Source organism: Lynx canadensis, chromosome B2, assembly GCF_007474595.2.
Source record: "Lynx canadensis isolate LIC74 chromosome B2, mLynCan4.pri.v2, whole genome shotgun sequence".
Taxonomy (NCBI): Eukaryota; Metazoa; Chordata; class Mammalia; order Carnivora; family Felidae; genus Lynx; species Lynx canadensis.
This window is the reverse complement of record NC_044307.1, coordinates 125,452,859-125,741,216: the sequence shown is the minus strand read 5'-3', so window position 1 is coordinate 125,741,216 and position 288,358 is coordinate 125,452,859. Positions and strand designations below refer to the sequence as shown.

The 288,358-nt window shown below is 42.3% G+C and overlaps 3 protein-coding genes and 1 pseudogene across 9 annotated transcripts; 1 reads left to right on the top strand and 3 right to left on the bottom strand.

Moving 5' to 3' along the window:
- Positions 1–108,076: 108,076 nt before the first annotated feature.
- On the top strand, positions 108,077–240,975 carry NHSL1 (NHS like 1). Of its 6 annotated transcripts, none has more exons than XM_030316445.1 (8): positions 108,077–108,896; positions 177,130–177,282; positions 201,304–201,431; positions 218,521–218,713; positions 222,833–222,964; positions 228,918–232,112; positions 232,636–232,768; positions 238,082–240,975. In XM_030316445.1, exons 1-8 carry the CDS (start codon positions 108,695–108,697, stop codon positions 238,815–238,817), a joined length of 4,872 nt encoding a protein of 1,623 aa, XP_030172305.1. In that variant the 5' UTR covers positions 108,077–108,694; the 3' UTR covers positions 238,818–240,975. The 6 variants fall into 6 exon arrangements, with proteins under 6 accessions (XP_030172305.1, XP_032449147.1, XP_030172308.1 ...); XM_032593256.1 differs by having other exon boundaries at positions 228,888–232,112; XM_030316450.1 differs by lacking the exon at positions 108,077–108,896 and adding an exon at positions 133,772–134,067 and having other exon boundaries at positions 228,888–232,112.
- LOC115514455 lies at positions 203,675–204,312 on the bottom strand (annotated as a pseudogene).
- A 12,185-nt stretch (positions 240,976–253,160) lies between the features above and the next one.
- On the bottom strand, positions 253,161–263,084 carry HEBP2 (heme binding protein 2). 2 transcript variants are annotated; one of them, XM_030316444.1, is made up of 4 exons: positions 263,011–263,084; positions 261,499–261,634; positions 260,357–260,537; positions 253,161–254,204 (listed from the first exon to the last, which is right to left on the bottom strand). In XM_030316444.1, the coding sequence occupies exons 1-4, from the start codon at positions 263,041–263,043 to the stop codon at positions 254,006–254,008; spliced, it is 549 nt and encodes a 182-aa protein (XP_030172304.1). In that variant the 5' UTR covers positions 263,044–263,084; the 3' UTR covers positions 253,161–254,005. The 2 variants fall into 2 exon arrangements, with proteins under 2 accessions (XP_030172304.1, XP_030172303.1); XM_030316443.1 differs by lacking the exon at positions 263,011–263,084 and adding an exon at positions 262,166–262,267.
- Positions 263,085–276,894: 13,810 nt separating this feature from the next.
- SMIM28 (small integral membrane protein 28) lies at positions 276,895–287,966 on the bottom strand. The gene is made up of 3 exons (XM_030317117.1): positions 287,896–287,966; positions 281,900–282,050; positions 276,895–277,287 (listed from the first exon to the last, which is right to left on the bottom strand). Exons 1-3 carry the CDS (start codon positions 287,964–287,966, stop codon positions 276,895–276,897), a joined length of 615 nt encoding a protein of 204 aa, XP_030172977.1.
- Between the last annotated feature and the right edge of the window lie 392 nt (positions 287,967–288,358).

Here is a 288,358-nt window from a genome sequence, read left to right as displayed (position 1 = left end):
AACGTACTCCATTAGAATGGGCACGTAGACTTTTAGACTTGGAGTTGACTGTGAAGGCCATCTACTTCATTAACTCAACGAGGGAGGAGATAGAGTCTGAGAGGTGAAGTGATTCACTTTAATTGTGTGGTGGGCTCATAGCACAGCCAGGCCTGGAGGCCAGACCTTCTGTTTGGCTCACTTGCTGGTCCCACAACATATATCCCTTCCTTTTAGGGTCACGTGGGAAATAGGAACAAAGTTTAGATACATTCCACAAACAGTCCAAAGGATAACTGTGACTGTTAATTTCATCCTTCTTGTCAGATAACCCTTTTAACAAGTCTCCCAAGGAACAAGTAACGGAACTAAAGAGTTTACCAGAAGCCTGAGCTGCAGGGGAAGATGCTGCATATTGCCTTGCCTGATGGGTCTCTGCCATAATAAAAGGCACGAGTGCAGCTGTTTCAAAAACATGGGGACTTTATCTTTGTAATACGGAAACAGCATTTTAGTGCCGTGGGCAATGATTCTAAGAAATAAATCATCAGGTTTGCCGTTCCTCGAAATCTCACAGGTAGTTATCCCAAATAACTTTTTGTCGTAAGTTGGAGAGTTCGTACATTATTTTTTCTCCTACCGATCTTTAAAGACTCCCCTAATGCTGTCCCGACATCCCCAGGTTGGAAGGAGTGCTCCCAACAGCATCCATTATGGGCCTCCAGTGTATCTCTTTATCACCACATTTACCAGCATGGCCTGAAATTGTGTATTCACTTCTGCTCCCCTTTGCTAGACAGCAAGCTGCTTGAGGTCAAGGGTGGCTGCATCTTTGTTTTTTTCAAAGCTCAGAACAGTGCCTGGAATGGAATAGCTCAGTACATATTTGAATGGAACCAATACTTGGTTTCTTAGTGCTCACTGTTGAGAAGAACCGTCAGGAGGGACTATAATACTCATGGCTCCAAATCTACATGAACAAGACAAACAACTTTAAAAACAAATGAAAAAGTAAACTCTTATCTTTTTAAGGTTTTGTGCTGAAGCACTAGTATGCTCCTTTCCCTAGAAGCCAAACTTCATTAATTTTGCTGACAAAATAAGTGCTTAATTGAAAATAGTAATAGTAGGGGTGCCTGGGTGGCTCAGTCGGTTCAGTATTGGAATCTTGGTTTCCGCTCACGTTATCATCTTGCAGTTCGTGATTTTGAGTCCCGTAACCAGCTGGCTCTGGGCTGACAGTGCAGAGGCTGCTTGGGATTCTCTCCTGCCCCCTCTTTCTGCCCCTCCCACACTTGTGGGCACCCCCGCCCCTGTGCTCTCTCTCTCTATAAACATAAAAAAAAAGATTTAAAGAAAATAGTAATAGCTAGAAATGTGGATAGTTATCTCTCCGGTCTGTAAACAGTCAAAACAAACTTTGCAGAAATCAGTAGGCACCCAACCTCATAGCCTGTTTCATTCTTTCAAGCCCTATGTGATTTGTTTCTTTCTTTTTTTAATGTTTACTTAGAGAGAGAGAGAGAGAGACAGAGACAGAGACAGAGACAGAGTACAAGCAGGGGCGGGGGCAGAGAGAGAGGAAGACACAGAATCTGAAGCAGGCTCCAGGCTCTGAGCGGTCAGCGCAGAGCCCAACAACGGGGCTCGTACTCACAAGCTGAGAGATCATGACCTGAGCCAAAGGTATACAATTTTTATAGGAGAGATGAGTGGTGTTGAAGATAGTTGGCTGAGGCGCCTGGGTGGTGCAGTCGGTTAAGCGTCCGACTTCAGCCAGGTCACGATCTCGCGGTCCGTGAGTTCGAGCCCCGCGTCAGGCTCTGGGCTGATGGCTCAGAGCCTGGAGCCTGTTTCCGATTCTGTGTCTCCCTCTCTCTCTGCCCCTCCCCCGTTCATGCTCTGTCTCTCTCTGTCCCAAAAATAAATAAACGTTGAAAAAAAAAAAAAAAGATAGTTGGCTGGCAGAAAGATTTTTATAGGCACTATCTTTACATGAAGAAGATGTGAGTTTGCAGTGCCTGTGTTAGATGCTATAGCCTAACACTGCTGGATGGTGCGCGAGGTCTCTAGCTGCATTGTCCTACATCACAGCAGACTGTCCCAACCAGAGGGTTGGCTGTCCTGATGTCAGAATGTCTTTCTTCCTCAGAATTAGCCTTCTATGCAGGTGCCTGTCAGAATTCTAAAGACAGAGAGTGGAGGCTTCACTGCCCTTCTAAGAACAGGTAGTGTGGTTCTATTTGTGTCTGCCTGCCTGCTGATAAAATGTTTATATTTCTGGTGAAACTGGCTTAAGACTTGCTTTCATTGAAACATACCACATGCTAGGGAGGGTGTTGGTGTCGGAATGTGGTTTCCACCCCCCTCTAATCCCTGGAGGGCCCCTGAATGTATTGACAGAAACTGACAGTAGCTAGGCAGTCAGGCTGCGCCTCGGGTTAAGGAGGCTGTATGAAGTAAAGCAGTGTTTTCTGTGCTTGCCTGACACTGAGAATTGTCTAAAACTCTCGTTAAAGTTACGGATTTCCAGATCCTTCCTGAGCCTTACTGAGCCAGAGCTTCGGGATGTGTAACCAATGCCACCGTGTGCTTAGCGCGCTTTGAGGAGCCCTGAAATGGACAGGAGGTCTCACTGGATTGAGAATCGGGAGACTGGAATGTGACTTCATGCTGCCATTTTCTGGTGGAGATTCCAATTAATTTATTCAACACCTCCAGGCATTAGTTTCCTTAAATAGAGACTTTGACTAAAATAACCTCTACCTTGGCATTTTGTGATTCTAATGAGGAGTTACTATTTGATGATATTAGTATAATATCACTGATCAGTAGTGACTTGCAAATATCACTGATCAATGATAATCCCTCTCTGATTCTTATGATTAGGGATTTAAACATTTGTGTGTGTGTGTGTGTCTGAAATAAACTCTTCATGACTATAGGGACTCTTTCTAATCATATTTGACCCACATGGAGTGCATGGAGCTTGATGTCTTGAGGGGTTAGGGGTCACGGCTTCCTCCTCATCTTTAAAAAGTGCTAACATCATTATGGAAGGAGAATTGTAGTTTAAATGCATTTGCCATATGTCAGATTTCTACAAGAGAGTTATTTATTTTTGTAATTGTGAAAGTGTCCTTTTAAGCCAAAAAATCAATTTACTTATTGACTCTTGGGTATAATACAATTACCTGGTTCAAAAAACTACCTACATTTAGGTTTGGAATGTGATTCTAGCAATAATCTAATTTCCCTGTATATAAGAGGAAAACCCAATATTAAAATTTCTTCTGCATTGAGACTAGCAAATAAATTTTTTTTTAATGAGAGAAATATTTGAGTTTTTTAATATTTTGGAAGAAAATTCAGAAAAAAAAATGATGCAGTGCTTTCCTTGGGCTGTCATTTTAATGTCTTTTAAAAAATTTTTAGGTATAAAATAAAATGCTTTATATCTAGCTAGGCACCTAGTGATTTTTTTTTTTTAATCTAATTTCTCCTCAAATTGACTTTTACCCTGGGATAGATTAGTTCTGCAGGATTTGAAGTTCAGAATCAACAGGATGGTGACGATGGTAATCTTGCCTTCACATGTTACCTTTGTGGTCGGCACTTGAAGGAGCACCGTAGCAATGCCTTAGACAAATGTAGCAGAAGAGAGGGAGCTTCTGTTTTTGAGGGAGGGCTCTTCTGAGAAAAGGCCCTGGGGGTCCCAGCCTCAGTCCCTTTCCTTGTGGACCAAATGACAAGTCTGTCAAAGCATTTAGCATCCCTCAAGTAAAAAATGACGTTACTAATATCAATGCGGTTGTAGGAGTGCAATCCCAACTTTTTGGTATCGGGCTTTCTGGTGACTTTGTATTGCCTGCTAACGCCAACAGCTACTCTAGGCCAGACTCTTTAATACGGGAGTCTCCTTTTATCTGTGGTGGTGGGGACCTTCCAGGACCCCCAGTGGGGGCCTGAAACCCTGGATGGTACCAAACCCTGTGCATACTGTGTTTTTTTCTGACATCGTGTTAGGCTGCCGTTGACCCTCTGAAGATGTGTCAGAAGGAGGATTGCCCGCTTCTGAACTGCGGCCACGGCGAGCAACTGAACCTGTGGAGAGCGGAACCGCGGGTGAGGGGGGTCTACTATGTGTACAACAGCTCCAGGAGGTGCATACTGTTATTGTGTCTGTTTGACAGGTGATGCAGCTAAGGCACAAGTCATTTGTTGACCCACGTCCACAGCTAGTAAGCGAGGGAGCTGGGGTTTGAACTACGGCAGGCTTGTCCCTCTTGAAATCCTGCGGTGCTGTCTCTCTTGGACTCATGACATTGTGCACTCAGATGGGGAAAACCGACCCCAAGAAGATGTGGCAAAGTTCTGGCACATATCTGAGGGAGTAAGCCCCTGTCTTTTGGTCTTTTCCTTTTTCCTCGTCTTTTTGTTTTGAAACCTCTCAGTAGATGGCTAAGAAATTTGAGACCCGCATCTAAGCCACTTCTCACAGCTCCTGGCGCGTCGCTAACGTGTATTTAACATTTCCTGTTGTGCAGATGACTGAGAAGGCCGAGTTAGCATCTGTGTGTGCACCGATGTGCGCCTGTTACCCCGGCCGACCCCTGTGAGGCTGCTCAGCTGGAGCCTGCGTGGTGAAAGCTGCCCAAAGTAAGGGACAGCTGGTGTCGGTGATGAACACGAAAGCACTTCTGATCTGGCCGCGCCCGGGTGGCTCAGATGGTTGAGCGACCGACTCTGGATTTTAGCTCAGGTCGTGGGATCGAGCCCCACGTCCGGCTCTGCACTCAGTGTTGGAGGCTGCTGGGGATTCATCCTCTCTCTCTCTCTCTCTCTCTCTCAAAAACAAAAAACATTAAAAAAACAAAACAAAAACAACCTTCTGATTGAAAAACCGGAGTGTTCTGCCCGGGGATCTGAAAGCGTCGATGGTTCCTGACAGCAATGTGTGAAGGGCTGTTGCTTCCCTCTGCTTTACAGGAGGCTCGGAAGAGCGAGCCCTTCTCTCGGGGCCTTTGTGTGTATGTCCTTTTTCTCGGAGCCCTCTTCACCCTTATTTCCTCCTATTGTAGGAGCTGCACACCCGCTCAGTTCCCACTTGGTTTCCTAGCTGGAGGAACTCCCCTTTACCTCAGTTGCCCAGCCTGCTGCTACTTGATTTCATGCTCCCACCCAGAGCCCGGGAGGCTCGGCTCACACCTCGGCTTTCCTTGGGCATCCTGGAACTCAGAGCACATGTTAGCACTATTTCATTCATCTCGTGTTTCCCACACTTTCTGAGTCATCACACACACCAGGGCCTTGTTTAAAAACAGATTCCCCGCGATTCTGGAGATTTTGAGTCATCAGGTCTGGGGTGAGGCCAGGAACACGCCTGGCCAACAAGTACCCCCAGGTGATTCTGATTAACCAAGTTTTGGAAACACCGGTCTCTGTTGTGTGTTAGGAATCTTGTCCGTGGAGGGCGGCAGGATGTTCGTCCAATCGGGAGATGTATCTTGGGATATTGTACTAGTGCTAAGTTATGGGGATTCAAAGATGAATAAGACAGGTACTTTACAGTCTCGCGTGGATGAGCAGATGCGTAACTAAATAGTACAGAATAGGGGCCCCTGGGTGGCTCAGTCAGTTAAGCGTCCAACTTCGGCTCCGGCTGTGATCTCGTAGGCTGTGGGTTCGAGCCCTGCGTCGGGCTCTGTGCTGACAGCTCAGAGCCTGGAGCCTGCTCAGATTCTGTGTCTCTCTCTCTCTCTCTCTCTCTCTCTGCTCCTCTTCTGCTCACACTGTCTCTCTCTCTCTCAAAAGTAAATATTAAGAAAAAATAAAAAAATATTCAGGAATAAAGTTCACCTTTATTTGTGACATTGTTTCTAAAAGAAAATCTGTTCTGAAGTCCTAATTGCCAATTTAAGTTGGATTTTTAGAATATATCTAACTCAGAAGACCTTCCTGTAAGCATGTGGACAGAAGCCTTCCCACACATGTAAAATACTGATTTGAAATGTTCAGAGCATATTTTGTTTAAAAATTAAGTTCTAGAAAAGAAATATAAACCTTCTGGAAAGAAATATAAATCTGGAAGATTTTTTTTCCTGGTGGGTTGGTGGAGTTTTCTTTTTTTTTAGTAATGCTTTATTTTGACTTATTCTTCTGATTTGTTTTACAAGAAACTTCCTTGCATGCAGAAAAGCAACATCTTGCTCTGGGAGGACAGACAACTGTTTCAGGTTATTCCTGCAGGGATGTCCTGTGTTATACTTTCCTCGATTCCCAGCTCCCTTTCTGATTTTAAAAGCTGGTCAAGGGGCACCTGGGTGGCTCAGTTGGTTAAGTGTCTGCCTTCGGCTCAGATCATGATCTCACGGTTCGGTTCGTGAGCTTGAGCCCAGCGTGGGGCTCTATGCTCACAGCTCAGAGCCCGGAGCCTGGAACCTGTTCGGATTCTGTGTCTCCGTCTCTCTCTGCCCCTCCCCGCTTGCTCATGTGTGCTCTCTCTCTCTGTCTCTCTCTCTCAAAAGTAAATAAACAATTTGACAATAAATTTCATACTTAAAAAAAAAGTAAATAGACATTAAAAAAATTAAAAATAAAAGCTGGTCAAGATGTTATCAGCAGTATATAGAGGACTACGTGGTAATGGGCTGGCTTAAATTGCAGTACCACACGGTAAAATCGAATGGGGGCTTTCTGTGTGACAGTATTAGAGGTCTAATGAGACGTTCTGAGGGCTCAGAGACCGTGTGTAGCAAAGGAAGTTGAACTAAGCAGATGCTATGCTGTGTATGCCTCATTCTCTTGGCATCTGAGAGCTACTGCTGAGGAGCACTGTGGTTTCCCAGCTCATGGCCTGGCCACTGTGACCATCACTGAGGCAAGGGCATTGCCTCCCCCCGCCCCCCCTAGTCATACCCATTAGCTTAGCCTGTGGCATGTTCAGAAGCTCCAGGCAGCCTGACTCCACAGCCAGTGCTCTTTACCTCTACGTTAGGTGAGGCCTGAGTTTGCCGGAAAATCATGATGCAGCCCCGAGCATCTTAGCATCAGTTTTCATTTAATTTATTGAACAATATATCTACATTGTTGGAAAAAAACAGATCCAAAAAGCTGTGCAATGAAGTCTCCTGCTTCTGTCCCCTATCTGCTTTGCTATCTCCCCCCACCCCCACTAGAATAATCACTTTTATTAGTTTCTCCTTGTCCTTCCAGTTTCTTCATGCAAATATAAAAATATTATTTAATGTTATTTTCCTTCCATTTGCCATACACATAACTTCAGGATTATCCTGTTGTTCTTTATTCATATACATAATTCAAAGTGATTATTTTCACTATTTTTCTGTATGTCTCTTAGCCAGTTTCTTTTTTCTATTTGTGAAGTTGCATTTTTTTGGTCCGAAAATGCAAATCATTTGGTAAAAATTAGATTAATTAACATTGAAATTGAGTGTTAATTTAAGGTCTTAATTTTTTTTTTTTTATTGCCAATGCTTTCATTTTAGGTATATTTTAAATAGGAGCTTCCCAAGAGATGATTAATCTTTTCCTTTATTAAGAAAGGAAAAAGGAGGAGGACTTGTGTTAAATGTCTGTAACAACACAGTGTAGGTTGAGTCTATTTAAAAGTGGGCATTTTCTGCCTTCTATCTGGATATCCTGCATGCTGAATGTGAATTACTTCCTGGCTTGGGAGGGGACTCTTACCACTATAGGGCTGCATTTGAATTTTGGTGTGAATGTTTTACTCTGAGATAGTGTTTTCATTGGCTAAATACATGCATCTGATCATGAAGTCTGTTTGGGATTTTAATTTCACTGAGTGACAGAGTGACATGACGTACATGTGGAGGAAGCAACTGTGGTCATTTGAGTCATTTTTTTTCCTGTTTGTTAACCTGCTTAAGACGAAAGGTTTGCACTGAATTAATACAGAAATGACTAATTACACATTATTCATGGGTGTAGCCTCAGAAACATAACACAACCTATGATGTAAGTTTTGTGTAAGTAAAAGTACATTAAAAAGCCTTAACTTTTAGGAAGTAGGTCATAAAATAGTTTTGATTGTAAGATTAGTGTATATTCACCATAAAGGTCAAACCTGTAAAATGCAGAGTATGTAAAGAAGAAAAAGTATCACAACCCAGAGAGTGTCCAGTTCCTGTTTTTTTGTTTTTTTTTTTTTTTTTTTTTTTTTAAATTTTTTTTTTCAACATTTATTTATTTTTGGGACAGAGAGAGACAGAGCATGAACGGGGGAGGGGCAGAGAGAGAGGGAGACACAGAGTCGGAAACAGGCTCCAGGCTCTGAGCCATCAGCCCAGAGCCCGACACGGGGCTCGAACTCACGGACCGCGAGATCGTGACCTGGCTGAAGTCCGACGCTTAACCGACTGCGCCACCCAGGCGCCCCCAGATAACATTTTTTAATGGAACATAGGGCATCATTCTCTATAAGTAGTTTTGTGTCCTGATTTTTTAAAACTTAGCTTACATTGTGAGAATTTTCCCCAGGTCATAGACATCCAGAGACTGTTTTAAAGAGGAGAGGCATTAGGGTGCATCTCTCTGACAGCTTCTTATTTTGTGTGGGCTCCCAAGTGAAGTCCTTTTGCGGTTTTCTGAAGTCTGTTTACACAAGAGTTATCAAGTGGACAGAGGTTTGTTATCTTCTGGGGCTCCCTAGGGATTCTTCTCTGTGTTATTTGTGAGCTCGTAAATTGCACTCATAAGGTAGCATCTAGGAGGAGATGTGCTGGAATTCTATCAGCCCAGTAGATTGCTAAGTCTCTGATGCCATCCCCATCTTCTGGAAAAATTAACCCTATTTTGTATCTAAGGTTGTTGACCCCCAGTGACAGTTCTCTGTATCCTAACAGCAAACAGATCATTGAGTCAAAAGATGGTTGGTTGTGTCCTCTCCTTATTGGTTCTTTAGCTGAGTAGTATGCCTGTTTGCTAACGAATTATGTTGCTTTGTTTTTTAAAGAGAAGTTACATTTCTCTTTTTCCTTTAAGAAACAGATAACCCATTTCCCCTCCCGCTTTACCAAGACTTTAATCAGACATCTGTCTCTAGGTTTCTCACCTTGGCTGGTGCCTGCCCTTGCAACATATGTGTCTGTTTAGATTTAGCTCGACAAGATTAAAGAACAACGATCTGTCAACTATCTCGTGTTGCAACTTTGGCTCTTGTTTTGTGGGAAGATGGTGATTAAACTTATTCCTTTTATTCTAAATGTTGGGTGGTTCAATTGAAAAATTAGTAGTCTATAGAAACATCGAGGGACTGAGCAAATTCACCCATGGTAATGATGGCAGGGAATGAAGGCATGATGGAAGTGGGAGAAATGTCTTTGAGGGCCATTAATATATTTTACATAATCTAAATATATTGCTTGCAAATTGCAAGGTCTGCTCAATAAAAATAATTCATATGAACATTTATGGGATAACATTTATAGCTAACATTTATAGGATACTTACTATGTGCCAGTTTCATTTAATCCTTGTAAAAACTGGAGGAGATACATAGTACCACCCCCATTTTACTGATTTTACTGAGTGGCTACAGAGAGGTAAAGTAGTTTGCCCAAGGTCATACAACTGCTAAGGGGTAGAGACAAAATATGGCATAGGTGAGTTCTGTGTTAACACTTTATGTGAATGATTGCAACTCTGTTTTTGTGAATTTTTAAGTTCATTTTAATATCGAAAAATTAATGAGGTGGGCTGAGTTGATCAGTATTTTCTATTTTATTCTGTTTTTCTTCTTTTAATGTTTATTTATTTTTGAGAAAGAGACAGAGCGCAGGTGGGGGAGGGGCAGAGAGAAGAGACAGAGAGTCCCGAAGCAGGTTCCAGGCTCTGAGCTGTCAGCAAAGAGCCCGATGCAGGGCTCGAACTCACAAGCTGTGAGATCATGACCTGAGCCGACGTCACAAGTTGGATGCTTAACCAACTGAGCCACCCTGGCACCACTCAATGTCTGGCTTCTTTTTATTTGCTATATTAGGGGAGACTATTCTCTTTCCCTTCTCTCCCCAAGCTTGCCGTGTTTAAATGTTGTAACATTGTAAAGTACTATCTCAAGCCTGTACCTCAAGGTTTCCTTAGTTTACTTGTTAGGGATGGAGGATAGAATGAGACTGGCTGGCCTTCCCTCCACTCTCTAGAACATTTGCCTCCGTTGATGGCGAATACCTTCAGCTATGTGGTGCTTTCTGGTGGCACCAGCCAAGAATTGAACTTAAATCAGCAGTTCTGAAGTTGTAATTCCTGGGTCAGCAGCATGAGCATCTCCTAGGAATTTGCTAGAAATGCAAAATCTTGGCCCCACACCAGACCTCCTAAATCAGAGTCCGTGGGGATAGGCTCAGCAGTCTGCAGAGCCAGAGAGGTGAGTCAGCTCGGAGACCTGCCGCCTGTGCTGGTTCGAGGGCTGCGACTGGGGCTGCCAAAGCTGAGTCCCCAGAGGCTCCTCTAGAAGCTGGACCATATGGTCCAGGACACTATGGGTTTATGAACTAATGCTTCGTTACTGTGCAACAATGAGAGTTTTGCTTTAAGAATCTTTGGCTCCCTGCCGATTTGTGCGTTAGAGGCATGCTGCCTAGCGGGAGATGAGTATTTGGAGATGAGTATCCCAGCCCCTGGGTTTGTTCCTCATCCTCAGGGTTGAAGGCAGCCTCTCTGATTTCCCTTTCCCTAGGAACTTTAAACAACATCCAGAGAGCAGGGAGGTGACTCACCACAATCACAGGGTAGGGACATACTTTCTAAACAAAATCTGAGAAGAGAGGATTATTCTCTCTAAATACTGATTATATAAAACCCCCATTTCGATATTTTAGTGTCTCCTAGAAGACGTAACTAGGAAAACCTTAGGCAGACATGGGAAATCTTAATTGTGGATGGGACATACACATTGAATAAACATCAGAAAAATATACCAGTGTGAACGTACTGAGTGGTTGGCGTTGTGTTGCTGGTAGCTGAATCCTACTTTGCTCTACCTGATATAATGCAGCTTTTCCATGGATTACTTCCTTAGTTAATAATCTGCCCACAAAGTAGCTGTTAGTGTAGTATAATCCATCGTAGTTTGGAGAAATGAGAGATAATTATAGCAGTTTGATAAAAGGCAGCAGAGCATAGTGGTTAAGAGATAAGATTTACTAGCTGTGTGACCCTGAGTAAATTACATAACCTCTCTGTGCTTAATATTTTTTGTCTCTGTAAAATTGGCACCATACTAATGGTTGTACAGATAAAATGACATATTTAGAACAGTGCCTAGCCCATAATGAACAATAAATATTAATTGGTACTTTGGACTGCCTCTTACTATTTTTTAAAACTATTTTTTTACCTTTTTTTTCTGAGTGTATTAAAATCTAAACATAAAGTTAAGACATTGGAATAAAGGCTTGGACTTAATTATTTGATCGAACTCTTAAAATTTCCTAATGAGTGTGCGTGTGCTGTGGTTAAATGAGTTTTCTGGATAGCTGATGGCTAGGTTTGATAATTGGACTTAATGTGAGAGTTAAGATCATTGTTTTGGGCATCTTGATAATTCAGTTCTGAGAGTCTAGAATATTGGATTCAGTTTATTCAGCATGTTCTCTAAAAATGGTGTGTTGGTTACATCTCTGATATCAGTTCGTTTTGATGCTATTTTCCTCTTTTCAAATTGAGATCAGATAAAATCAAGTTAGGGGTTTTGGTTTGTTGAGTTCCAATGAGTTGGTTTTATTACACATGTAATCTGTAGTTTAGAAACTTGTCAAGTTACAAAAGTTAATTTGTAAGTTATTTTAAACCTACAAATACATTTCCTCTTACTAACCATGCTTGTAAAGCATAACCAGGCACAGGGCAGCACCCCCCAAAATCTGTTCTTCCTGAAATAGCGATACCCAGACCTGCTGCGCTGCAGGGCCTAATCATCATGGAAGAATTTTCTATGGCAAAATGGATTAGAAATGACAGCCAGGATACAAGATCACAGTGTTCTGTCCTCCCAACCCCTTCCCTAAGCTGTGTGACCCTGGCTTCCTACGTAACATGAGTGACTTAGATCAGGCTTCCAAATTCCTTTTTTTAGGGGGAGATAGACCTCATGATTTTACGATAGCAGGACATGTGCATGTAAAGCTTGGGAAGCAGGGGATAGGAGAGTTTCCAGGGAGTGTGGGTGCATGGGACTGAGCACTTTAGACCCTGTACTCAGCCAGAATGTTGGCTGCGGATGTTCATTCCATGTAGGAGCTCCAGGCCAGCTGAGGGAAGGTGAACCACCAGTGGCCTGCAGGGTCATGTAGGGCAATTGGCAGGTATATGCAGAATTTTTATATCTGTTTGTAAGAGGCTGCGTACTGGCTCTTTTAAAATTTTTTTAGGAGTGTTTAAATGGGTAACAGTCAGTTTTGTCAGTTTGAAAAGACCACTTCATTTTTTTTTTCTTTTACTTACCTCTGTTTTATATGGGCATGCATTTACATTTGATTTCTATTCAAAATTGTGGGTTTTTTTTTTTTAAGCAAACAACATGCAAAGCATTACAGATCCTTTCCACTTCCCTTGTGCATTCTCTGTAAAAGGATCTGAATTGTTTATAGAATCCAGCGAGCTTTTGGTAAAGTACATGTTTTTAATTCGTGTTGAACATGTAAAGAAAAGACAGACTTGAGCTTGTTAAAAATTATTCTTGTCAAGTCCCATGTAGCTTCACATATCAAACATGACTTGAAAATGTTTTCCCCAAGTGGCTATGTCTGAACAATTTATGTTCTTGAGGGAGTTCCTTGGAAGGAATTAAATTCTGGGAGGTCACATTTTTCTTTCAAGTTCGATTTCCAAGGTGAAAATGAACTTCTGTTTTTTAGCTTGAACTTTGAAAAAAATTCAGTGAAGAACTGTTAGAACACTGTGCAATGATTGTGTTCTATGGAGCTGGATTTCCCCATTTTTGTAGCCAGAAATGAATCTGGACAGTTTTCTTTGTAGCTATAAAAACGAAGAGAGAAAGGGAAGGGGAGGTAAAAAATGCTGAGTCTGGGAAACTGTTCTAGTTACTTAAATCTTAGCTGCGTAAGTGTCTGTTTATATTAATGGGGCAGGACCAAATAACAATAGTCTTTTTTTTCCCCCCTAGTTAAATATTTCCCCACTGGGAAATCACTTTGCACATTCCTCAGGCTTTCTCACTGAAAACATATGAACAGCTAAAATTTAATATTTAGCATAATTAAGAAATATACAGTTTTTACTGTATTCTAATCATAGTGGCATATTTGGTTATTCATTTTTTTTCTTGATTATTTGGGCTAATGGAGAAGAGGTAATGGGAGAAATCTAGAAATGTTTTTACTCTGCTGGGTCCTTTATGTTTTGACAGTCATAATGGAGTATGTTAAGGTGAGCCATGGTCATATCTGTTTTAGAAAGAATTGGAAAGTGTTCTGAATTACCTATTGTGTCTCTTTTGTTCAGTTCCTCTCCCCCCCCCCCCCATTTCCTGTTAGAAATAGATCATGTTAGCTCTCAGGTAGCATTGTGGATCTAGACCAAGCTGAAGTATGCTTTTCATATATGGTGGTTTTTATTTCCCTGGTTAGAGATGATAGTTAAATACTTTAATTTTTAAGTTTTATTGTTGAGTAGTGAGTGATCAGAAGTATAGCTATTGAGGGGAAAGAAAATCATAAGGAGGAGGCCGTGATAAAATTATTCATTGACTAATGGTTACTACAGCACTTTGAAAGGTCATGTATTGTCTTTAGCATGGACAGACTAAGAGGTCACTGCTATGGGACAGTTAAACTACCTGCTTTGACTTTTCCCTAGTGGCTGTAGAAGATTTATGGTGACTCATTTCATACTGTAAACCTTTCCCTCGATGATGAGCTGGCTTCAGGCCATGGAAATGAGCAGTGTAGGTTGACTAGAGTGGAGAACCAAAGGTCATGGATAGTCATTTAAAGTTTTTAGCTGATTTTTGAGAAATATACTTCTATATCTTTAAACATCAAGCTCGGTTTGCTATTTCATGTTTTCCTTTGTAGTCTGAGGTATTATCTGTTGACTTCTCAAGGTGAAAATTTAGCTTGGTTTCCTTCTCCTCCATCTGACTCCCACCATACACGTTCACCTTGCATCCCCATATCCCCACTGTACACTTATATTGTGGTTTTGTGTAGCTCAGCTTTCGATGTTTACGACGTTAAGACAGCATACGCTGTTTAGAGCAGAGCCCTTCATCAGACATGATTACTTTTCCTTTACTGTATACCTTTTGTTTTCCCTGGCATAAATACCGGCCCTTTTGGGGATGTGTGTGTGTGTTTTATGTGTTATTATCTCAACTGCAAACTCTACCCTGTCAGTGTTTTCTTTTTACTTTAAGAATTCTATCAATTTTATCTTTTTTTTTTTGAAGACGCTTTTCTCCCAGAGCTTTCGGATCGATTCTAACCTAGGTTGATATTTCTCTGTGGCTGGTGCATGACTGTCACTCTTTTCTCCTTATTCTAGAGACTTCTTCTCTCATGATGCCTGTCTCCCGCAACACCTTCTTCTTGGTTTAGCCCTTCATTTCAGTGGAGCTCTGCTTCCAGTAGCTTCCTAAGAAATACTGTACAACAGGCTATTTCTCATTTGATTGATAGTTTTGCTGGGTAAGGAATCCTGGGTTAAAAATCTGTTACTTAAATTTTCTGTTTTGAAGACATAGCTTTCTTAGTTCTTTTGGTGTCTTTAGTTTTCTAATGTTGGTGCAGAGAAGCTCAAGACATCCTGATTCCTGACCCTTTGTGTGTAACTTCCTTTTCCTCTCTAGAAGATTTAGAGTCAGTTCTTTAAATTTTTTTTTTTTTTTTACGTTTATTTATTTTTGAGACAGAGAGAGACAGCGCATGAACGGAGGAGGGTCAGAGAGAGGGAGACACAGAATCTGAAACAGGCTCCAGGCTCTGAGCTGTCAGCACAGAGCCCAACGCGGGGCTCGAACTCACGGACTGCGAAATCATGACCTGAGCCGAAGTCGGCCGCTTAACCTACTGAGCCACCCAGGCGCCCCTAGTGTCAGTTCTTTAATCTCAGCGTTCCAAAATCTCAGTGATGTCCTTCGGTGTGAATGTGTGTGTTTTAATTAATATTGTTGGATACTTGATGAGCTCTTTGAATCTAGAAAATCTTTTGCTTTAGTTTTTTTAAAAAAAATTTTTTTTTTTAACGTTTATTTTATTTTTGAGACAGAGAGAGACAGAGCATGAACGGGGGAGGGGCAGAGAGAGAGGGAGACACAGAATCGGAAGCAGGCTCCAGGCTCTGAGCCATCAGCCCAGAGCCCGACGCGGGGCTCGAACTCATGGACCGTGAGATCGTGACCTGAGCTGAAGTCGGACGCTTAACCGACTGAGCCACCCAGGCGCCCCTCTTTTGCTTTAGTTTTGAAAGAAGTTTTTGAATTAATTTTTAGTTTCCTCTCCCTAATTTTCTCTCTTCTTTATAATTTCAGATGTTAGATTTTCTGGAATGATCCTCCACCTTTATCTTTTCTCTATGCTTTTCCATCTCATTGTCTTGTTTTCCTTTCTGCGATATTTCTTATTCTTTCTCTTGCAGCCCTCCTATTGAGCTTTTCATTTCTACTATTTCATTTCTCCTTTGTATAGCACCTGCTCTTAATTCATTGGTGTGCTGTCTCTTCTTATCTCTTTGAGAATATTCGTAAGTTTTATAAGTGTTATTTACCTTCAACAGTGTTTCTTCCAAGTTGTTTTTTTCTTTTTTGGTCTCTCTGTATTTCATTTTAGTGATTTTCCTGAGATGTCTGGTAGTCTTTGGTTGTCTACTCATTTATAAGTGGGGGAATGAAAGGCCATTTTGAGGGTCTGAGGGTTTTGATGCAGCCTGTTGGTTGGGTGGGCAGATTATGTGCAGGATCCCTGTTGTCAGTCACCTTAGGTCATTGTAGGCTGGTCAGATTCTCCAGAGAAAACTTGTTTAATTTCTTAGCTGGAGGGTGAGTCCTGGCTGTCAGCTATCCAGAGACTGTGGAAAGAAGGCTGGGTATCTTAGCATTCAGAGTGCATCAGTTTACTTAATCCCTCTGCTTTTGGTGGGTTCTCGACTGTGCCTTGTATTCTCAAGCCAGAAACCCTCTGTTTTAACCTCTTTTGAGAATTAACTTCCAGTCTTCTGCCAGGGTGTGTGAGGGGCAGTGACTGGTGGCTTCGAGTGGGATGGGGGATGTGGTGTTCAGACTGCAGATGTAATCTTCAGTCAATGCTTATTTTAACTGTTACCCCTTTCCCAAGAAAATCAGTTGACCTCTACTTCCAGAATACTTGTTACAACCCATGCCTGAACTTTGAGAACTCTGCAGTGTAAATTGAATAGGTTCTTAGCTTTCCTCCACGCTGGTTTAGGATTGACTTTATCAAGTCTCAAGTCAGGTACTGCTCAACTTGTTTCCTATTCCAGCTTCCAAAAATTTTCTTGTTACCTCTCCTCCCATTCTCCCCATCTTTTTGCAAACAGTTCATTTGTTGCAGTTTTAGTGGGGCTTTGAAAGGAGTCTAGATTTGATGCTTGTATTCATTTCACCCCCTTTGTCTAGAGCCCCTGGACACTTTCTATGTGTCTGTCTGTCTGTCTTCTCAAACAGAACATCTTTCCTGCACACTTCCTCCCCCGTCCCTGTTCTGTTGGGGATACCACTGTTCTAGCTATCAGACCAGATCATAGGGGTTAGCTTTGACTTTTCATTTCCCTCGCTTCTCCCATTATGTAGCAAACCAGTGAGCAATTTCTTTCTGAACAAGGTCTTCCTTATTCTGTAGTATGAGTCATGGGGCTACCACACTCATGGGGGGGGAACCATAAAAGTAGCAGAGTAGGCAGGGGCTTAACGGCCTATCCTAGTGAGCCTCAGTCCACTCTTAAATGGAGAATTCTGTCTGCTCCCAGGAGGAGAGATGGGAGGTGGGTCTTCAGTTTGTCTCATTTTGTCTTCGGGGGTAGGTGGTGGTGATGTCTTCTGGGTTGAGTGGACCCTCCATGGAGGGCTGATAGGAGGAAAAAAATCTTGTTTTGGGGGGCAGTTTAACCATTTCATCACCAAGACTAGCAAACCACTGACAACATGTCTGAGACCAACTGTGTGGGTCTTCCCCTTCCCTTAAGTAATTCTGACACTAATTACCTGGACCCCACAGGTTAAAGGCTCAGTCTGAAAAGACTGTCCCCCTCTTCAGATGCCAGTTGCAAGTCCCAGGTTGTCACCCATATTTCTGACCAACTGGATATAAATCGGGAGTTCTCACAACTCCCTCCTCTGGTTTGATGATTTGCTATAAGCTCACAAAATTCAGGGAAATGTTTACTTAATATGTACTAGTCCATTATAAAGTCTATAAGAAAAGATGTAGATGAAGATGTACACATGGGGAGCACAGGAGCTTCTGTCCCTGAGGAATTGTGGTGTCCCCTCCTGGCACGTGGATGTGTTCACCAACCGGAAGCTCTCAGAAGCCCATTTTTTAGGGTTTCTAATGGAGGGCCCATCACATCGTCTTGGTTGATTAAATCCTTGGCCGTTTATGGATGAGCTCCATCTGCAACCCCTGTTTCTTCCCCAGAGGTTGGGGTGGGAGTGACAGTGGGTGGGGCTGAAAGTTCTAACCTTCTAATCATGTGGCTGGTAACCAGCCCCTATCACCTAGAGTTACCTGACTGACATATATTCCAGTGTGGTGGAAAGGGGCTTGCTGTGAATGACAATCATCTTTGCCCCTCCAGAAATTCCAAGGGTCCTGGGAGTTGTGTGCCACAAACCAAGACCATATACATGTGTACTTCTTATATCGCAATATCACCACTAGAGACGGGCCCCCATAGTATACTTACCAGCCCTTGTCATTTGAGGACCACATCGTTTCAGTAGTCCTTTAAGAATTTTCCCTCTGCAGTCATTCCTTGGTTTGTCAAATTCACCTTGACTTTGCTTCCAAATGAATGTTCCTAAATTAGTCATCATTGGGTTTTTTTGTTGAAATATAGTTGACAACAATATTATATTAGTTTTTGGCATATAACATAGTGACTTGACATATATATATATGTTATGAAATGCCTACTATAGGTCTAGTTACTATCTGTGGCCATATAGAGTTATTATAATATTATTGACTACATTCCCTATGCTGCTACATGCCTGTGATTGATTTAGTTTATAGCTTGAAGTTTGTCCCTCTTAATCTCCTTCACCTATTTCACCCCCGCCCCTACCACCCCCCTGCTCTAACCATCATTTCTGTGTTTATGATTCTATTTCTATTTTATTTTGTTTGTTGTTTGTTTTGTTTTTTAGGTTCCACACGTAAGGAAATCAATCAGATTGTATTTGTCTTGCTCTGACTTATTCCACTTGGCATACTACCCTCTAGGTCCATATCCCTGTTGTCACAAATGGCACAATTTTATTTTATTTTATTTTTTATGGCTGAGTAATATTCCACTCTATATACACACCACATCTGTAGTCATCCACTTGTAAATGGGCACTTAGTTGCTTCCATATCTTGGCTATTGTAAATAATGCTACAGTGAACACAGGAGCGCATGTATGTTTTCAAATTAATGTTTTCATTTTCTCTGGATTAAATACCCAGAAGGGAAATCATAGGGGATTTTCTAGTTTTAATTTTTGAGGAACTTCCATATTGCTAAAACAGTCTTTATGTCACTTCTTAGTTGAAAACTCATTACCTACGAATTAAAGTCTAAAGTCTTGACACACAAGGCATTTTCTGATCTGATGTTTGAACTTCCGTGGTCAGCACGTGGGCTTCTCAGTTCCATCTCTTTGCTGACTCTGTGACCCGCGCCATGCCCTGTCGCCTGTCTTGGTTTCTGCTTCTGCAACATGGGAGGATTGTCCTGTCTAGCTTCCAGAGTTTGGTAATGATCACATGAGACAAATCTTATGAAAAAATTTTATGAGCTAAAAGTCGTATAGAGACTAACTTACTTTTTATTCATATTCCTAAATGTCTAGCTTTATGTCCTGTTTTTTTTTTCTAACACTAACCCCTTTTTTCATAGCTCAGCTGGTTTGTCACAGTCTGAGCAAGTCTACTACGACTTGCTTGTGTTTGCCCCACATCCTTTGTTTCTGCCATGTTAATAGTGATAAACAATCAGATTAGTGATCAGTTATTTAAGACTAACATCTGCCCTGTCTGGTTAGGGTCTCAAGCATGATGTCTGGATTGAGAATATGTTAGAATGATGTTCCTAATTATATTCGATCCTAGAATGATTTAGGCAATTTTCAGCCTCAATTTTCTCTATTTGTTGGAAATGGCACCTGTATTTCTGGGGTGAGTTCAAGATCCCTTTCTTTCTAAATGTCTTTCTTTTCTTCTTAAATAATAATAAAAATTAAGGAATGATTTGCTTTACTGTTATATATCTCTCCCTGAAGTTGAGCTGAAGTATAAACTCAGGGATGGTAGCTGCCTGGTGCTTCTTAACATTCTTTATATGCACATACAAATATTCAGACAGAGATCTAAATGTGGTTATCAACGGATGAAGTTGAAAGAGTGTTGGAATTTTGAAGGTTTTACGTTCTAGTGTTTAACACTCTGACACTTGGGAAGGTTCTGTCACTTCTTTAGGCCTCCGTTTCCTCATTTGAAATGTGTAAGAGAATGAAATTACATCATCTCTAGAATCTAAAGTAAAAGAAGAAGTACTTTTTGTTTTTGTTTTTTGGGGGGTTTAAAAATTACTCAGTAGCTGCCCAAATTGTGATATTCTAGGGGTGCCTGGATGGCTCAGTTAGTTAAGCATCTGAGTCTATTTCGGTGCAGGTCATGATCTTGCAGTCATGAGACTGACCCCACATCAGGCTCTGTGCTGCTCGGGATTCTCTCTCTCAGCACCTCTCCCCTTCAAAATAAAAAAACAAACAGTAAGAAAAATAAAGATTCCAAATTGTGATAGTCTGAACTGATGTCAGATAGAACAGATGATCGGGCAAGAATTGAATTTCTGGCGACTTCAGTATATACTATGACTTTGGTCACTGAATACAGTAAACACTTTTCTCTATTTGGGGTAATAAAAGGGAATTTTGTTTCTCCTTGGAGTTCTGCTTAAAGTTGAGACTGTCCATGCTGGTTTAATATTTGGCATGTATGTCCATTATAGAGTTCTTTCTGAGTGGTCCTAAATTTTTCACAGAGCCTGTAAGAAAGATATTATGTTTTTTTTTTTGTTTGTTTTTTGTTTTTTTTCTGATTTCAGAGGAAGGGTTAAATATTAACTGCTAAAATTGTAGAACTATATAAGTCATGAACTTTCTACATAGTCTTCTTTCCCAGATAATTATTATTGCCAGTTGGCACACAACAGGTTTTGAAAATTATGGATGTTTTCCAGTTGTAAATACCTCTCATTTGATAGTTCCCCTTCGAAATGAATGTCCATGGCGAGGTGGAAAGGTTATGAAAGTAAAGAAGATAATGAATAAAATAAGGATATATTCCTTGAGCTGGCAGTTAAAGCGTCTGAAATTCCTTCTGTAAGCCGCTCTGCATTTGACTTATGTGGGATTTGGTGAGTGAATGAAATTCTAGAAGAGAGCCGAAAACATTGTGGTTGACCAAACATTGACATTTTATCCTGCGTGTTCCCCCCTGTTCTGTAGAATACCGTCCTGAGTGTATGCATTTCCATTCAGTCGTTTCTAAGAGAAATTATGTTGTGTTGAGCGATGGTCATGCTATCCTCTTTAATTTTTTCTACACGGCAGAATGGAGGCTTCACCCTAATTTTTTCTACACAGCAGAACGGAGGCTTCACTCGGGTGATTTTGCTGCATTATCTCAGGTTATGACATAACATCAAAATCCAAAATTTTGGTGTAGATTAGAAAGTAGTGCTTGTGTTGAAGTTTTCTGTTATTTGAAGCTATCTTTTAACGGTGCCACAAGTTGCTTCATTGTTCTTTTGATTCTTTTTTCCCTTTCACCCCATCTTGACCAGTTGTAGAAATATTCTTTCATTTTTCTTTCAGTGAGAAAGGGCATTGTTTCATTCTTTGATTTCATTGAGAAGGACACAGTTATATGGCAGACTGTGCCTTTTATGGTCCTGCAAAAAGCCTTCAACTAAAGAATTGATGCTTAAACTGTCACTGGACTTTGAACTCTGAAACAGCGCAGAAATAAGTATTTAAAATTCTACTTTGGTTTTTCTTGTTAGGCTCGTGCTATTAATTAAGTTCTGAAATGGGACTCTGCTGTTCCTGCATTTATTTATTTATGTTTAGAGAGAGAGTGTATGAGCAGGGGTAGGGGCAGAGGGAGAGAGAAAGACAGAATCTCAAGCAGGTTCCACACTCAGTGTGGAGCCCAGTGTGGAACTCAATCCCATGACCCTGGGATCATGACCTGAGCCAAAATTAAGAGTCAGACGCTCAACCAACTGAGCCACCAAGGCGCCCATGTTCCTGCATTGAGAGCTCTGACTGGGTTGTAGTTCTCTCTACTTCTTTGCCTTTGCTAAGGAATTGCCACATTACGGGGATGTTGACTGTAGTAGTGGTGATCGCCCTGAATTTTCCCGTGGAACATAGTTCTGGAACACTGATCATTACAAATAGAGAGATGCAATTTGACATTGAAAGAAAAACCGGATGGAAATATCATTCTGTACATTGCAGTGAAAGCATTCTTTTTATAATAGTCCTGTTGAGAGAGTGTGTCTTTAATCCAGCGTTGCCGGCGTTGCTAAAAACATTGTTTTTACAAAATTGAATCTGGAATCTGTTTTACAAAAATTTTACAAAATCTTTACAAAATTGAATCTGGAATCTGTTAGCACGTTTATATTTTTGGTTTGTATGCACGTATTAGCTGTGTGATTAAATTGTCGTGGAAAAGATTCCTTTGTTACAGAATTTTATTCCCCACACAGCCAGCCCTACTGCCTGCTTCAGATTCATCAACATTTTGGTGTCTGTTCTTACAGTCCTCATTACACTGTTTAGTAATCCTCCTATTGATAGACATCTGGGTTGGTTTTCAGTTTTTACCATTTGAAGTCATGATGCAGCAAAAGTCCGTAAAGCTATCACCAGGTATTCAAATTTTGATATAGAGCGATAGTTTCCAGGCTTATTCCTGGACTAAGTGTCTCAAGATCACTAATTTGAAAGATGGCATTGATTTGACTATATCACCCTCTGTGTATATGTGTTTAATTCATTTCCTTATTTTCTTTTTAATATGAACTTTATTGTCAAATTGGTTTCCATACAACACCCAGTGCTCATTCCAACAGGCGCCCTCCTCAATACCCATCACCCACCCCCCATCAACCCTCAGTTTGTTCTCAGTTTTTAAGAGTCTCTTATGGTTTGGCTCTCTCCCTCTCTAACCTTTTTTTTTTTTTTTTTTTTCTTCTCCTCCCCCGTGGTCTTCTGTTAAGTTTCTCAGGATCCACATAAGAGTGAAAACATCTGGTATCTGTCTTTCTCTGTGTGACTTATTTCACTTAGCACAACACTTTCCAGTTCCATCCGTGTTGCTACAAAAGGCCATATTTCATTCTTTCTCATTGCCAAGTAGTATTCCATTGTGTATATAAACCGCAATTTCTTTATCCATTCATCCGTTGATGGACATTTAGGCTCTTTCCATAATCTGGCTATTGTTGAAAGTGCTGCTATAAACATTGGGGTACAAGTGCCCCTATGCATCAGCACTCCTGTCTCCCTTGGGTAAATTCCTAGCAGTGCTATTGCTGGGTCATAGGGTAAGTCTATTTTTAATTTTCTGAGGAACCTCCACACTGCTTTCCAGAGCGGCTGCACCAATTTGCATTCCCACCAACAGTGCAAGAGGGTTCCCGTTTCTCCACATCCTCTCCAGCATCTATAGCCTCCTGATTTGTTAATTTTGGCCACTCTGACTGGCGTGAGGTGATATCTGAGTGTGGTTTTGATTTGTATTTCCCTGATGAGGAGCGACGTTCATTTCCTTATTTTATAATCAGATCATTTTAGTAGATGTGGCTTTTGGATTGTGTTTAGTTGTAAACCTGATTTTTCCAATCCTTTAGTTAAATAAACGTATTTCGATTCCTTGTTAACTTTCCCTGCCAAGTTATAATTGCTGTTGGTTTTGACTGGGTGGCCTTTCCTGCAGTTTGTCAATCTGGCTAAATCTACTGACCCTTAGAGATGTGGCATTTGAGGTATGTTGTAGACTGTTTGCTGGTTTCTCTGTGCCTCGCTCTCTCCTGAGTTCTCAAGGCACTCCAGACCTACCCATCTTAGAGCATCTGTCTGTTATACTGTGTTTGTACTTAACTGTGTGTGTCCTTACAGATCAAGTGCCTTGAGAGCTGACATTGTTTTTGTTTGTCTATTTTTAAGTAAGCTCTGCCCACTACGTGGGGCTCGAACTCACAACCCGGAGATCAAGAGTTGCATGCTCTACTGACTGAGCCAACCAGGCACGCCGAGAGCTGATGTTGTTTGACACATCATTTCACCCCCTACTAGACCCAGCGTATGTTAAGTACATGACTGAATGCAATACCGGGATTAACTGTAGAGAGAGCCTGGGGCTTAAATGGGGAGGGACTTGGTCACCAGGTAAAGAAACCTGGTGCTGAGTTCATTGGCCAGTGGGGAACTAGTCATGCTTGAATAGAGGAGGAGCTGGCTTTGGGGGACAGTTTTGTTAGCCTTTGGACTCAGACAGCTTAAGCTGCCAAGGTGTATTCAGCAGGATTTTGGCAATGGGAGTTCTTTTGAAATAGACTTTTGTTTTATGTTTATTTATTTTTGAGAGAGAGACAGAACACAACCAGGGAAGGGGCAGAGAGAGAGAGAGAGGGAGACACAGGATATGAAGCAGGCTCCAGGCTCTGAGCTGTCAGCACAGAGCCCGACACAGGGCTTGAACTCACGGACCGCAAGATCATGACCTGAGCCGAAGTTGGATGCTTAACTGCTGAGCCACCCAGGCGGCCCAGACTTTGGGTTTTTAATCTGCACAGTGGTGCTAGTTGAAGCCACAGAAGTAAAAAATTGTGGTTAGGTTCTGAGTCTGTAGAAAGTTAAGAGGGGTGGCTGGCTTGGTCGGTGGGGTGTGTGACTCTTGATTTCAGGGTTGTGAGTTTGAGCCCCACGTTGGGTGTAGAGATTGCTTGGAAATAAAATCTTTAAAAAAGGAAGGAAGGGAGGAAGGGAGGGGGAAGGGAAGGAGGGAAGGGAGGAAGGGAGGGAGGAAGGAAGTTGTTAGAAAGTTAGGTTGGCCCAGAGCATCTGAAAGTCCTCTCCTAACAGCAAGAGCAGTAGACAGGAAGACTGAGAAATAAATACAGAATTTGGGGGAGAGAAAAGGGAAGATGGAAAATAGACAAAACTGTAATAAAGGGCTGAAGAACTGTTAATTTTATTGCCTTTATTTCTTATTCTACTTTTCTGATGTGGCTTTTGTGGTGGCTAATTTTATGTGTCAACTTGGCTAGGCAGCAGCACCCAGAGTTTGGTCAAACACCCATTTAGATATTGCTGTGAAGGTATTTTTTAGATAAGGCTAACATCGGGGCGCCTGGATGGCTCAGTTGGTTAAGGGTCCACCTTCGGCCCAGGTCATGATCTCATGGTCCATGGCTTCAGGCCCCGTGTCAGGCTCTGGGCTGACAGCCTGGGGCCTGCTTTGGATTCTGTGTCTTCCCCCTCTCTCTCTGCCACTCCCCTGCCTGCACTCCATCTCTCTCTCTCTCTCTCTCAACAATAAATAAACATTAAAAAAATTTTAAAGAAAAAGAATTAACTATTAGACTTTGAGTAAAGCTGGTTACCCTCCATAATGTAATTGGGAGATCTTATCCTATCAGTTGAAAGTCTGAAGATAAAAATACTGAAGTCCCCCAAGAAAGAGGAAATTCTGCCTCCAGAATTTCTGCCTTTAGACTTGAGCTGTACCATCAGCTCTTCCCTGGGTCTCTAGCCTGCAAGACTGCCCTGCAGATTTTGGACTTGCCAGCCCCCAAAACTGCATGAGCCAATTCCTTAAATATCTTTCTGTCTAGACGATGGTCATGCACGCACACACACACACACACCCTATTGGTTTTGTTTCTCTGGAGAACCCTGACCAATACAGATTGCAGCATAACTAGAGTCTAGTTGTGTTTTCCATTTACTGAGTTTGCCTTTAACATTTAGCTCCATCTAGATTTTTTGAGTCCTTTGACAACTCTCGCCTTACTGGGCAGTTACCCAATTCTGCTCTTGCTCAGTAAGTACCGTGTGTGTACCTAACTCTCTTGCGCCATTATATTATTGTCATTGTTGCTGTGTTTGCCTGTTGCCCCAAATGAATCTGGACCTTCCTGTAACCTAGGATTTGCTCCCACTAGCTTGTGTGGCTTGGGTAACCCAGCCTAGGTGGCATGTAAGAATTTGTCGCTATGTGCCTATTGAATGTGTTTAGCTCTTCCCTGATACTAGAAAGGTGAAAGGAGCACCAGAACGAAAAGTGTGACCAACACGCACCGGGAGAGGTTGGCAAGCATGTTGGCAGCATCTTCTAGATCACGGCCTAGTCCTGGATGGCAAATGGGAAATGTAGGGTGGTGGTTTGGATATCATGGTGAGCCGTTATCTAATCAGTATTTGTTTCAAAATTTGTCAAAATTTATCCAGGCATGACTTCACCAGTCACAGCCATGTAAAGCTGTACATAAAATATATTGTAGATGGGGCGCCTGGGTGGCCCAGCCAGTTGAGCGTCTGACTTTGGCTCATGTCGCGATCTCCTGGTTTGTGAGTTTGAGTTCCACATCAAGCTGTCTGTGGTCAGCATAGAGCCTGCTTTGGGTCCTCTGTGGACCCCACTCTGTCTGCCCCTTCTGCGCTGGAGCTCTCTCTCTCTCTCTCTCAAAATAATGTAAAAAGAAAAGAAAACACAGAAGCATTAAGAAGGAAAAAGAAATGCTTGCAACCTCATTACTTACAGTTAACTCTGAACATTTTTGGTGTAGATCTACCTAAAGTTTTAAATATACTTAGATATATGCAATGATAATATACGTGTTGTTTGGTTCCTTTCTTTTCTCGAGTAAATGTCATGTCATATTTTGCTGTTTTTTTTTTTTTTTAAGTTTATTTATTTTGAGAGAGAGAGAGAGAGAGAGAGTGAGAGAGAGCAAGCATGAGCTGGGAAGGGGCAGAGAGCAAAGGAGAGAGAGAATCCCAAACAGGCACGATGCTGTCAGCACAGAGCCCAATGCTGAGCTCGATTTCACAGACTGCTGGATCATGACCTGAGCTGAAATCAAGAGCCTGACACTTAATTGGCTGAGCCACCCAGCTGCCCCATATTTTGCTATTTTTAACTATATTTTTAATATCTTCAAAGTATTCCATTACATGGAAATATATACTAATCAATCCCCTGATATTATTAGACATTTAATATGTCTTTTTTTTTTTTTTTTTTTTGTCTATTTTAATCATGGGCTCAGTGAACATATTTGCACATGTATCTTTGTGTACTTGGCTATTATTTCCTGGGAAGGAATTGTCAGAATCTCTGGATCACATGTAGGCACTTTTATTTTTTTAAATTAATTAATTAATTAAAAGTCTATTTATTTTAGTAATCTCTATACCCAAAACAGGGCTCAAACTTGTGACCTCAAGATCAAGAGTAGCATGTTTTTCTGATTGAGCCAGTCAGGTGTCCGTAGCCAACTTTATTTTTAAAGGAGATTTTTGCTGTATGTTTAAGTGTCCTTCAGAAATTTTTTACCAATATTCATTAATTCCATTGGTTTGTGAGAGATCCATGGACAGTGTTCTTAAAAGGTGTACAGGTATGTGTAACTGACTGATTATTTTTTTCTTCTAGGACAGGTTTCTTTTTCTTAAGTCTAGAATATTCTGCATAAGATCTTGTTCAACCTGTTAAGCCTATTAGTGATTCTACTGGAATAAATTAATAGTCATCATATATCCATGCTTGTTTGAACAAAATGCTCAAGCATCCAAAATATGAGTAGCCAGTCTTACAGCATTCATGAGTGACTCACTTGTTTGTCTGAGTAGAGAAAAGATGGGAGGAGGCGAGTCCAATGACTATGAATCTTCTTTAAAGGAACCATAATACAGTATGTAAGACCAAAGGACTCGCCCCAACCCCAGTCCTTGTGGGAGAGGATAGCACATTAAATCATGAGATATTGTCACAGAATTCCAAACTATAATAAATGATTCAACTATGAGTTGAAAATAATGTTTTTTCAAGGATTGGGAACGTAACATTTCAGTTAGTACCTTCATGTGGCAAGCAGCATTAAAAGAGTAATATTGCAGGGACACCTGGGTGGCTGGGTCAGTTAAGTGTCCAACTTCGGCTCAAGTCATGATCTCACCATTGGTGAGTTCGAGCCCCACGTCGGGCTCTGTGCTGACAGCTCAGAGCCTGGAACCTGCTTTGGATTCTGTGTCTCCCTCCCTCTCTCTGCCCCTTCCCCGCTCATACTCTGTCTCTCTCTCTCTCTTAAAAATAAATAAAACATTAAAAACAATTAAAAAGGGTAATATTGCAGCCTCAAATTGAATTTTTTTCTTATATGGATTATAATTAAACTATACTTGTAATATAGGCAATGATGATCCAGGAACCTTTCAGAACTGAAAGGAATTTACGAAAGCCATGGTGCCTATTCCTATTGTTTTTGTTGCTGTAGTGGTTAATGTTTATAAAGCCAAATTTATTTAACTGAGGAACTATCACTTATTCTAAGATCTGTTTTGAAAAACAGCTTTATTCTAGGAATAAATTTGTTTTCTCCTTGAAATTCTTCAAGACTCTTTTTCCTACTGAGATTTAATTCATTCTCCATTGAGCTCGGGGACATTCTGGAAACTTCGAATTTCTAGCCAGAAAATGGAGACATGGTTTCCTAGGATCAGCCCTGCTGTTTCTCATTTCTGTTATTGCTGTTAACAAATGTAATAAAAGGTGAATCTATGATGTGAGAGATGAGATTTAAATTTTCTCATATTTAACCTTTTCTTTTTGCTTAAGTAGCATCAAACAATTATTGGAGTTTTGAAATTGTATGGATAAATATAGTTCCTTTGGTCTCTATAAATTAAGGGGGCATATGGGACTGAATACATCTGCCTTTCTGTGTTTTTGGTCAGAGTTCTGTATTTTTCTCTCTGAGATTTCAAGGGAGGAGTAAGGAGTCCTTTTATGAACAATATTTCTGTGTAATCAAGTTTGTGAGTTTGATTCCTTATTCAGACGGAAGTACTAAGACACACAGTAACCTGAAATTTTCCTTGCCCAGACTCAACTTCTAGATCATTGAAACTTTAGATGTTTCAGCGTAGCCCAATTAAGAAGTAGAGGAAGTTTTCAGTAAAAACTGAACAAATGGGGGCGCCTGGGTGGCTCAGTCGGTTAAGCATCTGACTTCAGCTCAGGTCACGATCTCATGGTCCGTGAGTTCAAGCCCCGCGTCAGACTCTGGGCTGATGGCTCAGAGCCTGGAGCCTGCTTTGGATTCTGTGTCTCCCTCTCTCTCTGCCCCTCCCCCGTTCATGCTCTGTCTCTCTCTGTCTCAAAAATAAATAAACGTTAAAAAAAAAATTAAAAAAAAAACTGAACAAATGGTTTAAAAACACAGTACCGATTGTGGGTGTGCTCCTGCAGAAGGGGAATGACGCAGGTGTGGTTCCTACCTCCCACTGGCGTCAAAACTGCTAGGCTGAAACCATGGACTCCTGTGTCTTCGGCTGTGTAGATTTTACAAAAGATGTACTAAGGAAGGACATCATACAAGTTATGTATTTTGGAAAGGCGTGTGGTAGGGGAAAATACCTCTTCATTAGCTTTTTGTGTTTAGTTGCCTGACTTCTGATTACATTCACTTATCACAGTGAAAATGTTATGAAATACTTTTACTATCGGGTATCTTTGTAATTCCCGTGCTCTTCAATCCTCACTGAGTCAGTTGATGTTAGAGCATCATTCTTTAACTCCAGATCCATAATTTGGCAGTAGATACCCAGGATTATGCTGGCTTTTCTATAGTTGTAGAGAAATGAAATATAGCTGCCATTCAGAAATATCTTACATTATTTATTTATACTTTCATTAGTAGTGAGGAGAAGTATGAGAGTGATTTTTTAAAAGCATAGTTAAGAATTACAGTATCTCAGGCACATCATATATGCTAGTTTCTGTTCTCTTGCCCTTTGCCAGTATGTGTAAATGTCGTGTAAGTGTTCCAGCCCTGACTTGGTGTGAGTACAGCGTAGTTTACCAGGCTGTTGACATAATACGTGTGAGAGAACAAGGGTACAACTGTAAATTTAAAAGAAACAAAACAGGGGCGGATGGGGAGGCATCAGACTTGGGCTCAGGTCGTGATCTCCTGGTTTGGGAGTTCGAACCCTGCACTGCGCTCTGTACTGACAGCTCGGAGCCTGGATGGAGCCTTCTTCGGATTCTGTCTCTGTCTCTGTCTCTCTCTCTCTCTGCCCCTCCCCTGCTCACACTCTGTCTCTTCTTCTCTCTCAAAAATAAAAAATAAACCATTAAATTTTTTTTTTAAGTAACAAAAGAAAAAAGACATATTCAAGGTTCTTTCTGCTAGCCCCAGGAAATCACTTTCTCATTAGAGAGGATTTTGTCAAATTAACTTACAATTCTTTAATTCCAATTTAAAGTTAGAAGGACTCACGTAGACCATAATAGAACTCAGTGATGGCTCCAAGCTTCAGTTTTAGGAGAGGACTGTAGATAGCAAAAATTTTTGCCAAGTTAGTTTTGTGATTTCCTCATCACATACTCTTAAATGGTATGTTCAGGAACTTTTTTAATTTTTCCAAATATTATATCTTAAAACCCCTTTTTTTGCAGTTGTTTTCTCATTGAAATTACTTGTAGATTTCTTTTTCCTTACCTAGATTAGTTCATTTTCCAGATAGTTCAGGGACATTTTAGGAACCCCCAGCTTCTACACAGAAATTAAAGACATGCTTCATAGAGATAGGATGACTTAGTCTTGTTGTTTTTTATCTTTCTCTACTGCTGTTAACAAAAGGTAATAAAAGGTAAATTCTTTTACAATATAAATAAAAGAAATGAAATTTAATTTTTCTCATGTTTGATAATGTATATTATTAAAACAAATTAAACTTAAATTTTGGTGCTGACATTATGCCAGGAACTGTTTATCCTCTAAAATGCGTGGGCATTGGTGTTTGTTGGGTTAATAATTTTTCTTTGGTCTCTCTCTCTCTTTTTTTTTTTTTAAGTTTATTCATTTTTGAGAAGAGATAGAGTGAGCAGGGAAGGGGCGGGTGTGTGTGTATGTGGAGAGAGAGAGAGAGAGAGGGGGAGAGAGAGAGAGAGAGAGAGAGAGAATGAATCCCAAGCAGGCTTCACACTGTCAGTGTAGAGCACCCCCGTGGGTCTTTTTTTTTTTTTTAATTTTTTTTTTTAACGTTTATTTATTTTTGAGACAGAGAGAGACAGAGCATGAATGGGGGAGGGACAGAGAGAGAGGGAGACACAGAATCGGAAGCAAGCTCCAGGCTCTGAGCCATCAGCCCAGAGCCCGACGCGGGCTCGAACTCACGGACCGTGAGATCGTGACCTGAGCTGAAGTCGGATGCTTAACCGACTGAGCCACCCAGGCGCCCCCCCCCCCCCCCCCCCGGGTCTTGAACTCATAAACTGTGAGATCATGACTTGAGCCGAAATCAACAGTTGGATGGTTAACTGACTGAGCCGCCCAGGTGCCCCAGGCCCTGAGTTTCTAATGTTATCCAAGGCAATGACAGTTTGCTTATGAAACTTTTCTGAAAATGTGTATACACTTCTTTTAAAAATTATGGAATTGGTAATTAAAATGTAAGTAATAAAACTTGGGTTGATTTTTTTCAAGTACCTTGGTATAGGTACCTTTCTGTTGTTTGGGCTGTAAATCATGCAGCCTTCTCAGAGGGACATGCTAATGAGTGTGGCTGCCCATTTTTTCATGAGTATGGTTAGGGAAATCCAGGTCAAACAGTAGAACATTAACTGTGAGATGAAAAGTAACAATGTGTGAGTGTGTGTGTGTGTTTATGGGGTGGAGGACGATGCGTACAGATTGAAGCAACAGTAAGTCAAGCTGAAATCCTCTAAATGAAAATTGATTGTGGCAGCTGATAAATGTGGAAATGGGTAATAAAGCATGGTGTGTAAGGAAACATGCGTTTTCTTCATGGTTGTCCTCTTAGGATAATTTGTGGTGTTGAGAACCTGCCTCAGGTTTGTTAGTAATGTTTTCTTAGTTGGCTAATTAGGATGTGCTGCTAATGTGGTCCAAAGAGTGGTTAGCTCCAAAAGAAGTTGCCAACAGAAGGAAAGCCTAGGGATCTGCAAGCCTGGGAATGGAAAGCCCATTTTATTGAGAGGTGGTGGCAAAAGGCGAACACTGGTGTGCCCGTGTGCATCATCCCAACGAATGTTGGCAGTACTCATTTATATATTGTGTCTTCCCTCGATCAGATCTTCCATTTTCCTATATTATCCATGATCCTCCTACAGTCTCAGCAAGGGGATTCAGTGCTATGTTGCTGATTTTCCCCCATAGATAATATATCGCTAGGAATGTTTTCAGCTGGAACAGAAAACCTCTGCGTTGGAGTAAACAGACATTGATTTTTCTCAGGTAACAGAAGGTCAAGCAGGTAGGCAGTCCAGGGTCATGCAGCTGCTCAACACTGTTAAGGACCAGGTCCTCCTATTTGGGGGTGGGGGTGGGGGTTATGTGGGGCGGGCCATCTTTGTCACATGGGTTCCTCCTTAAGAGTACAAGAGGGCTGCTGCATCTTTAGGGTTTACTCTCAGCTGAAAGAAGAGGTAAGAAAGAGGGGAGGGCTTTCTTCTGATGAGGCTTTTTTTGGGAGAGGCGATCTCTTTCTGGTGACTTCTGCCTACATCACATTGAAGAGTGTATGCCCACCACTGGCTGTAAGGGCGTCATGTGCTTTTATCTGGGCACATGGCTGCCCGACATCAATTGGCGCTGTGTCAGTAAGAAAGGGTGGGGAGTGGATACTAGATGGTCAATGTGGTACGTGCCACAAATTGCGGTTATCGTTCTGATGATTTTCCTTTGGAGGTGATCCTCGTAAAATAATTGCCCACCTACAATGATAGCGCTTGGTGTGCCTTTGCTTAGTTCTTTTCGTTTCAAAGTTGGAATGCAAAATACTAAATACCAGGTAGGATTTTATTAGACCAATTGTAATTTCGTTTTCAACTATTGCTATGGAACGTGGACCATCTTTTCTCTGACTCATCTCAACCCTGCAGACTAGTCAAAACTCATACCCAGTGAAGTTATTTGCTTCGCAGAGTTTTTCAAAAACCGTCATTCAACAGCCTCTTACCGAGCAGCAACTCTTAGAGGTAGCGTAGAGAGGGGTCAGTGGATAACATGCGGCCTCTGACCTGGTGGGGCAGGCAGGTCGGCCAGCTGCGCAGTGCGTGAGAGGGAGCAGAGGGACAGCTGGGTACAGAGTTCAGAGGTAGTATTTTTACCGGTATTGTGGGAGGAGGGTGACAATGGAGCCCTAGGTAGTGTTAGTGTTTAATTTCCATGTTTTAAATTGTCTTTTTATGTGTGCTTAATTAGTATATTAAAGAGAGATCTTGTCACTTTAATTAGGAAGGAAAAGGACTTTTATGACTCGGGTCGTTAGTACCTACTCCTTCCTCTTCCTCTCCGTCCCTCCTTGCTTTATAGCTTTTTCAACAGGCTCTGCTCAATCACCGTTCTCCAAATAGCCACTTTAGGTTTGTGAGTATATTGTGGATTTTAGTTTCCCCAAATAAAACAGTGTTAGCCTAATAAAATAAGAGAAAGAAATTCTTTAAAAAAGAAAATCAAGTAATATTGGAGCTCATAGGGCAGAATTTGTAAAACTGTCTTCTGATGTCCCCCAATTCAGTGCATTCCTGGGCACATACACCAGAATGTGGTTGATTTATTTTCACATAATTGCAGTCATACAATAGGTATTGTTCTGCAACTTGCTTTCTTTTTTTCCTTGTAATACATTTTGAAAAAATTCTTTACAGGGCACATGGAATAGTGGTTTTCTTGCTCTTAAGATGGTACCACTCTCCCCGCCCCCACCCGGGGAGTATTTTTAAACATGTAGGGGAATTTTATGAAGAAATATCCTGCTTCAAATGCCAATATTATCCTACTGAGAAACAATGGTATGGGAAGACCTTATCTTTTGGACATTTTTTAATATAATTAAAGAATGTGATTGTACCTTAAGTATCTCCTTACCAATGGCCACTGTCTTGAAATGTAGATCTCTGTGCATCTGTAAGAGCCTAGCATAAATTACTGGATGAATTGCTGGGTCAGAAGGGTTTGCGCATTTAAAATTTGGTTATATGCTCCCAAATCATTCTTCAAAACGGCTGTACAAAATTACAGTCCCAATAACGGTGCACACTTTTTCCCATATCCTTTTCAACACTTGATATTATCGGTTAAAAAATGTTTTGCCTACATAATAAGAAAAAATAAAAATATTGTTTACATTTCCATTTTCCTGTCCAAAAAGGCCTATTATTGTACACTTTCAAAAGAGCGGTAAGTGACTAATTTGCTTTTGGAGACGCACAGTTAGTGCGCATCTGCTCTTGATATCCTGCTGCCTGGTTCATTCATGTTTCAGAAACAGTCCTGTTTACAAATCAGCCAACCCCTTTGCAGTGTCTTTTTAATCTCATCTGCAGGGAGTATCATAGTGATTGGCAGGAGTGATTTTTATGAAAGAGGGAACTGTTTTCCAAACTCTGGTTGCTCCCCAGCTAGTGGGATGGTAAAACCAAATTAGGGACCATGAGCAGGATAAAAAAAGAAATAGAAGAGAAAATAATGGAGACTCTCATGTACACTAAAGGTATGACATGTTTCATGAAATGTATATTTTAGTATGTGGTTTAAGCGTGTCTGTTTATGTATGTGTATGTATGTGTGCATAAAGTCTGCTGTGTTTTGTTGTAAAATCTCTCTGTGAGTTGAAGATAGCTGATATGGAGAATCTTAGCTTTAACATTTTTTCAAAGCACAGTCTCTTTCTATCCTAATCAAGGCAGAAGTTTCATACTTAGTTGTGGCATTATAAAAAAAAATAAGTTGCTAATAGTATCAATAAAATGCAAAAGGTTAAAAGCTAAGTCTTTTAAAGGAGCTTAAATGCTTAAGATAGATGTCACCTAATTGGGCTTGGAGATACAATGGGTGTGGAAAGCCAAATTGGCTTGGGTGCGGGATGAAGAAACGAGTTACACCCTACTCAAGTTAATTTCACTGAGCCGTCCCTGCTCTTGACTCTGTGGTTAGCTATATCACCGACAGGCAAGAGAACACAGAGTTGATGCTGATGCCTGACAGTTTCTCCCTGTGAGCGGGCGCATGTGCAACTGATCATCCAAGGGTAGTAGCTTGAACTAATTTCACGTGTTTAGCTTCCCTCAGTTGCAGTCCAGATCTTACGTTGCTTAGAAAATTACCTGTTGGTGATGATGATAAATGGTGATAATTAAAAAAAAAAAAAAAAAAAAAGTGCGATGGAACACCGTGCATGTGGGTGTATTTAATTACCTGGCAGGTGTTCATATTTCTGGAGTGTGAAACTTCTGGGTAAACAATGGCCTTTCTGTTAAAGATTCTACCCACACTTTTGTGTTTCTTTCCTCTCATACGTGGGTATTTTCCATCTCTTAGAGAGCAACAGTAATGATTAACCTGTGTTGTATGGTGTATTTCCCAAGTGCCTATGTTTTTCATTTGTTTTACCTCAACCAAATCTAATTTTCTTACTTGAATTATTCTTACTCAATAATTGCATCTTCATAAAAAATGATATGAATGGAAACTTTCAATCTTATTTTCTGGATTTGTAAATAATGGTGCTGGAAAATTTGTCCTTTTAAAGTTCTGTGATGTGACCATAAATTAATTTCTTCCAAATTTCTTTCAAATTTGGCAAACGTAAACACCAAATAATGAATGTTATTTCATAGACCAAAGAAGATGGAAGTGAAAGTTCTTTAAAGACTATCAACAACTCATATTATTGGGTGCTTTATGTTTCAGATTGTTACCACGAAGCATAGAGAGGCGGTGTTGACATTGAGCATACTTATTGTGTTACTTTAAATTTAGTTAGAGCCTTTTAACTTCCACAATGTTTAAATAATTTCATACATATTGTTATTGAATCTAACCCTGTGTGTAAGAAGATGGCGTCCTGGAGACAGAGCGTGAGTTTTTCTGCCCATCTCAGTATTTGCCCAGTGGTACTGAAGCATCCTGATACCTTGCGGTTACAGGTCAGCATTTCCTGTCAATGTACCATACTGTCCCCCCTCCTTGAGAACAGTCCTTGCCATTCACTGTCCACCTGAAGAAGCTGCGACATTAGGAAAGGGAAGACAAGATGACAAGATAGGCGGCCTGAGTGTTGAAGTTTCATAGTTCCTACTTCAGCCCTTCTAGTTTGTTACACATTATGTAATGTGTGCGGTTACCTAAATGGTGTAGATGCTAATTGACCCAGTTGGCTTGAGGAAAGCGTCTTCCACGTTGGAGGAAGAAAGTCTTATTAGCAGATGTTTGGAAACAAAAAGGAAAGCTAATGTTGTAGCACATTATGCTCCATATGTCAAATTGAGGAAAATGTATTTTGTGAGTTTCTTTGAGTAGAATCCTTTGTGTTCTTCAATGTGCTTTTTCTCTTCTTTTTCTAAGATATGCCCTCCTTAAACTTAATTAATAAATTAAGGGAAAAGGGACAAGTACAAAATTAGAAAAACTGAAGAGATGCCAGTAAAAGTCAGTTATATGTTTTTTTCTTTGAATATATTAGATATTACATTAAATTGGTTGGCATGTGTATTTAAGTCTTGACAGATGACTATCATGGCATGTTATCAAAATGTGAGGCAATTTAAAACAACTTTGTAGCAAATAGATCTAATTTGCTCTTTTTAAGGAAGACCCACACCAAGACTTCTAGCAACAGAATTCCATGATTCCTTCCAATGGCTTCCGTAGAAGGAAATGATGTGTCTCATATATAGGTCTCATGTATGGGAGATCCACATTGTTTCAAGTTCCAGAATGGCTTCATTGACCTGAAATAAAGCTACTGAATAGAAATGGTATATGAAATGAGGGTATTCTCTGCCTTTCCCAGTGAGGGACTAGAAGCTTACAGAGCCCACACTCTCCCAGGGTTGCGGGCTGTGAGTTCTGGATGTGAAGGTTGAACCACTGCTTGCCGCTGTCCATCCACTAATTCTGCTCGTTATCCTAATGGCTGATGAGGGTGTAGTGTGTGTACTTTCCCGTAATAACCTGGTGTATCACTTCCCCTTGTTCAGCTTCTTGAGGATTATGTGATACGTAATAATGACTAAGCTTCTATATGCAACTTCTTCCTAATTTTACCAATAAATGCTTTAACGGTTCATAAAACCCCCGCATGTTTTAGGGTACAGATTTTTATACCAACTCTGTTCAGTTATCTATTTCATGGTTGACTGTATTCCTCTTACTAGGAAGGATTTTCTCCTTCCCCTCCACCCGCTCAAACAACCCCATCCGTTACCTTTCTCTCACATATTTTGCTTAGACTTTTTTCTTTTTGCCTCTTCCATGGTGCTAATCCAGAGAAAGACAGTCTAAGTTCTGAAGGCGGAATAGAAGTTTCCCTTTAGGTCTGTTACATTAGGAGGGTCCAATAAACTATTCCTCTAGCATTTTTATACCATCATGTAGGGCCCTCCCTCTGAATGCATGTTGGGTCGGCGACTTCCACTGACTGAAACAGCAGATGTGACACTATGTACGTTCTGGACCTAAGTCTTAAGAATTCTGGGCAATTACATGCAAGAAGTCCAGTTACCCTAATGGAGAGGTCACACGGACATAGAGGCCTGGCTTTTCCATGTCCTAGCTGATCCCTGCCAGCTCAGTGTAGCTTCATGTGAAAACCGGCAAGATGAGCCAGAAAGAACCATCTGGCTGAGCCTAGCGTAGATTGCAGAATTGTGAGTAAATAAAACAACTGGTTTGGTTTTTTTTTTTTCAGCCACTAAGTTTTAGGGTAGTTAGGCAGCAAGAGAAATGAAAACACCCGTACGTTGATAGTCATTGATAAATGCATTTTCATTGCGACTTAGCAATAATTTGTATTTATGTGCTAGAAACGTAAAATATAAATTACTGTTAATTAGCTATTAGAGTAGGTTTATCAATGTGTTATGTGCTATGTACTAATGTAGTTACATCAAGAGGGAAAGAAGTGAAATAGCCATTGTAGAGGTTTGACTGTCACTCAGTGCTGTTTAATTAAATGCAAACTTTGCCATCACTACTGAATAAAGCAGTGATGACTTAAAAGTTTTGCAGCAGTTTGGACCACAAAGCTGGAAGAGCAATGTATGCAAGAAAATTAAAAATATTGGGGCGGCTGGGTGGCTCAGTCAGTTAAGCGCTGACTTCGGCCGAGGTCATGATCTTCCAGTTCGTGGGTTTGAGCCCTGCATCGGGCTCTGTGCTGACAACTCAGAGCCTGGAGCCTGCTTTGGATTCTGTGTCTCCCCCTCTGTCTCTGCCCCTCCCCTGCTCACTCTCTGTCTCTCTCTCTCAAAAATAAATAAACATTAACAAAAATTTTTTTTTTTTAATTATTTTTTTGGTGGGATGAGTTTTTAAGTTCCTTTTCCTTCCAGAATCCTTTTTCTGTTTCAATTGACGGTTCAGGCTAAATGGCTCTGTAGGTTGACTGATTACAAATGTTTTCACTCAAGCACACTAGCTTTTAAATCTGTCTGTAAGTTGCTTTCTTAAAAAAGTGAATAAGCTTAGGAAATAATTATTCCTCAAAGTACCCAAAACTCCTGAGCATGCTTTTGTTCTGTAGACAGATCTGATTCATCAAGAAACATCAAGATAATTGTCACGATTTAAATTTTTAAAAGAAACCAAGAAGCCTTTGGCTCCAATGTAGAACTTTCTGTTGCTTTCTTGGCATAATGCCTTGAATTGAATATTTTGTGCTGTACGTTGCTCCATTTTTTGTTTTGCTTTGTATTTTTGCCCCTGGGACAGGAAACTACAGAACAAAATATATTCATTTTGGTAACCAATGCTGGTCCTTTGGTGACTCACTATTCTTCAGTGATTGGTACAGAAAAGAGAGGCTGACACTTGAATGTTGCTCCCTAGTGGATGCAGACGATGAGCCAAGATTTTATTTTTTCATCACAGATATTTTGTAAAACTGGGAATCGCTGTTTTGACACAGGAAGAAAAACTTTCACATTAAAGCACTCTCCAGTTTGTAAATTACTTCTTTCAGGTCGGGTAGTATGCTCCATTTTAATTAAAATTCTTAACAGGCTCCGACAGTTTACATTTGAATTTAATCTGTGTGACTGTATAAAAGCAATTTTATAGAAAAACATTTTCTTACAAGACTATAAGCTTCATGATGGCAGAATCAGGTCTTACTTGCTGGAGACTCTAAAAAAAAATCCCGAACTGAGGACAGGTGTTAGCATTTGTAAGTCTCAAATTATTTTTTGAATTAAGGAATTTAGCTTTTTAAAAAAACCATTTGTTTTTAGAAGTTTCTGGTCTAGATAGAATGTCAACAATTCCAGACTGGCATATTATGTTGAAGGATCACATTTTCCAACTTCTTCCTTAGTAGGTAGTCACCGATCTTTTCAACCCCAATTCTGTAAAATATTGATAATAATTTTTAATTCAAGTATCCATGTATGCTGACTCTTCAATATATTATTTCGGATTCTTGCAACAGGTTATTTGGAGTTAGAAGTTAAAAATATTGCGTAGCTGATTTTCTTACAATTCTCTACTGAAAACCTGTGTGGCAAGGGATTTATGTGGTATGTTAAGAATGTTTAGATGTTTCTGGAATTACTGAGTTGGAAGATGCTCGAGTAAGAAAGATGCATTGGGAAGGCTTTTGTATTCTTATAATTATATGACAAAAGAAAAATTTTAGGTTTTGGGGAACTTTACTAGGTTTCTATGTTAACTGCATTTAAATTTTTCTTCCACATAAATGAATATAAAGAAATTTTGGTTCGAGGTTTATCTTTTTGCACATGTTATACCTTCTCTATTTCATTCACTAAAACACTTTCAAAAAATTTAAGCAGTATATATTGAACACTTACTTTATGCCAGATACCTCTTAAATTCTTGTGAACGAAAGAACGAACTTCGTTCGTTGAACGAATTCAAGTGAACGAAAAGACCCAAGTCCCCACTTTGAGGAAGTTTGCATTCCAGCATGGGGAACACACAAACAATACAAATAACAGAAAGTAGATACTGTAGAAGGTTATAAAGTTGAGTGTTACGGAAAAAATAAAGTAGGGTAATGGAAATCAAGGAGAGAGAGTTATCATTTTAAGTAGGCCAGGCTGGCCTCATTAAGAAGTGACTTTTGAGCAAAGTTGGAAGAGGTGAGGGAGTGAGAGCGGAAGATGCTTGATAGGAACCCCCTCCCTGCAGAAGGAAGGGGAGGGAAGCAGTGATAGGGGCAGGGAAGGGCCAGAGCAGAGTCCTGGGGCCCAGATTACCTCTTGCCTCTAAGGAATGCTTTGATGATTCAGCTCGGTCCCCATTGCTGCTAGATCATGCCAGACCTTACTGGGAATGATCATTGAATATCACTCAATTACTATTCATCATGTCATAACATAATACCAAAAAGGAAAATGATTAGAACCACATAATAAGATGTGACATTGAAACATTTCTATTGTCCTTTATGGTTTTAAGCACCTATTTAAGTCATACAGTACTTCACAGTCATACAGTGATAGAATTCCTGGTCAGGCCCCAGAGGCCTTATAGATGTTTTGGGTTCAAAACTGTTGACCTCAGATTCAAGGCTAGAGAGCATATAAATCAGCTAATTAAAATGAAAGGAGTAGGAATATGTAACATTCCTTGTATTTGTGCCTGTACAAAGCAAGTACTCTGCAAATATTAGTTGTATCTAGAACCAGAATTTTCTTACGTTTACTTATTTTTGAGAGACAGAGTGTGAGTGAGGGAGGGGCAGAGAGAGCAGAAGACAGAATCTGAAAGGGCTCCAGGCTCTGAGCTGCCAGCACAGAACCTGACGTGGGGCTCCAACTTGAGAATGGCAGGATCATGACCTGAGCTGAAGTTGGACGCTTAACTGACTGAGCTACCCTAGGCGCCCCTAGAACCAGAATGTTGTTTGTTTGTTCGTTTATTTATGAATATAATGTATTGTCAAATTGGCTTACATACAACACCCAGCGCTCATCCCAACCAGTGCCCTCCTCAATGCCCATCACCATTTTCCCCTCTCCCCACCCCCCCCCATCCACCCTCAGTTTGTTCTCTGTATTTAGGATTCTCATGTTTCATTTTGTTGTCTGATTGCTGATGCTAGGACTTCCAACACTATGTTAAACAACAGTGGTGAGAGTGGGCATCCCTGTCATGTAGACAGCAAATAGATGGGTCTTCTTTTTTTTTATCCGTTCTGATACCATATGTCTTTTGATTGGAGCATTTTGTCTTTTTACATTCAGTGTTGTTATTGAAAGATAAGGGTTTAGAGTCATTGTTATCTGTAGGTTTCTTGCTTGTAGTGATGTCTCTGCAGAACCAGAATTTTAAAGCAGAGGATAAATTATAATACTTATATACCTATATAGAAGACACATGTCAATTTTTAGGTTAATTTTCATTTAAAAGTAATACTTTATTTTTTGTCTTATCTTTTGTCTTTTGTCAACTTTATTTCCTTATCTCATAGTCCCTGCTCCTCCAAGTCAAAATCGGATTTTGAAATAATGACAGTAATATTATTGTAATATAAGTAATATAAGTAAATTTTAATATAAGTAATATATTGTAATATATTGTAATATAAGTAAAAATTGTAATATAAGTAATAGCAATGCCTGTCTCCTTTTTTTAAAACATTGTTTTATTTGTGTGTTACATCTTTTCAATAGACATGATTTTTAAACTGACTACCTGACAGTATGGAAGAAATTATTTCTTCATGAATGTTATAATATGAAAAAAAGTGTTTTTGAGAATTTTTTGCTGTCTTATTCTCTGGCATCCTATGATTTTAAATAACTAATATGTGTCAGTTTGAGAAAAGTTCTCTCTTTAATTGAGAGTGTAAATCCTCTGGTTCTATTAAAATGGTACCTAATTTTAACATAATTTTGATGACTGAGATGTTTATTTCGAACACACTGTGTGCTAAGGGTTGTCTAGGTGCTAATATAGGTGTATCTCCATCTAATGCAATACATACAGCTTTTAAAACCTATGTAAATGATCATGCATTTGAATATTGGTCCTACCTGTTTTAAGGATGTGTCCTTATTCAGGTTAATTACTTAATTCTCTGAGACTCAGTTTTTTAAATTTATTTTTAATATGAAATTTATTGTCAAATTGGTTTCCATACAACACCCAGTGCTCATCACAACAGGTGCCCTCCTCAATGCCCATCACCTACTTTCCCCTCCCTCCCACCCCCCATCAACCCTCAGATTGTTCTCAGTTTTTAAGAGTCTCTTATGGTTTGGCTCCCTCCCTCTGTAACTTTTTTTTTTTTTCCCTTCCCCTCCCCCATGGTCTTCTGTCAAGTTTCTCAGGATCCACATAAGAGTGAAAACATATGGTATCTGTCTTTCTCTGTGTGACTTATTTCACTTAGCACAACACTCTCCAGTTCCATCCACGTTGCTACAAAAGGCCATATTTCATTCTTTCTCATTGCCACGTAGTACTCCATTGTGTATATAAACCGCAATTTCTTTATCCATTCATCCGTTGATGGACATTTAGGCTCTTTCCATCATTTGGCTATTGTTGAGAGTGCTGCTATAAACATTGGGGTACAAGTGCCCCTATGCATCAGCACTCCTGTCTCCCTTGGGTAAATTCCTAGCAGTGCTATTGCTGGGTCACGGGGTAGATCGATTTTTAATTTTTTGAGGAACCTCCACACTGTTTTCCAGAGCGGCTGCACCAGTTTGCATTCCCACCAACAGTGCAAGAGGGTTCCCGTTTCTTCACATCCTCGTCGGCATCTATAGTCTCCTGATTTGTTCATTTTGGCCACTCTGACTGGCATGAGGTGGTATCTGAGTGTGGTTTTGATTTGTATTTCCCTGATGAGGAGTGACGTTGAGCATCTTTTCATGTGCCCGTTGGCCATCTGGATGCCTTCTTTAGAGAACTATTCATGTTTTCTGCCCATTTCTTCACTGGATTATTTGTGTTTTGGGTGTGGAGTTTGGTGAGCTCTTTATAGATTTTGGATACTAGCCCTTTGTCTGATATGTCATTTGCAAATATCTTTCCCCATTCCGTTGGTTGCTTTTTAGTTTTGTTGATTGTTGTCTTTGCAGTGCAGAAGCTTTTTATCTTCATGAGGTCCCAATAGTTCATTTTTGTTTTTAATTCCCTTGTCTTTGGAGATGTGTCAAGTAAGAAATTTCTGCGGCTGAGGTCAGAGAGGTTTTTTCCTGCTCTCTCCTCTAGGGTTTTGATGGTTTCCTGTCTCACATTCAGGTCCTTTATCCATTGTGAGTTTATTTTTGTGAATGGTGTAACAAAGTGGTCTAGTTTCATTCTTCTGCATGTTGCTGTCCAGTTCTCCCAGCACCATTTATTAAAGAGACTGTCTTTTTTCCATTGGATATTCTTTCCTGCTTTGTCAAAGATTAGTTGGCCATACTTTTGTGGGTCCAATTCTGGAGTCTGAGACTCAATTGTTAAAAAAATTGATCGAAGGGGGCGCCTGGGTGGCTCAGTTGGTTGGGCATCCAACTTCGGCTCAGGTCACGATCTCACAGTTTGTGAGTTCAAGCCCCGTGTCAGGCTCTGTGCTGACAGCTCAGAGCCTGGAGCCTGCTTCGGATTCTGTGTCTCCCTCTCTCCCAACCCCTTCCCTGCTCATGCTCTGTCTCTGTCTCTCTGTCTCTGTCTCTCTCTCAAAAATAAATAAACATTAAAAAAAATTGAACGAAGGATATCTTCATCTTCAGAATTGTGAGGAATAAAGGTGATAATTGCAGAGTGATGTGCCATATGTCTAGCGTAGTGCCTGACACATTGTAGGTGCTCAACAAATGGTAGCCGGTAGCCGCTCTTAATCAAAAACAGTCATTGTGTCGCTTACTAGCTATTGCTTTGGTTTGATTTGTTTTCATCTCTGACATGTTTCTACCTAACATGTTAAGCTTACCTGTGCCTACCCTGTTCTTCAGTCTTTTGAAAATAACCACTTAAGTGTTTGATGAGTACATTTATGAAGCAGATCCAATATTTAAAAGAGTCTTAGAGTAACATATTTTGACAATGATTACCCTTTAATTACAGTGTACTTCTCCTTTTTATTATCTTTTTCGCTCTCCTGCTCACAGCCCTTATCTCCCTGTACTCAGCCTCCTTTTGGATCTCCCCTCTAATTACTGCCTCCCTCCCACTTGTATTCTACTCTGTCCATTACTGCTAGGCTAAATTTTCTACAACAACACTGTGCCCCTTTTATTTTCTTTAAAAAAATGTACATTGGCTCTCTGTTACCAAGTCTGAAGTGCTTTGCCTAAACTTCATGGTTTACCACAATCTGAAACCATCTTATTTCTTCACTTAATTTTCCGTGATTCGTAATCCATTTATTCAATGGAGACTGGACACAACACTATATATTTCATATACGTTCCTGTCTTGAAAAGCTTTTGTGTGTACCATTCTGTCTGCTTACATTGTTCTTCCTTATCTTCTCTACCATAGGACAAACCCACCTTGTCAGGATGTATTCAAGTTCTGTGGTCTCTTCAGCGTCTTTTTCTGACTCTGATTTCAGTGATTTTTTTTCCCCCTCATGTATAAAACAGTAAAAAATTAAATGGGAGAATGTATTTGTAAAATACTAAATGCTCATTTCAGTCTTACCTCTTGAGGGGAAATATAAATTCTTGTAGAATCTGGTATTCTGTCGCAGCAACTAGCCAAGTGCTGACTCCCCAGTGAACATTTGAGTGATTAGATTCTCTAAACTAGTGTCTTTAAATCCATATTTGTATGAATTTGGGAGTATAATATAATACAGTTTATAAGGGAAATTTAATCAGATGTTAATTGAAAGACTATTTAAAAAAAACAAACTAATTTGGAATAAATATAAAACATGATACCTTTTTTCTTTCTTGTAGTCTGAAATGGTATTTTAGAAAACATAGATTTTGTTAACACTTCAGATTTGGGGAAGTTGATAGGGGAAAAGGAAATGCTTCTCAAGTCATTTACAAACCCTTTAGATTTGTCTGGTATAAAAGTGAGAAGAAGGGGTGGGGGGAGGAGAGAGGATGAAAGGGACAAGATGTACCATGACTCAGCTAAGTGATTCTTTTCACCTTGATGTTCACGATTGTCTTGAGTTGGTAATTTTCCAGCACCTGGCACTTGGTATTTGCCTAACTGACTTTGTTATTTTTTGCTTTTTAAAATTTACTGCTTATTAAGGTATAATTTATAAACACTCAAATGCACAGATCTTAATGTACCATTTGATGAGTCTTTAGAAATAAGTGTTCATGAACAGCCCAAATCCGAATTAAGATGTAGACTATCGGGGCGCCTGGGTGGCGCAGTCGGTTAAGCGTCCGACTTCAGCCAGGTCACGATCTCGCGGTCCGGGAGTTCGAGCCCCGCGTCGGGCTCTGGGCTGATGGCTCAGAGCCTGGAGCCTGCTTCCGATTCTGTGTCTCCCTCTCTCTCTGCCCCTCCCCCGTTCATGCTCTGTCTCTCTCTGTCCCAAAAATAAAAATGAAACGTTGAAAAAAAAAAATTAAAAAAAAAAAAAAAAGATGTAGACTATCCAGGACCCTAAACAGTACCCCCCTGTTCCCCGTTCCATCCAACAACCCCACATCCTACATGAGAGGCACCTCCTATTCTCATTTCTGTCACCACATGTTGATTTTGAACTTCATGCACAGGAATCCTATTGTGTGTGCTTGTGTTTGGCCTCTCTCAGTGTAATATCTCTGAGATTCATCCATGTTGTTGCATGTATCAGTAGTTCATTCCTTTTTATTGCTGGGTAGTGTTCCATTGTGTGAATGTACCTAAATTTGTGTGTCCATTCTCCTGTGGATGCACAGTTAGATTTTTTTTTTCCAGTTCTGGACTATTACGAATAAAGTTACTGTGAACATTTGTATGTAATTTTTAGGGGGAGCATAGTGTTGTTTTTCTCGAGAAGGACTGATGGGTCAAAGGACTGGTATAGATTTCACTTTAAGAGAGGCACCTGGGTGGCTTAATTGGATAAGTGTCTGGCTCTTGATTTTGCTCAGGTTATGATCTCATGGTTTGTGGGATTGAGCCCCACGTTGGGCTCCGCACTGCCGGCACAGAGCCTGCTTAGGATTCTTTCCCTTTCCCTCTCTCTCTGCCCCTCCCCTACTTGTGCCAGTGTTCACTCTGGCTTTCTCTGTCTCTTAAAATCAAGAAATAAACATTAAAACAAAACAAAACAAAACGCATCTTTTCCCAAAGTGGTTGGAATGTATGAGAGTTCCAATTCCTGCCCATTTTGGCTACTACTTGATATTATCATTCTTTTTAAATTTAGCCTTTCTGTTACGTGTGAAGATACATCTAATTGCGGTTTGAATTTTTCACTTCCCTCATGTTGACTACCTTTTTGTCTGCTGATCGGCCACTGGACTATCTCCTTCAGGGGAGAGTCTGTTCAAGCCTTCTGCTCCTTTTTATTGGGCAATTTGTCTTTTTGTTATCGAGTGGTAGGAGTTCTTTATATATTTTGGATATTAGTCCTTTGTCAACTATATGATTAGGAGTATTAGCTCATATTGGCTTTTTATCCTTAGCCACTCAGAGGTAACAGTTCTAGAGAGCAACTAACTACTCTTTCAGGCACTGTATCTTTGCAGGACTGTGTAAAGGCAGGAAGATGAGGGAGATGTGGAAGCCAGGCACCAAGAGAGACCTTTTATCATATGTTCTCTCCTTTTATCTTACTTTTTAAAAAAATTTGGAAAAATGTTTATTTTTGAGAGAGAGAAAAAGAGAGAAAGTGTGTGAGTGCGTGCAGGGAGGGGGGGAGAGAGAGGGAGACACAGAATCCTAAGCAGGCTCTAGGCCCTGAGCTGTCAGCACAGAGCCAGATGCGGGGCTCAAGACCCCCGCGTCTCTCACGGACCGCGAGACCATGACCTGAGCCAAAGTCGGACGCTTAACCAGCTGAGCCTCCCAGGCACTCCTCTCCTTTCATTTTCTAGGAAATATTTTTCTCTTTCCCAGAATACCTTCATTCATGGCTCCCCTGAAGACCTCTTTCTATGTCTTATTGAGAAGAACTGGGTTACTTGGCTACCTCTAGCCACAAGAGTGGCTGGGAAAGTGTCTTCAAAAAAGGTCTCTATGGTGATAGGTGGGTAAGCGAGAGTGGGGTCAAGAATGTAACATGAAACGCCTACATAGCAAGTCAAGGGTAGGGTGTCTCAGGAGAGGAGATATATGTACCAGGCTCTTAGAGGTGTGAGGGCATAGCTTGTTCAAGCAACTTGTGCTAATTTGAGAGAAAAATTAATTTATTGCTTGAAGAGCCTTTGTAGGTATTTATTTGAATGTGTTGATAGCCAATAGGCAGAACATCTATCTGAGCGGGGAATTTAATTTGGAAGCACTTAGGGAGCTATGGTGGCGTTAAGATTGCTCAGTGAGTTTATAAAAGGTGAGAAAAAGGCAGAGTGTAAGGCCTGGGGAAAAGTTACTTTCAGGGACATCCAGAGGAGCTTGATCTCCAAAAGTAAACTGAGAACAACGACCAGAAGGATAGACAGTGTTACTATATCCCCGGGAGGAGTTTCAGGAAGGAGACGGTGGTCCATGGGGTAGAAAGTCCCTGAGAAGCCACTGCTAAGGTGTCGGGCTGATATGTTTGGTTTTGACAGGAAGACATTCTGGATCTTCTTCTCAAAAGCAGCTCTTTGGAGTGAAGGGAGTATAGGCCAAATTGTAGTCAGTTGAGAGAAAATGGAAGGTGAAAAGGTGATGGCATTGAGTTTAGACTACTTAATGAAGACATTTGCTGTAATTCCATGAGCAGAAAACTTTTTATATGGAAGAAGCAGTGAATGTTTATAGAGGTTGTTGATACTGGAGAAAGGGTGGAGGTAATGACTTCCTTTTCCTGAGGATGAGGGATTCTTTTTTTGTTTGGTTTTTTGTTTTTTCTTTTTTTTTGTTTTTTGATAGCGCGTAGGAAGGGCTTATACATCTTCACAGGCTAGCGGAATTTGGCAACAATAAGGGCACTTCATTCTTTAAGGATGGAGGGATGGATGGGTGCAACCATTCAGGGGAAGGCAGTGATGAGGGATGGGTGGTTTGGGTGGGTACAAGGGGAGCAGGAGGTGTTCCTCTGATTGTCACTGTTTTCTTTCAAATAAGAGGGGCAGAATGGTTATCAGTTGATACTGAGTTTGGGACAGATGGGAGAATTATTTTATACCTCTTTGGCTTTTCGATTGTATTTTTGACTGGGTCTGGAATATTTTGGAAACATAACCAGTTAGAAATATTGCCTGTTGGTGTCAGCAAAGCTGACAGTTCACGTATTTTTGGAGAGTTCAGTCTGATACTATATCAGCCCCGGTGCTTGGAAGGGTTCCAGATTGAAGGTGGCTTCAGTTTTATCGAGCAATAAGTATTTTTTATTTTTTATTCTTTTAATGTTTTTTTTTTAAATTATTCTTATTTATTCTTGAGAGACAGAGAGAGACAGAGCGTGAGCAGGGGAGGGGCACTGAGAGGGAGACACAGAATCCGAAGCAGGCTCCAGGCTCTGTCATCACAGAGCCTGATGCGGGGCTCGAACTCACGAACCGTGAGATCATGACCTGAGCCGAAGTCGGACGCTTAACCGACTGAGCCACCCAGGCGCCCCAGCAATAAGTATTTTTTAACACGCCTACCATATACAAGACATTTCAAAACTGCTATGAAAACACTAAGAAATTATAGAATAAGTTTGATTTCCTTAGCCTAATCGTCAGAACACTAGATTATTAGCCATGCCATTTTATGGTATAAGATGGTAAAAAATAAACATACAACAAATAGATACTTCATATAGACAATAGATCGACCTATTAAGACAGTAATAGATAGCTGATATAGACATTGAGACCTTAGACAATAAGAAAGGGAAAAATCTTAAAAATATGCATGCTGTACTAATTTGTGTGGTAACTCAAAATGTTCAAAGATGAGGTTTGCAGTTCTCCCTGAGATTATAGTCTGTGTAGTATGAGTTTTACTGATGAGAATTCTGAAGTGCTGATAAAGCTCTATCAGATATATATGATGAAATACAGCATTCTGGATTTTGAAAGCTGAGTTTCTTCAAAAAGTAGCAAAAGTTCAAAAATTAGTTTATATGTAAGAATAAGAGGTTTGCATACATTAGCATTTTAAGCAGTTCAATGAATAAAAGTTATTTGATGGCAGTCACTTATTTTGTGGTGAATGAAGTATACTTAAGCTAAATTCTCAAGTTTTCGGATAATGCTTTTTATCCTGAAGAAGTTTTCAGGGATACCCATGATTCTTCCCAAGAGTATAGATGGAAGGAAGAAATAACTTGACAGTGTTTCCAAATGGACATTTAAAAAAAAAAAAATGATCAATTTCCTTAAAGTTTCTGATTACTAACACTACGAATTTTGTTGTATCTCCTCTTCAGACAAATCAAGTAATTCTGATGTGAGTATGAATGTGCTGTTAACCCAGATTTAATGTTATTAAAACAGATGGCACAAAAGAAGAAGGAAAGTCTTTGACCATCCCCTCTGAGCAAAGCTTAAACTTATTTATCCTCATCCAAAGGCAGTTTCTCTCTGTTTTGGCCTGACTTCTGGGAGCCCAGAACTCTTAAAAGATGTTTTCTTGAAAATAGTGAGCTCTTTTCTTGTCTGTCCTAGTATTCTTGGCTGAGCTTCCTATGTTCTGCCTGCTTTTACTCATTAATATTCAGCTTGATCCATAGTGACTGAGGAGGCAGCAAAGAGTTGGAAGTTAGTGCAATGAAAGGTCCTATGGGGGCTTTCTGAGCAAAGATGCAAATGTCCCCAGGAATAGTGTAACCAAATTTCATCTTCTCAAGTCAGTTGAATGCTTAAGGCTTTCAACTGATTCAAATAAGGAAGGTTTTTTTTTTTTTTCTTTTCCTTTTGATGTCGATTCAATTAGGACCTAACTTTTCTGCCTCCTTTACAGTTAAGTATGCTTTTCTCGTTGAAAAGAAAGTAATGAATTCGGTTAAGATAGGCATAACACATTTCTTAGCTTAAGCATATTTACATGGATTGACAAATATTAAGTTGTATAAGAACTGTTGTCCGTGACAACATCTCAGTGGTTGAGATGAAATTGATTGTAATACATGGAAACTGTATAACTTTAGAATGACTTGTTTCCTTTTTGCATTTTGGAAAAAACGTCTTTAGCTCTTCATCCAAAGGTATAATTATTTCTTTCAAAGACTGCTTTGAAAGAGTAATCAACTTACATAGTTTACGAGGTTGTACAGTATGCAGTCTTTTAATAGAATTTTTGGTTTATTTTCAGGAGAAAGTGATTGTGTTCTGTTGAAAAAAATCTGAAAAATACATAATTAAAGAGAATGGTCATTATTTCTCCAGACTGTATGACTTTACAGAGGCTGCTTCCATAGAAATCAACTTCTAATTACTATATATTTGCTTATTAATGTTTGAGGCTTTGTAAAGGTTAGAAGGAAATCCTTTTACCACAAATATTTTTGTAGCAGTTTGCTGCCACAACTAAATCTGTGCATTAAAAAAGAAATCTGGTAATTGCCTCTCCTTACTTATTTGAGAGAGAACGAGGGAGTGTGAGTGAGCGAGCGGGGGAGGGGCAAAGGAAGAGGGAGAGAGAGAATCTTAAACAGGTTCCATGCCCAGCGCAGAGCCCCACGGGGAGGGGGGAGGGGGGAGGCTGGATCTCATGACCATAAGATCATGACCTCAGCCGATATCAAGAGTGAGATACTTAACCAACTGCTTCTCTTTAATTTCATGTAATATTGATATAAAAGTTACTGGGCTACAAAGAAATTTGGTACTTTTAAGTCATGATGGGATCTGGTCCCCATTAAAATAATTAGGGATGACGATTTTTTTGTTAACTCATTTAGTTCAGTTGTCCAACACAGTAGTGACTTCTGGGTAGGGCTGATGGAAGAAAAGTAGAAGCCATTATCTCCCCCGAGGTGGCTGACTTGATTCAGTCACACTATGAAGAGAATATTCCTCCATGCACAGATAGTGGAACTTCCTAACATTATTTTAGTATTGAACACTTTTTTTTGAAATGCTGCCATGGAAGACAACTGTGTTTTATCCTTAGAATTCTGCCAGTGTCTCTCAGAGGCTGACTTGGGATGGTTGGAAGTGGTTGAGCTCCACATTGATATGTTTAATGTTTTCTTGTAACCCTGTCCGTGTTTCATAAAAATGTTGAGTTTATCCAGCATTCATTCATCCTGTAGATATCTACTAAGCACTCTATTAAGTGCCAAGGTCAAACACTTCTTGTAGTTACTGACTTTCTGCAGTAATAGTTTCTGCTAACCAGTGTAGCTTCAAATGACTTCTCGTCTTGGCCAATGACTACTGTGGAAAAGAATGGAGGGACATTCTTTAATTACACAGAAATAAGTAGTTCACAGCTAGTACTTTGAGTTACATATTAAATAATTCTTCTTGGGGTACTCAGGGCAACTTAAAATAGTGAAATGGGGAATTAGCCTAACTATAGGATGTCGTATTGCAAAATATGAAGGTAAAGCTAGTGGCTGTCAACTTCCTAGCAATTAAATTTGTCTTGTTTTTAATGCCAAATGTTAAAATATCCTCCAAGATACACATAATAAGGATGGAGTATAGGAAATTAGCATATATTGTTCATAATGAGTGATTGTATAGATGCATATGTTATATGTTTATATTTAAAAACTTAAAGTAATTAAGCTTTTTCCGATAAAATATGTTAACAAAAAATTTGGAGAAAGTAGGTTTCATATTGTTTTAGGTATTTATGTGCAGCAGAAATTTAGATTAGTCAGAAGTATCCTGATAGAGTAAGAATGTGTATATGATATACAATAATTTTTTTTTATAAAATAGCTTTTTCAGTATTAAAAATTTTTAATGTTTATTTATTTTTGAGAGAGAGAGAGAATGAGAGAGAGCGAGCAAGTGTGAGCACCTAAGGAGCAGAGAGAGGGAAACAGAGGTTCCAAAGAGGTTCCATGGGATCATGACCTGAGCCAAAGTTGGTCGCTTAACGGAGTGAGCCACCCAGGTGCCCCTACAATAATGTTTTTGTTTATTCTTGATTATTAATAGTGATAGTTATAGTTTTAAAAACATGTTGTAATTATATAGACAATATTTGCTAATGCTGAAAATTTGAAAACTCAGCAGGCTACCCCTGGGAGTTGGTAGAGCATTATAGTTTGCCTTTTTTTCTAATGTTTTTTTAAATTTTGAGGGGTAGCTGAGATTTAATTGTGTATATGTATTTACATATAGATTGTTAGTTATAGTTTGATGCTCTCCCCCCCATTTACCGTTATCATAACTTTCTTCAAGTATTTTCTTGTAATTATGAATGGAAATATAATATTCCATCATATGAATGTACCATAATTTAACCACTTCCATATTGTTGAACATTTTTTCTAAGTTTTTACTATTGTTAATTTACTGTAGTTTGTCATAATCATTAATGGACACAGTTGCTTAATTTTTTGATAGGAGTATTTTTGTTGTATCTGTTTATTATGATAATGTTTATACATGAAATATGTATATGATCTTTACCAATATTTAATTTAAACTTTAATATGAAACATGTATATACACAAATTTGCTGTATTTTTTACTTTTTGAAAGTTGTAATATTATTCAGAAAAAATGCTACTTTATTTTTATTTTTATTTTTTTTACATTTTGAGTAAAATTTTATTTTTCACCTAATAAGTAATTTTCCATATGTAGAATACATTAGTGTTTTCTTTTTTTGTTTTTAGATTTTCTTTTTTTTTCAGTATATGAAATTCTTTCTCAAATTGGTTTCCATACAACACCCAGTGCTCATCCCAACAGGTGCCCTCCTCAATACCCATCTCCCACCCTCCCCTCCCTCCCACCCCCGATCAACCCTCAGTTTGTTCTCAGTTTTTAAGAGTCTCTTATGCTTTGGTTTTCTCCCACTCTAACCTCTTTTTTTTTTTTCCTTCCCCTCCCCCATGGGTTTCTGTTAAGTTTTTGAGCATCCACATAAGAGTGAAAACATATGGTATCTGTCTTTCTCTGTATGGCTTATTTCACTTAGCATCACACTCTCCAGTTCCATCCACGTTGCTACAAAGGGCCAGATTTCATTCTTTCTTATTGCCACGTAGTACTCCATTGTGTATATAAACCACAATTTCTTTATCCATTCATCAGTTGATGCACATTTAGGCTCTTTCCATAATTTGGCTATTGTTGAGAGTGCTGCTATAAACAAGAAAAAATGCTACTTTAGAGTGAAGATTGACTAGGTACTGTTTTGCATTGTTGCATTTAACTATTTTATTTATTTTTTCAAAGTTTATTATTTATTTATTTTGAGAGAGAAAGAGAGAGAGAGAGGCAGAGAGAGAGAATCCCAAGCAGGCTCTGCACTGACAACATGGGGCTTGAACCCATGAACCATGAGATAATGACCTGAGCTGAAATCAAGAGGTGGATGTTTAACTGACTGAGCCACCCTAGCGCTCCTCATTTAACTATTTTATTATTTTATTTGTGTAGCTTTAGATGTGACCATTACTATGGAAATATCAAATTAAGTATGTTGCTGAAAGTAGGAGTGTAATAGGAGAATACTGAGCTAGGTGTCATAGTAGGAATATGGGAATGGGAAATAGTGTCTGATTAACCAGATGGGGAGTGGGGGTCCTCATTGTAAGACCTGGAGGAGGCATAACTTTGAATTGAATATTCATATAGTTAATCCATATAGTTAATGAATATTCATATAGTTATATGAATCTGTAACACAGGATCTTTTTTTTTTTTTTTTTTTAACACAGGATCTTTTTTTTTTTTTTTTTTTTTTTTTTTTTTTTTTTTTTTGGGAGAGAGAGAGACAGAGCATGAACGGGGGAGGGGCAGAGAGAGAGGGAGACACAGAATCGGAAACAGGCTCCAGGCTCCGAGCCATCAGCCCAGAGCCTGACGCGGGGCTCGAACTCACGGACCGCGAGATCGTGACCTGGCTGAAGTCGGACGCTTAACCGACTGCGCCACCCAGGCGCCCCTTAACACAGGATCTTTAATGCAACATTCGATTCCTACATTGAGGAATCAGCTATGTTTTAAATTCTCTGGCAGGAGCAAGCTATCTCTGTTCTTGTCTTTATTTTCCCATTATATGCTATATATTATACACACACACACGCACACACGCACACGCACACACACATACATACATACTTTGCGTTTCAAATTATTTTTTCTCCAAATTTTTATTTAAATTCCAGTTAACATACCCTGTAATATTAGTTTCAGGTGTAGAATTTAGTGATTCAGCACTTACATGTACCCAGTGCTCATCATAACGAGTGCCCTCCTTAGTATCTATCACTCATCTGGTACATCCCTGTACCTACCTCCCCTCCAGTAACACTCAGTTTGTTCTGTATAGTTAAGAGTCTACTTCTTGGTTTGCCTCTCCTTTTTTTTTCCTTCAAGTTTTTATTTTAAGTATTTTTTGGGAAATGATTACCAGAGTCTACTTCTTGGTTTGCCTCTCTTTTTTTTCTTCAAGTTTTTATTTTAAATATTTTTTTGGAAATGATTAGTATGTCGTAATTTTTTTAAGTCTTTTTTTTTTTCCCTTGGCTCTGTCATTAGTGTATAAGAATACAGTGATTTTTGTGGATTTTTTTCTCTCTCAGGTAACACTGTTGCTTATTTGTCATTCCAGAGGCAAGGAAAGCCCAAACTAAAGAGGAAATGGGATAATGGGCTAAGAAGGGCTAGGAAAAACCCAAATGGCTCCACAGGAGTTAACGAGGGAATGTTTACGACATATGCTGAAGTTACCAAAATTGGGGAGTAGGAGGTAAAGCTGGGAGCAGGGACGCTTCACTGATACCTGGTCTTTTCTGTGACAGACACACAAATCGTAGGACAGATTAAGAACAGATTTATCTCAGTTAATAGGGATGATTTATTTTTTGGAAGGAAGGTTGTCACATTTTTCCAGTAAATACCCTTGAATCTTTCTTGGGAAATGGTATTTTGTTGCATTTTGAAATTTCTTCTTTTTTAATATAGATTTTCTTTCCATTTATCAAATTTATTAATGTATTTCCAATTCATACATCTTTAGTTACATTTTGTTCATTCTTTCTATTTTTATTTTGTCTATTTGGATTGTTGACTTTCAAAAGAATTGTCTATTGTTTTTGTCCATTTCATTGCCATCTCTTTCTCTAGTTTGTTTCTTTATTGAGTTTGCCTTTTCTCATTTTATTTTGGTTTGTTACTTTGTTCCTTTTCTAAGTTCTTCATCAAGAGGCTTGGTTTCTTATGCTTGTCTTTTTTCTTTTGACTTTGTCACCAATATAATCACTTAGTCTTACAGCAATAACTTCCCATTAGAATTGCTTCAGCAGTTTTTCATGTGTTTTGTTACGTTATCTAACCTATTAAAGAACATTTTATTATGTTTTGAATTTCGTCCCAGGTTCAGTATGTCTTAACTATTTTGTATTTTAGTTCGCATATGTTTAGACAGTATTCAAGACGGATTTTTTTCCTATCTAATTTTGTCATAGTAACTGCAAATGGTAGGCCAGATTTTTTTACTTCGTGCATGACCAGTTTTGTAAGTGATATGGTTAGCATGAAAATAAAGGATGTTCTTCCGTCTTATTTATGTACCCCTATGTGGCTGTTAGGTTATTCCAGGCTAATATCATTGTCTACTTGAACTGTCTTATCCTGGCAGGTGCCTTTCAAGTCTTAAGTTACTCTTGTAGTTTTCTCTCTGCCCCATCATCCCAGCCGTCCTTTTGTTTACATGGTTGCTCGCTTCGCATTTATATATTTACTTATTTGCTGGCTAGACCAGACCATTTAAAAATAGTTTGCTTTAAAACACCTTGCGGTTCTTTGCCTGCTTCCCTAACAGCTAATGTGTTTTGAGCACCCACCATACACTATGGTAGTGAATTTTCCAGACCTCAGCTCATCCAGTCTTCACAGGATCCTTGCAAGGTATTCTCATCTGACAGAGGAATGTCTCATTTGACTGAGGCATTCAGAAGCTGGACCTGTTCCCCTAAGTCACATGCCTAGCAGGAGAAGAGACATAGGGCTATCTACTTGCTGGGGCTGGCACCAAAGTGTGGTTTTCCTGTTACAGTGATAGTGATATCATTCTTCTGTTCTGGTTTTTGCACACACTGGGTACAGCTGGAAATCGCCCCTAAGTTTTGGTCTGCGTGTATTTTTGGTAGGTAATCAATTACATTAAAAAAACTTAATGGTACTTAAAAAAAAATAGACATTCATTCCATTTATTTTATGTTTGAGGTATTTCACAGCTAAGCTACCAGGTGTAATTGAGACATTTGTGCTGTTCTCCTCTATCCCTATAGTTTTTGCATTTTCTTGCTTTTCCTTTCTGAGATAGACTTGGAGCTCTGATTGTCTATGGACCTAAACTGGAAGGTAGTGATATGTGCTTATTCTAGCTAGGCAGCTCTGAACTTTCCACACATGTGACTTATGTGCCATGGGCAGTGTAATTAACTCTCCCAATGATCTCCTTATGCAGGAGTCAGTCCTCTTCAGACCTCTTACCTTTGACGTTCATATATCAGCAATGACTCCAGGGGGAAGTGGTAGAGGGGTGGGGGCCACCCCTGTTGGTGCTGCCGTGGCCTGATCTGCCCCATCTGCCCCTCCCCACCGTTCCCTTCCCTCCCAAGACTAGCTTCTAGGGTTAGTTGGGAAGGACTGCTCCTATAGGGGGGTCTCCTCACTTATCCTGTTTCCCCTCCCCAGATGTGGCTTATGTACACAACCAGGTGAAACTGTCCAGAGGACTCCTATCTCCACTCCCTACTTCTGCCCAGAAGGTAGCCAGCACATTGGATGAGATTTGAAGATGGAGGCAGGCTCACAGGGTCACAAAGGGGAGGACACTGGGAGGCCTTCCTGCTTGTCTCAGACCTGTGACACTAGTCAACACCCCGAGACACTAGTCAACATTGCCGTGAACTAGAGGAGGCTGTACTTGCTGAACAATAATTGGGAATATGATTGCATGTTTAAAAAACATTTTTTTAATGTTTATTTTTGAGAGCACGAGCAGGGGAGGGGCAGAGAGAGAGGGAGACACGGAATCTGAAGCAGGCTCCAGGCTCCAGTCCCGATGCGGGGCTCGAACTCACAAACTGTGAGATCGTGACCTGAGCCAAAGTCAGATGCTTAACTGACTGAGCCACCCAGGTGCCCCTGCATGTGTTTTATACTAGAATCCTCTACCTCACAATTCAAAGATATATTTGTTCTAATGTTAGATGTTTGTGTTTCAACATGCTGTTAGAATGGCATTGTAGACCAGAAAAGAAAGAAATGCTTATATTTCCACTTTTTCCATTAGCACTTGTAGTAAAATTGTTTGAATTAGTTCCTCTTATCTCCTGTCAGCAGGCACCATCTTGACTCCTTTTCTTGAACTGATGCAGAGTTTAGTTTTTTGAGTAAGTCCTACTCCATCATTACAGTAATGAGATCCTTTGTGATATGCTCTCACTACCCCTTGCTCTTCTCCAAACGAGTCATGTTTTAAGTCATTGTAACATTTTGTTGACATTAAATTCTTTTGGGGGTGCATGAGTCAGTTTCATAAATTCTTTCTTCCCTGTTGCTTTTGTTGTGACCTTCTCACATGTTGGTCTTGTTGACAAATTGTTTCAGATCATTCAGGTCATGAAATACTTTATTGGGTCTTCAAAAAGAACAGGGCTTTGCCTCACTTCTAGGCCTGCAGTCGCCGTTTCCTTTGTGCAGATTTCTTTTCAAGCTCTTTTTTCTCTTTGCCCAAATCTGAAAGGTTCTTTTCTTTGCATCTTAAATGTCATCTCATCTTCTTTCTTGGCAGGAACTAAGGAGTATCTTGTTATTTTCGTGTGTGTGTATGTCTTTAAAATGCTGTTCAAAACCCTGATCAGTAGGTTATGGTTGTTTTATTGTTGCTTTCATTGGGGTGGCTTCCACTTGAAGTGTGGTGTTTTTTTTTTAAATCTTTTTAATGTTTATTTATTTTTGAGAGCAAGAGAGACAGAGAACAAGCAGTGGAGGGGCAGAGAGAGAGGGAGACACAGAATCCAAAGCAGGCTCCAGGCTCCGAGCTGTCAGCACAGAGCCCGATGCGGAGATCGGACTCAAAGACTGTGAGATCATGACCTGAGATGAAGTCAGATGCTTAACCGACTGAGCTACATAGGTGCCCTTGAAGTTGGTTCTTAATAAGTACTCTTCCCCTTCAGTTTTTAGAAATTAAAAAAATATATATATATTTCTGCAGTTTTGGTTCCTCAAACCTGTCTGATCTCTGCAATTTTCTTGGTCCAGGAATTCATCTTGCATTGTTCTCATTCGCTCATGCACGTTGTACTCGTATATTTTCAGGTTAGTGAATGCTCTAGAGTGGGTTTTGATTTTGTCAGCTTACCTGTACCTTTAGCTTCTTCGTAGAGGAGTAGTTCTCACACCTTCTGGAATGGTGGGTTTGAACACAACTTCTGATGAGTGTCTTATAGAAAAACTTTGAGCTCCTTCCCCCAAAAAAGAGGAATGAATACATAATTTCAGAGCTACATACATCCCAAGTTTCTATAGGCTTCTCCCCTCCTTTTAACAAACTCCATGGATAACATACTATTACATAATACTGCTTGAACTTGCTTTTTCACTTCAGCATATGTTGTGGATGTCTTTGGCAGGTCCTTTAATGAGGTGGGAGCGCTGAGTATGAAAGCAGCAGCCCATCAATCCCTCCCATAATTGCTAGAGTTAATTTAACTAGCTTTTAATAACCACATTATCCTGTTCTTCCTCTATAAGTGGACACTTAGCATGGGGAAACTTTGATGGGCCATTTACACCTTTTCTGTGTTTTATTTTAGGTAGCCTGTCCCCTCCTCTTGCTCACTGCCATACAAGTGGACAATGCAGGGGAAGTGATGGGGGCCCCTGAGGCAGGACCAGGGACAGCTGGGCTCAGGGCTAAGGCAGATGACTCTGAGATGAGAGGATGGTGATGTGGGGACATTGGCTTCTTAGGAGATGATTTGTATGTATTTTTATAATTTATTAAAAATAGTTCCCCCAGCTTTATTAAGATATAATTGACATATGACACTTCATATGTTTTTAATATCAAACATTACAAATTAGATTTAACACACAATTATTGCTTAGACAGGTGTCATTTAGATGTGATTGCAGGGCACCCCCTGACCGACAGGTCACTTTGTGGAGGTCATTATTTCCTTCACACAGAAGTGCTTTTAGAAAAGCATAGTATTTTGTAGAGGTAGAAGAAAGAAGGAAAAATATTCTTCTCTGCCATAATGGTGCTTCTTCAGTTCCCTTTATGGTGTCCTCTTTTGAATCTTGAAGTTGAATATGTTCTTTAAAAAGCTGAGTTCATATCCTGTCAAGATTTCATAAACTTCTCTGGTCATATTAAGCAGGTGAGTAGTTTGTCTACAATGATCTAAGCTGCTAGTCAGCAAATGATGTTTTCAACCTGTGCTTTGCTCTCAGCAAAGTATATCTTTTGACAAGTGCTTCCCTTTTTCAATTGGACAGGACTTGGGCACAACTACCCAGGAGTGTCCTACAGATTGCCCAGTGTTCTACGTCATTCAAGCTAATGGTTTTAAACCAGGTCTTACCTGTGTGCTGGAACCAGTGGAAGAGCTTTTGAACAATACTCATGCCTGAGCAGCGCTCTCAGACCACTGACTGAGAACCCAGGGTTGGGGCCCGTAGCAATTCTTCTGTAGCTCGTAGCAGAATCTCCTTGGGCGGCTCATGCACAGCCTTGATTCAGAAGTGCTGATCTCATAGGTGTTCTTCCTCCAGCATTACCAAGAATGTTTGCATCATTTTTCTTTTTTTGTTTTCCTCCAGAAAAAAGTCTACATTTTAAGTTTCTATAGATTAACCCTTATTATTATACTATGGATTATTCTATAGATTAACGCTTAGCTAGCGGCATACAAAATCATGTCCCTCTGAAAATATCTGTGTATCCCTAATTAATGAATTTGCCAAGGGGTGTTTTCTAGTTTTGAAACTTCTGAGCTCTGCTTCTGTGTATCTATGGTGTTTTAATCGAAATCCAGCAGGGGGCGGGGGCACAAAGATTTATTAGAAGAGTTTGGTGGCCAGAGTGAAAACGCACGGTGGTGGCAACCGCAGGGGTGAGTGTGAAGCTGTCATCACCTGGCACTCCACTTTGCTCCAGTGGCACGAGGGCACGAGGCTGGTTGAGCAGCACCAACCATGTTGACTTCCTGTATACGTTGCCTGTGTCTGAACAGATCTCTTTCCACTCTGGTTAGCTCACATGTTCTGTTCTGAAGTCTCCCCATTGCCACGTGGTCACCCCTTCCTCTAGAGTCTCTGGTCTTCCTCCTCTCCCCCAAGTGAGTACTATGGTATTTGAGTTGCCCTTCCCACTTTTGCTTGTAATTATAGTCTCTCTTGATTCGCTTCTTGCTTTATGCGAGTGAGGTCATTTATCTTCCCAAACAGACTGTGACCTAATGAGGAGCAGCCCTGTGCGTTAGGTCACTTTTTCATCCCCACTGCATCCGGGAGAGCCATGCCGGAGTGACCGGGTCCTGCAACGGCCCTCCCGCAGAGCCCGCAGATCGCTTCCTTTTGGCTTGTGGCTTGATGGATGATGGATGACGTTTCCCCCCCGACTGGATCAACCCTAAGAAGAGTGCTTCGTGTGACCTGAGTTCATTGTGTGCCTTTGACCTGGTTCTGGCTGACTGGGCTGTTTTCCTAGACAGTTTACTCCCTTTGCTAATAGTCTTGGTGGGAGGAGGCGGGTGGGATATAGGCTGGTTGCAAAAATTCCAAAGATCTAGTAAGACCTGTTCTCGGCCTCTCCCTTCAGGTTCCAGTTGTTGTCAGGTGGGCCCTGTGGTCTGGTTTATCCAGATTTGCAGGGGCTCCCCTGCACTTGCTAATAAGCATTGACCCAAATACTTGGTGTGGGAGGGTGTACCAAATGAACCTTTTCCTTTGATTTCGCTTTCTCTCCTGTTACTGCCCCTCGCCTTCCCTGTTCCTACTCTCAACCTCTCTTACTAGAGAATTCATAATGTCAAGGATTTGTCCTCTACTGCTCCTCCTATCAGTTTTGCTACTCAGCGGAGTTAGTGTTCTACTTGAATTACTGTTTTCCATTGACTCGTGTCTTGGTGTTTAAAAAATGCAGGGTTGTAAGCTGCGCATCTCGTACTTAGGAAGTCACATTTGCGACTTCTAGATTCTGTGTGGCAACTGTACAACAGTAATATAACTGTGTTACGGTGTGTACTTTACATGTGGTCTCTTCAGGGTGTATTTCAGAAACAACCCTGACAGGAAATAAAATCCGTGTATGGTTTGTTATTTGTCCTGCTTCAAGAGAATAGGAAATCAGAGTCTAGATTGATTATTTTAGGGGTTTTGGTAACTTTGATTAGAGTAGATGTTTTGAAAGGGAGTGCTAAATCTGCTTCCACATCAGTAGAGACTTAAGCAGGAGTCGTGGGTATTGGCGTAAAGTTGGGCGCTGCATCTCCGATCAGTTGTTAACAGTTTGAATAGCATCTCTCTCTTTTTCCTCCTCTCCTATTATCATTATTTTTATAATCATCAATTATTATTTGTACAAGTAGTAGCAGCAGCAGCAGCAGCAGCAGCAGCAGCAATAGTAATTTTAAGAACCTGGCTTGCCCGCAGCAACTTCTTACTCAACACGTCTCCGGAGGCAAGGGAAACAAAAGCAAAAAGGAACTACTGGGACCTCATCAAAATAAAAAGCTTCTGCACAGCGAAGGAAACAGTCAGCAAAACTAAAAGGCAACCAACGGAATGGGAGAAGATATTTGCAAATGACATATCAGATCAAGGGTTAGTATCCAAAATCTATAAAGAACTTATCAAATTCAACACCCAAAAAACAAATAATCCAGGGAAGAAATGGGCAAAAGACACTTCTCCAAGGAAGACATGCAGATGGCCAACGGACACCTGAAAAAATGCTCAACATCACTCATCATCAGGGAAATACAAATCAAAACCACAATGAGATACCACCTGATGCCTGTCAGAATGGCTAACACGAACAACTCAGGCAACAACAGATGTCGGCGAGGATACGGAGAGAGAGGATCTCTTTTGCATTGTTGGTGGGAATGCAAGCTGGTGCAGCCACTCTGGAAAACAGTACGGAGGTTCCTCAAAAAGACTGAAAACAGAACTACCCTACGACCCAGCAATTGCACTACTAGGCATTTATCCACAGGATACAGGTGTGGTGTTTCGAAGGGACACATGCACCCCCATGTTTATAGCAGCACTATCGACAATAGCCAAAGTATGGAAAGGGCCCAAATGTCCACTGATGGATGAATGGATAAAGAGGATGTGGTATATATATACAATGGAGTATTACTCGACAATCAAAAAGAATGAAACCTCGCCATTTGCAACTACGTGCATGGAACTGGAGGTATTATGCTAAGTGAAATTAGTCAGTCAGAGAAAGACAAAAAACATATGACTTCACTCATATGAGGACTTTATGAGACAAAACAGATGAACGTAAGGGAAGGGAAGCAAAAATAATATAAAAACAGGGAGGGGGACAAAACGTAAGAGACTTAAATATGGAGAACAAACAGAGGGTTGCTGGAGGGGTTGTGGGAAGGGAGATGGGCTATATGGGTAAGGGGCATTAAGGAATCTACTCCTGAAATCACTGTTTCACTATATGCTAACTAATTTGGATGTACATTTAAAAAAATAATAATAATAAAATAAATAAAAAGAACCTGGCTTGCTTACTTCAGTTCTTTCTGTATCACAGTGATTTCTTTAACTGGCTACTTGTATTCATATGTAACTTGAATGTCTTTTTATGGCTAAAGAAGACAGGGAGTATGTTTATGAAGAGAATAATCCTTCCCACCAAGAGAGTAGCTGCATTGACAAGAAGGGACTGAAAGGAAACATTTTAAACGTATAGCAAGAGGACCTTGAGCCATGTAACAGTGCGGTATTTGGAGGGCAAGGGCTGGAAGGTTCTCCTGAATGGAGAGGCGGCTTGGATGTATGGCATTGACCTGGTTCACACTCTGTAGAAGCTCAGGGGGCCTGAGGTTTCATAACCTTGGAGGCTGAGACCTGGGGGAGAGCTGGGCTTTCTCACTCTTTCCTAGAGCCTTGGAACTAGACTGTTTGAACTCAGATCCCAGATTTGCCATTTTCTAGCCTTGTGATTTGGGTGTATTAGTGAAGTTGGCTGTGTCTCAGTTTTGTCAGCTGAAAATGATGCAAATATCATGTCACTGTGACCTTGGAGGGAGAAGTTTCGTTGAGTGACTTAGAATAAGGCCTACTATATAGCAAGCACTTGCTTCACTTGGTTGTCATTTGGCTACAAGTAACAGCTCGTAAACAGTGGGGGTTAACACATTTGGATGTTTAATTTTCTCCTGTAATGAGAAGTTCAGAAGTAGGCAGCCTAGGGCCAGCATGGTGGTTTTGTGACACCATCATCAGTCAGACTCCGGTATTTCCACTGTTCTGTCCTTCGTGTGTGTCTTTGTTGCCTCATAGTCACAAGACGGCTGCCTCGGCTCCTGCCGGAAGGTGGTTCCAGGAAGGAAGAAGAGGAAGGCCAAAGGGCAGCAGGGTGAGCACTAGCTGAATTGCTTCATCTTGTAAAGAGATTTCCCAGAAGCCTCACCCATCAATTTCCACTTATGTCCTGTTGGCCAAAGTTGTATCATGTGCCATACTAGCAAGGGAGGAAAGGGAACATAGTTGTTGTCTTTTTTTGATTGGACACATTCATTATCATTTTTACCAACAGCAAGCTTGTTATTGGTAATGAGGAAGAAGTAGGAAATGGGTAATGGGTAGGCGAACTAGCAGCGTCTGCCATAGCACCCAATATTCCCATAGACGGTAACCTTGAATGAGACTGTCCCCAGAGATGGGAACCCTGGAGCAGGAGGTTTCAGGATCCCATCAGGAACTGCGGAACTGTGCAGGCCTTCTGGAGACTGATTCATAGACTGCAGCAGCAGCAGCTTTCATTTCCAGGCCGTCCCAGTTGCCATGAGCCTAGCATTGACCCTTCCACATCTTTCTCCCGGTTTCTCAGCCTTGCCCATCTCCCCTCCCCTATTACTTCCCAGGGGACTTCAGTGTCCTTATCAGACATTTCCCCTCTATTCTGTTGCCCACAAATTCCAGGGTGCTTTGCGGGAGTGCCTGGAGGCAGCAGCCGTCCGGTGGTCCCATCAGCACCCAGCACTGAAGCCAGGATTCAGGGCAGCCGAGCATCTACAAGCGGTGGTGAGCGGACAAGTAATATGCCTTTGGGACATTCCCAGTGTCCAGCTCTCCACTTGCTGTACGTTTTCCTCTTCGAATCGAATTCTTAGGCTTACGTACTTCCTCCGTTTTATTGGCATTCCATTCCCATGCTGAGTGTTGATGAAATGGAAAAAGAGCCTTTGCCTGAATCTGTCAGCAGGGGAAAACTTGGCTCACGGTCTTGGACCCAATCATGGTGTTTCCCATCTGTGGGGGCCGTCACCAGAGTGATGTGCCTACAGCACACATCAATCAGTGATTCTGAATTTTGGGAAGAGCAAGAGGCCAGATGTCATCATCTGAAAGCTTACCCCAGTCAGAAATAAAGATTTCTCAGCATGGGAACAACCACTTAAAACTTAGGCTTGAGCTTTGTTATAGGCTGTTTTACTGATAGCCAATATTTTGGCTTGCATTTCGTTAAAAGCATAATACCAGCCAACATTTAAGCGGGCTTCCATACCTGTTCACAGTGGTCTCACTTTGCCTCCAGAATCAGTAAACTTTCCATTAAAAAAAAAAAAAAAAAAAAAAAGGCCTGGTATGGTGGTTACTCAGGATTTGCTTAAAATCTACTTCTAATTCCTTTAGCTCTCTATAGAGAGCCAATGCACATACAATTAAGGATCACTCATTATGGAGACATGAATACTTCCTCGTCTGGATGAAACTAAAGTAGTATTTCCAGGGGGCACCTGGGTGGCTCAGTCGGTTATGCATCTGACTTCAGCTCGGTCATAATCTCATAGTTTGTGGGTTCGAGCCCCACGTTGGGTCTGTGCTGACAGCTTACTGAAGCCTGCTTTGGATTCTGTGTCTCCTTCTCTCTCTGCCCCTTCCCTGCTTGCACTCTGTCTCTCTGTCTCTCAAAAATAAATAAACGTTAAAAAAATTTTTTTAAAGGTGGTATCTCCAATATCTACTCTCTTAAAAAAGATTTTTCCCCCTTCAATTAAGTGGCTTATAAGTGCATAGATCAGCAAGGGAATTTCATTTTTTAAAAGTATATATGCTTTTTATTTGTTTGTTTATTGCTTTTTTTTTAAATTTTTTTTAAATTTTTTTTTTAACGTTTTATTTATTTTTGAGACAGAGAGAGACAGAGCATGAATGGGGGAGGGGCAGAGAGAGAGGGAGACACAGAATCGGAAGCAGGCTCCAGGCTCTGAGCCATCAGCCCAGAGCCCGACGCGGGGCTCGAACTCACGGACGGCGAGATCGTGACCTGAGCCAAAGTCGGACGCCCAACCGACTGAGCCACCCAGGTGCCCTGTTTGTTTATTGCTTTTTAAATTCTGCAAACCAGCTCATTTCGTACAGGGAAGATATATTTAAAGCCCACAAGTAAAAGATAAATGCTGCTGTGTCAGATTAATTGAAAAGGAAGACGGTTGAAAGATCAGCATGTTGATTCAATCATATATTTTGTATGTGGAAGCTTTCTCATAGTCAAATGTTCAAACAGTGTAATTCTCCTTGACCCTCCTACCCACTTCTTAGTCCCCTCCTCAGAGGTGAGCAGTATTTTCACTCTGTCATATGTCTTTCCAGACTTTTTTTGTATACATTTATATTTACCGATGCAAATTATCCTTAAAACTGAGTATAGTATTATACATTATACAACTTTCTACTTTCAACAGAACAATATATCCTAAAGATCGTCATATATCAGTACATTTACACTTGTCTCCTTCCTTTTAAAGTTTCTGTTTTAGAGAGAGAGTGTGCGCAAACTGTGGGGAGGGAGATGGGGGCAGAGGGAAAGAGAGAGAGAGAGTGAGAGAGAGAATCTTAAACAGGCACCATACTCATTGCAGAGCCCGACACAGGGCTTGATCCCATGATCCTGGGATCATGACCCGAGCCAAAATCAGGAGTCGGACACTCAACTTGACTGAGCCACCCAGGCACCCCGTCTCATTCTTTTTTATTACTGTATAGTATTCTGTGTTGGCTATACCATGGTTTCAGTCATCCCCCTGTCGTTGGGCATTTACATTGTTGCCAATGTGTTTGTCTTGGACATTTTTTTTTTCTTGGAGGAGTATTACAATGATATAGTTCTCCTGTTTGTCTTACTTTATATAATGTGAGTGTGAGTATTCCTTTAGGATAGAAGCAAAATATTTTAGGCATGGAGTATGTGCATTTACAATTTTAGTAGGTATTTCCAAGTTGCCTGCTTAGGTGGCTATGCTAGTACACCCTCCCCGTAGCAGTGTATGAGAGTTTCAACACACTTTCTCATTTGGCATTTCTTGTCTGTGTTTTTTAAACAGCCTTTCGTGGTTAACTTCTGGGCACAGTTTTATTATATGATGTGTTCTGGGGCTACATTTAGCACTCGTGTATTTAATAATGCATTTAAGTCAATGCTTTTAAAATACTCGTGTATTTAATAATGTTTTTAGTTTCAAATGGTGTGACTGTGAAATTGCTTTTGTTCCACCGAAGCAGCAGAAGCACACGGAGAAGCTGGGTCACCCTGAGCTCTCTCCTTGGGGGAGCGATGGAAGCGGGAAAGCCATTATTAAGATGCTGCTATTGGCTGCTCTGTGTCCTTGGCCCTGGGAGTTGCCTACCAAACATCCCATAGCTTTCTTCTTAGCCGACCCTCATTTTTCTGCTTCAGGAAGGTGACCCCCATTCAGGAGTGCATCACTGAAATACCATTTTCCATGCCACTTGAGTTCGGGCTTAAACATATGATGTAGTTCTGACTCATGAGAGGTAAAAAATGAATGAGAAGAACTTACTCAAAAAAGAGAGACACAAGGGGCGCCTGGGTGGCTCAGCTGGTTAAGCGTCCAGCTTCGGCTCAGGTCACGATCTCGAGGTCCGTGAGTTCGAGCCCTGCATCGGGCTCTGTGCTGACAGCTCGGAGCCTGGAGCTTGCTTCGGGTTCTGTGTCTCCTTCCCTCTCTGCCCTTCCCCTGCTCATGCTCTGTCTCTCTCTCTCTCTCTCTATCAAAAATAAGTAAACATTAAACAAATTTTTTCTTTTAAAGAAAGACACAGGAAGAGAGGAATTCTTAATGTGCACGGATTATTTCTTACTGTGACGTCTGTGGTGGTTGTCTCCATCTTTTTGATAAGAAGAACATGCTAAGGGAAGACAGGAAGAAGTTGGGTCTGCCAGATCAGTTAGGATTGCTCTCAGCTGCAAGTACCAGAAATTTAACTGAAGTGGCTCGAGTCGGAATTTATTTATTTGTTTATTTAACATAAGTTTTTGTGAGATTTGTTTTTTTTATCCTGACTCAGCTTCTTAGGGATGCCATCAAGGCTCACATTTATCTGCATGTTGACCTTTGTCCCTTACACTTGTCACTTCTCTACTGAGACTGTTGTCTCAGTTCTAGGCAGAATCAGCTCCCATTTAGCGGAAAACAAAAGCCTTTAGCAGACTGATTCTTTCATCTCTTTGCCAGAACTGGGTCACGAGACCGTCTTTGCCCCCAGTGGTAACTCCGAGGTCAGATGTTAGGGGTAGGGGGAAGCGTTTTTCATCATTTGCTTATTAGACAAGTCATGATTTTTCTCCTGCTTCAGACTCTCCAGTCGTACAACAAATAAATTATCTTTGTGCTTGACCCATTTGGGGTTGGGTTTTTTTGCCACTTGTAGCCAAAATAATTGTAACAGATTCAAATAAGCAAATGGGACTATAATGCCAAGAATTATTGTGCGTCTTTAAGGCACGAATTTAGTCATGTGCTCCTTTGATGGCTACGTGCTGTTTGTGCCTTTCTAGCATAAGTGCCCTATATTTTCTGTTAATGCTTTTGTTTTCCTTTGGAGATCTCCTGTCCCGTTCTTGGTTTCTGTGACTAGGCGCAGCTGAGTGACTGTGAGCACTTGTCCCAGGACCGGACAGAGTTACCATCGTGAGCTGGTGGCATTCAACCATGGGGCTTTGGCTGGAGCTCTTGGGAGACAGGATGAAAGGAACACGGGGCAAGTGTAGCAGGGAGGAGAGTTTTTGTGGTCAGGTCCTTTGAACTGTCTCTGGACACTTCACTTTTTGCTTATGTCTTTTAAGCTGGGTTTCTAGTATTTGCAACTGAATGCCTAACATAGCGCCCAGACCGAACTTTTCTTTTTTCTCAAGTCTTCGTTGGCTCCAAGATTCGTTTGGTACTTGGGGAGGAGGTGTCGGTAGAGTCCTGTGGGGGTGAACAGCCAGCCTCTCCCGTTATCCGGCTCAGAGCTGCTGGGGTGGGATGGGGAAGGAAGCTGAGAGTGTCCTGGTACGTCCCCAGGTCAGGTAGAAGGGAGGAGCGTGAGTTGGTGCTGGGACATGGTGCGGCTGAGCACATCTCTCCCTTAAAATAGACATTCCTGGGGGGCGCACGGTGGTGCTGCCTCAATACCGGTAGTAGTCATAGCAGTGGTGATTGTGGAGCACTGCTGTGTGCCAGGTGCCGTGCCGAGCACTTCGCGTTCATTATCTCCTTTAATCGTTATCCCAACATTCAGGATAGGGGATACCGATACCACCATTTTTTGGAGAGAAATGAAGAAACTCAGCCGAACTGACACCGTCAGTGGCCGCACTGGGACTTGAGCCTGGGCAGTCTGACCCTTGGACCCCTGGTGATCTATTTCCAGCTTGCCTGAGCAGCCTCTGCTGTGCCCTGCGTTCTTCCCGGCACCGATGCTCTGCCCCGGCTTTGGTCCCCAGCTTAGCCTACTCCCACTCTGTGTACCATTTCTATTAGCTTTGGCCTGTGCACCCCTGCCCCTTTGACGCCTATGAAAAGTCTAGAAAGGTGGAAAAATCCACCTTTCTTGGTCACTTTATTTGAAAGTTACATATTTCTGGGGCACCTGGTGGCTCAGCCAGTTGAGCATCCAGTGCTTGACCTCGGCTCACATCACCATCTATCTCATGGTTCGTGGGATCGAGCCCCACGTCAGGCTCTGCACTGACAGCGTGGAGCCTGCTTGGGATTGTCTCTCTCCCTCTCTCTCTCTCTGCCCCTCCTCTGTTTACGTGCATGTGTGCTTGTGCTCTCTCTTTCAAATAAATAAGCTTAAAAGAAAAGAAAGTTGCATATTTCTTGGGAATTCTCCGGCACATTTCATCTATATCAGCAGTTGTTCATTTTTTTGGGATCGTGCATGCTTTGGATAAGCTTTGTCCTTCCTACAGAAAAATCATATTTGCATGTAAATTTGTGGATAGTTCCATGAGCTCATACTGTGGTGAAAATTACTGTTTTTGGGTGTTTTTTTTTTTTTTTTTTGAATACACCTAGAGTCACTAACAGAGTAGATGTGTAATACAGTGGGGATGAACAAAATATCTCTATTGTGTGAATCTTTTTCCTGTGTTTAGGATTTCTTCCTAATTCCTCAGAGGAAAGGGATAGTCTTATTCTTTTTTTTGTTACTAAAACAATTTTTTTTAATGTTTATTTATTTTTGAGAGACAGAAACAGAGCATGAGCAGGGGAGGGGCAAAGAGAGAGGGGGACACAGAATCCGAAGCAGGCCCCAGGCTCCGAGCCATCAGCACAGAGCCTGACACGGGGCTCAAACTCACAAACTGTGAGATCATGACCTGAGGTGAAGTCTGACGCCCAACCGACTGAGCCACCCCGGTGCCCCAGGGACAGTCTTATTCTTATAGTGAATTTATTTGTATATTACAATGATAACAAGCCCAGTTTTTATCTTATACATTGTAGAGTTTTATTTATAGTGGCAGTTGAAGGAGAACCGTCTGCTTTATTTTTTGCCAAATCATTCTTGTTTCAACTAGTTACTGCAGTTTGTAGTCCAGAGTAATGGGTCAGGGAACTTTTTTTTTTTTATAGAAAGTTAAATTAAAACAGAAGTTAGTAGGGGCGCCTGGGTGGCGCAGTCGGTTAAGCGTCCGACTTCAGCCAGGTCACGATCTCGCGGTCCGTGAGTTCGAGCCCCGAGTCAGGCTCTGGGCTGATGGCTCGGAGCCTGGAGCCTGTTTCCGATTCTGTGTCTCCCTCTCTCTCTGCCCCTCCCCCGTTCACGCTCTGTCTCTCTCTGTCCCAAAAATAAATAAACGTTGACGGAAAAAAAAAAAAAAATTAAAAAAAAAAAAAAACCAGAAGTTAGTAGAAATAAAAGTTTCAGTACGGATAAGAAGTGTTATCAAATCTAATAGGCTCAAGAAATGAGTTTGTGCCTCCAACCTATCACATTGTAACAATGCCTGTTTTATAGAGAAAGCAGGAATTCTTGGATACATAGTACATTGAAACTTGTATAAAATTTTCACCTCTACCCTTTTACTGGTTTAAGTTGACATGCATATATGGAACGTGAAAATGAGCTCTTTTTTTTTTTTTTTTTAAGGATCAACTGTTAACATTCTGTTGCATATATGAATTATAGCTTTTGTGTTTGGATTATTGGTGCTACGATTTAAAAACCTTGAGACTGTTTTGTTGTTGATAACTGGCTTCCTTTATCTCAGAAATTGCTTGGTATGAAAAACATGTCATTCAAAGTAGCTTTCATGATTCCCTGACAGACAGACGTGTTAGCGCTTTTCAAACAAACTAAAGCCTTCATTTAATACGATTTCTGCCCTCGTGAACTAAAGTATGTGCTTAGACAAAGCAGTATCTTGGCCCAGGATTCTTTTGTTGGGGCTCACTGTCGTGGAACAGATTTCCTTGCCCAGCAGCTGCGGTCTTGCCCCGTGGCTGGACAGGGATGGTGGCTGGCAGGTTGAAGCATCGGAGGGACTGGGGGGAGAGGGGAGGAGACAGCAGCTCTCCTCTTAGGAGGCTCCTGTGACACCACCACATCTCCCCAGAGGACCTCAGAGAGAGCCACACCTCCGAGGGCCCCGAGAGGCTTACTGCCTTCCCCTCGCCGTCTCCTGCTGTTGGAGCCTAGATCGTGGGGCTTAATTTTATTTCATAGTAGGTATGAGGTTAAAGACATTACGAAGCATCCATTTGGTCTCCCGAATGGGTTCCCTTTCAGCAGTTGTCTTTCGGAAACAGATCTCAGCAGTCAGCTTCAAAGCCACGTGGGGAAGGAGGCAGACAAGAAACTCCACTCTGAGATTAGGACTACTGACAGTCTCACGTTTATGAGGCATTCACCATCGCTTTTGTTTTTGCTTTTGTTGTGTGCAAAGCAAATTGTGTTTCTTGAGTTCCCCGGGCTTTTGTACACTGAAGAAGCAATCAGAGCATCAAAGTTTTAATCCTGATTACATTCCATCTCACTTCCAACTCAACTTCAAAAAATGTGCACAATTTTAATGTGTAGTATGTAAATTGAAAATCCTTGGTATGAGACTCTGTTTTTTTGTTTATGGAGCAGATGAGGTGTTTTTGCCTTCTGATCTGTTTCAGAGATGGTCTTTTTCTTTCAGAGACTTTCTTTTTCTTTTGGTTGATGGTACTTGATGTCAGTATGTTGCAAAGTAATGTTCATTGCGGTGACGTCAGAATCTGATAAGGAGACTATGGCTGATTCATCTGTGTATAAGGTTAACACTGTGGTGTGCAGTCAGTGAATGGATGAATTTATTGCTTGAGCTAATTTCTGGAGCTACAAAGTTTAATAAGATAGTGTTGTTAATGAGATGGAAGAGGGAGATAAGGAAATAATTCCTTGGGGAGCCTGGGTGGCTCAGTCCGTTGAGCATTCGACTTCGGTTCAGGTCACGATCTTGCAGTTGGTGAGTTCAAGCCCCGCGTCGGGCTCTGGGCTGACAGATAGCCTGGAGCCTGCTTCGGATTCTGTGTCTCCCTTTCTTCTGCCCCTTCCCCGCTCATGCTCTGTCTCTGTCTCTCAAAAATGAATAAACGTTTAAAAAAAAAAAAAAGGAAATAATTCCTCAATGGTAGAGAGCATGATGGGCAGATGCACTGGGTTTATGGTAGCACTGGAGAGCATTTTATCCACCTCTTGGGCACCTCCCCTTGGAAGAGATCCTGTCTTAGCCGATTAAGGAAGTAGCACAGGTAAGCCAGATGAAGGTGTGCAGGGCACTGGGAATCAGAACACAGAGGGACAACACAGTGCATGATATGTGTAGGGAATATAGACACTGGGGATATGATGCTAGGTGGCTGGTGGCCAGAGACCTCTGAAGTGGGCAGGGCCTTCTCACAGAGGGCTTTGCATAGCATGCAGGATTTGGGTCCAGCCTACAGAATTGGTCCGGAGTGACATGGTCAATATGCCGGGTAAGTATTCTGTGGGCTTGTTCAATGAACAGACGATGAAAACATCCATCATGATGGACGTGGTGGGGGCTTAGTATCATTTTGTTGGTCTGAAATTTTGTTGAGAAATTAATTACTCATAGTCTGTAGCAGATGGAGTGAGACAATGGAAAAGGTCTGTCTCCGTGGGGAATGAAGTATTTTGGTGGTGAGCGGGGAAGGGGGAGGAAGAAGGAGAGGAAGAGGCGGAGGGTTGACTCTCCTGGCTGGAGCTGGTGGGGGAGCCCTCAGGCTGCACTTGGTAAGAGAATGAACGGCAGGCAGGCAGGCGCAGCCGAGGGCTGCTCGAAGCAGTAAGTACTTGGACTCAGGAAGCTCTTCACTTCTTTGTGAAGCCCCCTCACCTGTGTCGTTGACTGTGCGCTCACAAACCTCTGTTGAAAAAGCAGAACATTCTCTCTGAATTATAGTTGAAATTCAGAGAAGTGAAGTGAGATGTTGCATAGTATGCAATTAGGAATGGAAAGATATGGTGGCCTGAAAGATACTGTGACTTGAGAACTCACGTCATACTTGCCCTGCTTGGGGGCCACAGAACAGTCCCAACCCCTTTCCTCCCAGCACTGCAAGCAGTTTCCCTCCAGCAGAGACCGCTGCGTGGACAGACCCTTAACAGCATAGAAACTGTAATCAGGTGAATGTGAATCAGGTTATCTGACGCCTCACGTTGATGGAAATCTTACCTTTTTGGTCATGCCTAACATCTTAGAAATACCCTTCAAATCAAATAATACATGGCAGGGGAACAGCTCTAAGAGAACCAAGATGGTCTTTTTTCTTGCTCAGCAGTTCTGTGCTACACAGAGCCGATAAAAATCTGTTCTATTTTCTACTGCTGCAGTATTTTAATTCTGGCACACTCTTTTGAGGTGAGAATGTGAGCATTTACATTTTTTGTTTGTTTACATAAAAAGATAATTAGATGAGAGTATGCAAAACATGGTGACATCCAAGTTAGCTCTGTTGTCTTGGTAATTTGTGCTATGCCAATCAGTTTCCTGCTTTGATAATGCGCTACAGTTATAAAATGTCCTGACTGTGGGAGGCTGTGTGATGGGTATACCAATCCCTGTACTAGTTTTGCAATTCCTTGTGAGTTTATGATTATTTAAAAATGAAAAAGTTAAAAAATAGAATGTGTCACTGAAGTTAATGTTAAGGAAAGCTGAGATTTTCTTTAAGTTTGAAATACTTTGCTACAACTAAATTACAGCACACATAACATCATCCTCATCATTCATTCATTCACCAAATATTTATTGTGCTCTTTGCTTGGGTCATGCATTATCCTACTTGGAGAATAATGGAGATGTGCCCTTCTTTAAGGAGTTAGCCAGTAAGAGCCTCACCTCACCTCCTTTGTCTCCGTGTGCTGGAGCTGGGATTTTTACCCTGAGATCTGCGGATTTCTGGGGTAACATTTGTGTGTATATGTGCTCCCTGCAGAAAGTATCCTCAGTGTTCATCAGATTTTCAAAGGCTAAGGACCGCTGCCTTGGATGATTACTTCCCTTGCGTAGATTTCGAAAAGAACTGAAGACTGCATTGGCACTGAACACATTTTTATTGTCCCCTCCATGCCACATGGTCAGCTTGCCTACCCAGCTCTCCTATTTACAGACTCTGTGTGGTCTATTAAATTAGTTCCAAGTAAAGCTTAAGATTCACAGTGTATTTTACATGTTCTCTCTTCTATATGTGGTTGGTACAGGTGTGTGATTTTTTTCTCTCAAAAGAAAAAATTGAAATTGATCTGGAATTTACATTGAACTGCGTTGCCTTGCAACTGTAGCTGTGCCCTTGGTAGCATTTAGTGTGTGTGACATGTTTTCATCTTAAAGGGGTGAGCTGTTCTTATAAAAGAGAGTCAAAGGGAGAGAAGGGGATTTTGGACTAAAATAAGGGATTTTTGGATTGTAAGCATTTGTAATGGTAACTTAAAAAAATTTTTTTAGTATTTATTTATTTTTGAGAGACAGAAACAGAGTGTGAGTGGGGGGCGGGGCGGGGGGCAGAGAGAGAAGGAGACATAGAATCCGAAGCAGGCTCCAGGCTCTGAGCTGTCAGCACAGAGCCGGACGCGGGGCTCATCATGACCATGAGATCATGACCTGCGCCGAAGTTGGACGCTTAACCGACTGAGCTACCCAGACGCCCCTATAATGGTAACTTTTAAGTCAGCCTCTTGTCCTTAGACTGTGGGCCACTTGAAGGTAAGGGCCAAACTCAGTCACATTTGTTTCACAGCATCTGGTGTGGAGTCTGGCACTCAGTAGGTGTCTAGTAAATATTTGATAAAAGACCTTCTCACATAAACACCATTTCTACTGTGCAGGTCCCACCAAACTTCATAGTGTTTACCCATGAATGCACAGGAAACCTTTACACTGATCGCAGAATCGTAGTGGCCAGAGCACTGAGTGATGTTTTGTTTTCAAAATGCTCAAAATCCTCAAGTGGTTTCCTCTAGAGGTGCATAAAATACTCTTATTCTCTCAGCAAACTATTCCATTTTAAAACTTAAAACTAATAGTTACATTCTGGTTAATTTTGGGAGTTGAAGGCATCTTTCTCCTTTCCATAAAAGGAAAGTGAGGGTAGCAAATATCAGGAGCTGAATTAAGTTTTGTTCATGTTGACAATTTCTCTGTTTGGAGGGCTTTCTCTGTGGGTGCTGCACATGCTTAACCACGATGATGTTCTTTGTAGATTTTTGAACTGTCTAGGAAGGAATTGTTTTAATTTATCACAGCACAACAGTGTCTTGGATGTATGAGTTCTTAATGCATATGATCATGAGGATGTGATTCTAAACATTTGTGTACACAGATGGTAAAAAGAACAAAAACATGCCATATTCATTCCAAGTAGATTGTCTTAGCTGCATTGTCCGTGGAAAATAATAAATACCCCAAATTGTTGGGGAAAGTCTGAAATTAGATTGAATAAACATTTAAAAATAATTCTATTAATATGAAAAACATTTGCATTTTTGTGTAAACTGAAATTAAAAATGCAAATTACGCTGAAGAAATGAAATAAACATGTACAGGATCTTCATGCTGAAAATTATAAAATGCTAATGAAAGAAATCAAAGACGACCTAAATACCTAGAGGCATACCATGTTCGTGGATTAGAAGATTCACCATATTAGAAAGATATCAGTTCTCCTCTGAATTTATCTTAGATATAATGTAATTCTTATCAAATCCTCAGCTATGTGTTCTGTAGAAATAGACAAACTTATTCTAAAATTCCTCTGGAAAAGAAATGGTCGTAGAATAGCCAAAACAACTTTGAAAGAGAAAAAGAAAATGGGACTTTCTGATATTAAGTCCTACTCTATAGGCTGAGTAATCAAGACATTGTGGTATTGGAGATGAGCAGGCGATAAATAGATGAGTAGAGCGGAATAGAGGACTCAGAAATAGATCCATACAAACGTGCTCAGCTTTTGACAGGGAGAAAAACAATTCAAGCCAGGAGGATTGCCTTTTAAATAAATGATGCTGGAGTAATTGAACATCCATTAGCAAAAAAATGAATCTTGACCTAAGTCTTATACCTTATACAAAAATTAACTCAAAATGGATCATGGATTTAATGTAAAATATAAAACTGTACAACTTCTAGGAAAGAAAAAACACATAGAAAATCTTCAGGACCTGAACTAGACGACGATATGCACCAGGCTTTTCACTGAAGAGAATATACTGATGATGGCAAATAGCATATGAAAAGACGTCTAACATCATTATCCTTTAGAGAAATGCAAACTAAAACCATATAACTAAAACAAAGAGATACCACCACGTATCACTCAAATGGCGAAAATAAAAAATAGCGCCAAATGCTGGTGAAGATACTGAAAAACCACATCAGTTTTGCATTACTGGTCCAACCACTCTGGAAAATAGTTTGTCACTTCCACTTAAAAGTAAAAATAGACTCAGGGCGCCTGGGTGGCTCAGTCGGTTAAGCATCCAACTCTTGATTTCAGCTCTGGTCATGACCTCACAGTTTGTGGGTTCAAGCCCCATGTTGGGCTCCGTGCTGACAGTGGGGAGCCTACTTGAGATTCTTTCTCTCTCCCTCTCCCTCTGCCCCTCGCCCTCTCTCTCAAATAAATAAACTTAAAAAAAAAAAAAAAAAAGGACTTGCACTCTTAGGCATATATCTCAGAGAGATGAAAACTTGTGCATGGCGTCAATAGCTTTATTTATAATAACCAAAACCCAGAAAGTACCTAAATGTTCTTTGGTAGTTGAACAAACTGTGGTGCACCCATACCGTGGAATAATAGTAATAAAAAGGTATGAATGATTGATACACAAAACAAAACATGGGTAAACCTTAAGAAAATTATGGTGAGTGAAAAAAAAAACACTGATCTCAAAAGTAAACATGCTGCAGGGTTCCATTTATATAGTCTTCATGAAATAATGACAGAGATGGAGAACAGATTAGAGGTTGTCAGGGATTAGGGATGGGATGGATGTGGCTATAAAAGGGGTAGATAGCATGGGGGGGCCTTATGGTGATGATACGTGTATATGAGTGTGGTGGTGGGTCTGCAGAATGGCTTGTAGAATTGCATAGAGTTACATGTGTGCAGACACACAAAAATGAGCCCACATATAACAGGTAAAATCAGAATAAGAAGTGTGCATTGTACCATTGTCCATTTCCTGGTTCTGACATTGTGGTGTAGTTATGTTAAGATGTTAATGCCGGGACAGGGTGCCTGGGGCTTTCCTGTACGTTTCTTTGTGCCTTGTAAATTGATAAGGGTTTCAAAATAACAAGTTTTAAAAAAACCTGATGCTTCATCTTCACATCTTAAAAAAAAAAAAAATCAACCTAATTTTTAGTCATCATTTTTCGGTATAAGCATGGCACTGTGTCATTGTAGTCCTGAGGTGTAATGATACGCTTGTTGTGATTTAGTGGTTTGTAATCTGATAGATCTTCTTGGGAAAAAATTAAGGCCCAGGCACATCAATATTAGCCTCAGTTTTTGTCTTTAAAATAAAGGTGTTCCTGGGGCGCCTGGGTGGCTCCGTCGGTTGAGTGTCCAACTTCGGCTCAGGTCACGATCTCACGGTAGGGTTTGTGAGTTCGATCCCTGCGTCAGGCTCTGTGCTGACAGCTCAGAGCCTGGAGCCTGCCTCGGATTCTGTGTCTCCCTCTCTCTCTGTTCCTCCTCTGCTCACACTCTGTCTCTGTCTGTCTGTCTGTCTGTCTCTCTCTCTCTCTCTCTCAAAAATAAATACATTTAAACAAAGGAATTCCTGAGTTTTTGTGATGCTATTGCCTAATTTAGGAAAAACTCCTGTGGTCAGTATTAGCTATCATTTAAGTTTCACCAAAGAGTAACTTTTTAAAAATCGTATTCCCCTCACATGTGTTTTCTGCACGGCACAAATAGCAACACATGTCCAGAGATGGGACTGAACACATCACAAAAGGATGAGGAGTGTTTCAAAAGATTACAGAGGATGTTTGATGTTTCCTTAATAACTTAGGTGCTGGTTTAGCCTGAGGTGGGGTATATACGAAACTAGAGCGCATAACTTGAACAGCTTGTAAAAATAACTGTGCATACGGTTGCTATGTTAGAATGAAAGAGTTAAAATCAGGCCAAGGAGTATAAACAAGAGGTCCCCAACAATCTTGGTGACTTTGACTTTTTTAAATTTGTAAATTTTTTGTTTTAAATTTTTATTTAAATTCTAGTTAGTTAACATATAGTGTAATATTGGTTTCACGAGTAGAATTTGTTGATTCATCACTTACGTATGAGCACATATATATGTGCCACATAACAAGTGCCCTCCTTAATACCCATCACCCATCTAGCCCATCCTCTGCCCACCTCCCTCCAGCAACCCTCAGTTCTCTATATTTAAGAGTCTCTTATGGTTTGCCTCCCCACCTCTCTCTGGTTTTTTTTCTTCCTTTCCCTATGTTCTTTTGTTTTGTTTCTTAAATTCCACGTATGAGTGAAATCATATGGCATTTGTCTTTCTCTGACTGACTTATTTTGCTTAGCATAATACACTAGGTTTTTTGGTCCTTCTTTTCCAGTTAATCCAAATTCTATCCTATGCATTTAATCTCTTAAAAGGCAAATGAAGGTACATAATATTGGAATAAAATTCTTTGTCTCTGGTTGGATTTAATGTTTCCATAATCATCATCAAAAAATACTTTTAGATGGCTAACAATTGACTTACAAATGGCGGTCCTTTCCAAGTAGATATTGTATTTTGATACACAATGATACCTGTGGGCATTTCAGCTGTTTTTGTGGGATGAATTTTCCAAAGGACATTTTGAAATATTGGATGTTGGGATTATTATAAAACATCATTTTCCCCTCTCGCAAATTAAAGTTTTGGATCCCCACAATTGCCAAACATATAAATTCTAATGAGGATTAAGATCTAAGTGTCTGAATTCTCTGCTTACTAGAAACATTAAGGTTATTGAAAGTATCAAAAATTATTTTTCCATCTAAATGTACTATAATTTAATAGAAGAGAAATGACCTGAACCTGAGGAAGCATGGATTGCAATTGATTTAACTTAACACTGTTCTCTTTTGATTAAAAAGTAAAAGTTTTAAACTATTTAGAAAGAAAATTCTTAAGGTTTGTGTTGCTCAGCAAGCTAGAGTTTAATGCCCCTGGATAGTGCCGATAAACACTTCATTTTTGCAGCAGGCATTGCTAAATTAAATTTTAAAGAAGGCGGCAAGAGAACATCAAAACACCTCCATTTTTGCTTCATTTTAAATTTACTACATTCTTCATCTGGGCATCCAGAGTATCATATTCTGAATTATTTTCAGCACCAATCAACCTCAAAGACATACAGATGATGTTGGAAAGTTAGTTTCTAGACTTCCTACAGGTGTAAACCTCACTCAACCTGAGACCTGGCCTTGAGATCAGATTGGACCCAACTGAACCTCTGTCATTTGATAACCACAAGGTATCCCAAGCACTGGAGGTTTCTAGAGTATCTGGGTTACACACTGGGGTAGATAAGCCGATTCTAATTTTGTTAGCACCATTATTTCTGCAGTTATTATACAAGGAAGAAAAAAGACTGAAGAGTTCCAAATCATTTGCATACCGTGCAGGTTCCCATAAAATATCATATGGTGTTGAATTCGTGTTGACAAAAGTATATAAAAGAATTCAGAACAGCTAGGTAGCTCGGAATGTTTGATTAGGTTATCACGTGTCCCTGTGTTGAGAGGTAACAAACAAATCTGATCCTCATTTCACAGCTGGATGAACTTGAACACCCAGAGAGAGATGGTGTGCTGACATCCAAGCAGGGCACCTGCCGGAAAGCTGCGCTCTGAACTCCGAACTTTGACTTTCACATCTTGTGCAATCTAATGACTGAAAACATGAGAGTGACCTGAATTAAAAAGAAATGTGCAGAAGGCCATTTACTGTAATTTCATCTTCAGTATAGTGCTTAGGGTGTGAGGATGTTGCCGTCCTAGAAGGAACAGAGGCAGGATTGAGCATGGGGTAGAACCCTATACTTTCTTCCTGCTCACCACAGGGGAAGGCTACCATCATTTTTGTTGGTTTGCACAAATCTGAATCTGTGAGTGTGGCGGAGAAAAGATCCAGGCTCACATTTTTTTTTTTTTTATTAGTACTTAGAAAATACACAAATGATGTCTAGGAGGGTGGCAGCTGGTTCTGTTAGGGATGGATCGTCAGCAGGGTTTGGGAGAGTTGAGGCGGGCAGGCAGCTACATGAAAGTGTTAGGCTATCCTTTAGGTCGATCCGTGGTTCTCTCTTGTAACTACTATTTTGTGATATCCTTTTCCTCCCTTGAAATGGGAATTTCTTAGTCCTTGCAAACTATCTGTACACAAAAAACTTAAAAGTCAATATGATGCCCTAACAGTAACACAAGGGGCAATGAAAGGACCCTCGGTAGCTTTTCATACTTGTTGCTCTGACGGAACTATACTAGAAAGTGTCACGAGACAAGCAGGTGCTTACCTGATGTGGAATGTCATGATAAGAAAGCTGGTGACGCAAGCACTCTGAGCCCTGCTGTGGTCACCGTTGCACCTTTCCGAAATGGTGAACAATTGTCGAGAAAATTCCGAACGAAGCAAACTAAAACGATTCTTTCAATGTCAGCGGGTATTGGCATTTCTGGAAAACTTAGCATACGTTAAAGCCCAGCACAAAGACTTTATTTTGATATAAAGTAGAAATGAGTTTCCGAGCTCAGATAATATGAAAAATTTGTTTGTCTTGACTGACATAAATCTAGAACTTTTGAAATCTGTGATGGATGCAAGACTATATACTGTCCCTGTGTCCAGTGTCTCTGATGCCTGCCCACAGAATGCCCGTGATCTGACGAGCTGAAATGTAGCACACATTTCTGAGATGCCTGCTAAGGAGAGGTACGCTTTCCAGGGAGAACTGCTGTTCGTTTGCTGCTGCTTTTGATGACTTTCCTACTTTTTAGTTGAAGTCACACTGTCATACCTTCTGCTAATTTCTCCTGCTCTCATTGGATGTAGTTATGTGTGTGGATGGGGGAGAAAGATTGTAGTTTGTAATGGTGGAGAGGATTTTGATGAGTTTTGCAATATTTTATGAGGGAAGGTGGGTCTCTACCTTTGATAGTGCTTTTGCCCCTGAAAAGTATCATCGGCCTGACCTCATTGTCTCCATAGTTAAGCTGGAGATAATACTGAACATTTTTTAAATGTTTATTTTTACTCAAGGGAGAGAGACAGAGAGAGAGGGAGGGAGGGTGAGGGAGAGAGAGAACGAGCAGGGGAGGTGCAGAGAGAGAGAGAGAGGAAGACACAGAATCCGAAGCAGGCTCCAGACTCTGAGCTGTCAGCACAGAGCCTGATGTGGGGCTCGAACCCATGAACCGTGAGATCATGACCTGAGCTGAAGTCAGACACTTAACTGACTGAGCCACCCAGGTGCCCCGAGCTGGAGATAATATTTAAAAACTATTGTGAAAGGATTGTTAATGGGATTTTGTTTTGAAGCCCTTAACTCTTCATTGACTATAGAATTTCAAAATCTTGAAAACACCTAATTTTGGTCATCAGAGCGGATTTTGTCATTGATAGCTGAGTATGACTCTGTAACTTATCAGACTTATGTTTGACTAGTGTGTACCAGCAGTCAAACTGATGGGATAGACACAGTATTTGCTCCAACATAATAGCAGTGATTGGTTATAATATTGTCCTCAAATAATGTTAATTGTGTTGCATTTCAGATGTTACACCTCATGAAGGTATGCTTCTCCGTGTGTCTCATTCCCACCCCTGATGCCCAGAGCCAAGGCTGTTCAGGGGCCCTGATCCCCAGATTCAGCACATTGGACTGGGCTGAGCACCAATCCCAAGCCGGCCAGTCAGTTTCTCCTCTTGGGAATTGGTATTGTAACAGAGGGAGAGGGAAAGGAGGGGAGGAGAGGGAAAGAAAGAGAGAAATTTGATTAGACTTGAATGCTAGGGCTGAAAGAAGGTGTGGTTCTTTCTGAAGACTGAGGGAAGGATCTATTCTAGGCCTCTCTCTTTGGCCTGTAGATAGCCATCTTCACATTCTTCTATCTCTATCTATCTCTACATACACATTTCCCCTTTTTAGAGGGATAACAATAAGGATAAGACATGGGATTCGAGCTACGGTAATGATCTCATTTTGACTTGATTAAATTATCTCTTTTAAGACCATATCCTCAAATAAGGTCGCATTCTGAGGTACTGGAGTTTAGGATTCCAGTGTATCTTGTTGGGGGGGCGGTGCACAATTCAACCATCAGAGATGTTCTAAGCCCATATCTTACCACCTGCACTGGGGAGCACAGGAAGATGATTTGTAAAAAGGAAAAATAAGGCACAAACAAGACATGGCCAGAAATAACTTCATGGATTCCCGACTTGTCATTTCCAATTTTTTTTCTGGAGCTCAGTGTATTCCTAATGTCGGTTTCTGTGAGCTACCATTGTGGCCTTCCAGTATATTCCCCTTGCTTAAATTTGGTTAAAGTGATTCCTGTTATTTTTAGCTAAGGGATGCTAATTAAGAAGAGAACCCAAGTGAGACCGGCATTGTGGTGTGCTACTTTAAGGAGCTGGGGATTGATTACCTTGTAGGTTTTGTGAGGCTGTCACTGGTTAGATGGGCTACAAAAAGGAAGCAGGAAGGACCATTAGAAGCCTGCTGTAATCAAATCATGAGGTAATGGAGGGAAGGTTAGAAAGGAGCCAGTAGATATCAGACTCTTTTCAGAGTCCCTGTTACTGTATTTTGTGGACTAAATATTTGTGTTTCCCCCACATTCGTATGTTTAACTCCTAAACCCCAATGTGATGGCTTTAGGAGATGGGTCCTTTGGGAGCTAAAGCCATGAAGGTGGAGCCCTCGCAAATGAGATTAGTGCCCTTCTAGGAAGAGACATGAGACCCTGCTTCTTCTGTCTGTTCTCTGCATGTGAAGATTCGATGGGGAGACCACCGTAAGCAAACCAGGAAGCAGGCCTTCACCAGACCCTGGATCTGCCACTCAGTCAGTGGTATTTTTGTCATAGCAACCTCAGCTGACTAAGGCACAGTATAAATCCTTGCATTTAATTAGGCTTGAATGAAGGATGTGGATATAAAAGATACAGAGAGGGGTGTCCGGATGGCTCAGTCAGTTAAGCGTCTGACTTCGGCTCACGTTGTGATCTCACGGCTTGTGGGTCTGAGCCCCATGTCGGGCTCTGTGCAGTCAGTGCAGAGCCCGCTTTGGATCCTCTTGCCTGCCCTTCTCTCTGCCCCTACCCCACTTGTGCTCTCTCTCTGTCTCTCTCAAAGTAAATAGATACTTAAAATAATAATAATAATAATAAAAGATAGAAAGAAGGAAAGTGAGGAGTGCATGTGGATTTTGAACTTTCTATCTTGGGTTTGGTATTAACCAGCCAGAGGACAGGATGACTGTGTTTGAGGGCGGACCCTGAGGTTTGGTCTGGGAGTGCTGAGACTGAGGGCCTGCAGGGCGGTCGGACGGAGATGGCCAGGAAAGAAGCTGGGTATGGTGACGGGAGCGCGGGAGCTGGAAACATTGTAGTCCTTTTAACATGTGATGGTGTCTGAAGCCATGTTGACCAGAAGATACCACCAGGAAGTAGAAGAGAGAACCCCCGAAAGGGCCATTTGTGACCGTCACCGTTTGAGGGACCGTCAGAAGAGGATCAGGAAAGAAGACTCAGGTGGAGAAGCAGCCTTCCGATGCAGCAACTAGGGTTCAACAGACTCCCCAAACAACAGAATAATGAGAGCAAAAGTTGTGAAGCTGAGCTCTTGTGTGTTAGGGCACACAAGCGTGCAACAAAAAACCTGAAGCAACATAGATTGTTACCTCAAGATTGTAAGAAGGGAAGAGAATGATTGCTCAAGAGGAAGGCAGGATAGAAGGAATGTTCCCACATGCAGGGGGAAATCCCTGTTCTTTCCAAGCTATGCTACTTAAAGTAGCCATTATTCGTTGAGGCCTGCAGAGTGTCGGGCTAAATGCTCGACGTGCATTATCCGGTGTGCCCCTTCCACAGACCGGTGAGACTGTAGAGAGAAGTTAAGCAGGTAAGATCTTTCTGCCATCCTGCAAATCCATGCAACTTGTACAGTGTTGAGCCAGTAAAGCAGCCAGTCGGTCTGAATCCAAAGTTACCCCATCCCTCACATTCACCCCCTACCCTCTTACAATATAACACAATGAATTCAAAGAACCAGCTAAGTACAGGAAAATGCAGACAAGGAATTTAGGCCATCTTCTGGAATTTATAAGATGGGATTTGGCAAACATCCTATGTTATTGAATTAAAGGAACAATAATAAGTTGAAAACAAATTGTAAATGTCAGTAAGAGGCACAGAGGTCCTGTTTTGTTTAGAGAGAAATTGGCCCCAGGGTTAAATGTGTAAATGAAATAATAGGGGTGGAAATGAGAGGTTCATTGGGTGGTGATCAGGGAAAAAATCAGGTAATGGAAAGCTAGATGAGCACTTTCAATAAAGGTCAATGATACAAGAAAGGTCACCACTAAGAGAACAATTAACCAACCTGGACACACTTGTCAGAAAGCAAGAAAGGCGTGAGTTTGAGACTGAATTAGGAGATGAGAAAGTCAAAGATTAATGCAGGATAATTGAATAGAAAGCGTGTCATGAAGGAGGACCTCCCCCTGCCCCTTCGATGAATATCGGTAGAGACGAAAGGGGAGAAATTAATGAACTAAAGTTGTTCTTCACTGGGTAAGTGAAATGAAAGTGTGACATTAATGCATGTCATATCTTTTCTGGTATATGTAAAAGGGCGCATGTGAAATAAAACCACGCGTTGACAAGTTAAAAACTTATCTCTCATTTATTGTAGTAATGCCTACTAACTCACATTCTCCCACCTTCCCGACCAGGAGCCCTGACTTGTTTTGCCAGGAGCCAACCACTTGATATTCATCCTGTGTCCTTCTCGGGTCCCAATCCACTGAGTACTTAGTGGTCCTCAATAAATACCTGTTAATTCCGTGTGTTCTTTTGTTTCCATTTGAGGCAGGAAATTTAAGAGATTAAAGTCTTTGTTAGATCATTTTAGGTACTTGATCAACAGTTCACTAGCTCAATTAAATAAATGCTATTCTGAACTAAGAACTAGGGAATGTTAAGTTGACATTAGATTTTCACATTATGAGAAAATGATGTCGATTATCCCTTGGTTTACGATTACAAATTTGTATTTCTTTTCATAATCGTATTTTTAACCTACGAGGTTTTGTTTGTTTGTTTTTAATTTGAGAGGGAGAGAGAGAGAGAGTCAGAATGTGAGCAGGGGAGGGGCAGAGGGAGACACAGAATCTGAAGCAGGCTCCAGGCTCTGAGCTGTCAGCACAGGGCCCGACACGGGGCTCGAACTCCAGAACCTTGAGATCATGACCTGAGCCGAAGTCGGACGCTTAATCAACTAAGCCACTCAGGTGCCTCCAAGATGTCCTTGGAATTTTAATTCCAAGATGTTGGAAAACCTAATAGGTACTTTTATATTTAAGTGTAACTTTGTCAAATCGATACAAGACTGTATGCTACATAAGAGAACAATGTTATATTTTGTTGTCTCTTTTGAACTTTTAATTCAAAGATGACATATGCATATAGCAGGTGCATCATATGTAAGTGCTTTTTAACTTGCAGATGCCTGGGGCGCCTGGGTGGCTCAGTCAGTTGGGCGACTGACTTCGGCTCAGGTCATGATCTCGCGGTCCGTGAGTTCGAGCCCCACATTGGGCTCTGTGCTGAGCGCTCAGAGCCTGGAGCCTGTTTCAGATTCTGTGTCTGCCTCTCTCTGACCTTCCCCCATTCATGCTCTGTCTCTCTCTGTGTCTAAAATGAATAATCGTGGGGCGCCTGGGTGGCGCAGTCGGTTAAGCGTCCGACTTCAGCCAGGTCACGATCTCGCGGTCCGTGAGTTCGAGCCCCGTGTCGGGCTCTGGGCTGATGGCTCAGAGCCTGGAGCCTGCTTCCGATTCTGTGTCTCCCTCTCTCTCTGCCCCTCCCCCGTTCATGCTCTGTCTCTCTCTGTCCCAAAAATAAATAAACGTTGAAAAAAAAAATTTAAAATGAATAATCGTTAAAAAAAAATTAACTTGCAGATGCCTTACTGTTTATTGAACAGGTTCATAGTGGAGTTAGTTTGTCCTGCTTCTTGCACTTTAAATGGATTGTGATGTCCAGTAATGGTTCTCCCTAATGTGCATTTGCTAAAGGAAGCAAGAAAGACAATGATAATATTCAAATAACAAAAAAAGGAATGTCGTTTACATGTGACCCACTAGAAGTAAGGCAGATTAGGCTTTTTTTTTTTTTTTTAATTTTTTTTTCAACGTTTATTTATTTTTGGGACAGAGAGAGACAGAGCATGAACGGGGGAGGGGCCGAGAGAGAGGGAGACACAGAATCGGAAACAGGCTCCAGGCTCCGAGCCATCAGCCCAGAGCCCGATGCGGGGCTCGAACTCACGGACCGCGAGATCGTGACCTGGCTGAAGTCGGACGCTTAACCGACTGCGCCACCCAGGCACCCCAGATTAGGCTTTTTGTATACTACTCACTATTTGGAGCTCTTAACCTTTTGATTCCAGGGTAGAAATCTTGTGCACTTGAGAAACCTTTGTTGATGGAGGTGTTTTGTTTATTTGTTTTTGTTTGTGCTTAACTCATGCAAGGTTGGAATAATTTGCTACTGCTTCTGCTAGAGACTGTTTTACAGGGTTATTTCCTTGAAGCTTTGAGAGTTCTCCCCGTGTCCCCAGTTGAGTCTAGGTGGAAAATGGATGTGACCTGAAAAGGTGACACGACCTCCTGAATCCTTAGGAGAAGCTCTGCTAAATTAATTGCAGCCAACTCCTTGGGATGCCCTTTTGTGGTGCCATCGGTTCTTTCAAGAATCTTGGATATTTTGCCAAATGTACCACCCCTTTGTGATCTTAAGACTGTTAACAAGTGGAATCCTGTTCAGTATATGCCATGATTGTGGAACAATCCACTGAGTCCATCAAAATCCTATTTTGACTTGTCCACATCATCCCCTTAGTCTGTTTTTAGATTTATTAAGTACTTTTCATGCAAGTGATGAAAAAGCTTTCATTTAAGAAATTATTTCCACATGACCCTAGAGGCTTCCCATTGTAGTTTAGCAATAGTTGACGCGCTCCATGGATCGTTGGACAGTGCAAAGTAGAGTCCATGCTGGCATGTCCGGGAACCCTATTCCTAGAGCCAGGAGAGTCTCGGGGGTGGTAACAGAACCCCTTCATTTTACCGTCAGAAGCCCCAAGAGTTGTAGCAACCTCTCCAGGCTGACTCTACTGGTCAGGCAGTGACAGTTCGGACTCTGTTCTTTTTACATCAGATTGACCCTTGAATACCTAGAGACTTTCAGATACTTGCCAAAGCAATGCCTTTCTAGTTGCTTTCTAGTGCTTTCTAGTAGCACAAGAGCTACGAGGGAAGAGGTGCTTTCATCCTGGATATTCTTGTTTTAAGTTTTCCAAGAGAGATTTAGGACCTCTTTTTCTCCTTGGGGTGAGAAGGAGTGTGCAGTGCGAAAGGGGAAAGAGACCAGAAATGCCACCACGCTGTTAATAAGGAGGAGAAAGGTGGCCATATACGATAGGCTAAGTAAATACGCTTTGGGAAGAAAACTGTCTTTCAGAAATCACTTTCCCTTGTAGGGGACTGACCTATTTATGAGTCCCCCCTGGAGGCCTACACCCTGGGCCGTGTAGCCTACAGTAGTCTTGGCTTTAGCACAGTGGACCTTCCTGGGTTTGACTTCCTCAGGTGTTGTCCACAGGTTGAAGCCATGTAACGAAATGTTGAGCCCCCAGTTACGGTCATGTGCTGGGTGGGCTGTGTGGGGGGACGGGGGATGAGGCATGTGTGAACCGCAGACACCCCCTTGCAGCCACCTGCACCTGCAAGGCCTTGGTGGGGTGCTCCTTGTTGTAAGCAGCACAACAGAGGAGTATGTTTGTGTTTCCTTGTGGAAAAGGCCCAGAAAAGAAAAAGGCCACCTGTGAGTGCTATTGATTTGTGTGTAAACTTGGGGACTCATTAAAATGCTACTAGGTAGCCCTTCCCTTAGTGATGTCGGTGTGATCAATTTACAGCACATGCGCAATCAATTATTTGTCTATTGACTTCATCTTCCTAGGAAGCAGAATGGCGGTTTTCGGCTCTGGTGGTTGCCCTTTGGGAACCATGTTGGATTCTGTAGATTTGGCACTGGGCCGTGCATCCGTAGCCTTAAAAGCTCCCTAGGTGATTCTGATGAATGGCCGTGGTTAAAAACCACCGAAATAGACTAGAGCATGTAGATCAAAGAGTCCAGGGGCAATACACAACTACCCTGATTCATTCTGCAGGAACAGGTATAGGGGCTGTTGCTTAGAGCCAGGGAGCAATTTCGGAAGCCCGGGGGAATTGGCAGTCTGGTTGGCAATGAGAAGTTAAGCTATGAAGGGTTTAGCTCTGTTAGGCTCCTTCTCCCAATTCCAATTTGACTTAAAATGGAGACTCTCAACTTATCCTGGAATAGTTGTGAATGGGAACCTACTGTTCTCTGCTACTAAAGACCAGAAATATATGATGCTTTTAGAAAAGTCATTTCTCCACTCTTGGAAGGTACTGAACAAGTGTAGTGTGCTTTTCATAGATTATTCCCAACATCCACCCCCCTCACCTCCAGATAATAAATGTAACCAAATAAACAGAAATTTCCCCCTCCCCCCAGTCTTGGAAATTTACAGCATCATTAGCATATCAAAGGCTGGGAGAGTCCTGCTGTTAACAAAAACAAAAAAACTTTTTAAAACTTTGTTTGAGTTAAAACAAACTTATTTGCATAGGAAGAGACTTTTTACTTTTATACCTTCAACGGGGCTCTTTTCCCTTAACACTGGTTTTGGAAAGACTGGCCAAGTCCCTTTTTGATTCAGTAATTTTCTTAACAGTTAATTTCTGACAGATGAACCTCTTTTTAAAATCCCCTTTGAAGTTGGACTGAATTAACAAATGGAAGGCTTGGCAGAGCAGTTTACTAATTCATAACTATATCCCTCTGCTTTCTTTGTGTTGCTAAGTACTATAATCTTTGACCTGAAAGGAAGAATCTGCTAACAAGTAAATATTTAAAAGGCCCCATGAAGTATAATGTGCATGAGTTTGTGCCTGGGGAGCCCGTCTGCTGGATGAAAGAAATAACTCACTTTTCATCTCCTAAATAGGCTGTTGTTTTACAGTAGGTTGAAAGGAAGTATTTAAGTGCTAAGAGTCAGATCTCTCTTTATTTTTAGATTTAGTTAGCCATTTGCTTCACTGATTCGAAGGTGGCATGGTAAGTCATGATTCCTAAGTGTGTTAGTACCCTGGACGAGTGAGTTAGCATTCCTGTGAATGAATGACCTCTGTGCTCCCAAGGACTACTTGGAACACAGTTCGAGGAAACAGAAACATGACTCATTGATGTACTTGAAGCGTATCAGGGGGGACTCACTCACTCCAGAGCCAGACCTGAAGTGTGGTAAAGCAGGCAGAGCTCAGATGGGGTGATACCAGGGCTCTGGTCCCGACGGGAGTGGTCTCACTACCAAACATCCTTACCTTCTGCGCCTAATGGGAGGTGTGAATTACTTGTTGTTAGCATAGCTTCTGGCTTGAAGATTAATGCGTCTTTGAGTTGTACTGATTTTCTGGTTTGCATGGAAATGGGTGTGTGTGTGTTTTAATGACCTTCAGATGGGATTCATCAAGGCTCCATGAAATGAACCTTTATTTTTAAGATTTGAAGTGAACTGTCATAGCAGTTCAACTAGGGGAGTCCACAACAGGAAGTGAGGAAGCAACCTAACTTTGATTTATAAGGCTGTGGACTACTGATTTTCCGTGGCTGTAGCATCTGGTGTATAGAATGATGAATATGTGATACAACTGGAGAAAGGTTCTTTACTGTTTAAAGGGAAACGTTCTGCTCTATCAGGATTTCTTTTCACAAGCTATAAAACAGTTCCTAGCTACCTTGTTTGATGTGCCTTACTATGGTTTTTAGAAAGTGTTAGATCACCCAGATATCCCAGATATTTTTCCTGAGCAAATAGCGATCTGCATATCTGACACTTCCCACTTTTTCACTCTTGCTACAGAGTTTCCGCAGTGATTATTGTATAAAAATAATCTTGTGTTCTATTATTTTCATTCAGTGAAATCTAGATTGACAGGTACCTTGAAATGTTGGTGCTGTGCTTGTGAATTACCTATGTATTCTTTAAAAGTGATAATCTGGTTTATCTGGTATTATGTTTGGGCAGCGGGTAGTGCCGTTTTCTTGAGGATCATGATTCATTCTCTTTAGTTTTATTATGGCTGTGAGGATACAATAATCGTCATAGAATAATTGTGCAAAAAAAATCCCTCCAAAATATTTCAAATGGTAACTTTCAAAGTTAAATATTTGAGAATTTCTGTAATTTTATCTTTTTTCTGCAGCTTAAGCCACAATGTACTATTTACTACCACTGTTTCCTTCCTGAAAAACTTGTATCAGTAGTCCTTTACCTATTCTTTTTTTCTGACTGTATCCTGACAATTCTCAAGTTCAAATAGAGGTCTGACAGTGTAACGATTTACTACAGTGCTGTGTGCCTGACTGATACCCCCACTAGGTGGCGATATTGCTATTCTTGTTTTGTTTTTTTTTTTCCGCAGGTGGCGGTATTGCTTTTGTTTTTTTGGTCTTTTGCTACGGGGTTCAAAGAGGCTTGCTCAAGACCAACTTGTCACTAAATATGTATTGAAATCAAGATTGGAATCCAGCTTTGTCTCATTCAAATATTTGTGCTTTTTGCCTCTGTGGCCTACCGGCATGTTTTCTTTGGGGGGGGGCGGGGAAGGAGGAGGAGAAGGATAAAGCCTTATTTCTTATATTATCTATTAAGTAAATTTTTACTGAATATCCACAGACTTACAATTGTTCTTCTCAAGGAATTGCTCATTGTTGGTGGACAGGGGAAAGGGTAACGGGGTACCTAAGACACGCTAAGGAATCCTGCGGGGGCGGCTTTTTTGCTGCCATGCAAGTTCTCCGCAGGATGGAGTGAATGAACGGTAGCTGCTTCGGAAGGGCAGACGTGATGCTACAGTGGTAGGGGCACTGAGACTACTCTAGAAGGGCAGATTGGACTCTCTTGTGGGGGCCTCAGCTCGGGTCTGATTAGCAGTGGTGAGGTGGTGAGCAGGGTTTGACGGGAGCAGGCTTTGGAGGCCAGAATGAAGCACAGACGCGGGGCAAGCTGAGGCCGAGTGTCGCTGGAGCTTTCCTTAGGGGAAGAAGGGAGAAAGGCAGAGGGACATCTTGACTGCTGTCAGTCTTGTTCAAAGAGAGGTTACCTTGGCATGTGGGTGCAAAGGTGGGAGTCAGGCTTAAAGGGAAACCTTATGGTTTGGGGCAACCAGGGCATCGTGGAAGGCAAGAGCGGACCTGTTGTAGAGCAACAGGGGCCCAGTCAAGCCTGTGGGTAGGCTGTTCTATTTGCGAGGTGGTTCGAGACACAACAGGATTGGGGGAGGTGCCAGGTTGCAGGGGTGAGGAAGAGGGAGCCCTGGGGGTAGAGGAGTCCTGACTTCTGACTCCAGACAGAATTTGTGAGGAGGAGCAGAGTGGCGACTGGGGACAAACATCGTGTCATTTGAAGCAGTGGCAATCAGATGGAAAGGAACACAGTGTCTAGAAAAAGAGATTGACAATGCCACGTAGGGAGCAAGTTCATTCCTGCTGCAGGCAGGGATGAACCAGGAGAGGGAGGATGGGATAAATGAGGTTTCGAGGTGAAAAGCAGGGACAGGGAAGGGCTGGGCAGGGCAGCTCCCCTCCCCCCTCCCCCCTCCCCCCTCCCCCCCGTACCCCCCTTCCCCCCCCCCCCCCCCCGCGGCGTGGAAGGCTTGCCCGAAGCCACATGGCTCCTGCTTAACTTGTCCCGCCTGCGGTTTGTGGCTTCCCTGACCAGCTTGGGAATTGGTTCCTCCCCTGTGGGCAGGTCACGACATAACCGCACCTTGGGTTGTGGATAGGAGCCCTTCAGGCAGGTAGTACACAGGTGGGGGGGGGGCATCACACTTGTCTAACAGGCCCCCCAGGTGATTCCCTGGCCCTTTCGCCAGAGATTCTGTGTGTCTGGAGTGGGGCCCCAGGGTCTGTATTTTAATAAGTGCCCCCAGGTCGTGCTGATGATCAGGCAAGTCTGAAACACTGCTATGGGCGCCCTTACAGGCTGGACACTGGCCTCTAATATTTCTTCAAGGCAAATACCACTTCGCCTTGAATCCACCCAAGCCTCTACCGCCTGGGGCTTTAGGGGAGGTGGGTGGTTCTGTTCTGCCACCTGCTGGTCAGCTGCCGGCAAAGCATGTGGTGTCTTCAGGCCAGCCGGGTTCCTAAGACGCGATTGCAAACGTGATTTTCAGCGGACTGTAGATGAGGCAAAAAGTCTTACTTCTACTAGAGCCACCTGGTCTGGTTTAAACATTTTACACTTAATGTTGCAAATCTGACACAATGCATTTCCTCTTCTCTGGAGCCTTGTGTCCAGCCTAGGTGTTAAAATGTTAATAACAACAGCACGTTTTGAGGTTAGTGTACTGCCGTTAATCTCAGAAAGACCTTTTCGCATGTGCTGCGTGTCTCTTCTCTGGAACAAATGTTTCACTTTTCGAGGCGGTGGTGAAGACAGATGGGCTTCAAGCCCCAGTGTGTTGGAGGAGCTCCATCTTGGAAAATTGCTTTATCTCTTAGCATCAGTTGGTTTTCACTGTAGTTCCAGTGAATCACCATCATCATCATCACCATCATCATCACCATCATCATCACCGTTTGAAACTGTGCCTGGCTCTGGGTCCTGATGTTGCCAATGACCCATACCTGACAATTTCTAAACATTTTATGGAGGACCTGTTAGACTTAGGGCCGTGCAGAGTAAACTACTTAGAGATAATTTCTACAGCCATGGAGCTAGCATCCCGGGGTAGCCGACAGCCTCTCAGATTCTTGTTTCCCTCGTCTGTAAAATGCAAGTGGCAGCATCATCTCTAAGATCTCTTTTGTCCCCATTCTTCTGTAATTTCAACAGCACGAAGTGTCGGACTTGGTGTCCCCAGTGACCGTGGAAGGCAGTGTCTGCTCTTGGCCCTTTGCTTGGCCACCAGGCTTTCATATTCTGGGCCCCATTGACACCAGCCTGTGGTCAGGATGCTTCTGAGGAGGCTGATTTCATTTGCGTTTGGTGCCCTTTTGCACACTTTCAAAAATTGGAGTTGGGAAATGGCAGGCTTCCTTACGTTCTTTTAAATATTATCGATTGAAATGGAGCTAGCCTTTAATTTAGCTTTATCTATAAACAAGATAGAAACTTTCTTGGAGATCAGGAGTTCTTAGTTGGAAGTAGGGGCATGCCTCACAGAAACCCATGAAGCTTTTTAAAAACATATGTGCCAAACAGAACCCCATAACCCCATCTAAATATGATCTATTGAATGAGAGTCTCTGATCAAAGAGGCTTTGCTGTGCAGCCATAGCTGAGAAGGAAGGCACTCAGTTTCAGGTGGGCCTGACCTGTCTTGTGTCTCTTTGAGCAATGCTGGGCCATCAAACATCTGGGGACTTGCTGTGGCCCAGGCACTGTGCTAGGCCCTGGACCCTGGGCACCCACAGATACTCACAGATTATCCCCTCTGCCTGTAGCCATCTCTCCCATCTTTATTAGGCTCATGGCAAAACATTTTATTAGACTATCGATTTCTTTAGTTTTACTTCATGAGGCTATCCCCTAGTTAGGTAAATTAGATTTTGATCTTTCCTCGGGCTTCATTGTAATCTAATTTAAAAAAAATTTTTTTTTTTTTTTACATTTATTTATTTTGAGAGGACAGAGGAGAGACAGTGTGAACAGGGGAGGTGCAGAGAGAGAGGGAGACCCAGAATCAGAAGCAGGCTCCGGCTCTGAGCTGTCAGCACAGAGCCTGACATGGGCTCGAATTCCTGAAACTGTGAGATCATGACCTGAGCTGAAGTCGGGACGCTTCACTGACTGAGCCCCCAGGCGCCCTAGTGATGTCACCTTTCGTAAGTGACATCATTTGACATGATCTCAAATACAAGCTAGAGCCTGCTGTAATTTCCTACTGCTGAATAAGTAGTGTTGAACTATATGATAGATTAAAAGTTATTTGAGAGCTTTAGTTTTTTTTTCTTATTTTGAGATGTAACTTACTTTTAACTAAGCATTTTCTTTTTTAAAAAAAAAATTTTTTTTAACGTTTGTTTATTATTGAGAGACAGAGAGAGACAGAGCATGAACATGGGAGGGGCAGAGACAGGAGGAAACACAGAATCTGAAGCAGGCTTCAGTCTCCAAGCTGTCAGCACAGAGCCCGACGTGGGGCTCGAACTCACAAACCGTGAGATCATGACCTGAGCCGAAGGCAGATGCTTAACCGACTGAGCCACCCAGGTGCCCCTTAGCTAAGCATTTTCTTATCAACTATAACCAATATCGTGGTATGAAACTATACAGTAACTGGGATTTTTCATCTGTGTTCATTTATTCCCCCCTAGAAAGATGATCAGCAAAGTAAACTTTAGGAAATTCCTGGAACCCATTTTGAGAGAGAGAGAGAGAGAGAGAGAGAGAGCTGACGAAATTTGGTGTTTTCCTTTGTTTTCTTGGCCATTTGAGAGAACTGTCATTACTTAGGTATGACGTAGGGAGCTGCACCTGGGCTCTTTTTGTCACAATTCCTTTTGAGCTGTTAGATTTCAAACTTTTATTTGAGCCATTCATTGCCTCATCACTGTGGGAGGAGGAATGTGCCTAATGATTGTGAACAGGACATGAGTGCAGTGACTTGAGAATTTTGTTGACATAGATGAGATAAAGCTGCTCAGTCCTTTCCTTGGAGATGATGTGAGCGAACCATTTCCCTGAGGGGAGTCTGGCCCTCCCTTCCAGCTCCCCGGGCCCTCATGACAGGTGCCACCCGCCCCCGGCCTTACTCCGTGTCACCTGGCTTGTCCACCAGCCACGTCTGCTTCAAGGTCAGTGGCTACCTCTTTGCTGCTGCTGCTGCTGCAAATAACCTACTAAATACCGAGTGCTGATGATGTCAGCGTTTTCTCATTTCATTTTCATAACAGCCTGAAGAAAGTCTCCAGTGTGCAGGGATTGGAGCATAGGGTTGCGAACCGAGGGCATTGCCCACCTGGGTGCCTTTTGAGGCTGCACTGTCTCCGTTCTCCCCATGTCTGAGGGGGACGACGGAGTGGCCGAGCTCGGGGTAGGGGTAAGGGAGGGTGAGAGGGACGTCTGTCTCATGCCTTCATTTGTGTTTGCTGAGCTCTGTCAGCCTCCTCCAGGCTGCCGTCAGTAGAGAGGGTCTAGTGTGTGTTTTGTAGAAGTACTTCATCCTTCTCTGAAGTTCTCTTTGATGGCGTGTCTCAGAGCAGCGTCTAATGGAAACAAACGTTCTCTTGACCTCACGATCCATCTTTGACCCAGGGGAACAAGTGTTTCAGCCCCAAATCTCTGAATATCTTAAGTGTCCTTTCGGTCTTTCGTCTCCCAAATTTCTTTCTATCAAGATGAGTTTGTTATCTGCAGACGCTGACACATGTGATTGTACAGGACCGCTGAAGTAGTCATTATCCAATTGGATTCCCCTTCTCTAAATAGCCTTTTTACTTGGAGACTTTGATGACTGTCGGGAGTTGGCAGTGTCTAGGACTGTAAAAATTGTCGAGCTAAAGAGAAAAACATATAAAGATAAAGCCGTCTTTATATTCTGCCTGTTATGTTTTCACGAGTTCCAGAAAGTTAAGTTTGGTAGGCTTTTTAAGAAAACATTCTTAGGCAATGAGTGAAATGTTAATAGACACAGTATATGGGAGAAACACAAAAGGCCATGCCCTTAAGCAAATTTGCACGTCAAGTATAGAAACGCAGACCTCATTTTTTAGATATATCCTGCTGGCAAATATTCTTTTAATTACTCGAACAAGGTGGTAGGAAAAGGATCAGGTAAGTTGGCTTATAAGAGGTACCACGTCCATGGTTCCTTTAGTTGCAGAGTGAGTGAGACAGTTTTTAATATTAACTATTTTAGAAGAATTTTACAATAATTTGGGCAGGGGCGCCTGGGTGGCTCAGTCAGTTAAGAATCCAACTCTTGGGGCGCCTGGGTGGCTCAGTCGGTTAAGCGGCCGACTTCAGCTCAGGTCACGATCTTGCGGTCCGTGAGTTCGAGCCCCATGTCGGGCTCTGGGCTGATGGCTCAGAGCCTGGAGCCTGCTTCCAATTCTGTGTCTCCCTCTCTCTCTGCCCCTCCCCCATTCATGCTCTGTCTCTCTCTGTCTCAAAAATAAATAAAACATTAAAAAAAAAAAAGAATCCAACTCTTGATTTTAGCTCAGGTAATGATCTCATGGTTCCTGAGATCAAGCCCCACGTCAGGCTCTGCACTGAGGGTACAGAGTCTGCTTGGGACTCTCTCTCTCTCTCTTTGCCCCTTCCCCAATCGTGCTTTCTCTCTCTCTCTCTCTCTCTCTCTCTCTCTCTCAAAATAAATAAACTTAAAGAAATGACTTGGGCAGTATAATACCATTTGTGAAACTTAAGACAAAGCAGTATTATATCTTATTGTTGAATCCACTGATATCCAGAAAAGTGTGAAAAATATGTTTGGGAATGATACAGACCACATTTAGGATAATGGCTACAGTGGGAGACAACGAACAGGAGGGAAATTTATCTCTAACATTTTATTTTTAAAAAACAGAAGCACATACAGTGAAATGCTAATTGTGAAATGCTGTGCTGATTTCTCTCCCTTTCTTTATGTTTAAAATAACTCTGAATGAAAATTGAACGTTAGATAGTTGAAAAATTTACAGTGTGGGGGTGCCTGGCCGGCTCAGTCGGTAGAGCGTGTGACTCCTGATCTTGGGGTCATGAGTTCAAGCCACATGGTGGGTGTAGAGATTACTTTAACAAAATAAAAGCTTAAAAAAAAATTTACAGTGTATGTTTAGCATACATATTATAAAAAATAGAAAATCTAAAATAAAAAAGATTAAAACAATCTGTTGTATTGTATTCTGCTTGTAACATCCACTGATAATATTTTCAGTATATCATCCTAGCCTGTGTTGTATGCATTTAGTATTATATCTATGATGATTGTACATTTTCAGCGAAACTATGAGTAGTGATTTGAAGTTTATGTATTTACTTGATATTTTAGTGTAATTTAGGTATTGAAGTGAGGTGTTGAAACTAGTGATTTTCAATTTTTAGTTTGTAGAAGACTCATCTGGAAGCTTGTTTAAACGTGGATTCTCAGGTTCCTCTTCAGAAGTGTGTACCAAAATAAACTCCAGGAATGTGCATTTTTTAAACAATTTTTTAAATATTTATTTATTTATATTGCAAGAAAGTGAGAGAGGGAGAGAGAAAAGTGGGGGAGGGGCAGTGAGAGGGAGAGACAGAATTCCAAGCAGGCTCCGTATCAGTGCAGAGCCCGATGTGGGGCTTGAACTCACAAACTGTGATATCATGACCTGAGCTGAGATCAAGAGACAGGGGCTTAACTGCCTGAGCCACCCAGGTTTTTGTTTGCATTTTTAACAAGCCCTCCTGGTCCCCTCACTCACCCGCCCCAAACCATGGTGATTCTGATACAGGTGTTCTAAGGAACACAGTTTGGGAAAATATTGTGTGAGTTGTCTATGCTTGGGCAGTCTGTACACCTCTGAGCACAGTTTATACTTCTTTTTCTAATCCAGGGTCAGCAAACTATAGTCTGTGAACCAAATACAAGCTACTACCTGTTTTTGTAAATGAAGTTTTATTGATACCCAGCCATCCTGATTTGTTCATGTGTTGTCTGGCTACTTTTTTGTCACGATGGCAGATTGAGTAGTTGCAACAGAGATTGTAGAGCTGACAAAGAATATTTACTGTCTGGCTCTTTCCAAAAATGTTTGCCGATCCCAGCATGTAATCTAGCATTTTGTGTGGGAGAATATCAAAGAAACTGGAGTACTTTAACAGGAGAAAGTTGAATATGGTGACGAAGGGCATGTAATTGACCAGTTTAATTTAACAAACATCTATTTAATCCTTACTGTATCCCAGGCACCGTGCACGTTATGACAAAAGGCTTGGTTTTCCCAGTTTACGGTCTTTAATGGCTCAGATGTAATAAGATAAGTGCATCATCTCTTTTTACGTGGTGCTTTGGAAACACATGGCAGGGTACCTAACAATCTAATCCTTGCAGTAAGGAATGATGGCCTAGGAGTCTTTAACCCTCAGGAACTTGCCTAGCAGGTGCCCATGGTAAATGAGATTCAGAAATATGTATCTCCTCCCCACCCCCACTTGCTCAGATGCATAGAGTGTATTGCCATGCCCCAACCATATTTGGCCAATGGAATGTGAGCAGCTTTGATGCAGAAGAGACTTGGGGAGTTGCTCTTTGGTGCCATTACTATGAGAAAGTTAAACTTGGACTGGCCTGCTGGTCTTAGGATGGAGAGGGGCAGGAGGGTCTGCCTTAGGGGTAGCCCCTAGGTGACTAACCAACCTGATATGCTTGGGACCACCCCAATTTTAAAACAAGTTCCATATCCTGGGAAATTCCTCAGTCTTGAGCACACCGGGACAGACTCCTTGGAGCAGAGCCACCCCCAGCTGAGTCCAGCCTAGACTAGCTGACCTCCAGACAACCCACAGACTGATGAGAGATCACAAATGATTGTTGTCTTAAGCCACTGAGTTTTGGAGTGGTTTGTTAGGCAGCAGTAGTGAAGTGATACAGTGCCCAATAAATATTTGCTTTTTTGAGCTGAGCTAGCTCCTGGTTGAAGTTTTGAAGGGTGAGTAAAAGTTCAGCAAATGGAGAGAGAGACGAGCGTCCAGATGGAGAATCGTGCATCAAGCACCAGGGGCTTAGAGTCTGTAGGGTGTGAGTGGGCATGTGGAGGACAGCTTTGAGGGGGCACAGCTGAAAGCGGGGCAGTCCATTCCCCAGGGTATTGCAGTCGCCCAGGTGAGAGACCTGAGGCTGTAGGGGGTCATCAGGGGAGAAGGGAAGGCCAAGGTTTGGTCGTCGGGCAGACATTTCTTCAAATCTCAAGTCTGTTACCTAATAACTTGGGGATCTTCGGCAAGTGACTTCATCACCTTTATCTTCAGGGTCTGTATCTATAAAATATGTGTAACGTATTTTGCACAGGGCTTTTGTTAGAGGGGAAAAACTGACCAGAAAGGGCGTGTTGTTTCCATCCTAACTCCATGCTTCCCTGTCAAGATGGCAGCAAACCATTTGGCTGCTTGAAAGCTAGTGGCACATTATGAGTGTCTGCTCGGTGGTGTCAGAACTTTTCAGCGTTTTCTTTCCTCCGCTGTTCTGTGGGTCCGGTTAAAGGTTTGAATTTATCATTCATTTTCACTCAGCTATGCCCCAGGGGAAAAGGGATTATTTGGATTTGAGGAGAAGGGATATTCTGAAGTAACTGAACATACTGATTGTATTCATCTACGTACCGTCAATCATTTAAAGACCACTCTTCAGATTAACGCCACTTTGGCCAAAAAGTAGCACTTTTCATCACATCACGATCTACGTCACACAAAACGAAAAATATTTTCATGTGTGGGAGCAAGAGGTACAATGGAGATCCTCCTCTCAATTTTGCTGTGGACCTAAAACTGCTCTTAAAAAAAAAAAAAAAAGTCTATAAAAAAGAAAAAAAAAAAGACGGAGAACTGAAAGTAATTTCCAAACTAAAAAAATGTATATCCCTCCCCCCCCCATCTATAAATGATTTTATAAGAATGCATTTAGGGCACACCCAGGTAATCCAGAATAATCTCCCACGTCAAGATCTCTAACTCAATCATATCTGCACACCCTTTTCCCATATAAACTAATATTTATAGATGCTTCTCCCCCCCATTACTCACACTAAAAAATTAGTGATTATAAGGGCTATTAATTTTCTACCAAGCCACTGTTTTTTTGTTTGTTTGTTTGTTTTTTTACCAAATTATCATGTTGGCCAAATTCGGTGATATATTGGATCCAGTGTGTACAGGCTTTGAAATCCAGTTCTTAAATTTTTAGGATTTTAGCAAGCTGGTTGTGAAGCTGTTGGTAGCTTGAAATTGGCCATGATTGGGAGCGTTTACGCCATGGAAATGCTAGAGATCAGGGCTTCCCACACCCCTCACCCAGGGAGCTGGCATTGATTGGCCAAACCCCCTAATCACCAGGAAATTCATCTCAGAGTACTTCTCACCCCTCAGAACCCCGTCAGGCCTCCAGAGGCACGGCCTAAGGCTCCTACTTGCTGCTTTTATTTTCTTTCTTGCATTATGGTTAAGATAGCTGCTTGTATACCTTGTGTCCTATAATGTATTGTAAACTCCTGGAGGACAGGATTCTCTATCTTTTGTGCTTTAGAACCAGCTTGCCTGGTTGATCTCCTAGAAGGAGATCAATAAATATTTGAACTGGTCCCTTTATCTGGGCTCTTTCCCATCATTGGAGATACTAAAAAAAACTGGTGTCTAGGGGGAATTGCAATAACCCTAAATGTATGTATTTGCATTTCTGCCTCTTTCCTTCTTTGGCCACATGTTTTAATTGGGGTACAGGGTTCCACCAATATATGATTTTTAAGTACTTTATGCCTAATTTTGTTTGCTCAAATTGTTAGAAGTAAGATTTGTTTGGCCCAGGGGAATCACTGCAGGTGTCAGCAATGTCTAACCCATGTATAGTGTGACATAGTATGTAATAAAGGGGAGCCAAATTGATAAAATGGCTGCTGGAAAACCGGATATATTTGGTGTTCTCCGTAGGTTTTACAGTAAACCCCTTGGAGGGTCACTTAAAGGTTGATTTAAAACTTTTCTTTGTCTTCAACAGGTACCAGGAAAAACTGATGCAAAACAATTTTCCATTTCCACAGAGCAACTCAGTTCACACGGCAGAACACAGGAGGTCTGGGCCTGTCTGTGTGGATTAGCAGACAGGATGTGGGCTGCTTTTCTGAGCTTGGCTCATTGTGATTACCGCAGGTTGTGAGCCAGATCGTTAGATTCTGGAATTTTGGTAGATGGGAGCAGTGCAGATGTCCTAACAAAGTACGAAAAGCACAGAGCCTCACACTCGATGGCCCTGTTTCTTCTCAAAGTGAAGCAGTCTAACTCTATGACTAGTAGACTTTCATTACCACCCTTTAATTCCGATTGTATAGATTTTTGGTCAGATTATAAATTTTACTTCTGCCTCTTGGAATTTCGTGAGAAAGGAAGGATTGCCATCAAGGTCTAATTGTCTCCTTCCCGGAAACATGTTAAGATCAAACGAAAGAGGTCCTTGGAAACGAATAGAGGGTTCTATTGTTCACTCCATGAACCAACATTCATTAGGGCTGGCTGTGTGGAGGTAAGAGACACGGAGGTGAACAGATGAGATCCCTGCCCTTAGGGAGCGGTCCAGTCCAGTACTGTGCTAACTCAAAGCCCATCCGGGACGGGCATTACGTGGGCCCCCGGGAGGGGTTCAGAATTTCAGGCCCACCTCCGCACCTGAATCAGCTCTGTTTTAATAAAATCTTCTGTGATTTATGTACAGTTTTTATGTACAGTGATGATGACAAAGTTTGTGAAGAAATGGTTGAGTAGTGGGGGGGGGGGCAGTGCCTGGGTGGCTCAGTCGGTTACGCGGCCAATTCGGCTCAGGTCATGACCTCATGGTTCCTGAGTTCAAGCCTTGCATCGGGCTCTCCGCAGTTAGCTCCGAGCCCGCTTTAGATCCTCTGTCCCCATCTCTCTCTCTGCCCCTCACCCCCTCACTCACTCTCTCTCAAAAATAGATAAACATTTAAAAAAAAAAAGGAAAGAAATGGTTGAGTAGGTAGAAAAAATAATAATTACGCAGATCACTAGAGAGGCCATAGGAGTGGCATGAAGCACAAGGAGATCGTGATTAAAAACTTTTTTTTTAATTTTTGAGGGGGAGAGAGAGAGAGAGAGAGAGAGAGAGAGAGAGAAAGCGGGGGAGGGGCAGAGAGAGAGGGAGACAGAATCCGAAGCAGGCTCCAGGTTCTGAGCCATCAGCACAGAGCCCGACGTGGGGCTGGAACACGCAAACCACAAGATCATGACCTGAACTGAAGTCGGATGCTTAACCGACTGAGCCACCCAGGTGCGTGCCCCCCACCCCCAAATTAAAAAAAAATTTTTTTTTTTTTTTAACGTAGTTAGTTTTGAGACGGAGAGAGAGAGAGTGCAAGCAGGGGAGGAGTAGAGAGAGAGGGAGACACAGAATCTGGAGCAGGCTCCAGGCTCTGAGCTGTCAGCACAGAGCCTGACGTGGGGCTCGAACCCATGAACTGTGAGATCATGACTGAGACGAGCTGGCTGCTTAACTGACTGAGCCACCCAGGCGCCCCCCAATTTTTTTTTTTTTTAATTTGGAATTTTATTTCAGTCTCAGAGTAGTTTCTCCTTGTTCTTCTATGAGAAGAGTCTCAAAGTCAGTACTTAGTTTTAGGGGGCCTTTTCATCTGAACCCTTTGGATGGAGACATTTTCTTGGCTAGGGCTAGGACAAGAGTTCCATTCTTGGTAATCATCTGCCAACCAAGCCTCCGACACTCCATGGTACCCATCAATCAGCCATGGTTTCTCTACCAAGGGCAGCTTTTATCCCCTTGCGGTGGGCCCGCCCCAGGGGGCTGACAGCAATATTGTGCTGCCATATTGCTCCCATATCAAGTGATCCCACGGGAACACTGAGGCGAAGGCTTCCAGCGTCAGACCATTTCAGGAGTCCCTTTCAGACATGAAGACGTTGAAAGGTGGGATTGAGGCTCGTGATGATCCATAATTACGAATGTCTGCCTTTAATCTTTCTATTTAAGGGAAATAACACCGTTCATTTCACTGAAAGGAACCTACCTACTCTGTCTTTTAAAGCTAGAGCCTGATGAAAACACTGTAATTTTCTCGCTTTTAAATATCGGAGCAGTGGTAGGGGAGGGAACCCTGAACATAGGCCTGATTTTGTCTTCCGTGACTTCCTTCTTGAGTAAATCAATTTAATTCCTTAGGGGATGGGCGGTGGGTGACAGGGAGGATTTAGTGTTCTGTGGGAGTTGGCTAGCCGTGGCCCTGGGGGCAATGTGGTTTTTCTTTTTGTTTTTTTTTTCGTTATAAACCGTCTGGCTCAAATCGTTCACTTCTCCATGTTGAGATAAGCTTTTGTTATTAGCGTGTACAAATTACCTCGTAGAAAGTTTGCATTTAAATCGACTCTTAAGTTATTTACAAGAGCTGACAGTTGGAAAACCTACTGTACCCCGTCCTGGACGCTAAAGGTCCCTGTGGGTTGTCTGGGTGGTTCATGTGGTAATCTGATCGGGCGCGGACTTCAGTGCCCCTGGCCGGTCAGGGCTGCTTCAGAACAGCACCCAGTTCACCGTGACTCTTCTCGCCGTTGTACATGCTTTTCCCTTACCTCTGTCTGTGTGCACCGCTGCTCTCGGTGCCCCCTACGCCCCCCAACCCCAGCCTCACCAGCTCCCTCGGGGCAGTTCTGCCTCTCCCCTTCTTCCTTCTGGGTTTGAAGGGTGGGGTCAGGGCAGGGAAAGATACATGGAAGTTAAAAGTCAGGGAAAGGTACACATGGAAGTTAAAAGTCATGTTGCTCATTTGTGGCCTCTGAGGCCAAAAAACTGATGGCACTTGAAATTAGTTCCTACCCTTGGCTGGCATTTTCCACAGATGGCAAAGGAGGCAATTACACGCCTGAGTGGGCTGAGGGGTTTGTCTAATCCTATGTCTTGTCATGTTTAACAATTTTTACTAAATCAAAGACTTCCATTTGAGCTAAGCTCCTTTTTAAGGATGTCAGTATATATTGAAACATGAAATATTGTGTCTCTTGGCAAGGACTTTCCCAATGTATTCAATCTATCCATGTGACTCTTGGTAGAAACATAAATAAATCTTTCCAAATTAATGGATATTTGACTTAGGAATTCCCAAAGAGGATGATCCCAGAGCTTCCTTTAGTAATATAGGCTGGTGCCTCCCAGTTTTTATAGGTAACTTTTTTGGGGGTAAGGTATGATTTAAATCATTCCAGAAATAATATAATTTCTTATCCCTTTGTCATTAGTGATGGATGAATTTCTCACTGTCCTCAAGTGTTAAGAACTTCATATAAAAGAGGCACTGAATCAGAAGCCTGTATTAGATCTGCCTGGGGGCTGTTATCCAGGGGCTGTTCTCCCCCCTTCCCCCCCCCCCTCCATTGCAACCCTGGGACATCTCCCTCACCAGTACAAGGGCAAGGGTGCTGGCCAGGAGGCAGCTGGGACAAAGGCCTTGTACAAGAGCTACGTATTCCATTCCATGGGTGCTTATCAACTCCCACTAAACACATAATTTAAGCAAGATTCTTTATCCGATTCCTCGATAATTCCTGAAGCCCGGCAGTGGCAAAGCGGTAGGAAGGGAGCAGTTATTGGCACATGCGATGACAGCAGAAGTTTCTGTTTGTCAGCCTGACAGGAGAGGGGAGATGAAAAAAACGCTGCACAGCGAGGGATGCGGACAGAATGTGTGCAGCAGGTCTGTCCAAGGTCTGAGAAGAGTGTATTTATTCTATTGTAGATTTTCACGGGAAAAAAATGTTAAATTAAGACGTTCTATTACCCTGAAGATGATGTTTGAAGAAACGGGTTCGACTCTAAAAGAGATTTTCCACTGCAGGGTCGTTGTGATCAGCAGTAATGTACATGAAGTGCCCATTGCAAAGTAGCCATGACCCTGAGCAGTAGATTTGTATGGCTCTGGGGTGCAGATAATTAAAATGTGTGGTTCATTGTAGTTACTGAATAAATACAGTTTGAATGAATGAAATAGCTTTGCAAGCAGCCCACTTAGCGATTTTCTAAGTTAATGGGAGTTCATATCTAATAAGGATAGTGAAAATCTAAAGGTTTCCTCCAAAGCTAATTTAAACTATTATGTTCTATCTCGGCCATAGAGGAACTCTGATCCGGTTGTAAAAGTAATTAAATTATTTGACCTCCTTTTACATAAGTGAAGATATTAATAGTCAAGGGCCAATATGACAGAAACATGGAATAGCTAGTCGATGGAGAATTTATTGTGCAGACGTATCCACAGGTCTTGTGAATAACGGGGAATATGTTAGATTGGAAGTCCAGCATAAGTGTGTGCTTACTTTGAAGGAGAGTTATGAGTCTAGTCCTTGAATGTACCTTTCTGGCTACTTGGCAGTGAATATTCCTCCAGCCCCTCTCATGAGCTTGCTCTCAGATGTGTGTAAGGGTAGGAGGCACTGGAGGAAAACACAGCAGTTACCAATGACACCATTTCAACCCTGCTATTGTGTGCATACTCCAAGGAAGGTGGGTTGGAAAAGCATTCAGCAGTACTTATGAAGGGGAAAAATAGCACAAGGTTTATTTCAGAGCTTCAGGTATCTCTGAATTAAAAATGCAGCTGTAGGGGCACCCGTGTGGCTCAGTTAACTTAAGCATCCTACTGGATTTCTGCTCAGGTCATCATCTCAAGGTTCTTGAGATCGAGCCCTGCGTTGGGGCTTGTGCTGGCAGCGTGGAGCTCACTTGGGATTCTCTCTCCATTCTCTCTGTCCCTCCCTTGCTCGTGCTCTCACTCGCTCTCTCAAAATGAATAAATAAACATAAAAATATATATAGCTCTAGGATGTAGACATCAGGGAGGAGACAATTGTATTCTTTTAGGGGGGAAGGTCCATAGATCCTTAGAGAGTGCATACATGGATGTCAGGGATTCCTACGAATCTCTGGAATGGAAGGCAGCATTCAGGATGTTTGTATATTTTCTGGCACAATGGTCTTTTTTTTTTTTTTTAACTTTTTATTTTATATTTTGAGATTCTCAAAAGTGTCTTTGACTCTAAAAGACTTATTTGATGTTTGAACTTGAATAGGCACTGACTGGTGCTATGCATAATTATTATCATTTTTACCCTTATGAAACGGATCAAAGTAGAGGTATCATTCCAGTTTAATAGCTCAGAATGCTTGGTGATGTAGCCAGCACTCCCAGTAAGTGGCAAACCTTTGAATCCAGTGGTGTCTGACATGACCTGGTCCCATTCCTGACCCCTCTGTGTGATATTATGTATGTCATATACCTTGTGTACCCCTGAATTTCTCCATCTGGGAATCGAGGGATTTAAACTACATGAGCCCTTGGGACACCTGGGTGGCTCAGTTGGTTAAGCAACTGACTCTTGATTTCTGCTCAGGTCATGATCTCACAGGTTCATGAGTTCGAGCCCTGCGTTGGGCTCCGTGCTGGCAGTGCAGAGCCTCCTTGGGATTCTCTCTCTCTCGCTCTCTCTCTCTCTCTCTCCCCCCACCCTGACCCTCCTGTGCTCCCTCTCTTTCAAAATAAATAAACTTAAAAACAAAACAGAAAACTACACAAACTCTTGAGGACGCTTTTAGCTTTTAAACTGATTCCACAGGGCACCTGGGTGGCTCAGTCAGTTAAGCATCTGACTTTGGCTCAGGTCATGACCTCACGGTCCATGGGTTTCCAGCCCAGCGTCAGGCTCTGTGCTGACAGCTCAGAGCCTGGAGCCTGGCTAGGATTCTGTGTCTCCATCTCTCTCTGCCCCTCCCCTGCTCGCATTCTGTCTGTCTCTCAAAAGTAAACATTAAAGGAAAAGAAAATTAAACTGATTCCACATCTGTTAATTACCTGGACTGTTTTGTAGCTTTGTCCTTCAGTGCCCCAGTACCTGTTCAGTCTTGTGGTTTTCTTGGTAGTGTGAGCTGTCCATCTGAGACACGCTTCATAGCAGCTCTGTGTTTTTCTTCTACAAATGTCTCAGTCCTTGTAAACTTACAGAGCTTATAAACTTGCAGAGCGTTTTTCTTAAAATCTCAGTGGGCTGCAGTACACATATGATGCAAAATCCACCTTTATAATTTTTTTTCTTTTTTTTTTTTAACGTTTATTTATTTTTGAGACAGAGAGAGACAGAGCATGAACAGGGGAGGGTCAGAGAGAGGGAGACACAGAATCTGAAACAGGCTCCAGGCTCTGAGCTGTCAGCACAGAGCCCGACGCGGGGCTCGAACCCACGGACCGCGAGATCATGACCTGAGCCGGAGTCGGCCGCTTAACCGACTGAGCCACCCAGGCGCCCCTATAATTGTTTAATCAAAGTTTATTTTCTGTTGCAAGGTATTAGTTTTAATATGTTTGCTCAGTGCCCAGTAAAGGAAAGTGAGATGGACCCAGTCTTCTACTTGTTGCTTATTAGCTTACTGGGAATAACACTTGGGGGAGGGGATGCCTGACCCAAGTCTCTGTGATGCAAAGTGATAGGGACTTTTAGTGCCCCTGGGACCATGGAATTATGTTGGCTTTGGGTGAAATGCTGCACCCGGTGCATTCCAACACGTGGCTCTAGATACTTTGCTTGTCATAATTAATGGTTTTATGAGTCTCCAGGCTACAGCCTGCAGCCAAATGCTGTTAACATAGCTCTCAGATGATGGTTCTTCACGATAGCATGATCTTTCAAAGCTGGAGAGGAATGACCCCAGGGGCTGCTAGTGGGAAGGCAGAAGAGGGTCCTTGGTCTCACCCCGCACTCTGACTGCTGGTGGAAGACAGCAGAGACAGCAACAGGTGCAAGAATGGCTGCATTTCACCTTTGTTGAAAGCTGGGAAAGAAGGAATCGCAGACTCAGTTTAATTCTCTTTGGGAATACGTTTTCTTAGATGATCACATCCCTAACTCAGCCAAAGAATGCTGGATGTTTATAAAACTGTATGTTCTTCTAACCCCCCTCCTCAAAATCCTGTCTTCCTAAGTGTGGTCTGATGATAAATCATCAATTCTCCTTCTTCTTCTTTTTTAAATTTCCAGAAGTCTGTATTCTGCACAGACTTGCATTTCCGTAGCTTTGCTGGAGTGCAGAAGTTTGAGCTGCCCCTGAAGTATTGACTGTGGAGAGGAGGCGGGGTTTTCTGTCTCCAATGAGGTGCCTTCAGTGTCCGGGAAGCCTATCGCCTTTCCCAGGAGCGCTTACTCTGTGATCCAAGCAATAGCCACGCAGCCTGGTTTATTGTTTGTGGAGACGGGGAAAGAGGGCAAGTGGGCGCTGTATGATTCGGTGCTGCGCTGCGACAAGGGAGCCGAACTCTTTGATTTCTCCTGGGACACCTGTGTGGGCGAAGTTTAAACGGGGCGCCCGGGTTGACCCCCGAACCTCGTTCTCCAGCCCGAGGAGCTCCCTCCGTCTGCAGCAGACGGCTGCTCCCTGCCCGTGTGGGGAAGGATGCCTGGGAGAGGAGCAGGATTACAGTATGGGATGCTAGGTATCCACCAAAGAATCGGAGTGCCTTGGTTCCGTTCTCCAAGTCCTGACAAGTGTTCCTGAAATGAACGCGTTGCTTCATTTTTAAAGTTACACCAAACCAAGTGCCGCAATGTGGCTAGGATAACAAAACAAAAAAAATTTTTTTTTCTTTCTTTTCTTTTTGTTTCCTAACCCCTCATTTTCCTTTTCTTTGTAATTGGGTGACATAGGAGCAAGCAGTCTTGCCCCATCACGCCGTGCCTGACTCCCAGCGCTGTCTGAATTAGTGGGAAGGAGCAGGTTCGTTTAAAGGACATGGAACAGTTGTAAAACCCAGCGTCTGGTTTGTGCGGCTGTCCTTTGTCTGTAGTCGAGCTTGGTGTGCAAGAAGATGAAAAAGGAAGGCTCTTCAGGTTCTTTCAGACTCAAGTCAAATTCAGGGTCTCTCTCACGTGCTGTGAGTTGGATAAATTTCTCCTCCTTGTCCAGGCAGACAAAGAGGCTGTTCCGCAGTGATGGAGAGCTCTCGGTTTGTGGGCAGCAGGTGGAAGCCGATGATGAAAACTGGAATTACAGAACCCAGCCCAGAAAAGGTGATTTGATGTTTTTTGTTTGTTTGTTTTTGTTTAAATTCTTAGAAGTTTGCAATGTAGAATTCTTTTTCTATCGCTGATTCCCCTTGGTGATTTTTGGCCCCCTTAGGACTTTTTGTTTGTTTTCGTTTTGGAATTCGGTGTCATTCACATTGATTGTTTCCATGTCTAAAATACAAGCGCTCTTCCAGCTAGATTCAGCTTGAGACGGTGTCCTCCTGAGAAGGGCGAAATAGCCGCCTTTTGTCTTCAGCACTGTTTCCCCTCCGCAGATCCGCACACTCAGGTGACTTGTGAAAAGTTCAATGGTAAAACCACCCTCACGGAGCTCTTTTCTGAAACAGTATGCTGACAAAACTCTGGGAGTCAGGAATGGTCTGCTTGCACCTTCCTTTAAGAAGATTGATGAAGTTCATGACACTTGCAACAAACAGGTGTTAGAGTGACATCAAGGAAGCGGAACACAAGAAGGGCTTGCCCTTGATACTGTGGCCAGAAGGAGTTTTTGGATTTCTTTCAAGTTCCTTTTCAGACCCGTGTTGGTCTCTGTGCCGAGGCTTGGCGTGTTTTGCCTTCCTCAAGGTGAAGAAAAATATGAGCCCCAGTGGGAGAGAGGGAAATATTTCAGTATTTCTTAACACACCCCTGTTCTGTGTTTAGAGTTTCTGAGTTCTTCCTCTTAGAATGTTTACTGTAGAGACTGAACTGTTAAGCTCTAAAATGGTTTCCCCATTCAGTGCTGTGGCAAAGCCCGGTAGGGGGGCGCTATTTAAGTATTACAAAGGAGTCCAGACATTCCGTGTGATTGTGTTTTCCCTGTTTATCACATTCTTCCCGTGCCGAAAGGAACCTCGCTGGCATCTTTCAGCGACCTGTTCTTTCCCTTCTTGTAGGAAACAAAACTGCTGAAACCCGAGAGAGTAAACACAGTTAAATATGTGCCGATGGGTGCGGTGGTTCTATTCCACGGACTCAGGATTTCACACGGCTCTTCCTCCTGTATACTGTGCGTTAAGCCATTTGTTCTTTATTAAACTGTGGTACAGGAGGGACGAGTTAATGTTCTTAGAAGATGTCAGTTGTTTATTATGTCAAGGAGGGGGTCAGCAGTGGTCCGCTGACGCTGAGCCTACATATGCAGGTTTTTAGTTCAGATGGGGCATGAGTGCCACGCAGAGAAAAGGCATTGTGCTTTCTGGACGGAGTTGTGTGGTTTAGTTAGTCCACGAACTTTCCTCTTCTAAATCGGGAACGAGCTGTGGTTGTGGCAAATGGGTGGGTTGTCACGTTGGAGGCAAAAACGTTTGGAGGGTGGATACAGTCGTGTTGTGGTGGTCAGAGGGTGTAGTTTTGATCCCCTTGGCCTTTGCCAAAGGGGGTTCTTTTGTGACTGTTTTAAATCCGTCACTGTCACGTTTCTGTTAAAGATGATGCACGTGTGAGCGTGTCGATTCAGGATTTCTACTGGAGACGCTCCATCTAAGTTAACACTAAAGGGAAAGAGACTGTCAATTTGCATGTGTTCGTTTTAGCTGGGAAATGAAGCAAACACTGTCCACTTGACTTGTGAAAAATAATGACGTTCTTGTGGAGAACTGGGATGGCTTGTAAAGGGGGGGGGGGCTCGTTTCTGCAACAATACAGAAGATTGTGCCCTTTATCCCTTAATGTCATTGGGGATACAGTCGCCCCATGAGGAGAAGTGGAGGCATAATACAGGGCGTAGATTTATTCGGTTCTTGGAAATAATTGCCTGTGGGTAATATTACCATTTTTGACATATGGAGTTGGGGGGAAAGCTTTAAAGAGCTGCCTAGAGATCATAGTGGGTACGATTCTATTCTGTTTTTGACTGACATCGGGCTTACAGAAGAAAATTGTCTCCCAAGTTTGACACGCTGTCCCAGGGGCACGTTATACCTGCTGACCCTTATTTCAAATGGCCCTTACCTTCGGAGAAATACAGAAGTGACATTTGTTTACACTTCCAGATCAAAAGAGGATAAATCTTTCAGAAAAATTATTCAGGATTAGAGTGTGTTGTTGTTGTTGTTGTTGTTGTTGTTGTTGTTGTTGTTTTCCATTAGCAGCATCCAGTACAGCTAAAACTCTAGCAAGGATTCTCCATCAGTGCTAAGAATACCCAATGGCCATACTAGGATTTGGTTGCAGATAAATGTGCAGTGGAGACATGCTGGTCCGATGGGAATTGCATAGCAGCTTTCTTTTACTTCCTATCTGTCCGTCCAGACCACATGCTTTCCTTTCAGCCTGCTCCCCAACTCCCTTTAATCTACACAGGTTTCTAAAAACCTGCTTTCCCTGCTCCCCTCCCCCACAGACAGACACCACCACCAGGCAGTGGCAGCTAGAGGTAGGGCAGTGTAGCTTAACAAGTTAACCTTGCTTTAGGGTAGCGTCCTGTGTCTTCCCCGCCCCCCGCCCCCCCCCCCCCCCCGCCCCGTGGTACCTCTGGCTGCTGGGGTGTCCAGTTATGCAGTCTTAGGGCTTTCTCCCTTCCATCCAGCAGCTTCCGCAAGGCCAGAGTGCCTGCCTGCTCCCTGGCCGCTGTCTCCAGGTCACATTCCTTTGCGCAGTTAGCCCACGGAATCCTTCCTGTCAGTGTGGTCAGTGTGTTGTATGTATGTTCATTTTCTAAAACAGTTCTTTGACATTTCATTTCAGAAGTTCTTTTTGCAGGGAATGCCCATGCCGGATTGCTTACTAGTAACATCAAAATAAAGTTCTTAAGCAGTTAGTCTTATGGGTATCTTTCTGGACACAAACCTATTATACATTTGTAGTTTAATGTTGCCGCTTATACTCAAGAAACAGTATAAAACTACAGTGCCTGGAAAATTTTTGGACGATGTTATTATAAGATTAGATGCTATCAATAGGTTACTTTTCCTGAGTCTAAAAAGTAACCAGAGGATACATAACTGATATGTCCAAAGCAATCCCAACGAGGCACCTGCATGTTTCCTTTTATTCCGGCCCATGGCAAGTTTCAAAACTTAAAAACATTTGTACTCAGGAAGGTAAAAATGAATTAAGTAACAGCAGTGATCAGTTCTTATATTCTTAGTGGGATATGACCCATTACAATAGCAGATGATGTTTTGACTTAATTAGCCATAAAAATCAAGGGTGTGAATCAGTATCCTCTTGGGTATAAATTTAGTGAATCATGAGCTGTTTTAATAGATGCCAATGTAGTAAAAAAGTGGAAATCAGTTGTAGGTGAGACAATAGGTAGCTTTTCACATGGGTCTGTGAGAGCATTTACTGAAGGAACTTCTAGTACTACATGTGGGATACAAAGAAATATAGCACCCAGGCTGTGAAGTCATGGAATCCATTCTTAAATGGAGAAGCAGATAAGACATCTAATGGGGAATTAAAGAGAAAATGCAGGATAATTGTGAAAACTGTAAAATGAATGGCTTAGATGAGAAGGTCCAGATAAAGATACTTTATCTTGAGCATTTTCATGTTTTGCATGGCCTTCTGGCTGTTAGCATTGATTCACACAACACTTAATGAGCTCCTGCTTTGTTTCCAGCACTGCGGAAGGTTCTCAAGGGAAACTAATGACTAGTATTTATTCTGTGCTCCCCCATCTTGCTCACTTACCCTTCTCTTGTCAAATAAAACCAAAGAGGTGGAATAATAATGGGGTAGCCTCTCACTGAGCAAAGCATGTTTTGTTGTATCCCCTGCTCTGTTCAGCTGGGCAGAGGCGTGATTGATGATCCTGGTATTGGCAGGTCAGTGCATAGAGAGGGTAATTGACATGCAAAGCCTCAATTTAAACCATAGTTTCATTCTCCTCATCAGGACTTTTATCATATGTGCTAGTAACATTACCCAATTTGAATTATTTGAATTTCAGTGTTTTTTTCCATCCCAGGAACTACAAAAAAGAGCCAGAGAACGTCCTTGCTAGGTATCAGGGGTAATGAATAATCCATACACAAGATAATCAATTGTTGAGTGTGGGAGTTGGCTGTGTTTAAAGTAATTTCATCCCAGTGTCCTCCCTAGTAAAATAGTTGGCAGAAAACAGGATCCTTATTCATAATTAGATTAGCAATGATTTCAGCTATCACAATGGGGGGGGGGCACAAAAGGCCAAAAGCAGCAAGGTCAAGATCCTGTTTCCATGTAAACAGCTGTGATTTATTTTTGACCATAAAATCTTTAAAATTGTGGGATTTAAGGACATTTTCTTCACGGCATTAAAGAGACCTAAAAAGTATTGGCAAATATTGCTAAAGTAGCCCCCCTGCATTTGAGAGTAAAACTAGATAAATAAGTAATATTTCTTTTGAGGGTCACTAGGTACATTGGAAGAATAGCTAAATGGAGTCATCGTGGTGTCTTAATAAAAGAGATGAGCAGAATATTCTCAGTGCAGTAACTGTAATGTTTCCCTCTTTCTACTGAAACTGACATTCTGTGAAAGAGACGAATAGTGAGTGCACTTAATATTTTATCTGGTTCACTGAGACTGCCCTTTATTGACCTTTGATTATTTTTTCTTTTGAAGTTGGGAATCTCTGTTGTCTTGCTGCCTTGTTTCACTGCAAACATGATCTTATTTGTTATTAAATTGGTGAAATTCTGTTGAAATGGTGTTTTTATCTAATATCCTCTATTGTCTTAAATTTGTTGATTTGTTTTTTGAGAATTAGACACTTACTTAGATTATTAGAAAGAGAGTATTAAAAGAAGTAACTTTGGGGCGCCTGGGGGGCTCAGTTGGTTAAGCGTCTGACTTCAGCTCAGGTCATGATCTCGAGGTTCTCGAGTTCGAGCCCTGTGTTGGGCCCTGTGCTGACAGCTCAGAGCCTGGAGCCTGCTTCAGATTTCTGTGTCTCCCTCTCTCTGCCCCTCCCCCACTCATGCTCTGTCTCTCTCAGAAATAAAATAAAAATGTTAAAAAAAAAAAAGAAGTAACTATTGTCAGAGCATTCATTTGGAAGTTTTGTAACCTGTGTTCTTCTTCACTGACATGCCTTTACTCGGTTTTGAAAACTTTTTTGAAATTGTTCTTTTCCAACAGTTGTTTTTTAAAATAATTTCAAAAGACCCTACACATTAATTAGTGTTAGTTTTTATAAGCCTCTTACAATACTGTAGAATGTGTTATATTTCTACGTAATTTCAAGGGTTTTTGGTTTAACCATAATATTTTCTATCAAAGTTTTAAATAAAGTGTTTTTTAATGACACTATTTCCTATGAAACACTTCCGTCAATTCCAGTCTTATCAGTTTTAAATTCCTCAAGGTCTTTTGTATCTGCAGCCTCTTGTCATCCAAACTATTCAGGCCTGCTCCTGCTCTCACCTTGCCTTCTGAGTGGCCTTCTACTCCTTCTTGTTATCTTCACTCTGGTCCCTCTTTGAGCCATCTGTAAGTCTTGAGTCTACACTGTAGTCAGAGTGATCTTGCCCAAATGCAAATATAATTGGCTCACTCTTCTGTTGCACTCCATTGCCTACAAAATAAAGCCTATCTTACTTAATGGAGTGTGGGCCCTGCGCCCTCTGCCCCCCCCCCACTCCCCTCCCTCCCCTGCCGTTTTTTAACTCCCCCAGTAGCAATGGATGCATTGCTCTTGCACAGCCCTACCGTGTATCTCCTGCTCCCGGGGCCATCATGCTCCAGTCCCGCCCCTGCCTGCTGGCTTCCTGCTGGACCTTCTCTGCTTTCTTTAGAACTCCGTGAAGCCTTCCCTAGTTCCCAAAGGGTAGAGCTGATTATTCCCTTCTCTGTGTGATTTCTCCACCTTCTACGTACCTTGGTAATTATGTTTATTATATACTAGATTGTACTTATAGCTTATGTGTCTGTGTCTTTAGCTAGACTGAACACTTTTAGGACAGAGACCAAGTCTGATTTATCCGTTTTATCCCCCAGGCTAAGTGCTCAATAAATGATTGCTGACTGGGTGAACATAACTCATCTGGGACCCTGTTAATAGTGCTGTTTGCACAGGGCACCGTGCCGAACGAGGCGGGGGGGGGGGGCATAGGTAGCCCTGTGTGCTCCCTTTGTCCAATATACTGATGACTGTAACCTCACAAGTGCTCCCAACTCTGAAGTTTCTTTAAAAAAATTTTTTTTTTTTACATTTATTTATTTTTGAGAGACAGAGACAGAGCATGAGCAGGGGAGGGGCAGAGAGAGAGGGAGACACAGAATCCGAAGCAGGCTTCAAGGCTCCGAGCTGTCAGCACAGAGCCTGACGCGGGGATCGACCCCACGAACTGTGAGGTCATGACTTGAGCCGAAGTCAGACGCTTAACCGACTGAGCCGCCCAGGCGCCCCCTGACTCTGAAGTTTCTTGAGTATCGCAAAAGAGAGGGTTCACTTTGGGGGAGCATAATTTTGGTGGCAGTCTTCCGTTTCCTGTTGCTCACTCAAACTGTGTGTGAATCAAATACTTTGTAGAAACGTTTGATCACGAGTGTTTGCACCCCCAGGGAAGCTGGCTTAGCAAACAGAGATGAGGTAGGAGACCGGCTGATGCGTGTCGACACGGCGAGGCAGCAGCGTGCTCTTGCGGTTCTTTCTCGCCCGGTTCCTCCGCTTCCACCCTTGCTCTCCCTGTCTCTGGCCTCCCCCGACCCCAAGGAAGGCTAATCTTGATGGAGCAGCCTCAGTGATCTTGCAAAACATCAGCCATAAGTCATGCCATGTAACCCTTCTGTGGTTTTCCTTCTCAGCGAGTTTGATAGTCTCCACAGTGTGTGGGAAGTTCCTCCACGGTCTGCCTCCCTCACTCCACGGCTCCCCCAGCGGCACCTTTGAGTCACATCAGGACCCTTGCTGTTGAGAGCAGGCCATGAGCTTGACCTTCCCTCACCCAGCTATGCCCTTTTTGACCGCTCCCTCTCCTCTTTCAGATATTTGCTCAAGAGCCATCTCCATGGCCCTGTTTAAAGTTGTCACATCTTACCCTCCTCTTAGCCTTTCTAGCCCCATCTCTATTTTTCTCCAAAGCACTTACCACCATCTAACATACTATATGCTTTATGTACAGCTGACCCTTGAACAAGACAAGGGTGATGGGCACTGACCCCTATGCAGTCAAAAATCCCCATGTAACGTTTGACTCGCCAAAAACTTAACTACTAACTAAGACGGCTACTATTGACCGGAAACCTTACCGATAAGCTAAGGAATTGATGAACATATTTTGTATATTCTGTGTATTATATGTTGTATTCTTACCTAAGCTAGAGAAAAGAAATGCTGAGAAATTTATAAGGAAGAGAAAATACATTTATAGTCCTGTACTGTATTTATTGGAAAAATTCGTGTATAAACGGACCTGCATGGTTCAAACTCTTGTTTGAGGGTAACTGTCTTTATTTTCAGTACTGTCTCCTAAAACTAGAACTTACCCTCTAAGACAGGAGAGGTTTTTGTATATTTTGGTAAGCAGTATTCCCCAAGCCTGGCGCATAGTAGGTATTCAGTAAAGTTTAGTGGAAAGAGAGAATGGTGCATGGAGCACTTAGTCGGGAAATCTAATAGTTCTCGTTCTGTCACTTGCTCATAACGTGACCCGGAACAAGTCACATCATCTGTTTAAACTCTAGTTTTTCATTTTTGTAAAATGGGATAATACCTAGTCATCATACGTGTGGGTAGGAGGTGCAGCTAATTTATTGAATAAATGAGTGTATGTTTTCTTGATACTGTATCAGCTTACCGGTTGGATCTGGTTGTACTAAATGATAGTGTCGAAGAGGTTGGCCATCTCTTTGCTATCGATAGTCAATTAAGCCAAAAGAGGTAGTTGTACTAGTGTAGAATATACTATTCTGTAGAATTCTCAGTTTTTTTAAATCGAGTTTTCTAAAAAGCTTATTTATTTATTTTTGAAGGGCGGGCAAGGGGCAGAGAGGAAAGGAAGTGAATCTGACTGTGTAGAGCCTGGTATGGGGCTCAAACTCACCAACCATGAGATCATGACCTGAGCTGAAGCTGGACACTTAACCGACTGAGCCACCCCTAGAAATAAGTGCTTTTAGAGTACTTGTATAACTCAGACAACCCAACTGGAAGCTGTCATCTCCGTTACATAATCCTTCAGGTAATATGTACCACAGTTTTGATGTCAAATCCTGAAATGGTTTAAAATACTCAATTGAACGTCATGTGTAGATCAGTCCCACTGCCTATAAGCATCTAATGAGGGCTTGCCATGGCTAGACACTATTAATAACACGTCACATGAGAAAACTCATTTAATAAATATTGTCTGGATACCGTAAGTATCAGATAAAATAGTAGCGTGATAAGCAAGGAAGGGTCACTAGGGAGTACTGAAAACCGGGCAGAGAAACAGAGGTGGTGAGACAGGGAATCGAGTGTAATTCTTCAGAAAGAGAAAGGATGTTGAAGCACGTAGGGTATCTTGAGGTCTTGGACCCAGTATCTTTGGGTTCAAAGGTACAGGCTCTGCTGTGAGACTCTTAGGCATGTGCGTCATACCTTACCTGAATTTGAAGCTCCTTGAAGTCTATTCTCTGTCTTATCCAGTGTCTTGCACTTTGCAAGAGTAGGTATTTGTTGTGTGAACATATGGTCGGGCAATGTTAAGGGGAAACTGCTTGGTTATGGCACACAGAATGGATTTGAGCGGCATAGAGCCTGAGAAGCGACAAAGTGCTGAGCACTTGGAAGCAATTATATAGGCACATGAGTTATGGATAGTTATGGAGCTACAGATTTTTCGTTGTGAGGCTTTCTTTATTAAGGGAAGTCCCAGGATTTAAGACTTACTTGTTGGGTCGCATAGCATCTGTGATTTTTGTAGTTATGGTTATGTGTTTTCTCGCTTTACGAAATGTGGGTAGTCTTCACATTGCATGTCTAATCTTCCTAATTAAAGATGATATTTATGGTGACCACTATCTTAATAAATGTGATCGGAAAACTAACATATAACCAGCATATATGTTGTTTGTATACAGAGCCATGTGTGTGTGACGCTGGGAGGCTGGAAGCTGGTTGTAGTGATCTGTGGTCTGCCCCTCTTCAGCTCTAGTAAACCTTTCTCTTCTGTACCACCAAATTTGGCATCCCAGATTGTTCTCTGTCATTTATGGCTGAAATTCGATGACTGACTAGTCATCAGAGACATTACACCAGCATTTATTTATTTAGTTCTTGCTGGAACCCATCACCATGCCGGTTGCACAATATTTTGGCTACGTAAATATATGTGATACATGGTGGGCGCTTGCCTATCAGGTGTCTGAGACAGTCGCCCTTGAAGGATTTGTTAGCCGGTGTTCCCAGCTAGTGCTCCCCCTGGGCCAGTACTACCCTTTGCTAGACTCATTCCCACGATCTGGGTTTGTCTTATGGATTCTTGTGTTTTGAGAGCTTCTATTGCCAGGTAGGCTTGATAGAGAACAACGCCTTGGGAGAGCCCCATGGAGGAGCAAGCCTCTCTCAGATTCCAGGAGGAAAATGGCTTGAATTGTGAGTAACCTGGAATGACCCTGCACACAGGGCCTTCCCTAGAGCAGGCACTCATTAAGTGCCATTTTCATGCCCTACTACTTTTGAAAAAGAGTGTGTTGGGGGCGGGACTGAGTGGCAGATAATGGGAGAAGGTGGCAGTAGACTGGAGGAGGGAAGAAGATGGGATAAATAATAAGGCAAGAGGAGCTAATGAGTCTCCATACTTCTCCATGCTGCCTTCCCTGTGCTAACAGTTTTCTGATCCGGTCTTCTAAAGCGGTAAAGTAATGGTAGTCTGCTGGGACTCGGTCAAGTTCCTGGATATGCTGTTTGCACAACTACTTGTACACTTGTAGTATTTTGAGGTTGTTTTCAAGATACAGCTTAATAAAGTTTGTATGTGTGGTTGAAAGGGTGTGGAACAAGGACAAAGGCTAATGTATTCACTGGTTAAAATAATTTTAGTGGCGCACGTAAATTATCTGATTTGGGTTCAATGTATGTTTATCCTTCTCGAAGAAAAGCCCATTTGCAAGTGAAAGCCACCAGCAGTTGAGATTTCCATAACCGTATCACTCGATTTTTGTCTTTTCAGTAAACTTTAAAAGAGAGAGTAAGAGTAAATATATTTTACTGTTGATACGGTTCCCTTGCCCCTATTCCCGAAGGTTCTCGTTTACTTTGTAACTGGAAACGCCTCAGCTAAAGTAGAAAACTGGGTGTCGGGTGTTTCGGATTACATTTTGAGATAAACCAGAATTCCTACCTGAACACAGGCGTGTCCTGCTTCGGTCTTGATTGGTTGGGGATTCTTTTACAAAGCCATACAAAGACAGTTTGTGAATTTGTCTTGGTGGGTGGTTGTGGCTGGTGTTGGCTTGGTCGCTGTGGTCATTTTGACCAGTAGTTATTTATTTACATAGTTTTTTTTCACCAACAGAAAGTACCTAGAGTGCTTTGACTTCCTGGGAAAGGAACTTTGATTTTTACCTTAAAGTAATTTTATTGCAGAGTTAATCAATATCCTTTATTCCTGCTATAAAAATATCTTTTAACCGTTTTTCTTTTTAGCTGGCCGTCCCATTATTTGTCCTCAGGTATGAATGCCTGAAAGTTGTTCTGTCCTAAGGATCCCACTTCTGTTTGATTTGTAAGGAGTTTTTGAGACACCCCGTTGCAATTGGGCCATTCTGATGGTTACTGATGTTTTCTGAATCTGGCAACGTTGGGATTTTTCTCCGTTAACATTCCTTCGGATCATCAGACCTTGGTTACATCCCACACACTGGGGTATGTGTTAGTTTATCCACTTGACCTGGGTGCTTAAGTCATTGTAACGACGGAAAGGTCACAGAGCTAGTTTTAGAGATCTTGAAGGTTATGCGTCAACTCCGACTAACAGAGGTCAGAACAGAAATCAAATTAGTAACATTTCCCTCAAATTTCTGAGCAAGTTGAGCCAGGTTGCTCTATAACAATGCTTGTTTTGGGATGGAATAAAGAATTCTTCTACAGTAGAACTATAGTATGAATGTCTTGAGTTTTTCAGTGCCAGAAAAATTTAATTACAGTTGACTTTTAAAAAAAAATTTTTTTTAATCTTTATTTTTGAGAGAGAGACAGAGTGTGAGCAGGGGAGGAGCAGAGAGAGAGGGAGACACAGAATCCGAAGCAGGCTCCAGGCCCTGAGCTGTCAGCACAGAGCCCGACGCAGGGCTGGAACTCACGAATCGTGAGATCATGACCTGAGCCGAAGTCGGACCCTCAACCGACTGAGCCACCCAGGTGCCCCCCAGTTGACTTTTAATTTTTTATTTTAATTTTTTTAATGCTTTATTTTATTTTACTTATTTATTTTTTGAGAGAGACAGAGACAGAGCATGAGCGGGGGAGGGGCAGAGAGAGAGGGAGACACAGAACCCGAAGCAGGCCCCAGGCTTTGAGCTGTCAGCACAGAGTGCGATGTGGGGCTTGAACCCACAAATGGCGAGATAATGACCTGAGCTGAAGTCGGATGCTTAACCGACTGAACCACCCAGGTGCCCGTATAGTTGACTTTTTGTCAATGACTCTCAAAATTTTGTCCGTGTCCATAATAATAAGTACACTTTAGATTGGTTTATAGTCCCACACATTGTGTATACATTTGACGCTTGAACGACATGGGTTTGAATTGCATGGACCCTCTTATACATGGATTTTTCCCCAATAGTTACAGTACAGTACTGTAAATGTATTTTCTCTTACTTATGTTTTTCTTAATAATATTTTCCTTTTTTTCTAGCTTACTATGATGTAAGAATATAGCGTATAATACATACAACATATGAAATATATGGATTAATCGACTTTATGTAGTTGTTAAGGCTTCCAGTCAACAGTAGGCTGTTTAGTAGTTAAGTTATTGGGGAATTCAAAAGTTACACACAGATTTTCAACTGTACAGAATGGGGAATGAGGGGAGGAGTTGGTGCGCCTAGTTCCCATGTTTATTCAAGAGTCAACTGAACACACACACACACACACACACACACATACACACACACAAAATGAAGCAGAAGTTTTGTGAAGCTACTTCATTGTCACATGACTCCATGCAACAATTTTCTCTTCTGTTTTTATTCTTTTTTTTTTAAGTTTATCAATTCATTTAGAGAGAGAGAGAGCACACAAGCAGGGGAAGGGCAGAGAGAGAGGAGGGAGGAGGGAGGGAGGGAGAGAGAGAGAGAGAGAGAGAGAAAGAGAGAAAGAAAGAGAAAGAATCCTAACGGTGCAGAGCCCAGCTTGGGCTCGAACTCACAACCTTGAGATTATGACCTGAGCTGAAATCAAGAGTCAGAAACTTAACCGACTGAGCCACCCAGGTGCCCCTTATTGTTTTATTAGGCAGAAAACGTCAGTCCTCACCTACCGAAGTGATGTTGTGTCTCCCTTATTATATCATAGCCTTCAATGGGTAAAACACTGCTTCAGTAGACTTCACTTCCTTGGGTAGGTTCTTAATATTCTTGTGTACCAGGTCACTCCTTCACAATGTTTAAGAGTGACAAACTAGGATGGAGTGTCTGTGAATAATCCATGGTCATTTCACTCTTGTAGAAGGGTCTTGCACCTCTGAAGTGTCTTGAGATGCAATGTAGATTTGTGGTGCGTCTCAGCAATCATCTGCTCTGAGGACTTACAGTCATGAGCATGTAAGCATTCCCCATGGCAAGTTCTCTTCTAGGTGAACCGCTGGGCCCCTCTCCCATAAGGGGAAATGCTTAAAAATTAGGCGGGACTGAGTGATTTCCAGTGTAACCCTTGTTTGCCTGATGGAGCACAGTGTCACAGAGCTTGCGTTCCGCAGATTATGTGCACCTGCTAACCGACCCAGGGGAAAGCTCATGAATAGCAATGTCTGAAGAATTTCTGCCTTGTTCTGGGGATTTTTCTATCATTATGCTTACTGGCCTACTGTCTGTCCCCCTTAGAGGAAAATCAGTTGAGAAGTTGCGTCCATTAAGTTCCCTTTCCAATTGTTGGACTCTAGCCTGTATGTGTCAGATATCCGATGTCTAATTGGAGGGGAGAAGTCATTTCCTTTGAAACATAAGGTTATTGTAAAAAAGAAAAAAAAAACAACAACAGAAAACAACAACTGGTAATTGGTTAGAGATACTTTTCTTTTTAAATTTTTTTTTTCAACGTTTATTTATTTTTGGGACAGAGAGAGACAGAGCATGAACGGGCGAGGGGCAGAGAGAGAGGGAGACACAGAATTGGAAACAGGCTCCAGGCTCTGAGCCATCAGCCCAGAGCCCGACGCGGGGCTCGAACTCACGGACCCGCGAGATCGTGACCTGGCTGAAGTCGGACGCTTAACCGACTGCGCCACCCAGGCGCCCTAGAGATACTTTTCTAATATGGACTACATGTTAGCTGATATAAATGTTAGAGGAATATGCCTTTTATTTATTTGTGTTTTCATATAATTGAAGCCTGCCTCATTCATCTTTCAGGATCTTATTTTTTAATTTTTTAAATGTTATTTATTTATTTTGAGAGAGAGAGAGTATGAGTGGTGGAGGGGCAGGGAGAGAGGGAGAAGAGAGAAATCCCAAGCAGGCTCCACACTGACAGCACAGAGCCCAGTGCGGGGCTCAATCCCACGAATTGTGAGATCATGACCTCAGTCGAAATCAACGAGTCAGGACGCTCGACCGACTGAGCCACCCAGGTGCCCCTCATCTTTCAGAATTAACAGTATTTTCTTATGAATGTTGTTCTAAAGCATACTCTGCAGATAGAGTCTCTTTGCAGGTTATGGTTGACACGGTATTCAGACGTGTATGGTCTCATTCCATTGTTATGACAGTCCTGTGAGATGGGCAGAAGAGGTGACATTATCCCCTTTGGTGGCAAGAAAACAGTCTCTGAAAGACGAAGTGACTTACCTGATGCCGTATAGATAATGTATAGATTGGGTCTGAGTCCACTTCTTGTGACATGGTCACACTCTTTCCATGACACCCGTGCAGTGTCTCTGCTGAATCCACACAGCACAGATGAACCTTGCTTTGAGGCTTCGGGCGTCCCTGTGAATAGTCACTGAACCGGTAAGAACCTGGTGATGCTCCCTGGTGGATGCTGAGATGAGTAAGACCTTTGCTTTGGCACAAAGTGAGACTCCACTGCCTGCTGCTTGTGCCACTTCTGCTGGAAGGCTGTCAGCTCTCTTTCCCCGTGTAGTTGTGCCTGCCTCTTGTCCTCACCACGCTCTGACTTGGTATTTCTAATTTGTTACCCTGTGTGGAGGGTCGGGGCGATCTGATTTATTGCAACAGGGTTGGTCAAAAAATTATAATAAGATCTTGAGCCATAATCCTGTGAGTGATGCTCTCTGGTCAGAGACCATTTTGGCTTCTTGACTTCTTGACCAGATGTTGAGTGGGTGAGTTTGTCAGAAAAGTGATCTCTTGGTAAGTAGGATGTGACTGTAATAGGTAAATAAGTTTTTCCATGTTTATCTTTTGTTGGCTTTTCTTCTCAGGACAGTTGAATGAAGCACGTGTTTGCATGAATGTTATGAAATTGTGACTTAGGCCATCCCGGTTCTTTTTGTAAATGCTAGATTTTAAACACTTCTATAAAACCACTGTGAGTTTTCAAGGAGGATCACCGCACTGTTCACGTAATAAACAAGTGTAGCTTGCCGCTTTTAAGCTTTGGTTTCACCATCAGCCACTTTCTCTAATAACGTGTTATGTTCTCCCCTCTCCTCTCCCTCCCCTCTCTTCATTCCAGCTGATATTTGGACACCAGGTATATGCTCATGTGTTTCATATGGTTAAAATTGCCTCCCCATATCTTCAATTCCGTATCTTCACATCATCTGCTTCAAAAAAATAAAAAAAGATAGTGAAGATGAGACCGTATTCCTATGACTGAAACCACTTCTTCTCCAGAGTATTTTTAGTCAAACACTTTAAGTGACATTTGATCCTCATTAACACAAATGGGAATGATGTAAAATGGGACTGAAAAAACTGGTCTGACTCTGTCTTTTCTCCGAATTTCTTTCTTTCTTTCTTTCTTCTTTCTTTCTTCTTCTTTTCTTCTTTCTTTCTTTCTTTCTTTTTCTTTCTTTCATGTTTGTTTTTGAGAAAGAGAGAGAGGGGGTGTGAGCAGGGAAGGGTCAGAGAGAGAGGGAGACAAAGAATCTGAAGCAGGCTGCAGGCTCCAAAGCTGTCAGCACGGAGCCAATGCGGGGCTAGAACTCACGAACCGTTAAGATCAAGACCTGAGCCAAAGTCGGACGCCTACCGACTGAGCCACCCAGGTGCCCCTGAATTTCTTTTTTTTTTAAATTTTTTCATGTTTATTTATTTATTTATTTATTTTATTAAAAAAAAAAATTTTTTTTAACATTTATTCATTTTTGAGACAGAGAGAGCATGAACAGGGGAAGGTCAGAGAGAGAGCAAGAAATAGAATGTGAAACAGGCTCCCGGCTCTGAGCTGTCAGCACGGAGCTGACGCGGGCTCGAACTCACGGACCCCGAGATCATGACCCGAGCCGAAGTCGGGCGCCCAAACTGACTGAGCCACCCAGGCGCCCCATCATGTTTATTTATTTTTTAGAGAGATAGAGAGAGTGAGTACATGTACACAAGCAGGGGAGGGGCGGGGGGGGGTCAGAGAGAGAGAGAGAGAGAGAGACAGAGACAGAGGATCCCAAGCAGGCTTCATGCTGTCAGCCTAGAGACCAATGTGGGCTCGAACTCAAGAACCTTGAGATCATGACCTGAACTGAAGTCGGATGCCCAACCCACTGAGCCACCAGGCGTCCTCTGTGAATTTCTTAATAAACCAGTAATATCCCAAATACTCAGAATTAACATGATCTTTGAATAGTCTATGTTGAAATGTTGCAGTCCCCATTTGCACCCTAGGCCCACAGTAGTAGCTCATTGAATATATAGGAGAGCTCCAAAAATGTTGAGATGCAATTTGAATAAGTTGAAAGTAGAGTTTAAAAAGCAAATGTTTTTTTCCCTGTGACTCAGAAACGAGGCTCAGAGAAAAGTAACAATTTCAAGAAGCACTGTTAGCCTTTCTCTCATTTTCCAAACATTAGAGAATTAATAGAAGAGGCTCACTCCTGATATCAAAAGCTCTGGATACCCAATAGAGTTATGCTGTGTTTGGTTGTAAAATCTCAGAGATAATAATTATAAAGATGTTTTTCTTTTCAGATAAAGTGACATTCGAATAAGTCTGTTTTGTGAATACCTGATTAGAAAGGCCAACTGGAGCAATTGTTTAGAGGCAGTGACCACATGTTTTCCTCTCTCAGTGTCATTTAAGAGCATTTTAGTAAATATTTGTATATAGTCTCTGAATTGGAGCTATGAAGGATCCAAGTAGAGTTACCTTCACAAAACAAGACTAACCTGTTAGGGGCCGGTGGAGCCCTTTCTCCTCTCTTCAGTGGTTTTCAGATTGTGTTCCTGTCTATTCTTTAATTTTGACCTTCCGACCCCTCTGGGAAGGTCAAGCAGCAGATTCCTTTGCTGACCTTCCAGAACACTTTTGGGAAGCTTTTCCTTCAATGTATCCCACAGAAAGTTTTCTTAAATAGATACGCAGCAAATGAGCAACTTCTGAAGGATGGAAAAGACATCTGAAAACAGGGTCTCTGGTGTCACTTTTATTCTACTCACAAAAATAAAATTCATTCAGCTTTCAAAGAATTGAAGGAAAAAAACCAAACCAAACTCAACCCCTCCCAGCCTCCCACCCCCCAAAAAACCCCACAAAAGACAAACAGAAAACCCCAAGGGCCCTGGGCTGTAGCCTTTCTTTTGCATGAAGTGAAGTGCTCAGAGAAAGTCGAATCACTTAATAGAGCTGTCAGAAGCACATCTGCCTCAAAATAAGTGCTTTTTCAAACTTTAAATGTAGTATTCTATTTCTGACATATAACTTTTTTTTCCTCTTGAGGGGCTGTGGATTTATTATCATTAATAGCTGAGTCTGCAGAGATGCATGAAATAAAAATAGAACACAAATGCCAGCCATTACCATCAACAGAATCGTAGGTGACTTCTGTTAGGGCTTAACTTTACTGATGTCAAGCAAAGAAGGGAGGGAGAGAGAGGGAGAGGGACACACAGGCAAGGAGGGAATGAAGGAGGAAGGAGGAAAAGAGAAAGAGGTAAACAAAAACAAAAAACGGAAAAGGCTTAGATCTGTTTAGCATGATCAAAGAGGAGGATCAGAAAAGAGCTGTTTCTGTGGTTTGCTCTGTTCTCTGCGGATCTTGTAACTCTGTGATTATCATGCACCGCCACCCTGAAATTGGTCTGCCGATTTGAAAATCATTTTCTTGCTTATTTTTAAACTCCTCTAAGGACAGGGAAAGGACTTGAAGGAGCCTAAATCGTGTGGTTTCCTCAAACCATTACTGTTGTAAATCCTATGGGTCCCGAAATAACTTGGCTATTCCTGAAGTTTCAAACTGCCTGACCGCTCAGACTTGGCGGTTGAAAGGGAAGTGATTAGCCCCTTCCTTTAAGCCTTGTCACCAAGGTTTAAGTGGGTCAAAAGTTGGAGAACGTGAGTTCAGAAATAAACTACCTTTTTATGGAAATCTTCTAGGTGATTACAGAACTTTGAGTTTTTCAGATACATAGTGGGCTTTAAAATAAAGTGTTTTTAAATTTGTAAGTCTTAAGTGAACTTAAATATTAGAGTATTTCGTTATCTGTGCAGAAATTATCAGGAGCCTAGACATTTTAACTTGACACATCTTCCTTTCAGTTTTTATCTGTTTACTTGATGATTAAAGGTAATGACAGTCCAGTTACTCTCTATGGTTATGGGCTTATGTTTTATTAACAAGGAAATTGTGGCAGAACTCGTGTTCCTCTTGTTTGGCTGGTTCATGATCTTGAGTAATTCTGATTTGTAGACTGACTTCTCTTTAGGCTGATTGAGGAGGGTAATTTCGTGAGTGGAAGAGTTACACCTGTTTCTGTGGCTGGCGGTTGGTGATTGTTTTAACTTCCTCAGATTACTCAGATGCTTAGGGGAAAAGGATACAATTGACCTCCCTCTTTTAGGGTTTTTGTTTGTTTTTTGTTTTTAGAGGGGTTTCACATCGATATGTGTATTTTGGGAGTCACACGTTGACGAACTATGCGGTAGGAAAGGATATGAGGATATTTATACGTGCTCTAAACTTAGACTCTTCAAAATATGCACATATTAGGCATATTGGTAATGGCAAAGCGTTACGAAAATTAATTTTAGACTCTAGGGGTTTTATTTTTCTCCTGTAACACGTTTCCTAATAAGTTCACTAAGAAAGGGGATTTGGGGTCATTATTATCACATCGTTTTGGGATCCTCCCTCCAGCTGGACACACTGACTTCAATGTTCTTGTATGGATATTTTCAAAAATATTTTTTTTCTTTTCCACTTCCATCATCCTTCAAACATTTAATTAGGCTGAAGGAGAATAGGAAAAACTGCTTTCTGAGTTTGTTGGAGAACGTGTCTTGAGAGTGAATGGTTTTTTTGTTTGTGGGTTTGAAAATGAGGCCGCGGGGCACCCTGGGTGGCTCAGTTGGTTGAGCATCTGACTTCGGCTCAGGTCACGATCTCGCGGTCTGTAAGTTCGAGCCCCCCCGTCGGGCTATGTGCTGACAGCTCAGAGCCGGGAGCCTGCTTCGGATTCTGTGTCTCCCTCTCTCTCTCTGCCCCTCCCACGCTCGTGCTCTCTCTCTCTCTCTCAAAATAAGGTAAACATTAAATAAAAAAAAAAATGAGGCCTCTTTAGACTATTAGCCTTTTTTGTTTTTTAAAATTTTATTGAGACATAATTGACATATAGCATTAGTTTTAGGTATACAACATAATGATTGATATTTGTGTATACCGTGATAGACTATTAAAGAAATGATGATTTTATAAAAATTCCACCATAGATTTAACTATTAATGATCAGTAACTGTTATTTAATAATGAGTTTCAGTATAGTTATATGCAGGGAAAATAGTATCTATTTAATTTTTTTAATATTTTTTTAATCTTTACTTGTTTTTGAGAGAGAGACAGAGTGTGAGCAGGGCAGGAGCAGAGAGAGGGAGACACAGAATCCGAAGCAGGCTCCAGGCCCTGAGCGGTCAGCACAGAGCCCAACACGGTGCTCGAACTCACGAACTATGAGATCATGACCTGAGCCAAAGTCGGATGTTCAACTGACTGAGCCACCCAGGCGCCCCCAGTATCGATTTAATTTTAAGGACTATGTTAAATTTTTAATGATGTCTCATAGGAATCATTATGCTACAGGATATACACTTTCCACTAACATTTGCTTTTGGACAAAATATTAACGTGATAATAATTTTGATTTATGCTACGAACGTTGATCACTTATTCTGTTTCAGGTATCCCACAGGGCATTACGGATTAAGTGAAAATGAGCAAGTCTCTGAGGACCTTTCATTTTAGGTGGGCAGGTGGAATTGAGACACTATGATAGCTGCATAGATAAAGTTCCCTGATGACTTAGTGCAAAGAGAGATTGATTCTGCTGGAGGAGAGGAGCATGATCAAAGGAGGCTTCAGAGAAGTGAAAAAACAGGCTGTGGGAGAGGGGGCTGCGTTTTAAATTTTTTTTTTTTTAACGTTTATTTATTTTTGAGACAGAGAGGAGACAGAGCATGAACGGGGGAGGGTCAGAGAGAGGGAGACACAGAATCTGAAACAGGCTCCAGGCTCTGAGCTGTCAGCACAGAGCCCGACGCAGGGCTCGAACCCACGGACCGCGAGATCACGACCTGAGCCAAAGTCAGCCGCTTACCGAGCTGAGCCACCCAGGCGCCCCGGGCTGCGTTTTAGATGAAGGAAATGATGGCCTGATCAAAGACAGTGGAGGTATGAGACCATACGAAGTATGCACAAAGCCTGCTGACAGGGCCCTGAGCGGGTATATGACCAGAAAATTGGCGAAAAGAATGGACTCCGCGTGTCAACCCTTTTACTTTACTGCTAGACGAGGAGCACAGGGTTTATCCATACCTTGTATTTTTCACATAAGTGGAATCATCATCATCATCATCATCATTTTCCTAAAGGAGAGAATAGAGCAGATGAAGCTCTTTTGGAGAGATGTAGTTAGTATGAAGGTGAATGAAGAGGTCAGATTTAGAAAGAAGAAATAAACAAGTATAAAGGCATCAAGGAGTGTTGTAGCTTGAAGAAACATCTCAGCCATGGGTGGTACCTTTGGAAGCTACATCACGTAGGATGGATGGAGCAAGGTTGCACGGGAAAGACTCCTTCCTGCTGCTGTTGCTGACGAGGGTGCACTGTGTCCCTAAGGTGGACGGGTGGAGTTCCAGACCGGAGGCCAATGGACAGCAACGGAGTCGCGGCAAATCTGCACGCGTAAGGGAGACCAGGAAAGGATGTGAAATCATCTAAGGGCTCAGGTCAACTTGCAGACTCATTATTACATTCCCTGGGAAAATAGAACCAGAGGGACCCAAGAGTTCTTAAAAAAAGAAAATCAAGTCATTTGGCTATTAGAGCCAGGGTGGCATGAATGAGATTAGAGACGGGAGTTCACGGGAAAGAGCCGAATGAGGGCTGCTTTCTTGGCTGTGACGTCACGAAGTCCAGACTCAGCTTTGAAGGGAAAAACATCGAAATAACCCTGGCTCAGGAAAACATATTTTAAAATGGCCAATTAGAGCAGAACTCTCATGATTCCTAGAGGCGAGATAGTGACCTGCATGAGCCTGCCTGAGGCCAGAAGCAACTGAAGAACTCTCGTGAAGTATCTGCCAGTTTCCTTGGCCTTCTGTAGCTGATTTGGGTCCAGCACGAAGTAACCTGTCTTTTTAATGAGCCAGGATTCAGACATCTCAGAGAATGGTTGCCCCTGGATTAAGTAGGTCAGCTCTGCCTCCAGAGTACAGAAAATCAAACAGGAGACAGGGTGCGATGATGATAGGTGGAGGAAGTGTCTAGAACAAAGACCTGTGTCCAGGTTTCCGCATGATGAACTAGCACTGCTATAGAAGTGGCCAGACTGGCACACTAGACCATGGGAATGAGCTGGGGAAAAGGTGAAGTTAGCCAATTTAAAGACACAGTGCTCTAATATTTTTTCATCTTTCTCTTGGGCCTGTGGGAGTAATAATATATAGAAAAACTCAGAACGTTGGTAAAAACAGAAGTACCGTAGAACCGTTGGGGAGCTGGCAATGACTAAACCTTTAGTGTAAGATGTTCCAGTGGTGCCGCTCAGCCTTGGCCACCAGAGGGGCTCCTCCTCTGGTCATTCTGATCTCAAAAGTATCAGAGGGTTTCGGCATCCTCAGTCTCTTGTAATATAGGGGAAAATGGAAAATGATGTTTGGCAGTATGTCTTTAATCTCCTCTGACTTTCAAAGCACTGAGATGAGTGCCCAGAGATATAGGTATGAAAACAGGCCTTACCTGGTGGAATACTTTTCTAGTTGATGCAAAACAAACCCTGGAATGGGTGCAAAGAAGGCATTTTTTCATCGCCGTCTGACCCTTTTGGTAGGAGTAAGAGCCAAGATGCGTAGAAAGAAAATACTGGTTTGCCTGCTGTTCTTGTATAATTTTGTCATGTGTTTTGCCAGGAACAAGTAGAATCTTGAGTCTTTCTAGATTCGCTAATTCTGTGTCTCATGTAAATTAATTCCTAATTTACTGATATCTTCACTATTTTACTGAAACGACAAAAATGTTTTTAGCACACAAGTTTCATAGTGCCGGTTTGGAAGCTATAAATATCTGTAAGCTTTTGGCTGTATGTGTGGTTACCACTCCCTCTGGCAGAGATGCTAATGTTAAACGTTAACACAATGCTGGATGTTGTAATCCTACGAGGGAATCAAGTGGTTGTGCTCTAAGGTCATGGCTGGCAAAGGCACCTGTGTCCTGTCCAAAGGGCGGTGAATTCTGCAAGCATGCATCATCCCAGGCCTGCTTGCCTCATGCAGGCTTCCTAGGTATACATTTCGGTCTCAGTAGCAGTCCTCACTGGTGACAGATCATATAATTTTCATGGGTACTTCTTATTTTTTTTCCCCCTAGATCGAACAGTGTGCCCTTTCATGTTTTGTTTCTCACACATAGTCACAATTGTTTGATGGTGAAAACAGGTGATTGAAAAAATATTTATATGTAGTTTTATGTTTGATGTCAATAAAAGCTGATTCCATTTTCACTGCTTGAGTTTAATGCTGTGACCTTTTCAGATGGTGGTACCCATGATTTCACTAATTCAATAGAAGATGGTATTTATGCTGCTTAGGAATGTTCTAGGAAGATTTTTTTTTTTCTTCAGTAAGAATTTAGCCACAATGGTGTGGAAGAAACAGGTTTAAGCCCAGGTGATATGAATTAAAGTTAGCTTAAAAAGAGAAAAAGTGTCTCCCTTCACACACGATGCTTACTTAGCTAACTGTGTTAGTTGTCTAGGGCTGCTGTGACGAATTACAACCAATGGGTGGCTTGAGATGACTGAAATGTATTCTCTCCCAGTGCAGGAGGCCAGAAGTCCGAAATCAAGATGTCCACAGGGCCATCTATGCTCCCTCCAGAGGCTCTCGGGGAGAATCCTTCCCTCCTCTTTCAGCTTCAGATGACTCCAAACAGTACTTGTCTTGTGGATACGTAACTCCATTCTTGTGGTCTTTATCTCCTCCTCTGTGTGTCCGTGTCTTTTCTGTCTCTTTTAAAGATAGTCTTATTGTCCTTACCACCACCCTAACCCTGTATTAGCTCACCTTGATCCTTACCTTAAGTACATCTACAAAGACTTTATTGCCAAATAAGGTCACATCCTGAGGCTCTGGGTAGACAGGAATGTTGGTGGGGACACTGTTCAACCCATTACATTCAATTATAGATGTTTTAACCTGGTAAACTAGCGTAGCTTAGCTAGGAGGTAATAGGCAAGAAGCTATCATTGATCATCATTAACTTTGTGTATTCTTCTATTATATACTTACTAGATTATGTTAGTTGTTATTCATCCGCCTACCTCTTCACTAAACCATGAGAAAGCAAAGCTTGTCTCTTTTCCTGACATAATGCGCCTAATAAAACACTTATATATTATATTCATATACATATCTATATTTATATATGTCACAGTGAAAATTAACGGGGTAGGCTAGGATTGAATTTTACAGTTAATTTAGTCCCCACCTTCAGTGCACACATTTATAGCTCTATGAACTGCTGTAGGGACAGTTCGATAATGCTACAGATGTGGCTGCGATCGAGTTCTCTTTGCTTTCCGATTCAGTATTCTTTCTAGCATATAAAGTCATCTCTATATTAAAAGCTTTGACTGTAAGTATTCAGAGTGCTGGTAAAAGCATACAACCACCCAAAACTCTGTGCACTGATCTATGTTCAGAAATCTTAATTCTCCAACATGCAGAATTTCTCTGTGTGCAACTTAAAAAGGCGACTAACCCCAAAGAACACTTTGAGGAATACCTTTGCAATTGGTAAATTGCATGGGAGACCACTCAAAATAGGAAAAGACCAGGAATGACTCTGCCCGTCTGTGGGGGGTGGGGGGGGTGTCACATAGTGAGATGGAAAAGGCTAAGTCAGGTGGCTTGACTTTGATCTTCACACAGCTGCTGGTTAGTTGGGCAAATCACCTCATCCCTGAAGCAGTCTATCAGATGAGATGAGTGATAAGGTTCCGGCTCTAAGAGTTAATTCCACTGTCTGTCATTCCACATGCAGATGTTTCTCGACCCAGCAGCTTCTGGCGAGGGTCCTCTCCCATGTCTTGGTGGTCAAAGCAACTAGTGCACTGGCTTCCTCATCACAGGGAACTTATTAACCAGACACTGCTGGTAACACTTGAAGACAAGGAGTAGAAACCAAATGAGGGTATGCTGAGCGTATGTTGAAAACCAAAGACACAGAGCATCACACCATGTCCCAGGAGCTGCAGCGAGCACCCCAGGACACAGACAGACAGATCAATTCTGTGAGTCAGTTTCCTGCATCCCGTGGAGTCAAAGGAAGACCTGCGCACAGCAACGGGTCTTGCAAACAATGGCCCCTTCCGGTGACCAGGGGACTCAAAAGTCACTGAGCGTCTGGAGGGCATCACAGTTCAGACAGCACTTTCAAGCAGGTACTCCTGAGGCCGCCTGTGTAGGCTGTTTCTCTTAGATATGCAATAAAATTCCTTCTTCCACTTTGAACCTGTGTTAAAAGAGTTTACGGTAATCTTGAACTCACCAGAGTGAATCTAGCTGGTCGGCGGAGGAGGAGACATTTAGCAGTGGATTGTGGCTGCAGCAGAGTTAGAAATTCACATCCTCTGATGCCAGCTAACGTGCACCGATCTTTGTTTCCTCATCCAAAAATTGGCAATGCCGCGGAAAGGTAACGCGCTTCAGATTTGTATCCTAACACTCAGGTTTATTATTAGCAGTAGTCGCAATAGTAATGATTGTCAACATGTCCATAGCGCTTACTATTTGTTTGACACTGTTGTGAGTGCCTCACATATATCCACCCATTTATATAGACTCAGACAGCTGTGTGCAGAGTTTCACATCATAATGTTTAGTGCTAATTATGTACCGGCATGTGAGTTGTTCCACACCAGAAAGAAAACAAGTGTATGAGTAACGTAGGAATAATGAAGTCAAAGAGTAGTTGTCATAATTAATAGCAAAGAGTGAAATGAAACCAAGTCAAGTGATTTCCTTTTTGTGTTGTTGATCACGTGAGGTCCTGCATCTGGTGCAATGGAAAAAAAAAAAAAAACAAAATTGCTGATAAGACAAACAAATGGCTTGCCCTTACGCAGTTCTGCGCTGCACTATGTGAACAGTCCCAGCTCCCTTCACTTTCCAAGATGATCCTGGCTGATTCCATGGTGTGAAACAGCATATGAAAGATAGGGAAGTGTCAGCAGCTCAGCCCAGAAAGCCAGGGATTGGGCAGTGGCTTCCTGTAATCACAGTTGCTGGCTGACTGCCCTGCTCTCTGGCAGTGAATGTGGGGAGGTGGGCTGGGAGACAGCTGTGCCTCGCACTGCAGGCTACATGGGACTGTAGAGCACCAGCCCCTCCATGGAACTGCTTCAGAATGTTCTGCCTGAAAGGTGAGGGGGCTTTGGGCCCATTTAGTTGGGTAAATTTTAGTTAGGAAAAACTGTCATCTAGCATCAGAGTCTAAGTCACAGTGCTAGCACTATTAAAATCAAAGCTTGAGCGAGTTTGTAAGTCTGAGAGCGAAAAAGTCATTGTTCTTTTTTGTTGTTGTTGTTGCAAACAGGAAGAAAGACCTCCTGCTGGGGAGATGGAATTTTCTTTTAGACAGAAAGGATATTTCTCTGTTTGGATGTGTTTTGTATGCGTTTTGTCACAGCCAAAGTAGTTACAAGTTTAGTGTTAAGGAAACTTAATGAAAGTAGGAATGGTTTACAGTTGTTAGCATGAGTTCTGTCAGAGAAGTTTTCATGAGATAAGTTGCCCATGTAAAGGATCAGCATGAATGAAAGAGGGAATCGATTCTCTTCCTTTAAGCTTTAATGTGTGAATTCAGGAATGAATTTAATTTTACTGTAGAGCATGCTTCTTGTTCTAGCTATGTATAGATGATAGTGCTTCCTAAGTACCGTAAGATGGTGAACATATGAGTATATGTAGAGATTCTCTGATTAGTTAGGGAGTGTTTTCTCTTTTTAGGCAAGTGTTTTTCCTTCAAACTCTATTTTTGTTCCGACTCTTGCCTTCATGTAATTAGTTTAGACATTAGAGAGTGTGTTTGTCTATGAGATTGTTGGACTGGAAGAGTTAAAATTAATTTCCTTGGAACTGGGGTAGACTCTTTTGTTCATATCTTTCAGTGTATGTCATTCCGTTGATGGAAAATTCTTGACAGCTTTTCAATTTTGGGACATTAAGTGATCCTGGCTTTACTCACTTTGCTGATTTCTCCTTTGTCCACAAAGCCTATTAATGAGTTAGAGACATGGATTCTGTAGTTTGCACTTTTGCAGTTTTAACTCTGATTTGACACCTTAAAAACCAGCAAAGTCTTTGATAGTAAACTTTGAGCTTGGTATGTTTGTTTCTATGGTTTTTACACATTTGATGAAAGCAAGGGAGTAAGAACAAACCAGGACATCACATTTTCCTCTCCCTAAGAATTCAGTTTGTTCTTGCTATAGAGAGTATCTGTCTAGTTGCAGTGGATTTCTAAAGAGCTCTATAAGAGTGAAATGAATCCGGATAGTTCTGAAAAGTAATTTTAGATGAAATGAGTTATGAGCTCTTGTGATGCTGTTTGTTAAAAAAATGTGTTTGCTCAAAAAAAAAAAAAAAAAAAGTATAACCATGAAGAGCCAGAATTTAGTGTTATGGGAGGAGGGTGTATGCTAGCCTAGTGTAATTTCCAGAGTAGTTGAAATCATGATGATCTAATGATAGCTTGAGGTTTAGGATTTTTAATTGAATGCAGGTGTGGAGTTGTTGCAGGGTATGACTTCTGCAGCTTCAACATATTTGTCTCCACCTATTCCCATAACAGCCATTTCATTTTATTAAAGAATCTATCAATTTCATGGACTCTTAGTTTCCGTGGTAACTTAGGAAATTTTAGAAAGTCAAGTGAATGGCATGTGATGACAAGCGAGTACTTTTGTGCTGAAGAGTGCGTTCTAATCAGGAATCCACAATCCCCTTTAAAGCTCACTCTCTGATCTCCCAGCAGTCAGGACACACAGTTGACATTTGGCTCTCTTCCTGTGACTTATAGCCTTTTGATTTACAGTAATGATTTGTCAGCTGCCCTTTGTGCTTCATACGAGGCAAACACATGATGAAGGAATAGCGAGTGAGGTTGCACACAGGAGTATGAAGGGCTCCTTGTGGGTGCTTTGTGTTCCTACTGTGTCTGTGTTTCCCTCTGTCGGAGACTTTTTCAGAGGCTTCCATTAATTAGCCTGTGTCTGTGGCCAGCTGAGGTTCTAGGGGCTATTGAGTCTGTGGTTTAGCATTGACGTTAAAGGAAAGACGATTGCCCTTCTTTTGGGTAAGTCATGTTCCTGAGTATTTCTTTTAATTGTTGAAAGAAAACATTCACATCAGACGGTCTCCCACACTGCTGCAGGGTTTCCTTTTCTCCATTTAGACTATTTTTTTTTTCTAAAGTCATGTCTACTCAGTTTTTGCTCAGTTTGGTGCTAAAGTAACTTCTTGGAAGAGAGTTGTCATCTCTGTCATTTCTGTTGGCTGTGATAATTCACATGGTTTCAATTTCTCTCTATTATTGCCATTGAAGCAGTTCAGAATCGTTCACTCCACCCAATTCATTTTATATGAGCAGCATCTGAGCTCCCACTCTCTGGGAGGATGCTCTCTTGGGTTCTGCCAAGGTCCCTGTGGTTAATAAAGCCATGGTGTGTTGTTCCTTCACTATGTAGTCAGTGATGTCCTGTGGTCTAGGAAGTGCGTTTCCGGCTCATCAAATAATATGATTAACAGCAAACCACCGTGCATATATTAGAAACCATTCATGGCTTATTCTGTTGAAACTATTAGAATAACATATTTTTACCACGAATCCTGGGTGGAACACAAGTTTCTCTGAGATGATTCAGAATGCAGATTTCTTAATTAGAGCACATCAGCTTCCTCTTTGTAAATATTAATTATCTTTGTAGTTGCACCTCTAACTGTGAAGGACTGATTTCTTCCTTTTCGGTTTCCAATCCATCACAGACAGATATTTGTAAGACGACATTATGTGCTGCGTGATGTCACCACGGTGTCACACAGCTATAGAAGTGAAGCATTTTCTCTTGTTTCTTGTAGCAGACCGATAGCAAAGCATTGGCCACCTGACACCGATCCTAGAGTTCCTGTAACAAATTACCAGTAGGTACGTGGCTTAAAACGGAAATTTCTTCTCTCATATTCTAGGTGCTAGAATCCAAATCAAGGTGTTGTTAGGGTCATGTTCCTCATGAAGCCTCTTGAGAATTTTTTTTTTTGGCTTCTACCAGTTTCTGGTGGCCTCGGGTATTTCTTGGCTTGTGGTTGCATCTCTGGCTCTGTTTTCACATGGCCTTCTTCCTGGGGTATTTCTGTAATTAAAAAAAAATGGTTTTTTTTCATGCTCATTTATTTATTTAGAGCGAGTGCCTACATGTGCACACGAGTGGGGGAGGGACAGAGAGAGGGAGGGAGAAAATCCCAAGCAGACAGCGCAGAGCCCAACATGGGGCTCAATCCCACAAACCATGAGATCGTGCCCTTCAGCCATCCGGGTGCCAGTATCTTTGTATTTTTATAAAAAAACACGTGTCATTGGATTTCAGGTCTACCCTAATCCAGTATATGACCTCATCTTAACTGATTATATCTGCAAGGATTCTCTTTCCTAATAAGGCCACATCTGAGGTTCCTGGTAGACATGGATTTGAGGGGGAGGGGGACACTGTTTAACCCCTTAGAGTAGACTGGGCATAAAATCACTTTGATTGAAGGTAACCTTATTGGGGGTGTATTGAATGGAGAGCTGCACTGTAAGAAGGACTCTCCAGCGTAGCTGCTTGGGGATGCACTTGAAACTTAAGTTTGAGGGGCGCCTGGGTAGCTCAGTCGGTTAAGCGTCCGACTTTGGCTCAGGTCACGATCTCGCGGTCTGTGAGTTCGAGCCCCGCGTCGGCTCTGTGCTGCCTGCTCAGAGCCTGGAGCCTGATTCGGATTCTGTGTCTCCCTCTGTCTCTGCTCCTCCCCTGTTCATGCTCTGTCTCTCTCTGTCTCAAAAATAAATAAACGTTAGAAAAATAAAATTTAATTAAAAAAAAAAAAAAAAGAAACTTAAGTTTGAGACGGGTTTGTCTGGGCAGGTAGAAGGGTCAAGAATGTGCCCGCTGTGATCAGTCACGCAAGAGAAAATGTTGCCTTTTTCTTTCCTAGAAATGATCAAGTTTTCTTCATTGAATGCTTGCCCTACTGAGAAAGGGGAAAATAAAAAACAAAGTTGAGCTTGGTTCACTGCAGTCAACTCAGTGCGAGCCAAAATTTAAACAGTTGCATTAGATAGCTCAGTCTGTTGGATGACTCAGTCTTTCAGAATCCTCCCATTATCCTCCTTCTCTCCAAAGTGGATTTTGTTGCTAAGTCTTCCCCTTATTAATGTAACACAAGTGATGCATGCTAAGTTACATAGTCTTGAAGCATTGGCTTATTTGTTACATAATTTTTAAAATTGTCAAGCAAGATACCTCTCTGTAGTTGAGTTAAAAAAAATAAGTGTTGTTTTAAAAATGTCATTTCTCAATGTTGGAAAGGAATCATCATAATCCTTTTGTGGTCTAAGAATATTTCAGTATGTTTTATGAGCATCATAGACTTTAGTTTCTGAATTTAGTATGGGGTTTTACTTAGTCAACATTCTCTCCAGGGATTTTAAACCTGGCTTTGGTGTTGGACTAGATTCTTTCCCTTTCTCAGCTCTTCTTGTCAGGCAAGATCTAGAAATCCAGTTTCATGGATTGGAAAATGGAGTGGGTTACCCCAGCTGCCTGCATGCTCAGCGTGGTAGGGTCCTGTCCTTTAGCCTTTTCCTTCTGCTTCACAAGTTACAGACAGACTTAGGAAAGCCTTTAGGTTGTCTAATAATAGCAAAGAGTTATGTTGGAGATTACAGCTATGAACTATCTCAGGCATGTGCTTCTGCTCCCACGAGGGGCCGTTCATACTAGAAACTCTGCTCTCTCCCTCCTCGTGCACCCTGGAACAGAACCACAGGCTGCTTTCCAGTTGTCTTGTGTATGTTGTGCATGTAAAAGAATTCCTTAGATTCTTTTCTTGGCAGCATTTGGAAAATAATGTCTGGAATCAGAAACAGATTTGTTATTTCTGTGCTGAAACAAGTGCATTTTCAAGTTAGCTAGCAAGTAACCATTTGCTCTGGAAGGTTCCCCACCCCTTCTTAAGTCAGTATTAAACTGTCAAGCAAGCACTGAGCAAAGTTTATGCTATTTTGCTATTTGACTCTGAGCGTCACTTTGAAAGACTTTAATAATCAAAATGCAAAGTGACCTGGAGAATATTGCATCTTTTTGAATCTGGGTATTTTACTACTCATACATTGAGATTTTGAGATTTACTTAAATTAGCAGCAGCTTTTAGAACTGTAGTCCTGCAGGTCTTTCCTATTTCCCCCCTCTTCTTTCATTTAAAAATTGCATATAATTGTTAGTCAATAACCGACACTTCCCATGGGGAATTCACATTTGCTCAGTCTGCAATTTAAAGTAGCACTTTTAATAAACACACTGGTGATATCATGCATTTTTCAAACTGGCGGGCAAAGCCCTTGAAATTTAATAAACCAAACAAAGCTAGCCCTTTATTGCCTTTGTCTTTCCCTTGAAAACTTTATCATGCTTTCTGGTTCTTTCTTCCTTGTCCTACTAATCAAAATCTTGCTTTTAAATATGTTAAAGGAAGGAGAAGCCAGATCACCATGCTGAATAGATGATATAATACAAACTAGGAGGTGCTGTCCTTAGGAATGAAAAAGCAGTCGACCGAGCCTTGCTGCCTAAAGCTCACAGGCTGGGGGTCTGCTTATTTCTGGAGCACGCTCTGTGCAAAAATAGTGCTCTGGGTAATTTGGTGGAACTGAATCAAATGACTTGAATTCCCAAAAGCACTGGCAGCGGTTTTGGTTAAGTTCTCCATTTTAATATCTCCTGTTCCCTTTTTACCTTTTCTTGTTTCCTCTTCTTTCCTGTCTTTTCTAGTTTTTTTTTTTTTTTCTTTCCCCCTCTTATCCTCTTCTGATTGCCCACTGGGGAGCTGTATCATACCTCAGCTGGATTGAACTCCCTCTAGTTACAGAGGTGTGATTGGCAGTCTGGCACACGCGTTAGTAAAGGTGACATAGTTAATAGACGAAGGCAAATGGATCAGTGTGATGAAGGCAGTTACCACTCGGGACACCATGTCACCACCATCAGCCAGGCACAAAGGTATGCAGGGGCTCGCATTTTCTTATTGTAAACACCAGAAGGAAACACTGCTTGAAAACAACCTAAGGGTCTTTAAGCAATTCATAGCTTTTGCGTGATTAAATAGCTTGGCAGGATTTGTTGTTGTTGTTGTTGTTGTTTTTTTTAATTGGGGGACACTAGGCGGGAATATGGATATTCTTAAATTGAAAAATGTCAGATTATTTTATAAAATCATACGTAGCAATTGAATTTGAATGAGGAGGTCTTAATTCGACAGGCAATGTAAACAGCAAACTATTTGGCATAACGTAGCAGTGTTCATCCCCCATCTGCTGGCAACGTGACACTTACCAGGTTTTACTGGGGTTTAAATTTTTTACTGTGGGTCCTGTCAATGTGGCTGATATTGAACCTTTGAGACAAAAAGCCATGCTGACTTGAACTCGGGTTGAATTTGTATGTGGGAGGAGTGTGCATGTTAAGAGAAACGTGAACACTCATGACCACTCTTTCTTTGGAATGTCTTCTTATAACAAAAAGATATAAATAGCATAAAGTGAACTTTAGGAACTGTGTGTTGAAATAGAATGAAAGTAAATTTATGTTTCAGTGGGGAGTGGTTTTCAAAGGTCAGATTGTATATAGGTTTGTTCTTGAGAAATTTTGGAAGGCAGCGTTTGAAAACAAAGAGAATCTGTCCTTCGATGACCTCAAGAAGACATCTGTGATCTTATTTCAAAACTGTGCAAGCTCTGTTGTTCCCGAAACTTTAGAATGAAAGTTGTGACCGATGATGCCTCTGCTCTCCCAAGTGAACCGCTGTTCACAGTAGGGGTGGGAGTGAGGGAAGGCTGGACCGTGGCTTCAGAGGGTGTTCTCAATAAAGGGAGGCAGAGGGCATCCACATTGCTCAGGCCAGCCTCAGGAGAGAAGCAGGAGTCCAGGAGATTCTAGAGTTGGCGGAAGATTCGGCTGGGGAAACTGATTGCACCAGAAGTTAAGAATAGAGATCTTTCGGGCGCCTGGGTGGCTCAGTCGGTTAAACATCCAACTTCACCTCAGGTCATGATCTCACGGTCCATGAATTTGAGCTGTGCGTTGGGCTCTGTGCTGACAGCTCAGAGCCTGGAACCTGCTTCTGATTCTGTGTCTCCTTCTCTCTCTCTCTCTCTCTCTCTCTCTCACTCTCTACCCTTCCCCACTTGTGCTCTGTCTCTCTCAAAAATAAATAAAAAACACTAAAAGAAAAAAAAAAGAAAAGAGAATAGTGACCTTTCTATTTTTAAACAGAAAAGGTTCCTCCCCAAATGCAAAGGGCGCTTTGGAAAATGCCTTGGGATTAGATGACAGGGCAGGAGAAAACAAAAGTTGTGGAAGCACTTAGCAGCCGCTGGTACTCCACTGCTCCCGCCTAGCCATCTGCAGATTGCATTTCTGCTTTCTCCAGACTCTTCCCTAATTTCCAGAGGACAAAGGAAGCTCTGGTCCCTTCTTTTTTCCTAGAAAAGTGTTGCTGTAACAGAATACCCAGTTTTAGGCAAAAAAAGGCCATATTATCCCAAAGTGGATAATTTGTACATCTAAGTTCATCCAGAATTTGTTGAGATTCTGAAATACGTCTGAAGTTCATCTCATCTGGCCAAAATGTTTTGATAGAATTTTAGGTATAAGCGTTTATTCATCAGATGTTGATGGGGGCTTACCACATGCCTGGTGCCCCCCATCCCCAGGAAAGCCTCTGTCTCTGATGCTCCTGGGTTCCTCAGAACCCCCAGGCCTGGGTTTCTGCAGCATCCAAGACCTCCAGCCTCTTTCCTGTCTACTTGGGCACACTGTTGGGGGTTCCTCTTTCCCCAAGGTGGACTTTAAGAACAAAGCAAGTTATGGATTAGACCTACCTTGGGCTTCTGAAAGTAAAGACCAATTTGTACCTTAATCTGTGAGTATAGTGTAACTATACAGTGAGAAAGACGTCCTGCTGGATTTTTTTTTGTTTTTTAAGAGAGAGTACACAAATGGGATAGGAGGAGAGAGAGAGAGAGAGAGAGAGAGAGAGTGAGAGTGAGGGAGAGAGGGGGAGAGCAAGCATGAGATTCCAAGCAGGCTCTGCACTGTCAGCACAGAGCTCAATGCGGGGCTCAAATTCACAAACTGTGAGATCATGACCTGAGCCAAAGTCAGATGCTTCACCGACTCAGCCACCCAGGCGCCTCATATCCTGCTGGATTTTTCTCACAGCATATTTACATCAACTTTTGTGAAGTTTTCTGCAATCGCAGTTGTATAAATACACCCAGATGAATACAAAGTACTAAGAGTCACATATACTGGCAAATGAGTGTGATAGCAGTACAAATATTTTGAAAGCCCTGGAAGCCAGCGAGAGCATACTGATACCTTTCTAACTGCTTCATCGGAAGTGTTTGCTGCCATAGCAATTGAGACAAAACCTTTCCTTTTTGGAAGTGTTTCCTGGCAGAACAATACTTGATAAAAAAATTTGAGCAAGATTTGGACTCCTCGTGATGCCTTTCATAAAACTGTTTTGTTTTCAGACAATCTCTCCATAATTATATGAGCGGAATGGATGGATGGATAGTTTTATCTTTACATAGATGGTAGCGTCCTTATTTTAGGATGACTGCTGAGTGAGAAATTGGTAATGAGGTCTCCTTAATCGCTGGGTTATTCCCCATCTCCCCTAATTCCTAATCCTTCAGTGATTGGTAGCCCACTTTTCATCTCAGAATAAGCTTGTAAGCGTAAATGTGGTCCAACTGAATTGTCTGTGAATCACAACGGAAGTTTAACACAAGTAGCATCCTGGAAAGGCGACATTGTATATCCATCCCTCCAAAAATGCCGTCCGTAAACACTGAAAGGACTGAGTACAGGTGAGTAGACTTTTGATGGCTTTAAGCTTGTTTTGAATATAAAACATTAGTCTGATACTTGCCATCACTTTTAAATTCGGGCTTGTTAGGCGATGCCTATAGAGACGGCTTCTCTTCAGTCACTTACTGGGAACGCCTAAAGCTTCAGTGTCCAGTGTCTTTTCTGTTTCCCATAGAAAGTTAATGTTGGTACGGCAAATGTTGTAAATCTTCATTGTGTGCTTTTTGGCCTCTGAGAGCAAATTTGGCTGAAAATGAGTTGATGTTACTTGCTCCCTGCCCCTCACTCACCTTCATGAAATCCTAGAACGGCTCCATTGTTGGCATGTTATCTGTAGGCGATAACGTGTCTGGGAGCCAAGGGGAGAACAGGAGACCCTAAAATAGATGAGATTGCTTTGGCACGTGACATACCAAAAGGTTCTCCCAGCCTCCTACTATTTTGGACTGTGTTTGGCTAGATGTTCTTTGCTTTCATTTCCCCCTTTCCCTCATTTTAACATTGGAAAGTGACCTCCATGTTCTGTGCATGAGAAACCACTACCTTTGTCTGTCTCCTGCTTGACGTTGGCCCCTAGCAGCCGTATGTGATGCCCGAGATGATGTCAGACTCTATGGGTCCTGTAGAGAAATGAGAGAAGAGGCTTCTCTTGGCCAGGGTCATGCTGCCCTCACCACACAACGAGAACCCGCCCTGTGATCCTCTAGTCACTGTCAAGAGCCCTTTGCTGTTTGCCCGTAACACGAATCTAGTATTTGTGATATGCCAGTAGGGCCCACATTTTCTATTCCAGCCTCGACCTCTCCCCTAAACTTCAGATGTGAATAGCCATCTGCCCGCTCCACGTTTCCAACTGGATGTCTAGCAGACTTCATGAATATATCGAAACTCCGGATCCCCCTTCCCGTTTGCCCCCACATCTGTTCCACTGTGCCTTCCCCATTCCAGCTGGCGGGGGGCGGAGGGGGGGACAAAGGCGTCTTTCCAACTGCTTAGGCCCCAACCTTGAAGTCCTATAGGATTCCTTTCTCTTTCACACCCCACAGTCAGTGTGTTTGAAAATCCCATCGACCTGATTGTTAACGTCTTTTCCAGAATCTGACTGCCCCCCAGGCCTCCCCTGCCCCCTCCCTGCCTGAGTCCCACTTGGACTACTACTGTAGAGACTTAGCTTCTCTGTAGAGACTGTTTGAACCCAGTAGCCTGTGTGAACCCTCAAAAACCCAAGTTATCGGGAGCGCCTGGGTGGCTCAGTCGGCTAAGCCTCTGACTTTGGCTCAGGTCCGTGATCTCACGGTTCATGAGTTTGAGCCCCGCATCGAGCTCTCTGCTGTCAACAGAGAGCCCGTTTCAGAGCCTCTGTCCCCCGCCCCCCACCTCTTTCTCAAAAATAAACAGTAAAAAAAACAAAAAAAAAAAAACCCAAAAACCCATAAGTGATTGTGCCGCTCCTTCATTCAAAAGCCCATTTCGCTTGGAGGAAAAGCTTGAGTCCTGGCGACTTCTCTTTATTTTGGGGCAAAACTAAATCTTGGGAAAGAGGGGTTGTTATTTAAGCGACAGGGCTTGCAGCTGTGTCTAATCCTTTAGTCTGGTGGAAGAGGAAAAAGAGTCCCAGGTGAGTTGTGCTCTTGTTTGATGCTCATAGAAGGTGTGGTGTTTAGTGAGATTCCTTTGTCTTCTCCGCAAGGGGAATGAAGATCTACCCTATCTCATTTTAGCATTAAAGATAGCAGTCTGTGTATTTATGTATTTATTTAAAAAAATATATATATATGTATATATATATATATATTTGTTAATGTTTATTTTTTGAAGGAGAGAGAGAGACAGAGTGTGAGCAGGGGAGGGGCAGAGAGAGAGGGAGACACAGAATCTGAAGGAGGCTCCACGCTCTGAGCTGTCAGCACAGAGCCCGACGCGGGGCTTGAATTCACAGACCGTAAGATCGTGACCTGAGCCGAAGTCAGACGCTCAACCGACTGAGCCATCCAGGCGCCCCTCAGTCTGTGGATTTAATGCCTGAGATGTACCTTTGGTGTTTACTAAATAGATTCGATAAAGTTTGGGTTGGGATTTTGCAACATTGATTCCCATGGCTTTTTTGGTAGAGAGCCTATCCAAATTAGAAAGCTCACTTACATGTTTAATAAGTGGTTTTTATTCTTCTGCAGGTATTTGTTTTGCTGAGCTTTGGTGTGTTATAAGGGATAGCGAAAAGTCCTCTCATGACAAGTACAGGATGTTTTCCTTTCACAGCATTATAAAACTGGAGGGCAGGTCTGACCCCCTCATTGAGTGCGATTTGCATGTTCTTTGAGACACATACCGCTCTTTATGTGTGTGGTAGTGATTTCACTTCCCTGCTAGATTCTACTTTCCTGGAGGGCCCAGCACATCAGCTTGACCAAGAAGGAATTCCAATCAGTATTTGTGGATTAAAGGCATGAAATGTAATATGTAGCCTCGTTCAGGTGAAAAGGACGTTAGCCATCACTCCCTCTGAAAATAAATGGGCATTTGGGACGATCGCTTAGAATACAAAAGTGTATTTTTCTACATTCAGCTGAAAACATGTAGGCAATAAGCAGAGCAAGAAAGATTTTTAACTTTCAGAGTCTTATTTTCTGTAACAACTGGATAGAAAAATCTAATGCAGCGATTTCAATCGTTAATGGCTGGTGAGAGTGGGAAGCTGATATAAAGAGGGAGAAAGGTAACATAGTTCTAGAAATTCAAACATTGTAGTTAAGGGGGAGGGGGTGCATTTTTCAGGTGCCTTCTTGGTCTTTGAAGTGGCAGGGTCACTCAGGGAAGTGGCCAGGGTCCTGCTGGTCCCGCTCAAGCCCCATCCTGAAGGGCTTGCACTTCTCTTGACCAAGGGATTGAGGACTTACTCACCAAGGAGAAACATACCCTTATCCAAGCAGTTTCTTTCCACTTAGCTTTAAAACAAAAACAAAACAAAACAAAACAAAACACACCACCAGTCCAGTGCATAGTCTGGTGAATGGGCAGTTGAGCCTGGGCAAAAAAAGAAAAGTGGTAAAATTGTCTTTAGAAGTATGGATTTTTTTTTTTTCTCTTAGCAGACCAAACGTGAGGTTTTTGGGTTTTTTTTTTTTTTTTTTTTTAAACATCTGCTGAAATATTTCCATTGGAATTTTACATCCTTTGGTCTTCTTATCCCTTGTTGTAACTTTTCAGGTGCACTGGATTATTTCCTAGGGCCCCCTGTATGCAGTTCATTCCACTTTCATCATAACCTTTGTTCCCCGTTTTCTCTGTAAATATGCATACGATTTGGTCACCGTAGTTTTCTCTCTGGACTAGGTAGCATGAGAACAAGCTGGTTATTATTCAGGACCTTATGTCAGACTACGCCTAGAGGTGCTCTATTAATATCTGTTGAGTGATTGAGCACTTAGCTGCGTTAGAGACTTTATTCCTTTCCTTCATCTCTGTGAACTGTTATGGTTATTAAAAGTTCCAAGAACTTTGATGAAGAGGTTGTCTTTTCAGCTCAAAAACAATGAAGATGACAGACCCATCATTTTAATGACCAGTTGAGATCTTACTAACATGCACATTCAGAAATATGAGCCTGAAGCCTTCTTGATGTTTTTAACCAGAACTAAAATTTCTGCATGTGAAGCAGAAAGACTCTTAAACTGGGAGTCAGGGAGCATTTCCGGATCCTGAGTCCATCATTTACTGACTCTGAGGAAGCCACTGAACCACTCTGAGCCACCTAACGCCTAGAAGTGACTGTCCTGCTTGCTTGTTGGGGGTGATTCTGTGGGAATCAGATGAGATAAGGCGCCCGGAATGTCATGGGAAACTGGCAGTCCTCTGTCTCCTCCTGTTCCCATTCTCCCACACTTCTGTCAACCCTCCCGCTTTACTGTGCTCTGGAACCCATCTGTCCTCTCTGCCTTCTGGGCCAGCGCTGCCCAGGAGTGGGCATTCTTTTCCTGGCTTATCAGGCTCCTATCTCCCTGATTCTAAGCTACTTGTTCCCTGGACCTACCCAGACTCTCTCAAGAATGTGGTTTCTTCTCTGGTTAACACTCTTCAGTCCCCTCACCATGTTATTGTTTTTAGGTTAAAGTCGATGTCCTTAACATGACGCATATGAGCTCTTCATGAAAGAACACCTCCATATTCTCCTCTTCAGCTTCAGTTCCCACTAGCCACTCCGCTTTCCATGTTTACCACTTTTTTTGAGAGAGACCGACAGAGAGAGAGTGGGGGAGAGGCAGAGAGAGAGAGGGAGAGAGAGAATCCCAAGCAGGCTCCGTGTTGTCAGCACACAGCCTGACTTGGGGCTCGAACTGTGAGATCATGACCTGAGCTGAAACCAAGAGTCAGACGCTTAACCAACCGAGCCACCCCGGCACCCCCATATTTCCCACTTTTGTTCGTCTTTCTCTGCACGTGCCAGGATTGTCTGCTTAGGAGGAATCTCTGTTCAGACAGGACCCCGTTCAGACATTCCCTCCTGTAGAAGTCCTCCATGCAGACCTTCCAAAGCTGGTTTTAACTGCTCTGTGTGGCCTGCCATGTTGTCCTACAGCAGTTTTCTCGTGCTGGGCAGTAAGGCAGGGAATGTGCGTTCTTCCTTGCCCTCGATGCCAAGAATCACATAAATGTTGGCTGCTTGAATCAATTCATTAATACTGAAACGTTTGAAAAATGTGAGGGGAAAATTCTGGCGCATCATCTGTCTTAGCATTAGAAACAAAGTAGGAAACATTCCCCTGCCCATGTATAAAGGTATGAACTGTTCACACCTAGGGTACTGTGCCTCATTCCAGCTGTTCTCTATAAATAATTTCTCAGGTGTTGAAATGCACAAAAAGTTTCAGTTAAGATGATGTGCCTCGGAAGGAGAAGCAACTATGCCAAGAAATCCTAAAATAATTGGGATTTACCCAGGAAAACCGTGTTTGGGATGCAGCGCCACAATATTCTGCAAGAGGAAGTGACGTGGATGTTTTCGACCAGAGCTAGGCCTTCAGGACGAGGGATAGAGGATTCATCGCCTGGAAGAGTGGTGCAAACTGAAAATATTAACCCATTCGAGAAAAGCACTCAGAAACAGCGATTGAGCCAGAACTGATTATCAAGGTGAAATGGTCTCTTTTGGCATGGAGGCATCCAAATAATGGAAAAACACTCTGCTGTCCAAATAAGAGCCTAGGCCAGTCAACACCTTGACTTAGGCCTTGTGAAGTACATATATTTTTAAGTTTATTTATTTTTGAGAGAGAGAAAGAGAGAGAGAGAGAGAGCGTGCGCGCACAGGGAAGGGGCAGAGAGAGAATCCCAAGCAGGCTCCACGCTGTTAGCATGGGGCCCAATGCAGTGCTCGATCTCACGAACCCGTGAGATCATGACCTGAGCCAAAATCAAGAGACGCTTAACCGACTGAGCCACCCAGGTGCCTCTAGGCCTTGTGAAATCTTAAACAAAGGACACTGTGAGATAATAAAAGGGTATTGTGTTAAGGTGCCAAAGTCATGGTAATTTGTTATAATAGCTGTAGAAAACTACCACACCAACAAAACAAAAAATGGTGCCAGAGCACGGGAGCTTTTTGGTGTGGGGACCTTTCTGTCAGGAAGACTTGATTTCCAGTGGGCCTTAGTATTGAATGGACCAAGTTTGAAAACACTAGAATTGAATGTCCTTTCTGACAGCTGTAAAGTGTCTTTATTTCTGGGTGATCCAAGATCTTTCCCTAACATCGGAGCATCATAGTTGATTCAAGGTATGCCCCTGAGTGGGTCTCCGACTTCTAAGGCCTCCAGTGGAAAAATCAAGACTGATCATATGTTATTATATGCTGACTTTGTACAGGAGTAGTTAGCAATAATCAGAGGAATAAAGATTGTTTTTGGTAGTAGAATATCAAAAGCTCATTCTCAGTTTTTCCAAGTGTTGTGTAAAAGCAGGACATCAGAGGTGTTTACTTCTTTTTAGTACTGTTTTTCTAATATTGCCTTTATGAGAGCCATTCTGTTTGTCAAGGCCCCCTTCAAAGCCTTGAAATATACTCTTTTTTTGTTAATAAAAATGGAGGAGTTGATTCAATGTCATTTAAGAAATACTGTACTCTCACTGGAATTCTAATTTTTTAAAAATGTTTATTTTTGAGAGACAGAGAGAGAGAGAGCGCGTAATCAGGGAAGGGGATGAGAGGGGGAGACACAGAATCCGAAGCAGGTCCAGGCTCTGAGCTGTTAGTGCAGAGCTCGATGTGGGGCTCGAACTCGTGAACCTCGGGATCATGACCTGAACTGGAGTTGGACACTCAACCCACTGAGCCACCCAGGCGCCCCTCTTGTTGCAATTCTCAAAGCCATTTATTTTGGTTGTGAAATGCAGGACAGGCAAAAGTTAAGTCTGGGCTGTGCTTTGCCAATGTGGTGAATTTATTTGTATGAAATATTAAAACAGTTGACTTGGTATGAGTTGGCTTGAAATATTAGACCAGTTGAGTCTGCACGGGATGATGATAGAGTCAGAAATTAACAGAGCTAATAACCCTACTTAATCACTCACCTTTGTAGGAATTAAGTAATGACTGCCTGCATCTTTCTAGAGGAAAAATCATGAATTATACATTTATTCCTCTCAAACATGAAATAACAGGCTCATCAATAATTCTTTTAGTGACTAGTCAAAGAATGAAAGTTAAAAAGACTGGCTACTGACTTGATGGGCCACCGCTGCCGATGAAGTTTACAAAGTTGACAGTGTTTTGTTTTCTTTTTTCTTGCTTGCTTTAGTTATTTTATAGGTGTAACAAATGTGAGCTGTAATCCTTAATTTGGGAATGAGTTTTATTTGATCGGTGCATTAACTTCGTCGTGCAGAGATTGTCTACATTTTCTTTTCTAAGCCAGTCTCTCTTTGGCATCTTAGCATATTTGTTTTTTTTCCCAAAGAAACATGTACTTAGTCTGAGAGCAAATTCATCATACGGTAGTGTTGGAAGGCCAGGCTAACATTGCTAGCAACTTGTCCACTAAACAGCTACTGAATTGTCACCGTGCACTTCCTTTCTTCCTTGATATTAAACTTGGCACAATCGTTAGCCTGGATCTGCTTCGCCTTTTTTTCTTTTCTTTCTTTTTCTAAATAATTTCACATCTCTTCCTTCTGAGTGGAAACCTTTGGCTCTTGCTGTTCTACTGTCCTCCTTTACTTCTCTTATTACTCCAGTTATTCTTGGAGTGTTAGGAATATATTTTTAGAAAGGAAATAGAAACAAAATCTTTAGGCTTATCATGTAATCATGTGAAATTATATTGACTTACAAAGCCTTGTAATTAATTATGCCAGTTAACTTGCTTTCTCCCCATAATCCTGTCATCTGAGCCTGAGAGGTGCAATTTGCCAGTTCCCCGGTAAATTACAAAATGCGAATCGGAAAATGGCCCGCGTACGGCAGTGGAAGAATTATGGGAGGAAGAAATAATAAGAAGGAGCTGGCCTCTAATTCACAGGTTCTTGTCTTGGGGCTTTCTAATCACTGATGACTTTGGCTCCACCTGTGGAACTATGTGGCCTGTGGGGCAAGTCACTTAACTTCCCTGGGTCTCTGACCTTTCATCTCTAAAATGCAAATGGTAATTCCCTAACTGATAAGATTTTCATGAACTTTTAAGTGGGATAATGGATGTAAGGCTTTGCCCGGAAGCTTGGCTAAACCCACTAACTGTTAACTGGCATTTTTCTTTCTGTCCTCTGTGTGTGCTGAACGCTCACAGCCTCTGCCCGTCTCACTGGTATTTGTCCCACCGTAGTGCCAAACAGGATCTTTTCACTTTGGGTTTTTGGTTTCCTAAGTGGATTGGTAAGGGTCCTAATAGGTACGCACTTCTTTCTACTTTTCATATGTAAATGCCCTCAGCAAATGTCTGGGCGCTGGTAATCCTGCTGCACTCCGACTTCCCATTTAACTGGAGCTCTAAATTCAGCTGCTCTTCGCGGATGTAAAGGAGGGGATTTGTTTTCATGGTGTCACAAGCTTCATAAACTTCTTTTGTCACTTCAGATTTAAAAAAGACACCCCCCCCCCACTTTCTCTTTCCCTGCTGCAGTTGCACACTGCTGTTTGTGAGTAAAGTTGGAGCAGTCATCTAAATGTCTACATGGTTTTTGGTGTTTCATGGTGTTGTTTCCCTCTGTACTTGACTTCAGTTTCCAGAATACGTAACTACGAAAGAAATCCTTATGTGCACAAACTCCGGTGCCGTCTCACAGAGCTGGTCTTGACCTCCTATGTCAATAGGATAAAAAAGGAGGAGACAGAGGAGGGGAGACCGAGATTTGTGTACTGCTTATACAGCTGGCTCAATTTGCTTTTCCTGCTTAAACACGGCAAAGCAAAGACAAGCTAAAGTTACACACGTGACAGGGTGCATTACCTTTTAAAGCGTATCTCTGAGTGCCAAGAGGCAGGATAGATGCTGGGGGGATTTCAAAAAGGTATCAAGAAAGACAAACTTCTTATGGAGAACTATCAAGATGGATTTTATTCAACTTAAGACCATACGTCGGGTATGTTCAAATTCACTAGTATTACAGATGAAAAGTAGAAAGACAAGAGGAGATTTAAATACAAACACAGATTCTTTAGAAAGTAGATGCAGATACAGAGAAAGTTAAATTTCGAAACTGATGGGATGTAGCCAAAACTGCAGGCAGAGGAAAATTAGTAAACCTACATGTTTTTATTTTTAGACAAAAAAATGAAAAGCTCTTGACTCGAGGAACAGTGTAAAGGAACGTAGTTATTGAAAAACCTTATAATAAGAATGGGAGGAAAATGGCAATCTGCTGGAACAAGTTTCATATGTCCTAGGTGTTTCAGCTGACAGAGAGAGGAGGGAAGTGCATATATGAGAAGGAAAAGAAGTGGGAGCTGTATATGGCAAAATACGATATTTTGACATTATGGCTTGGGAACCAAAGGCACATTTTACAATTTGTTTTAATATATGTTTATTTATTTTGAGAGAGAGAGAGAGAGGGAGAGAGAGGGAGGGAGGGAGAGAAAATGAGTGGTGGAGGGGCAGAGAGAGGGAGACCAAGTATCTGAGGCAGGCTTTGTCCTGTCCGTGCAGAGCCCGGTGTGGGGCTTGAACTCACAAACTGTGAGATCATGACCTGAGCCAAAGTCGAATGCTTAACCACCTGAGCCACCCAGGTGCTCCTAAAATTTATTTTTAATCTTGGGATCATTTTGGCTAAATATTTTCAAATTTTTTTTTTTCTAAAAGACTTCCTCATAAGATCCCCAAATATTTCTCCAACAGTTAAGTAGTCCTTAGAACTGCCCTAATGTATCAGCCCAGCTCACCTTTTTGTTTTCTTTTGCTTTGCAACCAAAGTGTATCCGTGATTTTATATCTTCTAGATTTGGGTGCATTATATAGTGAGTGTATAGGCCTGAGTCCTTGCTGTTTCAGACGAGCCGGAAGCATTCTGTCTTTTATCTTATCTGTTTCACATTGTTTTGTGCCCAAAATAGAACTTGGAGTTCAACTGGTGCCATTTTACCATTTCAGATTTGAAACACCCAAGGCCCAGAGACATGAAGGTTCCAGGTCTCACGTAGCAGGGTGCAAACTAGCAATTGCTGTCCTGGGCCAAAGACTTTTGTCTCCAGCATAATTTGTCGACAGCCCAGTTGCTGTATGTACCAACCCTTCCTCAAGACCCTTTCAACCAATTTTCTCTTTAGCATTTATTAAATGGGGCTTTGGCAATCAGGGCTTCCGTCGTTCAGATGATTTTCAGAAAGACTCTCTTTTTTAGTTTATTTCTGATATTTGAAGAGTGGCCCTGTGATAATTCTTATGCTATCCTTCAATATTTCAAAATCTGTTTTCACTTGGGAGCCCATTTACCGTGGGAAGAAAACCATTAAATCATCACACTAGTGTTTCCTTTTTGGAAGACTTTTTGGCAGTGTCTGCTAAAGCTGAATATATGCATTCCCCGTAAACCAGCAACTTCCCCTTCTAGGAGTCTGCCCAGCATAAAGGTAGAAATGTGTTCACCAAATGACATCTATGAGAATGTTCATAGCTGCACCGTTCATAAAAGCCCCAACTAGAAAAACAACAAAATAACAAGAAATGACCGTAAACAATGCAGGGAGTCAGCGTTCTGTTCGCTGTACAGCCGTGAGAATAAACAGACTCCTGCATGCACCACACAGGTGAATCTCACAAACACAGTGTGGAGTGAACTAGGCTAAACACAGAAAGTCTGATTCTACTCCTACAAAATTCAAAACCAGGCGAGAGTAGTCTATGGTGATTGTGTGAGGGTGGCGTCACTTTGGGGGGTGGGGGTAGCGATGACAAGAGCATGAACAGAGTTCTGGGAACTGGGCGTCCTCTTCATCTTGATCTGGGTACTGGTCACGTGGGTGTTCGCTTTGTGGCACGCTTCTATTTTGTGCACTTTTCTGTACCCCATAAAAAGTTGACTGAAAGCCCAGGCTTAATTTTAGCTTTTAGTTTTCCTGCTTCGTTTAAGTCCTTGTGGGGCTCAGCCCTCTGTCTGCTTCGCAAAGTGCTTGTTCCTGCCTTAGCTATTCCCAGAGGTCCTATTACATGGTGAGTAGGTAGGAGGAAGCCTTCAGCATCCCAGACCTGGTTTGAATTCTTGACCCGCCACTTGGCATGCTAATGGCTTTTGAAAATCACCTAGCTTCTTTCGGAGCCACTATTTCCTCAACTTGAAAAATGGGGATAAACAAAAGCTCCAGCCCTCAAGGGCTGCGATGTGTGTTAAATGAGATACTGTTAATGAAATGCTCAGCCCGGCGTAAGCACCATTTGCTTCTAGCTATTATTTTTCTTTTGTTTCCCTAAAGACTGTTCTATGCTTTTAACATACGGAACAATCTCGCCATTTGGCATCAGGCTTGACCTACAGCTTACACACAGGCTTGGGCTTTCCATTCTTACCTCCTTGGAAAAGATTTCATACTCGAAATTACTTCTCTGTACTAGTACTTCATATTCATGATTACAAATCCATAAGCCAATCAAGAATTCCTCTCTTTAAAAAAAAAAAGTCATGAAAGGGTGTGCGCATTGGGGAGGATGGAGGTCGTTTCTTTTTTCCATTAATGAAACTCATTAATTCAGAGAATAATTCCCAGCCTTTCTGCTTGAAGATTATTGTCATTCATTAACCCAGATTGTTGAATCTTGTTTCATAATGTGAATCTAAAAAAAGGCTCTGCCGTAGCTTGTGAACTCGGAAACAAATAAGAGAACTTGAAGAAAAACAAAGCAAACATTTTTTGAAAAAGGAAATCCTAAAGACTTACTTCAGTTCTTGACATTACTTGACCTTGCATATCCTTCAGTGCCCACCTGTTTTTCTGTCTTCAGAGCAAAACTTAGTAATCAAACACGTGGTCTGCATCCGATCTTCCCGCTTCCCTACTCCCTCGTCACTTGTTCATACACCAGAATCTGGATTTCTGGCCCTCCGATGCACTGTGCATTCTCTTCAGGGACATTAAAACTTCCACGTGACCAGATGCAGTGCTCAGGGTTCTGTCTTTGCCTTATTAGCATATTCTGTAGAGTTGCCTACTGCATTTCCCACGCCCCTCAAAAGTACTTCTTCTCCTGAATTCAAGAAACTACTTCAGCCACTTCTAGCTCCTGGAGTGGATTCTCCTCCTCTTTTTCTAAGGAAGAGCCATAGGGTTCAATCTTCTGTTCTCTTGTGCGCCTGCCTCCTTTCCCTAAATGTTGTCATTCGGTGGCTTGAAGTACCTTCTGCATGCTCGTTTCCAAGTGGTTTTAATCTCCAGCACTGGCCTCTCTTTTGAGCCTCATGCGACTGCCCGTGTGAGATTTCCACATGCCATTTCTGGATTCCTTTCCCCTCCAACCATTCCTCCGCTGGGGTTCCCCTTTTCAGTAAATGGCATCACCAGCCTCCATCCAGGCACCTTTGAGAGAAAGTGTTCTCTTTGATCCCTCCTTTTCTTTCTGCCTCACATCCAATCTTTCTGTTCTGCCTCCAAAATTGATTTCAAATCCACCCATTTCTCCCTTTAACAATGTTCAAGCTGCCATCATTTCTTGCATAGTTCGTGGCAATAGCTTCCTAATTCTACTTGCCCATACACAATCTGTTCTCCACACGGTGGTCAAAGAGAGATCTGATTGAAGTTCGTGTGTGTGTGGCATAAAGTCGAACTCGAGGTGGACGTGGCCAACTTTTCACTCAGGCGATGTCATAGGTAGACATGACGCTGAATTTTTTTTTTTTTTTAAGATAGAAAATTTCAGCAATATATGTGTGAAGAAAAGCATTACTAATCAACTCTATCCAATTCCTGAAATGGAGGGAAAGGGAAATACTGCCACTGTGTTCTAGATCTTCCTCTCGCTTCCCTTCTCAAAACCCCCAGTGTGGAGGAAAGTCCTTTCTGAAGCACAAAGAAAAGCTACCACAGAGAACAACCTGCACACACTGTGCTTGTTTTCAAAGATTGCTTGCAGAATTTTCCCCTGCTCCCCTTCTGATCTTCTGATGGGGTCTATGTATCATGGACAACAGGGAAGACATCTTAGACAAATGTCCCATTCGCCTTGCAAAATTAAATTATTCATGTATTGAGATGGGAGCAAATTACTTTCTCTATCCAGGATAATAGCTCTCTGATTTTTTTAAAAAACTGGATAGGAACATTAATATTTCATGCTTTTATTATAATATCTGGGTGTTTATGAAGAAATAAATATTTGCAATTAATGAGATCCATAGACATTCCATTTGATTGCCATTGTTTCTTGATAAAAGTTGAAGGTCTTCACTTTATCAAAAGAAAAATTGAATAGCAGAATAGTTTCTTTTGAAGATTTGCTTTCTATTAAATTATTACCACGGATTATACTTTGAAAAAAAATACTGTGGAAGATATCACCAAATACATGGGAAAGCATTTTTATTCTGCCTGATTCACAGAGGGTCTGTTTGTGCAGTGGTGTTCAGAAAAGTCATATTTTCTCAATAGATGCTTACTTGTAGAGCGTTTTATTCTTCAGTGGCATTTTAGAAGTATAAATATTGAAGTTACTATGTCATTGCCTAGATTATTCACTGTCTTGTCCATAAGAACTCCCACATAGTGGGGAAGTAAGGCCAAACTTCTATTATTTTTGTTTCCAACTTTAAGTACATAAGGTAGTTGCAAAAGTGACTTCGCTGAATTTTTTCTTTTAATTTGTAAAGTCAGATTGCAACAACCCATGGACTCTTCTAGTTTCCTGAAAATCATTGCTGTGAATCTTACACCTCACCTATTTGGCATTATTTTTCATCTATGACATGAATTCGAGCATGTCTTTAAAAAAAAAAAAAACTGTAATTCTTTTTTTTTTTTTTTAAAGTTCTTAAGAAAGGGAGCCCATGGGAAGAAACCCAATTCTGGACTGTGTTGAGTTTTTCTACTCAACAGCTGACGGTGTGGAATACTACTTGAGTTCTTGGGGACCACCAGTGCAATCTGAATAAAAGAATTCTCCGTTTCAGCTTCTGACTCAGGGAGTTCTGGTGTTAATAGCCATATTTCTGGATTTGAATCAAAACTGAGCTAAGAGACTACAAATCCCAATTGAGTTTGGATGATATTACAGCTTGTTCTTCCTGAAGAACGTGGCTGGGAATCCTGCAGCAGGTTCTGTCGTTGGCTCACCCAAATCCCTGTCTGGCCTGACCCCCTCCTATCATGGTAGCTAAGCGGATGCCTTTACTCCCAGACTCCCTTGCAGCTAGAGTGCAGGTATGTGACAAAGGCTCTGTCCACCAGTATTGAATATGGATGCAGTACGAAACTTAGGCAGTAGCTGTATAGGTTGTTTGCATCGACTTGTAAGCCTACTGGCAGCATCGGCCTCTTGCTCTTGAGGCATTGGCTTCTCTGGACACTTCGCATCCAGACTTGCCCAGGATCAGCAGTGACAGCAGGTGGCAGCAACAGCAGTGTTTCACTGTGACAGTTTTGGCAGTGCGGCATGTCAACTCCTCGTCCTCTGGCCCTCCGGGAGATTCTGGAAGCTCCTTACTATCTCTTAATCAATTCTTTTTGCTTAATATAATGAGTACGTTCTGTTGTTCCCATCTGAGTATTCTGACACTGCCTTCATAGCCGCTTTAACAAGGTGTGGGCTGTCCTGTTGCAGTTATCGGATGCTCTTCCCCTTAAGACTGGTAGTGGTTAGATATTCTTGTGTGTTCTTTATCAGAATTTACGGAGTACTTCGGTTCTGTGTAACTAAGGTTGGGGGAAAGTCAGCATTTAAAAAATACGTACCGAGAATATGTGATTTTTCAGTTATGGGCTTTTATCATGACCATATTGTTTATGCAAATTCTACTCTTAGGAGAAAATCAGTCTACGTATCAAATAATCAGGAACTAAAGTATTCACCCCAAATTGCCCAACATTATGAAATCAAAAGAGAGACTGGTAAGGCGAGAGGCTAACTCAAGTCAGCGGGTGGACGCATCCTACCCCTGGGCCGTTGGCGTCTAGCTAGAGTAGATAAAGCATTTAAGAGAGGCAGAAAGTGTGATGACCCAGCCAAAGGTTACCAAAAAGAGGGCAGACTAGTTACCCCCATTCCTTCTTTCATCAACATGGTCACCCTGGGATCTATAGCATTTGCCTACCTTTTTGCCTACCTTTTCGATTCAGTTTTCCTTTGCCTCTAAAATTTTTCTGAAACACAGACCACCGTCTTCTATGAAAACTTTTGGTATTTAAGCCTAACCAACTGAGGTCTAACCTTTGACTTGACAGGCAAGGTGCCTCGCAAAAACTGGACCGGTCCTGATTTACTTTTCCAGCCGCATCTCCCACCGCCACCCCTACGAGCACCACTTTGTCATCCCAGTGGGCCAGCAGGTTCTCTCAGGCAGGTTCAATTGCAGACAACAATGTAAGCAGATTTAACACAGGGCGTATGGTACTTATACAATCATCGGAAAAGCTCGGGAAACTGGTCCAAGCTGAACTCCCAGGAACGACCCCCCCCACCCCCACCCCAGACACCATCTCAGAACTGACTTACCAAGGGAGCCCTTATCTCTACTGCAGTCAGGAAGCTGGCACCCAGTGTTTGACTCCAAGACCACACTGCCTCAGCTGTATACCTTACTAGCAGATGAATGCCACCCACTCTGCCTCCCATCCCTGCAAAAGTCGGGATCGGGCACTGAGACTTCAGTTACCACTCCTACCAAAATGCCCCCACAGCCAGACTTAGCAGCAGAAATAGCCAAAGCAGCAGCAGTGTGGACTGATGTCCTCAGTCAAATTCACCAGCTGGACCAGCTTTGCAAACCAGGTGTAAGGGAGTTTGGGAAATGTGGTTTTCAGCTGCTAGACGTTCACATGCACCGCATTCTACAAGGTGGTTTGGGGCCGTGCAGGCGATGTGCACCGTCCGTTACACACGTAACTCAGTATTCCCAACATACAGACCACTCAGTTCCTTTGCTCGTGCTCTTTTGTTTAGTTGGAATGTGTTTCATATCCTTCTGCATCTAGCAAATTGTCACTCATCCACCTGCTCTGTCGTGTTTCCTCATTTTCTCTGATATTATTTCCTTCTAGTTCCCATTAGAGGGCACCCTCTCTTTGAAAATGTGTCTTATTACCATTTGATTTTATCAGTCTTCTATCCAATGGAATTCCTAACAGATAAGGAATAGGTTGCTTATTCATTCATTTTGCTCTTCAATCAACAAACTTAACTGGCATCTCCAAAACCAACAAAGGCCCGGTTCCCAACCTCAAGGAATGAAGGTCCTAGTAGAGGAGATAGATAAGTAAAATTAGGGAGGGATAAAGCCACAAAGGAGTGGGTAATGACTCTTCTGGGGAGAAGGCATGGGAGACAAAAAGGTCAAGGGAGACTTTGTAAGAGAAGGTTGTCTTCATCTGGGTTTCACCAGGGCCTAGTACTGTGCTTGGTGTATAGTGTCTTTAATGAGCAAGTCGAGGCTGGAAATGAATAAAGTGATTTTTTTTTTTTGAAACTGACTTTTGTGTCTAGTTAAAGCTGTCCACCAATACTGTGAGACTTTAACATTAGTTGTTCTTTACTACCATAGAAGAAAGCTAAATTCTCTGGATCTCGTTTTGTTTAAGCTTTTTCCTTCTATAATTCATTCCTTTAATAAAACAATACTTGTGTGCCTACTGCGTATCAGATCTGGTGCTCAGCCCCCAGGCCTTGTGAATCCAGAGAGCCGTGGCCTCTGGATCTTGTGTCTAGATCATGTGTCTAGTGGGACGTGTAGTCACTAAACAAACAACTGTACGAAAGCAAGTGGTAGTGCAATAAGAAAAGCATGGGTCTTGATCAGGGTGATTAATAGGAGGTGTAAACAGAGTCAGAGGGTGAGGAAAGGTTTCTTTTCCCAAGGAAATGTCAGTTAATCTGAGACCCAGAGGATGATGGGAAGAGAGCAGGTAAAAGGCAATTTCCTCATCCTTCTGGCTCCCATTTTTACCTAGCAACCAAAAGAGGTGTCCTTAAACTCTTACCTCTCCCTGACCTCCAGCTCCTGTAATCGTTTGATTGCCAATATACTTGGTATTCGGGAAAATGAATTCCAACTTCAACATACAGGGAAGCTTTTCAAAAAACGACTTACATCTGTGAAGTGAAAATAGCCATTAGCTGTACAGAAGTTTTTATTTTGTTATTTGCAAGCTATCTCCTAAGGGAAGTTTTCATAGAGGTTAGGCTGTTGCAGCTCTGTAGGATAGATGCTTTTAAGTTCCTGGCTTTTTTCCTCCCTCATCCATTTCATAAAGATGGATGCTTTTCCTCTTTCTTTGAATGTACTCATGAATATTATGTGTTGTCACTTTTTTTTTAAGATTTTATTTTTAAGTAATCTCTACACCCAACATGGGGCTCAAACTCACAACCCCAAGACCAAGAATCACACGCTCTTCCGACTGAGCCAGCCAGGTGCCCTCTTGTTACATGCTGTCCTGTTATATCAGATTGTGGAGTAACTGACTTTGCAAAGTGAACTGCTTGGATTTGGCTCTAGCCCCACAAAAATATCAGAGACGGGGCTTGCCGTGTGTGGAACACACAAAGCATTAAGGCAAACAGTCTCAAAAATTAACCTAAGAATGGATCATTGATGCTAGAGCATGAATAGATTTAGAGTAAGTGCATTTTATTAGGAGAGGAGGAAGAAAAATGTGTGTGGAGAATGGAGGCAACTTTAGGGAAACCCCATCCAGACAGGGCAGACGCAGGGAAATTAGCTAATCCTTTGATCCCTGTGGGAATCTTCTGCAACCCTTCTCTTGCCATTTGCATAGACCTGAGAAGAATTTGCAGGCTACTGCTGAAAGCAGTTCTCTGCCCCAAGACTCCCAAATGATCCTCTTTACCACTGTGATGTTTTTAGGGCATTCTACACATTTTAGTTCTCTCTGAATGAAGCATTCACATTGCCATTCAACATGTCTAGTTTGGGGTGCATTCTAAGTCAAATTATACAAGAAGCTATTTGTGGCATTCAGCAGCTGCAGAAAGCAGAGGCAATTTTGGGGGGGGGGGAGCAAGGGAGAGTGGTGGTAGCAAACACAATTTAAGTGAAGCTGGAAAGTTCGGAATAGAGTTACCGTTGTTGATGGGCAGTTGTGATTGTACTGACAAGAGGAAGGAGGGAGGTTACCGAACAACAAAGTGAATTTTGTCCTATTTCAACACGGGACATCCTGCTGGCATGAACTCTCCATAGATGCTCTGGAATTTGTTTTGATAATGAATGTAATATATCCTCTGGAGTCTGTGCCCGATTCCTCTATCCAGTGGGGTAAAGTCGGTGAGTACTTCTCTTCAGAAAGTAGTTAGAATAAAATAATTCCATTCCGTTGTGCATAAATGTCAAGACAAGTGCAGGTGTTTTAGGACCGCCTGCGAGAGCCTCAATGTTTATGCAATCAAACATGGTTTGCTAATGAAAAGCGGGAGCTTCATTTGAACTTGTTGTATCCTGTAATGATTTATGTGGACTGCTACTCACAAAGAGACGGGTGTTTCAGATAAGGTGATACAAACGGGTTGGCTGACTCTTCTGAGAGCTGCTGTACAATTTGACCGAGGTTTGGGAAGATAAGTTGCGTTACAAGAACCTATCTGCTTCATTTTCTCCCCAAATATCTGTCTTGCTTTTCTTTTTACCTGGTTCGGGGAAAATACTTGCTTTTGTGTCTTTATTGTGGGTCAAAATCGTTATGGTGATTTCTACTCCCTTCACCTTTTCCCCTTAGCGATAAAAACAACAACAACCAAATACAGTTCACTGAAATAGGAACTATCTGCACCTGTCTTTACAATTCCAAGCTTCCTATTTTTGACTGCACATTGAAACTTGTTAGTTAGGTCCATGAGGGAAACTGCTCGTCTTAACCCTTCCTAACATTTTACTTGCTAAGATGTGACGAATTCCATTTTTTTGTGTCTGCTGTTTTGAGCCCTCGTGATACTGCCGGGGAGGAGCTAAGCCTATCATTTTAACAAAGTCAGTGGCCAGCCATTATCTAGCACCAGCGTTCTTGCTTTGATTACCATTTGATTTTTCTCAAATTCTGTGTGGGCCTAATTAGGTGGGCCGTGCAATCAACACGCCTCCCTTCCTTCCAGCTGTGCCCTAATTGTATTGCCCTCTGGTTCCGGGAAATGCCAGCAAGCATGGGGGCACTTCTGTGGCGTCAGTTCAGAATCTACGTTGTGAACTCCTTGCTTTAGACGTATTAGGTTACTAGAATGTAGAGCTACTGAACATATGTCCCCCTGCAATGATTGATGTCTTCACCCTTGCGTCTTGCTCCCATTTGCTGTTCAGTTATCAAAAATAATTTTTATCTCCCTCCATTGCAAAGAAAAAAAAAATCAGGGAAAGAGTATGAAACATTGAGCTCATAGGAAAGGTTTTATTCCTTTCAAAAGTCTCTGACTGCTTGACTTTAATGAAAGTTCTGTACCCTCCAGACTAATTCGGAACATCATTTTATGCCTGGCTGACCTTCCTTTGCTCCTGCTGTGACCCCTCCAGCATAATTACAGAATCCTCATAGCACTCACGCTTAATAAGGAGCTAGGGTTTCTCTGAAGAATGCTGCTGCTGTCCATCCAATAGTTTCAGACTGTGTAATTCTTTTTTTTTTTTTTAAGCCAATCCTAATGAGACAAATGTTATCTTCACCTAGGTCAACCTTTGCGATGACTAGAAAGCCAAAGACAGTTTAGACATTTTAACTAGTGCTGCTGTCAGTTCATCAGCAAAGCAGAGCGGGCTGTCTTAATTTGTCTAATTATCATTTTGCGTGTGAACCAGCTGGCCTCTTAACAAAAGCAGTTGGTCACACCAGTTTATTAATTGTGGAGCTCATCTTAACCATATGGGAAACAATACAAGAGCTCACAGGAAGTAGAGAAAAGAAAAACTGAACAGTTTGTGAGGTTGTTCCGTTGCTTACAAAACAATGCCTTCAAATGATGCTTTAAGTCTTTCTATTTATTGATCATTCACTGTGATTAATTTAAGTGATGATAAGTAATCATTTTCCTTCAGTCATTTTAAATAAATCATGTTTTGTGTGTTTGTGGGGAATACGGCTTCAGAATCATTTTCTCCCTAAATGAAAACACTTTCGGGGCACCTGGGTGGCTCAGTGGTTAAGCGTTTGACTTCGGCTCAGGTCATGATCTCACAGTTCGTGGGTTCGAGCCCCATGTCAGGCTCTGCGCTGACAGCTCAGAGCCTGGAGCCTGCTTCAGATTCTGTGTCTCCCTCTCTCTCTGCTTCTCCCCTGCTCATGCTCTGTCTCTGTCTCAAAAATAAAGATAAACATTAAAAAAAATTAATAAAAATTGTTTTACGTAATTCAGGGGTGTTTCCTTAAGCTGCGTTTGGTTGCAGATGCGAGGTAGTTTAAGAAAATTCACAGAGATTATAGAGTAGGGGTCTTCCTTTGGTGGAGGAAGATGAGAACGGTCTTTTGAGACTTGTTAAATTAGAGCCGTTTCTTCCAAGCTTCTCTGTCAAGAGACAGTAGCAGAGGAGTCATTGTCCTGTACCAGTGTTTCATTAGTTTACAGCATCCGCCTGTAGGTGGCGACCTTCTACTTTATTTTGTCAGCTGTTACCCCCAGTCCCACCCCACATGTAGTCTTGATGAGGATGTGCCCTTTGCTCAGTTTTTTTTCTAAGTAGAAAATTCCCAAGTACAGATTTCTTGTAAGTTTTGTAATACCATCAATCAATGAATCCTTAATATTGTCCAATTTTAGAGGTGCAAGAGAGCCCAGAGTATAAAGCACTTCAGCTCATCACGTGGCTCTCAAATTAGATCTCTCAGATCATCACATTCATTATACTTTGGCTTTTCAGGCCGCAGTGAGATTTCGTTTTTCTTTCTTCCCTGAAGATTTTAAAAGGGAGGTTGAATTGATTTTTTTTTCTTTTCAAATTTAAGGTTCATTTCCTTTTAAGTTATTTTTATTACAAAAGGATATAATTATGGCAAATTTAAATAGCACAGAAAATTATCCTCTTCTGTAAGACATGGTAGACCCCTAATAAGCATTCTGTGTTTTGAATGATTGAATTAGGAAGGGCAAAGTGAGTTAACTTTAGAATTGGACTAATTGATATGTAGCTCTAACTCATATACATTATTTTTCTCCTGAATGAGACTTTATATTCCTAATATAGGCTGAGCAGAATGAATTAGATGAATCAGTACTAGGTGGGTGGATGGATTAGAGCTCTACAACATGTCACGAAGAATAATTGGCACAAGCATAAGAGGCTTAGAGTTAAGGAAATCATTCGTTCTTTCTGCGAGACAGATGCAGTTCACTTTTGAGGAAGTTATACTCGAAGGAACATGGCCTGTATTTTTGAACTGAAGAGTTACTAAAGCTCTGTCAAGGAATGTGTCTTAAGGAAAAACAACCAGGGCATGCCAAGTGGATCAGTCAGGGATCGAGCATCCCAGGTGGAAGAATGACAGGTGCGAAGGCATGGGGGCAGAGATGAGTGTGGACAGTTGGAGCCCTGCCCCCCCAGCCTACTCCCAGTGAGGGCAGAGAGAGCCTGGTGTCCTAACGACTCGAGCACACAAAGGAGGATTCACGGGGGTGCTGGACAGCTCTGTGATGCACGTACTGCGGGTCACTTATTTTGTGTAATAAAAGACAGTGGGTTGGATGCCTTTGGAGACTGTCTTCAGCTCTGTCTAGGAAAATAGGAAATCTCCCCTTTTCAACTTGCCCTTGCCATAACCCTGCTCACCATTTCTTCCAACCTCAGGACCCATTCCCTTCACAGAGCTCTCCGCTGTCAGCCCCGCCTCGTGCCCATTATCTCGGGACAGTCTCCAGATTGTCCCCTGCCCCGCATTAGAGAGACATTGCATCCTTCCATCTCTGCGGGCAGGGTTGAACTTGGCATGCTGTGTCAGCAGAGCTCCCTTTGTGTTTTAGACTTTTGATTGGGGTTTCTTTTTGTCATAGCATGTTTTCTGTCTGCCTCGCCTTTCATTTGTTCAGCACTTGCCACGTGAATGTTGTGGCTTGACTAAACTAGTCACAATGGTAGCAGACGTTTTGAAATTGACCGAGCAGATGGTAGCAATGGTTTTAGATTGAATTATTAACTAGGATCCACAGCAGAAGCCTTTAGCTTCAACATATGCAGAGTAAAGGGTGTTTCCTAGCATCAGAGTTAACTGGCAAAGTGGTTGCCAGATCAGGTTCCTTCTAAATAACTGATACATTATCATCTCTTAAGGTTTCCCTTTCTACACCCACCAACTCCCCCCACCAGATACTGATGGGGAGATTTCCACTGGTCTTGCTTTCCATATGCCATATGATTCATCATTAAAGATTAATTCAGAAGCAGAAGAAAGAAAAGATCATTGCACTAGTGAAGTTCTAGAATGTTGGGGATTTTTAACATACTTTTATGAAATAATCATAATTTAAGGGACAATTAATATAATTCTTCATGAACATCTGTTATCAGACACGTTTTCTTTCTGGGATGTGCCTCCGTAACGTTACCGTTTTTAAATTAAAAACATTTTTTAATGTTTATTTATTTTGAGAGAGAGAGAGAGAGAGAGAGAGAGAGAGCAAGCCCGAGCAGGGGATGGGCAGAGAGAAAGAAGGAGAGAGAGAATCCCAAGCAGGCTCCATACCATCAGTGCAGAGCCCAGTGCGGGCTCAAACTCACGAACTGTGAGATCATGACCGGAGCCGAAATCAAGGGTCAGACGCTTAACTGATTGAGCCACCTAGGCACCCCTCTGCAACATTACTTTGTGTGTGTGTGTGTGTGTGTGTGTGTGTGTGTGTGTGTGTGTGTTATCATTAGATAACCGTAGAAAGCATAAGATTGAGATCCCACCCAGTACATAATTGAAATTTCTTCACTTGCTGTGTAATGCCTTTCTTTATAGCTGGTTTCTCTAAAACTTGTATTTTCTCCAGGATATGCATCTGACTGTGGTGTTCCTTAAATCTCTTTTAATCTGGCACATTCCTATCATTATTATTTAATTGTATAACTGGAGAGGCCAGACCTGCAAAATGTTCCACTTTTAGTTTGTTCATTTTTAGCTCTTGTATTCCCTTTACACAGGAAATATTTAACTTCTCAAAAATGTTTAACTTGATTTTACCATAGGTGATGTTTATCCTTGGTATTTCATCACACCAGGGGACACATGTTATTGCTTCTCCCTTTTATGTCTGCTGGACTAGGAAGGTGGCAGGCTGGTCCTTTTCCTGTGCAGTGGCTCTAATATTTCTCTTACATGGCAGCTTTTCAGTAATGGAATAAAAAATTGACCAGTGAATCAAAGAAGAAGTTTTGAATGCTTAAGGTCTTAGACTATTGAGAGAGGAATAGTAGAAATTTGTGAGAATACCTGCTGTGAAAAAATAAGAGAGATTCTTTAGTCACATGTAACCAACTCACCTTTTGGGTTATTTCTAGTTAGTTAAATGCCTAACAGCAAGAACCTAAAGTCAATTCAATTTGTCTTGAATAATATAAAGTATATTTTTTTCATCTGTTGTGTTAAATCCTTAAGGCAGTATATATATATATATATATATATATATATATATATATATATATATACATATATATATATCTTAAATTACAATTGTGTTAACAAATGAATTTTACTGTAGATTTTTTAAAAAATCCTTTACTTGTGAAATTTGATCTCCCTGAAATTCAATTTTCTCTCTGGACATCTTGTATTTTATCTGATAGCCCTGTGTTTTGTTTTTGTTTTTTTTTTACAATTTTATTATTTACTTATTTGTTTATTTTTAAATTTACATCCAAGTCAGTTAACATATAATGTAATAATGATTTCAGGAATAGAATTTAGTGATTCATCACTTATATATAACCCTCAGTGCTCATCCCGACAAGTGTCCTCCTTAATGCCCTTTGCCCATTTAGCCCATCCCCCCACCCCAAACCCTTCAGCAACCCTCATTTTGTTCTCTGTATTTAAGAGTCTTTTATGGTTTGTCCCCCTTCCTGTTTCTGTGTTAGTTTTGTTTCCCTTCCCTTATGTTCATCTGTTTGGTTTCTTAAATTCCACGTATGAGTGAAATCATATGATATTTGTCTTCCTCTGACTTAATTCACTTAACTAATATACTCTAGTTCTATCCACACTGTTGCAAATGGCAAGATTTCATTCTTTTTGATCACCGAGTAATATTTCATCGTATCTATATGTACCACATCTTCTTTATCCATTCATCTGGTGATGGACGTTTGGGCTCTTTCCATACTTTGGCTATTGTCAACAGTGCTGCTATAAACATTGGGGTGCGTGTGCCCCTTCGAAAAAAGCACTCCTGTATTTTTGGATAAATACCTCGTGGTGCAATTGCTAGGTGGTAGGGTAGTTCTATTTTTAATTTTTTGAGAAACCTCCATACTGTTTTTCAGAGTAATAGCCCTGTGTTTTAAAGTTACTCTCTTATTTATATGTTTATTAACTGTGTTCATCTGCCTGTGTTATTTGCTTTGCAGCTTCAATAATGATTGTTATTTTGATAGATAAGAATTGTAGACTGTATATACCATTGCCCTCAATGTGAATGAAAGTGTTTATAAAAACATGAGACCTAATCTTTACCTCCAAAAGTTAGAGTTGTGAGAAGACTCTAGGATAGGACTGAGCTCTCTATAAGTTTATTACTAAAACATTATTATGAATGTTGAAATGGCTTATGCTGCTAGGTAATTTTTAAATATCTCTAAAATCTCTTACTATTAAGTGTATGTATTTTATTTTATAGGCCCAAGGACCTTGTATTGGGTACTTTCTGCTATGATGTTTTCCAGTGCTCCAGGTCTGAGAAGCACAAGAATGAATGGGTGTGTCTGTGGATTTAAAAATTGTATTTCATGTATTCTAACCATATGTAAAGATAATGAGGACACCTAAGTTAACTTAGTCACATATAGTCTTTCTTTTTAGATGCCAAGCTTGGTTTTTTAATAGCCTAAAACAAATTAACAGTACGAGTCCTGTTTATAGATAAGTTTGGGCTGAGAAATTTTACGTTTTGAAGAGGTAAATTTCCTTTGAGAAGAGCTGAAAATTACCTTTTAGCACATGGCCCTGATCAGTACTCCATTGTATCAGATTTTTTCCCCTTCCCTCCCTTCCAGCTTAAAAACCACAGTAATCTTTATTTATTGATTATACATCCCATTTCCAATTGCTCAAGCCTTCAAATTTTGTTTAATTCAAAATGTGTATATTATATGGCATAATCATACCTCATTTCTGCGTGTAATTCTTGTGGACAGTATTTGAAAGTGTTCTTATTTAGTAAATACTGTGTAACAAAGTATGTGAAAGTTTTTTGGATTCAACATAAAAACTTGTAATGCCCCAACTGCATTGAATGCACAGAGGATGGCCTGAAGATTTGCAGAAATGGAGATAGGGGACATGGGGAAGGACTACAAGAGATAGAAGCCTTATCTGTGAGTACTGGGAGCCATAGACAGCTCTGCTCTTAAGAAGGTTTTGGGGCTAAACATATAATCTTTCATCCTTAATAAAAACAATAAGGGTGTATTTTAAGGTTATACGAAAGATGAAGACCTGTGTGGAAACAGAGTCCTTTATTAAACATGTAGGATTTGGGACTCCTGGATGGCTCCGTTGGTTGAGTGTCCAACTCTTGTTTTTGGCATAGGTCAGGATCCCAGGGCTGTGAGATCGAGCCCCAAGTCAGGCTCCACGCCGAGGTTAGAGCCTGCTTAAGATTCTCTTTCCCTCTGTTCCCCCCACCCCCAAGTTCGTTCGTTCTCTCTCTCTCTCTCTCTCTCTCTCTCTCTCTCTCTCAAATAAAATAAAATAAAATAAAATAAAATAAAATAAAAACAACTAAGGCTTAATTTAAAATTTTTATACCTTAAGCATATGTTCCTGAAACATACATGTTACAGACTTAAATACAGGCTGGTAAGACCAAGGGAGTTGTTGAAAAATCGCCCTGAGTAAAAATGGATTCAGACCTCCTCACCTCTGGCATGGGTTGTTATACCAGCTCCCAGCTTCTCTCTCTGCCCCCAGTGGAGTCCATTCACACCCACTGCTCATCTTGTACAAGTGATCTGTTTGAAATGCGACACTGGCCCTTCAACTTTCCCTTGTCAACTCCATCAGTGACTCCCTGGCCCACCCGTGAAAACCCACCTCCTTGTGGGAAGCAAAGCCCTTCAGGGTCTGGCCCTTCCTCTCTCTACCTCCCTTGCCGTCTTTCTCCACATCACACCCCCCCCCCCATAAGCTTATCAGGAACCTCAGAACCTCTGTGTGCCCATGACTGCTTTTCCTAAGAGTCCTCTCTTCCTCTCTGTTCTCCAAATGGTGTGGATGCCCTTTGCCATCTTTCCCATTAATATCATGGTCTTATCTCTTTCCCTATGCTTGTTCATTACTTTATTATTCTTATCTGTTTGGGTGTGTCACCCCCATTAGACTCTGACCTTCCTAAGGTCAGGGACCAAGTTGGATTTACTTTTAACCTGGATGTCAGATGTCCAAGGCAAGGCAGTTAACAAGTTCTCGATGTAAAATTGCTGAATGGTGGAATGCAGATGCATAGTTACAGTTGAGTTTTTTAGAATATGTGTTACTTTGTGAAATATTTCTTTATCTCTTTGCTAATGTGTTGTGTACCTACTCCCGAGAAGTAGTTAGGTAACTATAGAAATAATCAGGTGATTCCTAGAAGAAAAATTTTAAATGTTTGGTCAGAAATGAGATTTCATTTCAGAGAAAGACTAAGCAGAAATGTTGGGACTTTATAAGGATGCAAATATTTATACAGTAGAAGTGGTAATAGAATGCCCTAGACCAGGAGAAGCCACCAGGATTTTTCAAGTAATAGAGAGCATTTTTTTTTTGTAATATATGGTAGTATTTTTAGAGAACAATGATTCTCAAATATTTTTATTATTTATGTGTCCTAATAAGGACTTTTATGTAAGATATATTAACTTGTGGGGCGCCTGGGTGGCGCAGTCGGTTAAGCGTCCGACTTCAGCCAGGTCACGATCTCGCGGTCCGTGGGTTCGAGCCCCGCGACGGGCTCTGGGCTGATGGCTCAGAGCCTGGAGCCTGTTTCCGATTCTGTGTCTCCCTCTCTCTCTGCCCCTCCCCCGTTCATGCTCTGTCCCAAAAATAAATAAACGTTAAAAAAAAAAATATATTAACTTGAATGTACTAAAGATGTTTTTTTTCTCAACTTAGTATGTGCTAATTAAAGAGAAATCAGGACACCCAGATTCTCATCTTAGCTCCTACGTTGCATTAGCTTCTAGATAACAATTTTCTCGTTTCTCACTGAAGATGAAATCTACCTTCTGGTTCACTGAAAAATTGACTGTAGCCCTAATAGAAATGAGAAAGTTCTTGGGGCGCCTGGGTGGCGCAGTCGGTTAAGCGTCCGACTTCAGCCAGGTCACGATCTCGCGGTCCGTGGGTTCGAGCCCCGCGACGGGCTCTGGGCTGACGGCTCAGAGCCTGGAGCCTGTTTCCGATTCTGTGTCTCCCTCTCTCTCTCTGCCCCTCCCCCGTTCATGCTCTGTCTCTCTCTGTCCCAAAAATAAATAAACGTTGAAAAAAAAAATTAAAAAAAAAAAAAAAAAAAAAGAAATGAGAAAGTTCTTGATAAGCAGCTAAGGGTTTGGGAGGAAAGCAGACTGACTTAAATTAGACACCCTGCATGAGATAATGTGAAATTTAGGTAGAGGTTAGCAATATGGATCTGGAGGACAGACAAATGAAAGACTGTAGTTTGAGAGGAAGATGGCTGAGTGTTTAAAGGCAATAGCTTAATCCGTGGATCAGTAGTCTTCTTCCCTAAAGGTCCAGGGAGTAAATATCTTCAACTTTGCAGGCCCTGCAGTCTTTGGTGCACACAGCCTGAGAGCAGCCATAGTCCGTAGATAAACTAATGGGTATAGTGGTGTTCCATTACACCTTTATTATTGGACACTAGAATTTGAATTTCATATAATTTTTGCATCATGAAACATTGTTCTTTTAATTTTTGTTCAACAATTTAAAAAGGGGCCAGCTAGAATTGCCTGAAGGGCTATAATTTGCTGATTCCTGCCTGCCGTTCTCCAGTAAAATCATTAAGGTTTCAAGGCGTAATAAGTAAGTAGCACGGGACAGAGGTTTAAGGACAGGCTCTTGGAAGCTTGTTAAAAGTTTGTTAGAATCCAGAGAAGGAACGGTCAGATGTAGGAAAGGAGCAAGTGTTGATGAAAAGCTCAAGAACTGGGTCGTTGGTGGTATGTAATTAAAGATGATTCGAAGAGGAGAGAGGAGACCATTGGTTCTAGTTAGAGGTGCACTGGTGACCACTGAGAATTTTTTGTAAACGGATAGAGAGAATTTTAGGCAGTAGAGAAGATAGTAAGGGCATAGAAACTGGAAGTTGTGGGTTTAGAGCCATCATTCATGGAGCTGGTAGTTGAACTCTGAGACAAGCAGAAAGACTGCGAGGTCTGGGAGGTTGATTCTCTTCTATGAAAGCATGGCTGGCCCTTTATTAAGCTTAGGGCTGCTTAGCTATCTCCTAAGATTTCATTCATCCGTCTAACAAATATACATGCTTACCATATGCTAGGTACTGTTCTAAGGACATATCAATAATTACTCCCTAAATCCTCATAGTAACCTTATAACATCGATACTATTATTGCCTCCATTTTACAGATGAGAAAACCAAGGTACGGAGAGGTCCCTCCTCTAGTAAGTAAGTGGCTAGTATCCTGGGTGGGATGGCTCCAGCGCTGGGCTCTTCACTCCTCCCTATGACATGCCGTCAACTTTCCATGTCTGGAATATTAGAACTTTTTTTTTTTTAAACAATTGCTGCTATTATAGGGCTAAAGTTGGAAGAAGACGTACCATGGGTTTATATATTCTCTGTTGAATGTATAAATGGTGCAACTAAAAATGAAAAAGAATACTAGACCCTTCCATAAAAACCTGGCTCTTCAATAAACTATGACACTGAGGCAATGCAGATTCTAAGCCACTTGCTTCTTCTCATGCTGATATACAGGGTAGAAAGTAAGAGATGCTACAACTGTCTGGGAAATCTTTACAATTAATAAACTCTTTCGAAATACAAGCTAATGCGTACTATGGTAAGTAGCATAATTTATTTGGCCAACAGCTGAAAATCTGGACTTGGGGGAGACGGCATGGAATAATGCACAGAGGACAAAGTACCCCGGATGCTGGGACAGAAGCCTGATTTCTACCCCTGGCCTTACCACTGACGAGCGTGTAACCGAATACCAAATAGCAGCATTGTCTTAACACACTTCTGGCCGCTTACTAGGAGGCTTAATATTGAGTGAGAAATGGGGCGCCTGGGTGGCGCAGTCGGTTAAGCGGCCGACTTCAGCCAGGTCACGATCTCGCGGTCCGTGAGTTCGAGCCCCGCGACGGGCTCTGGGCTGATGGCTCAGAGCCTGGAGCCTGTTTCCGATTCTGTGTCTCCCTCTCTCTCTGCCCCTCCCCCGTTCATGCTCTGTCTCTCTCTGTCCCAAAAATAAATAAATGTTGAAAAAAAAAATTAAAAAAAAAAAAAATATTGAGTGAGAAAGAAAATTACTCCGCATGGACTCCTACGACAGTTCATTTGCTTAGAGTGACTCTAGTCCCTTCTCCGACTAGTCCTGGTGTCCTGGTAAGGTCTTACCCCTGCCCAGCAAACATAGTCCCTCCTTACATGAGCACCAATGGGATTCACTGTAGATGTTTGTTTTATTGGCATCTCCTCCTTAAGGTTTTTACTCAAATCTCACCGTGTCAGTGAGGTCTGCCCTGACTTTTATTTGCTGCTGCAACCTGGCCATTTCCCCTGCCCTAAAATTGTTTTTATCCTGTTCAACTTCTTTTTTTGCCCATTGCACTTACTGCCTTCTCACATGTCATGTGATTGTAGTCTATCATCAAATAATATAAGCTCCATGCTTAAAAGAATATAAGACCTCATGGTTGTACCCCCAAATGCGTGACACTTAGTATTGTGCCCAGTATACCTTTTTAATGAGTGTTTGGAAGCCGTGGCTGTATACGTGCATGCTGTTGTCAACGGCAAGTACGTGGCGTGACATTTAACCTCGGAAACTTGTGGGTTGTGAAGAGGACAGCTCTTGTCCTGAGCCCATCCGATGCTACTACCTGTCTGTAATGCAGTGAGGCTGAGACGCAGAGCCAGATAACTCTTGCTTATAAATTTGTTTTCCTAAGGGGAATTTCGCTCGCTAATTTAAGGCAGCTATATAATTTAACTTCGGAGTCGTTTCTCATTTGAGTCACTTCTTGTTTGCCATCTGGCCGTGTAATTACTTGTAAGTAAGGCTATGTGTAGGATGAGAGAACACAAATTGGAAATCTGTGATAATATGTATGGTGAGATGATAATATGTGTGTTTTACTTTTTTGTTGGCTTTGTTTTTGCTGTTGTCCAAAATCTAAGATTAAGGGTGTGGGGGGTGGCAGGGAACATTTGGGGAGGAATCATTCCAAAGCTTTCCCTAGAGGGAGCCCCTTATATAAATTTTCTTCTTTGACTAAGAGCTTTTGTTATAAACTAAATGTTTTGCATTAGTGGATTATTACATTTTTCCATTCATTTATAAGTCTGGCCCTAAGCTATGAAACAAGAGGTTGTCTAACATGTCTCCAGAACCGTTCTGCCATGAATTGAAAGTCGGCAGAGGTATAAGGATCATTCTTTCCCTTGGTCCGTTTTCATAGTATTTCCCGACCTGGGTTTTCCTTTTTGTTCCAGTCCCTTTACCCCAGAAGATATTTTTCTAGTGCCGGCTTGTGTATTATTATTTCTGATTCTTCCTTTTCTATTTGTTTCCCCAGTTCTGGGAGGTTAATTGCAAATGGACAGAAGAACCAAATCCAGTAATGTGTATTATTCAAGTTAAAGAGAAACGTAAATAATGTTTGTTTGGAATTACTATTCTGGGGGGGGGGGGGGGGTAGAGTCAGATTTAAATCATTACAGTACAATTACAATGCTGATTCTCAGTCACTGGGGAAAAAAAAAATCAAAACCAAAACCAAACAAACAAAAACCAACTTGGTAAGAAGCCAGGAGGTACTAATTTCCATGAAAATGCAACGAAGTCATCATTTACAGCTCTGAGGAGATTCTGTCGTAAAGTTTTACTGCTTGTAAAGGTTCCTTTGGTATGGGAGGCAGAGCCTGGGGGCGTGGTCGGGGAAACAATAGTTTGGCTCTTCCCCCCCACACCCCCACCAAATCAGTTCAAATGCCTGAATGAACTGGAGAGTCCAAGAATCAAAACATACTTGCTGTAAGACTCTTGTGGGCTCCAGTAAAAAAGATCTGGATGTTCCTAGTAGCCTAGTGAAAATGGGGCACACACTTGCTTCGCCTTGACTTGCGTAGAGGAAAATCTGCACTGTTTTTGTGGACTCCAGAGAGGAGAAACTTCTGATCTGTTGGAGAGAAAGTGAATAAGTGAGCACCGAGGCAGAAAGACTGATGTGGCTATCATGCAAATAAGAATTGTGATTGGCTTTCTCTTTCTTTCTGTACACTTTGTCACTGCGGCTCTCAGCCTTAAAGATTAGGTTTCACTGGGAGCTTTTCAGGTTCAAGGACTGTTAATGGCTTGAAACTGCCTGACAATAAACTCAACCTCAACATTACATCAGCCCCCAGGCAGATGTCTAAGGATTTGAGACTGGAAGAAGAAAGTTAGAATCTGGAGCGGAAGGATACAGCTCGCCACCTGCTTGATGGGTTGAGCTTCTAATGTGATTTAAATTTCTAAGCTCTATGCAGGCATCTGGAAATGGTGGTCTTCATTAATGCAAAAATCAAGTCTTTAATTAAACTTTTTAAGAAAAAAAGTAAGTAATTTCTCCCCCACCGCCCGTGGTGTGTGTGTGTGTGTGTGTGTGTGTGTGTGTGTGTGTGTGTGTTTTATGTACTACATCTTTTTGCGTGATGAAATTAAAATGTGAAACAATATAATTACCACAATTTAAACTCTATTCTTCACCAGGTTGTTCAAATACCTCAGATTTTATAACTCTAGGGCAGAATTATGTGATTTTAGCATGTCTTACTTATTTATGGTTGGGATTTTAGGTGAATTTGCTTCTTTTGTGCTTCTCAAAAGAAACCCTTTGAAAAAGGGGGAAAAAACCTTGTGTTTACCTTACGTCCACCTTGATATATGGTTTTTTGGTTCTTTGGCTTACTGTGCAGGGAGGCCATGTGTGATCTATCACGTATTTTTGATGGGGATGATCCTCTAAAACTCCCTGGAACTGTCTGTTATGTATTTTAGAGCTCGAGGACAAACTCTGTCTAGACTGTTCAGTCACTGTATAGAGTACAGCTTTTGTGGCATGGTTGCATTGTGTACTTACCGGTGTTTTAAATTTCCTTAATTCAGGTGCTTCTTCATTCTTTACAGAGTATAAATTTTATAAACACATGGTTTTAATTTTACATAGGTGTGGGATTAGTTTAATGTAGTTTTTCGACCAGTAATTTAAACTAGCTAAATGTGGATGGGTTAGAGAACTGGTAAGAGAGATACTGGAAAAAGCAACAAAAAACAGCACTCTCGGCTCATTCTCTGTAGCTCCCTTGGTGGAAGGCTATCTTTGGACGGATCGATTAAAATCTGCCCTGGCAAGAGTGAGATGCTCCAGAGAAGAGACAACTGTCCTTTCATAGGAGCCAGTTGGTAGCTGCACAATGGGGCTGATGGTATGATTGCACAGACACAAGAACCATTACTTGGATTTGATTTGTAATTGGTAAATGGGAAGTTTCGCTTTTCAATATTTTCCAACCATGAGGCACGGTAATTCAGTCTCAAATAAATGCCCATCGGCACAAAACATTGCAGTTAACCACGGCTACCCTTTGGAGGACATATGGTGAGTTGCGCGCTGCTCAAGATTCCCAGGCACATACATAAGGACTAAGTCACGGCTTTGTGGATTTTATGTATTCAGATTGATAGTTACAAGCACCATGCAAAACATTGTTCAACCAGAGGTTACGTGAAATACCAGGTGCCTAATTTACATGCTGTTCCTGTCAACCATTAAAACAGCAGAAAGCACACAGACGTTTCTGTTTTTAGCTTGATGTCTAGTTCTCAATGTTTATTTTCCCATTTAGCAATTTATGGAGGAGGTGGGGTGATTTGAGAAATGAATTATTTGGAGACGAGACTTGCAGCATTTAACAGCTATAGAAAAGATGGGCTATGGGGGAGAGCTACCCTGTGACTCAGGTGCCTAGGGGCACTAAGAAAGGCCAGGTTCCCCTTCAGCCATAGCTATAAAGTCAGGGGCCTCGTTAGAGTAACTTCACTGCTCCTGTTACAATCATGCTTCACATGTATTATTTCATATGATCTTTATAGTAGCTCTAATATGGTGCTGTTAGGTACTTTGACTTAATTTGAAATGTGTCCAAATAGAAGAGTTCAGTAGTTCATGCATGCTTGTTCATTTTATCTTGAACACTAAGACACTTAGTCTGTGTTCTCAGGAAAAAATGAAATAGACACCGAGATCCCAAGCCCTTGGAGGAATCAAGGAAAATTATTATAGAGATTTAGGGTACTCTCATGATTACCTATCATTTCCTCCTCTGACATCCTCTTTTTGTGTTAGGAAGATTCAACTGAATTGGATTATTTTGGGAAAAGTTAATTGCATTGGAATTAAATTTTTTAATATAAAAGTATTCTATGGAAAGAAAAGTGTTCTACGAAAGCAGGAAATGTAGAGAAAATTTTGTCACGCAAATTGATTTCTACGTCTATTAGATATGCTATTTAAATGTATTTTGACATACTGAATATGCTTAATTTGTTTTTAAAATTGTGTTTATTACAGTGATGTCTTAAAGTAATGCTTTAGAGGGGACAGATTTGGTCTCAAACTCTTAGTAGGAAATTTGTATTTGTCTTGGCAATCTAACATTTACTGATGCAATGGCATTGTATGATTAGATAATATATACTCGTTATGGTGGAGTTAAGCAGGAATTGGAGGTCTCTATCAATTTTCTTTTCTTTTTTTTAAATTTATTTTGAGAGCGAAGGTGCATGTACACACAAGCGGAGGAGGGGCTGAGAGAATCCTAAGCAGGCTCCACACTGTCAGCACAGAGCCCGACGTGGGCCTCGATCTCATGAACTGTGAGATCACGACCCGAGCCGAAATCGGGTCGGACGCTTAACCCGCTGAGCCACCCTGGCGCCCCTCTATCAGTTTTCTTAATTGTTTTCTAACGTTGGAGCAGAGGAAGTGCCTAAAATGCTGGAAAGCCATCAACTGAGGAAGCAATTCTACCAAAACGTTGTGGGGGGTGATGGACAGTTTCAGCTTTCCCTTTAGGGGCAAAACACTGTGTGTGCAGGACCCCTGGAGCCTAAGGTTAACTCTTATTCAGAATTTGCTCCCCTTCCTCCTTGTCGGCCCTTACCCCGTGGGTGTGTTAGGCACCAGAAACCCATCTTGACGTAAAATATTTGCAGCCACTGTAGCTTATTTTGACACCGTAATTTATTCTGCCTTTCTTTCTGCAGCTGTTTCCAACCTAGACGAGGAGAGTAGATGGACAGTCCACTACACGGCCCCATGGCACCAGCAGGAGAACGTGTTCCTTCCCGCCACGAGACCGCCCTGTGTGGAGGACCTGCACCGCCAGGCCAAGCTCAACCTCAAATCAGTATTGAGGGGTAAGATCGCATCCTGCCAGCTTGCGGTTCTTGGATCACCGACCGCTAGAAATGAAAGCACAAATGTGATTGCTATTTGTAAAAGAAGACCTATTTATAGAGAACATACAGTCCGCTGTTTCTTTCAAGGTATCATGAATACTTACAACCTAATACAAGCCCGCGATGTCCTGGTTTCTGTGGGAAACTGCCAGTTTACAGACACGCAGATCTGTCCTCAAAGGCCCCACCCCTGCTTAGAAACTCTCTCGCGTGTTCAAGCCACGGGTACCAGTTGAATCCAAATGAACCCTGCTTACATGGGAAGCTTTGCCATCGCCTTTCTTGAACCATCGGAAGTGTTCAAAGCAAATTTGTTACAGCTAATACTTTCTAGTGGTCTGTTTCTGCTTCGTTCGAGTTGGGGGAAAAGGGGACCTACATATAGACTTTGAAAGCGCTCACAGTGGTTTGTTTTATCAGAATGTGGGCGGCACCCAGCTGGTCTCCTATTAAGCATAGGTTCTGTCAACAGCCGGGCAGACAACGCAGTGGCCGGTGAGAAATACAGGAAGCGTGTACTCCTGTATCTAGTTTAAAATTTTCATTTTCACTTCACCTTACCGTGGATGTGAAGGAATCTGAATGTGTGGCAGGGAGGGCTTCTCAAAAGTGATAAAGAAGAGGGGTCCCTGGGTGGCTCAGTCGGTTAAGTGTCCAGCTCTCGGTTTCAGCTCAGATCATGTTTGTGAGTTCGAGTCCCACATCAGGCTCCACACTGACAGACAGTGTGGAGCCGGCTTGGGATTCTCTCCCTCCTCTCTGTCTGGCCCTCCCCTGCTCACATGCTGTCTCGCTCTCTCTCTTTCTCAAAAAAAAAAAAAAAAAAAAAAAAAAAGTGATGAAGAAGGGAAGAAGTTCTTTAAACGAAGGAGTGTCTTTTAAGATTCAGAGACTTTTTTCTTAAAACAGCAAAGTAATGTTCTTACTCTACCACCAGTTTTCTCCTACCAGGCAATATTTGGGGCGTAGTTTTATTTAAAAAGTACTTGTTGCTGGGGTGCCTGGCTGGCTTGATCGGAGCCATGCGACTCTGATCTCAGGGTCCTGAGTTTGAGCACCACGTTGAATGTAGAGATTCCTAAAGTAAATAAATAAGTATATAAACCTAAAAAAAAAAAAAAAAAGTACTCGTTGTTTATCTGAAATTTAACTGGATGTCCTGTATCTTATCTAATTGTGTAAGACTTAAATCTGGAAGAAATCTGTTATTGATTCAAGGGAATCCCAGCATGAGGACCCCAACTCATATTTATTAAACACTTGTCTATATGCCAGCTTCAGTTCTAAGCCCATTACCCGTATTATCTCATTTAATCCTCACAATAATCTTTTTACTATTTTAATGCAAATTTTACAGGTGATGAGGTGGAGATACACAGATTAGAAACTTGCCTGAGATCTCAAAGTTAGTTTTTTGTTTGGTTTTATTTATTTTTTAATTTATTTATTTTTGAGAGGAAGAGCTGGGGCAAGGGAAGGGCAAAGAGAGAGGGAGACAGGATCTGAAGCCATGCTCGACCTCAGGAGCCACGAGATCATGACCTGAGCCAAAGTCAGACGATAAACCGACTGAGCCACCCGGCTGCCCTCAAAGTTAGTTAATGATGAGACCAGGATGTAAACTTGAACAGTCCTAAGCTGCAGAGCCCATATTCTTAACCGCTGCATTATATTGGCTTTAACATCCACTTGTTGGAAATCTTTTGTTCTGGCAGAAATGCAAGTTATAAAGGCGGGGTCTTGGCTCTCAAGGAATTTTTACTTCTATAGTACAGGTCAGAACTGTGAAAAATTCTCAAGAGATGTGCCAAAAATTGCTGTATAGGAATTAGAGAAAGCAGATAGTTTCTTTCGTTCTTGTTTGTTTGTTTTGAGACAGAGAGAGAGAGAGAGAAAGTGCACGTGCACGCAAGTGGGGAAGGAGCAGAGAGAGAGAGAGAGAGAGAGAGAAAGAATCTCAAGCAGGCTCCACATCACCAGCGCAGAGCCTGGTGCAAGGCTCAAACTCATGAACTGCGGGATCATGACCTGAGCCAAAGTTGGATGTTTAACCGACTGAGCCACCCAGGCACCCCAGAAAGCCGATAATTTCTGCTTAGAGAAAGAAGGAATAGCTATCTATAGACTCAAAATAGACTTGGTATTCTGAACAGAACTATACAAACATTTAGATGATAGCCTTAGTTTTTTTTCCTTGAATCTTTTCTAATGCTTAGATTACCTCATGTATCTTACGGTATCTTGTATCTTCCAGTCTTGGCATTGGACTGCACAGAAATTAGGTTACTGGGTCCCCTTTTTCATTTAGCTGGTCATATATTTAGCGACTGTAAGCTTAAAGTGAAAAGAACTGCATTAGTTGGGCTCTTTTCTACAGCCTTGGAATTGTACTTGACCTTGGTTGCGTTCATGATGTACCTAAATCCGACCAAAATTTCTGCTACATCCCTTCACTACCTAGTGATTTATCTTCAGTACCTTTTGAGCAAGAGCTTCTCTCCTTATAGCTCACCTTCTTCCCCCAAATAATTAATAAGAATATTAAATGGCACAGTTCCCGGGACAAACCCCTGAGGCCATGCCATTGTTAACATTTCTCTCAAGAGCTATGAACAACAGAGCACTGCACTCACTGTCTGGCTTGTGGAGAAGCTCTCAGGAAGGTATGTGTGAGTTTGAATATCAGGCCTGGCTTTTTTTTTTTTTTTTTTGATCACTCTCCAGGAAATTGAACTTCGCTACCTCTTTCATGTGTTTTCAAGTATCAGATCACAGTGTCTCTTCTTCCCATAGAAGATTGAACACCTGTATATAGATTTTTCTGATTTTATTTTCTTTTCGATTATTCAGTAGCCCCATATGAAATATCATCACCACTGGTTTTGCCTACACTTGAATTTTATCTTGAAAAGGCAAATGCTTTAGTAATTGCTTTAATGCCCTAAAATGCCTCATCAAAGGGATTTGCTATTTAATAAAATTAACAACTTCGGAAAATTCTTGGAGCTCAGCTTTTAAAGTCTGGATTTAAATACTCCCTAAGAGATTTTAGGTAAATAATAACTTTAAGAATAGTGATTGAAATGGGAAAGAGCGGCTGAGTTGTTTTCCTCTTTATTTATTTACTTTTAATCACGCGTACAGAACTTCATGAACCACACCTCCCATACATCATGCTAGCAACTCAAGATAAACATGAGTACAGAGCATTTATTGCCTCATTATGAGTGAAGATTAAACAGAAAAAAGTTCGGTCCCTGAATATATGGCATTATCAAGGTATGATGTTATACAAAAGCTATCAGTCTAAGTTAATTTGACCTCAATGTTGTTTGCTTAAAAATATAGGAAGGTAATTGGGGCACCTGGGTGGCTCAGATGGTTGAGTGTTGGACCCTTGATTTTGGCTCAGGTCACCATCTCACGGTTCGTGAGTTCGAGCCCCAAGTCGGGCTCTGTGCTGACAGCACGGATCCTGCTTGGGATTCTCTCTCTCTCTCTCTCTCTCTCTCTCTCTCTCTCTCTCTCTCTGTGTCTCTCTCTTTCAAAAATAAATAACCTTTAAAAAATATATAGAAAGGTAGCTAATTATTCACAATGAGTAATCTATTTTGTTCCTTCTCTTCTTACTGTGACCTTATCCATAATTTCATAGGAATATCCAATATCCATAATTTCAAGGAAGGAATACTATTCTTTAATGCTAAACAGGTTGGCACTTTTTCATAGTCATTAAATGCCCATTGTATCAGTTCTTCTGTCGGTTTTTACAAGGAGCTCAGCTCTCAAGCATCATAAAATATGGAGGGAAATGATACAGTGAGTACTAATAAATTCATAACTAAGTGTTATGAACATTGGCTTATTAAACTAATGCAGAAATACAGGTAGGTACTGAAGGTTTTACTGGAAAATGTTTTCATGAAAAAGCTAAGTTTGAGTTAGCACATAAAGGCAGATGATAAAACTCAAAGTAGTAAGTATTTGAGCATCAATTCTGTACTATGCCAGGAGTTTTTAGATGAACTAATGAAAGTACATGGGTCCCTAACCTTAAAGAGCTGAGCTTGCTGTCTTGTGTCAAGACTGAAGTAAATAGACAGTGGTGTAATGGAGAGGTATATGAAGTATAGTGGGCAGGTAGAGAGCTCAGTCAGCTGGAAAAGAAAAGCTTTGGGAGACCCCTTCCCCCACGTCTGTTCCACTCTCATCCTGCCATCAAAGAGGAGGTGGGCAGTTTGTAAAATGGCATCTCGAATGGCATCTTGAATGACTTGTACATGTCTTCCATGTACAAGTTCACTCTGTTCTGGTCCAAACAGAGCAGAGATCTTTTGTATTTGTTGTTGGCTAGTCTCTGGAGAATTTGATAGAATTTGGTGGCCATACTTTTAGAGCAAATGATTTGCTTTTGTTGATTTGTTGCTAGAGATTTAAGTAATGATTTACTGCTAATGACCACATACATGTACCTAGATTTATAGTTTTTTGTAACATTTATTTATTATTTTTGAGAGACAGAGACAGAGCATGAGTGGGGGAGGGGCAGAGAGAGAGAGAGAAAAGGAGACGCAGAATCCGAAGCAGGCTCCAGGCTCTGAGCTGTCAGCACAGAGTCTGACGCGGAGCTCGAACCCACGAACCGTGAGGTCATGACCTGAGTCAAAGTCGGACGTTTAACCGACTGAGCCACCCAGGTGCCCCCATGTACCTAGATTTATCAATGGTATTCTGATATTTGGCTTAACAGGACATCTGGCTGACAATGAAGAGTTAATTTCTAAAGATGGGTCCCCTTATCTGTAAAGAATTCACTTAGCTTTTCACTGAATTTCCAGAAGAATTCTACCTTTTAATCTCCATAGTTGTTTGAACAGTTCATAAACTTTATCAGAGTTGGATGTGATGATGAGTCACATCTACTTAACTAAAGTTTTATCTGGATGATCTTTAGCATCGTTAAAAGGGCCACACTAAATAGGAAAAGTGGAGTTGAGGGATGGGGCCTTGATGAAAGCTTCAGAGTTTATTTTTTTGTAAGTGTAGACCCCGTTCGACAATTATGAGCATATTAAGGGCTGAGATAAAGACACCTTATTTTCAAGCCTCCCTCCCCCGAAAGCCCAACCTGAGAGAGAGAGAGAGAGAGAGAGAGAGAGAGAGAGAGAAACATAATTTCTCACAGTATGTTTAACAGGCAGTTTAGTTACTGTGTCTGTGTCCACCCCTGCCAGAATTAGTTCACAGAGCATCTGTTGTTGTATCAAAAATGTTCTCTAGTCACAGCTATATCCTCCCTGAAGAAATGCATTTTAGCAGGTCAGCCCGCTCTGTGGTTCTAGAATTAGAAGTGTGAGTGCAGGGATCTGACCTGTGTGAATTCAGTCAGCGGTTGGTTATATTTATTACAGGAACTGAAGATTTGCAGTGTGAAGAAATGACTGTTTGTACCAAGTGGTTAAAAACAATAGTACACACACCAACCTGTTCAACACTGGAGAACGGTGCACCTTTCTTAAAATCACGAACAAGTTTTCAAGTAGTTCCAGCCAGGTTCCGCTGGTCGTTCCTGACACACAGACGTTATCTAAGGGACACTGCATCTACCTTCCATTGGCAAGGAGCCTCCTAGTTCGCTTTTGGCTTAGATGAGTCTGTTCTGGGAGAGGTTGTGAGATTCTCTCTGGGTTTGATGAGGCGCCCTGGCACATGGGTCGCTAGGGGATCCCAGATGCCCTGTGGCTTTGGCTGTAGGTGCTCCTCTTGGGGGTCCTGTGGCCCCTTGCACAGGCCTGTTTGTAGATGGAGGCTTGTGGATGTTGACTGAGAGCTCTGTCTTCTGGAATGGTGTGTCCATTCACCATCTTGGACACACTCAAGGTGAACATCTTGCTTTGCCCACCTGGGCTAAACCTTGAATTCTTTTTCTTTTTGGTCACTTTTTAAAAGTTATGACATGTCACGCAAGTACCTAAAACATCTGCCATGTAACAAATAACTGTGAAGTAAATATCAATGTAACCATTACCCTGGTCAAAAAGTAGAATGTGGCCTTAACCTCTAGAAACCTCCTGTTGTTCTTGCTTTCCAACAGGAAAAATCCAGGTGTAATGAAAAGAGCACAGGACATGTCTAGGTTCAAATCCTGCCTGTTATGTACCCGGCATCTATGATTTGAGTTTAATTTTGAGTTTATTTCTTCAACATTTTGAACTTGTTTTTTCATCTGTAAAAGAAAGACCACAGTGTCTGTGTTTGTGGGAATAAAATGAACTTACTTTTGTAAAGTACCTCAAAGGTCCCACCCCTTAAGCTGGAAGCACTGTTTGTGGAGGGCAGGGTGGATTTTCATTTAAGTGCAATGGAATACAAAGGAGATTTTATAAATCTCAGCCCTCTTTCCCAAATGATGTCCTGTCGTGACTTAGCTGCTGCCTTCCCTTCTATCCATTATGCTCCAGAGATGCGCTGTGGGGAGGAGGGAAAGAGGAACAAAACAAGAAACGTGGTCAGATGACAGGGACAGCCACAGGCACTTGACCCCGAGGTTCATTTCATTCACATAGGCAAGGTGCCTTTTTCTCCCACCCTCCATCCACCTCTGAAAGATGTCTGGACTGCTAGAGCTGGAAGGGCCCTCCCACATCCTCTGATTAATAACCCCCTCTTCATTTTGTAGGTAAGTAAAGCAAGGCCCAGAGAAGAGATGGGATTATCTTATAGCTACTTTGCAGTTGAAAGATGACTAGGTCAGGATTTGGAATCGGGTTTCTTGCTCAGCCCATGCCGGCCTGTTCAGATCTCTGATCCTGAGGGCGCTGAGAAGACAAACCGCTTGGATGCTTGTCCTCAACGTTCAGAAAGGTCACAGGGACAGGCAGCTGGGTGGCTTAGTTGGTAAGCGTCCGACTTCGGCTCAGGTCATGATCTCGTGGTTTCCTGAGTTCGAGCCCCATATCGGGCTCTGGTGCTGACAGCTCAGAGCCTGGAGCCTGCTTCGGATTCTGTGTCTCCCTCTCTCTGCCCCTCCTCCACTCACGCTCTGTGTGTGTCCCTCTCTCTCTCTCTATCTATCTCTGTCTCAAAAGTAAACATTAAAAAATTTTAAAAAGGAAAGAAAGGTCATAGGGCCAGGGCTCAGTCAGAATCCAAAGGCCCATGACAGGTTTGGTTTCGTTAGCTGATTTACTTAGCGATTGCGTGTTAGCTTGTGCCTGAAGGTGGGGCTTCTCTGTTGCTCTGGAACTCTCTTCACTCAGTCCTGATTTCACTGAAGCTCAAGTAAGTTTAAGAGAAGTACAGGGAGGAAGCTCCATCATGGGACATCGGGTGTGACAAGTGTCTGTAACTGTCCATTTCATCCTAATGGCATTTGGTGTGTATTTTTAGAACTCTAATATGTCATCAGTACCTCGATGGACTTAAAAACAAAAAAAACAGGCACAGGGTGTAGCAGGGATAAGGGAAAGATAAGGGGACCAATGATTCAGCACTGAGCCTACTCTTTGGTCATTACTTGTATACTTCCTGAAGAATCCTTAGGTATTGATAGGTAGAAGGAGAAGGCGAGGAATCACTGGTTAAAGGAAGGTTATTTTTAATATTTGATAAGTAAGAAATGTTCAATTACTTACAGTCGTTCATACAGAATTTTAACTTCTTTTCCAGTTTACACACAAATAGGTCTAGATTTCAGGTGGGGAGAGTGATATGTTATTCTGAAAAAGCCACTGAACACGGGTAGGGAATATATTGTTTCATCTTTCCTAAAACAGAGCAGCATTGCCATTTTATTCCGTTGTCATTAACCAGTCAAGAACATGAGATGAGAGGCCAGACTTCTGATGCGAGTGTGGCCAGTATCCCGTGGGGTTTTAGAAAACCATGTCTCGTTTTTGTCCTTGGCTTCCTCCTCTGGAAAACAACAGCTGATGTCTAAGTTCCCTTCGGAGCTCAAGAGTTCTGATTGGCCTCCCAGTACTTAACTGCTTAAGGGTGATGCATGTGAAGTTTACTGACACAAAGACAGGAGCGCCCGGGTGGCTCAGTCGGTTAAGTATCCTACTCTAGATTTCGGCTCAGGTCATGGTCTCGTGGGTTCGTGAGTTCGAGCACTGAGTTGGGCTCTGCACCGACAGGGCAGAGCCTGCTTGAGGTTCTCTCTCTCCTCTTCTCTCTCCCCCTCCCCCACCCCCTCAAAAGATATAAGCTTAAAAAAAAAATAACAAAGATAGAACTTACTGCTGAGCATAAGATGTGACAGACCAGGTTATCAAAAATCTGTGTTTGTGTTGACATAAAAATGTTCTAAGTGCATCCTGCAGGTGAAGCACAAGGCCGAACATTGCAGCCGAGTCAAAGCTGAATGAATGATATTGCTGCTTTCACTGGAAGCTTAAAGCTAGCCAGAGAGAGAGGATATATTCATGAGTGACAAGGTGGATGAGGGGGGTATCATTAAGCCTCACCCCTGCCCCTGGAGGTTGTCTTTAAAACATAAATCTGATCGTTTCTCTCCTTTGTTAAAAATTCCCTAAGAGCTTCTCTCACAGACAGGATGAAACCTCGGCTCCTTAGCATCTGAGAACTGTCTTGATCTGCCCCCGGTCTCAGTCCAGCCTCACCTGCCAGCTCACCATTTCTCCCCCATGCTTCTCTACCCCTCCGCCCAGGTTCTCACCTGTGCCTTCACCTATACGGATAAAGTCCTTGTGTCGGAATGCGAACTCATCTTGTCCTTCCTTTCTCCGCTGCGTGTCCCAGTCTGGTCCTTCTCCCTTTTGTATCATAACCTCTTACACCTGGCCAACTCCTGTTCCCCTGTAAGAGCCCCACAATATGTACCTGGACTCCCCAGGGCAGACTTGGGCAAGACTTCTACACTTTTCCACACATTCCCACAAAACCTTATAGTTCTCCATTAAGCTGCTTGTTCTGCGCTGTGTAATTGTATTTACTCGTTTATCTCCCTGCCTGACAGCAACAACGTTGGGAGCAGGACCTTTCCTTGTCTTTTGTGTGACCCCAGCACACAGTCTGGTGCTTTACTTAATTAGGTTGACTTTTCAAAGACAAATGGTAATGTTATTTAAAAGCTTCTCTTTTTCTGTGTTTGGTATTTTGTTGGACTATAAGCACTGTTGTGTTTGTGAAAGTCCTGGAAAGGTCACCTAGAACTCAGGAGGTGAGAGCCGAAGCCACAAGACAAGGGGTGGAAATGCAGGAGTGAGGAGATAGAGAATTGGGAGAGTGTAGGGTTGAGCCCAGAAGCCTCTATTTTAGGGGGCTGGGAAAGAGAAGTTGGTAAAAGAGTAGTTGGGGAAGAGGAAAGTCAGGTCAGGATGGGCAGTCCTCATGAGACTCACAGATAGGGAGAGAGTCTGAAGAAAGGCTACTAAATTGGTCCTTAGGCTGCCACTGGTGACCTTCCAAAGAGCAGTTCCAAAGAAAGCTTTGGATGGAAGAAGCCAGACTTCATGAGAGAAAAATCATTTTTATAAGCAGAAAAACAATACAAGTAAGCTTTTGAGAAATGAAGTAGGATAAATGATGTCAGCAAAACAGAAAGGGAACTGTATTTTGAGGTAATGGCCAGATAGAGGTAATATTATGGTTTTAAAAATCAGAGCCAATTGAAACATGGTCGTAGACAACAGGAGCCCATGAGGAGGGGGAAAGATGGCGGATACAAACAGAGAATGGGGAGGATGTTCCCTGAGGAGGCAGTAGGCGGTGAACTCAGGGGCACAGGGGGGGTCAGGTTTCCACCTGTGTCTCCTAGACAGACAATTGGGGCAAGTTTTGAGACGGAGCAAAAGAAATGATGAAGTCGTTCATTAGGTGGTGTTGGAGACTTGACAGAAATGTGGCCCCCGCTCTGTTGCTACAATATTGCAAGTGCTTTGGTGAGAAGAATGACTTCATTTGGTGCTCTTGTTCAGCGCTTGTGAATTTAATTAGGTTGATCTTTCAAAGACAAAAGTTCATGTGATTGTTATTAAAAGCTTTTTTTTTTTTAATGTTTGGTTAATTTCATTAAATTTCATTAATTTTCGTTAATTTCATTACACGTCTTTTGGAATTTTTGTCCTTAGGGAAAGTTGTCTGACTTGATCAAACAGTGGGCTAGATTATCTACTGAGGAAAGAGAAGTGCAAAGACAAAAATAAGGAATCAACAGAATGGAAATGATATACCAAAGGGGTGGTTTAACTTCTCTTGCTGGATTTGATGGCTCAGGGAATTTTTTTATAATACCAACTATTCTGAGTGTGGTAACCCGGAAAGGGTAGTTAACCTGTGAGTGGGAAGTCTGATGCAAGAGCCAGGGAAAAATGAACAATCCTTGCTTTTTCAGTAGGTGAAGAGACATGTTGCCTTTTTTTTTTTTTTTTTTTTTTTTTTTTTTTTTTAATGGTAAGCAACACACAAAAGATAGAAAAGCAAAGACAGTCATTTAAATGATCCAGGTCTTAACAAAGCACTATGGATTGTTTAAACAAAAGGCTTTTTGTGTTGTTTTTGTGTCCATAGCCAGTCTGCTGTTTCAGCAATTCTATTTTAATTCCTGATAAAGTGAGTAACTTGAGTGGCCTCTATATTTCACTCAGTACAGCATAAAAATGCTACATTGAAGGTACGGTGGATAAGGCTCGTTATCACTCTGTGTACAACTGAAGTCTCGGCTGTTGGTTTAGAATCTTTGCAGGCTATTTGATATTAAGTAACCTTGGTGATGCTCCGCTAGGGCCAGTGATAGGGCTTTCTCATTCTAAAGTGAAACGAGATCCCCTCCAGTTTGGCTGAGCTGTGGTGCCACTCAGCTGGGGCTGGCAAACTCTTCACATGCTCACATTAATCATGGGCACCAGAAAGCGTTCGCTTTCATTCCAATCAGATTGAGTTCTTTGATGCTCCTTGAATTAATTTGGGGATGTGAGAAGAAGAAATGTTAGCAATCAGTTTTCTACAACGGCCAATAACCTTTAAGCATAAATCTTTCCGTGGTTTGCAGTGAAAAATAAAGCTAACAGTTCTTTCCAACTGCTTCAGTCTTAATACTTAATTCCTAATTTTTTTTTTTTTTTGGAGGTTTCTATTCCTAAGAGAAAGTAACCATAGAGGGAGGATCCTCGTCAAAATGACCTTTTTAAAACCTATCTACATGAAGTGAAATTGCCTGTGGTGTTTAAAGTCAGTAAGGGAGATATTGGTCCCAGGATCAGGAAGGGAGTGGTTCTTTCCAATACACGTTAATACGTTAGTCAGCAAACTCATTTCCTGTTTGACTCTTGGGCTGATGACACAATTGTGCATTTTCTCTCTGCGGTGCTCTATCTTTCCCTATCCTGATCACTTTATTTCCCCAAGTCCACTCTGTAGACTGACATAGGAAGTCATGTGGAATTGTGCTAAAATAATTTTTAAGGGTATGAATTCTGCAGTTTGCCTGTCATTTTTTATTTTTATTTTTTCCTCCCTTGGCAAAGAAACCTATCCATTCCAAAGGCATCCATTCCAGGGGCACCTGGGTGGCTCAGTCAGTTAAGCATCTGACTTCAACTCAGGTCATGATCTCATGTTTCTGAGTTCAAGCCCCACATCCAGCTCTGTGCTGACAGCTCAGAGCCTAGAGCCTGCTTCGGTTCTGTGTTTCCCTCTCTCTCTGCCCTTCCCCTGCTTGTGCTCTGTGTCTCTCTCAAAAATAAATAAATATTTAAAAATTAAAAAAAAAAAAAAAAGAACAAAGGCATCCATTCCATCACCATATCCTGTCTTCTACCCTACTCCTACCCAAAACTTCTGGGAGCTTTCTCTGGTTATAGCTTACCAGAAATCTCTTGGGCGTTGTCCATGATACAGTTAGGTTTTGAATACTGGATTTGGTCAGTTTCCCTGAAATTCTACTGAAACTAATACATTTCCTTGGATAGAAAACACCGATTGAGCCCTGGACGTCTCATCTTCCCTACCTCATTCTCTTCCTACCTGCTTTTCCCTCATCCTTTTACTTTTTGAACATATGATTGGGGCCCCTCCCCCATTAAGTTCTGTATCGATACTGGCCCCAGCCCTTGCTCCCCAGTTGTGCTTAGTAAACATTGGTGACATGGCCAGTATAGATGAGGCAGGTCATATGCCTTGGGTTTATTACAGTGGAAAGCGTGTTCAATGATAAAATACACCTGGGAGAGGAATGGGGCGGGACCTCTATTGTGTAATCACAGTACCCTTTCAAGTGCTGTTTGTTCATTCATTTAATGAACTCACCGAGCCCCTGCTAGCCACCCACACAGAGTCAGATCGATCATGCAGGGCTTAGAAACCACTGGGAGGAGATTGGCTTTTACTTTCAGGGCCTGGGAAGCCACTGGAGAGGTTTGAACTCAGGAGTGACATAATCTGATTCATCGTTTTTAAGTGGCTCAGTCGGGTTCTGTGTTAAAGGTTCACCACATGGGTGCCAGGGTGGAAGCAGGAGACTGGGTGGGGATTAGCACAGAACTCAGGTGAGAGGTGGTGGCCGCCTGAAGCTCCCTCCTGTGTTGGAGCTGGAGAGGGATGTTTAAAGCGGGAACTCTTCAAGCATTTTAAGGGAGGCTCGATGTGCAAGGTACTTGCAGTAGCAAAGTCAAAGCTTTTTCTGAAACAAACCAGTGTTCTTGAGGAACTAAAAGCAGATGCCACGTTTAGCATTCCTCCCCTCCGCATTGACCCCTACCCCTACCGTAAGCTAAAGTCTTCTTCATCTTCTGAAGTTATTCTGTGAGTGAGTGTGAATCACTTGTGACATAATAAAAGAAACAGATCAACCCTCTTTTCCCCTCGGGCCTTTTGGCATTTCTCACTTGGAATATGTAAGAAGTCTCAAATGATCCAAATTCTGTTTCCGTCTTTTCTCCTACTGTGGCTCTCAGACCAGCAATATCAGCATCACTTGGGAATGTACTAGAAATGCAAGTTCTCTGGCCCCTAGTGAGACCTAGTGAGTCCGACACTCTGGAAGTGGGGCCAGCAGTGGGTTCAACAAGCTCTCCAGGTGGTTCTGAGGCACCTTACCTTGGAAAACCTTGGCTCTGTAAGTTGCCATGTGAACTTGTTTCTCCGTCAGCGAGGCCCCTTGAAAGTTGGAAGTATCATTACAAGCTAGGATTTGAACACATAACTGTTCACATGCAGGGTTTGAGCTCTGGACGGCTGCTTTTCATCACTCTGGCTGTTAGCAGAAGGTGACTTATGTAAATTGAAACTCATTCCTTTCAAGGGAGCTCCCTTTTCCTTGACACTCGGGTGATACTTGGCATATTTCCTGATTGGCCTTCTTTCTTTCTTACCCAGTTAAGCAAATGATATGCTAGCACCTGGGACATTTGCCTTACATGCATCATTAAGAGAGGAGACATTTGTTTTCAGAACTTTTAGAGAGGCTTGGGCTTAATCATTAAAGCCATGCATTTTCTCTTTATCTTTTTATGTTTTATGGTGCATTGGATGCTAAGTATCATTGAAATGATGACTCTGGCAAAGAAGTGATCTTATGGACTCACATATGCATTTGTTGGAAGATAAATTTGGGTTTACTACTCCATATATAAACAGTATGCTTTTATGCCATTATAAATATTACTGTAAAACTATATAAAAATTCTTACTCTAAAGAGGGGAGGGAAGAAAAGAACCAATCATTAGTCTAATACTAAACCAAAGGACATATTTCTTTGAAATCTATCCTTTAAAATTGCAACCAAATTATCTAGGAAAATACCCATATCCAAGATCTATAATAAATTCATAATGTCTTTTAAGATTTTACACAGCTTTTCAGCTCACTCGGTAGGCTATAAATAACCAAGGAACCTAAAAACGTCTGAACGTCTATAATCTCTTAATCATTCTAATTTTTTATTCTTAAAAACAATTTAAATGAATTGAAGTTCAGCTGTTTCAAAGAATTTGCAGAAAATCCGGATGTATTTTTGAAACATCCACTGGGCCTGATTGGCAAGGCAGAATGTGAACCACAGTATGAGTAAGATTTTTTTTCTTTTCCAGTGTTGCCAAACCCAATAAATTAATGAGCTAGAAGGTGAATCACTTCTATTTTAAAATGCGTTTTGGTTTAATTTTCTTAAGAAAATAAATTCCCTAATGGTTACGAAGTGCAGTGTTTGAATGCGACAGATTTTTCCTGTGTGCTTGCTTGAAAGCTCAAATTAGATTAGCTGTATAATACCCAATACAGCTGTTGGACTGGAATTGATTTTCGTTTAAGCATGCATGTTTATAGTCTTATGTGTCCTTAGTTCTCCACTAATGGACAAAGATAGATCATAGAACTGGCCTTTTCCCCTGTTGTTGATAATCTGATGGATAAATAATTGGGAAAGAAGTTTGTAAACCTGGATCTTCCAGAAACTTTATACCTGGGTTTCATAATCCATAAGACACATATAGTATTTGTTCTCTTTCAATTCCCACAGAAATACTTTAAACACGGATCAAATAATGATGGCCAAGGGCTTCCAGTTTAGAAAATAATGCATTTATTTAGTGTCATTAGTAATGGCTTTAAAAATCAGTGATCTGAAAAAAGGACTTTTTAGACTATGGTTCATCATAGGACATCCTCACTGAAGCAGCACCTCATGACTATTATTTTTATAATTAATTTTGGAAGTAGAATCCTCCCAATTTCAATGACCTTGGATTATAGTAGGAGGATTATGAAAGATTTAATATGTTAAAAGAAACCACATTTAGATTTTAAAATATGGTATGCCTATGTTTTGATGATCACTGGGTGTTATATGTAAGTGATGAATCACTAAATTCTACTCCATAAACCAATATTACACTATATCTTAACTAACTAGAATTTAAATAAAAGCTTATAAAAAATAAAATAAAATATGGCATGTCTAGAATGCTCTGCTGTTGTGGAGTACCAGAATTGTGCTTTTGACTTGAATGTTCCAGAACTTTCCTGGCAGTTCATACCTGGACACACCAACACGACCCATATGACTTGAGGAATGACAATATTCTTATCTGTTCCTTCTGGCTTTTACTATAGCAGTACTTATTTCAAATACTTCCTTCATCATTCCTTCACTTCTTTTTTTTTTTAATGTTTATTTATTTTTGAGAGAGAAAGAGAGAGCACTAGTGGGGGAAGGGCAGAGAGAGAGGGAGACCGAAAGTCCAAAAGCAGGCTCCAGGCTGTCAGCACAGAGCCCAACGAGGGGCTTGAACTCACAGACCATGAAATCATGACTTGAGCCGAAGTCAAACACTTACCCGACTGAGCCACTCAGGCTCCCTTCTTCCCTTCTTTTTCACACAGCCTAACAAGTCAGCAGACTTCTCACTTTTTTTCCTTGTTTGTTTGTTTGTTTATCCATCCATTTATTCATTCATTCATTCATTCATTCATTTATGAAGAGAGAGAGAAAGCATGAGTTGTGGAGGCGCAGAGAGAGCGGGGGAGAGAGAGAATCCCAAGCAGGCTTTGCACTGTCAGTGTAGAGCCCAATATGCGGCTCAAACCCACAAACTATGAGATCATGACCTGAGCCAAAGTCAGACACATAACCAACTGAGCCAGCTAGGCGCCCCTCACTTTTTTTCCTTTTAGCATCCCCTTATCATACAATATCATTTCTTTGGGGACTAGAAGACCCCAGTGTCTCCTCTCCTTCTACTGTTCCTCCTTTTCCCTCTCATTTAAGCCAGTCGGGCTTATTAGCCATTTATTTAAGGTAAGAACTTTGTTCTCTTTGAGTATATGTCAAAATCTTTATAATAAATTCAGGAAATTTTTTGCTATGTGTATGTTTTCTCTTATAGAATTATAAATATGAAACAATCAACTCTGGTGCATTATACCATTCAGTGATAAAAATGTCCATGTACTTTTACCGGCATCACTGAATGATTGATTGGCTTTCTCCTCCTGTAGATAACAATCAAGCTCCTATTGTGGTTTATTTGGAATATATGTGTCAGTATCAGGACTTTGAGCTGAGTCCTGGCATCTTAGGGAAGTGGGTAAGCAGGAAGAAGGTGATAAATGCAAGTAAGATCATGTCACTTCTCTGTTCCAAGTCTCCAGAGGCTGTCCCTTGGCCTCATGGTAAAAGCCAGAGTCCTTAGAACCCTCAAGGCCCTAACATAGTCTGTCCCTTGTTTACCTATCTGGCCATGTCTCCTGTTCTCACCCCAAACTTTACTTTTCTCTAGTTCTTTCTCAGGTTGACGGGACATACTTTCTTTGCTCAGAAATCACCGCTCAGTGAGACCTGCTACAAATGCTACTCCCTATTCCCTTCCTTGCTTTATTTTTCTCTTAGAAATCCAAAATCAAAGTGTCAGTGGGGTCGTGCTCCCACTGACCTCGAGGGGAGAATCCCTTCCTGCCCTTCCAGCTTCTGGGGGCTCTGGGAATTCCTTGGCTTATGGCTACATCACTCCTAATCTCTACCTCTGTCTTCACGGGCTTTTTTCCTTCTGTGTTTGTATGTTTCTGTGTCTCCACATGGCCCCATGATCTCTGTTTTCTCTTCTTATAAAGACATAAGTCTTGTTGGAGTAGGGCCCAGCCTAATGCCCTCACTTTAACATGATTACATCTGGAAAAGCCCTATTTCCAAATAAGGTCACATTCACAGGTACCGGGGGTTAGGAGTACCTAACACATCTTCTTAGGAAAAGAAATGTAGCCTCATGATATTTTGGTAAAGATATAGCCAAAGGCTTGGTAAAATTGTGGTATCTTGAAGAATTGTGCAGCCAAGCACATCTTGCGGACTTGCTCGCTGGCTTTTAAAAGTAGAAGAGTTTGAGGTAGTTATGGTTTATGTGGTAGATTCCGGAAGCGGTGTCCATCTTCTGAGTACTGGCCATGGGGAGGATTCTGTGCAAAGTTCTGACATATCCTTACCTCAGCTCTCTCATCAGAGAGCAGCGCACTCAGAGTTGTTTGTTGAATGAATCTCATGACAGCTTCCGAGACTGAGTTGAGTAAAGTCCTGGCTTTACAGAGGTGGAATCCGAGTTTCCAGCAGGTTCAAGCGTTGTCCCCTAGACGTCACAGTTAGTACGCCCCCTAGTACGGTCAGGTCTGTCTTGATTCCAGACACTCCACTGCTTCTCCATGTAGAATCCCTCCCAATAGTTAACTTCCTGTTCCTGAAACACAGAGAGTAGCTTTTCATTGCTGTTGCAGATTCCCCACCAAAAGCCTCTCAACCTCATCCAAGAAGGATTGAAGTAAACATGACATAAGCATAGCAGGGATCTGGAAAATCTGAGATTCAGCGTTATCCCTGTCTGGAAGAGTCACTTGAACAGTTGTTGAATATTCTCCTCTCCCTCCTTGTTCACGAGGTAGGATTGCCCGTTCTAGTCCCCTCTGAAGTTAGATATGGTCACATGGCTTATTTTGGCCAAAGAAATGAGAGTAGAGTCAGTAAAGAAAGTAAAGCTTTCTGGCAGAATCCCTAGGAGCCAGTGTGAGAGTCACCACGTTCTCACCGTGCTGCCATGTGACCGATGAAGACAAGTACTTCCCTCTTTCCAGTCCCCAAGTGACTGTGCTAAGCAGAGTTCCTGCTAGCTCTATTTATACCAGGACAGCGTGCAGCAAAGATTCTCCTAGTTTCTGAAGCCACTGAAGTTTGGGAACTATTTGTAACCGCTGCATATTCTAGCTAATTGTGACTGATTCAGTGAACTGAAAAGTAAAGCATGGAGCATGGAAATTCATTGAGGATTTCCAGCAGAGAAGATTACGTTGAATAACTCCTCCAAGCCTCTTTATTTTATTTATTTTATTTAGAGGTTTGTTTATTTTTGAGAGACAGCGCACAAGCAGGGGAGGTGCAGAGAGAGAGAGGGAGACAGAGGATCCAAAGCAGGCTCCGTGCTGTCAGCGCAGAGCCTGATGTGGGGCTCGAACTCAACAACTGTGAGATCATGGCCTGAGCCCAAGTCACATGCTCAACCAACTGAGCCACACAGGTACCCCCAAGTCTCTTTAGTAGATAGACTCTTTTAACATGTCTAAAATAGCAACATGAACAGTCTAATATAGCGAAATACATGAAAGTTTGGAGGCCAAGAAAGGTTTAAATTCGTAAGACGGTTAAATGACCATCCAGTGGTATGACATTATTTTTTTCTTCTGTACTTAAAACTTTGGTCTAGCAAGGAATGTTTGTCCACTGTTCTTGCACTAAAGAAAATAGTTTGACATGAAAGGAAAGAGGAGGAAATTTATGGTTGAGAAACCAGAGGATACAACGAACAGTGATACCTTTCTCCAAGCAGTACCGTGAGAACAATAGGTCGGCTTTAGTCCAAATTTCTGTTGCAAGAGGAGTATGTGTTAAAGGTAGATCTTCCATTACATTTAGTATCTCATTTCTAGCCTGTAGCTGCTGGCGTGGCTCGCTTTAAAGTATGCTCTGCCTTGCAGTTATTCTCAGTTTAATGTTGGAAAAGTCTTTGCTTATTCATGATGGCTTGCACTTACTTATATCTCACTCTCCAGACAGTAAACTCTATTTAATGAACAAAGCCATGGTTTTAGAAACTGAGAGCTGTTGCAACTTGACAAGAGGAGATTTTCCTAGATTTCCCCTAGCGTTGGAATAAGACAAGTGACAGTGGAATTCGATGACTTTATTAGATTTCAGAAATTTGATAAGAGTGAAAACATTGGTCATCTGCCATAAATGTATGCTGCCCAGTCTCACCTTAGACCCAGCATCCTAATTCAGTTGACATCCCACTATTTAAACATTTCTGTGACGCAAACTTCATTATGGAAAAAAGGGGCATTGTCTCTTAAACTAGGCTCAAAAGGTGATGGTGGAAGTACTAATATTTGCCAGATTTCCATACTTTCATGGATAATAATTTTGCAGTGTTTTGGTCTTTTAAGATGTAATGTGTACCCAGTCGTGTCAGCTATTTTTAATATTGCCAAAAACATCAGAACTCGTCTCAGCTTTAGAGATGATCCAGCCCAACAGCCCTTCCTTATTTTCCAGCAAGAAATCTTTTCAAACACATCTGACGGGGTACCCAATACATGAAAAAGATTTTCAATTTTATAAAAGCTTGTAATTTTAAACTTATACTTCTTATAGGGTCTATTAGTGAGGGGAAAAGACTAATTGGAACAACAGAAGGACTTCGTTTAAAAGGGCCTTGGCTTGAGGCACCTGGCTGGCTCAGTTGGTAGAGTGTGTAATTTTTTTTTTTTTTTTTTTGGTAGAGCACGTAACTCTTGATCTCAGGGTTGTGAGTTCCATCCCCACATTTGGTGGAGAAGTTACCTAAAAGTAAAATGTTTAGGGGCACCTGGTGGTTTGGTCGTCTGAGAGTCTGACCCTTGATATGAACTCAGGTCATGATCTCACAAACTGCTGACAGCACAGAGCCTGCTTGGGATTCTCTCTCTCTCCCACTCTCTCTCTCTGCCTCTCCTCTGCTCATGCACACACACACACACACACACACACACACACACACACACACTCTCTCTCTCTCTCTCTCTCTCTCTCAAAATAAGTAAGTAAGCTTTAAAATAAAATAAAATAAAATATAAAATAAAATAAAATAAAATAATAAAATCTTAAAAATATATATTTAAAAGGGCCTTAGCCTTCACTTTTTATTTTGTTTTGTTTGTCAAGTATTTGAAAATAATGAATTATAACATAAGTAGATACAAAGTGGTAACTTTGTGTGTGTGTGTATATGTATGGCTGATTGCATTTAATTCTTTACTTTTCCATTTCAAGTATAATTAACATACAGTGTTATATTAGTTTCAAGTGTACAATATAATGATTCAACAATTCTATACATTACTTCATTGCTTATCACAGTAAGTGTTCTCTTAATTCCCTTCATCTATTTTACCCATCCCAACCCACCTCCCCTCTGCTAACTACCAGTTTTTTCTCTGTGCTTAAGAGTCTGTTCTTTTTGTCTCTTTTTCCCTTTGTTCATTTGTTTTGTGTCTTAAATTCCACATATGAGTGAAATCATATGGTATTTGTCTTTCTCTGACTGACTTCAGTTAGCATTATACTCTCTAGATCCATTCGTGTTGTTGCAAATGGCAAGATTTCATTCTTTTTTATGGCTGAATAGTATTCCAGTGTGTGTGTGTGTGTGTGTGTGTGTGTGTGTGTGTGTGTGTTTGTGTGTATGTACACACACACGAACACAAACACACCACTTCTTTATCCATTCATTGATCGACGGACACTTGGGTTGCTTCCATAATTTGGCTATTGTAAATAAAGCTGCAGTAAGTTTAGGGGTGCATATATCTCTTCAAATTAGTATTTTTATTTTCTTTGCGTAAAACTCAGGAGTGGAATTACTGGATCCTATGCTAATTCTATTTTTAACGTTTTGAAGAACCTCCATACTGTTTTCCACAGTGGCTGCACCAGTCTGCATTCCTACCAACAGTGCATGCAGATTCCTTTTTCTCCATGTCCGTGACAACACTTGAGTTTTTTATTTTAGCCATTCCGATGGTGTGAAGTAATATCTCATTGTAGTTTTGATTTGCATTTCCCTGATGATGAGTGATGTTGCACATCTTTTCATGTGTCTGTTGGCCATCTGGATGTCTTCTCTGGGAAAATGTCTGTGTGTATCCTCTGCCCATTTTTTAATTGGATTATTTCAGGGGGGGTTGGTGGTAGTGGTGTTGAATTGTGTAAGTTCTTTATATATTTTGGATATTAACCAATTACTGGGTATATCAGTTACAAATATCTTCTCCCATTCAGTAGGTTACCTTTTTGTTCTTTTGATGGTTTCCTTCACTGTGCAAAGGCTTTTTATTTTGATGTACTCTCAAAAGTTTAATTTTGCATTTCTTTCCCTTCCCAGAAGAGACAGACATGTCTAGAAAAATGTTTTTATGGCTGATGTCAAAGAATTGCAGCCTAAGTTTTCTCCTGGGAATTTTATGGTTTCAGGTCTCACATTTAGGTCTTTAATCCATTTTGAGTTTATTTTTATGTATGGTATAAGAAAGTGGTTTAGTTTCATTCTTTTGCATGTCGCTGTCCAGTTTTCCCAGCACCATTTGTTAAAGAGACTGTCTTTTTCCCATTGCATATTCTTGCCTCCTCTGCCAAAGATTAATTGACCATAAAAGCATGAGTTTATTTTTGGACTCTATATCCTGTTCCCTTGATCTATAATTCTGCTTTTGTGCCAGAATGATACTGGTTTGATTACTATAGTTTTGTAGTATATCTTGAAATCTGGGATTGTGATACTTCCAGTTTTCTTCTTCTTTTTTATGATTGTTTTGGCTCTTCTGAGACTGTTGTGGTTCCATGCAAATTTTAGGATTATTTATTCTACTGTGGAAAGTGCTGTTGGTGTTTTGAAAGGAAATGAATTAAATCTGTAGATTGCTTTGGGTAACATGGACTTTTTAACAATATTAGTTATCCCAATCCATGACTGTGGAATATCTTTCCATTTATTTGTGTCATCTTCAGTCTCTTTCATCAGTGTTCTATTGTTTTTGGAGTACAGATCTTTCACCAACTTGGTAAGTTTATTTCTAGATATTTTACTCTTTTTTGGTACAGTTGTCAATGAGATTGTTTTCTTAATTTCTCTTTCTACTACTTCATTATTAGTGTATAGAAATGCAGCAGATTTCCGTAATTAATTTTGTATTATGTGACTTTACTAAATGCATGTATCAGTTCTAGTAGTTTTTTGGTGGAGTCTTTAGGGCTTTCTGTATATAGTATCATGTTGTCTGCAAACAGGGAAAGTTTTACTTCTTCCTTACCAACTTGGATGCCTTTTGGTTCTTTTTCTTATTTGACTGCTGTGGCGAGGACCTTCAGTACTATGTTGAATACAAGTGGACATCTTTGTCTTGTTCCTGATCTTAGAGGAAAAGCTCTCAGTTCTTCGCCATTGAATATGATGCTAGCTGTGGGTTTTTCATACATGGCCCATTTTATGTTGAGGTGTGTTCCCTCTAAAGTGGTAACAGTTTTTATTGGTTTGTTACACAAGGTTCACCCTGAATCCTTAGGAGACTTCAGCTGATAGGACCACAGAAGAGTTAATTTGCAACACAAGTTAATGAAATGCAAAACTACTGAGTATTACTTTTTTCTCCTAACTTTAAGGTAATTAATTAAAGAAAATCAAATCAAATACTTACAGAATCCCAAAACTACACAGAACAGTGAAAAACACTAATCACGCTTTATGTAATATTCTCTCTGTAGAAGGAAAGTAGAATTCTGACCATTCTGTTTACATTTTTTTTTAGAAAACTTATTAATGTTGGAAAAAATGTGAAAATATTTCTCACTGAAAAGAGATTAATATGAATAAATCCTTATTAAAAATAAGTTGTATTCTGGAAGTTTCAGAATTTTTTAAAAAAAGTTTCCCTTTTACTCCATATCAAGAGTGGTTGCAAGCCGAGCCCACAAATTAGTTAGCTCCTAAGCAACTGAAGCAGCTATCTTGTGATTACATAATGCATTTTTAAAGTTGGTTTGACATCCTAAAAGATCCTCATGACTATTTCATGGGGTTTTTAAAAATCTGATTAGCAGTTCTGGGTTGGAAACTTTATTCACTCCCACTGTGAAGTAGCAAAGGAGAGTAAGGATCTTTTTTTCCCCCGGTTGGAGAATTTTTATCCTTTCACTAAAGTGACCGTCATCTCCTGTCTGAGAAGAATCACAGATCCTACTGTTGTTACAGAGGAACTCTGAAGATGCCCTACTTTACTTCGGTGCCATTAGGTGCACAGTCTTGTCATGCTGTGCGAAGGGGAACCCTTCCCAAACCAAACACATTTCGCACTCCTTTATGAGCCGGATATTTAAAGGTACCCTGTGGTGAGTGAACCCTTTTGCAAGGCAAACCCTCCTCTAAGGTGCTGGCTGGGTACTAAGAAATCTCTTGGGGCTTTAAAAAGCCACGAATACTTTTCTTGCTGCACTTGCCCCCACTGATCCGAGTAATTACAATTAGCACAGTGGTCCCTCCTCGATGAGAACCGCTGGTCTCTGAGCAGCCGACGGCCCCAGCCTTGCTGCGAAGCAGGGCGCCATGCTTCCGGTTACCTTCCACTTGCTGGTGCCAGGTATTTCTCTGTAGTCTGGCAGACGGCTCAGACTGCCACCCGGTTTCACATTAAATTCCACTCGATGATTATAGCCTGTTTGGCATCAAAGTTAGGTTGAGAACTAAAAATAAAATGAGGGCATTGTAATCCGTGACTTCTCGTGTCCCTTCCAGCTGAGGAATCTATAAGAAGCATAGCGTGAGAAGTTTTGTTTTTTTTTTTTAATTTTTTTTTAACGTTTATTTATTTTTGAGACAGAGAGAGACAGAGCATGAACGGGGGAGGGGCAGAGAGAGAGGGAGACACAGACTCTGAAACAGGCTCCAGGCTCTGAGCGGTCAGCACAGAGCCCGACGCGGGCCTCGAACTCACAGACCGCAGGATCGTGACCTGAGCCGAAGTCCGCCGCTTAACCGACTGAGCCACCCAGGCGCCCCGAAGTTTTGTATTTTTTGATGAGCAGTTGCATCATCCACTGCCGTGCATAAATAATTACAGTAATTAAGAACCTGGTTTCATATTCTGAGTCCATTGCTTATCTGTATAACATTTACTGAGAAAATAATTTAATTACTCTAAACCTGACTCAGAGGGTTGTTGTGAAGTCTAAAGGTAATCATCCCATTAAAGCATTTGAACATGATATGTAGTGTGTAATCTACTAACTCTTAGTTGTTTTGATCATCATTTTCATTATTAATAGTATGATTATTTTGAAATCTTACGCCTAGGAAAATATTGCTAGAAAAGGTAAATAAAGAGAAGCAAACAAATTCTGGTTTTTTACGCCCTTCCTCCCCCACCCCTTCCCTGGCCTGTACCCTCTGCAGAATGTGATAAGCTGAGGCGGGATGGCTACCGAAGTTCACAGTACTACTCCCAGGGGCCGACCTTTGCAGCCAGTACCAACCCCCTCTGCGATGATTATCAAAACGAAGATGAAGAAACAGATCAAAAGGTAAGGCTTCCCAATTCAACATGGGAACCTGGAGTGGGTCCCAGAACAGAAAAACGACATAAGTTGAAACACTGGTGAAATCAGAATAAAATAGGGTTTCAGTTAATAATGGTATCTCAATTTCTTAATTTTGACCAAGGTACCATGATTATTTAGCATGTTAACACTGTGGGCAGCTGGGTAAAGCGTTCACAGGAATTCTCAGCGCTATGATTGCAACTTTTCCGCAAGTCACAGTCGGTCTAAAATTAAAAAAAAAAAAAAAAAAGGTAAGGTTAGGATTCAAGGAATTCATTAAAGGGTCACAGTCAGTCAGTATATTTGTGCATTTTGAATATTCTCTTTTGGGTAGAAAAATTGAAGGTCCTGTTTTTGTTTTTTGGGTTTTTTTTCTCATGACCAAGAACCCACTCAGATCCTAAAACAAGAGCTCTAAGTATAACAGGCAAAAGTCACTGTTTCACAAGCAGTCAGTGTTTCTCAGAAAGATTGAACAGAAGCAGCACTTGACTTAATATTATAGCACTGGTCAGTTCACTTTGAGATGCTGTGTTACCCTGGCTGCCTTTCTTCTCATGCCATATCTTGTAGTATGTACAAACTACTTAAGGCAAATGTATTTTCTCAGTAATAGATGCCCCATGAGCAGATAAAAATGTAGAGAGATTTTGACTCATATGGGTTTTTTAAATTCATTCTAGGTAGTACTATGGACTTAAAGTTTGATGGACACGTGTTGATTTAGAAACCATTTTTTAATCTAAGAATTTTCAGTAGAATTAGGTCAATGCATAAATGCGTTACTGCTTAGAGAACATTAGTCAAAATTTATTGTCCTTCCCCACATAAATAACATTGGAGAAAAGGGTGGATAACAGTTGATCAAAATGGGAAATTTACTACCATAATTTTTTAGTCCTCTAATAAAAACCCAGGTTTTTATTTGAGAATATTTTTTCTTATCTCTTTAAAAGTATGTTCCCATATTAGCTTAGTCCTCTGGGACTCAAAATACACAATACTGTATTAGGAAATACTGTAGTAGGAAAAGGAGCTACCTCAAAATTGATCTAGTTTTTAATTTTAAAGTTTTTTTTTTCTCATTGATATGAATAAGGAAAATAGAAATCAAAAGATGAGTTATATGGTGAGGATTGTGTTCTCTTCTTATTTAATTTTTCAACCTTATTGAAATTGTAATTGACAAATAAAATTGTACATATTTAAATCATCCGTTTTCTTTGTGAAATGGCCATCACAATCGGGTTGATTAACATATCCAGCATCTCACAGGCTTACCTTTCCTCAGTGGGGAAACAGCAGTAAACAAGTATAATATAACACAGTGGTGATGCACATTATGAAGAAAAATAAACTTGTAGTAAGAGTTTGAGAGTGACGGGCTGCTATTTGAGATTGAGTTTTCAAGAGGGGGCTCTCCGAGGGTGTCATTAGAGCAGATCTCAGAATGAAGTGTGGGAACACCACATGGGAATATCTTTGGGAAGAGCTTCTGGGAAGAAGAGATAGTAAGTACAAAGGCCTGGGGACCCTAGTGTGGTTAATCCTGTGGAAGAAGTAGCCAGATACCAGAGTGGCTTGCGGTGGGCAAGGGGGAGAGAGGTAATAATGACTTTGGGGAAACAACCAAGGGCCAGATCACATAGGAAGGACCTGACCGGCCGTGGTGAGAACTTTGGATTTGTTGTTCTTGGGGAAGATGGGGAGGCACTGGAGGAACTGAGGTGGTAAGTAGGGTGGTCTGATTTACTATTTGATGCAATCTGGCTACTATATGGAGGCAAGACTGTGGGGAGTTGAAAATGGAAGTAGAATGGTCAGTCAGTAGGCTATTGCAGTAATCCTGGCAAGATATAGCTGATGTGGGCTGGGACCAGGGTGGCAGTGGAGAAGATTCTAGGCTTATGTTGAAAGTGGATCCTATAGAATTTGCTGAAGTTGGGAGAAAAAGAAGAGTCAGGGATAATTTCGTTTATTGTCTTTCCAGCTTGATCCCTCTAGAATCCCATTTCAAAAATTATTTGACCCCGTGAGAAATTACCCTCTTCACAGCCTCAGTTATCTTTCCCCATCTTAGATGACAGGACCCACAATTATATTCACTTCTTTGTGCATACTTGGAACTCTGATGGTCCCTCTCTCCTTCTGTCACTTTCCTGAAGACACCCCAATCCCATTTGTTTTTTTTGTTGTTGTTGTTGTTTTGTTTTTTTTTCCTGTTTTTACTTTTATTTGCATGTATTTCATGCAGAGTTTACTCCCGGGCCATAAGTTTTTGTTTCTTCAGTTTCTTCTGGGATATCTTTTTCTTCTGTGCAGCCTCCTCTTCTGGTTTAGGAACAATCTGCTCTTTTTCAGTAAGGATCATCTCAATGTGGCAGGGAGAGCTCATGTATGGGTTAATCCGACCATGAGCCCTGTAAATTCTACACCACATTTTGGGGGCTTTGTTCACCTGGATGTGCTCAATGACCAGAGAATCTACATCTAAACCCTTACGTTCAGCATTACTCTCCGCATTTTTAAGCACGTGCAGTAAAAATTCAGCACTCTTTTTGGGCCACCGACCCTGTGTCCAGCCCCACTGTTTGGCCTTGGGCACACCTACCAGCTCCACCATTGTAGTGTTGGAATGGCACACATTGCTTCTGCAAAGTGACGTCTTTCAGATACTTGGTGGCTTTTCAGATATGCATACCCTTGATGGCCTGGGCAGTTTCCCGTGTGTTCTTAAAGTGAACGCGAAGATTTGAGCCTCTTGATTTGCATGATTTTGTCGGGTTTTCCGGGTCAAGGGAATAGCGAACCATTTTCAGAGATCACCTCAGGCCGCTTACGGGAAGAGCCCAATCCCATTTGAATCCCGCTCTACCTCTGCTCTGCGCTTAAAGCCTGGCTCACTAAACAAGGCTAGAGGAAAACACCAGGTTTTACTGGCTGCTTGTGCTATAAATGCCTAACCTCGGACCTAAAGTGCCAGCAGTCCTAACATATGAGCTCATCAGTTCACTCTCCCACTGCCCAAATTATATTTCTCAAATCTCCAAACACCATGTTTTCTGTTTTACTCTCAGATACCATCTGTGATATCTACTGCGCTGTGGGGTGAAGGGGGAGCGGGGGGAGCAGTCCGAAGGCATATCCTTTCACAACCAAACCTATTGAACGGCTTGCATCTATGCCTATACCTACTCACCCTTTCCTGCCATTGCAATGAGTGCACAGTCCTTGCTTCTTTTCTGCCCTGTTTGCACCCATGTGCTTAGATTAGGGCATGGCATGCAGTCAACACTCAGTATTTTTTCAGTGGAACGATTAAGGCCAACTTCTCAAGAACTTCATCCCTGCAATTTGCCCCTTTCTCTTTGCCCTAATCCATTCTCTCTCTTTATTGCATCAGAACTCTTCATTATATGAACAAACTACCTTGTCTTTCATCTTGAAGAAGCCCTCCTTTGACCTTTCACCCCCCTCCAAATTCTGCCATATTTTCCAGGTCTTCTTTAGAATAGAACTCCTCCAAAGAACTGTCTAGACTTGCGGTCAACACTGCCTTTTCTCACAATCGCCTCCGAACCCCCTCCAAATAAACTTTTATCCCTAGCACGCTACTGAAATCACTCTTGTTAAGTCTGTTCATCACGTCTATCTTGCCCAAATCTAATAGTTAGTTTTCAGCCCCCCTCCGATTCAGCCTGTCAGCAGTGTTTGACATAGTTTACTGTCCTTCTTCAAGTACTTTCTATACTTGGCTTCCATGAGACCACACATTCCTGGTTTTCCTCCTGCCTCACTAGCCAGTGCTTCTCAGTCATGGTTGCATGCTATTCCATATATCTAAACATTGGTTTGACTCTGCTCCTCTGAAGCAGGCTTAATCCTTGGGTGATCCCACTGAGACCCATGGCCTTAAATTCCAGACACTGAAGTTTCCTAAATTTCTATCACCAGTCCAGACCCATGCATTTAGCTGCTTACTGTCCATCTTATGGGCATCTCAAACCTAATCCAAATCCCAAAATGTTCATTCTCACATCCCTACCTACTCCTCTCATAGTTTTCCCCACCTCGGTAAACCGTATAACTCCGTTCTACCAGATGCTGAAGCCAAAAATGTTGGGCACATTCTTGCTGCTTTTATTCTCTTTACACCTTCAGTAAATACTATAGATTTATCAATTATAGAGCCCCTACTAAAATCCCATATCCGATGTTATGCGATGATGAAGTCCAGGGCATGTTTCTGAGACTGGGTCATTGGGGCACGTTGGAGGTGAGGTCGTGAAAGGCTGATGAGGGATGGATCCGCTCTGTGGATACTGAGTTCACCAAGAATGTTAACAGGAGTAGTGGTGGAAGGAGGCTGAGGTGGGATGACAGGGGAGCCATGGTAAGTGATGGAGTTAGGTTTTATTGCATAGCTAATAGGAAATCACTAACATATTTTTTTTTAATGTTTATTTGTTTATTGTGAGGGGGAATGGGAGAGAGAGAGAGAGAGAAAGGGAGAAAGAAAGGGAGAATACCAACCAGGCTCCATGTTTGAACCCGATGCAGAGCTCAATCCCACGAATCATGAGATCACAACCTGAGCAGAAGTGAAGAGTTGAACGCTGAATCGGATGAGCCACCCTGGTGCCCTATGGAAGTCACTAACATTTTTAAGCAGACGACTTTATGATTAGGAACAAAAGTTGTATGTACCATCTTGTGTTAGATGGAAGATGTTGAGATAATGTTGAAACTGATTTTCTAATTTATATAATATATCAAACCTGACTCTAGAACTTCTAGAGAGGGAGTATTTTAACAGACTGATTTCTGATTTGAAAAATAGAGAAATTTTGTCAAAAATTCACACCAGGTTGACAAAATCAATGGTAACTGTGTGAGGTAATAGATGTGTTTACTAGTCTTATTGTGGCAATCATTTAGCAGTATATACATGTAACAAATTATCACATTATACGCCTTAAACTTACACAATGTTTTATGTTGATTATATCTCGATAAAACTGGGTGGAAAAATTAAGCTCATTTAAAAGAAAAAATTGAACCAAATTACAAAAAGCATCAAGTTCAGATGGTTTCATAGAGAGGGTTCCACTAAAGCTTTTAAAGAGTAAGTAGGTAGGGAAAGGGGGACAAAGGAGAGGGAGGCAAACCATAAGAGACTCTTACTTTTAGAAAACAAACTGAGGGTTGCTGGAAGGGAGATGGGCAGGAGATGGGCTAAATGGGTGATGGGTATTAAGGAGGGCACTTGTGACCAGCACTGGGTGTTATATATAAGTGATGAATCACTAAATTCTACTCCTGAAACCGAGATTATACTATATGTTAACGAACTAGAATTTAAATAAAAACTTGAAACAAAAGGAAAAGAAAATAGAAAGAGTAAGTAAATCCAATGCTTGAAACTTTCTCAGAGCAAAAAAAAAAAGAAGGATATGGTGTGATTTTTTTTTTTAAACGAATTAGATTTACCCTGAGATCAAACCTAACAAAGACCACACAAAGTGGAAAATCAGCTGGCCAGTCCCACTCATGAATATTATCATTAGAAGTCACAGTAGAATGTTAGGAAACATAATTTAACAGCTCGTTACAAGACAGATGTTTAAAAATGAACCTGGATTTATCCCAATAGGAATGCAAGGATTTTCAGTATCAGTTAATCTAATCACATGTTAATATATTAATAGATTTGAAGAGAACGATCGGATCAAAACCATAGATAGTGACAAGGTATTTGAAACAATTCAACATCCATTCTTTTTTTTTTTTTTTTTAATTTTTTTTTTTTCAATGTTTATTTATTTTTGGGACAGAGAGAGACAGAGCATGAATGGGGGAGGGGCAGAGAGAGAGGGAGACACAGAATCGGAAACAGGCTCCAGGCTCCGAGCCATCAGCCCAGAGCCTGACGCGGGGCTCGAACCCACGGACCGCGAGATCATGACCTGGCTGAAGTCGGACGCTTAACCGACTGCGCCACCCAGGCGCCCCTCAACATCCATTCTTGATAAGAAACACTCCATAATATAGAAACAAGTAGATACTCATACCTTAAAATGTATCTGCCTTGTCACCAAAGCCAACATGCTATTCCATGGGCCATTCTTCTTAGAATGAGACGTAAGACAGGACATTCACTTGTCACTATTATTATATTGTATGGGAAGAACTGGCCAAAACAATTCGAAAAGTTGTAGGGTAAGAGGCTCAGAAATAAGGGAAGACTGAGGTTAAATTATCATTCTTTGTACATGATATGTTTGTATACTTGGTGACTCCAGGAAAATAAAAATTTGAAACTGCTAGGGGCGCCTGGGTGGCGCAGTCGGTTAAGCGTCCGACTTCAGCCAGGTCACGATCTCGCGGTCCGTGAGTTCGAGCCCCGCGTCAGGCCCTGGGCTGATGGCTCAGAGCCTGGAGCCTGTTTCCGATTCTGTGTCTCCCTCTCTCTCTGCCCCTCCCCCGTTCATGCTCTGTCTCTCTCTGTCCCAAAAATAAATAAACGTTGAAAAAAAAAAAAAAATTTGAAACTGCTATCAACAGTAAACTTCAATGACATAGAAAGGTATGATGTTGATGTATCTACAAAAGCAAATTACAAGATATAATAGGAAAAATCTATTTAAAGTTGTAATGGCAGACGTGGTGCCTGGATGGCTCAGTCGATTGAGTATCTGACCCTGGATTTCAGCTCAGGTCACGATCCCAGGGTGGTGGGATCCAGCCCCATGTCAGCTCCACACTGAGTGCGGGGCCTGCTTGGGATTCTCTCTGTCTCTCCCTCTGCCTCTCTCTCCTGCTCTTCCGCACTGGCTCTCTCTCTCTCTCTCTTATGCTCTTAGATGAGATGACTCCATATCAGAAAGCTGTCATTTCTGCCCAAGTTAATTTATAGAATTAACACAACACCAATAAGATGTTGAGTGGTTTAGTTTCGTTTTGGTTTAAGAGTGATTTGGGGGATGGACAGAGAAAGGGAAGGACCAGAGAGGATCTAAGGGTCATAGCGGGGAAAGCTGTAACCTAGAGGAGCAATGAGGAAGGAGAACTACTCGCCTCACCAGGTACTAAAAAGAGTCAAGAATTGCTCAGTGTGGAATCTGAATGTACAGACCAGCAGGACAGAATATTAAACATAGACTATAAAGACCAGAAGTCTACCTAAATCTTCATGGGATTTAGTACGTGATCAAGTTGGCATTTGAAATCAGGTGGGAGTTCAGTAACTATAAAAGGGGCTCCAAGCCAGCAGTTTATGGTCTCCGTGTTAAGGCCAAGACCCTTAAGTGCAATGCATGCTCTTAAAAGTCATTTTAACAGTTGGGGTTATTTTAAATTTTTTTTTTCAATGTTTATTTATTTTGGGGACAGAGAGAGACAGAGCATGAATGGGGGAGGGGCAGAGAGAGAGGGAGACACAGAATCGGAAACAGGCTCCAGGCTCTGAGCCATCAGCCCAGAGCCCGACGCAGGGCTCGAACTCACGGACCGCGAGATCGTGACCTGGCTGAAGTCGGACGCTTAACCGACTGCGCCACCCAGGCGCCCCAACAGTTGGGGTTATTTTAGATACAGAGTATGTAGAGGTCAAATTTGAGGGAAAATGCTGGGGAAAGCCTTTACTTTGTATTTTCTAGGTAAGTGGTAGGGGTTGGGGTATGGTGAGGAGAGCAGTGGACTACACAGAAGTTAACAAACGCTTAGACTACAAATGCTCTGACCTGGAAAGAGGTACACAGAATGAAAAGCATCTGATTTGCATTCAGCAATAGGAAGCATCTATTATGTGCTTAGGATAGAAGCACGCTCCTAAAAGGAGAGCTGCTGATAAGGTAAAAGACATACGTTAGAAGAACCTAGGGGACATCTGTTCTGGGTGTTTATTCTAGAGAATTGTTCTAGAATAATTATCCTAATGCAAAACATGTTTACGAAGCAAGACTCCTGTTTATGGTATAAGGAATGGTATTTTGCTAATTATCTCCACGTGTATCTTTCAAAGTGTAGCAAGAAAAATAACTATTTCCAATGATATATGTTATATATAAACTTGCATGAGAGAAATGCTGTCTGCAAAGGGCTTTAGAAATCTCACAGAACACCTTTTTTTTCCAACCGTGAAATCAGAGAATAAGTCAGTGCTTTAGTATTATGCTAGTCTCAGCCTTTTGTGTGTGTGTGTGTGTGTGTGTGTGTGTGTGTGTGCGTGTGTGTGTGTGTGTGTGTGTGTGTGTGTGTGTGTTTTCGGTTTTCAGTGTGTACCAGGTACTACCAAACAGGTTTTTCAGGTATTTGCAGGAAGTTCAGTTATGGGTGCCAAAATATTTCCAGTGAGTTGATAGGACATCTCCCCAACTGCCATTGTTGGAGGTTATGTTTGATGATATGTTCACTGAATCAGGGGAACATTCATAGAGGCCCCATTGTCTCAGCAGAAAGGATGTCAGTTATGAGTTGCTCAATCTCTTATATAAAATTAACTCCCAAACACGTAAATTAGACTGGGATTATGGCAATAAAAGGTTGGCTTTTATGGTACTGATGTAACCTGAAATTTTCTATTTCCTGTTATTCTTTGAACTAGCATCTCAGGTTCTGTTTTAGTCCTCATTGATGAGAGATACTTCAATTGAAGGAGGACTTTGAAAAGACAAAAGGGATAGTAGACTTGCTCTGTAATTGCACATATCGGAGGCTTATATAACATGATGCTTGAGATCGCCAGTTTGGGGCAGCCTGTCCACCTGTTGAAGCTGAGTGGTTTTGGGTAAATTGCTTCTCTCCATGAGCTTCGGTTTCCTCGCTGTAAAGAGTTAGAAGCCCCATGTTCTGGTTTGCTCAGGACAGTCCTGTGTTACAGCTGCTGTCCTGCGTAATTATTAATAGCACCCCCTTTCACTTTCAGAGGAGTTCTGGTTTTGATCATAAGTTACACAGCCACCTTACCTTCCTTGGGGAGGGATGTGGTGAGGTTGAAAGGAATTAATGTTTATGAAAGTCTTCACTTGGTGCCTGGCACATAGAATATGCTCAAATAATGGCTAGTTCAGTATTACTAAACTGCTTGAGTTTTCAAACCAGACTACAAAGAAAAGGACTCCACGGACAATGAAATTTGGCCACTCTCCCACTCCCCCTAAGTCTTTTATTATAGACTTTCCGCAAAGAATTTCCTGCCTGAAGCAACAAATTTGAGAGGTTTCAGCAACTACTAACAAACTTCCCATTGTTGTGTCTTTGTTGGTTATCTCTAAATAGAACTACTAGAGGTCATACTAGCACTAACTTTACTTTAGAACACTTGCCAGACTTTTTCAAGTTATATCTCATTTCCCACAGGAACTCCAATGGAAGAAGTATTTTAATAATCATTACTATCATTTTTCTTAAGTTTATTTCTTTATTTTGACAGAGAACAGAGCACATGAGCAGGGGATGGGCAGAGAGAGAGAGGGAGGGAGAGAGAGAGAGAATCCCCAAGCAGGCTTTGTGTGCAGTCAGCACAGAGCCCGATGTGGGGCTCGAACTCACAGACTGTGAGATCGTGACCTGAGCTGAAGTCAAGAGCCGACGCTTAACTGACTGAGCCACCCAGGCGCCCCTCATTGCTATCATTTTGATGATCTGGAAACCAAGACTCAGAATTATGAAATTGCTTTCCCAAGACCACATGGCTAGAATGCATCAGGGAGGACGCAAATGTAGGGCCTCTGCTTTATACTCCATTTCTCTTCCTTGCACCATGTTGGTGAAACAAAAGGGGGAGATTACTACACTCCCCAAATGCCTTCTTATTATGCCTGTTGTTGGCATTTTTCATTCCACTGTTGACTTGTCTGCTATTCATTCATTCACTCATACCATTGTTTCAAAAACCACTTAAGTACCACTTCGTCTCAGTATACAGACATACTGCCTGGCCTAGGATGGTTTATGGTCTAGAAACCATGCCCTAGATGACTCTAGTGCAGTCATTTGTATTGGGTCTCTGTGAGTAATTCCAGGGCACAGTGGAAACCCAGAGGAGTCTATGCTAGCTCCTTGTGTTCAGTGCTTCCCAGTTTGGGACACCTTGGTTACTTTGTATCTTGCAAGCAGGAATGGGAAGCCTGGGGACTGTCACTTTTCCAGACCTTTATGCATTCAAACCAGTAAATTGTTCCAGTGTCTCTTGTTGCAAACACCCCATTAAACTGGAATAAGGCTCCATTCATATCTGCCTTCCCCTTTACATGGGGACACAGCATTCCTGTCTTGTTGCTATCCGTATACCTCTGTATCTCCCAACATGTGGAAAAGTTCAGGAGCCAGAGACTAGGCTCCGTGCTATATGTGAATCTATTTAATACTTATTGCAACCATGCAAAGTAGCTTGGATTGTACCCATAACACAGATGAGGAAACTGCATTTTGGAGAGACTATATCGCTTGCGTAAGATCACATAGTTTTAAAATACTGAAACTGAAATCTCGGTTTTAAAACAGTGTTTTTGAGATGTAATTTACATAAAATACACATATTTAAATTATACAATTTAGTAAGTTTTGATATATGTGTACACACGTGAGCCCATCACCACAATCATGGTAGTGAACACCTTCGGCACCCTTGAAAGTGAAGCAGTCTTTTACATTAGTAAACGAGTGAATAAATAAATACGTATTGGAATGGAATGTATACCCAGTAAAATGAATGAATTGTTGGCTCACACAGAAACATGGATGTGTCTTAGAAACATAAGTAAATAACACAACACCGAGAATGAACCATTTTTATAAAAGTCAGTAAACATGTAAGTTACATATATTGGTACATATATAACAAAAAGTAAGGGATAATTAACACACAATTCAGGACAGTGGTTATCTTGGGGAAAGTGGGGAGGAGCACTGAGGTAGATGCAGTTATTGGTAATAGTTTATATAAGTCACGGGTTGGGTGGTAAGTTCTGAAATATTCATTATGTTATATATTTTGTATATATCATTTATTAAAATGAAAAGATTATAAGTAAGAAGTACTATATCAGTTGAAACATTTAAGGTCTTAAGTATTTTCCATTCTTTTAAGGAAAAGATCCTTAATATGCAGTCCACAATATTAGTTTCAGTCCACAATATTTTAATCCAACATGTAATAAGGACAAAGGGGCTGGCTTTGTGGTAAAAGGACTAATATGCTGATGGGGAGAGAAAGAACAATTGAAGCTATTTAATATTGTGGATATGGACACCACCATCTGGCCATCAGGGAGCCGCTAGATGGGCCAAGAACTGTGCTTCCGTATGGATCCATTTCCGCTGCCCCTGCTTTTTTTGTTGTTGTTGAGCCTGGGATTGGCGGGGAGGGGATAGGAGAGAACAGAAATAAGTCAGGATCTTTTGTGTCTAAGTATATTGAAAGTAGAAGAAGCACATATAGGCAAAAAAGGCTGCGGAAGTTTCGACACCTTATGAAGCCATCTATGATCTGGAAAACCAAGAGTCAACCCAAGACAGATTTCCTTCTGGGAAACAAAACAAAACAAAACAAACAAAAAAAACCCAACGTCAAAGACAGAGTCAATGTCCTGCAAAAAGGAGTGGAGTGTATGTTAGTATTCTTTTAACTAATGCTCTACATAAGGGCGCCTGGGTGGCTCAATCGGTTAAACATCTGACTTTGGCTCAGGTCATGATCTCACAGTTCATGAGTTCAAGCCCTGTGGCTCAGAGTCTGGAACCTGCTTTGGATTCTGTGTCTCCCTCTCTGTCTGCCCCTGCCCTGCTTATGCTTTGTCTATCTTTCAAAAATAAATAAACATTAAAAAATTTAAAAAAAAATAATAATACTCTATATAGTTTCATCTGTTCTACATTAATTTTCATGTAATAATTGCTAAATGAATGCTAAATTTAGCTCTGATTATAATTACATTTTTTAATTGCTAGGAGCATAGCAGATTAAAAAGGAAAAAGCCTGGGCTAATCTGTGATTCACATTTAAGCTCACTTTTTGATAGCTTGGCCACCTGCCAAAGAGACCATGTTTCAGGCTCCACTGTCCATCTGGTGGGAGCTTGTCTGGCTTCCAGACAGGACCTAGGAGTCTCTGAAATGCAGGTCTGCAGCATCCCAAATCTACACAACAACTGCTGGTGTGGCCAGTGATTTCCCTTTCTAAATTAGGTAATCTGGCACAAGGAATTGTCGTTTCTCCTTTCATTTGTGACTCTTCATTCCTTCTGGGATCAGGGTATGGGGTATCAGGGAACGTTACTGAATCAACGGACAGGTTTAAAAATTGCATTTAAGGTCCGAAAGCAAGGCAACTTTACACTCCATGTTTGAAAAAAGTAATTCACTCTATATTGAGGCAGTCCATTAATATGAAGCATGGTGAAGCTATTTGAGTTGTTCTGTTCTCAACAGAGGGAGTTGAGTTGCTCAAAACCTATAGCTTGTAAATGACAAGAGCCAGGATGCTGGTACTTAGTGTTTTATTCCAGGGTTTAGTGCTTCTTCCACTGCACCACACTGTGGTGGCTTTTCTAGATTTTTAAAAGGTTTGTTCTTGAAGAAGAGATATAAATGGAGGTTTTATCTTTAGATCAGACAGCCTAGTAACTTATTGCAAATATTGCCAAGTTGTTATTTTAACACTGTTAAACAGCAGAGACTCTGGGGTCAAGTCCGGGTTCTAATCCCAGTTGTCCACTTGTGAACGTCCCAAAAGTAAAATTACTTTGTTCTATTTCCTTATTTATAAAATGAAGCTAATGCTATAAATATTAAATGAGGTGCCAATTTCTATAAAGTCTATAACCCAGAGCAAGGCATGTAGCAGCCAGTAAATAAATGGTGACCCTTTTTTAGCTAAAATCCTGAAATAGCTCTCTATGAAATTCTGATTTAAAGCTTCCTGGAACTTACATTCTCATGGGAGAGAAAACAAGGTAAATATCTAAAATATATGTATACTATTGATATGTACTAAAGAGAAAAAGCAGTGAAGGGAGATATAAAATATTAGGGAGGAGTTGAAATTTGAGGTATGCTCAACAGGTAAGACCTCAACAAGAAGGAGACTCTTGAATAAACACATGAAGAAAAAGATGGTGTGGGTGTCTAAGGGAAGAGCATGTCAGGCAACGGGAGCAGCAAGTGCAAAGGCCCTGAGGCAGAAGTGTGCATGATATGTACAAGAGACTACACAGAAAGGATGGAGTGGCTAGAATGAAATAAGGGACTGAATAGTAGGAGATGAGGTCAGAGGGAGTGGTGAGCCCTTTGCAGATCATGTAGGGTCTTGTTGGTCATGGTAAGGATGTTGGGGGGTTTGAACAGAGGAGCAACACGATCTGACTTAAATTTTAAAAGGATGCCTCACGCCTCTGTGTTGAGACGTAGACTTGGAGCGGGAGGGTGGGCACAATAGGCAGAAATGTGGAGGCCAGGTAAGAGGCTAACATAATCCAGAGGATTACAGTGTCCATCTTAACGGAGTAATCATGATGTGTTCGGCTAAATGTGTTGAGATGCAGGAGGTGGTTCCTTGCGCCCCTGCTGGATTTATAAATCCTAGGAAGGATAGGAGTGCGATCGTTCTGGAAGTCATACCGTCCTGGTTTTTATCTTTCCTTAGTTGTAGCACTGTGTAATAGTCACATTTGCATAGAACTTTATTCTCTGCCATGCTTGGGAAATTGTCTCACAAATGAAGAGAGCCCTTTATAACAGATTACCTTTGAAAGTTGTCGTACTGGAGCTCTCCCTGGCGGTCATCCCACGGCAACCAGGCTAAACTCAAGTACTTTCTCTTTGTGATAGTTATCGATTCTGACGCCGTCAGTCAGCTAAAAGAAAAGTAGGTTACTAGGGCTGTTGGGCACCACTGAGATGCACACAGACTGTGGAACGGTGCTTCACCATCTCCCTTGGCAGGTGTCACAGGGAAAAGGGAACCCTCCCTGCAGGATGTCACCGTGCTATTTATTCTTCATCAAGCTGTATGTAGCTTTACTTTTCTGTTAAACTGGTTTCGTTAGGATTTGCTTCCTGTAGGCTCGAAAGTGTGTGCTGTATTTCAAGATTACCTGAGAAATTATTTCTGTGTGTGTATCAGAAAATTGGAGTAACCTTCTAATTGGCAACGTTGAGATTCAGTCATCGACATGAGACCTTTATGCGAACTGTCATGAAATTCTCATATACAGTTAGTTTTAATTTACTTGTGTGTGTGCCTGGGGGGCAGGGGGAATCTGCATCTTAAGGGTAGAGAATATGTATTATAAGTCATATGTAACCAGTGTGGTACAAGTGCAAAAAGGCTGGAAATTATTTATATCACTGTGGCTTCGCTGCCACTGCTGACTCAAACATTCCCTTGTTTATCTTTCAAGGATAGGTAGGAGTTGGAACCATTGATAGGTGTTGTAACCATTTAAGCAGAATTGGATCAAATGTGAAATGGATATGGTGTGATCTAATATCATAATCCGATGTAATTTAATATCATTATCAGATGTCGGTAACATATGCTCATTATAAATCGAGTATATTTATTTGTCAGTTTAATTACAAACGTCTTTTCACAATTTAACTTAGGTGGAGAAGAAACTACCGTATCATTTTACATTTTTACGTATTGAGAATATAAAGTCAAAAATAGAGATGTTTCATTATGATTTATTTTATATTATCTATTTCCACAACACCTTTATTATTGGTAGTCTTTTTGCAATAAAAGAAAAAATCATGAACTTGTCAATTCATGATTTTGCTTTCTTTCTTTTTTTTACTAAGATTTTTTTTCTTTTTTAAAGTAACCTCTACACCCAACTTGGTGCTCAAACTCACAACCCACGATCAAGAGTCCTTTGTTCTTCGACTGAGCCAGCCGGGTGCCCCCATGATTTTGCTTTCCTAAAGTCACTTTTATAGGACCATCACCTTTATTTCCATGATGTTTAACAGCCATAGATATTTTCAGAGATTTTATCTCATTAGGTCTTTTTTTTAATATTTTTTTTAACATTTATTCATTTTTGAGAGAGAGAGAGAGAGAGAGAGAGAGACAGAGTGTGAGCAGGGGAGGAGCAGGGAGAGGGGGTGACACAGAATCTGAAGCAGGATCCAGGCTCTGAGCTGTCAGCACGGAGCCCAACATGGGGCTCAAACTCATGGACCACGAGATCATGACCTAAGTTGAAGTTGGAGGCCTAACCAACTGAGTCACCCAGGCAGCCCTTATCTCATTAGGTCTTGAGAATGGCTCTTTGTGGGACTCAGGAGGGAAACATATAGCCCCACTTTACAGCAAAGGAAGGGTTCAAGAAGAGCCTAAAAGTCACGAGACTGTTAGGTATAAAGTGAATAGACTCAGGTCTTTGGATTCTTAGTTTAGGCCCTATCCCCCAATACCAAACTATTTTAATTGGCTCTTCTGTAGTCCTTGTGAAATTTGTGCAGGGCTGGTAGTTGTAGAATAAAAACAGATATTTTACTGTAAGATGAATTCAATAGTAATAAACAGTGATTACAGTGTTCTTTTAAGTGGTTGAAATTTCTAACAGATGTATTTCTTCTGTAAATTTCTTACCTGTATGCTTTTAGAAACTTGCATTAAATCCAGCAAGGTATCAATGCCTGCTTCTTAAAGATAGATAAATCCTCACAAACATAATATTGAACGAAAAAAGAAAGTCACAAAAGAGAACGTCAGGATTCCCTTTAGGTCACACATAGGCAGACAAAGCTATGGTGGGGTGTTAGAAGTCAGAGAGTAGTTACCCTTGCTTAGGGGTGTGTGGTTTCGGGAGGGGAGTGTTGAGCTGACTTGGGTGCTGGTTACACAGGTATTCCCTTGGGAAGGTTCATTGACTTTTTATTCTGAAGTAAAACTCTTTTAAATGCCTTATTTTCAGAGGTGGTAGTTAGTTTAAATGCTTTCAACTCGAAGACCAGTTCTTAGACATTTATTGTGTATTATAAACTGCCGTTTCTCAACAAAAGCCAGTCACCCTTTTTTGTCATCATTGTTGTTTGTGAGCCCATTGTGTTTGAGTTCTTGGAGCTTCCTTGTCAAAGAGCCAACTGTTGTGCGGCCATGGTACCGTCCATGGTAAAATGCTTCCCCAAACAGCGTTCTTGCTTCCGCTTTTTAAGATGTTATGGGAAGAAAGGTATTACAGAAGGGCTCCCCAGTTAGGATGTTAATCTGTATTGAAACAGACACTGCCAGAAATGTTTTCATGGAATTCTGATAAGGCTCAGAGCAGAGCTTCAGTCAGCTTCTTAGGATTTAACAATTTCACACCAATTGTTTTCATATAAATGGTTTCAGAAGAGCACACAATAGCTCTATGATTCCAGAAATGTTCCTTGAGGTCAGCGCCTGAAGGAAATGAGGTTGAGGCTAGAAATGACTTTGAGCAAACAAAATTTTAATAAAAATGGAAACCGATGGCCACAGCCATGATGCTTCTCCGGGCTTCTAGCATTCAACTAAATCCATAAGCTTTCTGACCACAGTAAATATAGGAGAAACAGGAAGAACTGAAAAGATATCGAGGGTCAGCAAAGCCGTTTGCAGACCTCATGGTTTAGAGACTAAGGCGACGGCGTGAATCATATACATAACGGGTCATGCTCAAGATGATGAGCAGTTTTCTTGCAAACTATTGCTTCTTTCTTAAATGTGGCCAGTTTTGTTTTTGTTTTTGGCTCGCTTTTAATGAGTTGAAAAAATATTTTATTGATTTACTTATTTATTTAACATTTATTCATTTTTGAGAGACAGAGACAGACTGAGTGGAGGAGGGACAGAGAGAGGGAGACACAGAATCTGAAGCAGGCTCTAGGCTCTGAGCTGTCAGCACAGAGCCCGACGCAGGGCTCGAACTCACAGACCGTGAGATCGTGACCTGAGCTAAAGTCGGCCACTCAACCAACTGAGCCACCCAGGTGCCCGCGCCCTAGTTGAAAAAAGGCTTTAAACAAGGAATGTATTTTTAAATGTTTTTGCCAGCTATTTGCACACTACAGCATCTACTTACTGTTTTCCCTGCAGTGTTCTATTTCTTCATCAGAAGAGGAAGGACTTATTTCCATCAGGAGACCTAACACGCCAACCTCAAGTGACTTCTCTGACCTTCATACTCAAACGAACTGGACCAAGTCACTTCCTTTGCCAACGCCAGAAGAGAAGATGCGACAGCAAGCCCAAACAATCCAGGCTGACGTGGTTCCCATTAATATAACTGGTATGCTTTGCTGTACAGATAGGTTTCTAAACATACTTGGGAAAATGACTTTGGCTTCTGTTTGTTATATGCTCTTAGCATCTCACTTATACATCAAAGGTAAATAGCTATAGTCTGGCTTCCTGCTCTGTGTTTAAGGAAAGGAATACTAAAATTTATATGTGTGCATGCATATGAAATATCTCTTGCTTATAAGATTAGAGGGCTGTCACCAAAGGTTGATGTCATGGAATTCATAGAAAATGTGTGTGCCTTTTTTCATTGAATTGCTTCTTTAAAATACTTTGTTTATTTGGGAACATCTTCTAAATGTGGCCCTGGGTAAGGAAACAATGACGTTTCCCTTCTAAAGGGCTGTTTTATGTAGTATTTATGGAAGCAAAGAAGTAACAGTTTTGTGATATTTTTGAGTGATAGATTTTCTTGCCCTTTTGTCTTCTCAAATTGCTTAAACTAAGAATATCAAGTGAACTAACAGTAAGGATTATGAAAATACTGTTTTAAAGTTAAGAGGATGGTCAAGTCATATTTTGATCCTCATAATTTGAATTCTATAATCTTCAAATTCAAGTTCTTTTGGAATATTATGCTCAGATTTTAATCATCTGTAATATTTAAGGGGACAGATAACAAGGTACATGAAGCTCAAAGACAGTATTTCATGAACTTAGAGGAACTGTTAAAAGACGCCAGAATTTTCCTGCTTTATCAGTTCCGTACCTCATAAAAAAGGTCTGTGGTTTGGGAAGCATACCAAGTGTAAAATAGATGTGTTAAGAGTTAACGTTGGACAGTGTATTCAAGAGAAACTGGTTGCTATTATAAGCATTGATAACCAGCCCTTACAAAAGCATGGCCTCTAGGGCCAGAACCTAAAAAATATCAGGTGACCAATAAGGCTGAGTTTTCATAAAAAATTAGGATGAAAACCCATAGCACCCTTGCTGTATTTCTGAAGCTAATGCTGTGGTCTGCTGTTAGAAAGGTTTTTGTATTTTGATAGTTAATGCAGACTTTAAAAAAAAAAAACAAACCTTACAGATGTTTAAAAATTACACTTAAAATAAAAATTACATCTATTTTGAATTCCTGAGAAATTTAGTAAATAAGTGCATGAATTATTTTAAATTCCAGGTACATTCTCCCACATTGATTGTATTTAAGCCTTAAAGGAATAGCGTAGTATTTGATTCCATTTTCTTTGCAAATAACGTTGATCTTCCCAAATGTGATTCTCATGCACCTAGATCATATTTTTTTAAGGTTATTTTTAGAAGTAGCTGTGTTTCAGAATAAAGTGTGTTTATTGCTTAATGGAATATGTGGACACAAATTTTCTATAAGAAAACGCATTACATTATTTGATTGATTAAATGCAGCAGAAACATAAATTACATTATATATGATTAGATGCCTCCAAAGTAATATTGTAAGATAAGAAGATTGTGCTATGAAATATGGCAGTCCTTAATGGAATTAGGATAAATGCATTATCCTGAGATCAGGAAATTTAAAACAGAGTAACTATACAGCCTCAGAAATAATCATTTGCAATGAAATGCATTGTAACAACAGAAGACATTGCCATTTCTTTGAGCTGCAATTCCCTCCTGTTGATGACTAAGTAGATATGAATTACACAGAGTTTAAAAGGAGGCCTTCAAATGCCACATAGGAAAGGCAAATGACAAAGAAGTGAGCAAAATGAGTTATGTCAAAATGCAGTTTATTTTTAATTGAGTGATTAACATTTTCAGAACTGTAATAATCAAATCTAGTATCTAGTTGCATGTGTGTTGATCCAGCTTCTGGATCATGTGTTCACATACATAAACATGCATTACATAAAGATGTTAATTTTTCTACTATTCTGATACAAAGAAGCATTAAATTTAAAATTTTCACTTTCAGCAGTCGAGTTGACCTAGGTTATACCACTTCCTCCTCTTTAAATGATGTGTTTCTGCAGCCCTAGAAGGCTTTTGAGACTAAAATATAGCTTCCTGTAGGGAATTGTCATGTGTTCATTTATTTGGATGAACATTGACCCTCCGGTTTGATTTTCAGTCAGGATCCGCAGGGGAAAGAAATGTCGATAAATATATTATTTTACGTCCAGAGTGAAGCCGGCCAGGCATAGCAGCAGAACATTAGCACAATGAGCTGCCAGCATGAAAATCAATTTAATCCCCTCAGTCATAGTCCTGTAGGGACTCATCATGTTCTAGGAGTTGAGGAAGGGAAAAAAAAAATGTTTCAAATGAAATGCATATATGTGTAGGTTTCCTGTTCGCCATGTGGATTAAAAGCCTTCCACCTGGAAGATAAACAGAGTGGTACCATGCTTAAGAGTTTTGGCACACTGACTTTGTACTAATGTCTGCTGTTAGCTAAGTTTATTTCTAAGTAGTAACCATGACTAAGGCTGTTTTTCAATGAAAGGGAGTGAACCAGTGCCTCTCAACAAATATTTATTGAGTAACTACTTTGTGTCAGGCATTGAACTGAGTGACACAGGGGGTGCTAAAGTACAAGAATCATGGTACCTACCTTCAAGAAATGTTTAGTCCACCATCGGGGGCAGACATTTGAGGCCATGATGCAAGATGGAGAGTTTGGCCTTTAATGGCATATGTCTTAGATGTCCATTCTCATGGTTTATTTCTTAATTTCCTTGGAATTTGAGTGGTTTATCTCTTGTTTTTGTTTTTAAGGAAGCAAAAGTAGAGACTAAACGCAGCTATCTGTTGATGTTTTGTCTGTTTTTAATACCTTCATACAAGGAAATTGTTTTCCTCTGCGGCAGGGAACTATGGACCATTGAAGTCATGGCTTGCCCCCTTACAAGCATCATACGTGCTATTGTACTTAGTGATGCGTTTATTACAGTGATGATACCTTCTCGTGTTTCACCATCTTCTCTCAATCATTTCTGGTTTTCTCCATTAGGAACAAAGTTGCAAGCGTTTATTTGTGTTTGTTGCTTCCTACATGAAATGTGCTTTGATCATTCAGATCTTTTATCCTCTGTTTTGCTTTAAAGAAGTTTCTAATCACAGTTTATTCCTACTTAAATAGAGGGTGCCTTGTTTACAACATACTCACTTTGTGTGTCAATATTGCTAAAAAGAGTGAATGTTTATATACTTCTTTTGGTACAACATAGGCATGATGGGAGTATATAATTTGTGTGTATATGTATTTTTAAAATCTCTTTTTGAGGAGAATAACCATTTAACAGAGACAGTGCTACAAAACTTTCTTTAATTAAACTGGGAAAGAATTTAAAGCAGACCAGTCAGTAACTGCTACTTTATTATTTTATGGTTTCCATTGGTGTGCTAATCACACAAGTTCGTACGTTAGAGGACAAAAAACAGTCCTGTGGATATGGCATTCTAGGTTTGATTGCAAAACTACCTGAAATGTCTGAATTAAGATCAATTGCCAAAAGTGACCAAGAAGCAGAAAGAAAGCAGTTCAGCTTTAACAACAGCAGTGCTACTGGGTCTCATTGTGGTAAAAGTACTTTATCATTATAAGGCTTCTTATTGGTCATTACAGTTGTGTCTACACCATAACAATTACCGCAGCCTGCCCAAATGGTCAGCCTCCTTGACAGAAAGAGAAAGCTCTGCGTCCAAGAATTCTTGATTATTTGTATCCTCACACAGGACAAGACATCATATTGCTCTCTAGAGAGAACACATGAATACAATAGGTTCATTGCCTTCACCACACCCTACGCTGATGTGAAGAGTGATTTTGGTGACGATAGGGCCTATGTAAAACACTTCCAAAATGACCCATTTTTGTAAATAACAGAGAATCACTCTTCAAGTCATGTTAACAAATTTGCACTTGTTACCCCAGCTCATGTGCAAATGAGACCAAGGTGCTTCCTTTGGAAGTAGACCGGAAATGAAAAAATAGCCTTATGACGATAATGTGCTTTCCTTCTTTTTTTTGGCCTTCAGCATTCATTCATCATCATATGACTGGCTAACATCATTATTAATAACCTTCTTATCATTTTACAACAAGCTTCTCGAAGAGAGTGCATGGTGTCGGCTTGCTTGAGAATAACATTGCTTTGCTTGTTCTACTACTCTATATTAGGGGAGAATTTCGATCGCCAGGCCAGCCTTCGGCGGTCTCTAATTTACACAGACACTCTGGTAAGACGACCGAAGAAAGTCAAAAGGAGAAAGACTATTACAGGAGTCCCTGACAACATACAGAAGGAGCTAGGTATGGCTCATCAGAACTGTATTCTGTTGCCCCTCGTTACTGCTCGGCATTACTACGCTAACCTCATTGTGGTGCTTACGAGATCAATACATTCTGATAGCCGTTTGGTGCCCTCAGAGGGCCAGCTTCTCTCCTGAGTGCAGCACTGGGTACAAGTCTTAACATCCCCTGCAGATGATTTGTTGAGTTTTGGTGAGGCGGTTACAGGAAGAGCTTGTATAAAGACTGTCAACTGGGGTGATAGACATTTACAGTAATGTCAGCATCTCCATGTGCCTTGCACATTGGGTATTTCCACAATGAAATTTACCTTTCATTTAGATTTTAAGTTTTCATAAAACCAAAAACTCATTCTAGGACTCCAGATAATGACTATGGACTTCATTAGTTAATACTGACAACGGGTGATGGCCATTTTGTCATCAAAGAGACATCAAGTGTGAGATAATTAGTAAATTTCAGTACAACAGAAAATACTCATTTATGTTGGATAGTGCCTTAATGGAATGTCCAAGGAAACAGTTTCATAGGTTTTTAATTCAATATTTTTCAACCTGTGATAAAAACAGAAAAGAAAGGACCCTCCCCCCTCTTTTTTGGTGGGGGGGCTAGCGGAGAAGATTATTTATTTCATAATTCACTTATCCATATTATTTCTGCTTATTTTTATAGATGCTTTGGGTAACCCTCTCACTCTCCTCTTTCTATATTCCCTTCCTCCTTTGGTTTTCAATGGGCTCATTGGGAATGTCTACACAGACAGCAGCGCACGCTGGGCCGGGGCAGGGACTCTGGCGCCAGATGTGTGGATTTGAATCTCAGCTCTGCCGCTGACGCCCGGGGTGGCCTCAAGCTGGTTACTTCACCTGCCCGAGTCTCCTTCCTCATTCAAATAATGTGGTTGTTGATATTGACAGAACATACCTCATAGGGTTGTCTGAGGATGTCATGAATTCATACAGGTGAAGCACTTGGTGCCGGTAGGTTCACTATAGGTTAACATAAAAGCTGCTTTTGTAATTACCGTAGGGAACTTAATACTACCTATCTTGAAATTTGCCTCTTTCTCTTCAGCCAACCTGTGGACTTATTTCCTCATAGTTGCTTTCACCTGATGTTTTTACTTTTATTTGCTTTTGAAGGTTACAGTCTAGATACTCGGGATAATTCTTTCGGAACTTGCCCCGCAGTCTTTGAGTCAAAATGGGTTTATCCTAGCTCTAGTGATCTGTTATACTTTGAGGTAGCATTGCCTGCTTCAGGTTCCAAGTGCTACAGACATTGTTCCTATGTGTTTTTTCCCAAAACACCTGCTGAAATGCCCTGTTTTAGGGACAGAAGGCTCACTCTTCTTTACCTGGCATTCTCTCTTTTACTGCCACCCAGTTCTCCGACATGTATGTTCTGCCTTCTAGACTGAAGCCACAGTGGGACAAGAATAGCAATGCTTTGCTTTTGCTCTAGGTAGTTCCGGTGACCCAGGTGACATACAAGTGCCCGTCTTATTTCATAACACAGGGTCTTATCGCAAACAAAGGTGAGATTGCATCCACAGGGTTTGAGAAATCTGTCTTCCGTCCGTGCCCCTGCATCTGCTTCCAGATCTGGGCCGGTCCTCCTGGATTTCATTCTTTCAGACTCTTTCTCTTTTTTTCTTCCTTTAGGTGACAGCTAACTTATGTGAGAAACTAGTACATACTCTTATGTTCAGTAGATACTTAATGGGCTAATTCCTTACAGCACTGCAGTAATGTTTATATTTTAACTGGTCTTTTAGGGGACATTCCTTAACCTAAAGGAGTGACTTTAAAGACATGCCCTTTGTAAGATAACAAGGTTGATATTTCAGGGTAGTCTACATTTTAAATGGCTGTGCAACCAAAATAGGTAGGTTTTGGATGGCTTTGTGCAAAGAGTATAAGAATAATTTGACTCAGAAAAACATATACATACACACAAGTATTCAGTGTGAATTATCTCTGTGTCTCCCCCTGTTCACTCCCCCCTCCCCCCCATCTCTCTGTCTCTCTCTCTATGTATATATGTAACATGATTTCTAGAACCTCAGAGATAATGAAATTTATCACTTTTATTACTAAACCAACCAGTATGGAGCCAATAACTCAGTTGCCTCTTTGATCTTAGTGGAATGATCTGATCAGCTAGGTAAATCAGGTCTTCTGTAATTGTATTTTTAAAATCAGTAATTGAGTCCCTGGGGCCCATGCTCCCATCTCTTTTGTATGTGACGTAGAAACACCAACAATGCTGGAAGAAAGGAAATAGCTCTGCCCACATCATTGCGCTGTGGTCTTGGCCAAACAGAGACAGTTGATGTCACTGCGCAGTCGACATAACCTGGATCATAGCTGGTGGTCCACTGAGATAGCTGTATTGAAGTGAGAGCTAGTTTAAAAAAAAAAGAAAGAAAAGATAAGAAACAACTGTACTTTTATAGATAGACTAGTTGAAAGGATTGATAGAGTAAGGGAAAATAACCTTTGAATAGAGTAACATTTGGGGCACCTGGGTGGCTCCGTCGGTTAAGTGTCCGACTTCAGCTCAGGTCACGATCTCACTTGCGTGAGTTCAAGCCCCGCATCGGGCTCTGTGCTGACGGCTCAGAGCCTGGAGCCTGCTTCGGATTCTGTGTCTCCCTCTCTCTCTGACCCTCCCCTGTTCACGCTCTGTCTCTCTCTGTCTCAAAAATAAATATATATTGAATAGAGTAACATTTAGCAGAAAATTTGGATCATGTATTTTCTTCGTTCATTTTATGACTTCTGGTTGATCTTGCCTTTTCTCCCCAATACTCCGTACTTGAAAGGTATCTGGTTTGAAAGCTTATAGACACTTGGTATTTTCCTTAAAAATTAGTCTTTTTTAGATACGAAGGAGAGGGAAGTATGGCTGAGTCAAACAAATTAGATTAAAAAAAGGATATGATTATCTGAAAAGAAAACATTCACTAGGAAAGATACTTCCTGTCCACTAGACACTGCCCAAGTTGCTGGAGATTTGGAGTTTTAAAAATCAAACCAGAGATTCTTCCAGAATTAAAGTTGATTGTGCTTCATTATATGCACTTTTCACTTCAGAAACCATAAACAGTGGACTCTAGAGATGAGTTGTTTTATTTTATTTTTTTTATTTTTATTTTTATTTTTGAGATGAGCCAGTTTGTACTTTGAAGTCAAGCTATGAGATTTACTCTCTAAAGTCTTTATGGCCTAGAATTCGTTGCCTTCCATTTAAGTGAATCGGACAAAATTTCTAATTTTTTCTTTACTCTTATTATCTTATATATACATAGAAATGTATTTGAACAACCCATTATGAGTTTTCATCTTTTAGAATCAGATAGGATTATTTTGTTGGTATACAATTATATTTGGCTCCTGAAGAGTTTGAATAGTCCTTGAACAATATGTATTCCCCAAGCAGAAAAAGCTTCACTTAAAGGAATCCCCCTTCTGAATGATTTTTGATAGTTTGTACGAAGAACATTAAGAACATAAGACCAGACGTGACTTTTTAAAAATCCACCTATTAAACCTTAAATTAACTAGCATTGATTACATGTTTTTTTTGAATTCGACATACCTTGTAGTATTGTGTAATAAGTAGAAGAAAAAATATAATTATTTCTTTATGTTGTAAAATCAGATAAATCCATTCAAGATTTTTAGCAGCACCCGAGAGGTCTATATTTGCAGTCCTCTCTTTTTTTTTAAGTTTATTTATTTCTTTTGAGATGGGGGAGGGGCAGAGAGAGAAGGGGGAGAGAGAGAATCCCAAGCAGGCTCCACACTGTCGGTGCACAGCCTGATGCGAGGCTTGAACCCATGAGCCATGAGAGCATGATATGAGCTGAAGCCAGATGCTTAACAAACTGAGCCACCCAGGTGCCCCACAGATCTCTTTATTTATAGTCTGTTTTTGTTATTGAATTCTGGTCAAGATAGTGTTCATCTATATCCTATAATATGTGACACTTTTTGTACTATGAAAATATTAGGCAGTCTGTTTTGGGAATAGAACTTTGGTGGTCCCTATGATGGATGATATGTGAGTTGTTTTTCACACATGTTTTTTAAAGTCTTTAGAAAAACTTTGTTAATAAGAAAGTTGTACTGGGCTGTAAATGGCGAAGAAATGGTTATATTTCCATTTTCAGAAGCCTAAAATGGTTTCACATTCAGAATTGTTACCTGAAAGAATCAGTACTTTGTTTATGGCCCTTAAAGACCATTAAAAATCTACCACTGATCCCGTGCAAAACGGCTGCAATCTTAGAAGAAAAAGCATGAAAATCCATTGTTCAATGGAATAAGGTAACTTGAATATTTGGAAGCAAACTGGTGGAGCCTTGCAAGTCGATTTTCCCACCTACTAAAATACCTCTTAAAATAGCAAAACCTTCATCTTTTGTTTTCTTTCCTCAAAGTGGATTTTTCTCCTGCTCCTGCCCTTTGACCCACTTCCTCTCTTTCTAAGGGAGAACCTTGTGTGCATGTGTGTGTGCGCACGTGCGCGTGTCTGTCTGTCTTCAGTGAGCGTAACTGGCAGAGAAGTAGGGGGGAGGAAACAGATCCTCTCTGCTAAAAGATACCAGTATAAAAATATTCTCCATCATCACAGTGAAGGAAAAGGCTTTATGCTTTATTCCTCACAGGATGACATCTCCTTTGTGGTTCATACAAGAACATCACTGCCATTTTTGTAATATCCTTGGTATTTGGATGTCCAGTCAGGGACACGTAGTTAGTTCATGTGGGATAGGGAAGGAGTTTGCGGGAATCCCATCACCACTGGTGTCCTTGCCCAGGTGAACAGTGATGCCAGCAGGCACCCAACTTGCATTGCTCAGCAAAGCCCATGATTGAGAATTTTTCAGTTTTTGAAACAGTGTAGAGAAAACTGGTTTTGCTGTTACTTTTCAAGATTTAATGTGTCCTAGTGGTTAGTTACTATGCATGAATTGGTTTCTCTCTCCCTCTCCTTCTCTCTCTCTCTCTCTCTCTCTCTCTCTCTCTGCCTCTCCACTTTGGCTAAATTGTTGGTTTCATGTTGGACTTGTGTTTTTAAGATTCTGTTCCTTTCTAGGTATTTTGAAATCTAACTGTTATCTACACTTAAGGTTTTTTCTCATCCATTTCCCTCTCTGTTTGGCCCTCCTTATGCTTCCCCCCTCCCTGCCCCGCCCCACCTTTAAACATACCTGCTCTCATTTGGTTTTAGAGCTCCAAGAAATGAATAACCCTAATTTGAGGAAATGCTCACTGGATGAATTCTTGCAGCTTTTCCCCCACCAGAACATAACAGATTGCCATTGGATTTTGAATGTCACTGACAGACAGATGACAATGGTCTAAGATGGATAATGAAATGTTTGATACACAGATGGGCCTGTAAATCATTTTTCCCTTGGAATTCCTTCTGACATAAAAAATTAATATAATCAACACTGTTTTCTACCAATATCCTCTGTAAATGGTATCTCTGTAGCCCTACTATTGAACCACTACATTCATTTGTCTTTGGGAAAGATCGTCACAGCTTGACAGATACTCGGCACAGCCACCTGGTGGGTGACAGGCCACCTTGAAATCTTTACCGAAAGGAGGTTATTTGAAAAGTATCTCTTGTACAGAGTGTTCAGCTTTGATCTTAAAGAGAGTAACTGAGAATTCCATATGTAGCGCTCACCCTATAGGAGGGTTTGAAGTACAAATCGAGAGAAGCACATGACATTCATAAGAAGGGTTTTTATTTTTAGGAGTATCAATAACTGTTTAAACTCTCAGGTGCCTACAGGAGGAAAGAAAAACTAAATCGAATTGAAAAAAAAATATTTTTAAGTACAGCAGAGTAAAAAGGGGATGAGGGTATCAGTGATGAACTAACATATTTTTATTTTTAGGTAACAAGCCTCTTTCTGCTTTATCTCCAGCATCAGGCACCGGCCAGGATGAGGTTGGTGCTCACTCAGTGTATACCCCAGACCACTACTCCACACTAGGAAGGCTTGACAGCTCTCGGGCTGCTGGGCAGCGCTCAGAAATGAGGGACTCCAGCTGTCAGACTGAGGAAGTAAAAGTTGTACCACCTTCCATGAGAAGAATCAGGGCACAGAAGGGGCAAGGCATCGCCGCCCAGATGAGCCACTTCTCAGGCTCCTCTGGGAACATGTCTGTGCTGAGCGATTCCGCGGGTATCGTGTTCCCTTCCCGCCTCCACAGTGATGCTGGTTTCCACAGCCTTCCACGTTCTGGAGCAAGGGCAAACATCCAGTCCCTCGAGCCACGGCTGGGTCCCCTGGGCCCTGCGGAAGACCTGGATGGCTCGCGCCCCTACCAGAGTGGAAACCCACAAGTAGATGAAAACCTAGGACACTTAGGAGGTGCCTCGAGGACCGGAACACTTTTGAGGCCCAAGTCCCAGGAGCTGAGGCACTTTGAGAACGTGATTAGCCCAGCGTGCGTGGTTTCTCCTCACGCAACCTATTCCACCAGCATCATCCCAAACGCCACGCTCTCGTCCTCTCCGGAGGTCATTATTATTCACGCTGCTCACAGTCCAGGACAGCTGGACGGTAAGATTACCAGCTCCTGTTCATACCTGAAGGCAAAATCCAGAGAGCACCTCCTGTCCAGGCATGCTAGTAAAGAGGGCCATCAGTCTCACGGCGGTCACTGGACTGAGGGTCACCCCACTGTTCTTTCCCAGGCCCTAGATCCCCATCCCCCCAGTGCAGCCATGCTGTCCTCCCTCTGTGATTCAGCGGTCTCTCTAAATACTCCAGCTAGTCGGGAGAATGGATCCCAAGCCATGACCTACGACTGTAAAAACAACCTGGGCTTTCCAGCGCACGCCCAGGATGTGGATGGCAAAAGCGAGTCCAGTTTTTCCGAGGGCGGGGGGCACAGCAGCTCGGAGCCCTGGGAATACGGCGCCGCAGGTAACGGACGGGCATCCCCACTGAAGGCACGTGCGGCAACTCCCGGCTTCTCCACTCCCGGAAGTAACATGAGCAGCTGCAGTTTGGATCAAACGTCGACCAAAGATGATGCCAGGTCCCTGTATTCAGAGGAGCACGATGGCTTCTACGCATCTATGCACCCCGACCCCGGACACGGATCTGGAAACCTGTGCAATAGCAGCGATGGCTTCGGGAACCCCAGGCACAGTGTGGTCAATGTTTTTGATGGGCGAGCTCGGAAGAGCCAAGGGGACCGGCCGCGTGACCATGACAAGTCCCTTTCGCGTAACATCTCTTTGAAGAAAGCGAAGAAGCCGCCCCTGCCACCCTCCCGGACGGACTCCCTGCGCAGGGTTCCCAAGAAGGGCGTGCAGGCCAACGGACAGGCGCTGAACGAGAGCCTGATCGCCTCGCTCCAGCACTCGCTGCAGCTGAACCTCCCGGGCAAGGCCAGGGGCGGCAGCTCGCCCTCGCAGAGCCCCTGCAGCGACTGTGAAGAGCCCTGGCTGTCCCGCTCCCGCAGCCAGAGCACGGTGAGCGCGGGCAGCAGCATGACCTCGGCCACCGCCCCCAACGTGTACTCCCTGTGCGGGGCCACGCCGTCGCAGAGCGACACGAGCAGCGTCAAGTCCGAGTACGCGGACCCCTGGGGGTACTACATTGACTACACGGGCGCGCAGGAAGACCCCGGGATCCCCGGCGGGGGCTGCCCCGGCGGCAGCGGGGCGCCGGCCGGAGACGGGCCAGCCTGCCAGGTCCAGGAGGGCTCCGGGACCGCGATGCCCCAGGTGCCCGGTGGCGCCGTCAAACCAAAGGTCACGTCACCGGAGAAGTCCCACAGAGTCACTTCTCCATCCAGTGGGTATTCCAGCCAGTCGAATACACCCACAGCGCTCACCCCTGTGCCTGTGTTTTTAAAATCCGCGTCACCAGCAAACGGGAAGGGGAAGACCAAGCCCAAGGTGCCAGAGAGGAAGTCCTCCCTGGTATCTTCAGTGTCCGTCTCCTCGTCGTCCACCTCCCTGTCTTCCAACACTTCTACGGAAGGAAGCGGGACGATGAAGAAGCTGGATTCTGCGCTGGCCTCTCCCCTTGCTGCCGTTCCTCTTCCCCCTCCCCCGCCTTTAGTAGACTCCCCCGAGGGCTCTCTGCCTCAGTCTCCCCTTTTCCCCCCTCCACCACCGGAAGCTCTCACTCCCTTCTGTCCCCTCCCTGGCCAGGGCTTTCCCCCTCCCCCCAGGGCCCTTAGCCCCCTTCCTCTGGGTGCCTCGGCTTCCCTGCCGCCTCCCCCTGCCTCGGTACCCTCCTCAGCTCCCCCGCCTGCCCCACCCCTTGACCCCAAATTGATGAAAGATGCCAGGCCTTCTTTCAAAAAATCTGGCCAGCCCGAGTGCTCCTGGGAGGCCGTTAGGCAGCCCGCTAGCAAAGAGGAGGGCACTAGACCCCCCATGCCCCTGATAACCACTGAAGCATTGCAGATGGTACAGTTGAGGCCCGTGAAAAAGAACTCAGGATCCGAGCAAGCACTGTTATATGAACAAGTATCTCAGGAAACACTAACTCCGGTTGTTCCCCAGTATCATTTAAAGCCATCTGCTTTCCTGAAATCCCGAAATAGCATAAATGAAATGGAGAGTGAAAGCCAGACTGCCTCTGTGACAGGCTCGCCGCCGACTCCTGCCAAGAGCTTGAGTCAGGGTCACCAGGACGGTGCAGCCGAGCGTGGCCTCCCGAGCCGCAGCCCGGGCCGCGCCGCGGAGCCAGAGGCCGGGGCCGCCCCGCTCCAGGAGCCCCCCGGCCCGTCCCCCGGCAGGAAGCCACCCCCCATTTCCAAGAAGCCCAAACTGTTCCTTGTGGTGCCACCTCCGCAGAGAGATTTCACAGCGGAGCCCGCGGAGAACGTGAGCGGAGCATCGCCCAGCCCCACGAGGGGAGAGGCAGCCGAGACTTGTAGAGCCGGGGCCGGTCCAGACGAGACCGGTCCTGGCGGCTCGGATCTCGAGGGAGGGGCTGCAGCTCCCGCTTCCCCCGGCAGAGTGAGAGCCAATGTCCCCATGGTGCAGCCCGATGTCTCGCCAGCCGCCAAGCAGGAGGAGCCAGGTGCCGAGAACAGTGCAGACGGTGGAGGCAGCGCGGAGAGCTGCCTGTCTCTACAGGACGGAGGGCGTGAGTCTGCTTTTCTCTCTCCTTCCCCTCCGACCACATGCAGCCCAGGCAGAAGATAGGGCCGGTGCATGTTCAAGGTAAAGCTAGCCGCATGTGGGCTCATTGTGCTGCCTCACACTTAGGTTACCAACTTGGCATTTTATGATATTAAAAAAAAAAAAAAAAATCTGGATCTGAGGGTAGGGCTTACTGAACGTCAGAAAATAGAGGGGCAGCGTGGTCCGCAGCAGACAGGGTGTTTATTAAACAGCAATGAGTAATCTCCCTTCTGGAGAGCTGCAAAGAAATGTTGCAACAAAATCGGAGGGAGAGATTCAGTAGGAGCCCCGGACTTCAACAGAAGAGAGTGAGCTTTGGCTGTCTTTTATTTGTGATCCAAATAAAAGATCAAACTGCCGACCCCACTGCCTGTCCCGGGGTTCTCACGTTATCGGGAATGACAGGGAAGCAGATGGGGAAGCCTGGTGAAAAGTGCCAATTCAAGTCACTTGTGCGCGTCCTGTATCGGCTTGCTTCCCTACAGCCGGGGTGCCAGAGCCGGACACAGGGGCTGTTTCCTTGGAGGCCTGCGACTTCCTTAGGGAAGAAGGGAGTGAGGAGGTGATGACCCCCAGCAGACCCCGGACCACAGAAGACCTTTTCGCAGCTATTCACAGGTATCCCGAACTCCTCGCTCTTATCGGCGATCGACTCTCTGAGTCTTTCTAAGTGTTTCCTCAGTCTGTCTTCCTTGAGCTTTTTTTCTGTGACCCATTAACTTGATTTTTTTTTTTTTAGTGTGTTTCTGTTTTTTTCTTCTGACTCCCAATTTCTGTTCTCCTTTGTTCCACTGATTTTCATGAAGACGTGGGGACAGGGACTCAATGGGTGCCTTCTGCCCAGCACTGCACTTGCTGGCAAGAAATGCAATGTGTCAGTCACGTGATGGAGTATTTACAAGAACTGGATTAGAGCGACGGATGGTCTAGTCCAGGGGGAAGAATGCTGTGTTTTGTGGACAGAAGATAGGCACAGGCTAAGCTCTACAGGATTGCTTCTTTCCTAAGGGTGTTTTATTATTATTTATTTATTTATTTATTCATTTATTATTATTATTATTATTATTATTTTTTTTTTTTTTTACTTCACGGAAATAGCAGGGTTTTTTAGCGCAGTTTTCTTTGGCTACTGAAATGTTTCCATACAAGAGTACGGTCTTTTCAAAGCGGGAGCGAAAGGAATTGAATTTGTTAGTGTATACTGTTAGTGCCATCTACTGGCATCAGAAATTGTTGGGCTTTAAGAAAAAAATGTGGAGTAAATGTTTCAAAATAACTGCCTGAACTGTTAGAGTCTTTACATATGGTCACCCTAGAGAGTGAATATGATTTAGCACCAAAGCTATATATATATTGCCTTATTTTTCTGGCTGTAAACAGCCGCGTACTCGTTAACAGTGTCACTGTAAGAATAGATGAGATTGTATATGTGCAAGTGCTTTTAACCACAAAGCTGTATCAATCCTTTGCTGCTTTCTCAACTCCTTCACCACAGTGTTTTTGGACACTCTTATGAGTGTCTTTATGCTGCCAGCACCTTATGTGGCCCTGAATCAAGGTCCCTTTTCTCTTCCCGGAACAAAGCATCCTATAAAATCATTTGACTCTCCATGTAAGTAACCTTGTGTCAGGACTGTTTTCCCAGCTCTTGGAATCTGAGAAGGCTGTTGCATGAGATGAAAAGCACGGTGTTATCCCGATCTGAAATTCCTTGTGCAGCATATAAATATCTAACTTGGGGAGGAGTCGGGGGGAGTGGGGAGGGGACCAAGCTGGGGAATTAGGTGTTTGTCAAGAATTCTGTTTTTACTTTTCTTTTTTAAAGGTAGAGTCTTTTATTATTTATTTATTTATTTATTTTTTTTTTTTTTTTTATTTTAGAGAGAGAGCCCGAGCAGGGGAGAGGGGCAGAGGGAGAGAGAGAATCTTAAGCAGGCTCCACACTCAGGGCAGAGCCAGACACAGGACTTGATCCCACAACCTTGGGATCATGACCTGAGCCGAAATCAAGAGCTGACGCTCAACTGACTGAGCCACCCAGGTGCCCCAGGAATTAGGTTCTTTACATCTTGGCTCTAGCATTGGTACGATACCCCCAAAGACCCTAAAGACTGCCTCTTTAGCAATGGTTTCTTTGATCTCATTAGAAATAGAAAGGTGTAGCTACTTATGAAATTATTTCTGAACACTGTAAAATGAAAAATGCTACGTCTTTGAAACGGACGTTAGTGACATTTGTAGAAGTTTATACAGAGGTTTCTATTCTAACCATGCTAGAGACATAATAAGCACACCGTAAATATTTTCTGGATTAAATGAAACCAGTTGGGATTTAACTATCAGGAAATTCTTCCAGGATGTGGCATCTTTCATTTCATAGGGAATGCACTGGTTTGCTAAATGGGCAGACACATATATTTAAAATAGCAGTCTATAGAGAAGATATGTTGCTCGTTGCTCTGTGTACTAAGTACTTGGTCTCAGTGAGGAACCCAACTATTGTGGGGCCAATTTACTATGCGCTTTTCTGAAAAATACGCCAAATGTCTCTTCCATATTTTACTTTGGCAACCTTCTTAAGACACTGAAAAATCTGTGGTGCCTCCTAGTAGTGAATTATATCTACTACAGATGTGGAAATCAGCCAGTCTGTATCATTCTGTGTACACGCGATAGAAATGGAGACCAAGTAGGGTATGGATTGGAGAGCGAGAGAAGACGACTGCTAATTTCTGTTTTGGTATTGATAATGTATTAACGGACATAATAAAAATCCATCTGAAGACTGCTTTTTTGGGCTTTATTTTATTTTACATTCTTCAGCACCTAAGCTAATAATTTAGAAACTTCTTTTTTTTTAATTTTTTAAAAATGTTTTATTTATTTTTGAGAGAGAGAGAGACAGAGTATGAGCTGGGCAGGGGCAGAGAGAGAGGGAGACAGAATCCACAAAGCAGGCTCCAGGCTCTGAGTGGTCAGCACAGAGCCCGACGCGGGGCTCGAACCCGTGAATCACGAGATCGTGACCTGAGCCGAAGTCGAACGCCCAACAGACTGAGCCACCCAGGCGCCCCACCTAAGCTAATAATTTAAAAGAAAGAGTATCTAAACTGAACCCACAGCTTTCAAATTTTATAATGCAAATGAATTCACTTCAGATTTAAAGCCAGATGGAAAATGTAGAACACCAGTTGAGGTGTGAAATTTTTATATTTATTGAAGTAATTAGTTTTCAAGCCAGTGTTAACTGTTTGAGTGCTTTTTATAGCCATCTTCTTTGGAAATACACACACAGAGCATGTATGTGTGTGTGCGTGTGTATACATACATATATGCAGAGAATTTGTGTGCTTAGGTTTAATTCTCATTTTCAGGGGCAGCTGCTTTTGAGAAACAACAAAAACTTTTATAAATTCCCATCTCCTCTCTTAATTCTAAATCTACAGTTAAAGGCCATAACTTTAATCAAGTATACCTGTGGCTTGATGTATGGATTTCAGCACACCCTTACCTTTTTTTTTTTCTTAATGTTTATTTTTGAGAGAGAGCGAGAGAGAGAGAGAGAAAGACAGAGAGAGAGAGAGAGAATATGCAAGTAGGGGAGGGGCAGAGAGAGAGGGAGACGCAGAATCCGAAGCAGGCTCCAGGCTCTGAGCTGTGAGCTCAGAGCCTGACGCGGGGCTTGAACTAACGGGCTATGAGATCATGACCTGAGCCGAAGTTGGACATTTAACCGACTGAGCCACCCAGGCACCCTGCACACCCTTACCTTTTAAAAAACAAACTAAAAATTAGGCTACAAAGCAGTACCTGCAAGAATGAGATGGGCAGAACTGCTTTTGAGAAGTTCAAATAAGGCAATATATATAGCTTCAGTGCTAAATCATTCACTCTCTAAGGTGACTGCTATAGGTTGTGAGGTCAGGCACTATGGGTAGGAAGATACTCCATCAGGTCCTAGTTCTTATATTAAGCTGTGTGACTTCACTCTTTGGTATCAGTTACCTTCCCTGGTCAGACCACACCAGCTAAAGCCATTTCCAGCTCTGAGATTCTGCGATGTTATTATTTTTGTGGTTTCTGTCAGCCGGTCATTAATGTATTCCAGAGCACCGCTCTCTGTTGACAACCATGCAGAGCCGTTGGACCAAAGGGTCATAGGCCAGGCTCTGCAGTCTCAAAGGGGCTGGTGCCACGTCAGCTTTGGCCACCCTTCAGACTTTGTTTCAGTCCTTACCATCTCCTGTCTTCTGCTTTGGGGGCTTCTTTTTGGCCAGAAGCATGGAGAGGACTGTGGGAGCACCGAGCCCAGGGCAGCCATTAGGGGTCCATTCCTCCCGTGTCTTGCTGTGCAAGGCCAAGTAAAAACAGCACTGAAGCGGGCCTAGCGGCAGGAAGAAAGAACTCTTTTTCCCTAAATGACACTCACAGGTCTGTTGAGCACATCTTCCATGCCTGACACTTTATGGCTGTTATTTGCATTCATCTTTATTTATTTGTTTATTTATTTATTTAACGTTTATTTATTTTTGAGACAGAGAGAGACAGAACATGAACGGGGAGGGGCAGAGAGAGAGGGAGACACAGAATCGGAAGCAGGCTCCAGGCTCTGAGCCATCAGCCCAGAGCCCGAAGGGGGGGGCTCGAACTCACGGACCACGAGATCGTGACCTGAGCTGAAGTCGGACGCTTAACCGACTGAGCCACCCAGGCTTCCCAAGGATCAGAAACTTTAATTTGCCCAAGGTCACAGAGCAAGGAAGCTTTAGCATGGGATTTAGCCCAGGTCTGTGTGACTCCAGAAGCTCTTCATCTCATTGAATCCTCACGAACCTGTGAGGTTAGTATCCTCGCCCCCATTTTTACAAGTATGAAAACGTACTAGTTTGTCCAAGGTCACACAGCTAGAGGTTGGTAGTGCTCAAGTTCAACTCTCAATCTGTATATACAGTACCAACCTCTTGGTGCTGCAAGCACCTGCTGCATATTCTATCATTTTATAGCAAACAAAAAGATGTACCCATTTCTTTGTTTTATTAAATGTACCGAGTTTTTCTTAAAGCACCTGCATCTGGCTGAGAGATTCCTTGCAGACTGAGTTGTTATTGTGAAGAGACCAGCAAGGGGCCCCCTGGCTCATCTGCTTTATTATCTCTGAGTCACTCTGCATACAAAACACATTGAACAGCAAGCTTCTTAGAGACTGAGGACAAGAAACGCCTCTGGGAAACATCTTAACTTTCCCTAAAGGCCCCTCCTCTGTCACATTCCACCCACATTCTTCAGATTGTCTTGATCACTGAGAGGTTTTCTGAAGTCAGTCAGGAAACAGGATCACTCTAGTGTGGAAGGTTCACTCTAGTTTTCTGGAAAACTGGATTTTCAGAAGTTGACATATGGGCCAGTAAGAGCCAAGGAAGCCTGGTTTTACGTCACACTCTAGAATGTATGAGAACGCAGAGCTGTAGAATTGTTCTAGAACCTGAAGTGGGGGCCTCCCTCATGGTAGGGGATATTCTGGGGGTTGACTTATCTATTAGCCCTGTTGAAGGGCTAGTACCAAACAAGAAAAGGAAGATTACAGACAAGGGTGGTCGGCAGTGAAATTCACTCGGGATCAGTCTAATACGGGAGTGTTAAATAAAATACAGCAATAGAAACTTTTGAAATGATCCTTACCACAGTAAGTTAATATGATATCTTAAGATTCATTTCAAAGTAATCCAGTGAGGGTACAGATGAAAGAAGGGCAGCCATGAGTTAATCATTATTGTAGCTGGGTCATGGGCTCACATGATAATAAAATAAACTATTAAAGGAACTCTTAATAAATGGTGACCGGAATATGCAGTAAGAGAAGCAGGGCGGTTGTGACCGACATCCCATGGCCCACTGGGAATGAACCTTTATCTTCATGTTCTTAAATCTCAGATCCAAGAGGAAAGTCCTTGGCCGTAAAGATTCAGATGATGATCACTCCCGAAACCATTCTCCCTCCCCGCCAGTGACACCCACTGGTGCTGCCCCCAGCCTGGCCTCCCCGAAGCAAGTGGGGTCAATTCAGAGAAGTGTCCGTAAAAGCAGCACCAGCAGTGACAACTTCAAAGCTCTGCTGCTAAAAAAGGGGAGTCGGGCAGACACGAGTGCCCGCATGTCTGCAGCCGAGATGCTGAAGAACACAGACCCTAGATTCCAGAGATCAAGGTCAGAGCCTTCGCCAGACGCCCCCGAGAGCCCGTCAAGCTGCTCCCCGAGCAAGAACAGGCGGGCCCAGGAGGAGTGGGCCAAGAACGAAGGTTTGATGCCTCGGAGTCTGTCCTTTTCCGGCCCCCGGTACGGCCGCAGCCGAACCCCGCCTTCTGCGGCCAGCAGCAGATACAGCGTGCGGAACCGGATCCAGAGCAGCCCCATGACCGTCATCTCGGAAGGCGAAGGGGAAGCCTTGGAGCCTGCAGACAACCGGGCTCGCCGGGCCCCGGGTGCTGCGAGGGGATGCTCCCTGGATGGACCGGTGGGGGATGAAACGGACAAGGGCAGCCTGCTCTGTGGCGGGGAGCCCGCCGCCTCGCCGCAGGCACAGGGTCCCGGCCCCGCCAACGGGACAGTCACGGCGGAGCGCACGGGTCCATCAGAACGGTGTGGAGGTCCTCTGGGGGAAGAGAGCTAGGGAGGAGAATGTGAGTCTCCCAGGTAACGTGAGGGAGACGCACAACACCTCGCTCTAGGAAGTCTGACAGGTACCTTCCCTGCCTTGCCCGTGGATCCCGCTCAGCGTTTGTGCTGTGGGCCCCGGGCGCTGCCAGCCCTACAGCGGAAGGGGGGCGTTATTTAGGCCTCCCCTCGGCACTTGCCCTGTGGCTGAAAAGCAAGTAGAAGCTTAACTTCCAGAAGTGCTTCCTGGGGAAGATTTCTTTTTTTTATTCCTCCGCACGCCCTTTTTTTTTTTTTTTTTTTTTTTGACTAAATGCTGGGTGGGTGTGTGTGTGGAAGGGTGTGTGTGTGTGTGCATTTTGAACCCTTTTGTGTTAAAACACACGCGTGCGTGCGCTCAAACACACATACACACGCGCACACACACACAAACAGCATGTACAGAAATAGAAGGAAAGATGGGTGGAAACATGGAATCTTCTGGACTAGGTGGGAATTGCTTGAAAAGTATTCTGTTTGGGGAAAGTAGTGAGTTTCTGAAGAAAGAGGGGAGAGAACCATTCCTTCTAAGAAAGAGGGGGCATATTGGCTGGTGCTGCAGAGGACACGGGGTCCCGGCCCCGGCGTGCTTTCGAGGTGAGCTGTGTCGTGATGAACCCAAAACGTTGGGAAAGGGCTAAATGACTAATGGGTTCGGGTACTTTTTCCTGGGGAAAAAAGGCTTGGTTTCGTGAACATGACAAATGTGGGGAAGTGGCAGGGCAGTCACTTGGAGCCTGCTCTGCTGCGGCCACAGACACACGCCTTCTGGCCTGAGTTTTAGACACGTGGGCAGTCTTTTCATGACTTTCCTCCTTGAGTAGCGGCCGAGGCCTTCCTTGAGAACGAAGATGACCGCGTACGCGCACAGAGAGGGTGAGAGGGGACAGAAGGGAAGAGGGGCAAGTGATAAAACGCTGCTGGAAGCTGTTTCCTGCTTATGAAATAAACTTATTTTTCAGAATTCCACTTGAAGACTTGCACTACAGAACTGTGGGTGGAGATTTTCCTTTTACGGCCGTTTTTACAGAGTGTAAACTCGCATTTGGCAATTTCTTATCGCTTGACATGTCAACATTTGCTGACTTTTTTGGATATCCTTTTGGTGACACCAAAGATATAGGTATGGCTATTTTTCCTTGACCTGCCTACATACAGTACCATGCCCCCATTTAGAAAGGTTTATCAGAATCTATTCTATATTCTCATACTTTGAAGAAAATGCTGAATACCTCTTGTTAGTCAAATACACTAATAAAAATTGTCAGGGCTTGGCTCTTAATTAACCCTGGGAAATGAGATTTTAGATTAAAAAGATTTTTTGCATCATTTGGTTTGTGAGTTTTTATATTTTTTATAAGTAATTGAGTTGGCTAATTACCTTCTAATCTTCTCCAGCTAGAATTTTTAATACTTATAGGCGTGGGAGAAAAGTGTGTAAAGTATTTATTTTTGCGTCCTACTCTTGTGCCCCCCCCCGCCCCCATTCCCTCCCAACTGCCGTGTACCTGGACTCCTTTATTTGTTGGTTACATGAAACAAGCCTTGTCGCCTTCATTAGAAGGACTTGAAACGACAACACGGAGATCCTTGGCCCGTGTGCAGTACGGCTACCAGCGGTCATCTCTTTCGGCATAAAAACATCATCTAAACGTTGGACCGCACGGGCCAGACTATCAAAAGGTTTATTACACATCACAACCGTAGACCCCCATTTTAGACACGGCTTTGAGACAAAAACAAACCTAAGGAATGAAGGCTTCTTCCATCCTCTGAAGAAAACAAAACCCTTCTTTTCACACAGCCCGCAATGAAGACCTGATATTTGGCCAAAGGCTAAAGGACTTTTCACCGTTGGGAGCTACCGTCTGCCGTGCTGGGCCCGAGGATCTCCTCTTCTACATTTTAGAAAAGTGGTGTTGGCTTCTGAATATGAAACCTCCTCGCTCCCTAAGCCCGATTAGAATGTACGTGAATATCAGACAACTTTAACTTAATATATAAATCATTTATGTCAAAGGTAAAGTAAAACAACATCACCACTAATTATAAAACTATTTTAAAAATCCCCGTTTTTAAAGAAAAAGGATACTAGGTTTGAAAATTTGCTTTGAATAAAACAATTGTAAAGGAAATAGTTGAACCTTACTTCTTTTCGTTTGTGCGTGCATTTTTGAATAATAAGATCGGCCTTCTTCCACAGAACTGGTGAGTGCTTTGCTGGATACAAACAGAACAGCAGTGAAGACCAGAAGGTGCCTGTGGGAGGTGGGGACCCAACAGAGAGGAGATAGAACATCACAGATACTGTGGATGGTGCCATCTCAAAGGACATATGGAAAAACAGCCCTGAACAGTGTCCTCTGGACTTTTGGATAAATATGAATAATGTATCGACTAATAGTTCAGGTGGTGTGGCATGTGGAGAGATGCGAGAACTTTTCACAGGCGTGGATGAAATCTAGGGAAACCAGAATCTAGACTCCTCCCTGGACCATATGGCACCTTTAGCTTTGCTACTTTATTCCTCTGTGAGGAATGGGGTCTGTTTACAGACCCCGTCACCTTGAAAAAACCCGTGAGGGTAGACTTGTTGACTCTTCCTTATATCCCGAGACCGTAAGTCACTGATAATCATAGAAGTCCTAGGGACAAATTACTTCCGCCTTATTTTTCCTGAGAGTTGGGGGAGAAACAAACGGTCATGTGGTCTGTCCGGTGGAAGCCACCTCAACTTTGGTCTGATTTCTGCCCTCCTATTTCTGAAGGATGTTGGTTACAACCATTTCTTCTCACCTGAGGGTGGGAGTATATTCGTTAGGAGAGTCACAATAACAAGGAGACAAAACACCACTCCCCTGGAAGGACAGGAGAAGCATGCGACTGGCTTTATCGGTTCTGCCTTAATGTGTTTTCAGCACATGAAGTGAATATGAATAATTGTGTTGCTGAGATTCCATCAAGAAATGAGTACAACAGGATAATACACTTGGGTGATATTAGGATATTATTGGGCAGGGTGAGAAGGAGGGTCTTTCAGATAAAACATGGACCTGACTCTTGAGGTCCGTTTGATTCCTGAGGTCTCTTTTTCTGTCATTAGCCCTTTAGTTACTGTAACACAGTCTCTTCCGATGAGCTCCTCTGCCTTCCACACAGGTCAGCTTTTATTCATAGAACAAGGACTAGAGCAATCACGAGTCATGTGTTTGGCGTTTTAAAAAAGCCCTTTATTAAATACTTCTAATATGCTAGGTAAGGTATAAGGGGGTCCTAAGATTTAAAACGGTTAAGTGTCCAACTCTTGATTTCAACTCAGGTCATGATCTCACAGTCTGTGAGATCAAGCTCTGCATAGGGCTCTGCACTGAGCGCATGGAGCCTGCTTGGGATTCTCTCTCTCTCTCTCTCTGTCCCTTCCCTGCTCACACTCTTTCTCTCTCTTTCAAAATAAACATTGAAAATGTGGATGAGATCTCATTAAGGGGCTTCAAATCTAGTGAAACACACACACACACACACACACACACACACACACTGTGAACTATCCTGTAAAAAGTGTCAGAATGGTTGAAAAGGAAAAGCACTCTGAGCTCCACAGCAAACCCTGTTGGGATCCCACACCCTGTGTGTCCTCCTTTACCATTGGAACACCTGACATTGATTCGAGATGGCAATGCACCCAACTGAAACGCTACACCTCACAGCCTCCCCTGTAGTCAAGAGGGTACAATTTTGACCAGTGAGACATGAGCAGTGGTCTGGAAATCTCCAGGAAGGTTGCTGATATAGGAGCCAGTCCCATCTCTTGTTGCTTTGTTTCTCCCTGAAAGAATGGGAGGCTAGAAGAACCATACTTTTCCGACATTTCAGCACCAATGGGTTGAAAGCCACATGTGTGGAAGGTGAAGGAGAAAGGAACCTGGTCCATTGATTGCATCTAGAGTCACTGCATCAGCCTTGGGTGGTCTACCTTCTAGGTGCACTGCATTTTTCACTCACTTGCAGTTGAGTGATAGGGGTCTCAGAGGAAGATGTCATTGCTTTTTTTTTTTTTTTTTAAGGTTTTATTTTTAAGTAGTCTCTACACCCAAGGTGGGACTCAAACTCACAACCATGAGGTTGAACGTCACATGTGTACTGACTGAGCCAGCCAGGTGCCTCAGGTGTCGTTACTTTTGTCTAGATGGATGAGGGAAGGATTGGTTGTGAACCTGAACTAAGACTTTATGGACAAGGAGGATTTCACCAAGTGGGGGAAGTTGGGAGAAGAAGGACCCTTCAAATGGAGGGGATAGCATGAGCAAAGGCACAGAGGCCAGTGTTTAGAGGAAGCCATGTAGTTAAAATGTCTCCAGAAGAACATAGTAGGACGTGAGAGTAGAAAGGTCATCTCAGGCAAGAATGTAGAAGGCCTGGGATGTCCTCCCAAAGAATTTGGGGGTTTTGTTCTGTAATATTGGGAAAGAATGAAGGTTTTATAAGAAGGAGAATGATATGACCTGGCTTCGTTCTTAGTCTTCTAAAGCTATATACTCTTTCTTGTTGAGTACATCTAATCCCATAGCCTTAAATATGTGTGTGTGTACACACACACACACACACACACACACATATGTGTATACATATATACATATTCACATATATACGTACATATGTATATATACACACACACATATAGATACACACACACACACACACACACACCACACTGGTGATTCCTGAACATCTCCTGTCCTTACTTCCTCTGTGGACTCCAGATTGGTATATTTGCTGCTTACTCAACACCTGCATTAAAGGTATTTTAAACCTCCTATCTCCAAACCATACCCCCCACCACCATCTTTACTTTATCGATTAATGGCATTACACAATGGCTCAGGCCCCAAATCAAGGCCTATTCCTGTGGCCTGTTTCCTTTTCAAGCCACATCTCAACCATAAGCAAGTCATGTGAACCCTACTGCCAACATAGTTCACAAATCCAATCACTTCTCACCAGTTCCACGGCTGCCTCTCAGGTCCAAGCTGTTGTCTCCTAACCAGACTACTGCAAACACCTCCCAACTGGTCTTCTGGTCTTTACTGTGCATCTTCAACCGCTGTTAATTTACCATAAAAATAAGCTCTTAAAAACAAGAGATAGCTCTCCACTGCTTGAAACCCTCCACAAAGACTGAATCTTACAGCCAATGGGATTCGAACTCCTTGCTGTGGCCCGCAAAGCCTTTAAGATCTGCCACTGTCCTCCTTATTCAAATAGTCTGGCCTAATTCTCCTTTCTGTCCCTTGACAGGTGCCATTTCAACTTCAAAACCTTTATTTTAACTACTGAAAAGAAAAGTGCCTGTATTTCTATGTTGGCTTAAGTTCCTCAGGAAGTAGACACTGAGACCATTAGGAATGCAAGGTTTTATTGGAGTGTAACACCGTTAAAAGGAAAAGCGAAGAAGGAGGATAAGGCCAGGAGAGCTATCAGATTGCAGTAATGACCTTACACAGCTGCCCAACCTATGGGGAACTCTGGGGAAAGTTCACTCACCGGAGGTCTCCTGTGTTGGACAGAAACAGCGAGGTCCTTTACCACTGCCTTGTCTGGTCTTTGGCAAGAGGCCACTCTGAGAAAAGCATGCCTTCAATTCCCACTGCTTAGTAGAATCACTGGTCCCCAACCCTTGGGATAGTATGACTTCAGCTTGAAAGCTAAGGAGGCCCCCAATGAAGCCACCAATTAGAGGCTATCAGCCAACCACACTTCTTGCCGCTGGATGGCCAGTCTTGAGAGGAGATCTAAGTGGCACGTCTCCATGCCTGCCACAGTTTGGCCCCTTGCACCTTGTGGGTCTGCTTCCCCCACAAACGCGGAGGGCCATTCTGCCAAGGCTCTGGTGGACTTCTCTCTTCCTGAGGAGAAAGTGTTTTTTAGAGGAGCTTGGTGGGACCAACTACAGCCCTTCCTGCCACCGGTCTGGGGCCACAGCCGGTACTTCTCCTCCCTCCTCCACTCACTCCATGCCCTTTACCCTCAACTGCCACCTCTGCTCATCTCAGTGGCTTTCCTAGTGGTGTGACCCATGCTCTAATTCCTGAGGTTCTGAGATCGTGAGAATCAAACCCTTCTGGGACCAGCGCTGCTGCACTTGTCCATTCACAGTTCTAACTCGGCAAGGAGTACAAGGGATACACCATGTGGGTGCCCTGAGTTTCCATCATGTAAGAGCAGACTTACCTCCTCTTGCACTCCAGGGTCAGGCGTCCCTAACAAGATGATGGCTCTTGTCTGCTGGACCCAGACACAAGGAGTCCAAAGTCCCCAGGTGGCAGCAATAGGTGAAGTTCAACAGGACCCTTGTTGTGTTGTCTAGGGAGGGTGTATGCCTTTGAGAACAAGGACCTCTGGCTCTGCAGAGACCTGAGCGGTGGAGTGGGAAATCTTGTGTCCCTTGGTAGCTCATTGGGAGTGACGGTAAGTACGGTCACTCTTGCTTCCACCCCTTGGTTCTCAGAGCCATGTATCCTTCCTGTTGTGGACACAGTACTATGTAGGATCTCTGATTTAGGAAGTATATAACTTGGTAGGGTGTTGGCTGCAACCAAACCAGCAGTTTCTAGGTGGTGCCATACGTGAGAGGCCTAGTGGACCCCATGGCCATAGGTAACTCTCCCTGATTGGGTGTTCTGATGTGTAGATCACACGTTCAGTACATCCATGCCAGTGGACCAGAGATTTTGTTAAGTCTCTAGAGGGGGGGTGCTGTTGAGACCCTATAAACAGGAAAGGAAGCTGCATGTCTAGAATAAGTGTCTAAGCTTGTGTGAAGGAACTGCTGGCCGTTTCAGGAAAGAATGGGCCTTAGGTAGTGAATTTGGCCTCAAGTGACCGGTTGATCTTCTCAGAGCCTCACGAGGGTCCCAGCCCTGCTATCTATTGCTGGCAGGCTGGGCATTCAGAGTTAGCAGTGTCGAGGCCAGCCCTTGGTAAGCGGGAGTCCATGGTGTTGGGGGTTCACGCATAGCCTCTATCTCTGCCTCCGTTGCCACCGTATTTGTGTGCACATTGTGCCAGCACTGGGGTGGGCACCAACAAAAGCTAACAGCAACAGGTTGTCATTTTGTCTTCTTGGTGGCTTAGCGCCCCTCTGTGGTGTGTGCTTTCTGGTGGGCATTGACATGAGCCGGTGTTTTCAAGCTCTGTGCCTGCTCCCACATGTCCTTCCACGTGTCTCTATCCCCAGACTCCCTTGTCTCAATCATCCTTTTTTTTTCTTTCCCCTTTCCAAACTGCTAACCATTTGGCCAGGCCATTTGCCATTGCCATGACCCCATAAATATTTCACCTTTCCTCCCTCACAAAGTAAATGACTAGTTCCATTACCAAAAATTCAAACCCCCCTTCTTTTTTGCAGAAAGATTGCATAAAACTTTTTCCCTGAGGTGGTCTTTCAACATCACCCCTGAGTGAGGGTGTAATGCAGCTGTCGTCCATGTTCATCTTGCATCCTTAAAGTAAGCCAACTCATCAACATGCCAAGTTCAAGCTTTTCCTTCTTCCTTCAGTTGACCCAGACAACCACAGGGAAGTAGGGGAGAGGGTGGTGGGTACAACCATGAGAACGTGGGAGTTTGGGCGACCTGCTCATGCAGCTTGTGTATGTAACTCTGGTTACATTGCACTTTTTTTTTTCACCACTGACACCTCTAATGGCATAGGTCTGCCAGATCACGTGGGCCATGCTGCTAATTCCTTCCCAACTGCCACTTCTGGGTGTGTTCCTAACTGATTCCTAGTTATGGGTCATAATTTCCCGTTCCTTTGCGTTTTTTTTTCTAGTAATTTTTAATTGAATGCTGGGAGTTAGGCTGTTTGTTGATGGATTTTGTTGTATTTCTTTAAATAGTACTGGGCTTTATTCTGGTGCACAGCCACGTTTCTTGGAATTCGTTTGAGGCTTCCAAGGCTTGCTTTTAAGTTTCATTAGGGAAGGTCCAGAACAGTCTTCAAGAGACAATTTAACCTTACTACTAAGGCAATACCCTTGTGAGGACACCACCTGATACCCCATGCATGATGAGTTATTTCCACTCCTGCTAGCAGAAACAAAAACTGTTCCCTAAAACAACAACCAACAAAACAAAAGCTGTTCCCAAACCTAAATAAAATCCGTGAATCATGACTTTTACTGCTTTCTAATTTTTCAGTTCTTGGCTTGGGTAGTTTCTTTTTATACTTTCACAGACCAGTGCTTGGCCAAGGACTCAAGAGGACTCACTGTAGATGTATAGAGGTTTGTGTGTGTGTGTGTGTGTGTGTGTATGTTTCTTCATCCTCCATGCTGCTCAACAATTCAGCAGAAACATTTTTTTTTTAATTTTTACTTATTTTAACTTTTACACTTTGGCATCCCTTAATACTGATCTCTGTCTCTCCAACTCAGTGCGACTGCTGGTCTCCATTTGACTTCCCCCTCCTGTTTCGCTGCCTAGAAGCAGCCTTGAAAACATAAGCTTCAACGTTCTTTGAATTCACCATTCCCGCCCCCCTTCTCTGAGAACACAGTCATTTGCTATGCACTTTCAATGTCTGGTTTTACTGTCACAGCCAGAAGTGGACGTGGAATGTTGTTTTTGATTTAGTGCCCTGATTTGAGGGGGGGGGGGGGTTTCTAAGTTTACACTCTTTCCTCATAGGTCAAGGAATCAATGTGGGATTGTCCTACCTTCCAAGTATTTCAATCTTAATTATACATTCAGGAATTGAGGAAATAGCCAGTGACTGGTTGGTCTACAAACACAGGGACCAACTGGAAGCCAAGCTTTGAGTAGAACTCCATTTATTTCCTAACCTCTGTATTGTCCCACTTAATGGGGGAGGGCAACTATGATGACACTTTGGGTTTCTGGGTGTCCAGTGTCAATTTGGACCCCAGTGTATCTGGGTATTTCTCTTTCTCCAATGTACATCCCCGATGGATATTTAGAAAAATATCGGGGGACTCGTTACTTTGCACACTTGCTGAAATATTGCAGGGATCTTTTCCCTGGGAACCTAACCATCTTTTCAGTCAGTGAGTCTTGGGTCTGAAAAGAGGCTCAACTCTGGAAACGGGGCAAGAGATTACAGTTGTGGGGAAGGGGCGATCTTAGTCCCCTGCTTATCTTTTCTTGCTCTCTTTTTGATCACGTATAAAGCATTACCCTTGTTGGCTACCCCATCTATTTCATCCCTCCAGATGCCATGTTCTATTAACCATCTCCATAAGACTACAGGTTAGGTTCCCTTGGCTGCCCTTTCTTTTCTTTTTTTTAAATTTTTACTTATTTTTAAGAGAAAGAAAGAGAGAGAGGCAGAGCACAAGCAGGGGAGGGGCAGAGAGAGGGAGGGAGACACAGAATCTGAAGCAGGCTCCAGGCTCTGAACTGTCAGCAGAGAGCCCAACATGGGCTTGGACTCACAGACCGTGAGATTATGACCTGAGCCGAAGTCAGATGCTTAACCAACTGAGCCACCTAGGTGCCTGCCTTGACTGCCCTTACCACCTTAGTGGTTAATGTGATAATGCACCCTGGTGTCTGCAATTAGCACTGCCACCTTAGCTCCTCACGGTCTCCTCATCACCCCCACTGCCGTCAGCAAGCCAGACTCCACCCCAGCCAGTCCTGCCGGTCTGGACTGCAGAGGAGAGCTGCCACCGAGCAACGTGGTTTTGCTCACACACCTCTCATCTGTGCCTTCCCCGTGGCCTTGCTAAATGGCCGGTCCTCTGGGCCTTCCCAAGGAACATAATTTCTATGGATGGAATGAATTATTGCCACCCATCTCCCCTCCCCCCCCCCCAATTCATATGAGGACGTCCTAGCCACCTATGCGATGGTGTTTGGAGATGGGGCCTTTGGGAAATAGATTTTGATGAGGTCATGAGGTGCAGTCCTCAAGATGGGATCAGTGTTCTTATAAGAAGAGAAAGAGACCAGAGCTGCCTCTTGTTGGTTCACAATTTCCTCAGGAACATCCCAGGTGTCCTCTGAAATTGGCCCCCGAACACGGAGGGCAGGGAGGGACCAAAGAAAAGAGGTAGACTGCTCCATACCCGTAGGTGGCAGTTTTGATAAGCAAGGGAACCCATGAGGTTTGCCTTAGGTGACTGGCTGTAGGATGAGTGGTGTTCTGCAACCCCCCCCCCAACCTCTGATGTTTATAGTAGACCCCCCTTAGGTGCACCTTCGATCCCTACAGCTTGGGTGCCCGCAGCCAACCTCAATCCCGGCGGCAGATGATCCTCCGTGTGAAGTACGGTCAGAGGGTCAGTAGCGGCCTAACGCCACCTCACAATGCCCCTGTCACTCACCTCACTTCATCTTGTCACCTTATCATCTCACATCATCGCAAGAAGGGTGAGTACGGTCCAGTAAGATTTTGAGAGAGAGACCATATTCATAAACCTTTCATTAGAGTATATTATTATATTGTTTTCATTTTATTATTGGTTATTGTTAATCCCTTAGTGTGCCTTATTTTTAAAAATTTAAGCTGTATCATAGGGATGGATGTATAGGAAGAAACAGTATATAGAGAGTTCAGTACTATCGTGATTTCAGGCATCTGCTGGGGGTCTTAGCATGTGTCCCCTGCAGACAAGGGGGGATGGCTGCACGTAAGAGGCCTTAACTGGGTGAGTCATGTATCCAGTCCAGATGGTCCCATCACCACTTCTGTTTTATTTTTTTAATGTTTATTTATTTTTGAGAGAGAGAGAGAGGGAGACAGTGTAAGCATGGGAGGCACACAGAGAGAGAGAGGGAGACACAGAATCCAAAGCAGGCTCCAGGCTCTGAACTGTCAGCACATAGCCCGATGTGGGGCTCAAGCCCACGAACCACGAGATCATGACCTGAGCCGAAGTCGGATGCTTAACTGAGCCACCCAGGCATCCCGTCCCATCACCATCTCTAGCCCAAGGCTGTGTCCTTGCAGGGGCATCTAGGAGCGGGAAGGGCAAGTGGAACACACATTCCAAGGACAGGGCGGAGGTGGGAGCCTCCAACTACCTGGGTCCAGCTCTTGGGTCAAATGGTGGTGGTGTCTTCTCGGTGACCTCCTCTGATACCTCCCCCCAGCTGCTGCGTAGGGACAGAGAAAGAAGACGGCTGTCTGCAAAGCCAGAGGCCAGCCCTCCCCAGGCACTGACTTGGCCAACACCTTGATCTTAGGATTCCCAGCCTTCAGCACTGTAGGTACTTCTGCTGCTTGAGCCACCCTGGCTATGTGGTTGGTTACGGCAGCCCTAGCAGATAAGGCAAAAATCTCCTGATGGGTCTTATTGCCTCGGCTAATTATCCTTTCCAGCAAGGCCCCTTCTGGGAGCTTTGCATTCCTTCCTCTGTTATATCTCCCTTGGCAGTTCAGGCGTTTCAACATTTCTATCGCTTTTTCCAGGCCTCTGGGAGTCACCTACCCTAAGGCACTGAGTCTGCACCATTGCCTGCAGTTTGTCCATGGTGTTAAATCCCGTGTCCTGAGTGACATCCCCAAGTCGTAGATGTTCCCTCTATCCAGTCTTCTGACCGAGCACCTGCGGAACCTGGTCCCACGGGCGCGCTCCTGGCCCCTGCCCCTACAGTACCTTCGGCACATTATCCATTGCTTCCTTCATCCGGCCTGGCATGACCCCAGCCAGGTGGTGCTATGACTTAACCTTGGGTATCAACCTGGGAGATGGGGTAGGTCAGCTGCTAGGGCACCTATTGCCTTACAGGGCCAGATCTCTATGCGTCTTGCATTTCCTCCTGTTAGGATGGGAGAAGGGGGGAGGGATGGTTCAAGTTCTTAATGGGGAAAGGGAGAGCCTCTTCTGCAGGCCCAGAGTGTTCAGAAACTTTCAGGGGGGTCAAAACTGTTGGGGGCATCCACCCGGTGTCCCCTTCTCATTATCCGAGTTTGGTCCTGACCTTGGCAGAACAAACCTGGCTTGTTGAACGTTTTTGGTGGTTACTACTTTTACCATCACTTCCTGTACTTGACCTCCAGCTTCTTCTGCTTAATTTCTGTGTGAGGTGAGGGCTTCTTAGCAAGTTACCAGAGAGGTTCTGGCTCTCTCACAGTTTTTGTTGTTGTTGTTGTTGTTGTTGTTGTTGTTGAAGGGTCCTGGGTTGGGCAGAAATAGCTAGTTCTTGGGCCACCACCTTGCTTGGTCTTTGGCTGGAAGATGCCAGAAAACAGCATGCTGTCAGCTCCCACTGCCTCGCTCGGGCATAGCAGCAGACCCTTGAATCTGCAGCAGACCCTGAAGAAAGGGTCAGCTGGAGATGGCATCTGAGCACACCCCTCAGAGCCAGGCAGCTGGTCCTTTCTCAAAGGTGGATCTGAGGGGCACATGTCCATGGGCTTGCCTGCCACTACCCCCAGTCTCAGAAAAGAAATGACTGGTCTTTGGCCACAGTTCCACGGAAGTCCCAGAAATGATCAATGACAACTTCACATCAGTAATCTCCCAGATCAGGCCAACCAGCAGCAGCCTCACTCTGGGAGCCACGCCTCCACAACTAACGCTCCATTCCTAAGGGATTCGGGAAGTCTGCTAACCCTTGACCCCACTGCTTCCTGAAACCCCATTCAAGGTCAGCAGTTTTCTTTGTCCAGAGAGACTGTGCAAGCTCAGCTCTCTCTTGCTCAGCAAGCACTACGTGCAGCCTTTTGTTCTGAATACTGAAGGTGGCCTCTTCCTTTGACATGGCCATCTCTGCCCAAGAGGTCCCCAGCCCGCCAGGCTTTCATCTGACTGGCTCCTTCTCGCCATCCCCGTCTCAAACGTCTCTTCCTCGGAGAGGTCTGGCCTGACCCCCTGTGTGAGGTCCACTGCCCCCTGCCGAGCCACACTCTATCCCAGGGCCTCATTTCATTTGCACGCTCTCCGTCTCTAGAATACAGACTCCAAGAGGACACTCCCTGCTGTACTTCTCAGGACGGGGGCGGGGGGACTGAATGGAAGAGCAAAAGGCGTTACAGGGTTTGTTAATTTACAAAGTTGCCAATGAGGGCGGTTTCTCCCCACCACCTCGCAGCAGCCCTGCGCCTGGTGCCGGGCCTGGAACACAGCAGGTGTTCCACACGGTGGAATGTTTAGGGAGACAGGTTAAGTGATAACTAGAAAAGAAGGAACACATGACATGCACTGAGTGTTAAGGGAACCGTTTTCAGACTTCTAGAAAGACAATCTTACAAAAAAGTGACATAAACATGGACAAATGTAGACGGCTCTATGGGAAGAACTGGTGGCTGGGGGGAGGGGTGCGCCCACCTTAATCCCTCTCACGATTCCTGGGATCCCTCCTTAAAACCTTGAACTCCCAAGGAAGCTGGATAACTCTTCCCAGGGAAATGGGACAATCCAGGCAAAGGAGAGATGGGAATGATTGCCCCACATAAGGGTCTAGGGGGAACTAGGATTTAATTTGGGGGGGGGCGGGGAGGATCAGGCAGAATCTGACCCTGTTGACAGAGTGGTTGGAGCATGTGGGGCAGGAAAGCCTGAAGAGGAGAGCAGAAGCATAACTGATGGGACAAGAATTAGACCAAAAGCACAGGTGGATGGTTTAGCCTTAGGAAAAAGCGTAGGGGCACCCGGGTGGCTCAGTCGGTTAAGCGTCTGACTCAGGTCATGATTTCATGGTTCATGAGTTCAAGCCCCGCATCAGGCTCTGTGCTGACAGTGTGGAGACTGCCTGGGATTCTATCTCTCTGCCTCTCCCCCACTCGCTCGGTTTCTTTCTCAAAATAAATAAACTTTAAAAAAAGCCCACACATAAATTTCCTATAAATAAGAGAAGAAAAACATCTCCATAGAAATGTTGACATAAGAGATATTTTGTAGTCGGTGCCAGCCACGTAATTACAACAACGGATTCATTGCTATGAGAAATATTCTCTGGATTTAGGGCTGAAAAATGTTTTCGTTTATAATTTATGGAAGAGAAGGGAAAAATGGGATATGCTGTGCTTGAATAGTACAAAATCCATTTTTAAATTTTAATTTTAATAAAGAAATTTTTTTAATGTTTATTTTTGAGAGAGACAGAGTGTGAGCAGGGGAAGGGCAGAGAGAGGGGGAGACACAGAATCCCAAGCAGGCTCCAGGCTCCGAGCTGTCAGCACAGAGCCTGATGCGGGGCTCAGAACTCACAAACCGTGAGATCATGACCTGAGCTGAAGTTGGATGCTTAACAGACTGAGCCACCCAGGGGCCCCGTTTTCAATCTTATCTCAGAGACACAGAGTGAGTGCAAGCCCTGCGATCATGACCTGAGCCAAAATCAAGAGTCGGATGTTCAACCAACTGAGCCACCGAGGCACCACTCAACTTTTTTTTACTGAACATGTTTCAGATCACAACTAAATGCTGGTCATCAGAAGTATGCTTCTCTTCTTTCAAATGGAATTTACTGTATAAGAGATGTCTATTTTATATAGAACTCTAGGGTAAATATTAGAAATATTTACCTCCTACCAGTAGAGGCTGGTACTGTGGATATTCTAGTAGGAGGGCTAGAAGGAGTCCTCCAGTTGGTTTTATTAAGTGAGCTGAAAAAGAAATTTAATTTCTTTCTGGCAAAAAACCAATAAATCATCAGTGCAAGCAAATACCTTTGGAAAAATAATTGCCTGAGATTTTGAAATTTTATATCCATAATAATTTCAAAGCCAGAAATCTAGCTTGTCTCGTATCAAAAATCACAACCTAAAAGGCGCAAAAGAATTTGATTTTCGTTCTCAGCTGAAGGTCACCTCGCTAGGCTTGAGAGCCGAACTGTTCCACACAGGGTACCTCTTTAGCATTTTTATTGATAATAGCTAGAGGGGATAACATCCAAATGACATAAATTCAAGTCAAAAAAGGCAACATGATTGTGATACAGCGAAGAAGGGTCAAGCAATAAGACACTTCCTGGACCCTCATAGAAATACCCACCCTCCAGAGCTGTGACTGGTTCTCATGTTTCTAGAAGACTCTCCCCTATTACCTGTGTATCTAGATAAAGCTTCAAGCATTAAAAGGCACCTTGGAAATCAGCTCAAATCACCATAGTTCTCTCGGGTAGAGATACTAGACCTGCATTTTACATGTCGGTACGTTGAATATCTACGCTAAGCAATGGTACTTCCTTTTTTCCCTCATTCAGGTTCTTTGCAGGGTTCATTTTTCTGAATCAACCACACTTCATTATTTCTATCAAGCAACTTGAAAGGACTGTTGTAGCCTGCGGTATAGTAAACCTTTTCATTGAAAACTTTTCCTTCTTCCCTCAACATGCTTGCTAATGTCAAAAGTTGTTCTTGATTCTTTTGAGCACTAGAGAATCCATCGAAAGACCTGCGAAGGAGAAAGCAAATAACCATGAATGAGTCTCATGCTGACATAAAGGTCAGTCTGAAGAGGCAAGCAGAAGCCGGTACTATTAAGTGCTGCTCCCAAGCTCCCCCTGCCCCCTCCCCCGCCACCCCCCAGCATTCTCCTCTGGTGTCCATTCTCGAAGTGGCCTCACTGAGGAGACCCCGGAGGAGGCACGTGTCCCATCTGCTGGCAGGCAGATTTGGGACTTTCACCATTTCGTGCTCTAACTCTTGCTTTTCAGACTAAGGAGCGTACAGGTGACCTGGGAAACTTGCTAAAATGCTGATTCAGGAAGTCTGGGGTGGGGCCCGGGCAACCGTGTTCCTAACAAGCTCCCAATAAGGCTGATGCTGCTGGTCAGTGGTGACAATGAAAGCCCCTTAGAAGATTCCCTTTCAGACTTTCAGTTTGCTGTGGAATATTTCCCCTTTCTTCCTCTCCTGGGGAAAAGGGTAGGCTCTACATTACAGATGAGTATGATACAGTTTCGAATGTAAGAATTTATAGAGGAACATTTAGGCAGCTCTTTATATCTAGCCCGAGAAGAGATTTAACAGACAGGATCAATATGCTTGGGAACACTGAGGATACGACTGACCCAGGAGTAAGGGACAGCCTCTGAGTTGGGTCTGGAATGGATGGAGTTGGCTGGAATGGATGGTCTTGCTGGGTAGAAAAAGGGAAAATGGAGAAGGATAAGAAAATGAACAGAAGTTCAAAAACACAAAGCATGTTCATAGTGAGCCACAAAATGAGCTCTGAAAGGTGAGTCCGAGCCAGAAAGAAGAGACTTGTATGTCATCCCAAGGCCTTCGGAGATTATTTGAAGGATGGTGAGCAGAAAAGTAACTTGATAGGATCTGGGAAAGACAGATGGAAAATAGACTGGAGGGAAGGAGCCAGTTAGGCGGTTGCTATGGGGATGGGGAAGAAAAGACAGGCAGAAGATTTAAATAAAAAGTGGGGAAAGAGAATAAAAGTTTAAGTATAGATTTTAAAGTATACAAACAAAAATGTCCTGAGGTTAAATTATGATGGTACATAGACCTAGCTGAGTTGCCGACATGTAAACACGATGAATTCGATTTTGAAGGTTAAGAATGGGAAACACAGAAAATAAAACATATTCCCATTATGCCTTCTGTAGCATAGGTTTTATTATCAATGTGCCAATGGAACGATTGGTCCTACCATTCTTCAGCTAAGATGTAAGCTCTCAAGGGTACAAACCATGTCTATTTCATTCAACAATGTTCATCAGACACCTAGTATCTTTCAAATCCTCACTGAATGGTGTAGGAATCGATGTATGTACATGTACATGAAATAAAACACTGAAGATAAATTGATAACACGGTTCTAATTTTCAGAATGTTGACTGATAATTATAACTCTGAACCACGTGTTGAGAAATATTTTGCTTCCTACATTTAATATTTCCTTAACCAAGAGCCAACTTTTAGTATGCTCTGCCGAAAGGGAACGGACTTTCGGATCCCATTTCTTTCTTGAAGTCAAGTTTTGAGCCCCCTAGTTAGAAATCATCTTTTGTTTTCTGAAGACACATTGTTCTACAGTGATCCATCCACAGCTTTACTCAGTACACAAACATCTGATTCCCTTCCCACGCACCTGCCCTTGCCAGGAGCTGCAGGGTATGAACATGTACCATGCTGCTGTGTTCTTGAGAAAGTTACAGTCTGTACATAGATCATTATAACTGAGAATAATAGGAGAACAGAGTGGCTGGCTGACGGGAGAAACTGAGGAAGGCATCACAGATGAGGTACTATTTGATACAAGTCCTGAAGGGGAAAAGTGGATGCTCCAGGAAGAGGGGAAAGAGGAAGCTAGAGCTAGTAGGAAGACGATGTGTCTGTTTTAAGTATTTAACAGACATCAACTGATGTAATCGTCATGGCAACACTATGAGACAGGTAGGCACTGTGACTATACACATCTCACAAAAGAAGAGCTTTAGGCAAAGAACATGTGAGTAAACCTGCCTGAGGTCACAGGTAAAGAGATGTGGCAGATCCCGGCCACGGCAATCAGACAACAAAAAGAAATTAAAATATATGCAAACTGGCAGGGAAGAAGTAAAACTTTCACTCTTTGCAGATGACAGGATACTATAGATAGAAAACCCGAAAGACTCCACCAAAACACTGCTAGAACGGATATAGGAATTCAGCAAAGTCGCAGGATATACAATCGACGTACAGAAATCAGTTGCATTTCTACACACCAATAATGAAGCAGAAGAAAGAGAAATTAAGGAATCAATCCCATTTACAACTGTGCCCGAAACAATACGATACCTAGGAATAAACCTAACCAAAGATATGAAAGACCTGTACTCTGAAAACTAAAAAATACCGATGAAAGAAACAGAGAAGACACAAAGAAATTGAAAGACATTCCATGCTCATGGACCGGAAGAAGAAATATCGTTAAAATGTCAATACTACCCAAAGCAATCTACACATGCGATGCAATCTCTATCAAAGTACCAACGACATCTGTCGCAGAGCCGGATCAAACAATCCTAAAATTTGTATGGAACCACGAAAGACCCTGAATAGCCACAGCGACCTTGAAAAAGAAAAAGCAAAGCTGGAGGCATCACAATTCCAGACTTCATGTTATATTACAAAGCCGTAGTGATCAAAACAGTATGGTACTGGCACAAAAACAGACACATAGATCAGCGGAACAGAATAAAAAACCCAGAAAGGAACTCACATTTATATGGTTAATTAATCTTTGACAAAGAAGGAACAAATATCTAATGGAATATTGGACTGTGTCTTCAACAAATGGTGTTGGAAAACTGGACAGCAACATGCAAAAGAATGAAACTGGACCACTCTGTTTCACCATGCACAAAAATAAATTCAGAGTGCGTTAAAGACCTAAATGTGAGACCTGAGGCCATAAAATCCTAGAAGAGAACACAGGCAGTCACTTCTTTAACATCACCTACAGCAACTTCTTTCTAGGTATGTCTCCTACGGCAAGGGAAATAAAAGCAAAAACAAGCTATAGGGGTTATGTCAAAATAAAAAACTTCTGCACAGCGAAGGAAACAATCAACAAAACTACTAGGCAACCTATGGAATGGGAGAAGATATTTTCATATAAGATATCTGATAAAGGGTTAGTATCCAAATTATATAAAGCACTTATAAAACCCAACACCCCCAAAACTAAACAATCCAATTAAAAAATGGACAGAAAACATGCACAGAGCCCCACATCAGGCTCTTCACTGACAGCATGGAGCCTGCTTGGATTCTCTCTCCTCCTCTCTCTGCCCCTCCCCAAATCACGTGGTCTCTCTCTTGCTCTCTCTCAAAATAAGTAAATAAACATTAAAAAAAAAAAAGAAAACACCAACAGACATTTCTCCAAAAAAGATATACAGATGGCCAATAGACACATGAAAAGATGCTCAACATCACTTAGCAGGGAAATGCAAATCAAAACTACAATGAGATATCACTTCACACCTGTCAGAATGGCTAAAATCAACAACACAAGAAACAACGGGTGTTGGCAAGGATGTGGAGAAAGGGGGACCCTCTTGCACTGCTGGTGGGAATGCAAACTGGTTCAGCCACTCTGGAAAACAGTATGGAGGTCCCTCAAAAAGTTAAAAAAGAACTACCCTACGATCCAACAACTGCACTACTAGGTATTTATTTACCCAAAGAATACAAAAATACTAGTTTGAAGGGATACATGCACCCTGATGTTTATAGCAGCATTATCTACAACAGCCAAAGCATGGAAACAGCCCAGCGTCCAGTGGCCATCAATTGGTGAATGGATAAAGAAGACGTGGTATATACATAATATGTGGTGTATACACACACACACACACACACACACACACACACACACACACACACACACATATATAATGGAATATTACTCAGGCATAAAAAAGAATGAAATCTTGCCATTTGCAACAACATGGATGGAGCTAGAGAATATAATGCTAAATGAAATAAGCCAGAGAAAAACAAATACCATATGATTTCACTTATATGTAGAATTTAAGAAACAAAACATATGAGCAAAGGCACACACACACACACAAAAACCCAACAAGAAGCAAACCAAAAAACAAACTCTTACCAATAGAGAACAAACTGATGGTTTGGAGGTGGGTGGGGGGATGGGTTAAATAGGTGACTGGGACTAAGAAGGGCACTTGCTATGATGAGCACGGGGTCAAGTGTAGAAGTGCTGAATCACTGTATCATACACCTGAAACTAACATTACACTGTACGTTAACTAACTGGAACTTAAATCAGAACTTAAAAAGACAGAGAGAGAGATGGAAGAAATGGTCTGCTCAGTGAAGGGCGGGAAGGTCAGGGGAACATAACCAGTGGGGAGACAGGGTTGGGTCACGTGATAAAAGACATCGTGAACAATCCGAACTTCACCCTGAAGCAAGTAGAAAGCCACAGAGATTTTTAGTGAAGTCCCAGGTTGGGGTTTCTTGCTTTGCTGCTGCTGGAGTAAGAAAGATCAAGGACTCCAGTGTGGAGCGGGACAGGAAGAGAACGGCGGGCAGGTTGCTCCCAACAGCCGGGAGGCTGCTGAGGCGGAACACACGAGATCTGAGATGAATAAACATCCGAGCGTCTGCGGGGGATCGGGCACTGTGCCGAGCACTAGGGTACACGAAGATGACTTGGGTGTGGTTCCCGTAGGATGAGGTCCTGAGGAAGTCCCAGGGATGGAGAGAAGGGAACAGAATCATGGATCCTTTCCAAGGAGAATGGACCAGATCTGGCAATCAGTTGTCAGGGAAGAGCGCGCTGCTGGTGGCCGTGGAGACCTCTGCTGGGGAGGCTGTCTGGCTGATGAGGCCCTTTTCTTTTCTTTTCTTTTTTTTTTTTTTTATAGCTCTTTGACTGTTTAGTTTATTTTATTTTATTTTTTCAATATATGAAATTTATTGTCAAATGAGGCCCTTTTCTGAGACAGCCACTGGAAGATCACTGCCCCTATAAACTGGCAATTGGGGGAAGGCTCATTTTTAGAGCTGTTGAGTGTAATCCCCACACCCTTCACATGGAAATGTCCAACAAGTAGAAAAATCAGGGCTAGAGACAATAGGAGAGTCACGGGACACAGGGAGTTAGAGCTTTGTAAACAGATCACCCAGAGTAAGTCTGTTCTGACATGAGGGTCAATGTGGAGCATTCTTGGGTGAGAGAGAGGAACAGGGTGAGAGAGAGGGACAGGTGAGAGAGAGGGACAGGTGAGAGAGAGGAACAGGAAGAGACGAATGGCCAGAGAGTGACGTTCTCAGACTTAACAGGCTGTGTAAATATCCAGAGAATAGATTAGTCAATATACAAAGTCAATATACGATACACAAAGGCTTCAGGGGTCACATGGGCAAGGACTGCCATCATGTGGCAAATGCAAGGGCACTGCCAAGGGTGGCAAGGAGATGGTGCGGTCTCTTCCAGACGGTGGTGTTCTGAGGAGTACATGGGAAACAGACAGAGAAACAGATGCTTTTAGCAGGTTGGTGGTGACAAGAGGGACAGAACGGAATAAAGGGACTCCCATATGAGACTGTTATCACATTCCGTGTGTGCTTTTAAATTTCAACAGAGAGAATTGAAGGAATGCATCAAACAGGTACCGCAAGTCTGAAACGGTACATAGGAACCACTCAACTAACAGAGGCAGTAACTGCAGGAAGCGGGTACCATCCCTTGGGCCGGAGAATGCAGGGAAGAGTCTGGGGCTCTCAGAACCTCGAAGCCGGGAGGAGGGGTACCGTGCACCATGTGTTAGGATTTTCGTACAGGTTTACCTCGATGGCAGGTAAGGGCAGTCTTGTGCTTTGAGAATGATGTGCATCGCGTCTTATTTGCGGAAGGTCTGTGACACAGACTCTTCATGACACGAAGTGATTATACCTTGCAAGAGACCCTTAGTAACATATAAAACTAACCCGGCAGGAAAACACCACAAAATGCATCAGACCTCTTTTTTGTGCAAGGGCGAAAAGCCTACTGAAATTGCATAGGAGCTAAACTGAGTGCAGGCAAGGAAAACTGGCAGTCCGCAGGGCTCTAAATTATCTACCACTTACCGGACGAACACGGTCATTTCTGCTCTGTCTTCAATGAAGACATCTGACTCTGAAGGCCTGGGCGGATCAGGTTGCTGTTCAGAGGGGATGTACAGGGAAACGGTAATGGTAGACTCACTAAAAGGGCCTGAACCGGGCTCCACGTAGCTTGTCACTGGAGCGGTCATCTTTATTTTCATCTCTGGGCCATAAAATAATGAGTTTAAATACCATGAAAGGACCGTGAAAGCAGATTTAGTATCTGCATGGCTACTTCTAAAGACTGAATCTATTAATTTCTTTGATCTGAGTTTCCTGACTTACCTTATGCTACCGACATAAAATTTACCTTTAAGATAATTTGCATCTTTAAAAAATAAGGGCAAGGGGCGCCTGCGTGGCTCAGTCGGTTAAGTGTCAAACTCCTGAGTTCAGCTCAGGTCATGACCTCACAGTTTGTGAGTTTGAGCCCATGTCAGGCTCTGCACTATGTGCAGTCTGGGATTCTCTCTCTCTCTCCCTCTGTCTCTCTCTGCCCCTCCCCCACTCATGCTCACTCATGCACTCTCTCTCAAAATAATAATAATAAAAAAGGGAAAATGATTCAATTATCCACTGGCCACATTAAGCACTTTCTGTACGATTAATATTTTTGGTTAATACATTCTAGTTTTAGGGATAGAAAGGAAAATTAGAGATCATAGAGTCCAGTCTATTTGTCACGTTTTACAATTCAGAAACTGAGATCCCGTAGACTAGGTGAACTGGTAAAATATAAATGGCACCAGAGCCAGAACCAGATGTCTGGAGACCCTGGATCTTGTGTTCTTTGTACCTACCTACCTCCTGATGACTCTTACCATAGCAGTCACCAAATTATCTCGAAGCATTCGCCATGAAAAGGACTTAACACTAGCTACACAGAGGCCCAGTTCATCCGGCAGAAACAGACAAGAACAGAGGCTGAAAAGCACTACCCAGTACTACCCTCCTCTAGACTCTGCTAAGGGCCCCGAGCAGAGTCCCTGTCTTCACACTTTAAGTCTTTCATGATCTCATTATTTTTCTATTCTAAAGTATATTTCTTTAGTAAGCTAAAACGCAAGAATAAGCCTGGGCACTCAGCCACTATATATATAATTTATATGGTAAACTGTCTTCACCTTTCTCATTTTTGCCTTGAATGTAGCTGTTCAGCTTCGTAAAACCAGTTTGGATGGCTGAATCCCAGTCCATAGACTCAACGGAAGTGCTGACCCATTTGGCTGGTCCATAATGTCGGATCTCGTAACTTCCGGGCTAAAATAGAACAGAGGAAACTTGGGAAGCAATTCTAAAAAGGCAGGACGTGAGAGGCAACAGAACAGGTGACTTGGTCTCGGGTCCACCAGGATTGCCCTTGATCTCAGGACCTGCGCCCCGCTGGGATGGGCGTCTGGTTCTGGTTCCTTAGAACCGGGCAGGGCCCCTCCCCTGAGGCTCCCATCCTTGGATTTGAGCCGCTGGAGGCCTCGGCCCCACACGCAGGGGTGGGGGAGTCGGTCGGCTCTATTCTCGTTGAGACCCAGCATCTGTTACGTCCCCGGGGCCGGGAGGGTCCCACTGCGGCTAATTCGTTTTTCTTTTTTAACCTCAAGAGAAGTGAAGATGTAGCCACAGATTACGGCTAACCGACCGAATTTCCCCATCTGGGCAGCATTTCCCCATCTGGGGGCCCAGACGACTTCAAAAATTGTACTTTTTACTTAAATCTGTGGGACCCGCCGGCCCCACCGCAAATCAGCCGGCGCGCTCTGGCCCGCACCCTCCGCGCCCGTGGGAGGCGCCTACCTGGGGGCCCGCGTCCTCCGGGGCCGTCCAGCCCGGCGTCTCCACGGCCTGGGCCGCCGCGCGCTCGGCTGTCGCGGGGTCCGGCTCCAGCACCTCGGCCATGGGCGGCGCCGACGCTCCGGGGAGACAGGCTGGCGAGCGGGGCCAGGAAGGGGCCGCGCCTGGGCCGCTCCGGGCCGCCCCGCTGCGTGTGCGCGCCGCGCCCGCCTGCCCCGGCCCCCGAGTCCCCGCCCCCGCGCTGCCCCGCGCCCCGGTCACCGCGTCGACGCGCGTCCCTCCTCCCCTGGGTGCAGGGGACCCGCGTCCGCGGGAGCCGCCCCGGCCTGGGCCGGGAGGGGGCGCTGCGTCCGCGGGAGCCCGGATTCCCACCCGAGCTGCTCCCGCCGGGGCCGCGCCCCCCTTGTCGGATTCCCTCCGCAGGGGTGAGGGCCGGGGGCCGGATTGCAGGGTCCGCTTAGGCCCGGCTTCCTTTCGGACTCCCTCCCTCGCCCTTGCTTTTTAAATTAACAGGCGCGCCAAGGTGTCCACTGTGGGAGCGGGGCGGTGGAGGACAAAGCAACTGGCTTTCGGGGTTTCTGGTGTAACCGGTTCGGGAAGGTCTCCGCGGCTCCACCCGCGCTGGGAGCCGGTTCTGCAGACCTGGCTGCTCCCGGGGAGCGGCGGGAGCGCCGGCCAGCACCCTAGGTGCGCTCCGCGAAGGCGGGAGGGAGCCTGCCCTCCCAGGGCGACGGTGGGCCGGCGCCTGCCGGCTCCAACCTCGCCTGTGTCTGCTGGCACCCCGTGGGCCCAGGGCTCCATGCGCGAGTTGGAAAGGGGCCCGGCCAGGGGCGTGAGGCCCTACTCACACCTAGACGGTGTCCAAGGTGCCAGACAGCCATCAGGGTCCCTCGCAGGAGGAGGCAGATGGCGCCCCAGTCGTGCCTGGAGACGATCTTCAAGTGTCCTTGTTTACTGACCTTTCCTTGAAATGACCCCCAAACCTCTAAGTCGTTCCAACTAGAACTTTCAGGCTGGGGAGAGGGAGGTGAAAGGGGCACAGAGAAATGGGGGGGGGGGGGTACAGCCACAGGACTCTAGTGCCTTTAAAACAAACGTTTTGTTAGATTCATTATTTTTTTCTAAGAGATTTATTGAGATGGAAATCACATACCATAAAATCCACCCGTTTAATGCGTACCATTCAGTGGTTTTTAGTATATTTACAGTTATGCAACCATCACTACAATCAACCTGAGCATTGTTATCACCTCTCCCCATCCCCCAAACCCCAAATTCTTTAGCTGTCACTCCCCAGTGCCCCATCCCCAGCCCTAGGCAACTACTAATCTGTCCTCTGTCTCTGTAGGTTTGCCTTTTCTGGCCTTTCAAATAAACGAAATAGTGCTTCGTCTTAATCTGTGAGGCTGCCGTAACAAAACACCACAGACTGGTGGCTTATAAACAACAGAAACCTCTTTCTCACTGTTCTGGAGGCTGGAAGTCACAGATCAGGACGCCAGAGAGTTACCTGAGGCCCTTCTGGTGGCAGACTGCTGCTGGTGTCCTCACAAGGTGGAAGGAGCAAGGCAGCTTTCTCTGGCCTCTTTTATAAGGACACTAACCCCGTTCATGAAGGGGTCTGCCCTCCTGACCTAATCACCTCCCAAAGGCCCCACCTCCTAATACCATCACACTGAGCATTTGGTTTTCAAAATGTGAGTTTCAGGGAGATGCAAACCTACAGACCATAGCAGACTGCACGTGGTCCTTTATGACGGGCTTGTCTCACTCGGCAAAATATTTCAAGTTTCATCCATTCGTGTTGTAGCATGTTTCAGTACTGCATTCCTTTTTGGGGCTGACAAATATTCCACTGGAAAATATTTTTCATCGGTGGATGGGCATTTGAATCGTTGCAAACCACCCTCCTCTAGACTCTGCTAAAGGCCCTGAGCAGAGTCCCTGTCTTTACACATTAAGTCTTTCATGATCTCATTCTTTTTCTCTTCCAAAGCATATTTCTTTAATAAGCTAAAAACGCAAGAGTAAGCCAGCCCCTGGCAATCACTAAGTTACTTTCTATCTCCGTGGCTCTGCCTATTGTGGGCATTTCCCATAAGCGGAGTAGAACGTGTGTTTTGTGGCTGACTTCTTTCTCTTAGTGTAATGTTTTCAAGAGTCATCCATGTTGTAGCATGTGCTAGTATTTCGTTCTTTTTTATTGTCGGATAATATCCCATTGTACGGTTCTGCTTGCAAAGCAATTGATGTTCTCTTTTTTCTTTTCTCCCTCCCTGCCCTAACAAGTGTGCAGTGGCCTGTGGATAACATCAAATATGTTATTATGCCGACCTAAGTTTGAATTATTTAGTGAAGGCTAAATAATGAGTTTTGACTGTTTCTTAAAAAACAGCCCGTTGTTGGGGCGCCTGGGTGGCGCAGTCGGTTAAGCGTCCGACTTCAGCCAGGTCACGATCTCGCGGTCTGTGAGTTCGAGCCCCGCGTCAGGCTCTGGGCTGATGGCTCAGAGCCTGGAGCCTGTTTCCGATTCTGTGTCTTCCTCTCTCTCTGCCCCTCCCCCGTTCATGCTCTGTCTCTCTCTGTCCCAAAAATAAATAAACGTTGAAAAAAACAAAACAAACAGCCCGTTGCTTTTAACCTATATAACTTGTGATCCACTGCGTAGGTGACTTTGCAAAGTCGGGAATACAATTTCGCTTTGCAGAAAATTTTGAGAGAAAAAGGAAATAGTTTACATTGTTGTTTAAGAAATCTGTTGTTCTTCTCCTCTGCAGAGTACCTTTTACAGTTCTCAATGCCTTTTCTAAGGGGGGAGCCTTTTATTTATAGAAAAACAGATGTTCATTTAATTTGGAGACATTCATTTAATAGGGTGTGGAAGGTACAATTAATGAAGGTAACAGCAGGTGACTCTGCTGAGTTATTTATAGTTATAAGGTGATAATTAGTCGTGTAAAAGAACAGAAGGAGGGAAAGAAAAGGATTTATTTCCAAATAATAGGATTTCAATTAGAACGAATTTAATGACATTCAGAAGGCTCCAGTTTTATACCCATATGTCAGAATAAGCCAGCTAGTTTTCTTCTTGATTAATTATGGTAAAATTGTTCTATTAGCTCATACATAAAGATCTCATTTTTAAGCAATCACGACACCCAGTGTGGGGCTCGAACTCGCAACCCCAAGATCAAGAGTCGCATGCTCCATCGACTGAGTCAGCAGGGCGCTCCTATTAGCTCTTATTTAATCAATGTTGGTATGACACTGTGAAGGAGATGTTCTAGTTAAGCTTTGGGGCACAGGTGGCGCCCCGTGGCTCGGTTCTACCAGCAGGTGTCTCCCTTCACCCCAGCACACGGGGAGAGAGCCCTGCGGAGCCCTGCAGCATAATCACAGCCAATTCTCATTACCGGCAGCAGCTTTGTTCTATAACGTCATCACGAACATTGAATTACTGAATACTAAACTCTTGCTTCTAGAGGAAATACAGAGTTAGGTTCCTGTGAGCCTGTGGTCCCTTGTCTTCTAGGTGTTCTTGTATAAAGATATCTTATTTAATAGATATTGTTGATTCATTAACACTGAACTCACAACCAACAACACTGGAACTCATGCTTGAATGAAGCTTGTATAACACGCTTACTGCCTCCAAAAGGCACATCCCAGCTTTCCTGCACGGAGGCACAGGAGACGGCACTTCAGCACTGTGTTTGGGGCCATTTTAAGCAACAAAATCCACAAGAAGCACAAAACTGTGAAAAACATAGCACTACCCAGCCTGCAGAAAGGACACTTGTTTACTGCGTGAGAGCTGAAACCAGAAGGCTGAGCTCCGCCCAGTTGGGCCTCAGCTGGGAGCGTGTGCATCCAGCGCTCCCAACTTCTCACCCCTCTCCTCTCCACGTGCAGATGCCCACTAGTGACCAAGAAAGTGCTGTGAGTATTGATTTGGGATTACAAATACATACCAACAAGTGGGTGACTGCAAATACAGAATCTGTGAATCGTGAAGATCAACTAAAGGCTTCCTGCAGTAAGTTACACGAGTCACTTCCATTCATATTTCACTGATGGAAGCAAACCATAGGGCCTTGATGAACCTCAAGGAGGTGGGAAAGGACAATCCCGCTGTGTTCTCAAGGAACTCAAATAGTTGAGAGAAGCACTGATGTTCATTATTGGTATCATTGGGTCATTCACTGATTGTTCCATACTTGGGGCAGATTTCACTCCCAAAAGAAGTTGCAATATCATCTCCTATCCAACATGCCGTTCTTATCATGTGACTTTGATGCCTCCCCACTCCCACCCCCCACCCCCCCACCAAGAGATGGAGGTCTTGTGCTTCCTTTTCTTGAGACAAGACAGGTTTGCGAGTACAGTAGAAGTAACACTATGTGACTTCTGAGGCTAGATCATGAAGGACTTCCACCTGATTCTTTCTTTGGGCCAGTTTCTCTTGTAATTCAACAACCAGGCTGAAGGGAAGCCCAGGCAGCTCCATGAAGATCCATGCGTAGGTTCCAAGCTGCCTGGGCTGACAGCCGGCATCACCCTCAACCCCTATACATGTGGGTGACCACGTTTTCAGCCCACGCTGCCTCCCCACCATCACCACTGCATCATCTCCGGACGTCCCTGATTTCTTCCAAGCCGAGGCCCTGGAGATCGTGGAGCGGACACAAGCCGTCCCTGCAGTACCCAGAGAATCTGTGAGCACAATTAAATGGTTGTTTTTTTTTTATGTCACTAAGTTTGGGGTGATATGTTTTCCCGGGGAATAACTGAAAGAGTACCTTCTATGTATAGTGCTGTAGTAGATGTTGGTGGGTTTTAGTGATGAGTAAAATTTGGTCCTAGTCTTCACATATTTGATGGTCCGGTCACTGTTTGTGCTGGGGCTACTCTTACACCCATAATGTAATTAAATATTTGGTCTTTTTGTAGTAATCATTATCTGAAATATGGTACCTGTAAAATGTGTAGCAACTTGCTAGTCTAACAGGAAATGTAACCTTTCCATTAGTCGGGCTTCTCCTTTAGTTTTGGTGAGAATTATCATACTCCTCCATTATTTAGACACAAAACAACCCATGAAACCCCTTTTACACTAAGCACTTTGCTCAGTCCCTGACATATAATTGCTTGATAAATGTTGGATGAATGCCCGCCAGAATGTATATCAGACGCATAGATAGTGCTTGAATGTGTTTAGGAGCACCTGTGCATCACCTTTCTAATGGGCCACAGAAAATGAAGAGACATTTTTTTTTTTTTTCGAACGTGGGGTCAAGGGTAAGAAGGCTCAGGTCTAAAGCTGAGAATGTCTTTAAAAATTAAAACATCAATTCTGATCAATAGGAGGCCTGATATAATTTCTGAGACTGTGATGAGTGGCTATTAAAAAAAGGAAGGGGCATATCCATACTGATTTTTTAAGAGGATCATGCTTTGAAGTGAAAAGAGATCGCCAACTATGCCACAGCTAGGTAGCTGCATAACTCACATTCTCAAAAAGCTCTTGAAAAGAAAGTGAACCCTTGATGTAGTTAAGAGGAAATATTTTTAATAGATCATTTGATTAAGGGCCATTTTTTAAAAACTAAGGGCAGTTAAGATGTTCCCTTAAACTCTTATCTACGGGGCTTTTGCGGTTGCCATACATTATTACATTATTTCCTGACTAGGAAAAATGAAAGAATTGGGAGGAGGTGGACTTGATTCCCTACTGACTTTTTTTTAGAGGAGAGGTGCCCAGTGTTTCAGTGCTCCCCGTTCTGAGAAGAGGAGCTGCTCAGCCCCAGTCTCGAACATACACCTATGAATCAGTCGGTTCTCAGCCTGTTCTTGGGTCCTGCATAATGGTCTCCCGCGGTAGTGCCTCCTGAGTTTGCTTGGACCTGCATGTTCAGAATGAGTTCCAGGCATGGGAGAGGTCAGTGGCAGATTGACTTGGCTCCGTGATGGAGGAAAAGTTTAGCAGCAATGCCTGGGACATCTCGTCTCCTAGATCAGTGCTTCTCAAGCTGTCTGTGATGAAGCATCTTCTCACCTTAAAAAATAAAATTCTAATTCCTCATAAACCACTATGTGATTCTACTGCACAAGACTATGTGCTGCTCACCATGTGGTTCTTAACCCATGAGTTCAACAATAATTTAATTGGTCTGTACCATGCTCAGTGAGATGAGTCTACTGATAAAGTGCATGGATTTTGTAAAAATGTTGAGTTCCTATGGCATTTCTAGACACTTCCTGTCAATTTCTCTATCTTATCTCAGACTGGTAACACATAGTTTATGAGCCAGCACCATTTCATGAATCATGCCTTGAAGAATACTGATTTAGATGACCTTCCCAGTCTCCTGGTGCTTTCTGTTTTGGAAGGTTATTATTGATTCAATTTCTTTAATGGATGTAGGCTTATGCAAGTTGTCTATTTCTTTTTGTATGAGTTTTGACAGATTATATCTTTTAAGGAATTGGTTCATTGCTTCTAGGTTATCAAATTTATGGACGTGGAGTTGTTTATAATATTCCTTTTGTATCATTTTTTCTTTAAAAAAAGAAATAAAAGAATATAGAATCTATAGATTCTGTAGTGATGTCCCTTCTTTTATTTCTTTTTTTTTAATTAAGTAATTAATTAATTTTGAGAGAGAGAGAGAGAGAGCATGTGCACAAGCAGGGGAGGGGCAGAGAGAGAGGAGAGAGAGAATCTCAGTGCAGAGCCTGACATGTGGCTTGAACTCCCTAACTGTGAGATCATGATCTGAGCCCAAACCAAGAGTCGTTTGCTTAACCGACTGAGCCACCCAGGTGCCCCTCTTTTATTTCTGATATCAGTATTTGTATTTTCTCTTTTTTTCTTAGTTGGCCTGGCTATGACCTTATCAATTTTATTTATCTTCAAAGAGCCAGCTTTTGGTTCTCTTGATTTCCTCTGTTGATTTCCTGTTTTCATTTTCATTGATTTCGCCTCTTAATTATTATTATTTCTTTTATTATTTCTGCTTACTTTGGATTTAGTTCACTTTTCCTTTTCTAGTTTTGTAATGTGAAAGCTTAAATTATTGATCTGAGATCTTTCTTCTTTTCTAAAATGTGCATTAAACACTATAAAATTCCCTCTAAGCACGGCTTTTCCTGTATCTACAAATTTCGATAAGTTGTATTTTTTTTCTTACTGATTTTCCACCTGCTAGATCTGTTTCTGATAGAGAGGTATCTCCACCTATAATCCTGGATTCATCAATTTCCCTGGCAGTTCTCTCAGTTGTTTTTAAAACTTTTTTTTATGTTTCTTTATTTTTGAGAGAGAGAGAGAGAGAAAGAGAGAGAGAGAGCATGAACAGGGGAGGGGCAGAGAGAGAGGGAGGCACAGAATCGGAAGCAGGCTCCAGGCTCCAAACCCCAAGCCGTCAGCCCAGAGCCCGACTCGGGGCTGGAACTCATGGAGATCATGACCTGAGCCGGAGTCAGACACCCAACTGACTGAGCCACCCAGGCGCCCCTCTCTCAGTTTTTACCTCAAGTGTTTTGACACTCTGCTGTTAGGTGTATGAGCATTAAACATTACTATGTCTCCTTGTAGAACTGACCCCGTTAATGTTATGTGATGCTACTCTTATCCCTGATAACTTTTCTTGCTCTGAAATCTGCAATTAATATAGCTACCCCTGCTTTCTTTTGATGAGTGGCAGCATAGTATATCTTTCTCCAACCTTTTATTTTTAGTGATATGTGTCTTTATATTTATAGTGGTTTCGTGTCGACACGATGTAGTTGAGTCTTGTTTTTAATCTACTCTGATAATATCTGTCTTTAATTGGTGTATTTAGACCACCAAAGGTTAAAGTGTTATTGATATGGTTGGATTAGCCTCTACCATATTTATTACTGTTTTCTATTCCCTGCCCTGTTCTTTGCTTCTGTTTTTGTCTTATTTTCTTGCCATTTGTGGTGCTATCTGGGCAATTTAGAGGATTCCATTTGTCTCATTTCTTAGTATGTCAATTATGCTTTTTTTTTTTTTTAACTTCCTTTACTGGTTGCCCTAGAGTTTGCAATATACACTTATGACCAATCTAAGACAACCTTCTTTTTTTTAATGCTTAGTTGGAGAGAAAGCACATGTACATGAGTGGGGAAGGAGTGCAGAGAGGGGGAGGGGTGCAGAGAGAGAGAGAGAAGGAGAGAATCCCAAGCAGGCTCCCCGTTGTCAGCACAGAGCCCGATTTGGGGCTCGAATTCATGAACTGCGGGATCATGACCTGATCCAAAATCAAGTGAGACACTCATCCAGCTAAGCCACCCAGGCTCCCCTCTAAGTCAACTTTCAAATAACACTATACTGCTTCACCAGAGGCACAGGTACCTTATAATAACAAAACATTCTTAATTTCCCTCCTGTTTCTTGCTGTCATTGAATATCATTTATATGTATGATATAATCATCAAATACATTATTATTATTATTATTATTATTATTATTATTTTGAACCAATTGTTACCTGTTAGATCAATTAAGAATACGAAAGGGGCACCTAGGTGACTCACTCGGTTAAGCTCTAGACTCTTGATTTCAGCTCAGGTCATGGCTCATGGGATTGAACCCTGTGAGTTGGGCCCCTGTGTTGTCAGTGAAGCCTGCTTGGGATTTTCTCTCTGCCTCTCTCTCTGCCCCTTCCCCACTTCTACTCTCTCTCTCTCTCTCTCTCTCTCTCTCTCTCTCTCTCTCTCAATAAATAGGTGAACTTAAAAAAAAAAGAATAAGAGGGTGCCTGGATGGCTCAGTTGGTTGGGCGTCCGACCTCGACTCAGGTCATGATCTCACGGTTTGTGGGTTCGAGCCCTGCGCCGGGTTCTGTGCTGACCGCTCAGAGCCTGGAGCTTGTTTCAGATTCTGTGTCTCCCTCGCTCTCTGCCCCTCCCCCACTCATGCTCTGTCTCTGTCTCTCAATAATAAATAAATATTAAAACAAATTTAAAAAAGAATAAGAAAAAAACGTTTACTTTACTTTCACTTATTCCTTCTCCCAACCTCTTCCTTTTTTTATCTGAGTTCTAACCTATATCATTTTCCTTCTCTTTGAACAACTTCTTTTGATATTTCTGGCAAGGTAGGTCTACTGGCAACATATTTCCTGTTTTTGTTTGTCCGAGAGAGTCTTTATTTATCCTTCACTTTTGAAGAAAAATAATTTCATAGGGTACAGAATTCAGGTTGGTGTTTTCTTTCTTTCCCCACCTCTCAAGCCTTGAAATATCTCACTTCACTCCACCAGCTTGCATCATTTCTGAGGAGAAGTTGGGCATAACTCTTCTCTTTGCTCCTCTCCAGGTAAGGTGTTTTCTTGCCCTGGCTTCTTTCAAGATTGTTTTTTAATCTTTGGTTTTCTGCAGTTTGCATATGGTATACCTAGGTGTAGTGTTTTTTGTTTTTGTTTTCCTTTTTTGGAATTATTCCCACTTGGTGTTCTCGAAGCTTCCTGGATCTGTGATTTGACAGTAATTTGTGGAAATTTGCGGTCATGATTTCTTCAACTATTTCTTCCGTGCCTTTCTCTTTTTCTTCTCTTTCTGGTATTCCTGTTATGTGTATAACACCTTTTATAGTTGTCTCTTGGTTCTTGGATATTCTGTTCTGTATTTTTTTCTCTCTTGGCCTGTTTTAGAAGTTTCTAGTAACATATCCTTAAGCTCTGAGGTTATTTCCTCAACTGTGTCTAGTCTACTAGTAAGCCCATGAAAAGCATTCTTCATTTCTGTTGCAGCGTTCTTGAACTCTAACATTTCTTTTGAGTTCTTTCTTACAATTCCTGTCTCTCCATTGACATTACCTTTCTGTTCCTGCATGTTGTCTGTATTATCCTTTAGAGCCTTTTGCATATTTTTCAGTGTTATTTTACATTTCTGTTCTGATAATTCTGGTATATCTGAGTCTGGTCCTGATCTGAGTTGCTCTGTCTCTTCAAGCTGCATTTTTTTTTCTTTTTTTAGTATGTCTTGTAATTTTTTTTTAATGTTTATTTTTGAGAGAGAGAGAGAAAAAGAGAGAGAGAGAGAGGGCATGAGCAGGGGAGGGGCAGAGAGAGAGGGAGACAGAATCTGAAGCAGGCTCCAGGTTCTGAGCTGTCATCACAGAGCCCAACGTGGGGCTCAAACCATGAACCCCGAGATCATGGCCTGAGCTGCTTAACTGACTGAGCCATCCAGGTGCCCCTAGGTCTCAGCCTTTTTTAGTGAGCCTGCTTCGCTGGGCTGTGAACTTCACAAGTGCCTCTCCCTTTTCCTTCACTCCCTTGAGTAGAACAAGATGGCCAGAAGGGCTGCAGTTGGGTATTTTCCTTCCCTGGTGTAAGGCTCCAACAGGTGGGGCTGGGAATTTCCCTTTCCCCGGGTTAACTAGGCTCTCATGAAGCCCAGCCAATTAAGCCGGGGTAAAAGGGCCTCAGCCTTCGTCTGAGGGGAGCATTTGTGAAGACCGGAGCGCTCCGGCTATTTCAAAATGGTTCCCTTCCCTTCTCCCCCTCCCAGAAGCAGGAGGGGATTGTCCTCAGACCTTCACTGCGAGAACTGGGCAAGGCTCCTAGAGGCAAACTCACGAAGTGTGGGGGCCCCCTCTGGAGTTTGTGATTCTTAGATTTAATCACCCTGAGCCTCCAGCCATCTGTCCATCACAGTTCAGGTCTCCCTACACCCACACCGGTTCCTGAGGAGATTTTTGCTCATGGATTTCCGCTCCTGTAAGTGGTGATTTTCTGTTTCTGCCTGTTTCTCTCACTTTGGGGGCAGTGGTTTGTCCTGTGACCTTAGTTCTCTGACGGATCCAAGAAGTGTGGGTTCTTCAGCTCAGCTTTTCCTTGCGGTTGGGATGGAGTGTTGGCTTCCGGGCTCTTGACGTGCCAGACCCTAGACTCCTTTCCTTCTTATAAAATGATGCCTTGCCAATATTTTCTGGGCTGGTGCAGAATCTGGTGAAAATGGCCACATTCCAGTCACTGTTTACCTTTTCTGGCCACACTTACTTCTTCCCCCAAATAGTTCTTGGTTGTCAACAATCGGTTTTTTCCTCTGTGGATTCTCTTCAGCTCCACTCTGTCTGTGGGGACAGCCCCACTGGTGTTTTCCAGGCGGGTCAACATTTAAGCAAGGACTGTTTACCCTGTTGTCTTTCATAGTCTGCTTGCAAAGCCTGCTTCGTGAATTGAATTGGCTACAGCTGCATTAGGCTGATGGCCTCCAGAGGGTACAGAAAAGGTTGGGTCCTAAGTGATGGCTCAGAGCTAGATTCACAGACCTAGTTTTCTCTCAGCCTGTAACCTTACATCCCTCCACATTGAAGCTCACCTGTATTTTGTGGCCTACTCACATTACTTCATCGCTTTCAGCCTTGCTTTTTTTTTTTTTTAAACATTTATTTATTTTTGAGACAGAGAGAGACAGAGCATGAATGGGGGAGGGTCAGAGAGAGGGAGACACAGAATCTGAAACAGGCTCCAGGCTCTGAGCTGTCAGCACAGAGCCCGACGCGGGGCTCGAACTCACAGACCTCGAGATCGTGACCTGAGCCGAAGTCGGCTGCTTAACCGACTGAGCCACCCAGGCGCCCCTCAGCCTTGCTTTTATATCAGCATCACCGGCTCTGTTTCAGTTTAGTTGGTCTAGGTAGGTGCTGGTATTGGCATTGCTAAAAGTTCAAGTAATCCTACCATGCAACCAGGGTTGAAATCCATTGGTCTCTCACAGGGGTCAGCATGCTGTTTCTTTAAAGGACCAGATAGTAAATATTTTAGGCTTTGAAGGGCATTATAGTCTCTGTTGCAATCACTCTAGTCTGACGTAGCAGCCACAGGCAAGTGGCAATAGCTTGTGTTCCAATAATTGTATTTCTAGACACCAAAATTTGAACTCATATAATGTCATGTGTCACAAAATCCTTCTTCTTTTGCTGTTTTTTTCAACTATTTAAAAATGTTGGGGTGCCTGGGTGGCTCAGTCAGTTAGGTGTTCGACTTGGGCTCAGGTCATGATCTCGCAGCTCGTGAGTTGGAAACCTGCATCGGGCTCTGTGCCGACAGCCCAGAGCCTGGAGCCTGCTTCGGATTCTGGGTCTCCCTCTCTCTCTGCCCCTTCCCTGTTCGTGCTGTCTCTGTCTCTGTCTCTCTCTCTCTCTCTCTCTCCCCCTCCCTCAAAAATAAATAAACATTAAAAAATTAAAAAAGAATAAAAATGTAAAAACCATTCTTGTCTCCAAGACATACGGTAACAGGTTGCAAGCAGGATGTGGCTTATGGGCTGTAGTTAGGCAACCTCTGGTTAATAGTTTATTGCTTCAGTTTGGTTCCATAAGAGAAAATCTTTCTTTCTCAGATCACTGATCACGTTGTAAGGGAATCCTATCATTGACTACTTCTTTTAAATAGGTCTTATCAGGACCTTTTGAAACATGGCCATACATTTCCTTAATAGCCTTAGAAATTGGAGCAGTTCGGATGTTTTTGTCTACCAGTACCAACCTGGTCTAAATGACTTAAAAGAGTAGGAAAGACATTCTCTCATTAAAATATAGACCGTTGAAAGGCTAATTCAGCTCCTCTACAATGTCATCAACCCTTCTTTCTACTCTACTATCCTCAGTACCAGTCATGGCTGGTATCTTGCCTCATGGTTACAGGATGGCCATCATAGCTCCAGCCATCACATGCAGACACATCAACACCCAGCAAAGAGGCCGAGTGTTTCCTTCCCTGTATTATTATTTTTTTTTTTTTAAGAGGAGGCAACCTTTTCTAGAACAGCCCCCCCCTGCATAGATCTCCCCTTATGTCCTAAAGACCAAATCAGTCCCTGGTAGAGGAACTGAGATCACCGTGAAAAAAAAAAATCTGAAGAAGGCTGTCTCCTGGGCTTCTCTTTTCCATTTGTTTTATTTACTTCCCTTAAAGACCATCAGGGCATCGTGCAGTATAATTTTCCTGAGAGAAATTTTATTGATCTTCACTCAAATCGCTTATATTTTACATCAGTCCTCAGAGATGCTATTATAATTTCCATCAGATTATATTTAGAAAGAAATGTATCCTGTTCGGGTTTCCTTTGTTATCCTCCTAAAACCACACCACATTGCATATATAGCACCAAAATGTTCACGTAAAAAAAAGTAAAAACAAAAAAAAAATCATTTTGTTCATTTTTAACCACTGGAGTGTTGCCTGGCTTTTGTATTGTGAAAGCAACAAAAAATAGTGGTACCAAGAAAATTATCGTGTCAAATTAAGAGTTCTAGAATCATCGATGTCGCCCTCCTGTGACCTCCACCACCTCCACGGGTATTCTGACAAGCATCCCAAGTGGTACATGACCCACCTCTACCTCCCCATTTGAAAATCCTGGAGGGAGATTTAAATTCATTCCAAACTCAGCTGGGCTTCTCCTGTTGGGAGCCTTCGTGCCCAGCCAAGAGCACGACCCGAAATTCCACATTAGCAATTGTCCTAGAAAATCGGGTGCGCTAGCCCAGGGCACAGAGGCTTCTCACCCAAGCTCTTTTATGAGGTCTTTAACCCCAGACACGTTTCCTAACCTCCCCGCGTTCTAGTTTTGATATCTGTAAGGCAAGAGTTTGGACCATATGATTCACGAGGTCCCTGTTAGAGCTAATCTATGTCTTCTTACCATGGGACCCAAAATTTGGACCTTTACTTTCCAACGTTAAACCAATATCTACTCTCTTACTCTATTTGGGGAAGGCCGTATTGAGCCATAGTGTCCCTAAGATGATGTGTGAAAGCAGCAACTCTGTCCTGTCCTGCCACAGCGCTGACAACCACGACGTTCTAGTGTGAGACGTTCCCACACAACAGCCTCCTCCTTTTCCTGCGCTAGGAGACAGATCAGAACACAAGTAAGCAAGAGCTACACCGGGCAGGAGAGAATTCCAGAGAGCTTTATTATTATTGTCTTTTTTTTTTTTTCAACGTTTTTTTGTTTTTTTTTTTTTTTTTATTTATTTTTGGGACAGAGAGAGACAGAGCATGAACGGGGGAGGGGCAGAGAGAGAGGGAGACACAGAATCGGAAACAGGCTCCAGGCTCTGAGCCATCAGCCCAGAGCCCGACGCCGTGCTCGAACTCACGGACCGCGAGATCGTGAGCTGGCTGAAGTCGGACGCTTAACCGACTGCGCCACCCAGGCGCCCCTATTATTGTCTTTTTTAACTAAAGTGTTTGCAAATGTCTCCACTTTCATTCTTAATACTGAAACCTACCTTACCATTGTTTACACAATTGGCCCCTGCAGTTCTAGAGAGGTTTTCCTTCTAGAACTCACTAGTGAGACCATAAAACCCTGAAAAACGTGTGTAGGCAGACACATTTTATTTGGTGGCAAAAGCAGGCTCCTGTGGCTGATCGATGTTTTTCTTTTCCTTCAGACCTACTTCCTAGGCTGACTAATAATCCTAGTTTTTTCTCAACTCCTGTAGCACTTTCCTGTTTTTCTCAGGGCTGTTACATGTTTAGGAGAAATTTTCCCTACGGAGCGTGACAATAGCTAACCAGATTGACATTTGTCAGGTTTCACCCCCGGCCTGAAGCGCCTGATTCATGCTGGAGCCTGCCAGGCAAGTGCAGGGAAGGTCTGGAACCCCCCTACCGCTCCCTTCCCCGGGGAGTGGCAGGGTGGGGGGCGCTGTCTGTTAGCTTGAAATAGTTCCCGAGAGCAGTTTATAGTTGCTCCTCCGGGCCAGGTGACCCCTCCTGACGCCGCAGGCCTGCATCCAGAGTCCCTGCCCCAGGGCGGGTCCTGGTGGCCTCTTCGTAGGAGGGTGGTGAGCACGTAGGAGGGTGGACGAGGGCCGCCTCCCAGGGCAGCGGGGAGTAAGGGAAGCCAGGCTCGCCGCTCCAGGGGAGGCCGGGCCGCAAGTCCGTGACCTCTCCCGCCGAGGTGGGGTGCTCTGGGAGGTCGATGCTGAACACCTGCCCCCGGGGCCTAGCGGCCTTGCAGTGGCGGTACAGGAACAGCAGCAGAAAGGCCAGGAAGAGCAGGATGGTCGCTGGAAGAAGGATGCACAGGAAGGGCTCCACGTCGTCTTTCGCGGAACTTACCTTCTGGGTGCCCTGCAGTGAGGGAACAGAGCTGGGTTAGGAGGAGAGGAAAGGAGAGTCTCTTTCCTTTTTATTCTCAGCATCATTCCCACTCTGAGAATCACTGTCGTCATTTCTTTATGCCAATGTGCTGGAGCCCGCAGGAAATAAAGCGAATTTGTATCATGAAGTAGGAATGCGGATGTCAAAAATACACGTTGATGGTATCCTACGCTATTTCATATTACAGTAGGAGAGTAGGTTTTAGTCGGTAGGTCCACCCCTCATTCTTTGAATGGCTGCTCTTAACTATTTATGCACTTACTTAATTTAGAACTAGCCCAATGATGTTGTATTGCCGCACAAAGGACCATATGGAACTTAAATCCTTTAATGCTGGCCTGAATTCTGACATCGTTATGTGTTCATGTCACGAATAAAGAATATTTGAGGGGGTGGCTGGCTGGCTGTCTCAGGCCTTTACGCATCTGACTTCAGCTCAGGTCATGATCTGGTGGTTCCAGTGTTCGAACCCCACGTGGGGCTCTGTGCCTGGAGCCTGCTTGGAATTCTGTGTCTCCCTCTTTCTCTGCCCCTTCCTCTGCTCACGCTCTCTCTCTCTCACTCTCTCTCTCTCAAAAGTAAATAAAAAAAAAAACATTAAAAAAGAGTATTTGAAATCTGAGTTAATAGCTAATGTTTATGATGCATGAGATTTTAAAATTCCTTCCATTTGTTTTTGCGATATTTGTAGCATCAATATGGAAACTTTGAATTCTTTAAAGAAAAAATTATATCCTATCGTAGCCTAAAATTTCTCTAAGTGACTGTGTAGCAACTAATTTGCAGCCAAATTCCTGCCACGTGCTGAAATTCATGCAACATGCTGGTTTATATCTGTTCAAAGGGGAAAAAAGCCTGAATTGAGCAATTAAGTCTAATGAATCTTATAATCCTATAGAAAACAAACAACCTCCCCACCCCCTAAATACCCTACCTACTCTAGGATGTTATTAAGCTAGACATGAGAGGATTTCTGCAGTGTCTGTATGCTGAGATAGCAGTTATTTGTGAGCTCTGTCTGGTATAAACACTAATTGTCTGGTTATTTTCTTAGAGTAAAATCTTTGAAGTGTAAGCATATTTGGTGCTTTGCTGTTATGATAGTAATCCTCTGCAGGGCTTCCCGTCTCACAGCCAAACTTCAGTGGAAACATGAAATTAAATATTCTTGAAAGTTCACTGGTTAAAAAAAGATTGCAGATAAATTCTTAAGCAACCTAGAAGGTATTGATTTTACACTATTAGCTCACAAGGTAATGATGGTTCTCGAGGGAGTAAATAAGAGCCATGAAATGATGCTTCAACAGCAAGGTACAAAAGCAATATAAAAAATACTGTTCCAAATTGCATACACACTGCTTTCAATAAAGCTGCTAAGAAATAGTGAGGTATTAAAAAAAAAAAAAACAAAAAAACCTCTCTGTTATATAACTCATACAGCACCAAATGTAATGTTTGTATCCACTATTACAGAAGAAAAAAAATTAAAGCCTTATATTGTGTTTCAAACAAACAAGCAAAATACTAAACTCTTTATCTTCTTATTTAAAACAAATTATAATGTCCGTTAGCATGATGGATGGTTCTCTATCCTCTTTCTTTCTTTCTTTCTTTCTTTCTTTCTTTCTTTCTTTCTTTCTATGTTTGTTTATTTTTGAGAGAGAGAATATGAGTGGGGAAGGGGCAGAGAGAGAAGGAGACACAGAATCCGAAGCAAGCTCCAGGCTCTGAGCTTTTAGCACAGAGCCTGACGTGGGGCTCAAACTCAGGAACCACGAGATCATGACCTGAGCTGAAGTCAATGCTTAACTGACTGAGCCACCCAGGTGCCCCTCCCGGCCCTCACTTTCGATCTGCAGGTGTCTTTATGTCTAAAATGAGTCTCTTGTAGGTCACATATAAATGAATCTTGTGTTTTTATCCATTCTGATACACCATGTCTTTTGATGATAATAAAACTAGGAGAGTTGAGGGTCTTTCCTTGATTTTGGGGGTGAGAACAACTATTTTGCTGACCATGACCTCTTAAGACACTGGCTCATCTAGTGTTGTATAATTTTTTTTGTATCCTGAAGAATTTACAATTATGTGTGTTATTTTGGTACAAAATTAGATAGTTTATTTAATATTTATATTGCCAGATAGTTTGTTCTTGGTAAGATGTAAGTTCAGGTATTTTAGCTTAAAGTGCATAAAAATTAAAAGTTTTGTTTTTGTTTTTGTTTTGGAGTGTGATAGCCCTGGCTTTGAACTCTAGTAGGACTTTCTAATACCTGAGTGACCTTGGACCATTTATTTGTCCCCTATGGGTCTGGGTTTCCTTCTCTGTGAAGTGGAAATAGTAACATCTTTTTTGGACGGTTGGCATGAGAATTTAATGAATCAATGTGTGTAAAGCACTTGGTGAATAATAAATATTTATTTATATCTCAGGGACTCACATGGTCAAATTTACTAGAAAATAAAATACTAAAGATAAACAGAAGTCTAGAAACGTACTGCTAAGGTTAGAAAATATAGTGAACATTAAAAAACCTAGCATTACTACGTTTATATTATAATGACTGTATTTTTTCAGAAAAAATATTTTAGTAATATATTTTATGTATGTGATATATTTCTAAATTATGGGTTCTTTCTGTTTTCTTATGCATAATCTAATTTATCAAAACTACTAACTTAAAATCTGTTGTGATATAATACGACTTTGATTACAAAAGCCATAAGAATAGATGAACTCATAAATATAAATTTACTACCACGAGTAAAAAACAAGTTGGAGTCAAAAGCAATTTAACTATGTTGAGATTTTTTTTCTAGACGAATCAATAAAAATGTTAAAACTGTTATCACTTTTGGTGCTTAAAACAATTATTCTTCAACCTTGATAAACTTGGACTGTTTTTGCATAACTCAATTTTCTTCATTCTCCATCAATGATATGAATGATAATAGTTTCTAAACAGTTGGGGCCATCAAATTTTAAATACTCTATTACACTCTCTAAGTTCAATATGCATAGAATATAAAGATACTTAATGTTCTATTTAAAAGGTTTTGTGTGATAGACACTATTGTTTACAACTATGCCATTTATGGTATTTTCAATACTCATTGCATTTTTTTACAATTAGTTTGCAATTAGTTGCAGAATTTTGGAAAGGGAAAGGACATAGTCCCTTCCTGTAATCAGTGCTTCCACTGGTTGAGTCAAATGTATCCAAATATAAAGTGGCACTAAAAGATTTATCTAAGATGGCAAATTAGGACAATTTCTTGACATAAAGAACTCCTTTTCTAGCGAAGAGAAGCACAGAGATACGGAACAAATTTATGATATCCTTAGTTTTCTCTTTCACTAATTGTTGGTGTATTGGTTCAAATTGTTTTGGATTTTTTTTTTTAATGCAAAAGGGTGCCTACTTTAAAACAATTTTTTTAAAATGTTTATTCATTTCTGACAGAGAGGGAGAGAGAAAGAGTGTGAGAGGGGGAGGGGCAGAGAGAGAGGGAGACACAGAATCCCAAGCAGGTTCCAGGCTCCGAGCTGTCAGCACGGAGCCCAACACAGGGCTCAAAGTCAGGGACCCTTGAGCTCATGACCTGAGCCAAAGTCAGACGCTTTACTGACTGAGCCTCCCAGGCGCCTCAGGGATGTCTGCTTTTTCAGTCAAATGTTTTAGTTTGTTAACTTCCCTCAAAGTTGTTTCTTTGAATATTTCTCTGACGTGTCTATTGATGCAAGAATTTTGTTATTCAGGGAACGTCTCTAAAAATATTCAGTCAAAAGTGTAACTGTTGAAGGATATACAATCATAATTATATATGCAATTATAAATGTAAAATGTAAATATAAATATATACGTGAGTATATATAAAATACATCTAAAATTTCTTTCTGGAAGAGGTAGTTTGGGAGGACTTAGACACCAGTCTCCTCAGCTGATGTTCCAGACGAGAAGAAAATAGGTTGGTTTCCCTCTTTTGTTTTGGGGACCACAGTATCCCTTGTTTCCCTCCTGATGATAAAATCAATTGAGTCCTTAGGTTTCTACAAATATTTTTCCCTAGTGCTGCCTCAGGTTGAGGCTTCTTTGGTGACTTCCCAGGCAAAGCCAAGCCGCTGGTGTTTCTTAGAGACAAAAGCCTGCCTGACCCCCCTGCTGCCCTCCCAGAGGTAAGATCCGTGGCTTCTTCCAACACTGTCCCCTCCTGACACTGCCAGAGAGCCGCAGGGGGGCCTCTTGTTTCCTGTGTAAAGAACAAAGTCCTAAAACCAAGGTCCACAACTCTGTCGTCCCCTCTCCTGCCCTCAGGTTATTTCTGGGAGAAGTCTGACCCATCACGTGTTCTTGGAACATCCCTGTGGCAAGTTTCACTTGAATTCATCATTGTCAAAAGACGGGCAACTTTCACGTTACTTCCCCAGACCGTGCCAGTCCGTGAAGTCAGCTTTCTGTCATCCCCAGGGAGTAAAATGCGGCCACTAAGTTTTAAGATCCTACGGATACAGGCATTGTTGGCTTTAAAACTGACCAAGATCCTTTGGGGGGAAGAAAAGGCTTAAGTCATGGGTACAGACCTGCAGCTGGGTTTCCAGGAGAGGTAGGCTTGATTCGCTAGTTAACCACTCATGTGTCCCCCTGCCAGCGTGTCCATACTTCCTCCAGCTGCTGGCCATCAGTCCCCGCAGGTTTGCATCCGACTGATGCACCGGCCACCCTTCTACCTCGCTGCCCAGATTTCAACAACACCGCCTGCGCGCGGCCTCCATCCAGCTTGGATGTGCTCGGCTGATGGCTGTTGGTAAATTCGTTCTTGGACGAGTGGCAACCAGGAGGAGAAACCAATCAGAGAGACCTCCCAGGACTGACTGTATTTAAATTCAGTGCCTCCGCATTTGTTTCTGTGGCCTTTCTCACGGTAAGGATTGGCATCAGATGTCAGACGTGAAATAGATTTTGGACAGAGGACGTCTCTGCATTAGCATTGTTACAGTAAAACTACCCAAGCGGAATTTCCTTTAATTATTTCCGTGTTCTATGACACAGAGAGAAGGGGTATTCGGTAGAGAAGCAGGACTCCTTTATAACATTTTAGTGAATTATTTAGATGAAGGATGTTAATGACAAAGTTGTACAGAAGCCAGACACACAATAGCTCAGATTGTTTGGAAGAAATATTTTCTGGTTTCAGTTAAAAAAAAATTACCGATACTTAAATAGTATTTCTTTTGATTATCTTGGGAACTTTATAAAATTATACCAAGCTTAAAATAAAAAAAAACTTTCAATTTGAACATTCACGGAGGTAATCTTGGGATGTTTAATTCTACGTGTTTATGGAGAATTGAACGCTTAAGACGTGGTGGTTGGATTCTCTTTCTTTTAGCAGAGTGAACGTCAGTTTCAAATATTTATTCAAAATACTGCAATTCAGTATTGCAACTACCCACATCCTGACCTAAGCATCATTTCCATACAAGCAACTGTCATGATGCTAAAATGGTATCTCTTTTTTAAAAAGTTTATTTATTTATTTTGAGAGTGTGTGTGCACACGCGCGCACACACACACACACACACGCACGCACACACACGCACGAGCAGGGGAGGAGCAGAGAAAGAGAGAGAGAATCCCAAGCAGGCTCCATGCTGTTAATGCAGAGCCCAACTAGGGGCTTGAACCCATGAACCCTGAGATCATAACTTGAGCCGAAACCAAGAGTTGGACACTTAACTGACTGAGCCACCCAGGCGTCCCTGAAATAGTATTTCTTAACTATGATTACTATTTTTTTCTTAAAAATTTTTTGTTAATGTTTATCTATTTTTGAGAGAGAGAGAGAAAGAGCCCATGTGTGGGAGGGGCAGAGGGAGAGAGAGAGAGAGAGACTGACTAACTCCAAAGCAACTCCGCTCCGACAGAGGAGGGCCGGGTGCGGGGCTCCAACCCACGAATCACTAGATCATGACCTTAGCTGAAGTCGGATACTTAACCAACTGAGCCACCAGGTGCCCTATTGTTTTTTGTTAATTAGGATTCTCCAACATTGGCTCATGGTGGCCTATGAATAGGTTTCTGGGGTGAGGTGGTAAACTCAATACAGTTTTAGATAGATCCAATTTTCTTAGGAGGAGCCCTAGTTTTCCTTACTCTTCCAAAGACCGCTGCCCTCCCTGATGAAGTCTGGCTCTTTGCCAAACTTACTTGTGGTAAAAGTTTTCACGAAGTTTCCCAGGGCCCAGATCAGTATCTTAGTGTGGAACTCCTTTGTCACTTCATCCTTTTATTTCTTCTCATGGAGTAAGTTGATTTTGTGCTCTTAGTTACATAATTGCCTTGTTCAGCTGATGCATTCCTATTTGCAGCCAATCCTGCATCCCCACGCTGTTAAATCCAGAACACCTGACCTGTTTGTTTATTATTTGCTATTTTGCGTGTCTGTGGCTTTGCCAGGACTATGTCCTCAACTCCTTTTCTACCTTATTACGTAAATACTTTCACTTCTGGAGAAGCAAAGTGGAAATCTGGATCAAAAACATTACGTATGCATCTGAAATGTTGACCTTCCTCCGGCATTGAATGAATCGGATAGAGATTCCTGCTTTTATGGATACATTTTTGGGGACCAAGAGAAACAAATCACACAAGTAAAATGTATATATCAGAAGGTGATAAATGCTCTGGAGGAAAAGAAGAGGAGCAAAGTAAATGCGGAAGGAGGGGGGCTTTTAAAAGGGGAAGTCAACTAGGACCTCAGGGCAAGTGATATTTGCACAGAAAGCTGAAAGATGCAAGGGATTCAGCCATGAAGTTATCAGAAAAGCATTACAGACCAAGGGAATAGCCAGTGCAAAGGTCCTGAGGCAGATACATGCCTGGTAAGTTCTCAGAATGACTAGAAGTTCAGGGTGGCTGTAGCTAGGAAAAAAGCAGGAGACAAGAGAGAGAGGGAGAGGGAGAGGGAGGGAGAGAGAGAGAGAGAGAGAGAGAGAGAGAATACGTGGGAGGTGTTAGGACAGCATAGAGTGTAGAATTTATAGAGCATTGTAAGAATTTTGGCTTTTACTCTAAGAAAAACGGAGAGGTCATGTAGCATTTTGAGCAGAGGAGTGACAAGATCTGACTTCCATTTTTTTTTTTTTAATTTTTTTTTTCAACGTTTATTTATTTTTGGGACAGAGAGAGACAGAGCATGAACGGGGGAGGGGCAGAGAGAGAGGGAGACACAGAATTGGAAACAGGCTCCAGGCTCTGAGCCATCAGCCCAGAGCCTGATGCGGGGCTCGAACTCACGGACCGCGAGATCGTGACCTGGCTGAAGTCGGACGCTTAACCGACTGCGCCACCCAGGCACCCCTGACTTCCATTTTAAAAGGATAACTCAGGCTCATCTGTGTTTGAAATAGGTGTAGGAATTAGGACAAAAGCAGGGAGGCCAGCTAGGGGCTCTTGTAATAATCCAGGGAAGAAACACTGGACCAGAGTAGTAGCAGTGGAGGTGATGACGTTCTAGATAGATTTTTAGGAATAGACCCAACAAGATTTCTGAAAGAACTGAAAGTGATGCAAAATGGGGGAAAAGAAACCAAGGAGCATTCTGTTTTAGGCTCGAGCAACAGGAAGCATGACCACTGGATGGGGCAGGTTATTTGGTTTTGGTTTTACATGAGAGGAATAAAGATTCAGAATTGAGTTTGGACATGCTAAGTTTGCAATGTGTGGGAATTGGGTATTTGAATTTGAATTCAGGATTGAGGACTAGACCACAGACAATAGTTGGAACCCATTGTCAGGGAGTTGGTATTTAAAACTACAAGACTTGATGAGCTCACCAAAAGAATTAAGATCAGTAGGATGGGGAGACAAAGGGAGTGGCCAGTCAGGTGTAAGAGAAGCCAAGAATGTCTGGTATCCTGGAATCCAAGGGAAGACATGTTTCTAGAAAGAGGGAATGATCCTCTGTCTCAAAAGCTACTGTGGAAACAAGTAAGATGATGGATGAGACTTACTACTGAATTTAACAAAATGGGTTGTGGGGAAAGGGTGCCATTGGTTATTTGGACAAGAGCAGTTTTGGTGGTGTGGCTGGGGCAAAGCTTGAATGGAATGGTTATAAGAGAGAAAAGGCGGAGCAGAACTGGAGATAGTGAATATCAAAAACCTTGGGTTATTTTTGCCTGAAAGGGGAACAAAAGAATGATGCAGTAGCTGCATAGAGAGGTAGTGTTCCATACCAAAGTAGAGTTACATACCAAAACAGAACACGTTAATAGATAACAGAGAAAAGAAGCCATCAATATATGTCAACCCTCAGCAATTCTACTTCTAGGAATTCATCCTTAGGAAATAATCTGAAAAAAATTTTAAAATAAAAAAAAGAGTTTGATGAATATTCAAAGGTATTTATTATGTTATTGAAAGCCGTTTTAACACACTTTGAATGTCCATAATAACAAACAACAGGAAATTATTAAAAATCCTACAAAATGATAATTGGCTAATAAGATATCCACATATAAAGACAGATTATCATCTGAAAGTAAGTACCAGAAAACTGTAAAATGCTTACCACATATTAAGAGAAACTTTTCAGGAAATTGCATCTTCATTATACATTTTAATGTCTCTGCATATCAAAAAAAGTCAACGTTAACAACGGTATTTTTTCTAAGTGGCAGAAATATGAGGTTTTTTTTTATGGGACTATGGTTCTTTTGCTGATCAACATTTTTAATTTTTCTATGAATATAGATATTCTGTTTTCAAGAATTACCAAGACTCCTTGGTTTTCTGGATCTGCTGGTTTGTAGATCAGTTGGGCCCAAGGGAATTTGCTTTAGCTGTTTCACATATGTGAAATAATGGAGGGGTCGGTAATGGAGGAAAAGCCCCTGAAAACTCATGGTAGGGGAAGATTGAAATGAACTAAAGATGCGTATAGAACAGTAGTGTTTTTTTCCCACAATTCTAAATTAGGAAATACATTTGAATTTTAGCAAACTAGTCAGCGTACTTTCTCCAGATGCGATTATAGGAATCAAATAAGCTTCTATTTGATTAGGAGGACTGAAAACGAATCAGTAGACAACAGGGAGCACTGTGATGAATCATTCTGCCAGAACCAGAGTTCCATGGAGACCAGGGGTTCACCCAAGGGTCAGTTCTGGCCTTGGGTTTTGTCAACTTTGTCCCTGGTCATCTGGAAGGGAAGAGACCCAAACAATGTGACTAAATCCACTAGCAATATGGACCGAAAGAAGATGCGCCAGAAATGATCTTTTAAAAAAACAAGTATGACGATAAAAAAGGAAAAATTACTGATATGAAGTTTATTTTGGAAAAATATGAACACTTGTGGAAAAGGAAGATTTCCATTTTGAACAAAAGATTAAAAGAAATTTTATAAAGCTACAATTGACATAAAACAGAATCTTAGCGTTCTTACGGGCAGATTTTAGTGAGTCTAAGCTCAAACATCTTATGAGTTCAGTTTGATGAATTTTGACAGTTTATTTACCCCTGTAATCACCATGTAAAACATATAAAATACATAAAACGTTTCCATCACTCCAGAAATTTCCTTTCTCCTTCAGTCAACTATTTTTAAATTCCTACCTACAATGGAAGAATATTTTTAAAAATATCAATTCTTCCCCCAAATCAGAAAGCAGGATATGAACTGTATGAGCTTACTGTGTTCTCTAGTCATGAACTTGGGTCTTTTCAAATATTTGGCCTTTAGATCTCTATACCTAGAATCAAGGAAAATCTAGATATAATTAAAGTAGAATAATGATCACAAGGGGCTCCTGGGTGGCTCAGTTGGTTGAGTGTCTGACTTTGGCTCAGGTCATGTCTTGCAGTTTGTGCCTGCTTCAGATTCTGTTTCTCCCTTTCTCTCTGCCCCTCCCCGCCAAACCTCTGTCTCTGTCTCTCTCTCTCAAATATAAATGTTAGAACAATGTTTAAAAACATAATGATCGCAAATGTTTTGAAATTAAATTGATACTGTTGAATTTAAAATTGGAACTAGGTAGGTGGATGCATTTAGATTAAAAATCTTCATGTAATTTGTACATATTTTCTTTGTTCATATATATGACAGGGAGTTGGGTGGAGGAACCCCATTATTTAATGCCTAAACTGTCATATATTATTATATTATCTATTTTTTTTTACAACTCTGAATTATAAGAATTATTTCTAAATTTGCAGATTGGGAGATGAAGGATTCAACAATTTTTTAAAATTAAAATTAAAAATTAAATAATAAAAATTAAACAATTTTCCAAGGTTTTCCAAGATTATACAATTCCCAGAAATAAGGTCTGGATGTAACCACACCTCACTGTGAGCAAAGGAAATTTAGGATAATGGGGCTGTTCCTCTTTTCATAGGTGTAGTTGCCTTAAACTTGATGCGAATCCTAGAGATGACAAATGTTGCATGGTTATAAAAATGAGTCCTCATAGGAAAAATCAGTTGCCTTCAAACTCCTATTCTTTCTCTAGCATTGTTTGTGCGTGCGTGTGTGTGTGTGTGTGTGTGTGTGTGTGTTGACATTTTTCCTGACTTGCCTCTATCGCCATCAGCCCAGACACAGTCGATGACCACATCTTCTGCCTGCTTCTGTGCTGTGTACATGCTTTCATTAGTTTATAGGTTATATTCTGGGTTGAAATGGCCCCAAAGTCTTTCTCGACCTCACTAATTGAAGATGAACAATTGTTTTTGAAGTCACGGTCTCTGAAAGCCCAGTCCAGTCCTAACATTCAGTGGGAACTCAGATATTTGCTTTGGGAACTCAGATATTTGCTACTGGAATCTCCTTTTACATGCCATCTGTATTTCTCTATTGACCACTGTCAGGAAGATGACTTCACCAGAAGATTATTGGATTGCATGTACTTAGAATATGAACCCGGGAGCGACTGGAGCTACATCTGGGTACTGGACTCATTTCCTGCTCCGTGGAGGTCCCTATTCAAACTCCACAGTGCTGGCACTTGAATCAGTGGGTCGATACACTGGGCTGT

What these genes read in the sequence shown, in the direction of transcription:
- NHSL1 (XM_032593256.1), top strand. Translation starts at nt 108,695, where the DNA reads ATGAAAAAGGAAGGCTCTTCAGGTTCTTTCAGACTCAAGTCAAATTCA. An exon ending in CAGAACCCAGCCCAGAAAAG is followed by an intron (nt 108,897 to 177,129) that starts GTGATTTGATGT and finishes TTCTTTCTGCAG; the next exon opens with CTGTTTCCAACCTAGACGAG. An exon ending in CAACATACAGAAGGAGCTAG is followed by an intron (nt 222,965 to 228,887) that starts GTATGGCTCATC and finishes TTTTATTTTTAG; the next exon opens with GTAACAAGCCTCTTTCTGCT.
- HEBP2 (XM_030316443.1), bottom strand. Translation starts at nt 262,267, where the DNA reads ATGGCCGAGGTGCTGGAGCCGGACCCCGCGACAGCCGAGCGCGCGGCG. An exon ending in CGGAGGACGCGGGCCCCCAG is followed by an intron (nt 261,635 to 262,165) that starts GTAGGCGCCTCC and finishes GTTCTATTTTAG; the next exon opens with CCCGGAAGTTACGAGATCCG. An exon ending in GAAATGACCGTGTTCGTCCG is followed by an intron (nt 254,205 to 260,356) that starts GTAAGTGGTAGA and finishes TCTCCTTCGCAG; the next exon opens with GTCTTTCGATGGATTCTCTA.
- SMIM28 (XM_030317117.1), bottom strand. Translation starts at nt 287,966, where the DNA reads ATGTACACAGCACAGAAGCAGGCAGAAGATGTGGTCATCGACTGTGTC. An exon ending in GCTGATGGCGATAGAGGCAA is followed by an intron (nt 282,051 to 287,895) that starts GTCAGGAAAAAT and finishes AAATCTGGGCAG; the next exon opens with CGAGGTAGAAGGGTGGCCGG. An exon ending in TCCTGGAAACCCAGCTGCAG is followed by an intron (nt 277,288 to 281,899) that starts GTCTGTACCCAT and finishes CCCTCACTGCAG; the next exon opens with GGCACCCAGAAGGTAAGTTC.